The following is a 215,871-nucleotide window of genomic DNA, read 5'->3' on the forward strand; positions in this document are numbered from 1 at the left end:
CAGCCTTGGGTGACTGTGGAGTTTGCACGTTCTCCCTGTGTCAGTGTGGGTTTCCTTCGGGTGCTCCGGTTTCCTCCCACAGTCCAAAGATGTACAGGTTAGGTGGATTAGCCATGCTAATTTGCCCCTTAGTGTCCATAGATCTACAGGTTAGGTGGATTAGCCATGCTAATTTGCCCCTTAGTGTCCATAGATGTGCAGGTTAGGTGGATTGGCCATGATCAATGCACAGGATTACAGGGATAGGGCTGGAGTGGGACAAGGATGAGTGCTCTTTCGGAGGGTTAGTGCAGACGCGATGGGCTGAATGGCCTCCTTCTGCACTGTAGGGATTCTATTCCTTGGAGGAAACACTGAGGGTGACATGGGCATGGAATATACAATTGGTGAGATATTTCAATGTCTATCACCAAGAATGGCTCAGAAGGGGTGGCACGGTAGCACAGTGGTTAGCACTACTGCTTCACAGCTCCAGGGTCCCAGGTTCGATTCCGGCTTGAGTTACTGTCTGTGCGGAGTCTGCATGTTCTCCCTGTGTCTGCGTGGGTTTCCTCCGGGTGCTCCGGTTTCCTCCCACAAGTCCCAAAAGACGTGCTGTTAGGCAATTTGGACGTTCTGAATTCTCCCTCAGTGTACCCGAACAGGCACCGAAATGTGGCAACAAAGGCTTTTCACAGTAACTTCATTGCAGTGTTAATGTAAACCTACTTGTGACAATAAAGATTATTATTATTAGAAGCACCACTACTGATTGAGCTGGCCGAGTACTGAAAGACTAGCTGGTGAGTGAACCAATAAGAGGAAAAATCTACTGGACACTGACCTAACCAAACTACCGGTCACACAGTCCTTGAGGATCTCATCCAATGTGTTGCGTGGCACTACCATCTGCTAAATGGGATAAGATCAGAACATATCCATGGGACATTGTGGGCCAACAGCAGCAGCAGAATTGTATTCAACCATAAACTGTAACCTCATGGCCTGGCATATTCCCTATTCTACCATTACCTTCAAGCCAGGGATTCAACCCTGGTTAAATGAAGAGTGCAGGTGATCATGCCAGAAGCAGCAAAAGGCATATTTAAAAATGAGGCATCACTGGTGAAACTACCACCAAGGACTATTTGCATTCCAAATAGTGGAAGCAGCATGTGACAGGCAGGCTAAGCAATTCTACAAACCAATTGCTCAGGTCTAACTCTGCAGTCCTGCTACATTCAGTTGCGGATGGTGGTGGACAATTAAACAGCTAACAAGAGGAGACGTCTCCAGAAATATTTTCATCCTCAATGATGGGGGATCTCAGTACAATCAGTACAAAGGTGACACTGCATCTTCAGAGTTGGGGGAGAAGTTTGGGATCCCGCATTCGGAGGCCTTTAGATACATGCAGGTGTGGGATTTTGCAAGGAAGGCTTTTCCAACGTTCCGGTGACACCACCGTCCTCGTTGTTGTAGGGGGTGTTGTCGGTGATGGGGTTGGGGAGGGGGGGGGTCACTTCGCAGAATCAATGGGAGGATTCTGGAGGAGGACACGGTTTCACTGGAGGGGATTAAAACTAAGTGGGAGGACGAGCTGGGGGGTGGCACTGGAGGAGGAGTTGTGGTGTGAGGTGATGTCGAGGGTGAAGGCCTCAAACCTGTGTGTGAGGCTAGGGTTAATACAATTTAAGGTGATGCACAGGATGCACCTGACGAGATCAAGGGTGAGCCAGCTGTTTGAGGGGGTGGAGGGTGATTGCTAGTGGTGTAGGAGGGGCATGGCCAACCACATACATATGTTCTGGTCCTGCCCGAAGTTGGGGAGGTTTGGGGACTCTTTCTCCAGCACCATTTTGCTGATCTTGCAAATGGACTTGGAGCCCAGTCACCAAGGGGCCATATTTAGAGTGTTGGACCTGCTGGAGCTACAGACGCGGGCGGAGGTTTTAGCCTTCGCGTCACTAGTTGCTGAAGGGCAGCTTCTATTGGGCTGAGGTCAGCTTCTCTGCCCTGTGCCTCTGTGTGGGTAAGGGACTTGATGGATTTCCTGTGCCTTGAGAAGGTTAAGTTCACCTTGAGAGGGGCTATTGAAGGGCTTTATAAGAGATGGCACCTGTTTATCCTTTACTTTGAGTTCTTATTTTATTAATTTATGGGATGTGGACGTCGCTGGTTAAGCCAGCATTTAGCGCCCATCCCAGGATATCACTACAGGAGTTCCACAGGGGACTGTCCTCGGCCCCACTTTCTTCATTTGTCTCCTCAATGACCTTCTCACCATAATAAGATCAGAAGTTGGCGATGGTCGCTGATGATTGCACAATGTTCAGCACCGTTCACAACTCCTCAGATATTGAATCAGTCCATACAGCAAGAAAACATTCAGGCTTGGGCTGGTAAAAGGTGAGTGGCATTCCCCATGTGCCAGGCAATGACATCTACAACAAGAGATAATCTAACCATCTCCTCTTGACATTCCATGGCATTACCATTGCAGGATCCCCCAATGTCAACATCTTGGGGATTACCACTGACCAGAAACTGAACTGGATCAGCCTTATAAATTCTATGGCTCCAAGAACAGGTCAGAAGTTGGGAATTCTACAGAGAGTAACTCATCTCATGACTCCCCAAAGCCTGTCCACATTTTACAAGGCACAAGACAGGAATGTAATAGAATACTTTCCACTTGCCTGGATGGGTGCAGCTTCACAGCACTCAAGAGGCTCAATACCATTCAGGATGAATCAGATTGCACTCCCATCTACCGCATTAAACATTCAATCCGTCCACCACCACCAATTCACCATGGTAACAGCGTGTACCATCGACAAAATACAGCTACTCAACAAGACGTCTTCACCAGCACCTTCCAAACCCATGACCTCTACCTGGAAGGACAATGGCAGCAGATGCATTTGAACACCGCCGCCTGCAAGTTCCCATCCAAGCCACATAGCATCCTGATTTGAAACTATATCACCGTTCGCTGAGTCGAATCTTGGAACTCTCTAACAGAACTGGATGCACCTACAGCAGCACATGGCTTGCAGCGGTTCAGAAGGTGGTTCACCACCACCTTCACAAGGGCAGTTAGAGTTGTACCACAGATGCTGGTCTTGTTTGTGACACACACATCCTGTGGAATGAATTTGAAAAAGATCTATACCTCTGGCTACAAAGCCCAGGGTTCCTATGCGTATTCAACCTGCGCTGCTACCTTCAACAGTTTGTGCACATATGCCTTCAGATTTCCCTGTTCCTGCACTCTCTTTAGAATTGTACGTTTTATTTTATATTGCCTTTCTTCGTTTTTCCAAATGTATCACTTCATACTTCTCCACTTTAAATTTCACCAGTCACTTGTGTCCCCACTCTACCAGTCTATGTCCTCTTGAAATGTATTACTATCCTCCTCACAATTCACAGCTCTCACAAGTTTTGTGTAAATTGCAAATTTTAAATCTGCGCCTGGCACACCCAAGTTTGAATCAATATATATCAAGAAAAGTAATGGGCTGAGCACTGACCCCTGGGGAAGCCCACTGCATGCTTTCTCCAGTCCAAACAAATCCAATCATTCACCACTACTCTCTGACTTTGTTGATGTCACTCAGCCAACTTTATATCCATGCTTTCATTACTGCTTTTATTTCATGGGCTTCAACATTGCAGGCAAGCCTATTATATAGCATTTTATTAAAGGCTTTCGGAAATCCGTATAGACTACATCAACAGCATCACTCTCAACAACCCTCTCTTTTCCCTCATCAAGAAACTTAATCAAAGTTTGCTGAAAAGAGAGACATCTTGACCAAGCTTTTCATCTTGCACTCATCAAGACAAGCCCATGAATGCCAAATATCAAATATTCACAACATTTTATACTATAGGAGAAAAGGGTGCTGATTTATTGGTGAGTTGGCTTTGAGTGGCCAAGGTATTGTCATGGAGAAAGCAATGGGGAACTATAGGCTTCCCAGGCTCCTGATTCAATAATTTTTTTAAACTTTTAAAGTACCCAATTAAATTTTTTCCAATTAAGGGGCAATTTAGCATGGCCAATCCACCTACCTGGCACATCTTTCGGTTGTGGGGGTGAGACCCATGCAGACATTGGGAGAATGTGCAAACTCCACAAGGACAGTGACCTGGGGCCGGTGTTGAATCTGGGTCCTCGGTCCCATGAGGCAGCAGTGCTAACCACAGCACCACCGCTGTTTCAATAAAGGTGAAAGGCTTGAATATATTCCTTTTGTTTGCAGAGAACTGGTCCCTGTGTATGAATGAATGTTGCTTCTAATGACAAATGTATATGAACCATATTGAGCTCAACTGATTATCTTAAATTGGTTGTTAGTGTAGCTATGAGCGCACTCAAGATTGTTCTGAAAGTGATTCCCAAACACAGACTCGCACTTAACAGTAGACCTTTTGTTTTGGGATTTTACAAGCAGGGGCTGCTTTTGTACGGTACAGTCTGTAATCTGCCTGTTACAAACATGCTGTATGATTCAATCAGCCAATTGTTGGGGTGCATGGTTTCTGTACCTGGCATCGCACCAGCACTGAAACTCATAAATTACTTTACTCAATTGTGTGGTAGGCAAAACGTCTTTTTGGACCGCTGGCTGCATTCTGTTAGTGGGAAATTCTGCATGGGTTGCCACTGTGTAGTGTCAGCATGAAACAGCTTGCTTAACCTGTTCTTCAAATTTTTGAAATACTTCGCCTTTCCATGATAATTTGACGTAAACTGGGCACTTTTTCAGTGGTCTATTTGCAAGTTTGTGCAATACACAGTGAACAATGATCTGATCATGATAGCCAGGATAGTTTTGTTGCGCTTTATTTCTGCATCAAGCAAGATGAGTAAATGCCTAGACCACTATTTACAAGATAACTGATAAGGCCAATTTAATAGTGTGTGTGGAGATACGCAAATCCCAATGTGTACATTAATCAGTGAAGCTAGGCCTGTGGCAAACAGTGGTGAAGAACCATTTGCAGATTTCTCAACTAGCACATAGGAAAATTGTCGGTGCCACCTTGTACTTAATTCCCAGCTGCATTTGACCAAAGGCCTGCAATATCATAAGAATGTAAGAACACAAGAAATAAGAACAGGGATAGGTCATTCAGCCTCTCAAGTCTTCTCTGCCATTTAATAAGATCATAGCTGATCAGATTGTGACTCGAACCTCACTTTCCTGCCTGTCTCCCATACCTTTGCCTCCCTTATCAACCAAAATTCTGTCTAATTCAGCTTTGAATATATTCAATGACCCAGCCTCTACTGGTCTCTGGCATAGAGAATTCCAAACTTTAACAACCTTCTGAGAGAAGAAATCCCTCCTCATTGTCATCTTAATTAGAAGACGTGTTATTTTTCGAGCACCGTCAGAATCTCGTATGTTTTAATAAGATCACCTTTCATTCTTCTAAACTTCAATGAGTATAGATCAAATCTGCTTAACCTTTCCCCATAAGACAATCCTTTGATACCAGGAATCAAATTAAAATCTCTGAACTCCTTCCAATGCAAATATATCCTTTATATAAAGTGACCAAAACATTACAAAGAACTCCAGGTGTAACCTCACCATACCCTATGCAGCTTTAGCAAGTCCTCATTCCTTTTACACTCCATCCTCTTTACAATAAAGGCCAAGATCCTATTTTGCTTTCCTAATTACTTATTGTATCTACATGCTAACGTTTTGTGGAGACAAAAACACTCAACCCATTTCAACGGTATTGGATCTGCACCAGAAGTGCTGTAACTTGCTAGGCTGGAAGGTGGGATTGGAGTTGCGGCTGTTTTTTTTCGATTGTTTGGCCGCCGCAGACACATGATGGGCTGAATTCCCTCTTTCTGTCATAACTTTTCTATAATTATATATACAAGGACACCCACGTCCCTATGTACTGTTGCATCCTGCAGTCTCTTTCTATTTAAAGAAAATTCTCCTTTACTTCCTGCCAATGTGGACAACTTCACATTTCCCCACAATATACTCCATCGGCCAAATCTTTGCCCACTCACTTATCCTTTCTATGTTCCTTTGCAGACTCCGTGTATCTTCCTCATTACTTGCTTTCAAACCTATTTTTGTATTGTACGTTGATTTGTATAATGTGACAGGATTAATTCATGACCTCAGAGTGAAAGCACCCTTGGTAGCAGCGACCACAATATTATTGAATTTTCATAAGTTCCAAAGGGAGAAGAGTGGGCCTAAGGCTAGTATTTTAAACTTAAAAAAGGGAAACTCTGTGGGAATGAAAGTTGAGCTAGTTGAAGTGAACTGGGACACTAGGCTAGGAGATAGACGAATAGAGAAGCAGTTGCAGACATTTATGGGGATCATTTAGAATAGTTGGAATAAGTATATTCGTAATAAAAAGAAAAATTCTAAAGGGAGGACCAACCATCCGTGGTTAACTAAATACTTAAGAAAAGTGTCAAACTTAACTAAAAAATATATCACTGTGCAAATATGAGTGACAGGTTAGATGATGGGTCAGAATATAAAGAACAGCAGATAATGACTAAAAGGTTAATCAAGATAAAGAAATTAGCGTGTGAGAGGAAGCTAGCTGGAAATGTAAAAACGGACAGTAAGAGTTTCGACAGGTATTTAAAAAGGAAAAGAGAATAAAGTGAATGTTGGTCCTCTAGAGACTGACAATGGGGAGTTAATAGTAGATAATAAGGAAATGATGTATACAAAAAGCATTCCAGCAATAGTTGTAAATCAAGACATGGAAGGGATAGGGGTATTTGGTGGAATTACAATCCCTAGGGAAGTGGTACTGAACAAACTGATGGAGCTGCAGGCTGTCAAGTCTCAGGGTCCTGATGACATAACCACCAAGCTCTTATGCTTCAGACCTCTGCCAATAAAGGAAATATCCCCATATGCCTTCTTGTCACTTATCTACCTGTCCTACTTTCTTTAGGGATCGGTAGACATACACTCCAAGTTCCTTCTGTTCCTCTATAGTTTTCAGAATCCTGCCATTTTTGTGTTTCCCTTACCTTGTTTGTCCCCCACAATGGATTATCTGACACTTCTCTATATAGAATTCCATTTGCCGCTTTTTTTGTCATTTTGACCAGTCCATTGATGCCTTCATGCAGTTTACAGCTTTCTTCTGTTGCTCTTTTTAGCCTTAGTTTTATTACCTCCGATTATGTCACCTTTGCTCGCGAGTTGCCAGGTATCTTTCTGATACCGCCACATGGTTCAAGCTCGAGTTATGATTACAGCACACCGCTCAGTAAGATTGAAATCAACGGTCATTTATTATATACAACAATTAATGCTTACACAATAATCCTACTATCTATATAGAAACCTACCACTACTGGCCAATACTTAACTTTAGGAAGGGCCCACCAGGTCAGGGGAACGAATGGCTTATCGAATCGGATCTGGCCCGCGGGATTCAAAAAGGCTGATACGGGTCGATGGCTAGGAGTCTTTAGCGGGTAGCGATCGCTGGAGTCAGACCTACTGTTTCTGGTTGATGTTCTTGTGAAGGTCTCGAGCAGGAGAAGAAGGGAGAGAGAGAGCAATCTGAACTTGTTCTGAGCGCAGATGAGGCAATTCACAATGTAATGGGATACATCTTCTTTGAAATTAGGCCACCGACAAAGCTGTTTGAGGTGAGATGCGGTGGGTCCGATTCCCTGGTGTCCATGTCCATCATGGAATAAACAGATTATTTGGTTCCTATCCTGCTCAGGAACTACATAAAGGGTGTCCTTTAGCACCACACCGTCATGTGTGGTTATTGTATTTCTGTACCTCTCGTATGAGGCTGGAAACTTCCCTTTCACGATTTCAGTGAGAGCGCTGTCCTGCTTCTGGGCCTCTACTAGATCCTCGATCCTAGTCTGCGCGACCTGAACTGCACTCACTGGCTCACTCACTGGGGCGCTCTCGGGGGGCTTCCAAAAGTACCCATGCCTGGATCCTGCCTTAGCCAGCGTGTCGGCTTTTACATTTCCAGGGGGGGAGGAACGATGGTGGCTGCGGACTTTTATAATGCCAAACGTCCGGTTCTTGGCTTTTTCCAAAATATGGCGGAGTAATGGGGCTGAGGGGAGGGGTTTCCGATCCGCGGAAACAAATCCTCTTGTTTCCCAGAGGGGTAGAAATTCGGTGAGGCTGTTGCACACGTATAGACTGTCTGAATATATGTCTGCTGGGCTGGGGAAGGTATCTGGGTGCTCTATAATGTAAGCGATGGCTGCAAGCTCTGCTGCCTGCGCGCCTAAGTGCCCAGGTAATTTTAATGCTATTTCCTCGAGGGCGCATCCCTGCGCGTCCTCCACATAAATCCCACAACCTGTTATGCGTTGCCCATCCAGGACTGTGGAAGATCCATCCACATAGATCCTAATGGGGTCACACGTGTCCGGGTGAGGGGGGCTCTGAGATGGAGTGGCTAGTTTTCTGGGGGGTGTTTTAGCTATAAAGGGGCCTGTATTATGGTGGGACGAGATGATTTCACGCTCATGGGGGGGGGGGGGGGGGGGGTGGGGGGGTTCCGGGGTACTGTAAATTGTCCGCTAAGTATGTGTGTGTTTTGGTCCGTTTGACTGTGATGTCCCGTCCTTGTAAGAGAAGGGTCCACCTAGCAGCGCGGAATTGGCTGACGGTACCGTCTTTAAGTCGTCCGTCTAGTAAAAGTTGGGTGGGGGTGTGCTCGGTCAAAATGGTGATGGGGTTCAGTCCGGTAATGTATGAAAAGTACTGGACTGCCCAGAAAACTGCGAGCAGGTGCCTCTCACAGGCTGAGAATCCCTGCTCTACAGCATCTAAAATTCGGGAGACATAAGCCACGGGTCTTAGCTGGTCGTGCCGTTCCTGCAGGAGCACAGCTGAAAGTGTGCGGTCTGTGGTCGCTACCTCTATGGCGTAAGGGGAAAGCGGGTCTGGAACTTGTAGAGCGGGGGCTGCTATGAGTGCCTGTTTTAATGATTCCACAGCATCCGTATGCTGCGGAAGCTATTCCCAGGGGGCTTCTTTCTTTAGGAGGTCTGAGAGGGGCGCTGCCTTGCTGGCGAAACCGTCAATGTGGTTTCGGCAGTAGCCAACCAGTCCTAAAAACGACCGGAGGGCTGAAACGTGTTGGGGAAGGGGCAATTTAGCAATCGAGTCAATTCTTTTGTGCTCGATCTCGCGTTTGCTGGGTGTGATAATAGTACCCAAATATACCACTTTCTCTTCCAATATCTGGGCCTTTTGGGGGTTTACTTTACAGCCAATGGAATGTAGTAATTCCAGGAGTTCGGACAGAAGCTCAATGTGTTCTTCCTTCGTGTCTGTCTGCAGTAGTAGATCATTTACATACTGTACCAGACATTCGGGGTGAGAAAATTTTGCTAGTCCATTTGCCAGCTGTCGGTGGAAAATGGAGGGGGAGTTGTGGAAGCCTTGTGGCAGGCATGTCCACGTGTACTGCTGCGCTTTGAGAGTGAAGGCAAATTTATACTGGCACGCCTTTGCCAATGGAATGGACCAGAACCCATTACTGACGTCCAAAACCGTGAAATATCGGGCATGGAGTCCCTGTTTGAGCATGGTCTCGGGACTTGTTGCAACGGTGGGGGCTGCTACGGGGGTGACTTTATTGAGTTCCCGATAATCAATGGTCAGGCGCCATGATCCGTCGGGCTTCCTTACTGGCCAAATCGGGGCATTATTAGTTGAGGCTACCGATCTTAGGACGCCCTGCTCTAATAAACTTTCTATAACCCTGAGGATTTCTCCCTCTGCTTCTAGGGGGAATCCGTACTGCTTTTGGGGTCTAGGATCCGGTCCTGTTATTTGTACGGAACCGGTCATCCGTCCACAGTCGTGTTTGTGGGTTGCGAATGCTGCCCTGTTCTTTTGCAGGACTGCCCTAACCTGTCGGTCCGTGCTGAGTGTGCTGGGGTTGAACCAAAACTCGCCTACTGCGCTAATTTTGTTCATATAATCCCCTATATTGAGCGTTGCGGGGGCTCTAGCAGATTTCGCCATCTTCCAGACACACTGGTTGACTGGATCGAAAGAGAGGTGGTGAGAATTCATGAAGTCGATCCCCAAAATGTGCTCTGCTGTTGGGGGCAGGTCGACTAACACTACGGGGTGTTTTGTATTAATGGTGCCGATTTGGATGGGTACAGTGGTTGTGATATGTCCCTGTTGTGAGTGGCCTGTGAAGCCGCTGAGGGTGATAGTGGCTGTGGTGGGCCACGTGTCCTTACCAAGGGTGGAGGAATTTAAGGTTGTGCAGGACCCTCCTGTGTCCCAGAGAAGCTCGATCGGCTGTCCCCTAACCTTTGCTGCGACTACGGGTCGTCCTGACCTATCCCACAGGGTATCGCAGACCCAGCTGGGGGAGCCTGCACACCGTCAGTCTGTTCCGGTCAAGTCTGTCTGATCTGACTGGGCGCTAACGCTATGTATGGGTTCTGCTTTTTTCTTATTGATAGTGCCTGTCTGTTGGGCTCTCTGTGGCTTTTTAGGGCCATTGCATTCTTTGGCAAAATGTCCCAATTGTCCGCAATTGTAGCATTCTTGCGGTTTTGCTGGGGGGCTGCTCTTTCCCTCGTTTACCCAGGCGGGGTTGTGAACAGTGGTTCTTACTGCCTGCACATCTGCGACGGCTTGTTTTTCCTCAGGGGTTCTAGCTGCGGGTTTACTGTGAGCCGCTTGTTCCCAAACGCGGGACAATCTTTTGACCACCCACTTCTCATTATGAGCCTCCTCCGAGGGGTCATAATTACTACAGGCATTCTGTCCTGCCTCCGTGGCATGGGAGATAAGGGTGCGGGTCCATTTGGCCATATTGTCTGCGGACAAATGGGCACGGTCTACATTTCCGAAAAGGGCTTCAAAGTGAATCCACAAGCGTCCTGCGAACGCTGTGGGGTGTTCAGACTTTTTCTGTCTGCACTTATTTAGACCGTCTACGGGGTCGCCCCGATTATACCCGATCGCATCCAGGATCGCGGTATGCATTTCTGCAAGGGTGCCTCCTCCTACATTCTGTGGGTCGGGAAGGGCTGCTGCGACCGATGGATCTAAGCTGAGGACCGTGAGCTTTACCTGCTCTTTCTCATCCAGGCCGTACATGGTCGCCTGGTGTTTGACGGTGGCAAAGAAATGGTGTGGGTCTGAAGCGGGAAGGAACGGTGTGATTTTAGCACACGCGTCCCGTAATTGGGTCACTGTGAGGGGGGTGGAATATAAGACTTCCGCCTCGTCTGCAGTGGCAGTGCGGTGGGTTGTTACAAGGTTCATGGGAGCCTGTATTACCTGCTGTGTGGGGGGTGGGGGTGCTCTCCTCCTTTGGGGCTTTCCCTGTGCACATGTTCCCTGAACATATCTCTAAGCGGTCTCTTGCAGTTCTTCCCAATCAGGCCCGTCTTCCTGTTCTAAACTTTCCCCAAAGGTGTCTTGGAATCCCTTTTGGACAGAAAGCATTGATTGCAGGTCTGCAATTTGCTTCCGGCACTTCGCATGGTCTATGGTGCTCTGCCTTTGTTCCGTGGTTGCAGTGTGGAGCGCTCTCAAGGCTGCCTTGAGATACTACATTGCTTCTGTAGCGTCTCCACCTGCTTCTCCGTCTCTTTCTTAACCAGGACGGCACGCTGCGTGTCCTGATAAGCCTTCTCATACTGGGATTGAAAACTGCTTAAATGCACCAGACAAGACTGGTGACCCCGTTTGGCGTCAGCCACCTCTTCGTCCTTGGCTTCTAACTGCCTTTTCAATTCCAGGTTCTCTTTTTCCATCTCGCATACATCGATTTTACTCATTCGATGTATGCCTTCTATTTCTTTTCGGAGCGTCCTGACGACCTCCTCTGTGCCTCGCAATTGTGCCATGCAGGACACGATTGCCATCGGCTTGCGTGCTTTCGCTAAGCTTTTCTTATGGATTTCACTCATGTTCTCCCACCAAGTATGCCCTATACTTCCGGGACCTGAGTCGTCATTATTACAGAAACCGCTCGACACGGGCCATCCTTTGCCCTGCAGAAATTAGCGAATTTCCACTTCCCAAATGGGACACTGTCCCACTTTAATGCTGCTGATCGGTGCGACCGCAAATTCTTCGGGGTTCATGAGGCGTTGCATTGCCTGCATTGCCTGTATGGCCATCTCTCTTATCTGCTCGCTACGATCAAATTTGGAACAGGGGGCTAAGGTGGTGTCGTAGATGTGGGTAAGGCTTGCGCTAATTTCCGAAAATACAGACTGCCGACAGTTTTGACGCTACAAAAATCTATCAGTTTTACCTTATAACCCTGTGAGTTACGCATGCATACACACACTTCCGAATTGTGAATTATTAACCAGAACCACTTGAACACTAGTGGTTTTTTTGTTTTTGTTTCCGATTGGGTTCTATTCAAATATCTGGGGTTCTCCCGGAGTGGTTTTCCACTTCTATGTCGGGTCCCGGCGGAGTCGCGAATTATGTTGCTCTTTTTAGCCTTAGTTTTATTACCTCTGATTATGTCACCTTTGCTCACGAGTCGCCAGGTATCTTTCTGATACCGCCACGTGTTTCAAGCTCGAGTTATGATTAATAAGTCAGCACACCGCTTAGTAAGATTGAAATCAATCTTACTAGTACCAGCCCCTGGAGAGGCCAAGTGGTGGTCGTCAAGACGGGAGAGAAGCACCGGATGGTCATAGACTACAGACAGACCATCAACCGGTACACGCAGCTCGATGCGTACCCCCTCCCCCGCATATCTGACATGGTCAAACAAATTGCGCAGTATCGAGTCTTCTCCACAGTTGACTTGAAGTCCACGTACCACCAGCTCCCTATCCGCCCGGAGGACCGCCAATACACTGCCTTCGAGGCAGATGGCCGCCTCTACCACTTCCTCAGGGTCCCCTTCGGCGTCACCAATGGGGTCACGGTCTTCCAATGAAAAATGGACCGAATGGTTGACCAGTACGGGCTGCGGGCCATGTTCCCGTACTTAGATAATGTCACCACCTGCGGCCATGACCAGCAGGAGCATGACGAAAACCTCCGGCACTTCCTCCACACCGCCAAACTCCTGAACCTCACCTACAATAAGGAAAAATGCGTTTTCCGCACAACCCGCCTAGCCATCCTTGGCAACGTTGTGGAAAATGGAGTCCTAGGGCCCGACCCCGACTGCATGCGCCCCCTCCTGGAACCCCCCTCCCCCACTGCCCCAAGGCCCTGAAGAGATGCCTGGGTTTCTTCTCTTACTATGCCCAGTGGCTTCCCAATTATGCGAACAAGGCCCGTCCACTTATTAAATCCACCATTTTTCCCCTGACGGCTGAGGCCCGCCTGGCCTTCAACCGCATCAAGGCAGATATTGCCAAAGCCGCGATGCACGCTGTGGGCGAGTCCATTCCGTTCTAGGAGAGCGATGCATCGGACTTTGCTCTGGGCGCTACCCTCAACCAGGCGGGCAGGCCCGTGGCTTTCTTCTCCCGTACCCTCCATGCCTCTGAAATTCGACACTCCTCCGTCGAAAAGGAAGCCCAAGCCATCATAGAAGCTGTGCGACATTGGAGGCATTACCTGGCTGGCAGGCGATTCACTCTCCTCACTGACCAACGGTCGGTTGCCTTCATGTTTAACAATACACAGTGGGGCAAGATCAAGAACGACAAGATTCTGAGGTGGAGGATCGAGCTCTCCACCTACAACTACGATATCTTGTATCGACCTGGGAAGCTCAATGAGCCCCCAGATGCCCTATCCCGCGGTACATGTGCCAGCGCAAGTAGACTGACTTCGGGCCCTCCACAATGACCTCTGTCACCCGGAGGGCACCCGTTTTCTTCACTTTATCAAGGCTCGCAACCTGCCTTACTCCATCGAGGAGGTCAGGACCATGACCAGGGACTGCCAGGTCTGCGCGGAGTGCAAACCGCACTTTTATCGGCCAGACGGGCGCACCTGGTAAAAGCCTCTCGCCCCTTTGCATTGACTTCAAAGGACCCGTCCCCTCCACTGACCGTAATGTGTACTTCCTCAACATTGTTGACGAATACTCCAAGATTCCCCTTTGCCATCTCATACCCTGACATGACCTCTGCCACCGTCATCAAGGCCCTGCACAGTCTTTTCACCTTGTTCGGGTTCCCCACCTACATCCATAGCGATCGGGGTTCCTCCTTCATCAGCGACGAGTTGCGTCAGTTCCTGCTCAGCAAGGGCATCGCCTCCAGCAGGACGACCAGCTACAATCCCCGGGGCAATGGACAGGTGGAGAGGGAGAACGCGACGATCTTGAAAGCCGTCCTCCTGGCTTCGTCCTCTAGAAGTCTCCGTCCACTAGAAGTCTCCCAGTCTCCCACTGGCAGGAGGTCCTCTCCGATGCGCCCCACTCCATCCGGTCGCTCCTGTGCACTGCCACCAATGAGACCCCTCACGAGTGCATGTTTGCCTTCCCCAGGAAGTCCACCTCAGGGGTCTCGCTCCCGTCCTGGCTGACAGCCCCAGGGTCCATCCTCCTCCGGAAGCATGCGAGGAGTCATAAATCAGATCCCCTCGTCGAGAAGGTCCTGCTCCTCCATGCCAATCCACAATATGCCTACGTGCCACATCAGGACGGGTGACAGGACACAGTCTCCCTCCGGGATTTGGCACCTGCAGGTTCCCCAGCAACCATCACCACCACACCCGACACACACTGTCTCCCGCCACCTCTAACCACCTACTTCGAGAACTGGCACCCGCAGGCCCACCGGCGACCATCACCGCAACCCCCGCCCATACCCCCACCCCACCCCACCACCACCGACTCAACAACTGGGTGAAGAAGAGGACAACACACGCCCGGACGCACAGGTCACAACACCGGTGCCCCACCACAGCCGGAACTGAGGCGATCACGGCGGAAGGTCAAGGCCCCCGACAGACTTGATCTTTAAATCCACTTCACCCCCACTGGACTCTTTTTTAACAGGGGGTGAATGTGGGAAACCACTGCCCGATGGCTCTGCCTCCCCTCAGGCCCGGCATAAAGGTGGCTGGTCTCCGCCTCGGATCCAGTTCAGGATCAGAGGCCAGAAGGCTTTCGGTTTAGTTTATTAAAGCCTCAGTTAAGTTCACTACTCGTCCTGTGTTTATTGATGGCACATCAGGTTATACATTGTTCTCAACGTTGCCCCTCGCCTGAGGTGTGATGACCCTCAGATGAGCTGTCTTTCAAAAGCCGAGAGCATCGTCCTCCCGGACTATGGTGACTTTCATTTTCATTTATTTCTAAAACGTCTTTGGGGTTTTCCTCGACTTGAATTGCCAATATAATTTTATGTCTGCTCTACTTCTGCACTTTCTAAACGCCCCTAGGCCTTCTGCGGGATTGAAATCTTGGCACCTGACAAAAAAAAATTTTTTGACCAAAATGGGTCCCGACGTTCCTGCAGAAAGTCGCAGAAAATTATGCCCCTTAACTTTACTTTGTCTCTTACCCCAGATACTGCTCGACCGGCTGAGCATTTTCTGTTTTAATTTCTGGTGTCCAGCACCCTCGAGCATGTTGTTTCTGCCCACAGTTAAAAGTTAACGTGTCACATGGCGAGACTCTCCCTGAATTATCCGCAATAAGGACTTTTTTTTTTTTGCAGCTGTTGCTTTTTAATAAATGATTTGGAAACGGGGGTGAATTAATGGGAGTGTTTATTTTCGAGCTCCCCCAGGGCCGCGGTTGGATTCACTGAGCAGTTAGGCATACGCGCGAATGACGATCAAATTCTGCATTGTACATCTCTCCCTGTTAAAGGTATTAGGAATCCATTCCCATCAGACCGGGACAGTCATGCTGGGGGCGGGGAAGCTGCTCTTTGGCTTTCCAGAGGTCTTTGTGCCTGACTGTCCCGGTGAGGTTTGTACAGCAGTGTTGTGGCGGTGCCCCCTCTCTCTCCCGCCTTCTCCCCGCACTATGACTTGGGCAAAGTGTTGGCGGCGTCTGACAACCGTCCGCAGCGGAGCCATTGGTGCTCGGATCACAGCGAGAGCGACCGGCTTCCCCTTCTCGGCTGACTGCGGCAACTCTCTCCTTTCCATTCACACCACCGCAATCTTTAACGATCGCTCTTATCTACGTGTGTTCTTCGTGTATTTTATCCCCCCCCCCCCTAGTTTTCATCCAGATGTTTGTCATCCAGATTCGCCTGGTGGTCGTGACCGAGAAGAAAAAGTCGAAGGTATTTGGATGTTTTATTTAGCGTCCTGCTGTGCGCGCGTTTGGCTGTTGGGCATCCTCACTGTATAAATCCTGGCGCTTTCCTAAGTTACTGAGGAGAATGGAGCCTCATCCACTCCCACCGCCCCCCCCCCCCCCCCCCCCAAGGCAGGGGGAGGAAGAGAGAGAGATGCAAAGCAGTTTAGATTTGTGTTCAGCTGGAGCCTGGTCTGCAAATCTCAGCACTGGAGACATTTAAGTGATCTATTGTACAATTACCCAGAGCAGTTTTAATCAAAGTACTGAATCGTACCAAAGCACCTATGCTTAATAAAATCACGTTATAACTACTCTGTATCTGTGGGGAGAGAAACCGTTAACCTGCTGAGTATTTCCAGCATTTTGCTAACTCAATTTCAAATTCCCCGCATCGGTAGTATTCAGCTGTTATTTTGGCTGTTGTATCACTATTTCTGTGCAAAGTAATAGTATCGTTAATTAAACGGGCATTGTCACCACTGAGGATATTTACAACCTTTTCCAGTGGTGTTTCTGCCTTAAATTAATATCATCTACACTGTGGTAAAATTCACATCATCACCAATAATCTGCATAAATACCATATTTAACACAACAGACACTTACAGAAATTCTTCTGCAGGGATTAAAATGTTGAATCTTACCACACTGATCAAACCCATGCCTGAGATTTTATAATTGACTACTTCTGATTGGTCCAGGAATTAAATCTGGAACAACGTGTATGTAAAGATGTGTTAAACATCAGAATATTTTACACGAGTAACCCTGTTGCTAACTTTCTCCTTAGTTCAATTACTCTGTTTTATTACCTTTGCTCTCGAGTCGCCAGGTATCTTTATGATACCGCCTCGAGGTTCAAGTCCAAGTAATGCTCAATAACCCAATATACCGATTCGTAAGATTCAAATCAAAGCACATTTATTATGCACAGTAATCGCTACTCATGCACAAATTCTACGTCTAAGCTACTTCTACAACTAACAGGCCTATACTTAACTTCGGACTGGCCCACCAGGTCAGGGGAACAAATGGCCTTTCGTTCGGGTTCTGAGTCTGTGGGATTCGAAGTTGGTACGGATTTGTAGCTAGGGGCGCCTATCTCGTAGTGAGCATTGAATTAAGACTTACTTCTGTCGGTGGTCACTGCACCGGTCATGGTCAATGTTGGTTCGTGTTGCTGGGTGACCCGGGCAGGACGAAGAGAGAGAGATTTGAACTTGGGGCTTAACGTGTATATGGTCCCCACGGGCTTCCCGCCTTTCGGGGTGGACCCTGTACCTGGTCCCAAGTGATTGTTCGTTCACCTCCTTTTGTGTTGGCTCCTGCTGGCACCGGGGAGTCTGGCTTTGCTTTGTGTGTCCCAAATGTTACTTATTGTTCCCGGAGATTGCTCATCAGTATGTAGATGGCTGCTACATTGTTATGCTGATGGTCGCTGGTATCGATGTTGTCTGGCCTTTTGCAGAGTTAAATACACAGCAAACCTGCACCTGCTGGTTTCTGTCTGTGTTGTCTGACTTTCCCATCAGCCTTTGCCGTTCGCCATTTTAAATCGGGAGTTGGCCAATTTAGGTGGCTACATCCCTCCTTGTGATCCTAACGCAAAGCGTGAAGGATCACATAACTAGGTTGCTTTCATTCCCTGACCTGGTGAGCACTTCTTTCATGGCCTCTACACTGACCATAACTATGCAAAAAAATTTTAACTGACAATTCTAAGGGGAGCTATGTTAAACAGGGACATGCATTACAAAACAAGAAAATGGGAACCTCTAACTATCCTTAATACACTACACTCACTTAAACATTTCATCACTCTAACTTCCTCAACCATACAAACAAAATCATAGCAGTTTATACACATTTTTCCTGGCTTGGCAGTCAAGCTCAGGATCGTACATTTGCTCATGAACATTTCTTTATTTACAACAAAAAGCGCAAACGAATGCTCTTCATTGTAGATCGCGGGGGTCGGGGGTCTGGTTGTATCCGAAAATAGGGGACATGATCCTATATACCGGGGTGCGAGCGAGGTAGGCTCTCCTTCTCCATTTTCTCAGATGCATAGTCTGCACGATGCAGCAGAGTATCGCCAATACCAATAAGGATTCTATCACGTAGGACAGGGAGTACTAGGTTATAAACCTGTCACGCCCAAGATGGTGTGGTGTCGCTTGTGACTGGGCTCTGGGTACTGTGGGGAAGTGAATCATTAACGGCTGGGGGGCTTGAGGTCATGGGGTTCGCGGTCGGGTGCAACCAAATGTCCATTGTAACGGTGAACCATGCGAAGGATGTCTTCATGGTTCTTCTTCTTTCACTTCTCTTCTCTTCTCTTCTCCGGTTCTGGAGTTCTGTGGAAACAAGCATAGTATCTGTTACTATCTTGGTTTAACATCTCGTATGATAGCCTGTCCTTTAGTGCCAATTACTCCCTTTATAATTGGTCACTATGTGTGACTCCCTCATTTTTTTTTTCCAAAAACCGAATTTTAGGACAAGACACACTTCCAAATAATGAACCAGTGCAAGCCGTCTCGCAGACTGTGCGGTTTACCATCCAAATGTTTCAGGATGTAAATAGCATGTGGTAGGCAACCTAAGGGTTACCTGAAACAAAACAAAACTTTTTGAACTAAAGTTTCCAAAATGAGGTGCGTATGGGCCGCGACAGGTAAGAGTTGGATGGAGTCCCCGGGTAGGACGGCGACCAATGCAGTGTCTCCCTTACCCGCGCGTAGTTGACCAGAGGGGGGGGGTTCCCAGGCAGGGCGGGTCCCAAGCCATTTCTCCACTGCCTGAGCAACTGACAAGAACGAGCAAGAAATGTAGTCATCCTGGGGGGTTGCCGTATTGGTTCTACCTTCGAACCAGAAGGGCAGTTGCGAACGGGCGTCTGGTGACAGACGAGTTCTGCTGAACTGGCGTCTGGGACCTTAACAAGTCTCGTGGGCAAGCCCTCAGAGGTTTCTGCTGATGAACGTGCGGACAAGTGTTCAGAGGTTTCGGCCGAAAGGGCGTGGGGCGGTGGAAAATAAATTTCCGGTCTGACCTAAAACATTTAACAAAACACTACAAACAACATAAAACTTGCTGCAGGTTCCATCAGAAAGACACCGTTTCTCCCAAGCGGTTCCTTTAAAACATCATCTGGACACCTCAGTTATCGGTTGCGAACAGGGTCGCAAAGGGGTTCTCGTTTTGGGAGTCAGACTCAAGGTCGTCATCTTCTCTCGGATGCCAAACTCTTGAATGTATCAGGGCTGAAAGGGCTGCTTGGTATGATTTTGGATCGCTCTCATCATTCCGGACGAGTCTGAACGACTTGTCTCTGTGCCAATAGGTGGTGTCTAGTTGTGTGGGGACGGAATCGGGGTCGTCATGGTAGGTCGGTGGTCGGTGGTGGGGTTTGTTCAGGAAAGTGATCATGAAGGGATCACTCGAATCATGGTCAGATTCGCTGGGTGTGGGTCCTGTTGCATGGGGATAGTAGGGAGGCGTGCTGTGTCTATCGTCCGAGTCACCGTCGCTGTCTCTGCTGCTGCAGTCTGTGGGCGTTCCGGGGTGGAGTGTATATTTCTGGGGTGGAGTCGAGGTCGAGTCCGTGGCTGGGCTGGACGTGTTGGGGGATAGTAGGGTTACGATGGATGTGGGCGGGGTGTGGTGTGCTGCGTCTTGCATGACGTGGTGTGCGTGGTTAGACTGTGTTCCATATGCCTTCAGCTGGTTGATATGGAACCACGCAGTCTTACCGTTGGGATACTTTATCTTGTATACGGAAGGGCTTACTTTGTCCGCAATGGAGTACGGACCCGAGTACTTTGGTGACAGGAATGTGCTGGGGTTGTATACGGAGAGCAAGACTTGCTGTCCTACACTGTACTCAGTCGCATGCACTTGTCTTGTCGAAACAAGCCTTGCTCTGTTTCTTTCGTGTGCCCAATTTCACTGCGCTGCTAGCTGAGCCGTTTTTACATTCGCCACTAATTGCTCTACTGCTTTCTCGTGTGTGAGGGCCGTCACTTTGGTCTAAACCTAATACAAATTCTGTGCCTTTCATGGGGCGTCCGGTCATGAGGGTGTGTGGGGTGTAACCTGTGGAAGTTGAAACTGTATTACGCAAAAACATCAGCGCAAAAGGGAGGACTGAGTCCCAAGTGGTGTTGTTTTGCTGGACCATTTTTCTGAGGGTGGATTTTAGGGTCCGATTCATGCGCTCCATGATACCTCTCGACTGTGGGTGGTATGCTATGTGGAATTTTTGGGTGATGCCAAATATAGTGAGGACGTTCTGCATGACACGTCCCGTAAAATGGGAACCTTGGCTGGTTTCAATGCTGCGGGGGAGTCCCCATCTTGTAAAGATGTGGTGTGTCAAAATCTTGGCTGTGGTCTTTGCCGTGTTTTTCCTGGATGGGAATGCTTCCACCCATTTCATAAACATGTCTATCACCACAAGTACATATTTATAACCATTCCTGCAAGGGGGCAATGGTCCTATAAAATCAATCTGGAGGTTAGTCCAGGGGCCATTAACGGGTCGGGTGTGACTAAGTTGAGCCTTTTTGGCATATCTGTCCGGATTATTCTGGGCGCAGATAAGACAATTCTCGATGTAGTGATTTACATCGTCCTTTAAATTTGGCCACCAACAAAGCTGCTTGAGGTGGGCTGTAGTGGGATTGATTCCCTGATGTCCATGACCGTCATGGAATAAACAAATCAGTTGATTCCTGTCCTGTTCAGGAACCACATAAAGGGTGTCTTTTAACACCACACCGTCATGTGTCGTCAGAGCATTTTTAAATCTCTCGTAGGGTGCTGAATAGTTTCCTTTTAAAATCTCCCTGAGATTGCTGTCCTGCTTCTGGGCTCCTCGATCCTAGTCTGTGAGACCTGAACTGCATTCACTGGTGCGCTTTCGGGGGGGGGGGGTCCAAAAATATCCGTGCCTGGAAGCTGCTTTAGCCAGTGCGTCGGCTTTCACATTTCCAGGGGGGGAGGAACAATGGTGACTTCGAACTTTGACTGTCCCAAAAGTCCTGTTCTGTGCTCTCTCTAAGATGTGACGGAGCAATGGGGCTGAGGGGAGGGGTTTTCCGTCTGCGGAAACAAATCCTCTTGCTTTCCACAGGGGCAGGAATTCCGTGAGGCTGTTGCAGACATAGAGGCTGTCCGAGTATATGTCTGCTGGGCTGGGGAAGGAATCTGGGTGTTCCACTATATATGCGATGGCGGCAAGGTCTGCCGCCCGCGCGCCTAAGTGGCCTGGAAGTTTTATTGCTATTTCTTCTAGGGCGCGTCCTCGACATAAATACCACAACCTGTTATGCGCTTCCCATCAAATATTGTGGAAGATCTGTCCACATGTATCTTGATGGGCTCGCACGTGTCTGTGTGCTGGGGGCTCTGGGTTGAACTACCTATCTTTCTGGGGGGTGTTTTCGCAATAAAGGGGCCTGTGTTGTGGTGTGGAGAGATAATTTCACATTCATGGGGGGTTCCGGGGTACTGTAGGTTGACGGCTAAAAAAGTGTGGGTCTTTGTTCGTTTCACAGTGATGTCCCGTCCCTGCAAGAGAAGGGTCCATCTGGATGCTCTTATTTGACTGACTGACTACCGTCCTTGAGTCGTCCGTCCAGTAAACGTTGGGTGGGGGTGTGTTCTGTGAGGATTGTGATGGGGTTCAGTCCGGTGATGTACGAAAAATACTGAACTGCCCAAAATACTGCGAGCAGGTGTCTCTCACAGGCTGAAACCCCTGCTCCACAGCATCTAAAATTCTGGAGGCGTAAGCTACAGGCCTTAACTGTTCGTGCCGTTCCTGAAGGAGCACGGCCGAAAGGGTGCGGTCTGTGGTTGCTACCTCTATAGAGTAAGGAGAAAGCGGGTCTGGAACTTGTAGTGCGGGGGCTGCTATGAGTGCCTGTTTTAATGCATCCACCGCATCCGTACGCTGCGGTAGCCATTCCCAGGGGGCTCCTTTCTTTAGGAGGTCTGAGAGGGATGCTGCCTTGCTGGCGAAACCGTCAATGTGGTTTCGGCAGTAGCCAACCAGTCCTAAAAACGACCGGAGGGCTGAAACGTTCTGGGGAAGGGGCAATTTAGCAATCGAGTCGATCCTTTTATGCTCGATCTCGCGTTTACCGTGTGTGATAATTGTTTCCAAATATATCACCTTGTCTTCCAAAATCTGGGCCTTTTTGGGGTTAACTTTACAACCAATTGAGTGTAAAAGTTCCAGGAGTTCGGACAGAAGCTCGATGTGCTCTTCCTTGGTGTCTGTCTGCAGTAGTAGGTCGTCTACGTACTGGACCAAACATTCAGGGTGAGAGAATTTGGCTAAACCATTTGCCAGCTGTCGGTGGAAAATGGAGGGGGAGTTGTGGAATCCTTGTGGCAGGCATGTCCACGTGTACTGCTGATTTTTAAAAGTGAAGGCAATTTTGTACTGGCACGCCTTTGCCAATGGAATGGACCATTACTGACATCCAAAACCGTGAAGTATCGGGAATTGAGTCCCTGCTTGAGCATGGTCTCGGGACTTGTTGCTACTGTGGGGGCTGCTGCAGGGGTGATTTTGTTGAGTTCTCGGTAATCATTGGTCAGTCGCCATGATCCATCGGGCTTTCTCACTGGCCAAATCGGGGCATTATTAGTGGAGGCTACTGATCTAAGTACGCCCTGCTCTAATAAGCTTTTGATTACTTTTGCGATTTCGCCCTCTGCCTCTTGGGGAAATCCATATTTTTGGGGTCTAGGGTCAGGTCCTGTGATCTGTACGGAGCCAGTCATCCGGCCACAGCCGTGTTTGTGGGTTGCGAATGCTGCCCTGTTCTTTTGCAGAACTGCCCTAACTGGCTTGTCCATACTAAGCGTGGTCGGGTTGAACCAAAATCCGCCTACTGCGCTAATTTTGTTCGCGTATTCTCCTATGTTGAGCGTTGCGGGGGCTCTTGCAGACTTGCCATTTTCCAGACACACTGGTTGACTGGATCAAATGAAAGATTGTGGGAATTCATGAAGTCTATTCCCAGAATGGGTTCTGCTGTGTGGGGCAGGTCAACTAAAACCACGGGGTGCTTGGTGGTAATGTTCCCGATTTTGAATGGGTACAGGGGCTGTGATGTGTCCCTGTTGTGAGTGGCCTGTAAAGCCGTTGAGGGTGATAGTGGCTGTAGTGGGCCACGTGTCCTTTTGGAACATGGTGGAGGAATTTATTGTGATATGGGACCCTCCTGTGTCCCATAGAAATTCGATGGGCTGTCCCCGAATTTTCGCTGCAACTACCGGTCGTCCGGACCTATCCCAAAGGGTGTCGCAGACCCAACTGGGGTAGCCCGAACACCGTCAGTCCGGTCCGTTCAGGTCCGTTTGATCTGAATGGGTGCTCACACTATGAATGGGCTCTGTCTTCTTCTTACTTAGAGTGCCCGTCTGCTGGGCTCTCTGTGGCTTTCTAGGGGCATTGCATTCCCTTGCAAAGTGTCCCGACTGTCCACAGTTGTAACACTCCTGTGACTTTTGTGGGGGGCTGTTCTTTCCTTCATTTACCCATGCGGGGTTCTGGTGTGTTGTAACTGCCTGTATATCTGCGTCGGCCTGCTTTTCCTCGGGATTTTTAACTGCGGGTTTGTTTTGTACAGATTGCTCCCAGGTGCGGGACAATCTTTTTACTACCCACTCCTCATTATGAGCCTCCTCTGAGGGATCATAATTTTCGCACACTTTCTGTCCTGTTTCTGTGGCATGGGAGGTAAGGGTGCGGGTCCATTTGGCCATGTTGTCTGGGGACAAATGGGCATGGTCTACGTCTCCAAAGACTGCTGCAAAGTGGATCCACAGGCGTCCAGCGACCGCTGTGGGGTGTTCGGCTTTCTTTTGCCTGCATTTGTTGAGGCCATCTACAGGGTCACCCCGGATATACCCGATCGCATCCAGGATCGCGGTATGCATTTCTGCAAGGGTGCCTCCTCCTACATTCTGTGGGTCGGGAAGGGCTGCTGCGACCGAAGGATCTAAACTTATAACTGAGCTTTACATGCTCTCGCTCATCCAGGCCGTACATGGTCGCCTGCTGCTTTACTCTGGCAAAGAAATGGTGGGGGTCTGAGGTGGGGAGGAACGGTGTGATCTTATCGCACGCGTCCCGTAATTGGGTCACTATTAAGGGGGTGGAGTATAGAAATTCTGTATCGTCCGATGTGGCTGTGCGGTGGGTGGTTACTGGGCTGATTGGAGCCTGAACTATCTGCTCTGTGGGGGGTTGGGGTGCTTTTATCTTCTGGGGCTTTCCCTGCGCACGTGTTCCCTGAACATATCTCTGCGCTGTCTCGTTTAATTCTTCCCAATCAGGGCCGTCTTCCTCTTCTAACTTTGCTCCAAAGGTTTCCTGGAATCCTTTCTGAACTGAAAGCAGCGATTGCAGCTCTGCAATCTGCTTCCGGCACTTTGCGTGGTCTAGTGAGCATTGTCTTTGCTCCATGGTGGCAGCATGGAGTGCTCTTAACGCTGCCTTCAGGTCACCACACTGTCTCTGCAATGCTTCTACCTGCTTCTCTGTTTCTTCACGTACCAGGACTGCACATTGTGTGTCCTGATAGGCCCTTTCATATTCGGACTGGAAGCTGCTTAAGTGCGCCAGACAAGATTGGTGTGCCCTTTTGGCATCCTCCACATCTCCGTCTTTTTCTGCCAACTTCCTTCTCAATTCAAAGTTCTCTCTTTTTACCTCGCTTACATCGACCTTACTCATTCGATGTATGCCTTCTACTTCTTTCCGTAGCGCCCTAACCACCTCCTCTGTGCCTCGCAACTGTGCCAAGCAGGACACGATTGCCATCGGCTTGCTAGCTTTCCCTAAGCTCTTTTTGTGAATCTCGCTCAGGTTCTCCCACCAAGTATGTCCTATAACCCCGGGGCCTGATTCCTCATTGTCACAGAATTCACTCCAAAGGGGCCATCCCTTCCCTTTGAGATATTTCCTGATCTCTTCCTCCCAAATGGGACATTGTCCCACTCTACTGCTGCTGGTCGCTGCGACCGCAAATTCCTCTGGGTTCATGTGGCGCTGCATTGCCTGCATTGCCACCTTTCCTATCCGAATGCTGCTCTTCAAATTTGGGACAGGGTTATTAAGGCGGTGCTGTAAATACGGGTACGGCTTTCGCTACTTTCCGAAATACAAACTCCCGACAGTTTTGTCGCAACAAAAAATCTATCAGTTTTACCTTATCGCCCTGTTAGTTATGCATGCATACACACACTTCCGAATTTATGAGTATTGATCAGAACTGCTTGAACGCTTGTGGTTTTCTGTTCCCAATTGGATCTCTAATTCAAATTCTGGGTTCTGCCGGAGTGGTTATGCCACTTCTAGATCGGGTCCCGTCAGATGTCGCCAAATAATGTTGCTAACTTTCTCCTTGGTTCAATTGCTCTGTTTTATTACCTTTGCTCTCGAGTCGCCAGGTATCTTTATGATACCGCCATGAGGTTCAAGTCCAAGTAATGCTCAATAACCCAATACACCGAATAGTAAGATTCAAATCAAAGCACATTTATTATGCACAGTAATCGCTACTCATGCACAAATTCAACGTCTAAGCTACTTCTACAACTAACAGGCCTATACTTAACTTCGGACTGGCCCACCAGGTCAGGGGAACAAATGGCCTTTCGTTCGGGTTCTGAGTCTGTGGGATTCAAAGTTGGTACGGATTTGTAGCTAGGAGCGCCTATCTCGTAGTGAGCATTGAATTAAGACTTACTTCTGTCGGTGGTCACTGCACCGGTCATGGTCAATGTTGGTTCGTGTTGCTGGGTGACCCGGGCAGGACGAAGAGAGAGAGACTTGAACTTGGGGCTTAACTCTTATAGTCCCCACGGGCTACCCTCCTTTCGGGGCGGACCCTGTACCTGGTCCCAAGTGATTGGACTTCGTCCCAATCGCTTGGTTCAATTTATCCAATACTGGAGCGGTTCCCTGATCGATGGGCGGTCTTGAGGTGTTCGTTCACCTCCTTTGTGTTGGCTCCTGCTGGCACCGGGAAGTCTGGCTTTGCTTTGTGTCCCAAATGTTACTTATTGTTCCCGGGGATTGCTCATCAGTATGTAGATGGCTGCTACATTGTTATGCTGATGGCCACTGGTATCGATGTTGTCTGGCCTTTTGCAGAGTTAAATACACAGCAAACCTGCACCTGCTGGTTTCGGTCTGTGTTGGCTGACTTTCCCATCAGCCTTTGCCGTTCGCCATTTTAAATCGGGAGTTGGTCAATTTAGGTGGCTACAACCCGTATATCAGATTTCTTTTTTTATTAATTCATGGGATGTGGGCAATGATGGCTGGCCCAGAGTTTATTACCTATCCCTAATTGCCCTTGAACTGAGTGGCTTGCTAGGCCAGTTCAGAGGGCTTTTAAGAGTCAACCACATTGCTGTGGATCTGGAGTCACATGTAGGCCAGGCCGAGTAAGGGCAACAGATTTCCTTCCCTAAAGGACATTAGCGAATCAGATGGTTCAACAACCAAAAAGTATATATTTTTAAAATTCTTTTTTTTCCATTAAGGGGCAATTTAGAGTGGCCAATCCACCTACCAGACACATCTTTGGTTTGTGGGGCCAGACCCACACAGACACGGGAAGAATGTGCAAAGTCCACATGGACAGGGATTGAACCGGGGCCCTTGGTGCCGTGAGGCAGCAATGCTAACTACTGTGCCACCGTGCCGCCCCAACCCAAAATAATTTAATGGTCATTGTTAGACTTTTTAATTCCAGATTTTTATTGAATTCACCATCTGCCATCGTGGATTCGAACCCCAGAGAATTGTCCTGAGTTTCTGGGTTACTAATTCAAGTGGGATGGAGTGAAAAGTAATGTAGCTGTAGAATGGGATAGTATAGTTATGGGGACAGATACTGTTCTCTGCAGCTGAGAGAGTGAGAGCCAAAGGCAGTGTTCCCAGCCAGGGTTAAGGACACAATCTCTGGGCTGGAGAGGAACTAGCTGTGGAAGGGAAGGATCTAGTTGTCGTGTTGCATGTAGGTACCAACAATGTAAGTAGAACATTGAATGATGTTCAGCTGGAATTATGAGCAGCTAGGAGTTACATTTTTTAAAATGGAACCCCAAAAGTATTAATTTCTGGATTGCTACCCGCACCACGAGCAAATCAGCATTGGGTAAATAAGAGCAGACTATTGAATGTTCGGCTCAAAGATTCTTGGGGCACTGGTGCCAGTACTAGGGAAAGGGTGAGCTGTACCATTGGGACAGTCTTCCACCTGAACCTCACTGGGATACTCTTCATCTAAACCTCACTGGGACAGTGCGCTTGGCTGGTCATATAACTAGTGTTGTAGGGAGAGCTTTAAATTAAATACCAGAGTGTGACAGGAATATACAGAGTGAACAAACATAAGAATACACCAGAAAATATGGTAAGTGGAGGGTAAAATAGTTTTCAATTCACGGAGGAGGAGGGTTCTGATGAAGGGAAATCTAGAAATCCAAAGAAATAGAAGGTAACTTATGGGGCTAATAAGAGCGAGATAGCGAAGGTAATTAATATCAGCAGGTGAAAAATATTGAAGAACTCCAGGAACTAACATCTGACAAATCAGCAGGATCTTTGTTCTAGGGTTCTAAAAGTGTTGGCGACAGAGATCGCAAGTGCTGGCTGTGAGTTTCCAAATTCCCAAGATTCTGGAATGTGTGGCGAATGCAGGATTTTAGAGATATTGGATGATAAACATTTGGCAAATTACAGGTTAAAAGCTTGGGTTAGAGTGTGCTTGTCTGCAATAGTCATGTTTTTAAAAGAATCTGGTTTTGCAAGACGAGAATGTTTTTAAGAGCCGCAGGGGAAATTTACCATTGTAAAATCCTGGGCTCATGCACTGTTTGACTAGGAGGAGTCCCTGGGGAGGTTGGGTGTTTTCAACTTGGGGAGGTCGGGCGTTTTCAACTTGGGGAGTTGATAGCTTGGGGAGACGATGTCAATGCTGGATGAAGCTATGTAATTCAGAATTTTTGAGAAATATTTTGGGTTGATTTCTGACCTGGCTATGAGTCTACAAGTTAGGAATTTTGCTCAAACTGTAGGATAGTTTAAAAAAAAAGACTAATAATACTTAAAGCAGTGCAGAGTTGTCAGAGGACAAGGGGAAGCTGAAACAAACCAGTTGAAACAGCTTTTTGAAGACATCCAGCCAGAGTCCTTAAGGGTTATAACAGGAGCCAAATTTGTTCTGGACAACAAGTTTTATTCTGTGCCTTTGGGATATAGGAATGGATTGAGTGCTGTATGTTCTTCCTTTCTTGTTGTTTAATTGGGAATTGAGATAGTAATTAATTGTATTTTATTTGCTGTATTTAGTAGTATTGCTTAAGGGGTAATTGCAAGCTATTTTTGGGTGTGAGGTCAAATATTTTACTACTGTGCTGATACTGTTTTATTTTAAAACTAGCAAATCCTTATTTATTTCATGCAATCACACCTGGAGCGAAGAATTCTTTCTGCACAGTCTAACAAAATAAATTAAAATATTGGGGTTTTGGTCCACTATCCTAGCACCTGTTGGGGTCTGGTCTGGGATCATAAGAAATGGTCCCAGCAGATTGAGAGTTAGCAAATATAACAAATATATTCAAGAAAGCGGGGCGAGAGAAGACCGAGAACTATCAGCCATCGGGAAAGTGCTGTATTCTATTATTAAGGAATGTTTAACAATGCACTTAGAAAAACATAGCATTATTGGAACTGCTCAACATGGAAAATCTTGTCTGACAAATAGTATGTAACTCAAAAGTAGGTAAAGGGGAATGAGAAGATGTAATATACTTGGATTTCCAAAAGCCATTCGCTAGGAAAATGAGTTGATGTGGGAGAAGACCAGCTGATTGGGACAGGAAGGGTCAATAAGTTTAACAATAATAGTGCATCAGAGAGTGAGACCCATGCAGGAAATACTAGTTAAATAAAATTGAAGTCATTTTATCTAAATGCTTTGAGCTTCTAGAATAAGCTGGATCAACTAATGACACAAATAGGGATAAATGGTTTAGATCTAATTGCCATTACAGAGACATGTTACAAGGTGACCAAGGTTGGGAAATAAATACTCCAGATACACAACATTTTGAAAACACAGGCTGAATGCAAAAGGAGGGGTACCCTGATAATAAAAATGACAAAAGGGCATCGGTGAGAAATTATCATGGCTCAGAAAAGGAAGAATTAAAATCAGTATGGGTAGAGATTAGGAATGGCAAGGGTCAGAAAATGTTATCGCAAATAGTTTGTAGGCCTCCTAAATTGTAGTCAGACTGTCACAGAGTATTAAACAAGAAATTATTGGGGCTTACAGTAAAGGCAATGTAATAGCTGCCTTTAAACTCCATCTGGACTGGACCAGTCAAAGGTGGTCTGGAAGTTGAGTTTGTAGAATACATTTGGGACAGTTTCCTAAAGCAATACATTGTGGAATAAACCAGAGATAAAGCTATTTTATATTGAGTATTGTGCAGTGAAGCAGAATTAATTTGTGATGTAATTAGTAAAAGATCCACTGGGAAATAGTAACCATAATACACTTGAATTACACATTAGTTTTGTGATTGGAATATGTTATTTACAAACAAGAATCTTAAAGTCAATTACACATTGTGGGGAAAGCTGGCTAAAGTTGATTGGATCATAGAATCATAGAAACGTTACAGCACAGAAGGAGGCCATTTGGCCCATCTTGTCCATGCAAGTCCGAGGACATCCATGTGCCCTTTCTAATCCCACTTTCCTGCACCCGGTCCATAGCCCTGTAGCTTAGAGCACTTGAGGTGCAGATCCTGGTACATTTTAGAAGAGTTCGGGGTCACTGCCTCGACCACCAACTTGGGCAGCGAATTACAGACTCCCACTGCCCTCTGCATGATAAATAAAACAATGGGGAAACATTTAAATAAATAATTCAACATTTTCAGCTGAAATACATTCCCTTGAAACATGAAAACTCAGCAATAAAGATTCTGTGGCTCACACAGGCTGTTAAGGAGAATATTAGAATAAAAGTGGAGGCTTTTAATGTTACAAAGAAAAGCTGTAAATCCAAGGATTACGAGTTTTGAGAAACTATCAAAGGGCTACCATGAAGTTGGTAAAAAGGGAAAAAATAGAATATGAGTGTAAGCAAGTTAGGAATATAAAAACACGTTGTAAGAGATTTTACAAGAACACCAACAGGAAGAGAGTAGCTAAATTAAACCTTGGTCCCTGAGAAGCAGAGACAGGAGAAATGATCATAGGGAATGAGGAAGTGGCAGAGAAATGAAACAAATGTGTTGTGTCTGTAGTCAGGGGATTAATACCTGACACTATATATTGATATAAATATCCTCACGGCTTAATTCTAAAATTAAAAAACAGACCAAGACTCTTAAAAGACGAAAACCATGTTTTGTAAGGGCCCCGAAGAATCCAGCACGAGTTTTAAGGATACAAAATAAAGTTTATTTACTATAACAATATATACATAGTAGTAGCAGTAACTTCCCTTGCTACCTTCTCCTTCCTCCTGGTTCCTGGACTGGCCAGCTTATTTATAGTAGGAGTTTCTCCGCCCCCCTCATTGGGGAAGTTCATACTCCCATAGGATTGTGGGATAATCATTGGTCCCCAGCCAATCGTCAGTAGGCAGGTTATAACAGTAGTTCCTGCAATGTCCAGTGGTTCCCCCGTGTAGGTGGCCAACCTGGCCTGTGAGTCAGTTAGTGTAAGGGTCTGTATACCCTGCTTGATGCGGTCGAATGTCCTCTGGGCGATCACGGAGACCGCTGCGCCAGTATCCAACTCCATCTCCAGCGGGTGGCCATTGACCCGTACTGTCACCTTAATGGGGGCCACACGGGGAGCTGCCACACAATGCAGCTGCAGGCAGTCGTCCTCCGTCTCCACGTCCTCAGGAGTGGTCGCCGCAGGTTCATCCACATGGAAGGTACGGCCTCTGGGCTGGTCCCACTTACGGCCCCTGGGCTGGTCCCAGTTTCGGTCGGAACGACGGCGCCTCTGGCGTCCCCAGGACCGCCTTCCGCGACGGGGTCGGCGCCTACAAGTCTGACACGGACATGGCTCCTCATCCATTGGCTCTGGAGAAGGCTCCCTTCGGGGAGGAATGTCCGATGGCCACTGGCGTCGGTCTGGTCGTTGCCTCGCCCAAGGTACCGCAGGAGTGCGGGGGGACGTTTTTGGGCGGAAGGGGTTTCGCCCCAAGGCATGCACTTCCATTCCCTGTAGCTCCTGTACTCCTCGCTCTGCGCTCTCTCGGGACAAGACTATTTGTATTGCCTGTTGAAAAGTCAATGTTGGCTCCGCTAACAACTTTCTCTGGGTGGCCGCATTGTTAATACCGCAAACCAAACGGTCGCGTAACATTTCTGACAAGGTCTCACCATAGTCACAGTATTCCGCAATCCCGCGTAGCCTGGATAAAAAAATCGGCAAGGGATTCTCCAGGGGTCCTCTCAGCGGTATTAAACCGGTAACGCTGGACTATCGTGGACGGGGTTGGGTTAAAGTGTTGCCCCACTATATTCACAAGTTCGTCAAACGTTTTGGTGTCCGGCGCAGCTGGGTACGTAAGGCTCCTAATCACCCCAAACGTATGCGGCCCGCAGGCGGTGAGCAATATGACCACCTGGCGCTCGTTTTCAGTGATATTGTTTGCCCGGAAATAGTAACGCATCCGTTGCGTGTACTGGTTCCAGCTTTCCAGCGCAGCATCAAAAACATCCAAACGTCCGTACAGAGGCATGGTATAATAGAAAACAACTTCCAACCTGTATCCAACAAAAATCCAGGGAGGTGGCTTCAGCAGTGTAGACAGCTATTCACTTTTACCTTCATCGCCAGTTTTGTAAGGGCCCCGAAGAATTCAGCACGAGTTTTAAGGATACAAAATAATAAAGTTTATTTACTATAACAATATATACATAGTAGTAGCAGTAACTTCCCTTGCTACCTTCTCCTTCCTCCTGGTTTCTGGACTGGCCAGCTTATTTATAGTAGGAGTTTCTCCGCCCCCCTCATTGGGGAAGTTCATACTCCCATAGGATTGTGGGATAATCATTAGTCGCCAGCCAATCGTCAGTAGGCAGGTTATAACACCATGTTTGGCAATTACTTGAAAACAAAAGAACCTTTCTGGCAGTATAGAAAAAGCTGACACCTAGTTATTCCTTGAATACATTAATGGCCCTGTGAGCTGCAGAGACAATGCATGCAAAGGGAATTATACAAAGGTTATCTACATTTCTAGGCTAGTCTTGGCCACTGGAGTCTTCTCGACTGCAAGGACAAAAGACTCTGCAACCCTTTTTCAAAGTCTGAATCCCAATAACTCAGTCAAAGGAATATGCATTTTTTCTCAAAGCCAAAGTGGAGCGATGGGAGTCATGTGACACCCCCCCAAGTTCGGATCACCAATTATATTGGGTGCGATTCTCCCGAAACATTTCTAAGTGTGATAGCAAGCAGGAATTGCCGCGAGCTTCCTGGCACTTGGCCCAGTGAGGCCGGCAATACAATTCAACGTTAATTGGTCCACATAACGAGGCATCAGGACTTCTCGCCGCAAATGAAGGCTCGCCAGCAGATATGCCGGGATTGCGCTCGCCAGCGCCCCGCCAACAAGGTCGAGCAGCACTTAAGCTGCACTTGCTCAGTCCAGCCCAGCTAGCTCGCAATAATGGCGCCAAGGAGACCAGCCCCAAGATTTGGGGACGCAGATCTGGGCTGGCTGTTAGCCACCATGGAGGCCAGGAGGGATTTCCTGTTCCCCAGAGGGTCCAGGAGAGTCAGCCACAGCGCAGCCAGTGCTGCCTGGGATGAGATGGCGGCAGCTGTGAGTTTGGGGAGTGTGACCAGGAGGACCAGGAGAGTGCTGGAAAAAGGTCAACGACCTAAACTAGGCGGCACGAATGAGTAGGCCCCAATGGCACCCCCCCATCCCTCCCCTCACGGGAGCATCCAACTCCCCATGCAATCCGCAACCCACCATGCCCCCCTCCCACCACTGACCCACGCATGCAGCTAACGATGTCCCCTCTGTGCCTCCTCAGGGAAAGCTCTCACATCATTGTCGGTCAGGAGAGGGTCCAGACTGGCGGAGGTGCTGGACTTAAGAATACTTTCCTCCTTCGAGGAGCATGCTCTGGAGGTGAATTGGGTGGCCGAGGACAGATCGGTCTCCCACGTGGAGGCTGGCGGACTCCGCTGAGGTGAGGAACCACCGGGCTCCACCCGGAGGACCTGCCAAACATGAGTTGTTATTGTCTTACTGAGTGACTGACCCATCCCTCCCACTGACCATATGTCCATTCTCCTGCAGGTCCTCCAGCTGACAGTGCCGGCCCATCCTGGGCAGCACCTTCTCCTGACTCCGGGGAGAACACCTCGGAGGAGAGTTCCGAGGATGCAACTGTTATAGTCGTGATACTGCTGTCATCCCCACCCTTCACCAGCGCAGATACACACAGTTCAGTGGGACATGTTAGTGGACAGACTTCTGGGGCACAATCTAGTGTGCACCACACTGCTGCTGATGTATGTCAGGTGGAGGCAGGAAGCCCCAGGTGAGACAGCAGTCAGAGGGCTACAGGATCCAGAACCCAGCTGGGTCTCAGCCTGATGCTGAGCCTGTGGAACAGAGGTACTCTGAGCTGATTGGGACGAGAGGGAGATGTCAGCATCACTCCAGCAGATCCATAGCTTTTTGGAGGAATCCCAGAGGCAACGGCACAGGAGATGTCGCTGGCAATGCGTGGCACCAAGGCCAACACTGCTGGGGTGATGTCTGCAGTGGAGAGCCTGGTGCACAGCTTCGGCACCATTAGTGAAGGTGTCTAAATCATCACGTGGTTAGCGACCACCATGGCTGTGGGTCTCGACAGAATGTACGACTCGCTGGGGGACGTCACCCAGTACCAGGCTGACTTTGATGGGGTTCTGCAGGACATGAACTGCTCTCAGATGGACATGGGAAAGGGGCTGTGGAGCTTGTCCCAGTCGCAGGTGGACATTGCCAAGGCACTGCAGACCATGTCCCAGTCACTGAGGAGCATTGCCAAGGGTGTCAACACGATGTTGCAGGGGCAGCTGGGGCTCGAACCAGCTGTCCCTCCCCCTCCATCCCAAGGTGAATCCCAGGGCCCTATGGGCACCGACCGGGAGGAGGGGGCACTGGGTGCCAACCCGTGCCCATCCCATGGAGTGGGGATGGTGGCCACCAGCTCCCCCAGTTCCACCCCTCTGACGAGGCCACGACTCGAAGTCAGCGCACAGAACAGGGCGGCACGGCTGTACATGTGCAATCGACAAGTGCGCCGGGGCCCTCCAGCTTCAGGGCCCCAGATGACACCCGCCAGGGGCATCAAAGTCTATGGGACGAGGTAGGGAGCTGGGTGCCTCCACCTCATTTATGCATCCTGGGGAAACACCTAGACGTAATGCATGTTTAGGATCACTTAGGATACGGGGAAAAGGGGTGGGAGTTGAGGGTTGGGGGGGGGGGGGGGGGGGGAAGCACCATTGGGAGAGTGGGGGATTGTAAAATTAATTAAACACCAGTATGATGCCTCTATCACTTTCTTCCGCAACGCGGGCCGACCTCCAATTCCTTGGCCTCTCTCCAGGCATCTCCCCGTAGCACCCACCCATCCTCCGGCCGTGGACATATCCTGGAGCTGTGTCCCATCCCCTGGGTGTTTGGATATTGGCTGCTGCCTGTGTGGTGTTGCCTCCCGCAGTGTTCAGGCACAGTGTCCATGCACCATGGTGTGATTGGGATGCTAGGCAATGACTCCCAAATGCTACATGGCTGGACCGAGTCCCACGGGAATCCACTTGGATTTTGTGATGTGTCCACTTAACCACGATTGCCAATTCCCTATTAGCAATAGCCTTCAGCCTCACAGCCAGAGGCCTCGGCAATCGGGTGGTGGTTATCTGTGGTTGGTGGGGCAGATGGGCAGGGACAAGGGTTGCCCCCGGAATGGGTAAACAATCCAGGGGCTAGCATGGTGGTGCCGCGAGCGGTTGTCCCCCCAGTTGCCCCCCTCAGCGGTTTCCCCCCCCCCCCTATGGTGCCCCATCCCTGTGAAGGGTCCTCCACTCCTAGCCGAGAGTCCCTGTCCCCCACCGAGCACAGAGCCGGCAATCCCAGCGCCCTGGGCTTTTTTGCCTGTGAGCAAAGATGGCTGCTCGGCTCCACCACAAAAGCTCTTCCGCCAGGTTCACATTTTGCAAAAGGAGTACTAATTGACGCCAGCGTGACCACTTGCTGGGGAGGCCGTTGAATGACAGGATGCCATTGAATATGCGGTGGCTCCCGTTAATGATATGGAAATTAGGCTTACGTGGCGATAATTGGTTTCTTGCCTCGGTACGACATGATCCCGATTTCACCTATGGGAGCAGGCTGGTTGCATCACAAACTGTTTGGTACCTGGCACGGTTCTCGTTTTTGGCCTCTCCCATTATTCACCGGCCTCGTTTCGCTTGAGCGAGAGCACAACGAGGCCAGAAGATCGCACCTAGTGTCTTGCTGTGCTGCCAATCAGTTTGCCAGCTTCTATCCACCAAGCAGCAGTGCAGAAACGGGGCTTTGGACCAGGCTTGAATGCCTGCCTCCTCCAATCTATACTGCTTTTACTGGAATCTCTAAACTTCGCTTTCATCCCTTTGTGCCTATTTCATCATGCAAGTCATCTCTACTGGAAAAGTGAAATTTTCAGCATCAGTTTTCAGCATGTCGGCCTCTGAAGGAATACACTATTGGACTTTTGATTCTGGACTCTGGACCCTGTGGGTTCAATTCCCATAATGGCTGAGGTTATTCATGACAGCCTAGCCTTCTCAACCTTGCCCCATGTCTGTGGTGTGATGACACTCTGGTTAAATCACCACCAGTCAGCTCTATCTCAAAGGGGAGAGTAGCCTATGGTCTTCTGGGACTGTGCTAACACAAGATAAGGCTGCAAGGGGTTGGGTGTGATTTATTAGCAGGGATAGAGGATTGCTTAGTAGACAGGAAGCAGATCGGGATAAATGGAGCATTTTCAAGTTGGCAGGCTGTGACTTGTGGAGTGCCGCGAGGATCAGTGCTGTGGCCTCGGGTATTTACAATCTACATGAATGACTTGGAGAAAGAGGCCGAGAGTAATGTATCTAAGTTTGCTGATGATTCAAAACCAGGTGGGAATGCAAACTGCTGTGAGAAAGACACAAACTACAAAGTAAGTGAGTTAGCAACAAGCTGGCAGATGGAGAATAATGTGAGGTTATTTTGACTTTGGTCAGAAGAATAGAAAAACAGAATATTTTTTTAGAAGACGTGAAACTTATACATGTTGATATTCAGAAAGACTTGGCTATACTAATACAAGGAACACAAAATGTTAGCCCGGGTACAATAAGGAATTGGGAAAGAAAAGGCATGCTGGACTTTATTGTGAGGGGATTGGAGTACAAGTATAAAGAAATCTTGCTATTCTCATTCTGGGCCTTGGTGAGAATACTGTGTGCAATTTCAGTGTTAATATTTGAGGCAGGATATATTTGCATTGAAGATAATACAGAAAATATTCACGAGACTGGTCTCTGTGTTGGGAGGGTTTTCCTGATAAGGGGCGAGTGAATTGGGCCTTTGTTCTCTGGAAGTTAGGTGAGAGGTGATCTCATTGAAACATTCAAGATCTCAAACAATGACGAGACAGAGTACAGGAATGAAAGAGAGAAACTGGTGAACTGGTGCAACGACAATAATCTCTCCCTCAATATCAACAAACGAAGGAGATTGTCAGCGACATCAGGAAGCGCAGTGGAGAACATGCCTCTGTCTACATCAATGGGAACAAAGAAGAAAGGGTCGAGAGCTTCAAGTTTTTAGATATCCAGATCACCAACAATCTGTCCTGGTCCCCCCATGCCGACACTATAGTTAAGAAAGCCCACCAACGATTCTACTTTCTCAGAAGACTAAGGAAATTTGACATGTCAGCTACGACTCTTACCAACTTTTGCACCTTGGAAAGCATTCTTTCTGGTTGTATCACAGCCAGGCTGCTGGGTGACCTGATCCTACACCCATCGATCCTCATGGGCATGGGGAATCGTGTCCCCACCCAAGCAAGGAGGAACTACTTCTCGAAGACGGTGCCTAATCTCCTACCGCTGCCCTGTAGTGCGGTGGGAGTCTGAATCAGTAAATGCTTTCAAGGGGACAGATATATTTCTGATTTTAAAAATGGTTCAAAGGGATATGGGAAACTGGTTGAGAGGTGGCTTTGAGACCAGGAAGAGATCAGCCATGATCTGATTGAATAGCAGAGCAGGCTCACAGGGCTGAATTGCTTAGTCCTGCTCCTAATTCCTATATGTTCCTATACAACACTATGGGGTTGCTAAGGCCCCCCCCCCCCCCCCCCCACCTTAGGCCCCCCCATTCTCAGGCCCCTTCCTTTAGGCCCCCCACTTCATAATACCCGTTCAAACCACTCACCCTTCATATCTCTTCATATCTAAGGGGGCTTGCGTTGTCCTTGGGCGAGTGGTATGAGGAACTCTCAACCTCACTTTGCGATCTTGGCTGCCTTTAGAAATGGTGCCCCGATCTATGAGGAGCCAGTCTTGTCGGAGATTAGTTCTCTACTGCAGAAATGTTTTTTGTTTTTTTAATGTTTTTATTAAGGCATTTGGTATACATACACCAAACAACCCCAACCAAAAAGAGAGCAGATTCACATTGCAAAGAACTGTCTAACCCTCCACCGTCCACCCTTCCTGCCACCTACCTCCCCTACCTCCTTTTTTATTTTAGCCTCCCACCCTCTCCTGCTGACTTCTTCACTATTCTTGAAGTAGTTGATAAACGGTTTCTATCTCCGTGTAAACCCCTCCACAGTCCCTCTCGAGGCGAACTTGATCTTTTCCAACCTGAGGAATTCCACAAGATCGCTCATTCCCACCCCAGTTTCGGCGGCCCTGAGTCCCTGCATTCCAGCAAGATCCATCTCCAGGCTCCCAGGACGGCAAAGGCCTGTACATCGGACTCTTTCGCCCCCTGGACTCCTGGGTCTTCAGACACTTCAAAGATTGTCACTTCTGGACTCGGGACCACCTACTCCTCAACACCTCAGACATAATGTCAGCAAACCCCTGCCAGAATCCCTTCAGCTTCGGACAGTACCATGAAACGTGGACATGGTTCACGGGCCCCCCGCGCACCGCCCACATCTATCTTCCACCCCCTCAAAGAACCAACTCATCCTGGCCACCATCATATGTGCCCTGTGGACTACCTTGAATTGGATAAGGCTGAGCTTCGCTCATGATGAGGGCGCATTCACCCTTCTCAGGGCCTCCTCCAACACCCCGGTCTCCATTGCACCCCCCCCCCCCTTCCTCCCCAGTTCCTCCTTCCATTTCCATTTGACTTCTCTGTCGGGGCTCCCTTCCAGTCCATTAGCTCGTCCACTGCCGATCAACTATATCCTCTCTTGTGCCAGTCCCCAGCCCGTGTCACGCGACCCTCCAGGCCACCCTCTATGTCCACCGCCATCACTCCTTTTCGTGTGGCGCCACAGCAGCCAGTCCTTTGTCAGCAGCCCCTCCCTCTCCCCCTCCCCTGAACAAAACAACAACCCCATCCCCCTCTTCTGCACTAACCACCTGGCCACTAACCACTGTGCTCCCATTAACTCACCCACCCAGCTAGCCTGGCAGCCCCTGCCCAAGGCTGCTGAGCCACCTACACCTCACTGATGTCCCCTCTTCCCCCCACCCCCCTCGCAAACCTCATCCTCAACATTCCTCAAGCATCCCACCACCAAACCTAACAAAACATCTCACTGGAGAAAAGTTCTCAGATAACCAACAAATGAAAAGACAAGAAAAAAGCAAATATCTCCTCACACCTCCTTCAAAGTTCAGTGTCCGCCTTCTGCCAGTCCATTGTCTCTCAGAAATTCCAGCACTTCCTCTGGTGCCCTGAAATAGTGTTCTTGGCTGTTAAAAATCTCAGAGGCGGGCCAGTACAGCAATTCCAACTTCATCCCCTTTTTAAAGAGGATAGTCTTCACCCGATTGAACCCGGCTCTCCTCTTCGCCAGGTCTGCACCCAGCTCCTGGTACACCCGAAGCTTGTTCCCTTCCCAGGTGGCCCTCCTCGTCAGCCTTGCCCATCTCAATATCTTTTCCTTATCCAGGAACTGGTTAAGACGCACCACCATTGCCCTCAGCGGCTTGTTCGCCTGCGGCTTCCTCCTCATCACCCTGTGCGCTCGGTTGACCTCCATGGGTCAGTTACAGTCCCCCTCCTCCATCAACCTCTCTGGCAGCTTGGCCACATATGTGCCTGCGTCCGCTCCCTCGATGCCTTCAGGCATCCCCATGGTTCTTCAATTCTGTCTCCAGGAGCGATTCTTTCGGTCCTCCACCTTCTCCTTTAACCTCTTCCGAGCTTCCGCATCACACCTATTTCAGCCGTCAACGATGTGAGCTACTCTCGTGGACTCCCACTGTCTCCTTTACTTTCCAAATAGCCTGGCCATGGGACTCCAGCCTCTGCTCCACACAGTCAATTCTCACTTTTAATGGTTCCACCGCCTTGGCTAGGTCTTCCTGGGCTTCCCTCCTCTACCGGATGAACTTCTCGTTTAAGAAGTCCACCAGCTGCTCCGTGGGCAGGTAGGGCTGGCCCCTTACCCTCTGCCATCTTGACCTGTGGCACATGGAAGATTCTCTTGCTCCAACTACTCCCTTCTTCCCGACCCACTTCTGGTTCATGGATCCATCCACCAGCACCACCATAGAACATAGAACATAGAACAATACAGCGCAGTACAGGCCCTTCAGCCCACGATGTTGCACCGAAACAAAAGCCATCTAACCTACACTATACCATTATCATCCATATGTTTGTCCAATAAACTTTTAAATGCCCTCAATGTTGGCGAGGTCACTACTGTAGCAGGTAGGGCATTCCACGGCCTCACTACTCTTTGCGTAAAGAACCTACCTCTGACCTCTGTCCTATATCTATTACCCCTCAGTTTAAGGCTATGTCCCCTCGTGCTAGCCATTTCCATCCGCGGGAGAAGGCTCTCACTGTCCACCCTATCTAACCCTCTGATCATTTTGTATGCCTCTATTAAGTCTCCTCTTAACCTTCTTCTCTCTAACGAAAACAACCTCAAGTCCATCAGCCTTTCCTCATAAGATTTTCCCTTCATACCAGGCAACATCCTGGTAAATCTCCTCTGCACCCGTTCCAAAGCCTCCACGTCCTTCCTATAATGCGGTGACCAGAACTGTACGCAATACTCCAAATGCGGCCGTACCAGAGTTCTGTACAGTGGAGTTTAACTTCCTCCAGTCACCCCTGCACCTTTTTTCAGCAAAACATCCGCCCAACACGTGGGGGAAATGTCCAAAAAAGCCGCCTCGAGGGGGAGCTGCCAAATGTGTGACCACTCACTCCATGGCCGCCACCAGAAGTCCTAAAAGTACACTTCTTTGGGGGAATCGCACTCTTAAGATTTTACAGCAAAGTTGTCCTTTTTTTAAGGCCACAATATCTAATTGCTTTTCAGGAAACAATGGATGAGATCAATCAAAACTTATCTGCTCTTTGTTGAAAGACATTTTCAGATTCAAAACTTTTGAGCAATTTCATACTGCAAGTCAAAACTGGGAAGATAAGTGGGAGCTTTATTTCTGAGCTAGAAAGCGGTGTTAGAAGGGGTCTGTATCATCTAGACAACACGGAGATGAAAGGTCATATGATGAAATCTCCTTGGATGTATTCAACCAGAGTACCAACCCTGTTCAAATCATTTCTGATAACTCTTGCAAACCCACCTGATAATTACTTCTCAAATGATCCCAGTCCTAATGAGGACGAAGGTAAATATGAATGGCAAAATTCAAGATATTGGTGCCTTTGTATTCGATAGGCCTAAAATATTACTCTTTGCTATAATAAAAGAGGAAGCACTTACCATGCTTATTTGACATTCCTTTGTCCACTATTCTCCCATGTTCACTATTTCAGCAAAGTTGCTTAATCATTAAGAATTAACAGATTGCTGTTTATATAGAAGAGTGACATGGATGGAAGACAGTCGTAGACAAAATAACTTTCTGTATGGTGAGGTAGCTGGAGCCAGATGACCAAACCTCAGCTTCAAGGATGCCTGCAAGCATGACGTGAAGGCCTTCGACATCTATTATCGCAACCAGAAGTCAATAACTGATGACAGAGGAAAAATGACGACACCTCCTGTGGGCTGGCGTGCACCTACATGATGACCAATGTCTACACCAATGGTCTGGCAACATACAACAAGTCATAACAACACTTAGTACCCTCATTGAAGCATTTGTGACAGAACCTGTCCCTCAGCAAAGGTGTGCCATATGAAGACACCTTATCTGAAATGGATTTGTTTGCTGCATGTCCATCATTTACATAGATGGAAGGATGCTAGAAGAGTGAACAAATAAATGTGAATGCATTAAGCAGAGTAAGCAGAAGCTTAATAAACAAAAGTTACTATGTTAAGATCAAACAGTAATTTTTTGGCCAATTTTAAGAATTTATTCAATTGTTTAAAAAAAGTTTTGGGGGGATAAAGCATATGCTCCAAATACATATATACGTGCTGATTAATTACTTTGAGTCAGAAATAGGCAACAGCGCTGCTGTCAAGAATATAGGCTCTGACTCTGACCTACGTATACAAACTGTCACTTCGTGACAATTTCTAACTATCTGACTCCACACAAGAGGCCATCTTCACCGAGAGAGGATAGTTAGCAAATTGGTGAAATGGGATCATTGATGTGTACATAATTAGCACAGTTACAGTCTTTGTATTAAAATCTGAGTCCGAACCATTAGTAATGAATATTATTTGGAACCGCAGCTGGTTGTCTAGGTGGACATTTTAGTTTGCATTTAACATTTGCTTTTTTCACTGTTGCCCTACGCATTTCACTTCTTTCCCCTTTCCTCTCCTTGTCCCCGAAAGGTATTGATTCAATAATATCTGCTGCTTGCGTGTATACAATGGCTTGAATGTTTTTACATTTTAAGTGTCTTTGAAGTGGAAAATTGGGTAAAATGGCATCAACAACAACTTGTGTTTATATAGTTCCTTTAATGTAGCAAAGCACTAGCAAGTGGTAGGAATGGAAGAGCATGGGGAAGCAACAAAAGCATGGTCTGCGAGGAGGGCACCCAACAGTATTGACCAAGGACTTGACTCATGATTTGCTGGTGTGTACAGCTTGTTCTGCACTTGACTGCTGAGCCGTTGGTGGAAGTCACACCTTGAGAGACTTGATCCTTCAACTTGATCTATACATTATCCTTTTCCACAAATCTGATAGCTTTCTCACCAGTTTCTCTAATAGACATGACCCAATCCGATGAATGTGCAGTAGTTTGAAAGGTACAAATTATGACTTGATTTCTGGTCATGTACCTCTCGCTGTGGCCTAGGAACACCACACCAGCACAAGCCAGCTGTTACATAAGTGGGCAAGTGGCCAGAAAATATTTCTGCATGTGGAGCCTGGATGTCACCCCTTGAGGTCCTCCATGCTCTCAGGATAACCTTATTTATATTCCAGAGCTGCTGGCAGTAACAGTACTGTAACATAAAGGGGCAATGGGAAGGGGTAGCCATTACCAAATGCTGTTAATCTGCTCCAAAGTGATCATTTCTTCTCTGCAGTCAATCATTTGGTGGTGTTACATAATTGCATTACAATGTAGAATGCTTTCCGATCGCTCCATTTGAATTTTAAGGCTTTGTGCCTGTTTTACAGTTTCTTTTTCACGGAACTACAAAATTGTTACAGTGCAGGAGCCTGTCGTGTCTGCGCTGGCGCTCCGAATGAGCAGTGCACCTCGTGCCATTCCGCCAAGGATTTAGGTCATGGCTGATTTGAAACCTGACTTTATATATCCACTGTTACTCCATTTCTCTTAATACCTTTACTTAACAAGAATCTAAATTCGATTGAAAATTAATCATTTTGTATCTAGTATTAATGCCATTTGTGGAGGACTGTTCTAAACTTCTCTCACCCTTTGTGTAGAAGTGTTTCCTAATTTCCCTCCTGAAAGCATTAGCTGCATGCCAGCAATCATTCAAATGAACAAAGAGCATAAGAGTGGCATGTTACCTATGGTTCAAGTAATAGACGTGGGATAATTCCCCATGCCCTCCCCTCCCCACCACTCACTATATTATATTACAAATTTTGGTCTATTACACTGAGCTGGAGTATTGTTATGGTGCCTCATGCTCCTGACATTGTGCAAGTAATTATAAAAATGCCAACTCAGCTATTTCCGGTAATGTCAGAGACACGATCTCCATGAATACTGTAAACTACCTCCCCCAGCTTTGCATCAGTTCAGAATCTGAAAAAGAACATCAATTTGCACTTAAATAGCTTTGTAAAATGTCCTGAGGTGTAACTTAAGATGTGCCGAAGAAGGAGAGTGAGAAAGGGTGAACAAAAGCTTGGTAAAGGAAGTTATTAAAAGAAGAGAGAGAGTTGCAGAGGCAGAAAGGCACAGGGAGGCATTTCTAGAGGGGTGCATTGACAACTGAAAGGACAAATGCCACTGATAGGTAAAGAGGGTAAAGAAGCCAAGATAGCTAGAGGATTGGGGGAAGGGGGAATTGAGGTTGAATAGAATTGTAGAAATATGGAAAGCATTCATGAAGGTATTTAATGGTTGAGCATTTTATATTTGAAGCATTGAGGGACTGGGACCAAAGTCAGTCAGTAGGTGTAGGAATAATGATTGAGGATTTCACCAACAGATGATCTGACGTAGGCATCTTTGTGATGGAGAGGACACTGTGAATAAGCTCAGTTTAGTCAAAGAGGATGCTGAGGTTGCAAATAGTCTGGTGCAGCCTGAGACGGTCACCATGGTGGAGGAAGGTTTGGTGGCAACACACTGAATTTATGCTGGGCCAAATCCATGGCTTTGCTTTCTAATGTTTAGCTTTAGAAGATTACAATCATTGTAATAATAATGAAAGAGAAGCACTGAATTATGTCCAGAATGATTGAAATTTAAATAAGATCTATGAGTGTTTATTAAATGGACATGCAAGCCAAATATAAGGATGTAAAGTCAGCCACTGGCTGAATTGCTGGTGGGTTTTTGTGAGGGCCGCGAAGAATCCAGCACGAGTTTTAAGGATACAAAGTAATAACATTTATTTACAATAACATATATATATAACAGCAGCAGCAACTTCCCTTGCTGCACACTCCTTCCTGCTGGTTCCAAACTGGCCAGCTTTATTTATACTTGGAGTTTACTAATGGTTTCTCCGCCCACCTCATTGGGGAAGCTCATACTCCCACAGGATTGTGGGATTGTCATTAGTCCCCAGCCAATGGTAAGCAGGCAGGTTATAACATGGGTGATCTTGAAAGAAACAATTAAAAAGTCAGGGGGAATTCTCCGCATGTTTCTCAGTGGCACGCTGTTCGCTGGCAGCAGGATTCTCTCATCCTGTCACTTGTCAATGGGATTTCCCATTAAAGACACCCCACATCATTGGGAAACCCAGGGGTGGGTGTGCGTTGCCAGTGGGAAAAGTGAATCCCAATAGCCGGAAGATGCTGATCACTGTATTTCCAGGCAAGGTACTTCTAAAGCATCCAGAAACTATTTGCCATATCTGGTGGAGACAATGGGATATAATGGGAGATGAGTATCATCTCATCAAGATCCTGTGAGTAATGTCCAGACAGATTTGTGGATTCTGCCTTCCAGGAACATATAAAGACTAGGATAAAAGCCAGCTGTAAAGTTGCCCCAAGTGTATGTGTACATTTGAGTGCAGGAGGTGTCAGAATGTGTGTGACACAAAAAAAGAATCCAGCCAGCAGCACCCTGGCAAAAATATGTTGCAGGCACAACTCTATTACTCTCTCTGATTATTGAAGTAAGCCAAATTAGCCAAGTCTACAGCAGAAAAGGAAACAGGGAAGCTTCTCCACCAAATTGCAGTACACCGGAATCTCAAATTGCAATGTCTACAACACTCAAATCAAATCAAGGACTGTTTCATATACTTTTTATACTGACTTTGCACTCAATTCTCACTTCTTTTAAAAAATATATATATTTATTAAAGTTTTTTAAAACAATTTTTCACCCTTACAAACAATAAACCCCCCCCCCCCTCGTAACAAAATAGAAAGGAAACGCACATAGCAAGATATATACATGGTAAAACGATATGTTACAGAGCTTTGTACACTGGCTGCCTCCCGTACATGCCAGTTTCCCAAATCTTTCATGTGTTCTCTTGCTCAAACACCCCCCTTCACAGGACATCCCCCCCCCCCGGTTTGCTGCTGCTGCTGACCGACGTTCCTCTAACACTCCGCGAGATAGTCTAGGAACGGTTGCCACCGCCTGTAAAACCCCTGCACAAACCCTCTCAAGGCAAACTTTATCCTCTCCAGCTTAATGAACCCAGCCATGTCGTTTGTCCAGGCCTCCACGCTGGGGGGCTTTGCCTCATTCCACATTGGCAAGATCCTTCGCCGGGCTACTAGGGATGCAAAGGGCAGAATGCCGGCCTCTTTCGCCTCCTGCACTCCCGGCTCGTCCACTACTCCAAATTTTGCTAGCCCCCAGCTTGGCTTGACCCGGACTTTCACCACCTGAGATATTGCTCCCGCCACTCCTCTCCAGAACCCCTCCAGTGCCGGGCATGACCAAAACATATGGACATGGTTCGCCGGGCTCCCTGAGCACCTTCCACATCTGTCCTCTACCTCAAAGAACCTGCTCAACCTCGCCCCCGTCAAGTGAGCTCTGTGAACCACCTTAAATTGTATCAGGCTGAGCCTGGCACACGAGGAGGAGGAATTAACCCTACCCAGGGCATCAGCCCACAGACGTTCCTCGATCTCCTCCCCCAGCTCCTCCTCCCATTTACCCTTCAACTCTTCTACCAGCGCTTCCCCCTCTTCATTCATCTCCTGGTGTATTTCCGACACCTTGCCCTCCCCGACCCATGCACCCGAGATCACCCTGTCTTGAATTTCTTGTGCCGGGAGCAACGGGAATTCCCTCACCTGTCGCCTCACAAAAGCCCTCACCTGCATATATCTAAAGGCATTTCCCGGGGGTAACTCAAACTTCTCCTCCAGTGCCCCTAGGCTCGCAAACGTTCCGTCAATGAACAGATCCCCCATTCTTCTGATCCCCGCCCGATGCCAGCTCTGGAACTTCCATCTTCCTCGGGACAAACCGATGGTTACCCCTGATCGGGGACCACACCGATGCTCCCATTGCACCCCAGTGCCGTCTCCACTGGCCCCAGATCCTTAGCGTTGCCGCCACCACCGGGCTCGTGGTATACTTTGTCGGCGAGAGTGGCAGCGGTGCCGTCACCAACGCCCCCAGGCTCGTTCCTTTGCAGGACGCCATCTCCATCCTCTTCCATGCCGCCCCCTCTCCCTCCATAACCCACTTGCGGATCATCGCCACATTTGCTGCCCAGTAGTAGCTCCCTAGGTTTGGCAGCCCCTCCTCGGTCCCTACTGCGTTCCAGGAACCCTCTCCTTACCCTCGGGGTCTTATTCGCCCTCACAAACCCCATAATACTCCTGCCTACTCTCTTAAAAAAGGCCTTCGTGATCACGATGGGAAGGCACTGAAACACAAACAAAAACCTCGGAAGGACCACCATTTTGACCTATTGCACTCTACCTGCCAGCGAGAGCGGTAGCATGACCCATCTTTTAAAATCCTCCTCCATTTGCTACACCAACCTCGTCAGATTCAGTTATGATCCCCAGATACCGAAAGCTCCCCTCCGCCCTCCTCAGTGGTAGGTCCCCTATCCCTCTTTCTTGGTCCCCCGCCTGTAATACAAAGAGCTTACTCTTCCCTACATTGAGCTTATAGCCCGGAAACTCCCCAAACTCCCTTAGAGTCTGCATGACCTCCACCATCCCCTCCATTGGATCCACCACGTACAGCAACAGGTCATCCGCATATAGCTACACCCGATGCTCTTCTCCCCCTCGGACCACCCCCCTCCATTTATTAGACTTCCTCAATGACATGGCCAATGGTTCGATCACCAATGCGAACAACAGGGGGGACAGGGGGCACCCCTGCTTCGTCCCTCGGTACAATTGAAAGTACTCCGACCTCCGCCGGTCCGTCACTACACTCGCCACCGGGCCTCTGTAAAGGAGCTTAACCCAACTGATAAACCCCCCCCCCGAACCCAAACCTATGCAGCACCTCCCAGAGGTACTCCCACTCTACTCGGTCGAAGGCCTTCTCCGCGTCCATAGCTGCCACAATCTCCGCTTCTCCCTCCACCGATGGCATCATTATCTCGTTTAAGAGCCGCCGCACATTGGTGTTTAGCTGCCTACCCTTTACAAATCCTGTCTGGTCCTCGTGAATCACCCCTGGGACACAGTCCTCGATCCTCGTGGCCAGCACTTTTGCCAGCAACTTTGCGGGGCCAACAGGTCTACGTACTTCCTGTAGAACTCCACCGGGAACCCGTCCGGTCCCGGGGCCTTCCCCGCCTGCATGCTCCCCAAACCCTTGCTCAGCTCCTCCAACCCAATTGGTGCCCCCAGACCAACCACCTCTTGCTCCTCCACCCTCTGGAATCTCAGTTGGTCTAGGAATCGTCTCATACCCTCTTCCTCCGCTGGGGGCTGAGATCTGTACAGCTCTTCATAGGCCTTAAATACCTCATTTATTTTCGCCGCACTCCGAACCGTGGCTCCCCTTCCATCTTTGACTCCCCCTATTTCCCTCGCTGCCATCCTTTTACGGAGCTGGTGTGCCAGCATCCGACTAACCTTTTCCACATACGCATAGGTCGGCCCCTGCGCTTTCCTCCACTGTGTCTCCGCCTTCCCTGTGGTCAACAGGTCAAACTCCGTCTGGAGCCGTCGTCTTTCCCCAAGTAATCTTTCCTCCGGGGTTTGAGATGGTCATTGATGGTCACTTGATGTGTTGTAAATTAAATTTGCCACTTATCAGCCCAAGCCCAAATGTTGTTCAGATGTTGCTCAGATCTTGCTCAATGTGGGAACCGGGGCGGCACGGTGGTGCAGTGGTTAGCACTGCTGCCTACTGGGCTGAGGACCCAGGTTCGATCCCCGCCCCAGGTCACTGTCTGTGTGGAGTTTGCGCATTCTCCCCGTGTCTGTCTGGGTTTCACCCCCACAACCCAGAGATGTGCAGGGTAGGTAGATTGGCCACGCTAAATTGCCCCCTTATTGGAAAAAATAATTGGGTACTTTAAATTTATTTATTTTTAAATGTGGGAACCGACTGCTTCATTATCTGAACACTCAGATAAAGTTCTTGATACGTATCCAATGGGTCTCTCAGACCCGTCTTCCATTACATGGGATAATACAGCCCTAACTCCATGTGATGATGCATCACATATCAGCACTATTTTGAATCAAAATGTACGCATAAACTTAAAGATTGAACCACTTACTTCACTTGATTGAAAGCTGCTTTTTATGGATTTTTCCAGTACCATTTTTGGGGCATCTTCAACAACAAATGTAACGGAGCTAGCAACATTGATAGGTGAGGGAGGAATCATCCGTAGTAGTTAACCATTCCCAGGAAAGACCTGAGCTTTGAGATATTGTTAGGGGCTGATGCTTCTTTAATGGCTCTCACTTTATCCTCCATTGGGTGTAGCCCTTGAGCATCCACCCTGTGTCCACGATAAGCTACTTCATCCACCTGACGGTGCAGTTTTCGCTCTTCACGTTCACTCTGGAACCTCTTTAAAACTTCTTCCAGATTTCCCAAATGTTCCTCCTTAGTGGAACCTGTGATCGGGACATCATCTAAGTAAACGATAATTTTGGGTGGGCGGCTTGGTGGTGCAGTGGTTAGCAGTACTGCCCAGGGTCGATCTTATCTGTGTGGAGTTTGCACGTTCCCCCCGTGTCTGCATGGGTCTCTCCCCCACAGCCCAAAGATGTGCAGGGTAGGTGAATTGGATATGCTAAATTGCCACTTAATTGAAAAAAACTTTGGACACTAAGCTCTCCATAGTCCACTGGAAGATGGCACAAGCTGATGAAACCCCAAAGCTTAAACGTGTGTATTGATACAATCCTTTTGGCAGTGTTTATGGTGACATAAGTTCTCGATGCCTCATCATCTTGTTCCATTTGTTGGTAGGCATGGCTCATGTCCAACTTAGCATATGTCAGGTCCTCTATTTTGGGTATGGGTTGCCTTTGCAACTCCACAGTTAAATTATATATCTCCACAAATTCTGACTGCCTTGTCAGGTTTAACTACATGTATAATGGGTGCGGTCCACTCAGCAAATTGTATGGGTTTGATGATGCCCAAGTGTTCAATCGCTGCAATTCTGTTTCAATGCATAAGAGAAGCATTGTTCAAAAAAACCTTGGTGTCTCTTCCACACCTACATGGATCCTAGTTTGTATTTGTTTAATCTTTCCAAGTTCTTGGAATACTTCTTGATTGTTTATTAGAACCTCATTCAGCCCCCCTCCTTTAATCTTAAAGATCTCTAGCGAGTTTGATTTTATCTCCCGGAGTCAAATATGTCCCATTAAGCACTATCACTATCACCCAAAATTATCGTTTACTTAGATGATGTCCCGATCACAGGTTCCACTAATCAGTGGAAGCAGTGCTGACTGCTGTGTAACTCGGGGATTGTAATTATTCCAACAATCTTTATAGCCTTTCCAGTATATATGGCTAATTTTGCTGTACATTCAGCAATTTTAGGGATTGAACTCCTTCCTTTCAGACACTGGTAGGTATGTTTGTTTATAACTGAAACTGACACCTCCGTGTCCATCTCCCATTTTTAGTGGCTGGCCGTTTACTATCAGCATGACTGTGATTGGGGCTACCTTGTCCCCTCCCATATTGTTTAAGGAAATAACATTACGTTCATTCACTGGACAAACCCCCATGTTATTTACTGATGTTTGATTACTTGCTCTGTTTATACTGGACTGGCCATGCTTACTTCTGCATTTGTGCCTTAGATGGTCTCTTTTCCCACACCAAGAGCACTTGGCACCTTTGAATTTACATTGAAAGCACTCTGTATTATTCCTAGGTTGCTTAAGAACATAAGAACTAGGAGCAGGAGTAGGCCATCTGGCCCCTCTGGCCTGCTCCGCCATTCAATGAGATCATGGCTGATCTTTTGTGGACTCAGCTCCACTTTCTGGCCCGAACACCATTACCCTTAATCCCTTTATTCTTCAAAAAACTATCTATCTTTATCTTAAAAACATTTAATGAAGGAGCCTCTACTGCTTCACTGGACAAGGAATTCCATAGATTCACAACCCTTTGGGTGAAGATGTTCCTCCTAAGCTCAGTCCTAAATCTACCTCCCCTTATTTTGAGGCTATGCCCCCTAGTTCTGCTTTCACCCGCCAGTGGAAACAACCTGCCCGCATCTATCCTATCTATTCCCTTCATAATTTTATATGTTTCTATAAGATCCCCCCACGCATCCTTCTAAATTCCAACGAGTACAGTCCCAGTCTACTCAACCTCTCCTTGTAATCCAACCCCTTGAGCTCTGGGATTAACCTAGTGAATCTCCTCTGCACACCCTCCAGCGCCAGTACGTCCTTTCTCAGGTAAGGAGACCAATACTCCAGGTGTGTCCTCACTAACACCTTATACAATTGCATCATAACCTCCCTAGTCTTAAACTCCATCCCTCTATCAATGAAGGACAAAACTCCATTTGCCTTCTTAATCGCCTGTTGCACCTGTAAACCAACGTTTTGCGACTCATGCACTAGCACACCCAGGTCTCTCTATATCTACTGATTCCTCCTGCATCTGTACTCCATTAACTGTCTGAGCCTGATCCTGTGCTCTTGCTTCTCATGCCATTACTACCTGTGATTTCCTGCCCTACCCTCAGCAAACTGGCCAATCTCTTAGTGTATCATTTAAAGCTGATCCAATGTTGCAATACTCTGCAATTTCCTTTAGCCTGGGTACGAAACTTGGTGATCAGCTCCCCCGCGGCCTTCCCCATCGAGCTAAGCTTATCATTGCAGTGTCACTGAAGCTATGGGATGATAATGCCCTTTTGCTAGTTCCACTAGCTCTGAAAACGACTTTGTATCAGAAGCTATAGAGATGTTAAACCAAGAATCGGATAAGTCTGCGTCCCGGATGCAGTAAGCAAAATGACTATTCCGTTATCCCTGAAGAAATACTCCAGCTTTTCGATATATTGCACCCAATTCTCAGTAATCTGGTCGAAGGCTTCAAGCTTCCTGAGGAGAGGTATGTTTGTTTTGTTTTCCTCGGGCCTTGAATGATCTGATTCATTTTGCAATTTTGCAATAACACTCTCTGCTGATGAAGTTGCTCAGATTTACTTCATCACCATGCAGCAAAGGAGTGGCGGCCACCAGTCAGTACATATAACAAATTATAACGGTTTATGTACACATGGTATTTACAGAGTCTTTCATGATATCACGTTTAGCCCTCGGATCTACTCTGGCTGCACCAAGATCCCTGCACCTGATTCTGCACCAAGATCCCTGCACCTGATTCCCATTGGGTGATGGGGTCACATGACCATCTCGATGTACCCCCTTAAAGAGACCAGCTATTACACTGCCCTTCCTGATGAGCAGTTTCTGAGGAAACTAACATGGGTGTAAATTGGGAGGGCAACATGGACCTGAGTTTGATCTCCCCAGTCGGGAGAGCATTGTTGGGGAAAATTCCCAACTCCGCAAACCCGACTTGGGCGAAGTGTTCTGGAGAGTTGGACCGTCATTAAGGCAATTGTTAACAGGAGGTGGGGCCTCCGTGTGTGGAGGTGGGGCTGTGTGACAGGCAGGTCTTGGTGTTCTGGGCATTTGTCGCGGCTGTTTAAAAAAAAAAAAAAAAAATCCCTCTAGCACTTCCCCCCCCCCCCCCCCCCCCCCCACACCTTCCCCCAAACACACACACAGTCCCCATGCATACCAACCCATGCTATGTCATGTAACCCACCCCCATGGCCCCTTATACTGTCCTTGCCAACTGATGCCCTCTAACTACCCTCATGATCCTTTAATAGCCCTTTTGCCAAACACATGCGAATCCACATCTCCCTCAACCCACACCTATTGCCCTTGCATCCTCTATGCCAGCTCTCCCAGTAACAACATGGAGACTTCACGGCTAATGCTACGTCGACACAAAATCAAGTTCCAAACTATTATTGACTTCACTATTAAAAAGCAGTCTCATAAAATACCCATTCACTACATTTACATGCCTTCAAGTACTCAATCCTTATAAAAACTAACAGTTGTATCATCAAAGACTTTATTAGTACTTGGAACTGTCAATCAACTGAACTGACGGGTACCCCACTGTGATAATCGTAGATTGTGGAAATAGCCATGCAGTACAATTCCTATAATAACCCTCAGGTTTTTGTCAATAGACAGAGTGAAATAGCGAGCACTTATTCTTTTTAAACTGCAAACTGCTTTTTAAAACATGAAATTAAAGGCCTTAGATTTAAATGCTATTTAAGAGTTCCCTTGGCAAATTAAGAGAGCTGCCCCACAGACTAGTCGAGCAACAGTCTGACATAGACATACTCACCGATTCATACCTAATGTCCCAGACACCACCATCACCATTGTAGACATGTCCTGTCTCACTGGCAGGACTGGTCCAGCAGAGGTAGCGGCACAGTGATATATAGTAGGGAGGGAGTTTCCCTGAGAGACCTTGGCATCAACCCAATGAGGACTCATGGAACCAGGTCAAACGTGTGCAAATAAACCTGCTAATTACCATATATCGTCTCCCCTCAGCTGATGAATCAGGAATCCTTAATGTTGAACCCCTGGAGGAAGCGTTAAGGGTTTCGAGGGTGGAGGATGTACCCTGGGTAGGGGCCTTCAGTGTCCATCACCAAGAGTGGTTTGGTAGTACCATCTCAGACCAAGCTTGCCCAGTCCTACTGGGGGACGGGGACTGCAACAGGTAGTTAGGGAACCAACAAGAGGGGAAAACATACTAGACATCACCCTCATCAACCTGCCTCCGCAGATGCAATGATAGTATCAGTTGGAATGACTAACGCACAATCCTTGAGGTAAAGTCCAGTCTTCACATTGAGGATCGGCACAGTGGTTAGCACTGCTGCCTCACAGCACTCGGGTACAATTCCCTCCTTGGGTGACTGTCTGTGTTGAGTTTCCATATTCTCACCATGTGAGCATGGGTTTCCTCCAGGTACTCCGGTTTCCTCCCCAAATATGAAGGTGTGCAGGTTAGGTGGATTGGCCATGCTAAATTGTCCCCTCGTGTCCAAAGATGGGCAGGTTAGATTAAGGGGTTATTGGGATAGGGCGGGGAAGTCGGCTCGGGTGGAGTGCTTTTTCAGAAGGTCGGTGCAGACTCAATGGGCCGAATGGCCTCCTGCACTGTTGGGATTCTATGATCCACTCCATTGCATTGTATGGCAACACCTGTGCTATATGGGCTAAACTTTGAACAGATCTAGAAATCCATGAGACGCTGTGGGCCGTTAGTAGCAGCAGAATTGTACTCCTCCACAATCTGTAACCTCTAGGCCTGGCATACCATCACCCTATCATTACCACCAAGCTAGGGGATCAACCCTGGATCAATGGAGAGTGTAGGAGGGCATGTCAGGAGCAACATCAGGCATACCTAAAAAAAAGTAGATATCAACCTTCAGGAAGCTAAGACACAGGACTACCTGCATGCCAAACAGCATAAACAGCAAGTAATAGATAGAAATTCCACAACCAATGGTTCAGATCTTGGCTCTGCAGTCCTGCCATACCTAGCTGTGAATAGTGGTCACTGGAGGAGAAGGCTCCAGAAGTATCCTCATGATGGAGGAGTGCAGCACATTTGGGCAAAAGACAAGGCTGAAACATTTGCAACAGTCTTCAGCCAGAAGTGCTGAGTGGATGAGCCATCTTGGTCTCCTGTGGTGATCCTCAGCATCACAGATGTCGACCTTCAGAATCACTCCATGTGATATCAAGAAACAGCAGAAGGCACTGGATATTGCAAGGGCTCTGGACTCTGGCAATACTTCAGCAATAGTTCTGAAGAATTGTGCTCCAGTACTTGCTGTGCCCCTAATGAGTTCTCCCAGTGAGCCAGAGAAGACAGAGCCAGGAGTGAGACACAGTTAAGAGTGAGTTTGGGAATTTGAATCTAGGTGGGAATTGAATCAAATCAGTAAGGCAGCTCCTTTTAAATTTCAGGAGTTTAAATTAATTTAAATTAAGCTAGAATTGTGCAGTGTAGGTTAACAAGGCTGCCCCACCCACTCTCATAACTGGTTGGCAGTTAAGTGTCAGTCACTTAAAATCTACCTTGATCTAAAAGCAGGTGGGGGAGGGGAGTCAATTCAGGACAGTTTAAAAAGAGCAACTTGTAAACTCACTCCCAGTGAGTTCTCCCAGTGAGCCAGAGAAGACAGAGCCAGGAGTGAGACACAGCTAAGAGTGAGTTTGGGAATTTGAATCTAGGTGGGAATTTGAAGCTGGGTGGGGAGGAAGTGCTTTTTATCCCTGGTAAGTGACTGGTAAGTAGTGTTTCTGTTTTTCTGTTTCTTTTCATTGGTATATTTATTTATTTTTTCTTTGTTTTTTTTGTTGAAATTGTTGTTGAAGTTAACCGAAGGTTTAAGACATGGCAGGAGATCTCAGACCCATGTCATGCTCCTCGTGTGCGATGTGGGAGCTCAGGGACACGTCCACTGTCCCTGGCTCCTTCACGTGCAAGAAGTGTGTCCAGTTGCAGCTCCTGTTAGACTGCTTGACGGCTCTGGAGCTGCGGATGGACTCACTTTGGAGCATCCGCGATGCTGAGGACGTTGTGGATAGCACGTTTAGCGAGTTGGTCACACCGCAGGTGAAAGGTACTGAGGGAGATAGAACATGGGTGACCAAAAGACAGAGCAAGAGTAGGAAGGCAGTGCAGGTGTCCTCTGCGGTCATCTCCCTGCAAAACAGATATACCGCTTTGGATACTGTTGAGGGAGATGGCTCACCAGGGGAAGGCAGCAGCAGCTAGGTTCATGGCACCGTGGCTGGCTCTGCTGCGCAGCTGGGCAGGAAGAAGAATGGCAGGGCTATAGTGATAGGGGACTCAATTGTAAGGGGAATAGACAGGCGGTTCTGCGGACGCAATCGAGACTCCAGGATGGTATGTTGCCTCCCTGGTGCAAGGGTCAAGGATGTCTCGGAGCAGATGCAGGACATTCTAGGGGGGGAGGGTGAACAGCCAGCTGTCGTGGTGCACATAGGCACCAACGATATAGGTAAAAAACGGGACAAGGTCCTACAAGCTGAATTTAGGGAGCTAGGAGTTAAACTAAAAGGTAGGACCTCAAAGGTAGTAATCTCAGGATTGCTACCAGTGCCACGAGCTAGTCAGAGTAGGAATGTAAGGATTGAGAGGATGAATGCGTGGCTCGAGAGATGGTGCAAGAGGGAGGGATTCAAATTCCTGGGACATTGGAACCGGTTCTGGGGGAGGTGGGACCAGTACAAACCGGACGGTCTGCACCTGGGCAGGACTGGAACCGATGTCTTAGGGGGGGTGTTTGCTAGAGCTATTGGGGAGAGTTTAAACTAATGTGGCAAGGGGATGGGAACCGATGCAGGAAGTTGGAAGGTAGTAAAACAGGGACAGAAATAAAAGGCAGTAAGGGGGAAATTGTAAGGCAGAGAAGCCATAGTCAAAAATCAAAAAGGGCGACAGTACAAGGTACAGTGACTGAGGGGAGCTCAGTGAGTAGGACCAGGAATACTAAAAGAAATAAAACGGGAAGTGAAAACATTAATGGTCAGCGACGTGGCAGGTTGCTACATGAAGATATGGGTTCAACGACAAGGAAAATTAGGAGAAAGGTTAAGAGGAAATATAACTTAGGAGAGGTTACTGATCGAGGTGTTAAGATTCAGAACAGAGGTAAAGTGTACATAAGTGTACTTTACCTGAATGCTCGTAGTATTCGGAATAAGGTAAATGAGTTGATGGCACAAATCATCGTGAATGACTATGATTTAGTGGCCATTACTGAAACATGGTTAAAGGATGGTCACGACTGGGAGTTAAATATCCGAGGGTATCAAACTTTTCGGAAGGACAGAGTGGATGGTAAGGGAGGTGGTGTAGCTCTGTTATTTAAGGATGACATCCGGGCAACAGTAAGGGATGAGATCGGTGCTATGGAGGATAAGGTTGAATCCATTTGGGTGGAAATCAGGAATAGTAAGGCGAAAAAGTCACTGATAGGAGTAATCTATAGGCCACCAAATAGTAACATTATGGTGGTGCAGGCAATAAACAAAGAAATAACTGATGCATGTAGAAATGGTACAGCAGTTATCATGGGGGATTTTAATCTACATGTCGATTGGTTTAACCAGGTCGGTTAAGGCAGCCTTGAGGAGGAGTTTATAGAATGTATCCACAGTAGTTTCCTAGAACAGTATGTAATGGAACCTACAAGGGAACAAGCGGTCCTAGATCTGGTCCTGTGTAATGAGACAGGATTGATTCAGGATCTCATAGTTAGTGATCTTCTCGGAAGGAGCGATCACAATATGGTGGAATTTAAAATAGAGATGGAGGGTGAGAAGGTAAAATCAAACACTAGTGTTTTGTGCTTAAACAAAGGAGATTACAATGGGATGAGAGAAGAACTAGCTAAGGTAGACTGGGAGCAAAGACTTTATGGTGAAACAGTTGAGGAACAGTGGAGAACCTTCCAAGTGATTTTTCACAGTGCTCAGCAAAGGTTTATACCAACAAAAAGGAAGGACGGTAAAAAGAGGGAAAATCGACCGTGGATATCTAAGGAAATAAGGGAGAGTATCAAATTGAAGGAAAAAACATACAAAGTAGCAAAGATCAGTGGGAGACTCGAGGACTGGGAAAACTTTAGGGGGCAACAGAAAGCTACTAAAAAAGCTATAAAGAAGAGTAAGATAGATTATGAGAGTAAACTTGCTCAGAATATAAAAAACAGATAGTAAAAGTTTCTACAAATACATAAAACAAAAAAGAGTGGCTAAGGTAAATATTGGTCCTTTAGAGGATGAGAAGGGAGATTTAATAATGGGAGATGAGGAAATGGCTGAGGAACTGAACAGGTTTTTTGGGTCGGTCTTCACAGTGGAAGACACAAATAACATGCCAGTGACTGATGGAAATGAGGCTATGACAGGTGAGGACCTTGAGAGGATTGTTATCACCAAGGAGGTAGTGATGGGCAAGCTAATGGGGCTAAAGGTAGACAAGTCTCCTGGACCTGATGGAATGCATCCCAGAGTGCTAAAAGAGATGGCTCGGGAAATTAATTCACTAGACTCTGGGGTGGTCCCGGCGGATTGGAAATTAGCAAACGTGACACCACTGTTTAAAAAAGGAGGTAGGCAGAAAGCGGGTAATTATAGGCCAGTGAGCTTAACTTCGGTAGTAGGGAAGATGCTGGAATCTATCATCAAGGAAGAAATAGCGAGGCATCTGGATGGAAATTGTCCCATTGGGCAGACGCAGCATGGGTTCATAAAGGGCAGGTCATGCCTAACTAATTTAGTGGAATTTTTTGAGGACATTAACAGTGCGGTAGATAACGGGGAGCCAATGGATGTGGTGTATTTGGATTTCCAGAAAGCCTTTGACAAGGTGCCACACAAAAGGTTGCTGCCTAAGATCAAGATGCATGGCATTAAGGGGAAAGTAGTAGCATGGATAGAGGATTGGTTAATTAATAGAAAGCAAAGAGTGGGGATTAATGGGTGTTTCTCTGGTTGGCAATCAGTAGCGAGTGGTGTCCCTCAGGGATCAGTGTTGGGCCCACAACTGTTCACAATTTACATAGATGCTTTGGAGTTGGAGACCAAGGGCAATGTGTCCAAGTTTGCAGACGACACTAAGATAAGTGGTAAAGCAAAAAGTGCAGAGGATACTGGAAGTCTGCAGAGGGATTTGGATAGGCTAAGTGAATGGGCTAGGGTCTGGCAGATGGAATACAATGTTGACAAATGTGAGGTTATCCATTTTGGTAGGAATAACAGCAGAAGGGATTATTATTTAAATGATAAAATATTAAAACATGCTGCTGTGCAGAGAGACCTGGGTGTGCTAGTGCATGGGTCGCAAAAAGTTGGTTTACAGGTGCAACAGGTGATTAAGAAGGCAAATGGAATTTTGTCCTTCATTGCTAGAGGGATGGAGTTTAAGACTAGGGAGGTTCTGCTGCAATTGTATAAGGTGTTAGTGAGGCCACACCTGGAGTATTGTGTTCAGTTTTGGTCTCCTTACTTGAGAAACGACGTACTGGCACTGGAGGGTGTGCAGAGGAGATTCACTAGGTTAATCCCAGAGCTGAAGGGGTTGGATTATGAGGAGAGGTTGAGTAGACTGGGACTGTACTCGTTGGAATTTAGAAGGATGAGGGGGGATCTTGTAGAAACATATAAGATTATGAAGGGAATAGACAGGATAAATGCGGGCAGGTTGTTTCCACTGGCGGGTGAAAGCAGAACTAGGGGGCATAGCCTCAAAATAAGGGGAAGTAGATTTAGGACTGAGTTTAGCAGGAACTTCTTCACACAAAGGGTTGTGAATCTATGGAATTCCTTGCCCAGTGAAGCAGTAAAGGCTCCTTCATTAAATGTTTTTAAGATAAAGATAGATAGTTTTTTGAAGAATAAAGGGATTAAGCGTTATGGTGTTCAGGCCGGAAAGTGGAGCTGAGTCCACAAAAGATCAGCCATGATCTCATTGAATGGTGGAGCAGGCTCGAGGGGCCAGATGGCCTACTCCTGCTCCTAGTTCTTATATGTTCTTATATATATGTTCTTATCGCCAAGTTGTTCCAGTACAGCTACAGCACTGGCATCTCCCAAGCAATGTAAAAAATTGTCCAGGTATGTCCTGTGCACAAGAAATAGGACAAATCTAACCTGGTCAATTACCTGCCCATCAGTCTACTCTCAATCATCAGCAAAGTGATGGAGGGGGTCATCAACAGTGCTATCAAATGGCAGTTACTCAGCAATAACCTGCTCACTGACACTCAGTTTGTGTTCCACCCAGGGCCACTCGGCTCCTAATCTCATCATAGTCTTGGTTCAAACATGGACAAAGTAGCTGAATGCCAGAGGTGAGTTGAGAGTGACTGTCCTTGACATCAGGGCAGCATTTGACCGAGTATGGCATCAAGGAGCCTGAGCAAAACTGTAGTCAATGGGAATCAGGGGGAAAACTCTGCCGGTTGGAGTCACACCTGGCACAAAGGAAGGTGGTTGGAGGTCAATTATCTCAGCTCCAGGACATCACTGCTGGAGTCCCTCAGGGTAATGTCCTAGGCCTAACCATCTTCAGCTGCTTCATTAATGACCTCCCTTCCATCATAAGGTCGGAAGTGGGGATGTTCGCAGATGAGTGCACAAAGTTCAGCACCATTCGCTACTCCCCAGGTACTGAAACAGTTCATGTCCAAATGAAGCAAGAACTGAACAACATCGAGGCTTGGGCTGACAAGTAACAAGTAATATTCATGCCACACAAGCGTTAGGCAATGACCATTTCCAACAAGAGAGGACTAACCATCACCCCCCCGCACCCACCCCCCCCCCCCCCCATCCTGATATTCAAAGCATTGCCACTGCTGAATCCCCCATTACAAACATCCTGGGGGTTACCATTGACCGTAAAAAGAACTGGACCAGCCATATAAATACTGCAGCTACCCGAGCAGGTCAGAGGCGAGGAATCCTGTGGCGAGTAACTCACCTCCTGACTCCCCAAAGCCTGTCCACCATCTACGAGACACAAGCCAGAAGTGTAATGGAATACTGTCCATTGCCTGGATGAGTGCAGCTCAAACAACACTCCCAAGAAGCTCAACAACATCCAGGACAAAGCAGCCCATTTGATTGACACCCCTTCCACAAAGATTCAATCACTCTACCACCGACGAATAGTGGCAGCAGCAGTGTGTACCACCTACAAGATGCACTGCAGGAATTCAGCAAGTTCCCTGAGGAGGCAACCTCCAAATCCATGATTATTACCATCTAGAAGGACAATAGCAGCAGATACCTGGGAGCACCATCACCTGGAGGTTCCCCACCAAGTCACTGACCACTCCAAGTTGGAAATATATCACTGTTCCTTCACTGTTGCTGGATCAAAATCCTGGAATATCCTCTTTTCATGTGCATGCATGTGCGAACATCCGCCGACTGGTTAGGTGGATTGGCCATACTAAAATTGCCCATAGTGTCCAAAATTGCCCTTCGTGTTGGGTGGGGTTACTGGGTTATGGGGATAGGGTGGAGGTGTGCACCTTGGGTAGGGTGCTCTTTCCAAGAGCCGGTGCAGACTCGATGGGCCTAATGGCCTCCTGCACTGTAAAATCTATGATCTACACTAAACAATCCCAAAGGGCACCTGACTTCTCCAGAAAGGCACATTACCTCTCTCAAAGGCATCGGTGGACCTATCCAAAAGGGGGCTGCACCTCTCCAAGTAACTGCAACAGCTTGAAAAGCGTACCCACAAGCCATGTTTTAAACATCCCAATAATGAAATAGGATTGCTTAACAGATGCAGCTGCCTCCGTGGACCACAGATGTGCAAACTACAACCCGCCTCTGTTCCTCCTGGTGAATTTCATAGGTGTCAGATTTGGGGCTGGGGGGATAGGTGTGGAATTTCTGGAATTCGGTCTCCAGTCCCAGTTTGGAGACCCTCTTTACCTAATTCAGACCATAGTATTTCTGTCCTGAAATTGGAACTGTAAATTAGAAGCATCTATAAACTTTCTGCTTTTCAAATAATGTAAACTGCCATTTCTCCTCTTCTAATCAGGATCTATCTCCAAGGAGAAAACTGTGTTTAAGGGAGCACTGATCCTATGATTTTTCCAGCCTTTTGTACTTCCCAACATATTCAAAATGCAAACTATGTTTGAAAAAGACTATAGTGTCATATTATGGGAGTAGCAAAAATAAATTGCAGAGAGATCCCAGCAATAAAGTTTGGCCTTTTATAGGCTGGAGGCCTGACTTATAGGATTTAATTTTGATCATCTGAATAGATAATACAGTTTCTGTCAGAAAAGGCGGGGTAAATAGCTACTGATACAGAAGTAATCCCCAAAAAATGTTTAATAGTATATGAGTGGAGAAGATTTAAAGGTTAACAATTCAAGGATGTGTTGTCTCAAGTAAACTGTCCTTTCTGCCCAACACAATGGACCTGTGGCTGCAGCACAAGGTCTGTAAATGGTCCCTGTTAAAAACTGGAATTTTTAAAAAACAGGCTTCTCAGGTGGGTTCATTCACAGTGGTTGTAAAATGCAGTTTTTGATGTGATCTGGGTTATTAGTTGTGAGGTGACAACACAGTAAATTGGATTCTAGGTGATATTGCTAAATGCCTTGAGATCATGCTGAATCGGTGTAGTGTTCTGGCCAGGTTGCATCTGGAGAACAATGTAAAATTCTGGTGACTATTGTCATAATATCCACTCATGTATATAATGAGATGCAGACAGGCAGTGATTGACACACAGGAACCAATGAACACACACGACACAGAACAACCAATCACCAGACAGGACACCACCACTATAAAACACACACGGCATTAAGACTCTCCCTCTTATCACAGGATACAGCTACAGAGATAGTTGGAGTGCACAAGGCCGTGAGCACCGTCTCCATGTGACAGAGAGCTAGTCTGGTCAAGCCAGTCAGAGGTTATCAGTTTAGATTAATGTACAGCAACCAGCAGGTTCAATACAACAGTGCTGGACCATCTCCTGTGTCGGAAGCCTGTTTCTAGTCTCACTGCATCCAGTTGCAGTCAATGTTAAACCAACTCAAATAACACATCAACTATGACGCAACATTGTGAGGCAGGGCAGAGGGGAACAATAAGAGTGATCCTCAGAAGCAGAGGTAAAGCTCTGAGGAAGATTGGATAAGCTGGGACATCTCAATTCTGAAAGGGGACACCTCGGAATGAACTTGGAGATATATAAAACTTGATAATTTTAGAGATAGTTAATACTTTTCTAAAAATACATTTATTAATTTTCCATAATAAAAACCATACAACACAGTTAACCAAAATTACACCATAGAAGAAAGAGACTAACAGGCAAAAGCACATTAACTTTAATCCGAAAAACTAAACTGACCCCCCCCCCCCCAACAGCTGACGATGATTAGCTCCTTAAAAATGGAAATTAATGACTGCCCACCTTGGGTAGAACCCTTTTACCGACCCTAATGTACTTAACCTTCTCCATATGTAGAAAAGACATGAGGTCACCCAACTAAGCTGACACACTAGGTGGAGTAGGAGACCTCCACCCAAGCAGAACTTGCCTCCACGCTATCAATGAGGCGAAGGCAAGGACATCCGTCTTCACCAACTGAAGCACGGGTGAGTCAGATGCCCCAAATGTGGCCTCTAGTGGACATGAATCCAAATTTACATTGAGTATGCCCGACATGGTGTTGTAGAAAGAGGCCCAGAAGCTTACCAACTTTGGGCAAGACCAGAACATATGAGTGTGGTTAGCCGGTCCCCAAAGAGCACGCTGACACTTGTCCTCCATCCCGGAGAAAACTCCACTCATCCTCGCTTTAGTCAGATGCGCTCCATGCACCACATTGAATTGAATCAAACTTTGTTGAGCACATGGAAGTTAATTTTGTGAAGGGCCTCACTCCATCATCCAGAGTGCGATATCCCCTCACTCAATGGAGTTGGCTCAGCTGAGAGGATATGGCCATATATGTCTGAAATAGTGCCCCCCACCAGACCCGGCCAAAGCACTCTTCAACCGGGAAGAGGGTAATGCCAAGGAAAAGGAGGGGAAAGCCTTGCACAACAAATTGTGAATCTGGAAGTACCGGAAAAGGCTAGAACCAGACGGTTGGAATTTCTCCGCCAACTCCTTAAACGGAAAAGCCTCCACAAACAGGTCTCCAAACCGCACCCCCCCTGCACCCCCATCTCCCATCCGGCTTAGACATCGAGTTCAAACCTGCTGGCAGAAAGAGCTGTTTGTTGCAAAGGGAGCTAGCGAAGACGGGAAACGGAGCGTAAAATGCTCCCAGAGCTGCTTCCAAATTCTCAGGGTGGATACTATTGTATTACCATTCGTGGAAATGTCTTGTGTTCTTTGTCTTTTCTTCCAGAATGATCCGATGTGTTGTTGACAAAGAATCCACCAATCAAAAGATTGAAACAAAACTAATTTATTGTGAAACTATTAATTAAATGAAGTTCGCACACTCTACTGAGCTACAGTTAATAGTAAAGTAATATTGAATCTGTCTAGCAGTATTCAATAATCTAAATAGTAACTAACTACACTATAATCTAACCTCCTGTTAACTCTGTCAAATCTAATCCTCTCCTAATGCTGTCACCATGCTTTCTCCTTCAGAATTCCTTCAGGGTCTGACATAAATACAGAGAAGCAGTGGCATCCTCCAGTGTTAACTTACACAGAGATGTAATAATTAACCCTTCACTTATCTGTCTATATACATATCATTACAGATACCAGCACTGATTTAAGGGAAAATTGCATCGGAGGGAAAGGCATTGATGCACTAACTATTGCACCAAGGCTAGAAACTGTGCAGGAACTCGCTTCCATGTCCCCATATGGAACCAGGATTGCTAAAGCACAACAATATCTTCTGAACATTGGCTGCCCAATAGTAAGACAATAAATTGGCAGGATAGTCAACCTAGGCCAACATTTGCAGAAGGCAGCAGCACCAGAGGGAAAATATAGAATCAATGTCAGGAGGTATTTCATTGCACAGAGGGTGATCAACATCTGCAACACGTTGAGATCTGGCCTCAGGAGTCATCTGCAAATAATCCTGTAATAGGGCAATATAATAGGTTGACATTCTGATTAAATAGACTGCAGAGTCTTTTTTTCATCTGAGCTAATGTGAGTGAGGTAGGTCAGAATGACCGTGGGGAGGTTACATTTGGCTTACAATAGGGGAGGAGAAAAAGGGTAGGATTCAGCAAGTCATTCTAGAGGTAATCATATAATTACATAGTCTGTTATATTTTTCTACTCTCAAATCCTATTATTTTTTTATTCACTTTAATTGTAATACATTAAAGGGACATTTTTCTTGCTCTCATGAATTGCACAAAATATTAAATAAACAACTTGTAATCTTTATTAAGTCACTTTGCAGAGCCAGATGGAAATCAGTCCTGTGCTAAATATATATATTTGGCTCACTGCATGCCTAATATAGAAATGATTCATGAATTTGTCATTTAGTGAGGATTTTATAGCATTGACACAAACCGGTAGTGAAACAGTAGCTGATGCACAATCCTCAGTATCAGCTTGTCTGGCACGATGAGATCACACACCATGGCATACGGTAGGTTGAGAAGCTCCATTTAAGAGTTAGAAAGGACTTGTGCAATTATGACAGCAGTTTGCTTGCAATATTGAAAATAACAGTGATTTGGTGTCTTGGAACCTATTTATGAAGGAATGTCACCATATTTTGATGAGCAAAGCTGCAAAATATTGGGAATTCACAGCAAGCCTGTTGCATCTGAAAAAGAATGACAAATTGCTTGTTTAATTAATTATCTGTAATCTGTTATCCATGAAGAACCAAAACAGGTTCAATTATGTCTGTTCTAAGATTCCTAGTTTAGCAACAGGTCAGTTAAGATTACAGTGCCTTTCATTGGCATTTAAAAGTAATAAAAAACAGCTTTGTGATAGAATCCTGCCGAGCAACAGCACATCTGGGAGTGGAAACTACTTCAATTTACCTCATGTTGATCTTCTCAACAACAAACTTACTGTTGCTCAACTAAGATAAATCAGCAGTGATGCACCATTTTCCTTTTTTGCTTGAATTTTCAATGTAATAATCCAGAAGAAATTGCCTGAAAATAATTGGCCTAATGCTTATTTTAATTTTAATTGTGCTTCATTATAGTTTCAGCTTAATAAAAGACAGTACAGCAGAAAGGTGACATAATTAGGACACTGACCTTCTTTAATGGATAGATACACTGGTATAAAATATCTAACAGATGAAGGATCTATAAGTCCAATACTGCTTCTATTTTCTAATCCTGTGCTTGCAGTAGGAAGCCACCAGTCCAGTGAAATTATGTCAATGGCAACCCACCTAGAATTTCCTAAGTGTGGGTGAGGTTGCTAACAGTGTCGACTTTTCCTAATCCTAATAGGGCAGCCTGAAGGCAGGGCTGGGAGCAAAATCTGAAATATTAATGATCCATCAATGGGCTGATACGTACCCTTCCCAGAGAGCCGCTCGTCAATGGCAACTGTTATCTACTCAGGAGTGCGGGTAACAAATTGGGAAACCTCTGAGATTTTCCCAGTGGCGGAGGTGTCTGCACTTGAGGGCTAATCCTGGCTAGTGCCTGGAGGAGGCTTGCCGATGGCCGGTCCTCATTGTGGGCCACTGAGACCTCCTTTCCTAACCACTCCTCCCCACCAACAGAGCAGCGGCCTCAGCTGGGGCTGGAGATCAATTTTTACAAATATTAACCAATCAAAACATCATGATCCAATTCTTGCAGCAACAGTGGCCTATTCTGTCAGTGATGGGTCCGTTCTTCCCAGGCTGATGGCACTCTGATTGGACCTGCATTCTCTTTTTTCAAATAAATTTAGAGTTACCCAATTCTTTTTTCCAATTAAGGGGCAATTTAACGTGGCCAATCCACCTATCCTGCTCATCTTGGGGTTGTGGGGCTGAGACCCACGCAGACTCAAGGAGAATGGCAAACTCCACATGGACAGTGACCCAGAGCTGGGATCAAACCCAGGTCCTCAGTGCTGTGAGGCAGCAGTGCTAACCACTGCGGCACCGTGCCGCACCTTTGGGCCTGCATTCTCAAGAACATAACCTCCTTAACTTGACCTATTAATTGGCCGCCTCTGCGGAGACCTCTCATATGGCACTATAACAGGTCATGCAGGGTCAGCACACAGATTCCGCCCAGTGGCTACATGATTGGATCATTTATCTTTGTAGGTCAGCTCAGTTTTGACGGTACATCTTGCTAACATTAATGAAAGTTCAACTCCAGTTTATGTAAAAACTCAAAATCGTGATCAACAAAACTAATAAAAGATGTTTGAAATACTGAGAAATTGGAAAATCAGTTTCTGCTACCAAACCTCTTCATGTGGATAGGACTTATCCAGTTGAGGGTGGCACGGTTGCACAGTGGTTAGCACTGCTTCCTCACAGCTCCAGGGACCCTGTTTCAATTCTGGCCTTGTGTGACTGTGTATGTGAAGTTTGCACTTTCTCTGCCTGGCTGTGTGGATTTCCTCCGGGTGCTCCGGTTTCCTCCCACAGTCCAAAGATGTGCAGGTTAGGTGGATTGGTCACGCTAAATTGCTCCTTCGTGTCCAAAAGGTTAGGTGGGGTTACTGGATTACGGGGATAGGGAGGAGGCATGGGCATAAGTAGGTTGCTCTTTCCAATTGTCAGTGCAGACTCGATGGGTTGAATGGCCTCCTTCTGCATTTTAATTTCTAATATTCTACGATACCAACAATATACTGTACAGTTTTGACGGTACTTAAATTCCAACAAAATATTTACTGTTCAGGCATTTATTTATCTCTAATTTCCAGCATTTGTTGCTTTTTTTAACAGAGCCTTTTCACGCAGATCGAGATCTGGATGCAATTTTTAATTGGCTTCCTGATCTCTTGACGTCTCCTGCGCAACCCTTGCACCCACCCAACTCACTTGTTGGGAGTCCTCGAGCCCCCACCTCGTTGTGCCCCACCATGTACCAGCAGGACACCTGAGACACCAGGCTGGCAGTGCCAAGGTTCCCAGTTGACACCAGCCATGCCAGGATGCCACCCTGCCCAGAGGCCAACCACCCGGGGCCCTCCAATCACCTGGGTAATTCTCTTTCTCCCCGACCCCCCCCCCCCCCCCCCCATCCACCCTGACCCCCGACCCCAGGTACCGTTTCGCCCAGTTCCCGTTTGTGGTGACCAGCACTGAACAGTCTGTGGCTGGGGTCTCCTTCTTGAAGCCGATAGATGCCGGGTGGCTGATCAATTCAGCGTCAGCATGGGGTCTTCAACTCACTTAGCCGTGCGTGACTGGATCCCGCCCACTGTGGTGGGAACCAGACCACAACCTCTCGCGAGATCTAGTTAGAGTGGCGATCTGGTAAAGGTGTCGGAAGTCCTCTCCCACATCCCGTTCCAATTCTGGTGGGACACGGCCAGTAGATCGCACTCAAGGGCCGCAATCTAACAACTCCGTTGACCATGGGCGCAAATCCCATAATGGCCAGTAAAAGAGGCCAAAAACAGAATTTGCACCAGTGAGATCGCAGAATGAGATCTTGCCCAGTGATGTAATCAGGTTCCTGCGAGGAAGGGCGTGAGCCTTATTTGCATAAATTAACATTATATTAGCGAGTTCAACGCCGCTACTTCCACCTCATCCTAACATCTCACCCAGTCAGCCTGACGTCATGTCTGCGCGAATCACTACTAGTTTTCAAACATGAAGCCAGTCGAGGATCCCCTTATCTATGGGTGGGGGGAGGTAATGTTTTACTTAACCATGGGGGGATGTTGCTCTTACCCATGGGGTGTGCGGGAGCGGTTATTGACCTTATCCTTCTGGGGATGGAGTGTTGCCCTTACCCGGGAGGGGGTGGGTATTGCTCTTGCACGTAGGGGCTGCCGGGGGAGGGTTTTTTTTTGCACTTACCCATCGGGAGTGGAGGAGGGGGGTATTGCCCTTTTTAAAAATTCATTTACAGGATGGGTGTCGCTTGTTAGGCCAGCATTTATTGCCCATCCCTAGTTGCCCTTCAGAAGGTGGTGGTGAGTTGCCTTCTTGAGCCGCTGCAATCCTTGAGGTGTAGGTACACCCACTGTGCTGTTAGGGAGGGAGTTCCAGGATTGTGTCCCAGCGATAGCGAAGGAACGACGATATATTTCCAAGTCAGGGTGGTAAGTGACTTGGAGGTGAAGCCCAAGGTGGTGGGGTTCCCATGTATCTGCTGCTGGATGGTAGAGGTCATGGGTTTGGAAGGTGCTGCCTAAGTGAGTTACTGCAGTGTATCTTGTAGATGGTACATAGGCTGCCACTGTTCTTACGAGGTGGAGAGTTTGACTTTTTTTGGAAGAAGGAGCAATCAAGCGGTGTTGGGGGGGGGGGGTCGGGGGGGGGGGGTGAGGGGGTTATTGCCACTGCCTGTGGGGAGTGTAGGGGTTTTGCTCTTATCCACCGCTGCCGGGGGATGTTACCCTTATCTGCGGGGGGGGGGGGGAGGAGATGGTGGGAGGTTGCCCTTACCCATGGGGCATGTGGAAGCAGGGTGTTACCCTTAAGCATGGGTTGTTGCCCTTATGGTTGCGGGAGGCGTTGTCCTTATCCGCAGGGAGTTACCCTCATTTGTGGGGGTGAATGGGGGCAGGGTGTTGTCCTCGTGCAGGAGAGCAGAATGTTGTCTTCATGAGGGGGGCAGGGTGTCATCCTCATCCATGGGGGGTGCAGGGGGGCAGGGTGTTGTCCTCATCCATGGGAAGTGCAGGGGGGCAGGGTGTCGTCCTCCTCCATGGGGGCTGCAGGGGGGCAAGGTGTCGACCTCAACCATGGGGCGTGCAGGGGGGCAGGGTGTCGACCTCAACCATGGGGGGTGCAGGGGGGCAGGGTGTCGTGCTCATCCATGGGGGGTGCAGGGGGGCAGGGTGTCATCCTCATCCATGGGGGCTGCAGGGGGGCAGGGTGTCGTCCTCATCCATGGGAGCTGCAGGGGGGCAGGGTGTCGTCCTCATCCATGGGGGGGGCAGGGTGTCGTCCTCATCCATGGGGGGTGTAGGGAGCAGGGTGTCATCCTCACCCATGAGGGGGGCAGGGTGTCATCCTCATGCAGGGGTTTGCCCTTGCCCATGGGGGGTGCGGGGGCCGGGTTGTCGCCTGACCCATGGAGGGTGTGGGAGGGGGTGTTGCCCTTACCTGTGGGGAGTTCTGGGGAGCTGTTGTTGCCCTTAGCCGTGGGGGATGCTTGAGGAGAGGGTGTTGCCCTTAACCTGGGAGGTGCGGAGGGAAGGGTTTTCCCTTGCATGTGGTGTGTGAATGGGAGGTATTTCCCTTATCCATGGGGCGTGCGGGGAGGTGTTACCCTTATCCGTGGGAGCTGCAGGGGTGTTGCCCTAATTCATAGTGGAAGGGGGGGGGCGTTTCCCTTACCCACAGGAGATTTTACCCTTATCCACGGGGATTGCAGGGACAGGTGTTGCCCTTATCTGCAGGGGGTGCAGGAAGGGGTGTTACTCTTATCCACGGGGTGTGCGGAGTGGGGGTGACCCTTCTCCGCAGGGGGTGTGGGGAGGGGTGTTACCCTTATCCGCTGGGGGTGTGGGGAGGGTGGTTACCCTTATTCGTGGGGGGTGCAGGGTGGATATTAGCCTTATCCATGGGAGGTGTGGGTGTGTTACTCTTATCCATGATAAGGGGGGGGGGGGGGGGAGTGTTGCCATTATCCACGGACGGTGGAGGTTCTTGACCTTATCCATGGGGGGAGTGCGAGGGGGCGTTTCCCCTTATCCATGGGGGGGATTGGTGGGGGGGGGGGTTGCCCTTATGTGGGAGGGGTGTTGACCTTATTCATGTGGGAGGGGGTGTTGATCTTATCCATGGGAAGGGGGGAGTGTTGCCCTTATCCATGGACGATATGGGGGTGTTACCCTTGTCTGTGGGATGTTGCCCTAATCCATGTTGGAGGACGGTCTGTTTCCCTTATCCATGGGAGATGTTTCCCTTATCAGCGGGGGTGAATGTTACCCTTATCCGCGGGCTGTGCACGGAGTGGGGGGATGTTACCCTTATCCATGGGAGGTGAGGTGTTTGCCTTATTCTTGAGGGGGGATGTTGCCTTAATCGGTGGAGTGGGGGGGGCGGTGTTGCACTTACTGTGGGGGGTGCAGGGGCAGTAGAGATTTTCCTTATCTGTTGGGGAGGTGGTGTTGCACTTGTCCCTGGGGATTGTGGTGCGAAGTGTGCAGGGGGTGGGGTTGGCTTATGCGGACGGTGTTGTTACGCTTATGTGGTGGGCGGTGTTGTAACGCTTATGTGGTGGGCTGATGTTCTTTGAGTTTTGGAGTCTGTGTCGAGCGGGGAGGCTTTTATTTAAATTGGAGATCAGGGCACTCTTTAAGTATATGGTATCTTAGGCTTTATTAAAAGGGCATTGAGTACAAGAGTAAGGAGGTCACGTTGAACATTGTATGAAACACCAGTTAGGCCTCATTTGGAGTACTGCATCCAATGCTGGACACCATTCTTGAGGAAGGATGTGAAGGCATTGGAGAGAGTTCAGAGGAGATTATCCAGAGATAAACAACTGTAGCTATGTGGATAGGTTGGAATGGTTGGGACTGTTTTATTTAGAAAAAAAGGCTTGGAGGAGACTTGATAGGGGTGTTCTAGATCTTGAGGCATATGAAGAGGGTAAATAGTGAAAAACTGTTCCCACTCAAGAGAGCGTTAAGAAATAGACAGCACAGATTCAAAATGAATGGCATGGGGAGTAAAAGTGACAGGAGGAAAATTCTATTCCCCCAGAAGGTGCTTGGAGTCTGGAATGAACTTCCTGAGTGGCTAGTGGATGCAGGTTCGATTGAGGTATTCAAAAGGGAATTGGATTGCTATCTGTAAATAAAAAATGTGCAAAATTACAGGGATAAGGAGGGGGAGTGGGACAAGGTGGAATGTTCTTTCAGCCACTGCAGACTCAATGGACTGAATGGCCTCCTTCTGCACTGTAAAGATTTGTCATGATATGCAAACATGCAACCAATGAACACTCCGAATAGGACACAACCAATGGGCAGTCAGGACACTCGGAGGTGGCATCACCACAAGGGGGCATGACATAAACACTATTAAAGGGATGAGGCACTCACACCCTGCCTCTTTCCACAGACCGACATCTAGTTAGACAGAGTTGATCAGCAGCATCACACCCCAGCGCGTGGCTTAGAGCAAGCTGGTACAGTTTGACTGAGTTACTACAGTTAGATTAGCAGAGTCAAACTCATTTGAGAACTGTGTTAATAGTTCATTAAACACGTTGAACTCATTTCAGAGTCTGGAGCATCCTTTAGTTAAGACTGCATCAAGTAGCAGCCTGTGTTATCCGAAGCAGCATAACACAACATGATACCAGGAGTGACTGTTCAATCTATTTAGTTCAACTCAGCAATATCTGTGACAACTAGCTACTGAATACAGGCACAATGGACAAGATTCAGGCTCCTCATCAGCTCAGGACCACTGGCAATCATTCAAGCAGAAATTTCAACTATACGTGGAAGCATTCAACCTCAAATGGCGCGACCGATGCTCGGAAGATAGCTCTTCTACTCACCATTGCGGATGACCATGCGATAGAGATCTTCAGCTCCTTTCACTTTTCCGAAGGGCAGAGCGAAACGAAGTACCAAACCATCCTGGACCAATTCGACAGACACTGCGAGGTGGACACCAATGAAATCTTCGAGCGCTACATCTTCAAGCAGAGAATGCAAGGTAAAGACAAATCCTTCAACTCCTATCTAACTAACCTTAGACTGCTAGCGCAATCCTGCAACTTTGGTGATATCACTGACTCCATGATCAGAGACCAAATTGTTTTTGGTGTCCATCTGATCCTCTGCGAGAGCAATTGTTGAAAATCAAGCACATGACCCTGCCAGTCGCGATTGAAACGTGTACTGTGCATGAGCACTCTAAAAATCGCTATTCACAGTACAAAACGGCAGAAAGTGAAAAACAAGCCTCCCACGAGGTGGAGAGTGTTCAGGCCATCTCCCGGTTGCAGTGCCTCTACATTGACGAAAGCAGCCATTCTTCCCGAAGCCTGACGTATGCGCAATGAGATCGGGAACATGAAGCGGCCGAAAACCACACTGCGCAGGTGCAGACGTCAGAGAACCGCACCGTGCATGCACAACGACGCACTGAGCGTCAGATGTCCTGACGTGTGCGAACTGCGGTACCGCCCATTTTTTAAAAAACTGCCCTGCAAGAGGCAAACGCTGTTTAAACTGTTAGAAACCAAACCACTATGCAGCCCTGTGCAGATCTGCACCACCTGTCAGGAGCCAGGGCTCCCAATTCCGACAGCAGCGCATCAGAAGTGTGCAACACCGAATGCATGACTCTGATCCAGGCAGTGCAACGGATGAAGATGATGAATACCTGGACAATACTTACCGAGTGGGCATTATTATGAAGTGCGTATACGCCTCACCGGACACATCGCGAGTCCAATCAATCCTGGCCGTGGATTCCGAGGACGAATGGCATGCAGTGATGAAGGTCAAACACTGCCCCATCCAGTTCAAACTGGACACAGGTGCTTCCGCCAACCTGATTTCGCAGGTGGACTTCAAGAGAATCAAGAACCCCCCCCAATCCTACCAGCTGCCTGCAAACTCCTGGACTACAATGGAAACGCAATCAAGGCACCTGCCATCTGCAGGTGTCCAGCCGACACACACAAGCAAGCTTACGCTTCGAGATTGTTAAACCAGACAGGGCGTCCCTGTTAGGTGCACACGCCTGCAAGCAACTGAACCTTATTCAAAGGGTCTACACCACGACGCCGTCCCATTCGGATCTTCAGGCCAGCATCGACGACATCCTAACCCAGTACCCAGATGTATTTAGCGGGATTGGGCATGCTGTCGTACGAGTACAAGATTCTACTGCGGCCTGATGCCAAGCCAGTGGTCCACGCACCGCGACGTGTCCCTGCTCCACTGAGAGAGCGCCTGAAGGCAGAGCTCACGAGTCTACAACAAAAAGGCATCATCTCCAAGGTCACTGAACCAACCGACTGGGTCAGCTCGATGCTGTGCGTAAAGAAGCCTTCGGGGGACCTACGCATCTGCATTGACCCCAAGGATCTAAACAAAAACATTATGCGGGAACATTACCCCATCCCGAAGAGGGAAGAAATCACGAGTGAGATGGCACACGCGCGCTTCTTCACAAAATTAGACACATCCCAAGGATTTTGGCAAATCTAACTTGAGGAATCCAGCAGAAGGTTCTGCACCTTCCACACGCCTTTTGGCAGATTCTGCTACAACCGAATGCCATTTGGCATCATCTCGGTATCAGAGATTTTCCAACGCATCATGATACAGATGATGGAGGGAATAGAAGGGATTTGTGTCTACGTTGACGATTTCATAGTCTGGTCCACAACCCCAAAGGAACATGTGTCGCGACTCAAGAAAGTATTCTGACGCATACATGAACATGGCCTCAAGCTAAACAGGTCCAAGTGCTGTTTTGGGATATCCACGCTGAAGTTCCTGGGCGATCAGATTTCGCAACACAGTGTGCGCTCGGACACAGACAAAATTAAAGCCATCGAGGCAATGAAAGTCCCCGAGGACAAGAAGGCAGTACTGCGCTTCCTGGGAAAGGCCAATTTCCTGGCAAGTTCATCCTGAATTTGGCCACACACACCACGGCCCTACGCAACCTGGTGAAAAAAATCAACCATCTTTGAGTGGAAGGCGGAGCACCGAACAGAGTGGCTGGAGCTGAAAGCCAAGCTCACCACTGCACCCGTCCTTGCATTCTTTGACCCAGACCGAGAGACCTAGATATCCACAGATGCGAGTCAGGATGGCATTGGGGCGGTGTTGCTTCAAAGAGATGACACGTCATCCTGGGTACCAGTAGCATACGCGTTACGGGCAATGACACCCACTGAGACCAGATATGCGCAGATTGAGAAGGCGTGTTTAGGTCTCACCGGCATCCTCAAATTTCATGATTATGTCTATGGCTTGCCAACATTTACTGTTGAGATGGATCATAGGCCTCTGGTCCACATCATCCAAAAGGACCTGAATGACAAGACGCCTCGTTTGCAGAGAATTCTGCTCAAACTCCGGAGGTATGATTTCAATTTGACGTACACGCCTGGCAAGGAGCTCATCATCGCCGATGCATTGTCCCGCTCCGTCAACTCACCCAGTGAACCACTTGAGATCATCCAGCACATTGAATTGCAGGTACATCTGTGTGCAAGCACTCTCCTAGCAACAGATGAGAAGATCGTTCTCATCCGAAAAGAGATGGCCAAAGACCCCCTGTTGCAGCGAGCCATCCACAACCTCAGCAATGGCTGGCAGCAAGGGCAATGCCCTCAATTCTGCAACGTCAAGGACGACCTGACGCTGATCGGCATCCTGCTCTAGCTGGACAGGATAGTCATCCCGCTATGTCGCCAGAGCATGGTGCTGTGGCAGATTCATGAGGGACCCCTGGGCGTAGAAAAGTGCAGACGCAGGGCCCGGCAAGCTGTCCACTGCTCCGGCATCAACCAGGACATCACGGACATGGTCCTGAACTGCGGAACCTGTCAGAGGTTCCCACTAGCACAGAGCAAGGAGACGTTTCAACCACATGACCTAGAGACCTCTCCGTGGTCCAAGGTTGGCATTGACCTATTCCACGCGAATGGTCGCGACTATATCTTAATCATCGATTACTTTTCAAATTATCCTGAGGTGCTGAAGCTGCCAGACCTCACCTCACGGCCGTCGTAAAAGCGTGTAAAGAGACATTCTCACGGCATGGCATCCCAAACACAGTCATGAGCGACAATGGCCCGTGCTTCCACAGTCGAGAATGGTCCACGTTTGCCAAGAGCTACAATTTCAGGCATGTCACCTCCAGTCCGCACTATCCGCAGTCCAATGGCAAAGTCGAAAAAGGGGTGCACATCGTTAATCAGTTCATCCGCAAGGCCTCGGACTCCACTTCCGACGTACACCTTGCACTACTTGCGTACCGGGCAACTCCCTTGTCCGCTGGCATGTCGCCAGCTCAACTGCTGATGAACAGGGACCTGCAGACGACTCTTCCAGCCATATACCTGCCCAACCTTGATCACCTCCCGGTGCTGCAGAAGATGCAGCAGCTTTGCAACAGCCAGAAGCAGGGCTATGACGCACATGCCATCGATCTGGACGTGCTATCCCCGGCAGACGCGGTCATGATCAAGATACCGGATGGTGGGTGGTCTGCTCCGGCTGTCGTTGTTCGATAGGCTACAACGATCCTATGTTCCAGATCTAGGCCCAATTAGGTTTCATCATATATCAAAAATACCAGAATTTAAACTCGACTAGGATTAATACACTAAATCTGGCATTGAAGCGAAGTTCAAAGATCCGTTCACTTCCAATATACAGCGAGTACCAGAAGTGGAATGTGCAGCCATCCCACCATCTGTATTCTGGAAGAAAATCGTTGCTTGCTGTAATGCGTGATCCTACCCAGATCCTATGTCATACGTATGGCTGATGGCTCCATTGTGCGAAGGAATCGAAGGGCACTGCAAAAAGTTGCTTGCCCACAACCACTTTCCCCTTCATTTCGAATTGCCACCTCTAGACACCTCGAGGCCACCAGTCGTGCCTCCCACTTGCCTGTCAAGACACCGTCATCCCCTCTCCGGCGGCCGACGAGGCTCAGACGCAAGCCTCAGAGACTGGACTTATGAGCATTTGTTTTTTTTGTTCTGTTCTGTATTCCTCAGTCAGTTACATTAGACAGACACATCCCCTCCACCACCTCTCCGACGGTTGACGAGGCTCAGACGCAAGCTCAGAGCGCATTTGTTTTGTTTGTTCTGTTCTGTATTCCTCAGTCCGTCACATTAGACAGACACATTCACATGTATATACACATAAAAGAAAAAAAATAGGGGGGGAGATGTCATGATATACAAACATGCAACCAATGAACACTCCGAATAGGACACAACCAATGGGCAGTCAGGACACTCGAGAGGTGGCATCACCACAAGGGGACATGGCATAAACACTATAAAAGCGATGAGGCACTCACACCCTGCCTCTTTCCACAGACAGACATTTAGAGAGTTAAACAGGTTGATGAGCAGCATCACACCACAGCACGTGGCTTCGAGCAAGCTGGTGAAATTAGACTGAGTTACTACAGTTAGATTAGCAGCGAGTCGAACTCATTTGAGAACTGTGTGAATAGTTCAATAAACACGTTGAACTCATTTCAGAGTCTGGAGCATCCTTTAGTTAAGACTGCATCAAGTAGCAGCCTGTGTTATCCGAAGCAGCATAACACAACAAGATTCTGTGATGTTGTATTACTTTTTAAAAAAAATACTTTTTATTGGATTTTTTGTACATGGTATATTCACAGTTGTACACAAAGAGATATAACAAAAACACCACATAAATAAAAAAAACCACATAAATAAAAAAAAAACAAGGGGTGAGAAATTGAAAACTGAGGAAGTGTACATACATGGAAGCAACAGAGAGACAATTACATTAGACATGTCTTTGGGGAGGGGGGATCTCTCCCCCCCCCCCCCCCGGCTTTCTTATGTTTAAAAAAAAAGAAAATACATACAGCACAAGCAAAACAAAACTGGGTGGGCGGGGCGCCCGACTTTCTTCTCCCGGTCGGTTTTCGCTGTTGTGTGTTTGCCTCGGCCGTCTGTCGTTCCTTCCTCCTGTACTTTCTTACTCTCTGTTGCCCTGCTGTGTTCGTTATGGTCGTTGTAGTTTCCCGTGCTCTTCTTTGATATTGTATCACTTGTTATATTTATTCAAAGGTCCCAGCAAAGTTGCTCACGCATTACAGCAAGCAACGATTTTCTTCCAGAATACAGATGGTGGGATGGCTGCACATTCCACTTCTGGTACTCGCTGTATATTGGACGTGAACGGATCTTTGAACTTCGCTTCAATGCCAGATTTAGTGTATTAATCCTAGTCGAGTTTAAATTCTGGTATTTTTGATATATGATGAAACCTAATTGGGCCTAGATCTAAATTCTGTGTGTTAGCACCTGGGAAGACGAGCTAATTTTATGGAGAGCAAGACATTTGATTTTAAAGTGCATCCTGAAAACCCTGTCAATGTATTCAGAGAATAGTAGACCAAGACAAGAATATCACTGACATACCTGGCTTGATACCTGATGGTGGTCAATTAAAAAGCCGCCTCCAGGACGGCCGCTTCATTAAGGCTACAGTCCGACACCCAATCAGAGGGCCAGTAGTTCGGCAGCCAGGGCACTGATCAAGGAGGCTATTGCTGAGGTTGCAGGGAGAATGAGACGGCGCTTTCAAGTTGAGGCATTCTCAGAGGGACGGAGAGAGTATCTTTTACTGTGCTGACAGGCTCCAACAATCAAAGGGGTGAACACTTAGCTGCAGCCTCAGAGCTGAGGGACGGTCATTGCAGCTGGAGTGGCCCTTCCATGGGGTATGGAGCCCCTGGGAAGGAAGGGATCTCCCCCCCCCCCCCCCCCCCCCCCCCCCCCCACACACACACACACAACTGGCAAGTCACTGAGATCCTCAACACATCTGACTGTCTCAAAATGCTAGTGGAGGTGTACAATGGCTGGTAATAGGCCAATTAATTACCTAACTTGACATTCCCACTTTTCACAATGTCCTGTGGCAGTGTGAAGGCATAGGGTTCCCTGCCATGTGCCTTCCTGAGCTTGAGAATCCTGAGAAGATGGGAAGTAAGGGCTGGGCCATGTGTAGGTGAGTGTGTCACTCCAGAGTGAACTATAAAGATACATTTTTACAAATTTGGGCCTCTAGTTTAAACGTCATGTATGGTAACGCATTTGGCAAATTGGGCAAAAAGTCAGCCTGCCACACAGGATGTTCCATCATTCAGCCATTCTTGCTGACCTCCATATCTCAGTTCCTGATAGGAACATTGGACCTTTAAGCAGGAGGGAGCCATTTGGCTCTTTGATTCTGCTCCACCATTTGATAAGATCATGGCAGATCTGGTGTGATCTCAATGCTACCCGCCCTGTCTGACCTCCATAACCCTTGACTCTCTTGCTGATCAAAATAGGAATAAATACACTGTTGGTGCCCAAAACTCTGTGCTAGCTGTCCAGTGTATTGTTACTTCCCCAGTGCCATTAATTGGAGTGCCATTTAATGGAGTGTATCATATAAGATACCAGGGAGCCAGAAAGGTAGGAATCACATCCAACTGAGTAAAAGAATGAAATTCAGAAAGATATGATTCCGAAATTGGGCATTAAAGAACTAATTGAGAGACTAAAGACGACATAGAGGGGAATAGGATAATTGAAACCTCACATGAGGTGCTGAACTTTGTTCCCAAATCCCTAACACATGTAAAGCTCTGTGCTGGCAGGGCTTATTTGTAAAATTACTCTTACAGCAACATTCACCATAATGTTGCAAAGATACGATAAAGCCTCATCCCATTTACAACTCTGAGACTTGCATTTTGTGTCTTGATCCAAGTATATGTGGTAGGCAAATAAATTATAGAATAATCTATAAATGACAGACTGTTAGAGGAAATGGACTTGAATCATGGAGCCTTTGCATTATGACATACAACTATTATTACCTGAGAATACTAGAGGGGTGAAAATAGATGGCTAGAAAGTAATTCGGTGGAGGCATTCAGATAATACCGTAACTCACAAGAGCAAAGACTGGACAGTTTATTACTCATCTTAAGTGCAAAATTAGTGACCGTATTATTCAGTATTTTTGTATTGCAGATTGTTTTCTAGCTCATGCTAGCGCTTCCATTCTTTGTCTTCCATTGTCATTGGTTAGCGATGCAAAATGACTTGTGTCATCAGAGAATACTAATTAATGGGTTCTTCAAGGCTGGAAAGTGGCGAGTAGACATTGTGGCATTTCTCCAGTGATTGAACCATTATATGCAGAATTACAATGGAATTATTATCCCTTGTAGCCATCTGACATGGCCACTTCTAACTAAGCACAGAGCAACTCGCAAAGACTGATGGGTAAAATGGACAAGTCAAGAGTCAGGCAGGTTCTGAGCCTGAAATGCATATTCGTCAGCAAAGTCCAGACGGTATCGAAACTCCATCCCATTAACATGTTAATCAGGCTGATTAGCAGGTGATGGCCCATCTCCCCCAACACAAAGGACTGGTACTCCAGCTACCGGGACAGTCCCAGACATTTTGGCGCCACTCACTGTCCAAGAAAAACGCAAACAACGGGGTCAATGACCGCTTGAGACAAGCCCAGTCATCCAGATCCCCGCCCACTTATTGGCTAAGGAAGCGAACGGAGTGATCAGGGATCACCCAATTAGTAAGGCCCAAATCGAAGGACCGCCCAAAAGAGCGCGAAAGTCCTCTGAGTATAAAGGAAGAGTTCGCCATATGCTCGCTCTCTTTTGGCCTTGGTACCCCGGTTATGGCCATTACCAACTGCAGCAACACCAGAAGCAAGTTTGAGTTCAACGCCCACTACCAGAAGGATGAGCCCAGCTGAGCAGCAGTTACCACTTCGAACCCAAGAGATCCTGAACAGCGGCCACTGTTTCCTGACGTAAACCGGGTGCCCGAAAGTAAGTACAGGTTGTCTTAGCTGATAGGTGTAGTTAGCTAGTGGTGTTTATGTTGCATGACTAATTGTGTGTAAATACAGTATCCTTGACCTTGAACTAACTAACTGGTGTTTGGCTCTTTGATCGATAGCCGGTTGAAACTTGTGGTGGTATCATTCGATACTTGGCGACTCTAAGCATTCAGACATAGACAATATAGAAAGAAGGCAAGTTCACTGATTGCCCTAATTGGAACAGAGCCAGAGTAAAGAGCATAGTAAAGAGAAAACACACAACACCCTTGCATAATAATGCATTACGACAAAATTGTATTTGGCATTGCACTATGGTTCTGTGGATCGAAAGTCAATGAGCAGCATCACTGACTGGAAATATTGCATCTCAAATCCCATATATTTCACTTAGATTCCTGTTGGAGCTGTGCCAATGTGGGACGTACTTCCTTCAGATCTAGATGGGGAAAGGCTGATGTGGATGTGTTCCTTATCGTCCTTGAAGGGGGGGGGGATCCCTTCCTTCCCTTCCTTCCCTTCCAGGGGCTCCATACCCCATGGAAGGGCCACTCCAGCTGCAATGATCGTCCAATAGAAGGGGACCATTGCAGTGTAAGCTGTTTTCTTGCGAGCAGTGATACAAGTCTAGGTAGAATGGAAGCTAAACAAAATCAGCATTTAATTTTATTCATGTATTAGTACTCAAATCTACAGTGCGGTTACTTTATTCACATAGCCCTGTTACAAACACGAGAAACAATTGTTGATATACTTCATATATCCTTTACTAGTATTTGCACCTTTTAGTTCCAATATTTGCACCATTAAGTATTGCGTTAATATTGTTTTGCAACATCCTTATCCTAAAACTACCTTCTTCATTGACAATGACCTTTTGATATTATGTGATGTGTTACATGGCAGTGCAGCGAATGTTTTCAAATATCCAATGTGGAAAGAATCAGTTTTTAATTGTGAGCTTGGCTCAGTTAGTAGCCATATTGCCTCTTTGTCTGGTGGTTGTGCCGGGAGATTGAAGTAAAAAAAAAAGATAGATTGACAATTTAGATCAGTCTTTTGGATGAAATGTTAAATATCTTCCTGCTCAGCTGGATATTGAAGATCAAATGTCACTATTCAAAGAAGAGCAGGAAATCTTCTCGGTATCCTGGCCAATGTTACTTCTTCTACTAACACCACCAGTGTTATCTAATTGTTTAGTAATTTGATGTATGTGGGATCTTGCTATAGAAAAATTGATTTTCTCACAACTGAAATTGCACTTCAGAAAGTAATCTATTGCTTCTAAAGTACTTTGAGACATCCTTGGGATGAGATAAGATGATCCTTAAATTCAAGTTCCTTTCTTGAATGCAATAGTGGTATTTTATTGAACATAAACATTGCTGTCCACCTCCGTAGTTGTATCTATCTCAGGCAGTGGTGCCCTTGTAGTGTCCTAAGATTTACTGTGAGTACCCATGAATCAATCTAGCTATATGCTCAGAGGTTTAAATACTACAGTCACCATTCATCCTCTTCCTGTTGAGACAGTGTCACAGTTGGGTTTCTTTCTATCAAATTTGCCAAAGACACAAAATACCAATCATAGTTAATATGAAGAAAACTGCCATAACATCAGGAGGTTATAGAAGGGTTAATAGATTAGACCGATGTCAAATAAAATAATATGCAGAGAAACGAGGCAATATATTTTGAGAGGAAGAATGAGATGAAATATCAAATGATAAAACTTTTAAAAGGAGCAAGCAAGCAGAGAGATTTGGGAGTTCAGATATACCAATCTTTTGAAGTAGGAAACAAGCTGAAAAAGTGGAATTGTTCTTTTAAAGCTGATTTTTGCGATGTGAGGATAGGGGCTAAATTACAAAGCAGCTCTAAACCTATTTAAAACATTGTTTATGCCACAGTTAGATCACTTTGTCTGGTTAACATAACCGGCAATCAATGCATAGCACCAGCTTTATGCCTGGGCGGCCCATTGAAAATCTACCCCTTAAAGTTATCATCAGTACACTTCCTTCAAAAGTGCAATAATATTAGAATTAGTTTCACAACTATTTTAACTGACTGTCGGTATTCACATCATTGGGAGGATTGGTTTGTTTGAGCTGCAGAACTTCAACGCAGAATTGGTGACATAACAACAAGGTACATTTAGAAAGTGCCTTAAAACACTCCAAGGCTCTTCTTCTCAGAATCATAATGTATAAAATTTGACCCTTGGCCACCTAAGAAAGTATTTGGGCAAGTGGCCAGAAACTTGGTCAAAGGATTAACATTTAAGGCATGTCTCAAAGGAGATCGAGTTACGGTGATAGTGAGGTTTTAGGAGGGAATTCCAGAACTTGGGGCGTAGGTAGCTGAAAGCACTGGTACAGCAATTTAAAATAGGGGATTTGCAATAGGCCGGAACTGAAGCGCACAGAAATCTGGGAGGGCTGTGGAGCTTAAGGAGTTGTGGAGGGGTGGGGGGTGGGGAGACCATAGAGGAATTTGAAAACCAGGGTAAGAAATTTAAAATTGAGCTGTTGTCAAAAGGGGCCCCATCGTACTTGTCTGGCAAAATAGGAACTGCCTGGCAATGAGAATTATCTGTCAATCAGCTGAAAGTGGTAGCCTTGAATAGGTGCTTATTATTGTAGCAGAAAGCTAAGCTAGCACTGAAACTTGGGAATGATTTATCAGTGCTCTATGAAAGCAGACCTGTGTGTAAAGCACACAAAGTAAGAGAATGCCCAGAGAAGGGACTATGCCTGAGTGTGACTTGGATCAAGTGCAAAGTCGGGAATTTGGTTCACATGGGATTTCTGGTGCAGAGAGGGAAAGAGGTGCTCCTTTTTTCAGCCTCCAGTAAGACATAGGTTGCGTACCAGAAATAGAGGCAAACCTAGAGACAGCGGCGAGAGCTTGGAGAGCTAGGGGGTGAGTCTGTCACTGGGACTTGGGGCCGGTTTTCATGCAATGGATGCAGTGATGCATTCAAATCAACGTTGACTTTGGTGGGTACAGAAGATCCACCAGTAGGAGGTGGTCCAGAGCATTCTAAAGCAAATCACCGTGTGACATAACTGGAAATACTATAAGTGATTGGTAGATGACTATTTTCTCTGCAGTAAACTAGGGAATTTTAATCAGTGTAAGCATGAATAATTGAATGATATTATAAGCACAAGCAGGACAGGAGGCATTAATTAAAATTGAATTAAGAAATCAGTCAGTTAGTCAATTTAAACACAGGGGTAAGTGATATATTGCAGCTGCAGTCTATTTTTTAAAAAATTCATTCATGAGATGTGGGTGTCGCTGACTATGCCAGCCTCCATTGCCCATCCCTAATTGAGAAGATGGTGGGGAGCTGCCTTCAGAAGTCCATGTGGTGTAGGTACACCCACAGTGCTGTTAGGGAGTTCTAGGGTTTTGACCCAGCGACAGTGAACGAATGACGATATATTTCCAGTACGAGAATATATTTCTCACCCCAGTCCAACGCCAGCATCTCCACATCAATATATTTCCAAGTCAGGGTGGTGTGTGGCTTGGGAATAGGATGGTTTGTGGTGGAAGGAGTGAATGTTTATGGATGGGGAGCCAATCAAGCAGGCTGCTTTGTCCTGGATGGTGTCAAGAGTGTTGTTGGAGCTTCACTTAACCAGGCAAGTGGAGGGTATTCCATCACACTCATGACTTCTGCCATGTAGTTTGTAGACAGGCTTTGGGAGTCAGGAGAGTTACTTGCAGTGGGAGCTGCTGGATGCCAGTGTGATTGACAGCAACCATGTCTACAGCTTGAGGAACTTTGACTAGGAGTTAATGAGTTGGAGGCTGAGCTTCAGACACTTGTCATGCATCACGGAGGGGGAAATTTACCTGCATGTTTTGTTCCAGAACAAGTCAACCCATTAGGCAAGAGTCTTCTGATTTTGTCCAGGATCAGGGATAAGACGGTGTGACTGCAAGTCATGCAGATAAAAAGTGAGTCCAGAAGGCTGTGTTACCTGCCCAATGCCAGGGTTCAGGACATCTCCTCAGGACTGGGAAGGAATTTTCAGAGGGAAGATCCTGTTTCCGCAGTCCACGTAGGTATGAATGACATTAATAGGAGTGGGAACAAGGTTTTGCTTGGGGACCTTAATGAAAAATGTAAAAAGCAGAATCACAAAGTAATAATCTCCGGATTAGGATTACTATCTGAGTTATGAGCAAATTGTTATGAGATAAGTAAGACTAAGATTGGCGGGGGAGATGTAGGATTCAATTCATGGGGCAGTAGAGCCAGTTCTGGGAAAATGGGAGCTGTATCATTGGGACGGCCTTCATCTAAACTGTGTTGTGACTAGTGTTCTGCAAAGTTGCTTAACTAGGGCGGCAGAGAGGATTTTTAACTATATAGTGGGTCGGTGGAATCTTATGGGCAGCATGGTGGCACACTGTTTCCTCCCAGCACCATGGACCCAGATTCAATTCCGACTTCGGGTGACTATCTGTGTGGAGTTTGCACTCGTAAGATGTAATAAGATAGGAGTAATTAATGGCCTCATAGTAAAGGAACATCTAGGCTACAGTGATCATAACATGGTTGAATTTCACATTCCGGTTGTGTATGATGTATAGGTTTATGACCGGTGCCTTGTATTCAAATAAAGGGCAGCACGGTAGCATAGTGGTTATCACAGTTGCTTCACAGCTCCAGGGTCCCAGGTTCAAATTCCGGCTTGGGTCACTGTCTGTGTGGAGTCTGCACTTTCTCCTCGTGTCTGTGTGGGTTTCCTCTGGATGCTCCGGTTTCCTCCCACAGTCCAAAGATGTGCAGGTTAGGTGGATTGGCCATGCTAAATAGTCCTTAGTATCAAAAAAAGGTGGGCTGGGGTTACTGGGTTATGGGGGTTGGGTGGAGATGTGGGTTTTGGGTGGGTTGCTCTTTCCAAGGGCCGGTGCAGACTCGATGGGCCGAATGGCCTCCTTCTGCACCCTAAATTCTATGAAAAACAATTGCAAGGTTATGGGGACAGAGATGGTTACAGTGAACTCGGAAAATAGGTTAAAAGGTAGTGGCAGAGGTTTAAGGAGATGTTCATAACTCTCAGCAAAGATATATTCCATTGTGAAAGAAAGATTCTAGGGGAAGGGTGCAGCATTCATGGACAACCAAGGAAGATAAGTATAACATCAAATTGAACTAAAAAGTATACTATACAACAAAGATTTGGGTTGATCAGAATATTGAATAGATTTTGGAAAACCGAAAAGAATGAAGAGGGGCTCTTGGGAGTGGGGTAGGGGCCATGGATTGGCACGGATGGGCACAGTGTGTGTGTTGTCACATGAGGGAGATATTAGGAAATTGGGTCCAGAAATAAGACCCCAATATAGCAGACAATTTAGGGGTTAAACAGACTGAGGGGAAAAAACCCATGCCAGCACAGAGTCAGAGGGATACGCCCACACCTGTCCAAGTTGCATTGTCCCAGTCAGATTTAAACTCATTAGTGGGAATGCACAAGATAGTGGGAATATACAGCATGCTCCATGTCCATTGTTCTTTGGGACACTCCTGTTGACCAGATATTAGCCCACAACAGGGTATAATGCCCTCTTTGTCTGTCAATGGGAGGTTAGTTGCATATCAATAGCATAGCTCTGTTCTTTTGCATAAATGGGAGTGGCAATCAAACAGCCAAGATAACGCTGATGGGTTCAAGCCTGGAAACCCCAGACTTCCGGTGGTGGTATGTAGGTGGAAGTCGCACGTTGGGTAGCCCTTGCGCGAGGCTCTGGTTTTAGGAGTTTAATGCCCGGTTCAGGTGGTGAACAAGCTTGTGCAGGAAGGCAGAAGGAAGGTGCGGAATGTCTAAGGCCCAGAAAAAAGCCTCTGGGAAGATGAGGGAGAGTGAATGTGCACCATCGAGTGAATGAGTCAACCCGGCAGCAGGAAAGATGGTGGAGGCTGGATCGCTGGATGGGGCCGTGCCCCTCACAGTGGAAACTCTGATCGAGGTGATGGCCGGAGAATTTGAGAGGCAGTTCACGAAGCACATGGAGGTGCTGCGAAAGGAGATGATGGCTGCGATGAAGGAGTGGTGGAGGAGACGATTGCCCCAGTGAAGGCGGTGGTGTCAAAGACATCGGCTGAGGTACGGAAGCAAGGAGAGAAGATGAAAGGGGTGGAGGAGACGTTGTTACAGCACTGTAACCAGTTCACATCGATGGTTGAGGAGTTGCGGAGGGTGGTGGAGGCCAGCAAAGGACTCCGAGCCAAGGTGGAGGATCTGGAGAACAGGTTGAGGCAGCAAAGCTCATGAATTGTGGGCTTGCCTGAGGGGGTGGAGGGCCCAAGGCCGAGTTAGTACTTCTCAAAGGTGTTGGCAGATCTGTTGGGAGCGAGGGAAGAACCCTCCCAATACAAGTTGGATAGGGCTCATCAGTTGCTCAGGCCCAAGACCCAAGCCGCCAAGGGCAGTTATAATTTGCTTTCATAAGTTTCATGTCAAGGAGAAGGTCCTGAGTTGGGCGAAGAAAAGGCGTGAAGTGACGTGGGAAGGCGTTGGTATTCGCATATAATGGGAATTGATGGTGGAGCTGGTGAGAAGGCGGGCGGCCTTCGGAAGGGTAAAGGCGGCACTGTATAGCAACGGCGTGAGGTTTGGCATTGTCTACCCGGCAAAGCTGAGGGTGACCTACAACTCGAGAGACTTGTACGTCGAGACAGCGGGGGCAGCAGAGGTGTTTGTGAAGGCCGAAGGACTGGGACTGAAATGAGGGATGGGACTGAGATTTGGACTTGGACTGAGGGGAGGGGGGCTGTGCTCAGCTTTTATTTCTCGTTTTGGGTTGTTATTTTTTTTTACTTGTGGCGGGAATAGTTAGGTTTTCGGGTTGGTTGAATGGGAAAGGATAGTTTACGTTTGTTGAAGGCTACAGTCGGTTACAATTATTTGTGGTTGGTTTATGGCAGATTTCTGGACCGTGGTTATTGCACTGGTTTTGTTTGTTTGTCTTTGTTTTCAGGGACTGGGTTATGGGGGAGAGGATTGAGAGGAGGGGTCCTGGGCAGGTGCTTCCACACGAGCAAGCGAAGGTGTGGTGGGGGGGAAGGTGCGCGGCTGTTAGAACCTGGTTAAACAGGTTTTGGTGGCCTGGGAGGTATGAAAGGTGGAGGGATGGGATCAATATTGGGAGAGGTGTCGTTCCCCCCCCCCCCCCCAACCCCACCCCAATGGAAATTCCGACCTGTAAGCAGACATTTTTAAAGGTTGGATTTGCGGAGGGTTAGGGGAAGTGAATGTAATATAAAGGGACTTAGTTAGACTGCATCCGGAGTACTGTGTACAGTTTGGGTCTCCTCACTTAAAAGAGGATACAATTGCAATAGGAGAAGTTCAGAGAAGTTTTGCTTGACTGATTCCTGGGATGAAGGGGTTATGAGACAATGTTGAGTCATTGAGGGGACCTTGGGTGGATGCTAGGAGGTTATTTTCCTTTGAGAGGGAGTCCAGAGCTAGGGAACACAGTTTAAAAATTAGGGGCTCCCATTTATGACTGAGATGAGGAAAAAGATTCACTCAGAGGGTTGTCAGTCCGTGGAGGGTTGTCAGTCCGTGGAATTCTCTTCCCCAGTGAGTAATCATAGAATCACTACAATGCAGAAGGAGGCCATTCAGCCCATCAAGTCTGCACCGACCTGCTGAAAGAACAGCCCTACCTAGACCCAGTCCCCCACCCTAGCCCTGTAACCCCACCTAACACTTGGGCAAAAAGGGGTAATTTATCATGGTCAATCTACCTAACCTGCACATCTTTGGTTTGTGGGGCGAAACCGGAGCACCTGGAGGAAACCCACACAGACACGGGGAGAATGTGCAAACTCCACACAGACAGTTACTCAAGGTCAGAATCAAACCCGGGTTCCTGTAGCTGTGAAGCAGCAGTCCTTGCCACTGTGCTGCCACTATCGAGCAATAGCTGGGTTATTGGTAATATAGCAGGCCTGGTTGGATAGATTTTTGATGGACAAGGGAGTTGAGGGTTATGGGAGGGCAGATGGGAAAATTGAGTTCTGGTCACAATCCGATCATCCATGATCTTATTGAATGATGAAGCAGGCTCAAGAGGCCGAAACTCCTGCTCATAATTCTTGAGTTCTTGTGTATGACTTCAACCAATGGGGTGTTCCAACCTGCACTTCTCCAAACCTGACTCGTAGTGACTTCAATTTAGCTGCAGATCTCATTATAACCTTGGTCCAAACATCGGCAAGAGAAATTGACGGCCCTTGACATTGAGGCAGCATTTGATCGAGTGTAACATCAAGGAGCCCTAGTCAACTTGAAGTCACAGTGAGTGGGGGAAAACTCTCCATTGATTGGAGTCATATCTGGCACAAAGGAACATAGTTGTGGTTGTTGAAGGCCAATCATCTTAGTCCCAGCATATCACTGCAGGAGTTCCTCAGGATAGTGTTCTAGGCCCAACCATCTTCAGTTGCATCATCAATGACCTTCCCACTATCATAAGGTCAGAAGTGGGCATGTTCGCTATTCAGAACCATGTACAACTCCTCAAATGCTGTAACATAGGTACAAGCATAATGCTCAGGCTAGGGCTGACCAATGATGAGTTACATTCTAGCAGGTTCTGACCATCTTGAACAACATTCAATGGCATTACCATCACTTAGTTCCCCCACTATCACCTGATGAAGGAGCTGCGCTCCGAAAGCTAGTGATTCGAAACAAACCTGTTGGACTTTAACCTGGTGTTGTGAGACTTCTTACTGTGCCCACCCCAGTCCAGCACCGGCATCTCCACATCATGTTCCCAACTATCAACATCCTGGGTGTTACCATTGACCAGAAACTGAACTAGACCAGCCATATAAGTACTGTGGCTCCAAGAGAGGTCAGAAGCTGGGGATTCTGCAGGGACTATCACACCTCCTGACTCTCTAGAGCCTGTCCGCCAATACTCCAACAATACTCCAATACAGGACATTTCCAGGGATGTTAATATTGGAGCGTTTTTTAAAAGATACCAAAATGTCTTTATTAATGGTGTACGTTTTACCTTCACTACAGTTCAGGACCTGACTGCACTTTATCCTTCCAGTCATGATATTCAGGTAAACATCATAGCACATACATACATACATACTAATGGACAGATCAACGGACCAATCAACACACACAACACGGCAGCCAATCACAGGCAAGAGCAGACACAGTACAAAACAGGGAACACAACACTTCCTGGGCACTGGAGCAGGAGACGGCTCAGGGCACAGAGCTCATTACAAGCCACTCAGACATCCACCATGTGCTGAGTGCCACTACACGATAGAATTAGGAATAGGTCCACAGAATCAAGGGTCATGATCGAACCTCAGTAAACAGTTTACCAGTGTAAATAGATGTTTGAAATAAAACTGCGTTGTACCATTCGCAACTGTGTTGGTCCGTCTGTGTAGCAGAGTACCCAACACTTCATAGTACCAGGTGTGACTTTGGTACCTACCTACAAATCCTCCGGAATCTGCCACCCTGCGCCATGGACACCGTCAACACACCGCAGCCGCTGCAAGTCGCTGGAAACCTCGGCGTTAATTGGAAGCTGTTCAAACAGCGCTTCCAGCTCTTTCTGGAAGCCAACGAAAAGGAAAGCACCTCTGACACCAGAAAGATCGCCATCCTCCTCACCACGGCAGGTCAACATGCCATCCATGTCTACAACTCCCTGGTGTTCGCGGAAGGCGAGGACAAGACCAAATACAAGACGGTCCTTCTCAAGCTCGACCAACACTTCAGTGTCGAGGTCAACGAGAGCTTCGAGAGGTATCTCTTCCAGCAGCGCCTGCAAGGTAAGTATGAGCCCTTTCAGTCATTCCACGCATCTCCGCATCCTTGCGCAGTCCTGCGGTTACGACACCACCTCCGATTCCATGATTCGGGACCAGATCGTTTTTGGGGTCACCTCGGGCACCCTACGCCAGCAGCTCTTAAAAATAAAAGGCCTCACCTTAGCCTCTGCAATTGAAGCCTGTGTCCTGCACAAAAGTGCGACTAGCCGCTATACCCAATTTCAGGCGGCCGAATCGGCGCGGCAGGGGTCCTACGCGGCCGGATCGGCGAGGCAGGCGCCCTACGAGGGGTCCAGCCGATCAAGTTCCTCGCGGCCCGGATGAGAGCGGCCATTTCACATGCTTTTCGAGGCCTCCCGCGCTTGTGCATGCCAAAAACTACGGCAACACTGAGGAGCGTGATGCACAGGCGCGCACGACGCAAGACCGAACTGCGCATGCGCAGTGGCGCAACGAACGCCATGACGTCATGACGTGCGGCAAGTGTGGAGCCGCACATTTAAAGCGGCAATGTCCCGCAAGAACCCGACAATGCCTCCGCTGTGGCAAAGTGGGCCACTACACTGCTTGCTGTCGAGCAGCTTAACCTGTCAATGTTCCCCAACTCCGACAACCTCACAGGGACGTGCGGACCATTCAGCCTCCTTATTACGAGTCGTGCCCAGACGATATCCAGACCAGTGACACAGACAACCGGGACGCCTTCCGTGTTGCGGTCATTGATGGGAACCGAATGTCTCCAGCCAGGACCCACCAGCTGGTGCAAGTTAACAAGATCAATCCGGGTGATGAATGGTGTGCCACTCTAACGGTCAACCCAAATTTGTCGCCCACTTACTAGACTGGACTTATGAGACTGCTTGTACATTGAACTCATATTAACACTGTGTTAATATGGTTCTGTTCTTATCATTACAGGAATTAGTTTGTCGTTCAACATTTCTCCATTCTTTGTTTATGGTACAACCTCGTTGTTATGTCGCACCCGACATCGCCCCTTGTATATAGTTTAGCCCGATGTACATGCTGTAAATATTGCACACACACACATTTAGCTACACTCAGTACACATCTCCTATTTATGACCACGTAGGCACATGTTCTTGTAAAAAAGGGGGGATGTCATGATATTCAGGTAAACATCATAGTACATATTACATACATACTGATGGACAGATCAACGGACCAATCAACACACACAACACGACAGCCAATCACAGGCAAGAGCATACACAGTACAAAACAGGGAACACAACACTTCCTGGGCACTGGAACAGGAGACGGCTCAGGGCACAGAGCTCATTACAAGCCACTCAGACATCCACCATGTGTTGAGTGCCACTACACGAGACATCCACCATGTGTTGAGTACCACTACACGATAGAATTAGGAATAGGTCCACAGAATCAAGAGTCATGATCGAACCTCAGTAAACAGTTTACCAGTGTAAATAGATGTTTGAAATAAAACTGCATTGTACCATTCGCAACCGTGTTGGTTCGTCTGTGTAGCAGAGTACCCAACACTTCACTTCCCATCAAACGTAAATACATCCAAGACACTAAACTTCCCTTCCCCAGCCATCGTTCAATTTAATGTAATTAACGCCAAAGTGTTAAACATGAGCATCCAGCCAAAGTAACTAGAGCTGTAGACATCAGATTCAGCTAGATAAAGATTTTTGAACTAATCAATTTAAAAACATCAGCAGCCTTGGGATCAAACTAACTAGACATTAGTCATCTTTGCTGTCTTACCAGGTTTCACTCGAATGTTCATTCTGTTCCGCTTTCTTCCACTATGAAATACCTCTGTTTTGTGCACCTTCTCCCCTGTAGTCTCTTGTTTCCCATCCTTTGCTGGCTCCTATGAATCTTTTTCATGCCCCATATTCTCACATCTTCCACTTCCTTAATTTCACCATAATCTTGGTGTGCCAAATCCACTTGCCCAGGATCCTCTGAATTCAGAGATTCTCTTTTTGCCAGCTACCTGACCACACCATGACCTTCCGGTTGTGTCCTGTCTACACCATCTGCCCTGCCGCTTGCTGGTTTCAATGGCTTGGAAAACAGAAACACTATCAGACTCCTGAGTGAAAGAGGAAGTGAAGCTATCTTCCACATCCATTGTAGATTTTTCTTTTCTGTTTCTTCAAGCTGTCCATTAACCCTAAGCCATTGCTGTATTCTTCTTACTAGTTTCAGGAACATCTTCCAGACCATATTTGGTCCAGCGTTCCGGATGGAGAAGGTAGTCTGGGACAGACTTTTTTATATGAGATACTGCTGTGCTCTCCTCTGGGAGGCTCCCCAGTAACCTGACTCTTTGAAGAACTGCCCTACTTTCCTGGAGGAAACTCCCCTATTACTTTTCTGTGAGGAGCTCAATTTGGTGGAAGCTTAAATTCTCCGTCAATTAAGATGTTGTCCCTGGACTGAAGTGCATCAAGTTTTACTCCATTCTCCAAACTACTGAATATATACATTTTTTAAAAATGTATTTTATTACAAACATGTATCAAAACAGGTTCCAGCAAATAAACACCCTGGAAACATACTTCCCAGCAAGCAACTGTACAGTCTACAGATTTTTCTCCCTTTTCACAAACGTCCCCCACCTTTTCATAAACCCCCCTGCAGAGCCCCATAACTCATACTTTATCTTCTCCAACCGCAGGAAGTCGTACAGGTCACCCAAACCAAGCTGCTATCTCCGGTGACGATGCTGACCGCCACTCCAGTAAAATTTGCCACTGTGCAATCGGAGAGGCAAAGGCCACAACATCGGCCTTCCTCCTCTCCATGAGCTCCAGCTTCTCCGAAATTCCTAATATCACCACCAAAGGGTCCGGTTCCAGTCCCTCCTCCACTATCCTGGCTAAGACCGTGAACATTTCCGCCCAGAATCTTCCCAATTTTTCACAACTCCAAAATATGTGCGTGTGATTCGTTGGCCCCCGCCCACGCCTCCCACACTCATCTGCTACCCCCTGAAAGAACCCACTCATTCTCGCCCAAGTCATATGCACCCTGAGCACCACCTTAAACTGTATCAGGCTCATCCTTGCACAAGAGGAGATCACATTTACCCTTCGCAGTGCCTCACTCCATACTCCCCAACTCAGCTTCGCATTTCTCCTTGATCTTCACCACTCGCTCGCCTCCCTGCTCCCCTAGCCACTTGTATATATCCCCAATTCTTCCCTCCCTTTCCACATCCGGAAGCAGCAGCCGCTCTAGCAGGGTGTATCACAGCTACCTCAGGAACCCCCTCCAGACCTTTCGAGCAAAGGCCGTAACCTGCAGATACCTGAACTCACCTCCCCTCGGCAGCTCTACCTTCTCCCTTAGCTCTTCCAGACTGGCGAACCCTTCCTCCAAATACAAATCACTCACCTTGACCAGCCCCACTTCCCTCCACCTCCTGTATACATTATCCCCCCCCACCCCCCCCCCCCCCCCCCACCCCCACCCCCCCGATTCTCGCATAGCGGCGTTAGCACCGACATCCCTTCCACCCTAAAATACTTCCTCCGCTGTTTCCATATCTTCACCATGGATTGCACCACCGGGCTCCCTGATACCTACTCGCAGCTATTGGCAATGCTGACATCATCATAACCCTCAAACTAGATCCCTTACAAGATTCCTCCTCCATCCTAACCCACTCTACCCCTTCTCTTTCCCACCACCGCCACACCTTATCCACATTCGCTGCCCAATAATAATGAAGCACGTTTGGCAACAGCAACCCCCACTGCTGCATCTGCCTCTGTAGGAGGGTCCTACCCACCCTCAGCCCCTTCCACGCCCATACAAAGTCCAAAATGATCGTGTTCACTTTCCGAAAAAAAGGCCTTTGGTATTAAGATCGAGAGAGCCTGAAAGATAGTAAGAACCTCGCAGAATATTCATTTCCACCACTTGGACCCTCCCCGCTAACGTTAAGTACAGTGGGCGCGATTCTCCGCTCCCGCGACTAAATGCCCACGCCGACGTGAACGCTGTCGAGTTTCATGACGGCGCGAAATGGCCCCGACCTCGATCGATTCAAGACCCAAAAATGGGCTAGGAGCGGGGCCGCGAGGAACCCGGGGGAGGGGGGGGGGGGGCGGCGTGTCGCGAAAGCATTGTCGTCAGCGCGTGCCGGTCATTGGTGCCGTGTAAAAGCAGCGCCGCGTAACTGGCATCACCCGCGCATGCGCGGGTTGGCCGGCGCCAACCCGCGCATGCGTGGTTGCCGTCCTCCCCGAGGCCGCCGCGCAAGAAGATGTTGGATGGATGTTGCGGGGCGCGGAGGAAAGGAGGTCCTCCTTCAGAGAGGCCGGCCCGCCGATCTGTGGGCACCGATCGCGGGACAGACCCCATTTGAGCCCCCCCCCCGGTGCTGGAAACCCCCTCCCGCACCCCCCCCCACAGGCCGTCCCCCAGCATTCCCGCGCTGTTCCCCCCGGCAGCGACCAGGTGTGGACGGCGCCGGTGGGAACCCGTCGTATTGGGCAGGCCGCTCGGCCCATCCGGGCCGGAGGATAGCGGAGAATCGGCATTTTGGGTGTCTCGGGCGATTCTCCGGCCTGCGCCGCGCAGACACGACGGGGTCGTTCTCGCCGCTTGGGTGAATCGCAGGAGGGCGTCAGACCGGCGACGCCTGGAAAAATGGCGTGCCAGGCGATTCTCCCAACCGGCGCGGGAACGGAGAATCGCGCCCTGTGTATCCCACCTCTTAAGATCCTCCCTGGCCTCGTCCACCAGCTTCATTAAGTTCCACTTATACTGAATATATTCTGACTACGAAAAGAGAAAGGGGAAATGGTTTTGCATAGCTGAAAGAATTGTGATAAAGGTCTGTTTCCAACAGTAGATAAAGAATGATTTGACGTGTAGTCGCACTATGGTCCCACCCCATCGGCAAGTGAAACATCTGGGGGCCATGGGTCTGGATCAGATTCATCAAGAGGTGACGAGGAATGAAATGACTGCAGATTGGTCTCAGTCAGTGTCACCGAGTGATACTGTATTACTGGATAACCTGGTTTCAAGATCAGGGTCTTTTAGAAGCAAGATATCCATGGAAACCATGTTGGTTTCTCTGTCAGCCGTTTTATTGCAATATTGGAGTGTTGTCTTCAGATGGCACAACAGCAAACAGTTGCTTCCAGATGTCCAGGCAGCTCAAAGCTTTCTTCTGAGACTGGACTCATTCTCATTTCCTTCCTTCTAGGTCAAAGCTACCAGTGTCCTGAGCACTCTCACCAGATTCCAAGTAATGGACAGAATACTGTTTAACTCTAAAAGGATGGTGGATCTGTATTCATTGAGCTGTGACTCCGAGTCCATATCCCTCTAGTTCCGATGCAGCCTGGTTCCCAGGTAATAACCTGGTCGCCACCATACCTTCTCCCTCTTCTGTCATTCCGATAGTGGAGTCTTGGCCATTAGATGGAAGATACAATTCTATAAGTATGACAAGGCCAGGCTTTGCTTCACTACTCTATGGCAAAGCTCCCCCCATTTTGGCACAAGTCCCCAGAGGTTACGATTGAGGACTTTGCAGGATTAACATGGTGGGTATACCTTTGCCTTGTTCGGTACCCAGCTCAATGTCGGGTGGTCCATTCAAATTTGTTCTTACTGAACTTTTTAAATAAAATTTTCATACATTGAGTGACTTGTTAGCCCCTTTCAGAGGGCAGGTAACCAGATTGTTGTGGTCTGGAGGCACTTACAGACCAGATTAGGTAAGGACAGAAAATGTCTTCCCTAAAGGGCATTGGTGAACCAGATAGACTTTTACATGTAGTTTCATACAGATGCTAGCATTTTATTCCAGATGTATTTAATTAGCTGAATGCAAATTTCCTCCAGTTCCTTGAGATTTGAATTTGTGTCTTCAAATTAATAAACCGGGTTTTTGGATTACTCATCCACGAACATAACCACAATGTGATTGCACCATATTTAAGATTTAGTTCTGGTACTTTGAGGTAAATGACCCAATGCTGAATCCTGATGCGTTGATTATTGTGCCCCGTAGTACTTTTCTGTTATTAAATAGTCCTTGGTACCCAAATTTCCTGGTTTTGTTTGCTGCAAATGTGCATGATGCGTGATGCAGTAGCACAGAATTTGGTGTGCAAGCCAGACATACTGTGTGGAATTTTATGGTTGGGCAGTGGGAGGAAATAACTGGGCGGCTCTCCTGCTCTTGCTCAATCCTGTGGTCCTACAGCAATCACACACTGGCTGTAGGACTCCACAAGAGCTTGATGCAAGACAGCCAAACCACCCATTCATCAGCAAGAACAGAGGAATGCTCAAGAACATGGTGTAGTGATGACCCTCCTATGGGCCCTCCTCCAGGCTATCATTAAAAGGCAGGACATTTTGCTCCTGTGGGATGGCAAAAGGTGCCATCCGCATCTGATAAAGAAAGCCTGGGTGGAGGTGGCAGAGGAGGTCACCTGTAGACATGGCTACAGTGCAGAAAAAGGGTGCGCAACCTTCAGTGTTCTGTGAGAGTGAGTGTGCATTCCAACTGTCATAGAACTATGGAAGAGCATGCACGTGGTGAGCGTTGGTTTTGTCTACCAAAGGAGTGAATAAATGGTTTCTGAGCACTCACATGCTGGCTGAAGGAGCCTCGGCACATTACAAGACTCTGGAGGACCTGGAGTGTGATGGTTGGGATATGATCCACAGTACAAAAATACTGGAGATTGTGGTTACCTGAGGGAGTAATCCATCCAGATATGGAACTCCTCATTCTTCCATTACCTTTGCAGGATAAGAGGGTCCACCATGCCTTTAAAAGGTCAAGGATAGGTGGGGAGTGCCAAACCTGGCAGTGTTGATGAAGATGGAAAAGGACATCCTGGATCTGACCTGTCATCAAGGGACCAGGTTAGTTGGAGTAGGAGAGGCTAGAGATGGTGCTGGAGGTGGTGAGTTTCCTAAGGACCCTGTATTAGCAGTGAGGGTGTGTTACTGGGATGGGGGATGGGATGAGTGTGTGTGTGTGTTACAGTGGGTAGAAATGATGACCTCCTGAAGCAAGTGTGATCTGTTGCGAATCTCTGTCCGAGATGCAACTACATTTACCCAGTCTTCCTTTTTATTGTTCATTAGCACTCACCTATCTTATTCCTTCAGTCATCAGTCCCTTAAGGAAGCAGCATTAACCTCTGAGGAAGAGCAGCTGAACCCACAGGGAGCACTGTTCCACCCTTGCTCTGCACCAAGCACCAGCTGAGGTACTGGCATCTCATTGGGTTTACATGTGTTGGCAACTGGGGTCAGCATTACACAATCGGTGCACCAGCTGTCCAAGGTTGTGAAAGGCCATTCTCTGAGGAGTGGAGGAGACCTCGGGAAGATGCTGAGCCCCAGAGGGGTGACGAGCTCCAAAGTCATCAATGAGGTGCCAGGCTTTGGCTGTCTAATGGAAGGAGTGGAGAACTGGCAAAGCTTCTAGAGGGTATACACTCCCTGGCAAGGATTGCAGTGCTGGGAGCATACTTAAATTCTGCTGATTATGATTATTGTTAGCTCTAATATGTTCTAGTCATCATCCTCTGCTCCTTTCCTTTTGCTTTAATGCATGTTTTTACTTTCTCAATTCCAGCATTGATCTCTAATCTTTCATATAGGGGCTGGTTTAGCACACTGGGCTAAATAGCTGGCTTGTAATGCAGAACAAGGCAGCAGCGCGGGTTCAATTCCCGTACCGGCCTCCCCGAACAGGCGCTGGAATTTGGTGACTAGGGGCTTTTCACAGTAACTTCATTGAAACCTACTTGTGACAATAAGTGATTATTATTATATTATTATAGAAATCACTGATTTCAATGGGAATGAAAATCCAGCAGTTTTTATAATGGACATTGACCCACAACATTAGTTTTCCACCTGGGTGGCAAGCTGAAAATCTGCCCAAGTGTATAAACCTCTCAATCAGTGAAAGGAGAGAATGTGCACCTTTTATTCAACATTATAGGAAACTTTCCCTTTATAATGTCAAGACTTGAATTTTCATAATGTTCTGCCTTTCTTCCTAGACTCCAAGAAGCTGATTTGTAGTTTGGTTCAGTTTGATGGTGTACAGTTCTGTTTTCCTCCCATGTTCTTCAGGGGAAAAAAATCTTCAGATTATTTAGATTAATTGCCATTAATTATCTTGATAATTAGAATGATCAAAACCTGGTTAAATGGAACAGCACTCTTTCAACAGCTGAAGTTTTCCATTACAGGCTTCTCAGGATTCTGTCAACTGTAAGTTGGTTTATTGGCCTTAACCTTGTACCAGATAATTTGCCTGTTTTCATCGTCTGAGGCTTCCATTACTTACCAGCTTCTAACTTACCAAGTGTAACAGAACGGCAGGCTTTCTCATTAGAGTGTCCTTCATTATAAACCTGTGCTATTTAAGTGCCTCAGAGCGCAAGTAATATTCTAAACTCGTTCTCATTTCTCATTAGATCCAGCATTTTTATCCATAATCAATACTAAAGAAATTAAAATTTAATGAAGACCTCTCATTTCTTGGAAAAGATATCCACTTAATTTATATGTAACATTGGAGGAGTCAGTTGGCATTAGAACTGGCATGGGTGCTTGATCATAAGATTATCAATGTTACTTTCTTGTGATATATTTGAAGTTTTGTTGCAATTCTATGACTCTTTGGAAGTATCTCTAGAACCTCCAAGGAAGTTTAAAATCGAGCCATTCTGTTTGGCAAATTAGTAATGAGCACCAACCCTGAGAATCTGCAGAGCAAGGGCACCTGCCCATGACCTTTAATCCTGATTCTGCCAGCATATCATAGAATCCCTACAGTGCAGAAGGAGGCCACTTGGCCCATTGAGTCTGCACCGGCCCTCTGAAAGAGCACTCCACCCAAGTCCCCTTCCCCGTCCTATTCCTATAACCCCTTAAACTAACCTGCCCATCTTTGGATTGGGAGAGGAAACCGGAGCACCCGGAGGAAACCATGCAGACACGGGGAGAAAGTGCAAACTCCACACGGAGAGCCACCCGAGGCCAGAATTGAACTCGGGTCCCTGGTGTTATGAGGCAGCAGTGCTAACCACTGTGCGACCGTGCCGCCTATGTGGGATCATTGGGTGGTCACCTCATTTTAAGACTGCTGTCAATGTCATGTCAATAGGATCCCATCTCAGGAGTCTGTCTAAACGTGCAGACTGGTAATTTAAGCAGAGCCTAACCCAGCCAATAGAAACTTCCCATGAGTCCTCCATCAGTCCCTTTTTATAATAAATCCAAGAAACGTAATCTCGAAAAACCTCCTTCAGAGATCCCTCCTAGCCCTGGAACTTTTAGAGAGTCCATTGGTGCTACCAAAGTATGAAAACATAAACATTTCTGCCAAACGAGGGTTGAGGAAACTCTCAGGCTGGGAGTTCACTACACTGGATAACTGTCCTCGCAACCACACACACAGCATTTTGAATCAGGTAACCTCTCTCCCACAGGATTGGTTGGGATTACATTTGTTTATTTTGATGAAAGCAGCTCATCGACACCACTCAAGGGCAATTAGGGATGGACAGTAAAAGCTGGCCTATCCAGCGACACCCACATCCCTTGAATTAACTAAAGAAAAAGGACCCAATAGTGTGGTCCATGTTAGTGCATAGGTGTCAGGATTGCTGCAGAGCCAGGTAAGATTCCTTGGTCCATTGGTGAAAGTTGTTGGGTCTTCAGGTAATCTGAGCCTGAACCAGCGCTTTCCTTTGCTTGGACCTGTTCCCCTCATTCTGATGAATTTATCCTACTGGCCAGCTGCTGATCTGCCTGGTCTCCTCAACAAAGCAGCGGCAACCCCCAACAAAGCAGCGGCAACCCCCAGCATAACTGCCACCTACCTACCTTTGCCGTTAGCACCAGACAGACGGCTCCTTCCTCCTGGAGTCACTCGGTGCCACTAATTGGGCACTGAGCTGGTTTCCTGTCCAATTAGGACATTAACATTAAAAAAATAGGGTCACAAGAGCAACATAGCGGAGGGTTGGGACCCAGAATTCCTCCAAGTACAGGCATCCCAACCTTGCATTGAACATTTGGCCCTTGAACTCTTATAATGCTGCGTATTCATGATATCAAGTTAAGTGAAGATGGCTGGCTGTCTATGGAGTAGATTTCTGGGTAGATGCTCATAATTAGACACAAATCCTTGGAATAGTAAATTCTACACATCTAAATGTTTTAATCCCAAAATCTGGCAGGGGACACTGGCTACGGTGAGTATATGTGCAGGACATTTCATAGCTAGTTTTAGCAATTTGAACATGAATGGCCTAATGGACCTTTTAGTTGTTAAATTTCTATTGCTGTTTCCTTTCATATTCTGAATTATTGCAAATCTTTGAGCTAAGGACCCCAGCTGGTGTGCATTTTGGAGGTGGAGAAATATTTGAATATTATTTTTAACCATTGAGCATTTCTGAATTATTTATCAGATCTAACACAACATTCATCTAAATCAAAGGGTGTCTACTGGGATATTTCATGTTACCATGGAAACTAAAAGTGTGCCACAAGCTGAAATGTTTCATTGATCTGATGAAACAAGATAAAACAAGATACGAGTGCCAGAATTGATTGAGGTGCTGTACAAGGGTGAATGCTCTTTTGGCACCGTGGATTGGTTAAATTGACTGTGTAAAACAAGAAATTAACTCAGGTCATTATACCAGAACTCATATTACCATTTCAGCTTATTCAGTGTATTGATATGCATTACAAAACATCTGGTGACAGCCGATCGAATTGAACAGGTGGTCAAAAGTTCAAAAAGGTGTGGATGAGAAGCCTGCCTCGGCAAAAGCAAGTTGCTTTTAACAAAAGTATATAATCAGAATTAAAATGAATAATGTACTAGACTACTAGTTATCCCCCATTTTTCTTCATATGAGAACGTACTGACAGGTTGGCCTTGGAGCAGATTTGGACTGATAAATGGTTTTTATAGGCTCAAACCTACTGTAAAAAAATCTGCACATAGATTTATCCTCCCAAAAGGAGGATCAATTTTAACATGTGTTTATAGGCCAATTTACCTCATAAGTAGGCTCTAGTGTAACATGGCAAACTATACCAGCCCACTTCCTTTAATTTCTGTCCCAAATAATTATTGCTCTTATATAATTGGTGACAGAAGCTTCAGCATGCCATATTTAGCAGACCATTTGTTCTGTTGTTGCTTTTAAAACATGGTGTTACCTTTCCCACATTGTATACACTTTAATACTCTGGAAAATCAGCATGAACTTTTTTTTGCCAGTTTCACTCAACTCTGTTCAAAGTACAGCTTTGCATTGGGTACCTGGGTATCCCAACGAGAATTCCTCTTACTTTAAGAAGAAGAGGACAGTGAGGATTTCAGAGTCTGGTGGTGAATTTGCTCACCAGATAAGAAGCTGCTCCATCAAGACAAAGTGGGACCTGAGTTCACTCAGTCATAACAGCTGACTACATTGTGGCATCTAGGCATGCAAAACTGGCCATGATAACTGCAAGGTTAGAAGGGCATAGTGGGAAGGGCTTGTGGTCATGAAGCAAGCTTCCTCGGCATCTATAATTGGCCTCCTTTCTATTAGACAGCTACTGATTGGCCACCTGAGATGGTGGGGGTGGGTGCCTCCACGCTGTCTCCCTCACTGCGCTGAGAAACAAAATCCAGGCCGATGTATCAAGTTCTGACCGAAGAGCTACATGGGAGTTCGTTGATGTATACAGCTGTAGCCACTTAAAATGGCTAACTCCCGATTTAAAATGGCGAACGGCAAAGGCTGATGGGAAAGTCAGCCAACAGGACAAAAACGAGCAGCTTCAGGTTGGCTGTGTATTTACCTCTGGAAAGGCCAGACAATATCGATACCAGCAACCATCAACATAACAAAACACCAGCCATCTGCATACTAATGAGCAATCCCCAGGAACAATAAGCAACATTTAGACACATAAAGCAAAACCAGACTCTCCGGCGCCAGCAGAAGCCTACACAAAAGGAGGTGAACAACCACCTCAAGACCGCCCATCGATCAGGGAACCGCTCCAGCATTGGAGAAAATCGAACCAAGTGATTGGGACAAAGTCCAATCACATGGGACCAGGTACAGGGTCCTCCCTGAAAGGCGGGAAGCCCCTGGGGACTATAAGAATTGAGCCCCAAGTTCAAGGCGCTCTCTTCCACCTCTCTTCAACCGCTTGCAGCTTTCTTCACTCTTCAACAGCAGCTCAAAATTGTAAGTCTTACTTCAACGCTCGCTACGAGATAGGCGCTCCTAGCTATCAATCTGTACCAACTTCGAATCCCGCAGGCTCAGAACCCGAACGAAAGGCCATTTGTTTCCCTGACCTGATGGGCCAGTTCCAAGTTAAGTATAGGCCTGTTAGTTGTAAGAAGTAGCTTAGACGTAGAATTTGTGCATGAGTAGTGATTACTGTGTATAATAAATGTGCTTTGATTTAAATCTTACTAAGCGGTGTATTGGATTATTGATCATTACTCGGACTTGAACCACGTGGCGGTATCATAAAGATACCAGGCGACTCGAGCAAAGGTAATAAAACAGAGCAATTGAACTAAGGCAAAGTTAGCAACACAGCAGTATTGGTATCACTCAAGGTCATCACTATCTTCAATTTCTTCAAAATGTCTTCTCTATCCCTGAAGAGCAACACCGTTTTAAACTGCAATCCAGTATGTGTCAAAGTTATTTATTCCCTTTGATGTGAGAAAACTAAAAATGCTTGAAAGATTATTGCATTTCAATTATGGCACTGATCAGTCTACAATTTAACTAGAAGAGTAATGCAATGCGCTTTTACACAAACTATAATTCTAAATTTTTAATCCTCTGTCTCATTTATTTGTTTTATGACTGTGCCTTTTACTATAAAGAGTTAACATCAGGTGCACCCGATACTGATGTAATTATGGTGTAATGTCACATGACTAAGAGATCGATCTGGCTGGAAGATGTGTAAATAAACAGGAATGGTTTTCACAAATAACAGTCTTTGGTAGCATTCTTAGGGTAACAAATAAACCCTAAGTAAACACCATCTCGACCCCTAACCCAAGACAAAATATGGTGGCTGCGGTGGCAGTTCTGGATAGAGGATAAAGACCCAGAAACTGCAGGCCTGAAACCTACGAAACCTTGGAAAAAGGACAAGAAGAAAAAAGATTGAAGACTCACCGCGTGGGTATTGCAGAAGCAAACAGGTACACCGACCTGAAGTCCAGACAGCAGTGAGTACTGATCATGATCTATGAGCCAAACTCCTGAAGCAGCAACAAAATCACAGCTTAGGGTAAGCATGAAGTCTACATTGCCATTCCCAGAACTGTCCCACAGGCTCAACACTGGGACAACCTGGATCGAAAGTACTCAGGTGGTCATCCTGGATGATGCAGACACAATGGGCTGAAGGACCTTTTCTGTGGACTGTAGACCTCTATGACACTAATTGGTGTATGAGATTCATCAGATACAGAACAGCTTCAGGTTTGCATAAGAAAGACCAAAGGATCAGGTTAGTACTTTACTTTAAGCAATAGAGGCCATAGTAGATGACGTTATTTCAAGACAGGGCATCAGTGAGGGTGTGAAAGTATAAGAGGACATTCTCCAGGCATTCGATTCATACGTCAGTGTTCGGAGAATAATGTTTTAATTGATCGAGTGACATTTAATAACAGGTAGCAAAAACCAGGCACATCCATGGATTTGTTTACAATGATCTTTTATAAGAATTATAAATTATAATAATCCACTAGAATTATGACCGTGGGATCCAGATATGAAATAATATGCAATTGTATTGTGGTTGGGATGTTAGATGTTTTGCAATTTACAAAAAATAAATTTAAAGTACCCAATTCATTTTTTTTTTTCAATTAAGGGGCAGTTTAGTGTGGCCAATCAACCTACTGTGCACATCTTTTGGGTTGTGGGGGTGAGACTCACGCAGAGAGGGGTAGAATGTGCAAACTCCACACGGACAGTGACCTGGGTCCTTGGTGCTGTGCTAATCACTGCGCCACCGTGCGGTCCATAGATATTTTGAGGGAGGATTTAACTCTCTCAAAGGTGATACAAATAGGATGACAGACCAAGGTTAGGAAGGTAAACAGAGAGGGAAAGTGATGTCCCTGGGAAACAAGTGAGTTAAACCATTCAATATGTCAGACAAGAAAGAGAAAGCAAAGCAAGAGCCTGAAAAATTGGGGAAAAGCACACCAACTACCACGCTCTTAGTGTGGTTCAAAAACCCTGCAGAAACAGGGAGAATGCTCAGCAGGAGGAGCCGAGTGGTCCAGCTGTGGGAAGTTGGGACAGGTTTAAATAGTCTGCAGATTGAACATTCCTACAGATCATAAGAAGAAAGAGAAAATTACAAACCCAAGTAAAATCCAAGAAGTGGAAGAGTCACAAAAAACACAAATAACCTACTTAGAAGATGTTGTGAAGCAGAAAATATTTATTAGATGGTTACCCCCCACAGAATTCAAACTAGATACTGAAACAGGTGTTTCCGTATTATCTGATGAAGTAAAATGGCTTTAAAATATCTTGTTACAGTGATCCTCCATCCAATTACGAGGCTCAGGAGACACTACACTAAAGTAATAGGCCAGCACTTGGCAAGATTAAGGTACAAGGATGTCTGAACCCCTGTATGTTATTCAGAATTATTGAGTCATTATTATTAAGCAGACAAGTATGCTTGCAATTGAGGCTGATTATAAGTGATGAAATTGCTGATAGCAGTCCAGTAATGTGTTCAGAAATGAATTTTGATCCCTACTTTCAAGTTTAGGCAGAGTGCTATATAACCTAAGGGCAAATGAGCTTGTATGTCTCTCCATAGCAACCATCACTCATTCTTGTACAATGTCAGAGTGAGATAGAACACGTGCTACAACAAGCGGTCATCTCTCCAGTTGCTATACCGACAAAGTGGTGTTCTGGAATAGTCACAGTACCAAAGCATATTGGTTCAATTAGAATATACATAAACTTGACTCAATTAAACATGTTAGTAGAGCTCCAGATCCGCCCGAGTGCATAGTCTCAACAAATTGGCAAAAATCATCCTAGATGCTAACAGTGGCTTTTGGCAGTTGCCCTGGATAAAGAATGCAGATTGTTAACTGCTTTTATCGCCCCATTTGGTAGTTATTGTCTTAATAGGTTATCAATCAGAATTGTTTCTGCACCTGAGATATTCTAAAGAAAGAATAATATCTCAGAACCTGGAAAGCATGGAAGGAATAATATGGCTTATGGATGACATTCTCATACACGGATCATTGAGAGAAGAACATGACTGTCGAGTGAGACCAGTTCTCGCAGTTCTACAAGAAGCCGGTTTGATATTCAACCACAAGTGTGAATTTGATAAATCTGTAATAAAATTCATTGGGCGCATTGTACAAGTTTTGGGAATTACAGCCTACCCGCAGAACACCACGGTTAGTAGGGAGTTCCTCACAGCCTAAAGCCATCACAGAATTACAAAGATTACTTGAGATGATCAATCAAGTAGGCAATTTCCTTCCAATCTTGGTAGAAATTAAGGAGCTGCTTTGTCAGCTGAGACAAGGTCAACAGTGCTGGACTGTAGGCCAGTAAAATGCTTTTGACAAGATCAAACATCTCCTAATTTCACCAGAAATTCTAGCGCCCCAAGATCCAGAATTGCCAATAATTGTAGCAGCGGATGCATCATCCATAGATTTGGTGCAGTGCTGTTCCAAGTTCAGGTAAATGGACAAAGACCTTTTTATTATGTCTCAAGGTTTCCCACAGACACAGAGAAGAGATATACAATAATTGAGAAAGACGTATTAGCAGCCACATGGATCTGCGAGAAGTTCTCTAATTATGTCTTGAGATTAAGGTTTAAAAATGCAACTGACCGCAAGCCTTTAGTTACTCTTCTTAACCTAAAGGAAATTGCAAAAATACTGTCTAGAATTCAACATTTGAGATGGAGACTCGTGAGATGTGATTCAGTTACTGAATATGTTCAAGGAAGCACCAGATGACAGTGCATTGTCAAGAATGCCAATGGGAGGAGCCAAACTGGAGGATCTAAACTTCATTGAGGAAGTTGAAGCATATATTTCACTCCTTACTAAACACTACCAGCCATAGAGAAGAGATTACAACAAAGTAAGCAAGCGCACCCTCTCAATAGCGAGTGCATGAGTATTGCCAGAATGGATGGGCAGATTATACTCCTAATAACTCAGTACTTCGCCAATACATTGAACAGAGTAAACATCTCACCGTCATCGATGATTTCTTTAATGACAGAACAGTCATTCCTAAAACACTTTGACACAATATTTTCTGGAAAATTCATTAAGGTCACTTGGGAATAGTAAACTGCCAAGCAAGAGCCCAGTAGTCAGTCTGGTGGCCAGGAAACAGTCCCTCATTGAAGAGTTAATCACAAATTACCTTACACGTGCAGTGAATAGCCAACTGCATAGTGAACCACTAGCACCTACCTTTCCTTCTAGGCCATCGTAGTTCCTGGGAATGGATTTATTTGAGTTCAAAGGTAAAGTTGTCATCATCAACTGCTTCAGATGGTTTGGCGTGAGTAGACCATGATGGACACAGTCATTATATTACTAAGAAGAATCTTCACGACAAATGGCATCCTGGACATTGTGGTGTCAGACAACAGACCTCAGTTTGCTAACGAGCTGTTCCACAACTTTGCGCCGGAATATGGCTTCAAACAAGTGGCTATTTCACCTAAATAGCCTTAGTAGAATGGAGAAGCAGAAAGAAGAGTTTGAACAATCAAGGAATTGATGAAAAAGATCAATGATATTAACTTAGCCCTTCTTAACTACAGAACCTGCAGAATAGCAGCATCTTCCAAATCTGTGACCTCTACCATCTAGAAGGACAATGGCAGCAGACACATGGGAACACCACCACCTGCAAGTTCCCTTCCAAACCGCACAACATTCTGACTTGGAACCAAATCACCATTCATTCACTGGATCAAAATCCTGGAACTCCCTCCCTAACAGCTCTGTGCGTGTACCTATACCACATGGGTTGCAGCTGTTCAAGATGGCGGCACACAGCATCCTTCCTTGAGAGCAGTTAAGGCTGAGCAGTAAAATTGCTGGCCTAGCCAGTGGCGCTACACCCTGTGAAAGAATTTTTTTTAATCCTCACCGCTAAAAGACAGGTTCGTGCCATCAGAAATGTTGATGGGAAGATGGCTACAAAGAAAACTTGCAGCTTTACAACAAACACTACAATCTAACATTGCCTCAGATGATTCATGAGAAAGATAGTAAGCGTGAGGAGCAAAAAAGAGAGTGCCAAGTTCGTAATTTCCACTTCAGACGCGGAGCGCAAGATTTGAAAGTGCTACAGTCCCAGGAGAAAGTATGAATATGAGATCAAAGAAAGAAAGCATTGCAATAGAAAGAGCTCCACAACCAACATTTTATAGATTTTGTGATGAACCATGTAAATATCAGAGGTCCATGTAAAGATCAGAAGGAATCGAAGAGCCTTAGTATAATTGGGAAAGAAACCAACAGAACCTTGGACATATTATTTAAATATGGATGATAACACGGAACCAGAAACTCTACAACAATTATAGGCAACCAAGATGGTGAGTGGGCCGCATGAGTGCCCCTCCATCGTCTCAGTGGGCCGCAAGATTGAAATCGGGCATGTTCGCTAACCAGAACCCCATGAGTAAGGTTGAATACATGCCTAATATTTCAAAACGAGATATAGAAAATGCTCAATCATTCATGTGTTAATGGAACTATGAACTTCAAATTTATTGGGCTCAGATGGAGCGCACAGCTCTCACAGTCAATGTTGTGTGCAATCAGAACTCACCTCACTTCAAAAGCTCGTGCTTTACACGCATTATCACTTTACCCACGCCGGTAGGAAAAAAGAACCACACGGCCAAAAACCAGCGGAATCTGGCAACCGTGCATGTGGGCAACGGTCAACAAAATGTCTCATGGACCACGCTCAGAATGTAGATGTGCCGCATATGGTCCCTGGGCCATTGGTTGAAAACTACTGCTCTACAACCACTCTATCTTAAGATGAGAGAGTGCAGTTTGTCCTCCACCTCAAAATGAAATTCAGAACAGATCAGGGAGTTCGATCAAGGCACCATAGGCACCCTGTGATGTCTGAGACTCTTGTGTGGGGGGGGGGGGGGGGGGGATGTAGGAGGATGTATGTAGTTGGGATAAAGATTTGGGACGATGTCGAGTAAAAGGGTTAACATTGAGAGCACCTCATGCTGATGCAATTGCTGGTGTAATTATGATGAACTGCACATGGCTAAGACAGATCTGGTGGGAAGCAGAAGTACAGCCTCATGTGGAGTACTGAGATGTATGTAGCTCTGTAAATAAACAAGAATAGCTTTTACCTATAACGGTCTATGGTAGCATTTTTAGGGTAACCTGCAAAGTCTAAAGAAACTCCATCTAGACCCCAAATCCAAGACAAAGCATTTACTTCAACTAAAAAATTATATAATTTACAGTTAATTTATAAGCAGTTTAGAAAAATTAGCACTGTTGCTTCACAGCGCCAGAGTCCCAGGTTCGATTCCCGGCTTGGGTGACTGTCTGTACGGAGTCTGCACATTTTCCCTGTGTCTGCGTGGGTTTCCTCCCACAAGTCCCGAAAGACGTGTTGTTAGGTCATTTGGGCATCTGAATTCTCCCTCTGTGTCCCGAACAGATGCCAGAATGTGGCGTCTAGGGGCTTTTCACAGTAACTTCATTGCAGTGATAATGTATGCATACTTGTAACAATAAAGATTATTATTATGATTATTATGTCAGAAAGGGAGAGGCATACAAAACAATTGATCGGTTAGTTATTTACTTCTTCTGAGTCGATTATACAGGTACAGATGCCCAAACACTTACACTGACATATTTAAATCAAGGAGGTGCGCCTGAAATGCAACTGTTGAGCACCGATGACAAGTGAGTCAGCACCTCCTGTTTACTATGCAACTTTTAATGATCCAAATAGAGAATTATCCCGCTTCATTTGAGACATGTTTGGGGTAGTTAGATTTAGTAAATTACCAATGTAATAATCCAATTGCATTTAAATCAGGAGATCTGATCGATCTTGTTATGGGCCACGGTTTAAAAACCCCAAACTATATTATGGAGTTCACCTGACTTATAACTTTTTGTTGAATTTAGCTGGGATGAACCGAAGAGTCTGCCTTTCGGGTATTATTCAACGGACTTCTTAGGCGCTTTTAATTAAAAAAAAAAAACAAGCTTTATTCTAAGAATTCAGTTAACATTTGTGTAAACACACACGGCAAGAATTATTATCAATTACAAACATTCTTTTTTTGCTAATAAATTTAGAGTACCCAATTAATTTTTTCCATTAAGGGGCAATTTAGCGCGGTCAATTCACCTAGCCTGCACATCTTTGGTTTGTGGGTGCGAAACCCATGCAAACACAGGGAGAATGTGCAAACTCCAAATGGACAGTGACCCAGAGCGGGGATTGAACCTGGGACCTCGGCGCCGTGAATCAATTACAAACATAAAGACCCCACACAGCTACTGTAATCTATGTATAACCCTTAATGAATTCCCCCTTAACTGTTCCAATTCAATAACAACATCCAAGTAAAACCAGAAAACCCTTTTCAAAGGCGTGGCCCAGCACACAGCATTCTCACTGGTTTAAGTCTGTTGTTATTGATACTCTGTTCCCCTTTTCAAACAGCAGTTTTGAATTCCTTCCAGAAAGTAATTCTCTTTTAAATTACCAAGCAGTCTGGAACCGCTTTTAAAATGAAGATAGAGAAAGACACTTCTTTCAACTTGTGCAGTTCAAACCAGTCCAAAACTCAAAGTGAAAGTAAAAATTCTCAGAGCCACAGCCCAGCTCCACCCACACAAATGACGTCACTGAAGCCAATTGATAAGACAAAAACCTTCCTTAAAGGGACACTCCCATGACAATCTACAATGTACATCTACAAAGCTTTCTGCAGTGAATGATGATGAGCCATCGCCCTAATGTTTTTTTAAAATGCTAGATTAAAAAGGTGTGGTATGAAGAGATTTCATCAACAACTGCCAGGTTGAAATCCTTCACACAACAATCACTATTGTACACCCAGATATATCATCTTATAGAACAATATCTTGGCTGCCCATATTCTCTGTGTAGATATTCACAGAACAGAGAGAGCTAATTGCTATTTTTTTTTGTTCATTCAAATTTTTCTCCCATAGGAGAGTCATCACTTACTCTCAACTAGAGTGCACTTTATTTGCCCAGAATCTAGGTAATTTGTGGAGAACCCAAGGATCAGACAGAAAGCCTTCCTCAATATAATTTGGCACCTGCTCCTTTCTCTATTTTTGAAGACGATAGAATAAATGCTCCACTGGATCTTTACTGAGGCTATAAATTCCAACAGATTTCTTAAAAAGAAAACATAAGTCAAATAATAGCCTTGACGTATTATGGATTTACAGTTTTTATAATAATCTTTACTTTTGTTAGAGGCCTCTTGGAGGATAGAAAATACAAATTGACATTTACTATGCTTGTATCCAATGAGAATGGAACTTGGCTTCAGTAATAATTGTCAATTTATTGCTGCTCGCCCACGTAGCTTTTGTGGTCTGTCTTTGTCTCTGTTAGCTTCAGATGGACTATTCAAGACAGGGGGCGGGTTTCTCCGACCCTCCACTGGGGGTCTCGCCGGCGGGACAGGCATTCCAGCAGCAGGACTTCGGCCCATCGCGGGCCGGAGAATCCCGGGGGGGGGGGGCTGGGGGCGCCGCCCAGCACGGCACGATTCCTGCCCCCACTGAATATCTGGTGCCCGAGAATTCGGCAACTGGCGGGGGTGGGATTCACGCCAGCCCCCGGCGATTCTCCGACCCACGATGGGCCGAAGTCCTGCTAGAATGCCTGTCCCACCGGCGAGAATCAAACCACCTCTCTTGCCGGCGGGTCTTGGTGGCGCGGGTGGGCTCCGGGGTCCTGGGGGTGGTGCGGGGCGATCTGGCCCCGGGGGGCGCCCCCACGGTGGCCTGGCCCGCGATCAGGGCCCACCAATTCGCAGGCGGGCCTGTGCCGTGGGGGCACTATTTTCCCTCCGCCTCGGCCACAGCCCTCACCATGGCCGACACGCAAGAGACACCCCACCCCCCCTGCGCATGCGCGGGGTTGATGTCAGCAGCCGCTGACGCTCCCGCGCATGCGCGGACGTCCGCCGGCCGGCGAAGTCCTTTTGCCGCCTGCTGGCGTGGCGCCAAAGGCCTTCCACGTCAGCCGGTGGAGCGGAAACCACTCTGGAGTGTGCCTAGCCCCTCACGGTGAGAGCTTGTCCCTAAAAGTGCGGAGAAATCTGCACCTTTGGGGCGGCCCAATGCCGGAGTGGTTCCCGCCACTCCATCCCGCCGGGACCCCCAGCCATGCCGGGTAGGGGAGAATCCCGGCCAGTGTGATATACCGTTTGTTATTGACAGAAAGGGGTTTAATTTAAACAGGCCTGATTTCTGTCAGCACCCTGTCTGTAAAGCAAAAGCGGTTGTTGATTTTTGATTTCACCCTGCACAAGTAGTGGAACATTTCCCAACCCCTCGGTAATGCAGTGATCCAATTTTCTTTTGAAAATATTTTTATTGAGCTTGTATGTCACAGATTTGCAGGGTCAAACAAGACCAACACGTATATCAGAAAAGTGATCCAATTATTATTAATAATCCCAGAGCAAACACAAAATAGGGTAAGCTCAATGGGTTAGTTTATTCGCACCCATTCAAAACACAAAAGGAGGGTGTCACTGTGTAGCCCCCCAGTGCATTCGTACAATTAAATAGGGATAGATAAACAAATGTTTACAGGTCAAAGACCACAGAGCAAAGAATTATTGTTTTATGTGAGTTCAGAGTCCAGAATGAACATTTAATGGTATATTCTTCACATAGGTCGACAGATTGAAATCCGTTGCTGGATAATGCACTCTTCCAGTAGGGATGACTTCGAAAATGAAAATCACTTATTGTCACAAGTAGGCTTCAAATGAAGTTACTGTGAAAAGCCCCTAGTCGCCACATTCCGGCGCCTGTTCGGGGAGGCTGGTACGGGAATTGAACCATGCTGCTGGCCTGCCTTGGTCTGCTTTAAAAGCCAGCGATTTAGCCCAGTGTGCTAAACTAGCCCCTTCCACAACGAGATAGATGTACACAGATGAATTAGTCTTGCAGCTGATGGTATAGAAATTCCAAAGTCCCAGTGGAAGCAGTGTCATTGGAAGCCAGTCATTCGCCTGGACAGAGCATTTTTTCTAAACTGCTTCTTGCCAGATGGAAGATGGCAGACTGTCTAGCAATCCAGCAGGACAGTATAATTGGTTCTCCCAGCTAGGGGGTGGGGTTTATGACTCCCACCTCTTCGCTTTGGATTTCAAATAGGGTATATATCCCTTGCTTGGGTTCCTGAGATTGTTAATGTTCCAGCCATTAGTAATTTGAATGGAAGTTGCAGGTCCTTTATCCTTGCAGACTAGGAGGTTCTATTTACCAGGCCTGGCTTGTTAAATATAGATGGTCTTTGTGTCATTCCCTTTGAATTAGGTTTCTGCAGCATTTTGAGAATATACCAGTGATGCGTTGGGGAATCCCTCTAGGAAGTGCCCACATAAGGGTTTACCTGGCAATTGCCCATAAGTGCTAACTTCCTCTGGACAATTGCACTGGGCTGGTAACTGTCGATTAGAAGCTATTCAAATCGCTAACTTTTTGGATGGTTCTGCCAGTTTTACCCTGATAGTTACTCTGAAAGAGGTAGAAGGAAAAAAAATCACTTGTAACTCCAGAGTAACTATTTAAACATTCAAATCCAGCCTTGCATGTACACCCCCACACACAAGAACCCCCAGGGGATCTTCCACAGATCCTCGCAACCTGACCCGACCACCCCTCCCGGTGTGACCTAGTCCAACAACCCCCCCCCGCCACCACCACCATCACCACCACCACCATCACCACACTAGTGCAACCCAGTTAATCACCCCCACTCCCTGGGGACTGGTTCCCTCACTCCTGGTGCGACTCAAACTGACTTCGACCCCTCTTTCCCCCCCCCCCCCCCCCACCCCCCCCCGATGGTGTCTGCACCACTTATCTTTTAATTGCCCCTCTGAACCACCCCTTTACTGCAGCTATTAACATAGAAAATAGGCATGACTTAGCTCTCTGCATCTCAGTTACACCACGTCGATGCAGCGGGGGACACCCTTTCTGCTCCTGTCTCACCCAGTCTGCTTGAGGATGGTTGGGCATGACCAGGGCTTCGGAATCCCAGTGAAGGCAAGTCCGTTGAGAGTGGAGAGCCGCCAGAGATTGCCACTCTGAGGAAGTTACGGGCCATAGTATGAGATCTTAGCTCCATTAAATCTTTCAAAATTTGATCAAAGCAAAGGAAACTAAATATATAGCTTTAAATTCAATTCAAATTGAATTGCGAATAAAGCATATATTCTAGCATGCATGATTGTAATTGGTTTGAAGTGTTTGCCCCCCCGGCACAACGGTCAACGGTCATATGACTACAAAATTATGAAGAGGGGACCCGCACCAACAGGTCTCCATGGGTCTCCCATGGAAATAGAAGAAAAGAGTAAAGACCAGAGCTACCAGAGCCAAGCCACCAGATCCCAGATTCAAAGCACTTATGAAGTGCTCAGCAACCAAAAGGAAATAAGTCACCTGACCACAGCTAACACACCATGGGGAACAACAGGATAGCCATATTGACAAAAATTAAAGTAAGGATAACCTTAGCCCCACCACAGGGAGAAAGAAGTAGTCAAAGACACCACCTCCCCCCGAAAGGGGTGTCCTGGGAGGGAGGGCCAATCCACTACTTCCCCCAGTACCTGGGGACCCATCCCAGTAACCAGGACCAGGCAGGAGATTTTTTAAAAAGTGTCACCATAAAACAAATGCTCGAGGTGGGCCTACTCCCAATCAACCAGAACAGCAAGACCGAGCCGTCTGCCACATACACCAAGAAAGAATTTCAATTCAAGTGCTCGGTAGATAGACAATCACAAAGTGAGTGGTGCAATGGTTGAATTATCTCTGGAGACTCTCAGAAAGGAGAGAAAGTGAAGAAAGGACGAGAACTATCATAACTAATCACACAGATAATAGAAAATTGGTAGCCAACCCAGACTCCCAACCTTTCGAGCAGCCACTTGACATGTCACCAAAGAGGAAAGCCAGCCATACAAACAACAAGAGGACACCACTCCTACCCCAGGAAATAAGCAGGATATCTGTTAGGCATAGCACTCAGTCCGTCCCAAAATCTCAGCTACTCAATAGCCAAACACAAACCTCAAAGCCCGTCGCACAGGTGCCCTTGGGGGGAGGGCACCCACGATCCACAGGGTCAACAGGATACCTACCAATCATGGCTCCAGGCCTGACCTAGCTCAGTGCCATTGAAAGAAAACCACCGCAGGAGAATATGACCCTATGATCTTCAACACTCCCCCAACTACGACACCCACTCAAGCCTACACTAACGTAGTCCCAATCAGGGCAGAGGAAGAATAACCATCAAGACACCCACAAATGGGCATCCTGGGAGGAAGCCCCCCCCCCCCCCACCAGAACCAGCACTACGCTCACCCCAATGAGAGAAGAAAAGAGAAGAGCGTCCCAGAGAGGAGACACCCAACCAGATCACGGAAATCACCACCGTACAAAGGATACACAAGGCCACCTTCATCTCCAGTCCCCAACAATGGAAATCGAGTCCACTACGACCTCACCGAAAATGGAGCAGACATTCTAATAGTTTCAAAAATATCGAAAACAGCCAAAGAGACTCATACAAGGATAAAAGACAAACTCGACCCGAAGGAAGAGTCAAACAGAACCCACCATTCCCCAGGATAACAAGAAGTCTGTCCAGACCCAAGGAGGATAACAGCCTGGATTCTCAAATCCAAAACCATCAGGAGATAAAAGAAAACCCCAAAACTAATTAACTCTAAATGGGGGACGGGCATCCTCAATCACAGCGAGGATGAACTAACCTTACCAAATCCAACCTTCCACCCCTGTTCCCCCCACCCCCAGCTCTGCTCACCTTGCCTCTAAATGAGATGGGAGGGAACACCAAAGAACAGCCCCCCTCCCTCCATCACTAGGATTATCAGACATTAAGATCCATTACATTTAGGATTGAAAGTGAGCACAAATCCCACATTCAACATTCGTTTCGACATCACGTGAACTTGCCAAATCAGGATAAGCAATGGTACAGGCCGTCACACCCATATTATACATTTCCCTTTAAGGAAAGAAAAAGGCATATCAAGCCAATAACAACATGATCAACAGATAGCATTGTTGAGGATAACGACTGAGTTGCACGACAATCCCCAGGATAAAGACGGATGCACGGAGAAAGCAGAGGCCAAAGATAAAACAGGATCAACGAGCATCCCTCAGGATCTTTCAGGGGTTCCAACAATCGAAGCATGAGACACTAATACTTCCACCATGCCATCTCAACTACACTCCTAGGTAGTCTTCAGCCCAGGCCCTGGGTGGGGGCTGACTCAACCAGTTCAGCCTCTCTCGACTTCAGGAACAGGACAAACCTCGAACAATGGTCGGGAGGCCCAACCGAACCCTGGCCTCAAACAGGATATATTGTGCTCCATCAAATTTTGGACACCCATCCTCCAAATCAAGATCCACAACACATGGCGGTCAGTTCTCGAACTCACTCGCGTGTCTTCCACCACCTTGCATCGAGGACTGGGCCCAGCATTGCACTCCTCCCAGCCCTCTCCCTCCTGAATCCATCAGGACAGACGATAAGCTATGCAGCAGGGTTTTGACACTATGGAAGCGGGCCCACACCAGGGACAATGCTCTCTCTATAGCAAGAACCTCTTCATGCGCCTCAATAAAAGTACCTCGCAACTGATGGGATTGAGCCCTGATGACCTGTACCGCAGAGTCGAGATTTTCAGCCTGAACAGCATCTTCGTTGGCAGCCATCATCCATCAATGCACACAGCATCTTTAAATCGGAAACCAACTGCGCCACTGAAGGCCTGGATCCACCCCAGCCACCATGAACAAATGAGCATTTAAGCATTAAATCTCGACTCTTTCGGGTAGAGACACCGGGCAAACAGCACTTGGGACATTGCACAAGCTATGCATTCCAAGGAAAAGCAAATACAAAACGATGAAAAGACAAATGAAAAGAAGAGCAGAGCCAGAGCTTGCAAAAATGCACATGGAACTTGTTTTTATATTGCATCTACCATGACAGAAAGAAAGAAGCAAATAAGATGATACAGTGGCACCATCAAACCCATCTCCCTCCCTAACACCGGTTTTAGACTGAACCTGACAGTTTTCGACCTTGGCATCCAATGTGACCCAGAACTGAGCTTTAGATTCCTAACAACAACTCTATTTCAACTCCTAACATCACCGTCTTCACCCCTGCCCCTGCTCAAATCCTCCTCCGTGTAATCGTTACCTCCAGACTTCACTATTCCCATACTCTCAAGGCTAGCCTCCCATCTGCCAATATCCATAAATTTTGACACATTTAAAACTTTGTTGCCCATACTCTAACTTGTGGAATTTTGCCATTCACCCCTGTGCTCACTTACTTGCATTGGTTCCTGGTGCACTGTCACCTCAATTATAAAATGCTCACCTTTGTGTTCAAATCCCTCCATGACTTCACCTCTCACTATCTCTCTAACTTCCTCCAATATATCCCCAATTTCCTGCACTGCACAATTGGAGGCCTTGTCTTCAGTTCTGAAATCCCCCCCTAAACAATTCCAAACACGTTGACATGCCAGCAATTCGTTTAAGGCAAGGAATGTATATACCAAAATCACTGAACTTGGATATACATGTCAACCGCAATAAATGTTGACAATGATTGAAAGCCTCTGCATTGCCCATTGTGGCTAGACCAACTCAAATCAAACTCTGCCTGTCCCTTGACAATGTTTATCAAATTCATATCTTGTCTAATGTAAAACTGGCAAATGTTCCCTTCTGGAATCAGTTACTACCCCCCCCCCCCCCCCCCCCCGCCCTAAATGCCCTAAGATGCTGATCCGCTTACATTGAATCTACCTTGTAATCTGTACCTTGTCTAACCTCAAAAGGAAACTACAAAAGGTTGTGAATGTAGGCCAGTCCATCACGCAAACCAGCCTCCCATCCATTGACTCTGTCTATAATTCCCGCTGCCTCGGAAAGGCAACCAGCATAATTAAGGACCCCCACGCACCCCGGACATACTCTCTTCTACTTTCTTCCGTCAGGAAGATACAAAAGTTTCAGGTTACGTGCTAACCGACTCAAGAACAGCTTAACAGCTTCTTCCCTGCTGCCATCAGACTTTTGAATGGACCAACCTCGTATTAAGTTGATCTTTTCTCTACACCCTAGCTATAACTGTAATATTACATTCTGTAGTCTCTTCTTCCTTCCCTATGTCCGGTGTGTGTTGTCTGCATAGCATGCAAGAAACAATACTTTTCACTGTATACTAATACATGTGACAATAATAAATCAAATCAAATCAAAGATTGAGAGCGGAGATAGTTCCTTTTTTCCTGTTATTTGAGTGTGAGTAAAGATAGCAGTTAAGGGTATTGTATTCACTGTATTGAGCAGTACTGTTAAGGGGTAATTGCAAGTTATTTGCTGGTGTGATGTGAAAGATATTTTAATACTATGTTAGCAATAAAGTTTGGTTTAATATCCATATCCCTATTTCTTCGTGCAATCACACCTGGAGTAAGGTATCCTTTCCTCAAGGTCTTACAAAATTAAAATAAAATATTGGAGCTACTGTCCAGGATCCAAGCCACTGTTAGGGCCTGGTCTGGGATTGTAATAAATAGTAACTTTGTGGGACTGAAATTTTAATTTTACATCAATTTTTAATTCTAATTTTAAACACAAATTTATATACTTCTCCAATAAAGATTTTTTATTGGATTCGTCAACTCAAAATGTCATTGGCTCCTGGTTGCTAAGGGCAATATTTGGGAACATTTCTACTTCTAGCCTTCATAACGTAGGTAGTTACTGTATCGGATGCAGTAATGATTTGACCAACTTTTAAAACATTTGCTTCTGCATTGTCCGTAACCATGGCAAGACTAATATTTACAGATCATCTCTCGTTGCCCTTGAGAAAGTAGCACTGAGTCTTCTTCTTGAATGGCTGCACTCTGTGTGCTGAAGGTGCACCTCTGGAATGTTCCAGAATTTTGATCCAACGACAATGAATTTCGTAGTTCGCGTTCTATATTATATATTTATATATATTTAAAACATATAAATATATGTTAAAACCTTTTAAAAACAGATTTTAAAAATAAAAATTGAGGGATGACAGTTTGAATTTAGAGGGCTGAGATTCCTCTTTGTTGCCTTAGAGAAAAACTCTTCTGTTGCGTACTGCTAATATGACATGCCGGGAGGGATTTTCCATTTCAGAAACATTTCTGACTCTCCCGCTGTCCCTGGCGCATCCGATGGGCAGCACCAGCAGGCTGAACAGGGTGGCACCATTCCACCTGGGATACACGAGGAACTGCCAGGCCCATCCACGCCCGGTCATCCAGAAGACGGCTGCCAAAGGGGACCCATGTCACAGGACGGGATTCATAGCAGGCCGTCTCCACTCCTGATGTACTGCTTGGGAATCCCCCTAGACATAGTGTTAGGGCCCGGCCTATAAGGGCAAAAAGGTAGACACCAGTTCAGTTGGCACAGGTGCAGCACATAGGATAGCGTTAGGGGCTAGGGCACAAACCTTTATAATGATGTTCACCTGTTGCTTGAAAAATAAACACCTGTGCACAAAAATTCCAACCTGCCTCGGTGCTCTTTCAGAAGGGTGTGGGGGGTGGGCTGTGCTGACTGCAGCGGGCACTGGGAGGACGGGGGCGCAAGATGAGTGGACGGTGGAGCTGGTCAGGGGCCGGGTCCCGCACATTGCCCTGCTACCCTGCTCCCCCCTCCCCTCCTTCTTGCCCAACCTCCGTCCCCACCTTTGCCACCCCAAGGGTTCGGTGGGACCATGTGATGGAATGGCCAGCTCACATGCAGGGATTACCCAGGTGAACAGTGGAATGAGCTATCGTGGGCAGGAGTCGGACATTATCAAACGATGTGGAGCACCAGAGCATATCGCACATTGGTCATCATCATCCTCCATCCTGTGCACCAGACCCACTGTTACTGTCAACCCAGTGCCCACATCCCAGAGTGAGGCAGGTAGGAATAACAGGGGTTGTGTGCAGGTGGGGGGTGGGAATGGGAGGTAGGATGGGATGTTCGTGCTATCCACCAGTCCCCCTGGTCGGTGAGCCTGGAGCCGGTTGGAGTGTCCTGTGCGCACCAGCCCTGGCGCACACAATCTGCGGTCTCCTGTGCCTACCCTGGCCTCATGCCCTGCCCATTCTGGCCCTCCGCATTCTCCTTGTCGGGCAAGGCCTGCCGTTCATCCCCCTCCTCCAGTGCATTGCCCCTCTGCTACACGATGTGGAGGATGCAGCAGGCCACCACAGTGTGGGAGACTGTCCTAGCGCCTACAGGACGGCCCCTTCAGAGTGGTCCAGGCACCCAAACCACATCTTTGGTTACCGATACACTGCTCGATCATGCCCTTGGTCGCTGCATGGGTGTCTTTGTAGCGGGTTTCCACGTAGGTCAGTGGTCACCGGATAGGCGTCAAAGGCCACAGCCGCAGCGGTTACCCCTGTCTCCCAGGAGTCAAACCCTCACCCAGAGGTGCACCTCAAAGGTGTTAGGAACCATTGAGTGTGCCAGGATAAAGGCATTGTGCATATTGCCTGGGTACCGGGCGCAGCGGTGCACGATGTGCAGCTCATGTTCACGCACCAGCTGCACATTCATCAAGTGGAATCTCTTTTGGTTTGTGAAGACCAGCCCATCATGAGCCGGTGTTCTAAAGGGGACATGCATCCCGTTGATCACTCCCTGGACCTGGGGCATCCCGGCGATGGCTGTGAACTCTGTTGCCTGAGCATCCTGGAGGGCCAACCAGGCATATAGAGCCTCCATGACGGCGCAGATGCACCTGTTCACGAAGGTCTGCGAGATTCCAGACAGGCCCCCACTCGCTGCCTGGAAGGACCCCTTGGAATTAACGTTGAGGGCAACTGTCACCTTGATGGCCACCAGGAGCGGGTGTCCTCCTCCATACCCCCACAGTGCCTGGTGTGCCATGATCCTGCAGATATGTCGCACGGTCCCCCCTGCTCAGCCCGAGTCTTCGACAGCATGCCCGGACCGGCAGGTTCTTGAATGACGTGCGCTGCTGGTACACATGAGGCCTGATACGGTGCCTCCTTCCCACCTCTTCTTCGGCCTATTCGGCAGCCGGCCCTCCATCCTCACCAGCTAGCTCCTGTTCCTCTGCGGCAGGCTCCGCCGCTACACAGTCCTCCCCGAGCAGCTCCTGCTTGTACAGCCTCCTTGCATCCCCCAGAGCTGTGGTGGCTAGGATGAAGGCCACCATTCCTGGTTGGATTCCGAAGTCCATTGTCTGCTGGGGGTGATAGGCAAACATGTTAGCATGGTGCGAACCCCCGTGCCCAACCAGAACCAACGGACTACACTGCAGCCCCTGTCCCGTATGTCCTCCTCACTGCTCCCTCCGCCCCCACGCCCACCCCAGGCTGCTCCCCCTGGCACCCTGCCCTCGGCACCGCACCCTTAGAAAATAGGGGTAGTTCACCTAATAGGGATGAGGGTTGATGAAATGGCTTGGTACAAAGGAAGGTGTGAACAATGTGCGATAAAATTTATGCCGCTTATTTTGTTATACATTATATTGTCCAAAATAACTGCATGTTTGTGCTTCATGGGCCTTGGAAATGCACAGGAATCAGCAGATAATTTTTAGCATCTGGCTAACCGATTCGAGAGTTACCCATGTTGTTTGAGGGTGGGGAAGAGTTCTTCGATCTGCAGATAGTAACACTAATAGCATTCCCAAACTGAAGAGAGTTAATGAGAAAAAGTGACATTTTGCTGCAGTGACACAGATGATTCAATCTTCTGCAGCCACTAAGAGCAGAAGAAATTAATTTTTATTTAACAGATCCAACCTTGAAATCCTAACGCCTACACACTTGAGACATTTATGTGGAAAATCTTATAATAAATAACAATCACAGTACAAAGCTCACTAATTCCTAACTCCACAAACCGTTTCCTTTAGAATTTGCATCTGTTCAAGCAGCGAGCACACTGATATCATTGGCTGAACTATAATTAAAATACATCTTTATTGTCTAATCCAATTCATCTACAATGTAGAAAGATCCTGTTAAGCTGAATAACTTTTCTGAAATTAATTAAAATCCTGCATACAAATTCATTCATTTTATAATCAAACTTTCCCTATAATGAAAAGACTAATTGGAATATAATTTGGTGCTTTTACAAAAGTTGCCTGTTTAAGTTGCTAACATTTGTCACACATATGGGGCGTCATTCTCCGACCCCCCCCGTCGGGTTGGAGAATCGCCGGGGGCTGCCGTGAATCCCGCCCCCGCCGGTTGCCGAAGTCTCCGGCACCGGATATTCGGCGGGGGCGGGAATCGGGCCGCGCCGGTTGGCCCCCCCCCCCCCCCCCGCCGCTTGATTCTCCGGCCCAGATGGGCCGAAGTCCCGCCGATAAATTGCCTGTCCCGCCGGCGTAAATTAAAGTACCTATTTACCGGCGGGACAAAGCGGCGTGGGCGGGCTCCGGGGTCCTGGGGGGGGGGGATCTGACCCCAGGGGGTGTCCCTACGGTGGCCTGGCCCACGATCGGGGCCCACCGATCCGCGGGCGGGCCTGTGCCGTGGGGGCACTCTTTCCCTTCCGCCTCCGCCACGGTCTCCACCATGGCGGAGGCGGAAGAGACTCCCTCCACTGCGCATGCCCGGGAAACCTTCAGCGGCTGCTGACGCTCCCGCGCATGCGCCGCCTTGACATGTCATTTCCGCGCCAGCTGGCGGGGCAACAAAGGCCGTTTCCGCCAGCTGGCGGGGCGGAAATTCCTCTGGCGTCGGCCTAGCCCCTCAATGTTGGGGCTCGGCCCCCAAAGATGCGGAGCGCGATGCCCGTCTGATTGGTGCCGTTTTGGGCGCCAGTCGGCGGACATCGCGCCGTTTCGGGAGAATTTTGCCCATGGAAAGTAACTAAAATCATGAGTGGTCCAATTGAAAAGTTTCCATAAATTAGGTTGTATTCACCAAAATTATTGAAAGGAGAGTTGGTACAGTCCCCTTAAAACTCCGCTGGCGGGATTTTCCATTGCGCTGACAGCACACGCATGTCTGTGGGTTTCCCAGGGTGTGGTGTGGCCACAATGGGAACTCCCATTGGCAGGTGGTGGGAACGGAGAATTCCGTTGCTGGCGAGGGAGCACCGCCCAGGAAATCGCGGCTGGCAGACTGGTGAATTCCACCTGGGTAGAAACTGGCTTATCACTCATTGAAGTTCTGAAAGGGATCCTTTAATGGACATTCAGCCTGAATTTCAATATTAACGGAATCTAAGTCCTGTTATATGCACCTGCCTGGGTTGGCTAGGCTAGGCCTCACAAATTTGGCAGTGGAACCACTACCTAATCAGATTGGGTGAAGGCTGTTCCCCTGCTAAATTGTTATGTGTTGCACTTGTTTTATGCTCAAAAACTGGGCACAACACACAAGACCACAAAACTCCATTGTGCAGCATTCTGGACAAACCAATAAGCTAAATATTCCTGGTGTCAGATTGAGACAGATAGATATAGTCCATTCCAATTGAATATGCATTGTTTGACACCCACAGTGTACTGCCACATGAATTGTGAAACAATGCAAGTGATTTGTGCTCTGTCAAAATGGCAGATCGTTTCTCCCCACTTTTACATTATCAGGATTGCAACAATTGCCTCTGTTATCACCTGCAATGTGCAAATGGTAGTCTTCAAACCCGGTGCATCTAATGACCTATTCTGACCGAGTGCACTAAAAGGGAGTATCAAATAGATCAAGGATTTTTAAATGCCTTCCAGCATTGTAAAATGTACATTGATCATTTCACCTCATCCCATCTCATAGAAGGACATTTTCTGCTCTGATTCATTTACCAGTGAATCTATTATAGTCACTAAGTTTCCCCTGTAATGGGCAGCACGGTGGCGCAGTGGTTAGCACTGTTGCCTCACGGTGCCGAGGTCCCAGGTTCAACCCCGGCTCTGGGTCATTGTCTGTGTGGAGTTTACACATTCTCCCCGTGTTTGCGTGGGTTTCGCCCCCACAACCCAAAGATGTGCAGGATAGGTGGATTGGCCATGCTAAATTCTCCCTCAATTGGAAAAAATGAATTGGTTACTCTAAATTTAAAAGAAAGTTTCCCCTGTGGAACATAGTATGAAATACAAAATGTTGTTGTGCCTCTGCAGAAAGGAAATCAGAATTCTGCACTCACATGACATTGTATTCTTAAGGGACAAGGTCAACATTATGTGCCATTTTCACTGAGCAGGTTTTGACGGGTTCTTTTTTTGTTTTACAAATGTGGGGCCGGAGTCTCCATTCCTGAGACTAAGTGTTGACGCCGGGGTAGGATTTGTGGACTTCTACGACAGCAAACCTGGCGCCGCACCTGGGCCGATTTAGCGACCGTTGAGGGGCTAGCACTGGCGCCACGTGGAACACGACCGATTCCAATGAAAAACGGTGTTTGATTCACCAGGTCCATGATTGACACTCGGAAGGCTGTTAAGCTGCCACCGCATATACACACTTCACTCCCCACACAGACTCATCCCCGCCAACAAGACGGCACTGGTTGCATTGGAGCGCGCCCATCCTGTTGATGGGTTGGCTGGGGCCAGAGAGCACCTGGCCTAGACACACCCATATGACTCATGGTACTAGGTTCACAGTGAGAAGTCAGCTGTTTGGCTGCCTTGCAGGCTGCGGCAATGGTGTTCCGTGCCCGACCCCACAGCCCACCTCCTGGCCACCATCCCCTGCTACTCCCCCGGCCCTGGCAGATGCCCCCCAGCCAGTGGCACAACTGTCAGCACACAATGGCGATGTTGGACACTTTCCATACCCTCTCTCTCTCCTTCAGCAGCCATGGTGCCTGTTTCACGAATTTTAAAAGCACAAATAAACCACGCTGTCGGGAATTCCCCCTGGTGGAGGCGGAGAATCACGGAGGCCAGGGAGAATGCCGGGTCAGGCCCGCTAATGTTATGCAAACGTTGTTTACCGTATGTATGGAGTGGAACGTTGTCAAAGCACTGGAGAATTGTGATTTGGCGTGAACCCAGTGCCCACCATGATTTCTCCGTCAAAAATGATTCTCCGTACAATCACCTTTCCCGATTACGGTGTCATCCGACGGAGAATCCTGCCTGTGGCTTTTCATTAAATCAGACTCACTTTATTTCGTAACTGTGGTGAATGTATTGCATTAACCATTCACCATGTATGTAACTGTATCATGCTGTTGCCCATGAGGGCGCCACCTATGGACCATTGTAAGTTGTTACCTGTGATCTACCATGTTGGTGCCTATATGGGCTCTGCCCCGGCTCCTCCCCTTGAGGGGAGGTATAAAGAGCAGTAGCCCTGTAGGCGGCTCCCAGCAGCAGAGCAGCCGCAGCCAGGCAGGCACTGTTCTAGTCGATTAAAGCCACAGTTTACTTCTGCTCCTTGTTTCGTGTGAATTGATGGTTGCATCAATTTAATCGAGTACAACACCACAATGGAATCGGCCCTCAAACCTGACCGACTGGAACTCGACCCGCAAGCCGCGGAGGCGATTGGAATTTTTTCCCACTGGCTCCGCTGTTTCGAGGCCTACCTTACAGCCTCCTCCTCGCCTTCCATCTCCGACAATCAGAAGCTGAGCCTCCTCCACGCCCGGGTGAGCCATCGAATTTCAGTTCAACTCGAGGAAGCTTCCACCTACGCAGACGCGCTCACGATGTTGAAGCGCCTATATGTAAGGCCAGTGAACGAGATGTACGCATGGCATCTCCTCACCACGCGCCGCCAACACCCCGGGGAATCGCTAGAGGAGTACCTACGCGACCTCAAAATCCTTGCGCGAAGTTGCAACTACCAGGCCGTTACGGCCACTCAACATATGGACCTCGCAGTCCGTAACGCTTATGTGGCTGGAGTCCGGTCCAACTACGTGAGACAGTGCCTACTCGAGGAGGGTGCCCCAGACCTGGAAGAGACGGTAAAGCTAGCCTCCTCCCTAGAAGTAGCGTTCCTAAGCCTCATGCATTCCCGTCTGATCACGTGACCCCCTCGTGGACCCCCGACCAAAGAGTACCCCAGGCCTGTGCTGCGTGGCTGCCTGCCCAACATGGGGGGGCTACCCTGCTATTTCTGCGGCCAACATCAGCACCCCAGGCAGCGCTGTCCGGCCCGGAACGTGAACTGCAGCGACAGCGGGGGAAAAAGGGGCTGTTTAGCACAGGGCTAAATCGCTGGCTTTGAAAGCAGACCAAGGCAGGCCAGCAGCACGGTTCAATTCCCGTAACAGCCTCCCCGAACAGGCGCCGGAATGTGGCGACTAGGGGCTTTTCACAGTAACTTCATTTGAAGCCTACTTGTGACAATAAGCGATTTTCATTTCATTCATTCATTTCATTTCAAAGGGGCATTGTGCTAAGGTTTGCCTGGCCAGGTCCAAACCCTCAAAATCGCAGGCCCGACCCTCAGACTCACAGGCCCACAGATCCCGCAGTGTTGCAGCTTGCCTGCCGGCTCCACCCCCGGACGCGCCATCGGCCTCGTGCTGTCCGTGGGGGCAGCCATCTTCAAGCCCGCACAACATGTGCGACTCACGGGCGCCGCCATCTTGGCCATCCTCGCCCACGCCGCCCGAAAACATGCGACTCGTGGGGGACGCCATCTTGAACCCCATCTTCCTCGCCGACCGACGGGGGCCGCCATCTTGGCCGCCATCTGCAACGCCGCCCGACACATGCGCCTGACGGGGGAAGCCATCTTGGGACCACCCCAACACCTCCGACCACACCGGCTACCCGCAACTCAGCGCGGTCACCCTGGAACAGTCGCGATCCAAACACCTCCGGAGCTCCATGATGACCGTCCGGGTAAATGGGCACGAAACACCTTGCCTGTTCGACTCCGGGAGCACAGAGAGCTTTATTCACCCAGACATGGTAAGATGCTGCTCGCTCCCAATCTTCCTGGCACACCAAACCATCTCCCTCGCTTATGGGTCACACTCGGTGCAGGTCCGGGGGTGCACTACCGCAACCCTAGCAATACAGGGTGCCGAGTACGCCGATTTTAAGCTATATGTACTCCCTGACCTCTGCGCTCCTCTCCTGTTGGATTTACAGTGTAACCTTAAGAGCCTGACCCTGAAATTCGGCGGGCCCCTACCCCCACTCACCGTATGTAGCCTTGCCCGCTCTTCGCAAACCTCATCGCCGACTGTAAGCCAGTCGCCATCAGAAGCAGGCGGTATGGCATTCAGGACAGGACTTTTATAAGGTCCGAGGTCCAACGACTCTTGCGGTAGGGGATCATTGAGGCCAGCAATAGCCCCTGGAGAGCTCAGGTGGTGATCGTCAGGACCGAGGAAAAGAACCGGGTGGTTGTAGATTACAGCCAAACCATAAACCGGTACACGCACCTTGATGCGTACCCCCTTCCCCGGATCGCAGACATGGTTAACCAGATCACGCACTGGTGTTCTCCACGGTGGATCTAACGTCTGCGTACCACCAGCTCCCAATCCGCCCGGGGACCGCCACTACACAGCCTTTGAGTCAGACGGCCGCCTCTTCCACTTCCTCCGGGTCCCCTTTGGTGTCACAAACGGGGTCTCGGTCTTTCAAAGAACCATGGACCGAATGGTGGACCAGTACGGGCTGTGGGCCACATTTCCGTACTTGGATAATGTCACCATCTGCAGCCATGATCAGCAGGATCACGATGCCAACCTCCAGAGATTTCTCCAGACCACCCAAACCCTTAACCTCACTTACAACAAGGAGAAATGCGTTTTCCGCACAACCAGGCTAGCCATCCTCGGCTACGTCGTGGAAAACAGGTTCTAGGACCCGACCTTGACCGTTTGCGCCCCCTACTGCAACTCCCCCTTCCCCACTGCCCCAAAGCCCTGAAAAAGTGCCTCGGGTTCTTTTCCTATTACGCCCAGTGGGTCCCCAACTATGCGGACAAGGCCCACCCACTAATCAAGGCCACCGCCTTCCCTCTGGCGGCCGAGGCCCTCCAGACCTTCAGCTGCATCAAGGCGGACATTGCCAAAGCCGCAATGCACCTGGTGGACGAGTCCGTCCCCTTCCAGGTGGAGAGCGACGCGTCAGAGGTCGCCCTCGCCGCTACCCTCAATCAGGCATGCAGGCCAGTAGCATTTTTTTCACGCACCCTCACCGCCTCTGAAATTTGACACTCGGTCAAAGAAGAAGCCCAAGCCATCGTGGAAGCCGTGCGGCACTGGAGGCACTACCTCGCTCGTAGGAGGTTTACCCTCGTCACCGACCAATGATCGGTAGCCTTCATGTTCGATAATACGCAGCGGGGCAAAATCAAGAACGATAAGATCTTGAGGTGGAGGATCGATCTCTCCACCTATAATTACGATATAGTATATCGCCCTGGGAAGCTCAACGAGCTCCCAGATGACCTGTCCCGCGGCACATGCGCCAGCGCGCAAGAGGACCGACTCCGGGCTATCCACACTGACCTCTGCCACCCAGGGGTCACCCGGCTTCTCCACTACATCAAGGCCCACAACCTGCCCTACTCTACTGAGGAGGTCAGAGCCATGACTAGGGACTGCCCGATCTGCGCAGATTGCAAGCCGCACTTCTATCGGCCGGATAAGGCCCACCTGGTAAAGGCATCCCGGCCCTTGAGCACCTCAGTATCGATTTCAAAGGGCCCCTCCCCTCCACCAACCGCAACGTCATTGACGAATTCTCCCGCTTCCCCTTTGCAATCCCCTGCCCCAACATGACCGCCGCCACCGTCATTAAAGCCCGACATAGTGTCTTCACCCTGTTTGGTTTCCCCACAAATGTTCACAGTGACCGAGGCTCGTCATTCATGAGCGATGAACTGCATCAGTACCTGCTCAGTAAGGGCATCACCTCGAGCAGAACTACCAGTTATAACCCCCGGGGAAATGGGCAGGTGGAGAGGGAGAATGCGCCGGTCTGGAAGACTGTCTTCCTGGCCCTACGGTCTAGGAATCTCCCTGTTTCCCACTGGCTGGAGGTCCACCCCGACGCGCTCCACTCCATTAGGTCCCTCCTTTGCACGGCCACAAACGAGAACCCTCATGACCGCCTGGTTGTTTTCCCCAGGAAATCCATCTCCGGGGCCTCGCTTCCGTCCTGGCTGAAGACACCGGGGCCCGTCCTACTCCGCAAACACGTCAAGAGCCATAAGTCCGACCCCCTGGTTGAGAGGGTCCAGCTCCTACACACCAACCCCCAGTACGCATACATAGAACACCCCGACGGCCGACAGGATACGGTTTCCCTCCGGGACCTAGCGCCCGCAGGCTCCACTACCACCCCCACCCCAACTTACCCCACCCAACCTACACTGACCAGCGCCCCCGCCCCTACATGGCACCCGCACCCCCTCCCGCCCCCATTCCCTCTTCACCGACCCACAGGAACGAAGCTCCGCAAGACACGCTCCCGGAGTCCACGTCTGTGCCCGCACTGGCAACGTCATTACCCACGTCCGCACGGATGAGTTCGACACCCGGGCCAGCTGCGATACCAGAGCTCTGGCGATCACAGCGCACGATCTGGGCGCCGGACAGGCTGAACTTGTGAACCCTTCACCCCCGCCGGACTTCATTTTTTTAACAGGGGGTGAATGTGGTGAATGTATTGCATTAACCATTCACCATGTATGTAACTGTACCACGCTGTTGCCCATGAGGGCTCCACCTATGGACCATTGTAAGGTATTACCTGTGATGTGTCATGTTGGTGCCTTTGTGGGCTCCGCCCCTGGCTCCTCTCCTTGAGGGGAGATATAAAGAGCAGTAGCCCTGTAGGCGGCTCCCAGTAGCAAAGCCGTCGCAGGCAGGCATTGTTCTAGTTGATTAAAGCCACAGTTTACTTCTCCTTGTTTCGTGTGAATTGATGGTCGCATCAGTAACCTCTGACCTTGCTGAGTCCCTTCAATGCCCTCGTCATCCCTTCTTTCAGATACAGCTCGCTAGTCTGCTCCACAATCATACTAATTGTAAACTTTCAAGAGAAATTATTTTTCCATCTTTCATATCTTACCTCTTTCCCCGACAACAGCACTAGCCTGTGTTTATGTAGCACATTTGCATTGTGACATCCAATGGTGCTCTGCAGGAACATTATTAAACAAAATTTGACACTGAGCCATATTAAAGAGATGACAGGGCAGATCACTAAAAGCTTGTTTGCAGAGATCTGGGGCAGATATTCTCCGGTATCGGCGCGATGTCTGCCGACTGGCGCCCAAAACGGCGCAAATCAGTCGGGCACCGCGCCGCCCAAAGGTGCGGAATGCTCCGCATCTTTGGGGGCCGAGCCCCAACCTTAAGGGGCTAGGCCGGCCCCACCAGCTGGCGGAAAAGGCCTTTGGTGCCCCGCCAGCTGGCGCGGAAATGACATCTCCGGGCGGCGCATGCGCAGGAGCGTTAGCAGCCGCTAACGGCATTCCCGCGCATGCGCAGTGGAGACCATGGCGAAGGCGGAAGGGAAAGAGTGCCCCCACGGCACAGGCCCGCCCGCGGAACGGTGGGCCCCAATCACGGGCCAGGCCACCGTGGGGGCACCCCCCGGGGCCAGATCGCCCCGTGCGCCCCCCCCCAGGACTCCGGAGCCCGCCCGCGCCGCCTTGTCCCGCCGGTAAAGTTTAATCTACACCGGCGGGACAGGCATTTTAGCGGCGGGAGTTCGGCCCATTCGGGCCGGAGAATCGCCGGGGGGGGGGCATCATTCCAACCGGCGCGGCGCGATTCCCGCCCCCGCCGAATATCCGGTGCCGGAGAATTCGGCAACCGGCGGGGGCGGGATTCACGCCAGCCCCCGCCAATTCTCCGACCCGGTGGGGGGTCGGAGAATCTCGCCCAGGTTCTGAGGAGCAGATTAAAGAAGGAAAGAGAAGCAGAGAGGATTGGGCTGGGAATTCCAGAGCCTAGGATCTTGGAACCTGAAGGCATAGTTGCCAATGGTGGAGAAATTAAAACCAGGGATGTACAAGATTCCAGAATGGAGGAATGTTGATATCTCGGAGGGATGTGGGTTTGAAGACGTTGCAGAATTAATGAGGGATGAGGTCATGGAGCAATCTGAAAACAGAGATGAGAATTTTAGAGTAGAAGTGTTGTTTAGAGAGAAGCCAATGTCGGTCAGTGAGTACAGGGATGATGGGGACTTAATGTGAATTAGATAGAAACAAAGGTTTATGAAGAGGGAAGATGGAAGGTTGGCAAGGAGTATGTAGGAATAGTCAGGTCTATAGGTAATGAAGGCATGGATGAGGGTTTCAGCAACAGATGAATTGAGGCAGAGCAGATTTGGGCAATGTTAGAGAGTTGGTGGTCTTGGTGATGGTACTGCAAAGTGGTCAGAAGTTCCTTTTGGTTTGAAATATACACAAAGGTAGCACACAATCTCCTTCAGTTTCAGACAGTTTCTCGGGAGATGGATGGAGTCAGTGGCTAGGGAACATAGTTTGCTACAGGAACCAAAGACTGTAGTTTCAGTCTTCCAAATATTTAATTGGAATACATTTCTGCGGATTCAGAACTAGATGTTGAATAAGCAGTCTGACAATTTAGTGACAGTGGAGGTATCGAGAGAGGTAAGATGATGAGATAAATATGATTGTTGCCAATGTACAAATGGAATCTGTCGGTGTATCTTCAAATGATGCCACTTAGAGTCAGCCTGTAAATGGGAGGGTAGATCCTTGGAGGACACCAGTTGTAACAGTGCAGAAGGAGGCCATTCGGCCCATCGAGTCTGCACTGACCCATTGAAAGAGAACCTTACCAAAGCCCACTCCCCCACCCTATCCCTGTAACCACACCTAACCTACACATCTTTAGACACCAAGGTGCAATTTTATCATGGCCAACCCAATCCATCCAAAGACGTGGAGGTTAGGTGAATTAGCTGTGTTATAAGACCCAAGGTAGGGTTATGGGGAAACGGTGGGGAATTTGACACTAGGTAGGGTGCTCTTTCAGAGGGTCGGTGCAAACTCGATGGCCGAATGGCCTCCTTCTGCACGGTAGGGATTCTATTCTATTTTATTCTATCTTCGGACACCAAGAGGAAATGTTATCATAGCCAATCCAACTAACCTGCATATATTTGGAGAGAAAAGTGAAGGTGATTCGCTGGCTACAACTGAACAGATGAAGATGGAACCAGGCGAGTCGCACTCAGCTGGAAAACAGAAGAACGGCCATTGGAGGAGGATGATGCAGTCAATTGTGTCAAATGTTGCAGAGAGGCTGAGAAGAATGAGTAGGGAGATAGTCACAAAATATCTCATTTGTGTCTTCTTAAGAACCATTTTAGAAGGGCTGGAAATCTGATTGAATGGATTCAAACATGGAGTTCTGGTAAAGGTGGGTGTTGGTTTGTCACGTGATAGCACGTTCATGTACTTTGGAGAGGGAAGGCAGGTTGGAATGAGGCACTCATTTGCAAGGGCAGAGGAGTCAAAGATTGTTTTTTGAGAGGGAGTGATGATAGCAGATTTGAAGAGGAATTAAAAATGTCACCTGACAGTGGCCAGAAAGAGAAGTTGGATGGTCAACATTTTAGTGGGAATAGAGTTGAGTGTAGAGGAGGTGTGCCTCATGGACACGATGAGCTCGGAGGGGGCATGAGGGGCGCAAGGGGATAAAGTAGAAAAAGATGCAAGCTCCAGGCTAGGCAGAAGAACCCTTAAAATCACACTCCAGTGAGTTCGAAGAAGGGAGAGACGTGCCAGAGACAGTTGAATGGATGGCCTCAATCCTAATGACAAAGAAGCCCATGAGTTCCTCACACTTTTTTTTTGGAGGAGAAAGGATACATGCCATGCCCAATTGGTGTTGCCTCACTACAACCCCCCACATGGATGCAAAACGTTACTGTTAAAGGATGATTTTCGGGCTACCCCTTGTTTTTTAAAGCCCAGGACAGTGCTGTACGCCATAAAGAGCAAAGTGGAGGAGGGGTTGGAGCAGCTGTAGCGGGTAGGAATCATTGAGCCCATTCAATTTTTGCAGTGGGCAACTCCAATTGTACCTGTTCATAAAAGTGATGGTAATGTGCGTACATGTGGGGATTACAAACATGCGGGGATTACAAACTTGCCATTAATCAGGTTTCCAAGCTGGATGCTTACAAGTTGCTGAGGGTAGATCTGTTTACAACTCTGGCCAGAGGCTAGATGTTCTCCAAACCTGACGGGAGTCAAGCTTACTAGCAGCCCTTGTTAGAGGAGGATTCAAAACAGCATGTCACAATCAACACCCACAAGGATGTGTTCAAATACAACTGTCTGGTTTTTGGGGTATCTTCCAGTCCGGCGAATTTTCAGAGAACAATGGACAATGCGTTGGAGAGGATTCCCCATGTGGCAGTTTATTTGGACGATATCCTGATCACAGAGCACACCAGCAACCTGGATTAAGTGTTTTTCAGAGGCAAGTCTGCATCTGAAGCATAGCAAATGCATCTTCCAGGCACAGTGTGGAATATCTGGGTCATCGATTCACAGTGCAGGGTCTGTGCCCTGTGAAGGAAAAGGTTTGAGCTATCAAAGAAACTCCAAATTCCAAGAATGTGTCCGAGCTCAGATCATTTTTGGGTTTAGTGAACTACTACTGGAAATTTCTACCAGGCCTTTCAACAGTGTTGGTGCCACCATATCTGTTGCTCTGTAAAGAAACCAAATGCAAGTGGGGGCCAGCACAAGAGAAAGCTTTCAATGACGTGAAAGCGTTGCTACAATCAGCTAATCTGTTAATCACTTTGATCAGGACAGAGAGCTCATTCTGTCATGTGGCATCTTGCCTTATGTTGTCGGGGCAGGGTTCTCTCATCTGATGATTGACAGGTCAGAAAAAACAGATTTATATCGCGCACGCTGACAACAGCTGAGAAGGGATACTCACAGCTAGACGAGGAAAGTCTAGCCATCATTTTCACTATGAAACAGTTCATCAGTACCTTTATGGGTGCTCTTTCACCATATGTACAGACCACAAACGATAGTGGTTTGGGGCTTGGGTGGGGTTTGCGTCAGGTTCTTCAGAGTTCAGACACCATTTTTAGATGGCATCACGATCTCTCGCTACACTGAGGAGTTCCGGCGATTGGAGCACCTCAGTGTAGCAAACGGGACGATGTGTGGTCTTGGCCACGCATTCTCCACTGAGGGCCCCCTATCTAACTCACTCAATGGCGTTGTGTTTCTCAGAGCTGTGAGCGCCAGGAAACACGCAGCTAAATGCACTCGCTATGGGACTTTGTTCCCATTTAGTTAAATCATGCCCCATATGTGAAACACAAGGATGAGCTGGGTGTGCAGGATGGTTGCTTTCTTTGGGGGTCTAGAGTGATCGTTCCACCCTCTGGCCATTTGTAGGTCATAGATGAAAGCAGGAGACGCACCTGGGTGCCTCCATTAACAAGGTCGTACCATTGGCAGCCAAAAATGGGTCGGGACTTGGAGAATAAGGTGAAATCCTGTCCTGTGGTTTTTTTCATTCATTTATAGGATGTGGGTGTCGCTGGTTAGGCCGGCATTTATTGCCTGTCCCTAGTTGTCCTTCAGAAGGTGGTGGTGAGTTGTCTTCTTAAACCGCTGCAGTCTTTGAGGTGTAGGTACACCCACTGCGCTGTTTGGGAGGGAGTTCCAGGATCTTGCCCCAGTGAAAGTGAAAGAACGGCGATATATTTCCAAATCAGAGTAGTGAGTGACTTGGAGGGGAAACTCCAGGTGGTGGGGTTCCCAAGTATCTGCTGCTCTTGTCCTTCTAGATAGTAGTGGTCGTGGGTTTGGACGATGCTAAGGAACCTTGATAAGTTACTGTAATGCATCTTGTAGATGGTACACATGGCTGCCGCTGTTCATCGGTAGTGGAGAGTTTGAATGATGTGGAGATGCTGGCATTGGACTGGGGTGGGCACAGTTAGAAGTCTCACAACACCAGGTTAAAGTCCAACAGGTTTGTTTCGAATCACTAGCTTTCGGAGCGCAGATCCTTCCTCAGGGGAATGGCTCGAGGGGCTAAATGACCTATCCTGCTCCCAGTTCTTGGGCGCAATTATCCCATCGGGAGACTAAGTCCCGGACGCCGGAGTGAAAACCGGAGTGTTTCACTCCGGCGTCGGAGGCCGTTCCCAGACCCATATTCTCCCGCCCCCAGGGGGCTAGGAGCAGCGCCACGTCATTTATGTGCGCCGGACCTTGGCGCCGCGTAAAAGTGGCGCCGCGTAAATGACGTCACCCGCGCATGCGTGGGTTGGGCGGTGCCAACCCGCGCATGCGTGGTTGCCGTCCTCCCCGCGGCCGCCCCGCAAGACGATATCGGATGGATCTTGCGGGGCGGCGGAGGAAAGGAGGTCCTCCCTGAGAGAGGCCGGCCCGCCGATCGGTGGGCACCGATCGTGGGCCAGACCCCTTTTGAGCCCCCCCCCCCGGTGCAGGAACCCCCCTCGCCCCCCCCCCCCCCATAGGCCGCCCCCCCCCCCCCCCAGCGTTCCCGCGCTGTTCCCGCCGGTAGCGACCAGGTGTGGATGGCGCCGGCGGGAACATGTCGTGTTGGGCAGGCCGTTCGGCCCATACGGGCCGGAGAATCGCCGCTCGCCCGTTACCAACGGCAAGCAGCGATTCTCCCAGCGGCCAGCCGTGATTCGCGCCGCGCCGGTTTGTGGGGGGGGTGGGAGAATCGCTTCGGGGCGGCGTGGCGGGACTCGCGCGGCGCCCGGGCGATGGGTGGGGGGGAGGGAGAATTCCGCCCCTTATGTTCCATTACAATAGTGAAACTACACTATGGTTTTGTGACTCATGGCTTAGCGGATTCCCTGGATTCTGATAACGAGACAACATTTACGAGTGATTTGTTCAAAGAGTTTATGCAAACAAATGGAGTACACCATGCGAGTACTGCTCCTTTTCATCCAGTGTTGAATGGTTTAGCAGAGCGAGCTGTTCAGATACTGAAAGGAGGACTGAAGAGAATGACAGACGGTACTTTGGGAACTAAGCTCTCACGGTTCTTGTTTCAGTACCGTACCACGCCACAAACAACTGTAGGACTTTCACCAGCTGAAATATATTTGTTTAACAAATTTAAATTACCAATTATTTTTTTCCAATTAAGGGGCAATTTAGCGTTGCCAATCCACCTACTCTGCACATCTTTGGGTTGTGGGGGTGGGACACATGTAAACACGGGGAGAATGTGCAAACTCCACACGGACAGTGACCCAGGGCAGGAGTAGGGATCGAACCCGGATCCTCAGCACCGTGAGGCAGCAGTGCTAACCACTCACTGGCTGAAATGTTAATGGGTATGAAGCTAAATTCTCACCTGCACCTGCTACAAAGCGAGAGTGGGAAGGAGACAGAAAATGCAGAAGGAGAGGCATTTCAATCCAAATGACTGTGTCATGTCAGGAATTTCGCAGTAACCAACAATGGCTGCCTGGAGTTATTCTGTACCAAAGTGGTCCAGTGTTGTTAGTGGTGAAGCTGTCGAATGGAATAATAATAATAATATAATAATAATTACTTATTGTCACAAATAGGCTTCAATGTAGTTACTGGGAAAAGTCCCTAGTCGCCACATTCCGGCGCCTGTTCAGGGAGGCTGGTACAGGAATTGAACCCGTGCTGCTGCCTTGTTCTCCATTCCAAGCCAGCTATTTAGCCCAGTGTGCTAAACCAGCCCCATAGGCAGACACCAATAACACATTCATCTACCCCATGACTCTGAGACAGTCAAGTTTCCAGATCATATGCAGAAAGAAATGCTGCTGTGGAAATTCGGCTGTAAGTGGTTCCTGTTGTTCAGGGGCACCCAGTGGACGCTACTCCAGGAGAGGTTGAAGGACGTGCTCCCACTAACAACCAAGCTACTTCTGCGCCCTCAAATCCAGCGCAACTGAACCAAGACTCACCAGTGTCTACTGAGTCACCAGTGGTTCTACGCAGATCACAATGTAGTCGCAAAGTTGCTGAAAGACTGACTTATTAGTTGTAACATGTTTGCTATTGTCTCTCCTAAAAGGGAATTGAAATTTAAGGGTGGGGGAGAGATGTGTTATAGAGCGTTTTAATAAGCATGTTGCTATTTGATTATGTGTATGGATGTCTTTAACAAAAGTGCGCATACACATGTGACCTCATTGGGAGTACGGGTTTTCAGTTTAGCCACGAGGAGCTTGTGTATCGTTGTATTTAGCTGCTGCTGGTGCCTGAAGCCAAACTATATCATTACCTCAATGTTTTATGAGGTAAAGATGATTTAACTTGCACAACGCGTTCGATTACCTTTCTTGTGGTCAGGTTACCACAGTTGCCCTCAATTTGTCACAACTTTATCTGATCTCATTTCCCTTTTCTCCCAATCCCACTGTTCCGAATTTTTGTCTGATCTCTCCTTTATCTTTTCTCTTGCAAACTTTCCCAGGTCCTACTCTTGATAAGTTCCTCAAAAAGTCTTAATATTTTTTAAATCTCCCATTTTCCTGCATGTTGCAGCCACCACCCAACTCCTCTCTATGCTTCTCCCTCCCCACTATTCACAACCGGTCAGTTTGTCTTCAGTGTAAATGCTGCCTGGGCACTTCCCTGATTGGCACTTGGCAAGTGTCCATTTCGCTGCTCCTGTTGTCCTGGATTTGTGTCATCAAATTTGATCAAGTTTGTGACTATTCAGGCATACGGGCTGCATGCAGAGCCTATTCCAGTACAACTCTATTGAAAATGAAATTGCTTGAAACTATGACAACACCCTAGGCTTTCTTTGTATTTTGTAGTGCTCAGAAGATAAAATACTGCTTTCATCTACAAACATCAAACATACCACACTGCAGGGAAGGAAAGTCCATTACTGCTGTAACTCTAGCAGAGTTTATGATGCACATTCATCATTCTCTCCCATACCTCTTTATTTCCACGCTCCTTTATTGGTGACTGCTTACATCCAAGCAATAGCAAACAGGAAAACTAAGCTCTACATACTCTTATCAAAAGAGGACAGTGCAATTTGTTTTTCCTGTGTCTTGTACATCTTTAATACTTATACACAACCACTCAAATATTTTACACCCCACCCATGTAAGTTATTAAGCTATCTCAACCTAGCAACATCCTTTTTGCAGTTTCCATTGTTTGTTTTTTGTATCTAAGACTGTGAACTATAATTGTTTGATCAATGAAAATCTCCTGCCAAGTCCAATAAATGGATGATAAATGTGTTCTGTTACCATATGGTATAGAACCATCTCCAGCCCTCAACCATTCCTTCCTTCTATGTATGATGTGCTTGTTTTGGTTAGTGAAGTAATGGAGTTGTGGTTGGGCATCACACCAAATCTCTAGTTGTGGCACCAACTCCAGCAGCACCCCACAGGCTTAAGTGAAGGACTGTAAAGGCAGCTCAGGTATGGAGTCAGTTCTCATCTTAAGGGGGCACTCTTTATCAACCCAGTCAGCTACCTTCAGTTTGTCAAACGTCTTGAGAAAGGTGGCTCGAACACTGATAACCTCCTGATGGTTCAAATTCTTGACTGTTCCAACAGGCTGTTTATCTCCCTATGAGCACATGAAATACGCTCCGTTGTGTCTTTGACCATAGATAATTGACAGCTGTGTTTCCGAGGGCCTTTTATCTGGGCTACATGCTGAAAACTTCCTCTCGATATCATAACTTTTGTCTAAGGATCTTAACTCTATAGATTGGTCATTTGTATCACCCAGGAACAACAGCTAGATCTGCTGAACATTTGTTATTACTTATTAAGCTGCATAAGAAATATATTCTGAAAAGAATATTTTGACCCTGACACTGATAGTGTCCTTCTGAATTAGTTTGAACCTGATTGCAATAGCCTGTTATGGCGTTTTCTCCCTTTCCAAAGAAGTTAGGAGATTACAGTGGGTACCTTAGAATCATGGAATTCCTACAGTGCAGAAAGAGGCCGTTTGGTCCATCAAGTCTGCACCGACCCTCTGAAAGTGCACTCAATCCATGCCCACTCCCCTGCCATATCCCCATAACCTCACCTAACCTGCACATCCCTGGACACGGAGGTTGAGGGCCAATCTGATAGAAGTCTACAAAATTACGAGGGGCATGGACAGAGTGGATAGTCAGAGGCTTTTTCCCAGGGTGGAAGAGTTAATTACTCGGGGACATAGGTTTAAGGTGCGAGGGGCGAAGTTTAGAAGAGATGTGCGAGGGAAGTTTTTTACACAGAGAGTAGTGGGTGTCTGGAACTCGTTGCAGGAGGAGATGGTGGAAGCAGGGACGATAGTGACGTTTAAGGGCATCTTGACAAATACATGAATAGGATGGGATTAGAAAGATACGGACCCTGGAGGTGTCGAAGGTTTCAGGTTAGACGGGCAGCATGGTCGTTGCAGGCTTGGAGGGCCTGTTTCTGTGCTGTATGTTTCTTTGTTCTTTGTACTTTAACAGCATCCTCTCCCAAGCCATCTTGCCTAACATCGGGACACTAATCACTTAAAAAGAGCTCCACTGGGTGAAACATGTAATTCATATGCTTGACACACCAGAACATAGCAAGACTTTGGGCTGGATTCTTCGGTCCCCCAACTGCATGTTTCTCAGCGACACGCCGTTCGCAGAAGACAAGATTCTCTATTCCTGCCACTGTGAATAGGATTTCCCACACCGCCAGGAAACTCATGGGTGGGGGTGCGCTCCTGGATGGAACAGAGAATCCCAACCACCAAAGAAGTCCAGCTGTTGTCGAGAATCTGCGCGGGTGAAGTTAAGGCTTCGGCAGGAGCGCACAAACATCCAAAAAAAACATCTGCCCAACCCTTCAAAAGCCACCTGCCCCACATATGGCAGAGTCTGCAAATTGTCTGCTTACCACTGCGCTACCATGCTGCCCCCTGGTTGAAGATTATTGCGAATGCCTCAGCTTTTTCTTTTGCACTCATGTGCTGGGCTCCTCCATCATTGAGGATGGGGATATTTGTGAGCCCCCTCCTCCAGTGAGTTGTTTAATTGCCCATCACCATTCACAACTGGATATGGCAAAACTGCAGAGCTTAGACCTGATTCATTAGTGTGGAATTGCTTCAACCTGTGTTGCATACTTTTTCCATTATTTGGTATGCAAACAGTCCTGTATTGTAGCTGCAGGTTGACACCTCATTTTTAGGTGTATCTGGTGCTGCTCCTGGGCATGCCTTTCTGCACTCTGCATTGAACCAGGCTGTATCCCCTGGCTTGATGACAATGACAGAGTGGGAGATATGCCAGGCCATGAGGTTACAGATTGTGGTTGTGTGCAATTCTGCTGCTGCTGATGGGCCTCAGCACCTCAAGGCTACCCTTTTGTGGTGCTAAATTTTTTCCAAATCTTTTCCACTTAGCATGATGGTAGTGCCACACAATACGATGGAGGGGATCCTCAACATGAAGACAAGACTTTGTCTCTATGAGGACTGTGCAGTGTGCACAGATTGATGAGTTTTTCCCACTTGTTGGTTCCCTCAACATCTCCCGTAGACCCAATCTAGCAGCTATATACTTTAGAAATCAGCCCGCTCATATGAATAATCACCAAAAGGTGGCTGAAGCTCTGCAACAGGCCATGTTCATCCAAGTCAGAGCAGCTTGCTTGATTGGTGCTCCTGTCACCACCTCCTCCAGCACTGTACTACTGTTGCTGTAGTATCTATGATCTATGGGTTGTACTTCAATAACTCGCCAAGAGTACTTTTACAGCACCTCCTTCCCTTGCAATCTCTTTGCTATGAAGAAGGACAAGTACAGAAATACTGTGGAAAAACCATTATCCCTAAGTCCCCGACCGCCCTGACATGAACTTGCATCACTTGTCCTTCATTATCATAAAGCTCTCTCATAAAAGCAAAATACTGCAGATACTAGAAATTTCAAATGAATGCAAAAACATTCGGGAAATACTCAGCTTGTCAGGCAGCACATGTGGGGAGATACATTGAGTTAACATTTCAGGTTAATGCCATTTTATAATTGAACTGTTAGTATATTCTCAATCTTGCTAGCTCTGTACTTTTTGATCTGCAAGCTAAATTAGATGAGTACTGTTAGCCCATAGCAGCTTGATATTTCCTGCCTTCTAAGATAAGACAAAAACATGCAGAACATCCCATAAATTCTTCACCGAGTGATTTAACACAATTTTAGGTTGTGTAACCTGGACTATGCTTCCCATGCATTGGCAGAAGATAGAAATACAGGGTTTGGTTTACAAAGCACCCCCTCCAGAATTTATAGTCTAGTTGTGTAAGATGTTCGGGTAAAATGAGGCATCTCTATGGCCATCATTGCCGGGAGATCGAAGGGGTGAGGGGAAGGGGGAGGTGCAGTGGGTTGCTCTCTACAGGATAGCCTGGAGCTGCAACTGTGTAGAACAGACTAGGAATTCCATGTGGGCTGCTTCCATGCAGGATGCAGCTCTGGCAATTCCAGACCTGCCCACCGGAAGACTGCCACCATTCCCTCAACAGGATCCGGCCACATGGGGGAGTGGGGGGACAGGGAACTGTACCAGTCTGGAAAATCCAGATGGTGTGTGGAGTGCCCTCAGTTGGTTGGTTCTTTTACCTAATTGACTACCCACTGCTAGCCAGTATATGGTCGCCAGCCCCCCAACAGCAGCCTCCAAATAGGTCGGAGGTGGGAACATGGGATCATGTCAGTATATCGAATGCCAGCCGGTAGCGGGAAATTGCCAGCAGTCCCGTCTTCAAAGCTGCCCTCACCTCAGGATGAAAATTCAGTCCAAAGGGTTTGGAAGATTATGAACTTAACCTGGTGATGGCAAACTTTTTAAATAACCATTTTCTTTTGTTAATTCCTCCTAGGCGATGAAGTGCTCTTTGGAAATGGTGATGCGACTAACAATATGCTGAAAATAGTAACAAAGACATTTGATATCAGGATGTCCCTGCATTGCATTACATTCATTTGCAAAGGATTTTCATTACTTAAGAATCTGGTCTATCTTCAAACAGTCCCTGAAGAGATGTGAAAAGTAACGTGGGTCATTTTTGCTAAGAAGTGAATTAGTGGCATAGTCCAGTCCTCATGATGACTGAGTGTAATAACACTGTACAGAACTGTGTCCCTGAGGTTTTGAATGCAACAAGTCCAACTGTGAATTCAGGCAAGACAAATCTTCCCATCATTATAAGAATATTGCTAGCAATAGTTATGATGTCAATGATTGCAGTTGGTTTCCTTGGTAATGCAATTGTGTGTTTAATTGTGTATCAGAAGCCTGCAATGCGCTCAGCAATCAACCTGCTCTTAGCAACCCTTGCATTTTCTGACATCATGCTGTCTTTGATGTGCATGCCTTTTACCACAGTCACCATCATAACAGTCGAGTGGATCTTTGGAAGTTATTTCTGTCAGATATCTGCTATGCTCTACTGGTTCTTTGTCCTGGAAGGTGTGGCAATACTTCTGATAATCAGTGTTGACCGCTATTTAATCATTGTGCAGCGACAAGACAAACTGAATCCACATCGTGCCAAAATAATGATTGTTATTTCATGGGCAGTTTCCTTTTGCATTTCGTTTCCATCAGTGATTGGCTGGACTGTGGTGGAAGTACCTACTCGGGCACCCCAATGCGTGTTGGGTTACACAGAGGCTGGAGCCCACCGCATTTATGCAGTGCTCTTGCTGGTTACTATTTTTTTTGTTCCTTTCAGTGTGATGCTATACTCTTACCTCTGCATTCTGAACACAGTGCGAAGAAATGCCATGCGGATCCACAACCATGCAGACACCCTCTGCCTGAGTCGAGTGAGCAAGCTGGGATTAATGGGTTTGCAGCGCCCTCATCAAATAAACGTTGATATGAGCTTTAAAACCCGAGCATTCACAACTATTTTAATCCTCTTTGTTGGTTTTTCTTTTTGCTGGTTGCCGTACACAGTGTATAGTCTACTCTCTGTTTTCAACAAGAACTTTTATCACAGCCAGTCCTTCTCTACTGTTAGCATCTGGGTTTTGTGGCTCACTTACCTGAAATCAGTTTTCAATCCCCTCATCTACTGCTGGCGCATTAAGAAATTTCGTGAGTCTTGTATGGAATTCATGCCAAAAACAATCAGAATTCTACCAAAGCTGCCAGGCAGGACAAGACGGAGAATCCGGCCCAGTACAATTTATGTTTGTAATGAGCATCAATCAGCTGTATAAATTAAAACTTTTGTCCAAAATGCCTTGTCAAACTGCCCGGAAGTAGAATATTTTGGTGTGATATGCATTTGCCATTTAGTATATGAAATTTACCTATTTATAGTAATGGGTTGCTGCCAAAATTTAATTTGTTCATATTGTAGACCTGTTTATTACTGCCCTGATGGATGTGTTAATGGGGAAATGATTATTGTGATTTGTGTTTTACTCTGGTTTATGTACGATGATGATGCAGCACTGAAAGCACCCTGCACTTTTAAGAATCCTCATTAGAACTGAAATAAATAAGACTTCATATTTCATTCAAAATTGTCCCATGCAATTGTGCAAGGAGAGTGCATAACAGTGGAAATAACACTTTACACCCTAAATGTTGTCACCTGTGATTTATAATCCCTTTTTTTGTGAAATGGTCTGTGTTTTCACAATCTTCTAATGTGTTGCTCCAATTTAAATAGCATCAAACTTGCTGCCTGAGTATAAAGCTCTTATTGCAGATCAAATACCCATTCCAGAAACTGCACTATTTTAATTCCTATCAAAATTATTTGTAATGGAAATTGGGCGTTTTCTATAAACAGCAGCCCAATCCACAATGGTAGTTAACGAAGATAGATGAAGGGCCAGTGGGACTGGCTATGAATCACTCAATCACATATTAAGATGGCACCGTGTTGCCCTTCAGCTTTCACTCCAAAGGACTTTGCAGAATCAGTGAGGGGGTTATTAACTGTTGATGCAAGGTCATTGAATGAATTTCCTATGAACGACACTCCATTGCTCTCAGATACTTGAGCATCTACCTATCCATGGTAAGTGAGGTTACCAAGCTTCTGGACCCCCTCACTAGTAATTTCGGTGCTGGTAATGGGGTTTCCTTTTTTTTTAAATATATTTAGAGTAGCCAATTTTTTTTCCAATTAAGGGGCAATTTAGTGTAGCCAATCAACCTTACCAGGCACATCTTTGGGTTGGGGGTGAGACCCATGCAGACACGGGGAGAATGTGCAAACTCCACACGGACAGTGACCCGGGGCCGGGATGGAACCCGGGTCTTCAGCGCCATTAGGCAGCAGTGCTAACCATTGCACCACCATGCCGCCCTGTCAATGGGATTTCCTGTTGAATTCACCCCACAACGCCAGGAAACCTGCTGTGGGAATTCGCCATCGGTGGGACTGGAAGATCCCACTGCCGAAAATGGCCAGAAAGTCCCCACCCATGTTTATGAGGATTTAAATGAAGCTAGAAGATTTGCCTAGCTTTGGCTAGGCAGATCTCAAATTTGTTTTTCACCATGTAAGTCAATTGGGGGGAGAAGAAATTATCTGCGTGGAAAGGAAAAAGGAACTGAGAATAGCTTTAATGTCATTCCTGCAGAATGAAATGTCCATGTAAGGGTAACCATGGCAGGGGGATTTTTGATTGTTATGAAAGTTAAATGGAGGATGTTTTCTGTAGTTTGTATAAGTTTCTGACTGAAATTGTTTAGTCAATGCTGCTTTTAGTTTGTTCCAGTAAAAGTTTTGAAAACCATGTGATTCAGCATTTACTGGAAGTTGAATTTCTTTTTAAAAGTTGTTGGTGTCCACAGGATTATAACAAATTGGGTGGCTCATCCAGGATTTAATATCCACAGCTTGAGACAAGTACACTGGGATTTTCCAGAGTTTAAATGAACCAGATGTCACAGTGAAAATGCCTTACACCAGTTAACTAAGGTTCGGAAGCAGTCATATTCGACTTGAAATGTTAACTCTGTTTCTCTCTTCACAGCTACTGTCAGACCTGCTGAGCATTTCCAGAATTTTCTGTTTTTATTGAAGATGTCACAGTGACAGATGTCTGCTGTATTAATTGAAAAGTTGCCATGGCTGTGTCCAGTGCTGAAGCATTCCTCGATGTAGAGGAGATTCCTTTTAGTGTTTTGCAGCAGTTAATAAAGGTTAGTTTGATGCTGATAGCAGAGAAATTGGAAATAAATTTACAACTAGGTGCTCAGAAAGCAGTGAAAGTTGAGGTATTGGCTCAACATTTAAATGTTGAGGAAAGGAAAATAATCCAGATAAAAAACAGGTTGGGTTAGCGCAGATTCAGCTGCAAATGACGCAACGGGAATTAAAATTCCAAAGGAAAGAAATAGAAAGAGAATTTTTTTAAAACTTGAATTAGAAAAAAAGGAAAGACAGAGAATGACAAAAAGGGAGAGAAACCAGAAAATGTGACCATTTGTCAGATAAAGGTTCCAATTATGCAAAAAGGAAATAGCAGGAAGACTTGACGATGAGTCAGCCTAAACTTCTAGAGATTTGATTTTGCAAGGAACATTTTCTTAGTGCCTAAATTCAGTGAGGACAGAGTTGTAATGTATTTTGTTTCATTTGAGCTAATTGCTACCAAGTTACAATGGCAACGAAAAATTTGGACAATAATGTCAATGTTTTGGTAGTGAATGGTCTGCAAGGTTACAAAATGCTGTGCTTAATGCCTACGAGTTAATTCCTCAACACCACCCACAGATTTAGAGATCTGGGGCGGGATTCTTCAACCCCCTGCCGGGTCGGAGAATCCCTGGGGGTAGGAGAGAATCCTGCCCCGATGTCAGCTGCCGTATTCTCCGGCGCCGTTATTCAGGCGGCGGTGGGATTGCCGCCACGCCGGTCGGGGGGTGTTGACAGCGCGCCCCCGGCGATTCTCCGGGCCCCGATGGGCCGAGCAGCCATCCAGTTTTGGCCAGTCTCGCCGGCGTGAATCACTCACCTCACACTCGGCGGACCAGGCAGGTGAGTATGCGGGGGCGGCCCTCGGGGGGGGGGGGGGTGCGGGGGATCCGACCCTGGGGGCGCCCCCACGGTGGCCTGGCCCGCGATCGGGGCGCACCAATCTGCGGGCGGGCTTGTTCTGTGGGGGGCACTTCTTTCTTCCGCGCCCGGCCCATGTAGGGCTCCGCCATATTGCCCGGGGGCCGGCGTGGAGAAGAGAACCCCCACGCATGCAAGAAAATACGCCGGCCAGTCTGCACATGCGCGGACTCGTGCCGGCCCTTCCCCGTTGGCTGGAGCGGTGCCAACGACTCTGGAGTCCACCTAGCCCCCGAAAATGCGGAGAATTCCGCACTTTCGGAGGCTGTTGACGCTGGAGTGGTTGGCGCCAGTTTTCCCGCCAATGTGGGGACTTAGTCCCCAGAAGGGAGAATCCCGGCCCAGAGGAATAGACAGAATCAGACTTTTGTGGAATTTGCAAGATAGAAAACTACTGTTTGATAGATGGTGTAGAATGATGAATCTTGAGCAACATTTTGAAAACCTTAGAGATATAATAGAAAAAATTAAAAATAGTATCCTTTAGGAATAAGGCATCACCTAGAAGACTAAAGTTTCTAAAATAAGAGAATTTCCTGCAATAGCTGATATTACAAACAATCCCACAAACACATAGGTGGCAACAAACCTTAGTTTGAAAACCCACACACAAATTGGACAGCTGAGAGAAGTGATCATGAACAGGATACTAGTTACCATGGGAGGTGTGGAAAAAAGGTAGTAAAAAAGTGCGGGATATAAGTGATTGAAGGGGACAAACATGTTACTTTTGCCATAAGGCAGGGCATGTAAAAGGAGATTTCTAGAAATTAAAAGTTAAACTGGTGGCACCTGTAGGTGTGTCTAGTGTATTTCCAGATGCTATACCAGTGAGTGGAGCTTGTGACAAACTGTGCCATCTAATATATTTACAATGAGTATACGTTAAAACATAATGGTAGTTTTATATTTGAGAATAAAGTGACTCAACTTTTTCTGAGAAACGCACCAAAGGGTAGCGGGGACGGCTCAATCCCTGATGTTAGTAAAATATCTGAATTTCTCTCCAGATAGTTCACCAAATAAAAGTGCATTGATACAGAATATTGTTGGAAATTTCCTGTTCCATTATGTAGTGTGAATGTAAACTGTGTTTTAGTCAATGGTTTTGTTATTATGGGAGCTGTGTCAAGATTGTCTATTAAATGATATTGACTTTATCTTGGGAAACAATGTAACTGGAAACCATCTGCTACCCCTAAACATTGCCACAAAATCCATTGAATTTGTTAAAGATATGGATGGATCAATGGACTTGGGAAAACATACGCCTGTGTTTGAATTTGTTTTAAAGCACAATGATTTGACACCAGCAGGAGTCTGAAGATTCACAAGTTCAGACTTCAGAAATTAAAAAGTCACTGAAACCCCCAGTCTGACAACAAAGAGTGAAAATAAAATCTGGGGGCAAAATAGTCTGAATTAAGCCTGCATGCAGACGCTAAGCCAGAGGTGTCAAAACCACACACAGCAGCAGCAAGCCAGGCTGATGAAGAAGCAATGAAGACAATTCCTTGAAATAAAATGTCTTGGCTGTAACCAATGATACTGTGGAACCAAGTGGACAAATTAGAGTTTCGGAATATATATTAAAACGTCAGAAGCATGAAGCTCTTATGAGAGTGGAGTTGAGCAAAGTTTGCACAAAATGGGAAAATAGTTTAAAATAATTAATTAATTGGCTAAAAAAATAAAAACAATGTTTTGACTGACCTTAACGAGATTCCTAAAGCCATGAAGGAGAACCACAATCCTGCATTTGAACAGGAAAAGGATGTGTCAGCTGTTTGACTGGCTGAGACTTATTTTCAACCTGGATAATAAAAATAAATTACAGTAATGAAAGAGAATAGAGATCCAGAGTAAAAAGCTAAACAGAGAGGTTCACAGGCTGCATTTAGAGGTCAACACTCTGTGTCTCATTCTAAGGAAGAACAAAAGGACATGCAAAAGCCACATGAGAAGAAGAGTTGTGACAGTGGATTTTGTCTCAATTTACAGCTTACACCTCATGGGATTTAAAAATCACAGGGCTTGTTAGCAAGTAACAGTATATTTCTTTACAAAGTTACCCAGACTGAACCAATTGTAGCATCTTTAAACCAAGGACGGAGAAGCACTGAAATTTACTCAACATGAGAAAGAAGATTTACTGCAATGCATGACAGACAGTGAAGCTACCAGTAGCAGCATGAACTCCCATTCAGAGAGCTTGAGCTCAAGGAATCGACTGGACTCCTAACTGTTTTGGTTGATACAGATTAATCATTGTGATGCTGCCAAGATAGACTGCTTAAATACTGAAATTTGACAACAAGGGAATTGCTGAGTGTACTTACTGTGTGTAGTAAGTTAATTGTTAAAATGTACAGAATTTTATCAGATGTCATGTTTGGATAGTGTTTATTTGAAAACATCAATTTGGTGATGACTTTTCATCTTTTGGGTGGGAGATGTTACAAAATGCAAGATTTATAAGATATTTGCGTTTTGGAAATCTCTCTTGAAGGTAAAATGAAGGGGGTCATGTGACTTGTTCTGAAATCTGCTGACAACAAGCCTTGGTGGTTGGGGTGGGGTGGGTTTTAAGGAGGCGCAAGATAATCACACCTGTAAACAATAACCCAAGCATCTGTGCTGACTATGGTTAGATGTTACCTGTCTGGAAAAGGAAAAAGGAGTTGAGAATAGCTTTGGACCGGTTCCTGGAGAGTAGGGGGCAATTCTCCGAGCCCCGCGCCGGGCCAGAGAATCGCCGCAACCGCGCCACGACGCCCTGACGTCGGCGCGCGATTCTCTGAGGTGCGGAGAATCGGCGCCATTTGCGCCGGCGCGGCATCGGCAGGGCCGCCGATTCTCCGGCTCGGATGGGCCGAGAGGATATGACAGAGTCCCGCCGGCGCCGTTCACCCCTGGTTGCTGCCGGCGGGAACTCTGCGCGAACGGTTGTGGGGCGGCCCATGGGGAAGGGGGGAGGGAGGCACCGTCCCCAGGGGGGGGGCTTCCGATGGGGTCTGACCCACGATCGGGGCCCACAGATTGGCGGGCTGGCCTCCCCCCCCCCCCCCCCCCCCAGACCTTCTTTCCTTCGCAGCCGGTCCCTGAACACCGACGCCATGTTGAGTCGGGGCCGGCGCGCTGAAGAAGTCCCCCACGCATATGCAAGTTGGCGTGAGCCGCTCCAGCGCCGTGCTGGTCCCCTATGGGGGCCAGAATCAGTCATCCCCGTGCCTGTTTCGCGCCGTCGTGAAACGCTTGGGCTCCATTTGGGAGAATCGCCCCACCAGTGTCCAGTTCAGAGACAGAATAAAATATAACCTTGGTATGGGGATTTCTAGTTGTTGTAAAAGTTAAATGGGGAATCTTTCCTATAAGAAATTGCCCTTTCAAATAGTATTTAGTCATTTCTGCTTTTAGTTTGTTTGTTACAGTAAAATTCTCAAAACCTGAAAACTTGTTGTATGATCTTTTCAGCCAAAATACTTGGTTATCGGTCTCCATGGGAACTGTAACAAAGCCCATGTGCACTCATGGATACTAGAAGCTTCAACTCACACAGCATATATGTCAACTATGGTTCATGCCTCTGAGTCTCAAGGTTTTGGGTTCAGCTCCTACTCCAGTACTTGAGCATAAAATTCAAGGCTGACACTCCAGTACTGAGGACATGCTGCGCAGAGAGGTGCTGTCTTTTGGATGAGAAGTTAAACCGAGGCCCCATTTGCCTGCTGAGGTGGCTGTAAATGGGGAGTTATCCCTGTTATCCTGGCCAATATTTTTACCTGAGTCAACATTACAAAAACAAATGATCTGGTTGAAGGAATTTGCTGTGTACAGATTGACTGCTGCGCTTTCAACATTACAACTATGGCAGTACTTCAAAAGTATTTAATTGGCTGTAAAGTGCTTTGAGATGTCTGTGGTCATGTAGAGTGCTATATAATGCAAGTCTTTCTTTGTTTCATACCAGCCTCCACAGATAAACTAGGTCCCAGTGCCACTGGAGGAATGAAAATGTCAATTGTATGGAAACCCAATGGTTGGAGCTGCCCTTTGATAGGTAAAAGACAGATAGGGGGCGCGATTCTCCACTCCCGCGCCGGTTGGGAGAATCGCCTGGGTCGCCAAATTTTCCCGCGACGCCGGTCCGACGCCCTCCCGCGATTCTCCCAAGCGGCGAGAACGGCCCCGTCGCGTTCCGCGCGGCGCAGGCCGGATAATCGCCCGAGACACCCAAAATGGCGATTCTCCGGCACCCCTGCTATTCTCAGGCTCGGATGGACCGAGCGGCCAGCCCAAAACGGCGGGTTCCCCCCCCCGGCGCCGTCCACACCTGGTCGCTGCCAGCTGGAACAGCGCGGGAACGCTGGGGGGGGCGGCCTGCGGGGGGGGGGGCGAGGGGGCATCCTGCACCGGGGGGGGGGGCCTGAAATTGGGTCTGGCCTGCGATCGGTGCCCACCGATCGTCGGGCCGGCCTCTCTGAAGGAGGACCTCCTTCCGCAACCCCGCAAGATCCGTCTGACATCTTCTTGCGGGGCGGACTCGGAGAGGACGGCAACCACGCAAGCGTGGGTGACGGCAGTTATGCGGCGCTGGCCGCGTCATGTATGCGGCGCCGCCTTGACGCAGCAGCAAGGCCTGGCACATGTAAATGACGCGGCGCTGCTCCTAGCCCATTATCGGGCCCTGAATAGGTCGGGATAGGGGCCGTTTCACGCCGTCGTGTACCTCGACGGCGCGAACACTCTGCCTCCATTTCGGAGAATCCCGCCCAGGGCCTCTGTCCCTCACAAAACATTTAGATATTCCCTGAAATAGTAAAGAAAGAAAACCCTGATGTTTGAGAATTTGATTGCATCAAATATCATTTCAAATGGGTTCATTATTAGTTACAAAAACAGAAAATACTGGACAATCTCAGCAGATCTCTCAGCAGCTATGGAGAGAGAAGGGAGCTAACATTTTAAGTCTGGATGACTCTTTGTCCAAGCTAGAGAGAACTGGAAATAGGGCCAGATTTATACTGTTGGGGAGAACGGGTGTGGAGAAGTGGCACTGGATAGAGGGCCAGCAATAGGTGGAATTTGACAAAGATGCGGACAGAATGACAAAGGGAATGTAAAAGATGGAGGAAATGACGATGAAGAGTGCTGATAGTGGCACATTAAGAGGTCAGAATGTGTTAATGGCAGAACAGAGGTGAGAAGTGTAACAAAGGACAACCTGGGTGGCCCAAGTGGGGTGAGGTGAAGTGGACAATGGCGAGGGAAAAACGGATCGATGGAAGAAATGAAAATAAATTGATAGGTGGAGGAGAGAGTTCATAGTCGGAAGTTGTTGAACTCAATGTTAAGTCTGGAATGCTGTAATGTGCCTAATTGGAAGAGGAGATGCTGTTCTTTCAATTTGCACTGGGCTTCACTGGAACATTGCAGCAGGCAAAGGACAGACATGTCACTTGGGTCACTGTCTGTGCGGATGTCTGCACGTTCTCCCCGTGTCGGCATGGGTTTCCTTCGGGTGCTCTGGTTTCCTCCCACAGTCCAAAGATGTGCAGGTTAGGTGGATTGCCCTTCGTGTCCAAAACGGTTAGGTGGGGTTACTGGGTTACGGGGATAGGGTGAAGGTGTGGGCTTAAGTAGGGTGTTCTTTCCAAGGGTCGGTGCAGACTCGATGAGCCATCTAGTCACCTACTGCACTGTAAATTCTATGTGGACATGAGAGGACGGTAAGTTGAAATGCAAGCAACAAGGTGGTCTGCATCCTGCTTTGTTCTGCAAAGTGGTCACCCAGTCTGTATTTAGTCTCTCCAATGTAGAGTAGGCCACATTGGGAGCAGTAAATGAAATAAACCAGACTAAAGGAGGTGCACGTGAAGCTCCGCCTCATCTGAAAAGGGTGTTTAGGTCCTTGGATTGTGATCAGGGAGGAGGTAAAAGGGCAGGTGTTGCAGCATCTGCAATTGCATGGGAAGAGGGTGAGGTGTTGGGGGTGATGGAGGAGTGGACCAGAGTACCTCAGAGGGAATGTTCCCTGCGGAAAGCTGATGGGGGAGTGAGGAGAAGATGTGTTTGGTGGGGGTATCGTGCTGGAGTTAGAATTGGCAGAGGATGATTCCTTGAATGCGGAGGCTGGTGAGGTGAAAAGTGAGGACAAGGGAACGCTATACTGGTTCTGCTCGGGAAGGGAAGTGGTGAGAGTAGAGGTGCGGGAGATGGATTGGATACTGTTGACAGCCCTGTCGACCACTGGGTAGGAAAGCATGATTAAGGGAGAAGGAAGACATGTCAGCAGCACAGTGGGGTGTGAAGAGCTGTCGTCGAGCTAGCTGTGGGAGTTGGTGGGCCAACACCATCGTTAAAAAAAGGAACCAGCAATGTAAACAGATGGCTTCATTTTTCCAAAGTCATTTAACTCTAAACATTTCTTATGATTAAACATAACATCTACGTTCTAAGATTCATATTGTTTTACATTTTAAACATGCAAGTGTAAATATGCGTATGGTCCATTTAGACGATTCCACCTTCGAACATTCTAGTCTTCTCACACTTCACAGTTGTGGTAAAGCATCGGCAATTACATTTTCTCTTCCTGCCATATGTAGAATTTTTAATTTAAACGTTTGTAACAATAAATTCCATCAAAACAGTCTTGCATTTTGATTTTCAACTGGTCCAAAAGCTTTCATGGATTATCGTCTGTACATACAATTGTCTCCATTGAATTGTTACCAACATAAATGTCAACATGTTGTAATGCCAATGTCTCCTTGATGGTCAAATATTTATTTGATGAATATGTTGTTACTGAGAAAAATAACCGATTGGTCTTTCTATTCTTTCGCCGTATTCCTGCAGCAGTGCAGCATCAACACCCACATCACTCACATCAATTGCCACCTTAATTAGGTGTAATCAAAACAGGTGTGGTGGTTAACACAGTCTTCAGATTATCGAATTCTTCCTGACATTCCGACGTCCACTGAAATTTCTTGTGCTTTTTCAGAAGTTCAGGCAGTGGAGCAACCACACTGCTGAAATTGAGCACGGATTTCTGATGGAAACTACTCATGTCCAGAAATCTGAGAACTTCTCTCCTCGTTGTTGGTATCTGAAACTCTCCAATAGCTTTCGTTTTCACATTCTGTGACGCCACCTGACCATGTCCAATTGTATGATCGAAGAATGTGACCTGAGCTTTCGCAAATTCACTTATAGCCAAATTCACTGTGGTCGATCGAATAATTATTTTAAATCTTCCTTCCATGTTTGACTGAACACCACCAAATGGTCAATGTACACTACATAAAGGTTTAGTCCAGAAATGACCTTGTTGGTTAATCGTAGCAATGGTGCTGGCACATTCTTCATTCCAAATGTCATGACTTTAAATTGATACAGACCATTTGGTGCCACAAAAGCCAAAACTTCCTTCGCTCTGTCTGATAAAGGTCGTTGCCAATATCCTTTAAGTAAGTCAAGTTTGATAATCAAATTCGCTTGTCCCACCTTTTCAACAGTCTTCCAAATGAGGAATAGGATACGAATCTGACTTTGTAACTGTGTGGACCTTTCTAGAGTCCACACATAAATTGTTGTTTTCCATCCGGTTTTGTTACCATGACAATTGGTGAGCTCCAATCGCCGCAACTCATTTTGATGATATCATCCTTAAGTATGCTGTCAATCTCATTTTGTACCTGTGCTAACTTTAGTAGGTTGAGATTGTATGGAAGTTGTTTAATGGGAATAGCATTTCCTCCACCTTCATCATGCATAATGGGCTGAATTCTCCAAAAATGAGGATAAGTGTCGTGGAGTTTCACGACAGCGTCAATGGGCCCCCAGGTGGAGCTATTCAACGGCCCACAAGCACTTGCATGGGCGGAACGTGAAGTGGCGAGGGAGCGGCCGCCGATTCGCCAGGTCCATCATTGACGCAATGCCGCGGCTGCTTATAAACATTCTCCCCCCCCCCCCCACACACTCAGCGTCGCAAGCAAGATAGCCGCCAGAAGAACAGCAGTGCACTGCTGAGAGCATCGGCGCCATTGCCCAGGTGCTGGCTGGCGTTGCACAGACCCAGAGGGATATGGCGCAGTCCCAGACAGGGATGGCCCACTCCATGTGCTCCATGCCGCTAACATTCAGACCATGGTCAATACCAGAGTGGGCAACCTGGACTGGCAGTGGCAGGGGGGCCTCTGGGTTTGGCTCCGCTCGCACCCCCATCCCATGGAGAAGCCCAAGGAGTCACAGCAGTCCCCCTCCACTCCTGCTGTACCGTCCGGGGAACCACCTAAGTGTAGTGTTAGGGCCTGTAAGGTCAGAAAGTTAGACACCAGTGAAATTGGCACGGGCGCAGGGCACAGTGTAGATATAGGGGCTAGGGCACAGACTGTCAATACCACTTCACATTAAACACCTGTTATCACCTTTGCAAGCTGCCTCTGTGCTCTATCTGATGGGTGTTGGGGCAGGGCGGTCAGTGATGGCCACTGGAGGTGAGGGGTGGTGGACGAGTGAGGCCCAGTGGGTGGACTGTGCAGCACCCCCCCCCCCCAATCCCCAGCTACTCAACAGGGCCATGTGATGGACTGGCCAGCTCGCATGCAGGGATCACCCAGGTGGGGGGTGCTACTGTGGGCATGAGTCAGACATTGTCTAATGTTTTTGAGCATGGAGCTCATCGCAGAGTGGGCTGTCGTCATCCTCCATCCCATGGACCAGACCCGCTGTCACTGCCAACCCAGTGCCCCCATCTTGTTGTGCGGCAAATATATATGACGGAGGGGGGTGTCCATGCGGGTGGTTCGGTGGTGTGGGAGACGAGGGTGGTTCGGTGGTGTGGGAGGCGAATGTGTTCGGTGGTGAAGGGGTGTGGTATTGTGATGTCTGTGCCACTGTCCAGCAACCCCTCCCCCCTCCCACTAGTTGGTGAAACGTGCGTTGGCCAAAGTGTCCCGTGCTTGCTGGCCCTGCCGATGGCGTAGTGCGGCCTTCCGTGCATGGCCAGCCCCCATGTCCCACCCATTGGCCCCCTCCCCCTCATCCTACTCGTCCTTGCTCCTCAACCTCCTCCAGCATATTGCCCCTCTGCTGGATTATATTGTGGAGGACGCAACAGACCACAACGATGTGGCCGACCCTGCTTGCCTCGTACTGGAGGGCCCCTCTGGAGCGGTCCAGGCACCTGAAACGCATCTTCAGGCTCATGAAGCACCTCTCGACCACACCCTTGGGCGCACAATGGGCCTCATTGTAGTAGTTCTCCACGTGGCTCTGTGGCCTACGTATAGGCGTCATCAGCCACGACCGCAATGGGTATCTCCTGTCACCCACCAACCAACCCCTCAGCCGGGGGGGGGGAGGCATCCCTCGAACATGCCGGGGATCAATGATTGCGCCAACATGAATGAGTCATGTATACTGCCCGGGTACCAGGCGCAGACGTGCAGGATCTTCACCACAGACCACCTGAATGTTCATGGAGTGGTACCTCTTTCGGTTGGTGAACAGCGGCCTGTTATCCACAGGTGGCCGCAGCCCATCGATTACCTCGTGGACCCGGGGCATCCTGGCAACGAACCTCGCTGCTCGGTCATCCTGGTGGGCGCGGTCCACAGGGAATTGTGTGTGGCGGTCTGCAAGGGCATAGAGGGCGTCCGTGACAGCGCGGATGCACCTGTGCACCGATGCCTGTGAGATGCCGCGCGCCCCAGCTACACGTCCCCCACCCCCGCTCCATTGGTGCCCCCGCTCCTGGCATTCAACCCTGCTGCCAGCGCCACCGTTTGATGGCACTGCCCTCACTGGGGGCTGCCGTCGGTGTCGCCCTGGGTGTTCCCCCCAATGGGTGTTGCCAGGTGATTGGGGGGGGGGGGGGCAGCCACCCACCCATACGGCCGTTAACCCTGTGTTCACACAGCGCCCCATGTGGGTGGCCAACAAGAAGGCCACTGTAATGGCGATCATTGCATGGGCAGCGTCCTGTAATGTCGGGGGCTCCCTGAATGCTTGGCCTGTCACCGCACACTTCCCCCCCCCCTCCCCTGACCCTGGCAGGGAGACCACTCCGCAGAAAGCATGGCCAGTGTCCATTACAGGAGCCCGCAGTCCCCCACGCCAACTCCTACCACCTCCCGCAACCGCCTCAGCCAGCATGCCGGTATCCGTCGGGAAATTGGTCCATCTGGCCGCAGAATTGCTCAGGACCCGGAGAATCAGTCGTTCGGGCACCTAATGCGATTCTCCGAGCCGCAATTTCATCATGTTAAAGCCGATTTCGGTGTCGGAGCCGATTCTCCGGCCGATCGCGTTTCGCGATTTTGGCGCGGAGCTGTGGAGAATCCAGCCCAATTACTTTCGGACTTCCCTATTCATCCCACATACATCTCTATGTGACTGTCTCTTAGGTCAGTGTTCTTCAAACTGTTTTTCCGGGGATCCATTTTTACCAACCGGCTAATCTTCGGGATCCAACCCGGCCGACCTTCGCGACCCACGGCGGCTGACCTTCGCGACCCACGCCGGCTGACCTTCGCGACCCACGCCGGCTGACCTTCGCGACCCACGCCGGTCGACCTGCGCGACCCACCATTTTCTCTTACCTTGTTGTATAGGACTTTGGTTAGGCCACATTTGGAATACTGTGTGCAGCTCTGGTCACCACATTGCCAGAAGGATGTGGATGCTTTAGAGAGGGTGCAGAGGAGATTCACCAGGATGTTGCCTGGTATGGAGGGTGCTAGCTATGAAGAAAGATTGAGTAGATTAGGATTGTTTTCGTTGGAAAGACGGAGGTTGAGGGGGGATCTGATTGAGGTCTACAAAATTATGAGAGGTATGGACAGGGTGGATAGCAACAAGTTTTTTCCAAGAGTGGGGGTGTCAATTACAAGGGGTCACGATTTCAAGGTGAGAGGGGGAAAGTTTAAGGGAGATGTGCGTGGAAAGTTTTTTACGCAGAGGGTGGTGGGTGCCTGGAACTCTTTGCCAGCGGAGGTGGTCGAGGCGGGCACGATAGCATCATTTCAGATGCATCTAGACAGATATATGAACGGGCGGGGAACAGAGAGAAGTAGATCCTTGGAAAATGGAAGACAGGTTTAGATAAAGGATGTGGATCGGCGCAGGCTGGGAGGGCCGAAGGGCCTGTTCCTGTGTTGTAATTTTCTTTGTTCTTTGTTTGCTGCTGCCAAAAATGGAGGAAATGGTTTAGGGTCCCTTTGGCCCTCGTACAGTCTCCTCCAATTGAACCTGTTGGATGGTGAAGCCTTCTGGTATTGGAAAGTATGGAGTCTCCATCTGTCCAAAGTTCTGCATTTTTTTCCTGTAAAATTTTATCAAATAAAAAAACCCCTAACTTGTAAAACAAAAAGCTGTGACCGTTTAAAAAAGAAGAGGTGCACTGCGCATGCATGCCCGATCATCGGCGCGCACTTGCATAGTTGTGCGCATGCGTGCCAATGATCTGGCACGCATGCGCACTGCAGCCACATTTTTTTTTACATGGTTGCGGCCATTTTGAAGGCCGCTTGCAGCCGGTGTTATTAACAGCCGGCTGTTGCGCGCAGATTTGCGCGATCGGGAACGCCGTGACGGACGGCTCCGCGACCCTCCCGTCACCCGTCCGCGACCCACCCGCAGGTCGCGCCCCTGAGTTTGACAATGCCTGTCTTAGGTCATTTTTATTTTCCTCCAGAAGGCAACTCAATAATTATCCCAATTTCTTAATAGTTCTCATTCTCCCATCTAATTTGAGGAATGTCAAATTCAGAATCATCTGGATTTATCTCTTCTCCCTGAGTTACAACAACTAACACATCCGTCTTCTTTCCTTCTCAAAATACCTTTTGAGCAAATTAATATGACACATTGAGTTTTCCTTCTGTCGGCGTTCTTAGCAAATAATTCACCTCACTCAATTTCCTTTCAATTTGATAAGGCCCACTAAATCTTGCTTTTAATGATTCACCTAGTACTGGTACTTTTCCCCACCAGTAAAACTACAAATACTTGATTTCTTATTTGCCTCTTTTTTCATCACATATTGTGACAATTTTAAATGTTTCCTAGCCAACTCACGAGCCCTAGTTAATCTCTCCCTAAAGTTTGATGCATGTGAGGCGAGCTGGCAGACCCATACATTGGGCATGACCTGGGCCCAGCATTCAGAGTTAGATGAGGAGTTGACTCAGACCGGAGTCCTGTGGGCAGAGTTAATCACTGCAGTGACAATACTGAATAGGAGCCTGCTGCAAGTGGTTATTCAGTATGGTCACTGCAGTAATTAACTCTGATCACAGGAGAAGCATTCTCACAAAGCCGGGAAGTGGAGAAAAACGGGGTACTGTGCAAGTCATTGCATTGACTCCAATGGAGGAGGAAGCAATGCAATTGGATTGGGTTGCAGAAGGGCAATCTGTCACTGAGGGCAAGGTGGGTAGGGAGCCCACAGCAAATGAGCAACATGTTGGATGTGGGCACCTTCTGATGAGCACAAATTTTGGTGCACATGTGACCCTAGAACACAGGAATTTCCTGATCAAGAACCTGATCATGAACAGCCAGTAGGGGTTAGTAGGACCCTAACATCACTTGTCTCCTTTGCAGGCCCAGTATGGATAAGGGACCAGCGAATGCTCAAAGATCATGAGACCTCAGAGGAGAATCCACCGTCTGAGGAGACAGTGTCACATTCGTCCAGCATACCCTCCAACTGTGCAGATACTTTCACGTCGGTGGGCTTTCATGTGCAATTAGAAAGGTCGGCACCAGCTGGTTAGCACAGCGTAGATGTGTGAGGGAAGCTAACAGAGGCAGTGAAAGCTGCGGGCACTTACCATCAAAGGACTGAGGAAAGGTCCAGCAGTGCTCAATTTCAGATGTCGGGTCTCGGGAGTCACCAAAAAGAGTCAGGTGCTGGGGCAGCAGCGTGAAATGTGTGGATATTGGTCAGAGTATTGAGAGGCTGTTCACCCACATGCACATACAATGGAGGAGCATATGGTAGCTTCCAGTGAGGCAGTGGCAACTCTTATGGAGAGCCATATACAGCAAACTACCCTGAGGACACAGGAGGTGTGTGCTGATCTGTACACTATAACCTTATCCAGAGCTGCATTGAGTGATGAGTGGGCAAAATAGCCCCAAGATCCTGAGACCCTTTGCCAGTTGCTCCAACAGCAAGTGCACAGGAAAGGGCATAACGGCCTTGAAGGGATGGAGGAGATAGTTCCTTAAGCACATGGTGGCTCTTTGCATTGACGGTGAATCGTCAGCCCTTTAAATGGTGACACAAACACTCCATGTAGTGACCTCCTTGGGATTTCGGCGGGAGCGGTGCGCAAGTGATTTCTGGGAGGTAAGTTTCTCCTTTAAAAACACTTACCTTCACAGGAGCAGGCCAGTCGATTTCAGCGGGAGCGGTGCGCAAGTGATTTCTGGGAGGTAAGTTTCTCCTTTAAAAACACTTAGCTAGTCCCGTTTCTGTTCTTCTTTTCTGTTTTATTTTTTATTTTTTTCTAATATAAGGCGGGAACCGGAAGTTCGACTTCTGGGAAGGCCCCCCCCCCCCAACCAATAAATTCTGGTGGAGAGGAAACCCGAGACACTACACGTGTAGTGTCTTCCACCCACCTTCCTCCTCTAACCTAAAAATAAGATCCATTGGTGTGAGGTAAGTGCCATATTATATTATTATTATTAGCATTATTATATTATTAGCATTGCGCAGGTCAAGGAGACACAGCCTGAGTGAGAGAGATACAGACAGTGAGAATTTGGTAGTTTGGTGCAGTTAGGTATTCAGGAAAGGTAAGTGGTTAATCTAATTGTGCTGTTTTTCAGTTAAAAGTGCAGTGTAGATTAGTGTCTGATTGGCTGAAGCTGCCCCCACCATAAACTTAAATTAAACTAATTAATTAATTAGTGATGGCTGGTCTGGTGATGTGCTTGAGCTGCTTGATGTGGGAGCTGGCAGATCCCATTGCGAGCTGCAGCGACCACATCTGCAGTAAGTGTTGGCTGCTCGAAGAGCTCCGGCTCAGAGTTGATGAGCTGGAGTCTGAGCTTCAAACACTGAGGCACATCCGGGAGGGGGAGACTTACCTGGACACTGTGTTTCAGGAGGCAGTCACACCTGTCAGAGTAAGTAGTTTAAATCCTGCCAGTGGCCAGGGACAGCAGGGTGTGACTGCAAGTCAGGCAGGTAAAGGGAACCAGCAGTCAGGAACTCAGGAGCCTCAGCCCATGACTCTGTCCAACAGGTATGAGGCACTTGCTCCCTGTGTGGATGGCGAACAGGGTTGCAGGGAGGATGAGTCAGCTGACCAAGGCACCATGGTTCAGCAGGCCATTCAAGGGGAGGGAATAAATAGGCAAGTTGTAGTTGTAGGGGATTCTATTATCAGGGGGATAGATAGTATCCTTTGTGAGCAGGATAAAGAGTCCCGCATGGTATGTTGCCTGCCCGGTGCTAGGGTGCGGGACATCTCTGACCGGCTTGAAAGGATACTGGAGAGGGAGGGGGAGGATCCAGTTGTTCTGGTCCATGTCGGTACCAACAACATAGGCAAGTCTAGGAAAGAGGACCTGTTTAGAGATTATAAAGAGCTAGGATTCAAATTAATAAACAGGTCCTCAAGGGTCATAATCTCCGGATTACTGCCCGAGCCACGTGCAAATTGGCATAGGGTGGCAAGAATAAGGGAAGTTAACACATGGCTGAAAGAGTGGTGTGGGAATGAGAGGTTCCTTTTCATGGGACACTGGCATCAGTTTTGGGACAGGGGGGACCTATACCGTTGGGATGGTCTCCACCTGAACCGAGCTGGGACCAGTATTCTGGGGAAAAGAGTAAATAGAGTGGTCTTTAGGACTTTAAACTAAAGATTGGGGGGGGGAGGGAAAGTCAGGGAACCAAGAGGTGAAGTAATCTGCGGGGAGCGTAGCTGCTTAGGAATACAAAAAAACACGAACAGACAAAACTCAAGAGTGATTACGATTGTCCCCATCCCACAAAATATGACACAGTGTATGGAAAGGCTCAGTAAACCAAGGTCCACCACACTAAGAAAACAAAAAGGGACGGTCAATAGAGAATTAAAGGTGCTATATTTAAATGCGCGCAGTGTACGGAACAAGGTAGATGAGCTTGTGGCCCAGATTGTGACTGGCAGGTATGATGTGGTAGGCATCACAGAGACATGGTTGCAGGGGGTTCAGGACTGGCATTTAAACATCCAGGGATTCACAACCTATCGAAAAGACAGAGAGGTGGGCAGAGGGGGCGGGGTTGCCTTGTTAATTAGGAATGAAATTAAATAAATAGCACTAAACGACATAGGGTCAGATGATGTGGAGTCTGTGTGGGTAGAGTTGAGGAACCACAAAGGCAAGAAATCCATAATGGGAGTTATGTACAGGCCTCCTAACAGTGGTCAGGACCGGGGGCACAAAATGCACCACGAAATAGAAAGTGCATGTCAGAAAGGTAAGGTCACAGTGATCATGGGGGACTTCAATATGCAGGTGGACTGGGTAAATACTGCTGCCAGTGGACCCAAGGAAAGGGAATTCATTGAATGCTTACAGGAGGGCTTTTTGGAACAGCTTGTGATGGAGCCCACTAGGGAACAGGCCATTCTGGACTTAGTGTTATGTAATGAGCCAGACTTGATTAAAGATCTTAAAGTAGGGGAGCACTTAGGAGGCAGTGATCATAATATGGTCGAATTCAATCTCCAATTTGAAAGAAAGAAGGTTGAATCAGATGTAAAGGTGTTACAGTTAAATAAAGGTAACTAAAGGGGCATGAGGGTGGAACTGACGAAAATCGACTGGGAGCAGAGCCTAGTGGGAAAGACAGTAGAACAGCAATGGCAGGGGTTTCTGGGAGTAATTGAGGACACAGTACAGAGGTTCATCCCAAAGAAAAGAAAGGTTATCAGAGGGGGGATTAGGCAGCCATGGCTGACAAAGGAAGTTAGGGAATGCATCAAAGCAAAAGAGAAAGCCTATAATGTGGCAAAGAGTAGTGGGAAGTCAGAAGATTGGGAAGACTACAAAAACAAACAGAGGATAACAAAGAGAGAAATAAGGAAAGAGAGGATCAAATTTGAAGGTAGGCTAGCCAGTAACATTAGGAATGATAGTAAAAGTTTTTTTAAATACATCAAAAACAAACGGGAGGCAAAAGTTGACATTGGGCCGCTCCAAAATGACGCTGGTAATTTTGTGGTGGGAGACAAGGAAATAGCTGAAGAACTGAATAAGTACTTTGCGTCAGTCTTCACAGTAGAAGACATGAGTAATATCCCAACAATTCCAGAGAGTCAGGGGGCAGAGTTGAATATGGTAGCCATCACAAAGGAGAAAGTGCTAGAGAAACTAAGAGGTCTAAAAATTGATAAATCCCCGGGCCCAGATGGGCTATATCCTAGACTTCTAAAGGAGATAGCTGAAGAAATAGTGGAGGCATTAGTTATGATCTTTCAAAAGTCACTGGAGTCAGGTAAAGTCCCAGAGGATTGAAAAATCGCTGTTGTAACCCCCCTGTTCAAGAAGGGAACAAGGAAAAAGATGGAAAATTATAGGCCAATTAGCCTAACCTCGGTTGTTGGCAAGATTCTAGAATCCATTGTTAAGGATGAGATTTCTAAATTCTTGGAAGTGCAGGGTCGGATTAGGACAAATCAGCATGGATTTAGTAAGGGGAGGTCGTGCCTGACAAACCTGTTAGAGTTCTTTGAAGAGATAACAAATAGGTTAGACCAAGGAGAGCCAATGGATGTTATCTATCTTGACTTCCAAAAGGTCTTTGATAAGGTGCCTCACGGGAGACTGCTGAGTAAAATAAGGGCCCATGGTATTCGAGGCAAGGTACTAACATGGATTGACGATTGGCTGTCAGGCAGAAGGCAGAGAGTTGGGATAAAAGGTTCTTTTTCGGAATGGCAACCGGTGACGAGTGGTGTCCCGCAGGGTTCAGTATTGGGGCCACAGCTGTTCTCTTTATATATTAACGATCTAGATGACGGGACTGGGGGCATTCTGGCTAAGTTTGCCGATGATACAAAGATAGGTGGAGGGGCAGGTAGTATGGAGGAGGTGGGGAGGCTGCAGAAAGATTTAGACAGTTTAGGAGAGTGGTCCAAGAAATGGCTGATGAAATTCAACATGGGCAAGTGCGAGGTCTTGCACTTTGGAAAAAAGAATAGAGGCATGGACTATTTTCTAAACGGTGACAAAATTCATAATGCTGAAGTGCAAAGGGACTTGGGAGTCCGAGTCCAGGATTCTCTAAAGGTAAACTTGCAGGTTGAGTCCGTAATTAAGAAAGCAAATGCAATGTTGTCATTTATCTCAAAAGGCTTGGAATATAAAAGCAGGGATGTACTTCTGAAGCTTTATAAAGCATTAGTTAGGCCCCATTTAGAATACTGTGAGCAATTTTGGGCCCCACACCTCAGGAAGGACATACTGGCACTGGAGCGGGTCCAGCGGAGATTCACACGGATGATGCCAGGAATGGTAGGCCTAACATACGATGAACGTCTGAGGATCCTGGGATTATATTCATTGGAGTTTAGGAGGTTGAGGGGAGATCTAATACAAACTTACAAGATAATGAATGGCTTAGATAGGGTGGATGTAGGGAAGTTGTTTCCATTAGCAGGGGAGACTAGGACCCGGGGGCACAGCCTTAGGATAAAAGGGAGTCACTTTAGAACAGAGATGAGGAGAAATTTCTTCAGCCAGAGAGTGGTGGGTCTGTGGAATTCATTTCCACAGAGGGCGGTGGAGGCCGGGACGTTGAGTGCCTTGAAGACAGAAGTTGATAAATTCTTGATTTCTCAAGGAATTAAGGGCTATGGAGAGAGAGCGGGTAAATGGAGTTGAAATCAGCCATGATTGAATGGTGGAGTGGACTCGATGAGCCGAATGGCCTTACTTCCACTCCTATGTCTTATGGTCTTATGGTGGTCACCCTAACTTGAAGGTGTACCTGAACAAGAGACCCTAGCGGTTCAAGTGAAGACAAGCATCCAGCAGAGGGCAGTAGAGCGGAGCTGCTGATTGGCTGTTTCGGGGGAAAATTGCCTACCTCCGTTGTGGTCAACCTAACTTCAAGGTGTACCTGAGCAAGAGACCCTAGCTGTTCAAGTGACGACAAGCATCCAGCAGAGGGCAGTAGAGCAGAGCTGCTGATTGGCTGTTGTGGGGGAAATTTGCATACCTCCGCTGTGGTCACCCTAACTTGAAGGTGTACCTGAACAAGAGACCCTAGCTGTTCAAGTGAAGACAAGCATCCAGCAGAGGGCAGTAGAGTGGAGCTGCTGATTGGCTGTTGCGGGGGAAATTTGCATACCTCCGTTGTGGTCACCCTAACTTGAAGGTGTACCTGAGCAAGAGACCCTAGCTGTTCAAGTGAAGACAAGCATCCAGCAGAGGGCAGTAGAGCAGAGCTGCTGATTGGTTGTTGCAGGGGAAATTTGCATACATCCGTTGTGGTCACCCTAACTTGAAGGTGGTTTGTGGAGGGGCTGTTGTCAAGTGACATTTAAACCTGAAACACTTCTTCAGTGTTTCCCTCCCTATCCCCTCCTTTAACCAAAAAAAAACAACCGCTGTAAAGATCAAGAGGAAGGATCGAGGGCAGGTAGAAGTAGAAAGAAGTTGAACCGTGACATCACAGCCTGCAGGTAAGGGATTGGCTGGTGACTGGTAAGTAGATTTTCTTTTATTTTCCCTTAGGTGTTATCGTGCAGGGCGCAGAGGTTGCTGAGTGAGTGCTTACTGAGAAGGGGAGTGAATAACAGGTAAGCTCTTTCTTTTTCTTTTTTTTTTATCTAGAGGGGATGGCAGGGAAGGTAGTGCAATGTTCCTCCTGCAGAATGTTTGAGGTGAGGGACGCAGTCAGTGTCCCTGCTGATTTCATCTGTGGGAAGTGCACCCACCTCCAGATCCTCAGAAACCACGTTAGGGAACTGGAGCTGGAGCTGGATGAACTTCGGATCATTCAGGAGGCAGAGGTGGTCATAGATAGAATTTTCAGGGATGTAGTTACTCCAAAGAATAAAGATAGATGGGTGACGGTGAGAGGGACTGGGAGGAAGCAGTCAGTACAGGGATCCCCTGTGGTCGTTTCCCTTAGTAACAAGTATACCGCTTTGGATACTGTTGGGGGGGGGGGGGACTTACCAGGGGTAAACCATGGGGTACAGATCTCTGGCACAGAGTCTGTCCCTGTTGCTCAGAAGGGAAGGGGGGAGAGGAGTAGAGCATTAGTCATTGGAGACTCCATAGTTAGGGGGATAGATAGGAGATTCTGTGGGAACGAGAGAGACTCGCGGTTGGTGTGTTGCCTCCCAGGTGTCAGGGTGCGTGATGTCTCGGATTGTGTTTTCGGGATCCTTAAGGGGGAGGGGGAGCAGCCCCAAGTCGTGGTCCACATAGGTACCAACAACATAGGTAGGAAAAGGGATAGAGATGTAAGGCAAGAATTCAGGGAGCTAGGGTGGAAACTTAGATCTAGGACAAACAGAGTTATTATCTCTGGGTTGTTACCCGTGTCACGTGATAGCGAGACGAGGAATAGGGAAAGAGAGGAGTTGAACACGTGGCCACAGGGCTGGTGCAGGAGGGAGGGTTTCAGATTTCTGGATAATTGGGGCTCATTCTGGGGTCAGTGGGACCTCTACAAACGGGGTGGTCTACACCTGGACCAGAGAGGTACCAATATCCTGGGGGGGGGAAATTTGCTAATGGTCTTCTGGAGGGTTTAAACTAGTTCAGCAGGGGCTTGGGAACCTGAATTGTAGCTCCAGAACACAGGAGGTTGAGAGTAGTGAGGTCATGAGTAAGGTTTCAAAGTTGCAGGAGTGTACCAGCAGGCAGGAAGGTGGTTTAAAGTGTGTCTTCTTCAATGCCAGGAGCTTCCAGAATAAGGTGGGTGAACTTGCGGCATGCGTTGGTACCTGGGACTTCGATGTTGTGGCCATTTCGGAGACATGGATAGAGCAGGGCCAGGAATGGTTATTGCAGGTGCCGGGGTTTAGATATTTCATTAAGGTCAGGGAAGGTGTTAAAAGAGGGGGAGTGGTGGCATTGTTAGTCAAGGACAGTATTACGGTGGCAGAAAGGACGTTTGATGAGGACTCGTCTACTGAGGCGGTATGGGCTGAGGTTAGAAACAGGAAAGTTATTATCTCTGGGTTGTTACCCGTGTCACGTGATAGCGAGACGAGGAATAGGGAAAGAGAGGAGTTGAACACGTGGCCACAGGGCTGGTGCAGGAGGGAGGGTTTCAGATTTCTGGATAATTGGGGCTCATTCTGGGGTCAGTGGGACCTCTACAAACGGGGTGGTCTACACCTGGACCAGAGGGGTACCAATATCCTGGGGGGGGAAATTTGCTAATGGTCTTCTGGAGGGTTTAAACTAGTTCAGCAGTGGCTTGGGAACCTGAATTGTAGCTCCAGAACACAGGGGGTTGAGAGTAGTGAGGTCATGAGTAAGGTTTCAAAGTTGCAGGAGTGTACCGGCAGGCAGGAAGGTGGTTTAAAGTGTGTCTTCTTCAATGCCAGGAGCATCCAGAATAAGGTGGGTGAACTTGCGGCATGCGTTGGTACCTGGGACTTCGATGTTGTGGCCATTTCGGAGACATGGATAGAGCAGGGCCAGGAATGGTTATTGCAGGTGCCGGGGTTTAGATATTTCATTAAGGTCAGGGAAGGTGTTAAAAGAGGGGGAGGGGTGGCATTGTTAGGCAAGGACAGTATTATGGTGGCAGAAAGGACGTTTGATGAGGACTCGTCTACTGAGGCGGTATGGGCTGAGGTTAGAAACAGGAAAGGAGAGGTCACCCTGTTAGGGGTTTTCTATAGGCCTCCGAAAAATTCCAGAGATGTAGAGGAAAGGATTGCAAAGATGATTCTGGATAGGAGTGAAAGCAACAGGGTAGTTGTTATGGGGCACTTTAACTTTCCAAATATTGACTGGAAACGATATAGTTCGAGTACTTTAGATGGGTCCGTTTTTGTCCAATGTGTGCAGGAGGGTTTCCTCCTGCACACATCTACAGTATGTAGATAGGCCAACGAGAGGCGAGGCCATATTGGATTTGGTACTGGGTAATGAACCAGGGCAGGTGTTGGATGTCGAGGTAGGTGAGCACTTTGGTGATAGTGACCACAATTCGATTACGTTTACTTTAGTGATGGAAAGGGATAGGTATATACCGCAGAGCAAGAGTTATAGCTGGGGGAAAGGCAATTATGATGTGATGAGGCAAGACTTAGGATGCATCGGATGGAGAGGAAAACAGCAGGGGATGGGCACAATGGAAATGTGGAGCTTGTTCAAGGAACAGCTACTGCGTGTCCTTGATAAGTATGTACCTGTCAGGCAGGGAGGAAGTGGTCGAGCAAGGGAACCGTGGTTTACTAAGGCAGTCAAAACACTTGTCAAGAGGAAGAAGGAGGCTTATGTAAAGATGAGACATGAAGGTTCAGTTAGGGCGCTCAAGAGTTACAAGTTAGCTAGGAAGGACCTGAAGAGAGAGCTATGAAGAGCCAGGAGGGGACTTGAGAAGTCTTTGGCAGGTAGGATCAAGGATAACCCTAAAGCTTTCTATAGGTATGTCAGGAATAAAAGAATGACTAGGGTCAGAGTAGGGCCAGTCAATGACAGTAGTGGGAAGTTATGCTTGGAGTCCGAGGAAATAGGAGAGGTGCTAAATGAATATTTTTCATCAGTATTTACACAGGAAAAAGACAATGTTGTCGAGGAGAATACTGAGATTCAGGCTACTAGACTAGAAGGGCTTGAGGTTCATAAGGAGGAGGTGTTAGCAATTCTGGAAAGTGTGAAAATAGATAAGCCCCCTGGGCCGGATGGGATTTATCCTAGGATTCTCTGGGAAGCTAGGGAGGAGATTGCTGAGCCTTTGGCTTTGATCTTTAAGTCATCTTTGTCTCCAGGAATAGTGCCAGAAGACTGGAAGGTAGCAAATGTTGTCCCCTTGTTCAAGAAGGGGAGTCGAGACAACCCCGGTAACTATAGACCAGTGAGCCTTACTTCTGTTGTGGGCAAAATCTTGGAAAGGTTTATAAGAGATAGAGTGTATAATCATCTGGAAAGGAATAATTTGATTAGAGATAGTCAACACGGTTTTGTGAAGGGTAGGTTGTGCCTCACAAACCTTATTGAGTTCTTTGAGAAGGTGACCAAACAGGTGGATGAGGGTAAAGCAGTTGATGTGGTGTATATGGATTTCAGTAAAGCGTTGATAAGGTTCCCCACGGTAGGCTACTGCAGAAAATACGGAGGCATGGGATTCAGGGAGATTTAGCAGTTTGGATCAGAAATTGGCTAGCTGGAAGAAGACAAAGGGTGGTGGTTGATGGAAGTGTTCAGACTGGAGTCCAGTTATTAGTGGTGTACCACAAGGATCTGTTTTGCTGCCACTGCGGTTTGTCATTTTTATAAATGACCTGGAGGACGGCGTAGAAGGATGGGTGAGTAAATTTGCAGACGACACTAAAGTCGGTGGAGTTGTGGACAGTGCGGAAGGATGTTATAAGTTACAGAGGGACATAGATAAGCTGCAGCGCTGGGCAAATGGAGTTTAATGCAGAAAAGTGTGAGGTGATTCATTTTGGAAGGAATAACAGGAAGACAGAGTACTGGGCTAATGGTAAGATTCTTGGTAGTGTGGATGAGCAGAGAGATCTCGGTGTCCATGTACATAGATCCCTGAAAGTTGCCACCCAGGTTGAGAGGGTTGTTAAGAAGGCGTACGGTGTGTTAGCTTTTATTGGTAGAGGGATTGAGTTTCGGAGCCATGAGGTCATGTTGCAGCTGTACAAAACTCTGGTACGGCCGCATTTGGAGTATTGCGTGCAATTCTGGTCGCCGCATTATAGGAAGGATGTGGAAGCATTGGAAAGGATGCAGAGGAGATTTACCAGAATGTTGCCTGGTATGGAGGGAAGATCTTATGAGGAAAGGCTGAGGGACTTGAGGCTGTTTTCGTTAGAGAGAAGGTTAAGAGGTGACTTAATTGAGGCATACAAGATGATCAGAGGATTGAATAGGGTGGATAGTGAGAGCCTTTTTCCTCGGATGGTGATGTCTAGCACGAGGGGACATAGCTTTAAATTGAGGGGAGATGGATATAAGACAGTGTGGTAGTATGTAATAGAGGTCATGTGGGACTGGAAGCCCTAATGTCATTGGCTGACAGATCCCGGGTCCTGGTTGGCCGTTGACCTCTAGCTCTGCCCTGAAGGCGGAGTATAAGAAGCCGGAGTCCTCCCCCGCAGGCCATTCTACACGGAGTCTTTGTGCGCTACAATTTATTAAGCATGCCTAAAAAGGACTATGGAGCTCAGGATCATCCCGGAATGCCTGAGGATCAGCCCCCACACAGTGAACGTGGCAGCAGCTTTCAAGCATTGGCAGACTTGTTTCGAGGCCTACCTCAGAATGGCCCCCGGCCGGGTCACAGAAGACCAAAAACTACAGGTCCTGCACTCGAGGTTAAGCACGGAGATTTTCTCTTTCATCGAAGACGCAGAGGACTTCCAGACGGCGTTTGCAGCACTGAAAAGTCTCTATGTCCGCCCAGTAAACCAGATCTACGCTCGCTATCAACTCGCAACGAGACGGCAAAGTCCCGGAGAATCAATAGATGAATTCTACGCCGCGCTACTAATTTTGGGACGAGCCTGCAGCTGCCCTTCGGTGAACGCAAATGAACACACGAACATGTTAATGCGCGATGCTTTTGTGGCAGGTATGAACTCCTCCCAAATCCGCCAAAGACTTCTCCAAAAAAGAGTCGCTAGGACTCTCAGAGGCACGGGCCCTAGCAGCCTCCCTAGATGTGGCCGCGCGGAATACCCGCGCCTATGGCCCCGACCGCGCGGCAGCCCATTGGGCTCCGTACGTACCCGTCGCGACAAACTCACCCCCCGCTCCCAGAAAACTCCACAGGCGTGCGCGGTCCAAACGCCAAGTCGCACCGGGGGCGCCCGCTGCTATTTCTGCGGCCAGGCGAAACACCCCCGGCAGCGCTGTCCGGCCCGCGCAGCAATCTGCAAGAGCTGCGGGAAAAAGGGCCATTTCGTGGTTGTGTGCTGGTCCCGCGAGGTCGCCGCTGTCCCGGGAGAACAGGGAGCCCTGCACGCCGCTTACGCTCCCCAACCCCCCCAGCGCCCCATGTACGACCCGCAGGCGCAGCCACTCTGGGTCCCGACCACCGCAGTCCCGGGAGAACAGGGAGCCCTGCACGCCGCTTATGCTCCCCAACCCCCCCCCGCGCCCCATGTATGACCCGCCGGCGCAGCCACTCTGGGTCCCGACCACCGCGGTCCCGGGAGAACAGGGAGCCCTGCACGTCGCTTACGCTCCCCAACCCCCCCCGTCCCCACGTATGACCCGCCGGCGCTACCAATTTGGGTCCCGACCACCGCTGTCCCCAGAGATGAGGGAGCCCCGCGTGGTCCTAACGCTCCCCAACCCCCCCAGCGCCCCATGTGCGACCCGCAGACTCCGCCATTTTGGGTCCCAGCCACCACGAGGGGAGGAAGGGCGCCGCCATCTTGGACCACCCCATACCTGTACGACGCATGGGGGCGGCCATTTTGTCCACCCCCGCCGCCATCTTGTGACCCCCCAGCCATGTGCGATGTATGGGGGCAGCCATTTTGTTCATCCCCGACGCCATCTTGGACGGCAACAACGGACCCCAGTGTCGACGGCTCCACGGGGTTCGAGGAAGACGCTCCACTATTACAACCACGTCTCGCTTCAATAACGCTCGATCAAGCTCGACCCCGGACACTCCAGACGACGACGACAACGGTGCTGATAAACGGGCACGAGACACCATGCCTAGTCGACTCCGGGAGCACGGAGAGCTTTATCCACCCCGACACGGTAAGACGCTGTTCCTTGACCACCTATCCCAGCGCACAAAAGATTTCCCGAGCTGCAGGATCCCACTCCGTACAGATCAAAGGTTTCTGCATAGTTACCCTAACGGTGCAGGGGAGGGAGTTCAAAAACTACAAACTACACGTCCTTCCCCAACTCTGCGCCCCCACATTACTGGGATTAGATTTCCAGTGTAATCTACAGAGCCTTACGTTCAAATTCGGTGGCCCAATACCCCCACTCACTATCTGCGGCCTCGCAACCCTCAAGGTGCAACCCCCGTCCTTGTTTGCGAACCTCACCCCGGATTGCAAACCCATCGCCACTAGGAGCAGACGGTACAGCGCCCAGGACCGGACCTTCATTCGGTCCGAAGTCCAGCGGCTACTAAAGGAAGGCATAATCCAGGCCAGCAATAGTCCCTGGAGAGCACAGGTGGTAGTAGTGAAGACAGGGGAGAAACAAAGGATGGTCATAGACTATAGCCAGACCATCAACAGGTACACACAACTAGACGCGTACCCTCTCCCCCGCATATCCGACATGGTCAATCAGATTGCCCAATATAAAGTCTTCTCCACCGTGGACCTCAAGTCCGCCTACCATCAGCTCCCCATCCGCCCAAGTGACCGCAAGTACACAGCCTTCGAGGCAGACGGGCGATTATACCATTTCCTAAGGGTCCCATTTGGCGTCACAAACGGGGTCTCGGTCTTCCAACGGGAGATGGACCGAATGGTTGATCAACATGGGTTGCGGGCCACGTTCCCGTATCTCGACAATGTAACCATCTGCGGCCACGACCAGCAGGACCACGACGCCAACCTCCAAAAATTCCTCCAGACCGCCAAAGCCTTGAACCTCACGTACAACGAGGACAAGTGCGTTTTTAGCACCAACCGGCTAGCCATTCTGGGCTACGTAGTGCGCAATGGGATAATAGGCCCCGACCCCGAACGTATGCACGCCCTCATGGAATTTCCCCTCCCGCACTGCTCAAAAGCCCTGAAACGCTGCCTGGGGTTTTTTTCATACTACGCCCAGTGGGTCCCCCAGTACTCAGACAAGGCCCGCCCCCTAATACAGACCACGACCTTCCCTCTGTCGACAGAGGCTTGCCAGGCCTTCAGCCGCATCAAAGCAGATATCGCAAAGACCACGATGCGCGCCATCAATGAGTCCCTCCCCTTCCAGGTCGAGAGCGACGCCTCCGACGTAGCTCTAGCGGCCACCCTTAACCAAGCGGGCAGACCCGTGGCCTTTTTCTCCCGAACCCTCCACGCTTCAGAAATCCGCCACTCCTCAGTGGAAAAGGAAGCCCAAGCCATAGTGGAAGCTGTGCGACATTGGAGGCATTACCTGGCCGGCAGGAGATTCACGCTCCTCACCGACCAACGGTCGGTAGCCTTCATGTTCGATAATGCACTGCGGGGCAAAATCAAAAACGACAAGATCTTAAGGTGGAGGATCGAGCTCTCCACCTTCAACTACGAGATCTTGTATCGTCCCGGAAAGCTGAACGAGCCGTCCGATGCCCTATCCCGCGGCACATGTGCCAACGCACAAATTAACCGCCTCCAAACCCTCCACGAGGACCTCTGCCACCCGGGGGTCACTCGGTTTTTCCACTTTATCAAGTCCCGCAACCTCCCATACTCTTTAGAGGAGGTCCGTACAGTCACAAGGGACTGCCACATCTGCGCAGAATGCAAACCGCATTTTTTCAGGCCGGATGGTGTGCACCTGATTAAGGCTTCCCGCCCCTTTGAAGGCCTTAGTCTGGATTTCAAAGGGCCCCTCCCCTCCACCGACCGCAACACATACTTCCTTAATGTGGTGGACGAGTACTCCCACTTCCCATTCGCCATCCCCTGGCCTGACATGACCGCGGCCACAGTCATTAAAGCCCTGAACACCATCTTCACACTGTTCGGTTGCCCCGCATACGTCCACAGCGACAGGGGGTCCTCTTTCATGAGTGACGAGCTGCGCCAGTTCCTGCTCAGCAAGGGCATAGCCTCAAGCAGGACGACCAGCTACAACCCCCGGGGGAACGGGCAAGTAGAGAGGGAGAACGGCACGGTCTGGAAGACCGTCCTACTGGCCCTACGGTCCAGGGACCTCCCAGTTTCACGGTGGCAGGAGGTCCTCCCGGACGCTCTCCACTCCATCCGGTCGCTATTATGCACGAGCACTAATCAAACGCCTCATGAGCGTCTCCTTGTCTTCCCTAGGAAGTCCTCCTCTGGAACGTCGCTGCTGACCTGGCTGGCGGCCCCAGGACCCACCTTGCTCCGAAAGCATGTGCGGGCACACAAGGCGGACCCGTTGGTCGAAAGGGTTCACCTCCTCCATGCGAACCCGCAGTACGCTTACGTGGAGTACCCCGACGGCCGACAGGACACGGTCTCCCTGCGGGATCTGGCGCCCGCCGGCAACACACACACACCCCCGACACCATTCACCCAACCCCCCCCCTTCCTGCCACCGCCGCACCCCGCGACCGCCCCCTTCCCAGGAGGATCGGTTCCCCTCCCCTCAGGCCCGACCAAGAATAAAGCCCAAGCTGAAACCATAAGGCTCCCGGAGACGACAACACCGGAACAAGCACCATCACCACCACCGGGGCCGAGGCGATCGACACGGACGACCAGACCGCCCGACCGACTCATGGCGTCGATCTAAATCAATATATGGACTTTTCACAAGAACATTTTGCTTTTTCTCCTGATACCTTCTGTAAATAGTTGAAACAGGACAAAATTGTACATACTGTATTGCCGTATGAATGTTTTCCTCCCAGGACCAGCCCTGTAAACCCTTACCACCATACGAAGCATCACCCCGCCGGGTTCATTTTTGACAAGGGGTGAATGTGGTAGTATGTATTAGGGGTCATGTGGGACTGGAAGCCCTAATGTCATTGGCTGACAGATCCATGTTCCTGGTTGGCCGTTGACCTCTAGCTCCGCCCTGAAGGCGGAGTATAAGAAGCCGGAGTCCTCCCCCGCAGGCCATTCTACTATCGAGCTGCGGGGGAACAGACACGCTTAATAAAGCCTCATCGACTTCACTCTATTCGTCTCTCGGAGTCTTTGTGCGCTACAGACAGATAGGTTCTTTACTCAGAGAGTAGTAAGGGCGTGGAATGCCCTGCCTGCAACATTAGTGGACTCACCAACGCTAAGGGCATTCAAATGGTCATTGGATAGACATATGAACGATAAGGGAATAGTGTAGATGGGCTTTAGATTGGTTTCACAGGTCGGCACAACATCAAGGGCCGAAGGGCCTGGACTGCGCTGTTATGTTCTATGTTCTAAACCTGCTTGATGCAGCAATGGGCCGCTGCTTGCGAGATCCCACCGACATCTCCAGAAGATCACTGAGGCATAAAAGCCGAGTGCCAGTCACCTTGACTGCCACAGGCAATGAGTGGCCACTACATCTAATTAATCTCAACTCTGCAACCAACATTCCATATAGTTACCACTTGCCTGGATAGAGGCAGATTTTGAAGACACGGAGCTCCACAATCTCCATGAAGCATAGCCTCAGTTCCTTCTGCCAACATGAGTCTGTATTCGTGGCCCTCTGCGCCCTCAATTGCGGACCCTCACCACCTCATGAGGCGAGTGCTCCCCTGGCTTTTGCAGCCCCACTCCATATGGTTTAGTCCGTGTCTCTTTCCTTCTTACTGTACAGGAAAATTAGAGTGAATACCACTCATTGAGAATTGGAACCTTCAAAGGTCAAAGCCTCTCAATCCTCTTGTTCTGCCTGCAGAAGATGAAGTGAACCTTGGAGAGAATATTCCAATAAGTGCCCTTTGACAAGGACTCCCACTGTGCAGTCCCTCCAACATTCAATTTGGTTGAATGAATCTCAGCCTGCCTGTTTCACAACGCAGCTGAACTCAATTGGCTGCCTAATTCCACACAACTGACGATGAACTCTCACAGGCATGCCACTAACACTCCCTGGAACCCGTGTGCCCCAGGGAAAATTTAAAATCCACCTCAAAAGTGTTGTCAACTGACTGCTCAACAGCCCTAATTGTCTGCCTGCTGCTGTCCTGCGCACTCGCAATCCCTCGCCTGAATGCCCTGGTGTTACAATTTCTGTAGAGACCAATAACATTTAAAAGGACATTCAGATTTCCACTTATTAGCTGAAGGAATGTCATGACAAGATTTCACATTTAAAAAAATATTAGACTAAACAGACCTCTGGAGAGGTATAATCAGAGAGGGAGTAGGGAAATCCAACACCAAAGGTAGCCTGCTCCTAACAAAATGCCTAGAATACGGCCTTGTCATAACCAACACTGTTCCATCAGAGAGACAAGTACAAGGACTCGTGGCAACACCCTTGCTACAATAACTGGCACCTGCTTGACTACATCATTGTTCGAGGGAGGTGCCGCAAGGAGGTGCACATCATTCACACCATGACAGGAGCTGACTGCTGAATGGACCACTGTCCAATGCACTGAGATCAACATCAATGTAACCACAAAGCAATAACAGCAACAGAAAGAATACTGCAGAAAAATCAATGCTGAGATTACTTGGGGGCATTTTTCTACAATGAAAATAGTCAAAAAATGCAAGGTGTTTTGTTGTTCCCCTTTCTAATTAGAATTTGTATTTTGTTGATCCTGCATGTTTTAATTCTCCCCAAAAATGAAAAATCTAAATACCATGAACCCACATGATTGGAGCCATAAAAATGTTGGATGAATTAACATCCCGACACAGGAATGCAAAAGCATCTTCAAAAAGGGTCTGTTAACCCTTATCCCCCATACTGCTGTTGATTATAATGAATAGATATGGGGCAATAATTTTAATATAACTTTAAATGATGTACAGGAAAAGTAACGTACTCATTACAACCCAGCCATTTAATGGTCCATCTTGGTGGCAACATGATATTGATTTATTCCTATGTAGATTTAAATCAATAAAGCAGCTTTTATCTGCAACATTGTGAAATGGCTAGTTCAAATATGATTCTTAGTTTTTTTATAAAGCATACAGTAATGGGGTGGTTATGCTAATAAAGGTACAAATAGTCAAAGCAGCATCGAGGTTCCACATGGTGTGGGCATCCAACGCCATCAACATGGCCATGAAGATGCCACTCTGCTTGTCCATATTAGTACCAACCACAATCTGTGCCAGCAAGACATCAAAGAGAACAGCAAAGATGTCACCCAAGTTGGACGTCTTACACCAATGCTGCCTACATAAGAAACTGGGCATGACATGGAAAGACAGCATCACCAATGAAGGGGTTATCAAGGACTGGTCAAAGGTGCCTATGGGACATAGTGACGGAGAGCTGTCTGATGCTGGCAGGACATTGATTCTGCCTCCTGGACGTATACCCCATCAGCATGACAGTAGAATGGACACCACCAAGTGGAAGAAGATTGGGCCGGTCTAAGATGATGTGGCAAAGTACATTTAAGGAGGACCTTAAAGAGGACATCACCTGCGCTGGAGCGAAAAGGATTGCGATAAACCCAGGCCGGGTGGAGTTTTGCTGCCCATTGTCCTGCATGGGACCATAGGAATCAAATTCAAGTCTAAGTCAGTTTGTTAATGGATCAACAATCACACAAAGGCAGTTTGAAAATTTAGTATTTTTAAAAATTCTAACATAAACTTCTAGCAGCAATAAGACTGACCATAAAGCTATTGGAATGTTTCATTAACATTGCGAATGAGAAAAAAAGTGAAAAGATAAAAATACTGTCTTATAAAAACTGTGTAGCTGCTAAATGCTTATAAGATATTCATAGTGATTTAAGAGCTTTTTTTTACATCATAATATTTGAGTAAATAGTATAGTTGTTAGGAAACATGTTTTACGAACTGCATTATAGTATGCAGTATTAGCAATGCTGAACTATGTTATGAGTAAACAATTTACAATGCTGTGTTTTTGCATCCACTGGAGGTTTCAGTCACTGAAGGTGTAGGCAGTGTATACTATTCCCTCTCCCTTCGTTCTGAAATATTGCTGTGGTTACATTTAATAAACAATGGGATACATTTTTGTCTTCACCATCTGGGCAGTAATTTGGTAGGGAAGATTGCTAGCTCATTATGGATGTATGATTTTAATTCCATTGAAATCAAGATGGTTCTATAACACACAGGAAATCTGCCACACCAAATTATAACGGCAATCATTTTCTCTCATGGTTTTCAGAAAGCTTTACAAGACTTTAATGTCAAATTAAAAACTTAGGCACTGAACAAAAAATCAATAGTTTAAAAGGAGCACCAAGTGGGTCTTTCAGTATTTTATTTCACACACTCACTATTTTCCTTATCCATGGGAATCATCATTTTAAATGTATCGACTAGCTTTCAGAGAATGCTTCAAGGAGAAATTGTGAGGCCCATTTGCTTTTAATCAGGTCCCTTACAAACACAAGGAACATGAATGTTCTAATCGTGTGTAGGTTAAGACAAGGTGAAAACAGCATTTTATATTCAAATTTGTTCTAACAATACATTTGGGCTAAAATTTACTTGCAAAATAATTGTGAATTTAATATTGCTCTCTGTTATTAGTATCTAAATCAATGTGAAGAGTGGTAAGGAAGAGATATCCCACGAATTGCAAAATGCAATACATTGCTGGACAATTTGAGCTGCTTGGCTGTCAACTATTTGAAAACAGCTCACTATCAACTTCCCCATGTGTTTGAAGAACATTTCTACACTAACACATTAATTAAACTTGCTACACTATGTTATGGCTAGTATTAAACAGTGTAACTACCCTTTTGATGATGAAATATATGTTAATCCAATGCCGCTCAACCTCTCCAGCCCAGAAAGTGAATAAGTGAAACTGGGGAGTTTCATTCCAGACGTAATAAACTCTTCATCGAGATTTTACAGATTTTACAATCTTTTCTTACTTTTCATAGATCATAGAATTTACAGTGCAGAAGGAGGCCATTCGGCCCATCGAGTCTGCACCGGCTCTTGGAAAGAGCACCCTACCCAAGGTCAACACCTCTACCCTATCCCCATAACCCAGTAACCCCATCCAACACTAAGGGAAACTTTGGACACTAAGGGCAATTTATCATGGCCAATCCACCTAACCTGCACATCTTTGGACTGTGGGAGGAAACTGGAGCACCCGGAGGAAACCCACGCACACACGGGGAGGATGTGCAGACTCCGCACAGACAGTGAACCAAGCCGGAATCGAACCTGTGACCCTGGAGCTGTGAAGCAATTGTGCTATCCACAATGCTACCGTGCTGCCCTTTTCCACTTGTCTTTCCTAATCCAATCTTTAATCCCCTCTTTATTTTTATTTCTGTACCTGATTTGACTTAATTCATCCTATTTTCTTCTCAGTTTCTTTCTCAATTCTTAAATCTCATCACGCGAGGAGATCTAAATCGCTGGCTTTGAAAGCAGACCAAGGCAGGCCAGCAGCACGGTTCAATTCCCGTAACAGCCTCCCCGAACAGGTGCCGGAATGTGGCGACTAGGGGCTTTTCGCAGTAACTTCATTTGAACTCTACTTGTGACAATAAGCGATTTTCATTTCATTTCATGATCCATGCATGATTGAAATTCATCCATCTGAAATGTTGCAACAATGGTACATTACAATATATGTAATTTTTTTTTAATGTGAACTGTGCTTTTTGCCATTATGGTTTTCCCTGCCATATTATTTACTTTTGACCTCTTCAGTTTGCCTCCTATGTGCAAAAAAATTGGGAAATCTGAAACTATTAACAAGAGACTGCATATGCAAGACACGCCAGTAATTTTACAAAGATTTCAAGGGAGACTGTTGGAATGATTTGTGTATCCTCCTGAAGGGTGACAGTGAAGACTCCCGTGGCACAACTGGGCTGCGAATCTTCGCTCTATAATAGTGTGCATTCATGTCATATTTTTAGTGTGAAAACTGTCTTGAAGAATTTCACAGAGGGAAAAAAATATCGCTGCAAAGTCAAAGATGGAGATGCTAGGACAAGGTGGTCAAAAGCTTTCTAAGATATAAGGAAGGTCTCATGTAGAAATACAAGTTATTGTTGACAGTGAGTTGATAAAGCAGCACTGTACATTTAACTCCTATCCAGTTGGACTGAATTGTACATTGCAGGAGACTGGGAATGATTGAGGGATAAGAAACTCAAACCCATCATCAATTGAGAAATGCAGAGGGTTGGCTGACAATGAGAGCAGTGCTTCAGGGCAAGAGAAGTGGCAGCACAGGGAATTGAAATGAATGCCCTTGGACCTGAATGCACAAAATGAAACCATGCCCTCAGAGAACAAAAGTGGGAGTCTAGGAGAAGAGTGACATCTCAGGCAATTGATATGGCAGCCCATGGGCAGACAAGCAGATGCTGTAGTCAAGGAACCATCAGGACAGAACAGATGCAGCCGCGGGTAATTTGATTATTTCTGGTTTGGTTTTAATTTGGAAATACTTATCAACAGAAGGAAATCATTTTGGTCGCTCACAGGAGTCCATTGGAAATGGAAAATACGTAAACATAACAGGATATTTTTGTTCTCGTGGGAATGTCTTTCAATGCAGTTCACTGTTCAAAACTATGTGATAGAATAAAATTTACATTGAAGTTACTTATATAATGATATTTTTCAAATGGAATACTTTAATGCTGAAATAGGCAGTGTTTTACAGATTTTAGTTACACCGCAATTTCAATAGTTTTAAAATTATTTTTGTATGAATAAAAAGATAGGCAGAATTCAGTGGTAACGAAAGTAATGAAGTTCTAAACAGATCAATACAGCAGGAGTTACTATCACCGGGACTGTAAACCTGTATTTATTCCAAGAATACAAGACTTGCTGGACCTGCTTGGCAACATTCTGTAGTCGTGCCAAAATTCTGCACATTATATTATTGTAGAGTATTGTTCATAATTTATGTTTATAGCACTCATGGACAAACAATTATTTGTTTAGTTGCCATTAAAAGAAACCTTGTTGTATTCATATCAAATGAATAGTGCATTCAAACAGAAATTTATTGCAATTCAACTACCAATTCCGTACAGTATTAGTCTTATTCCTTTTTTGTCATACCGGAATTACTTTGCCAAATTTGTGTTCATTCTCATTTTAAGTCTCAACAAAGCAGATAGGTGACAATGTCCCCATAATTCTGTTATTTTAAAAAGGGAGACGTAAAATGAATCTGGTGTGCAGGATAATCGTCATGTGATTTAACAGTGGGACAGCATGAATCACTATAACAAAGCAGGATCCCAGCAGGATCTATCAACAATTGGTGAAAAGTTAGTTCCTAATAAAGTGTACTCTCATGTACATGTGGAATGTGAGACGTAAAACAGTAGAACCTGTTTAGGAACTCCAACATAGCTAATATAAGCAGAGCTGGCCTTATTTAGATGGCCTTTCACAGTGAGACAGTTTCACCAGCCTACTTAGCAGATTCTGCAAAACGGCAGATGTGATTTGTGCCAATGTTACCCAGCCAACATCATCTTTCTGACAATTCTGTTGCTAGGCAACTTTGTTGAATGCTGAGTTTCAATTGGCAAACAAACTTACATAGTGGAATAAGCAAAAAATGAATCGTGGAGGGGGATTTTCTACGCCAGCACACCTTTAGGGAAAATGAGTCAGTTTGTACGAAATTTCAGCGCAGCATGCATTCCAGATTGAATTGATGCTGTATCTAGTGCCTTAGTTGAGAACTGGCAAAATTGCCTGCCAGTGTAGCAAGTGACAGGCAACTCTGGAGCCCATGACAATCTGGTTTGGTGTCTCAAGTTGATTCATAGAATCCCTACAATGCAGAAGGGGTCCATTTGGCCCATCCAGTCTGCACACATTGTATTCAGGTTACCAGTAAAAAACATTGAGTTATTCTATACATGTTTTAATTCTGCCACAGGATGTGGCTATACTAGCAAGGCCAGTATTTATTACATATTTCTTGTAAGTAATTATATAAAAGGTTGTGTTGAGCTGTTTCCTTGAACTACTGCAATCTGTATGATGAAGGCTATTAGGCAGGCAGTTCCAGAATTGTGATCCAGGGCTGATGAAGGAACAGCAATATGTTTCCAAGCCAGGATTGTATGTTGCTTGGAGGGGATCTTGGAAGATGCTGTTGTTCCCATGCAGAAGCTACGCTTACCTTTCTAGGTGGTAGACACCTGGATTTGGAAGGTACCATTGAAGAAGCCTTGGTGAGTCGCTGCAGTGAATTTTATAGATTCCTACACTGTGCCGGTGGTGGAGGGGTGTCAATCAAACAGGCTATGTCCTGAATGTTGGTAAGTTTCTTGAGCATTATTGGAACTGCATGCAAACAGGCAAGCAGAGTGTATTTAATCACACATCTGACTTTGTCCTTGAAGGTGGTAGAAAGGCATTGAGGAGGGGAGTCATTTGTAGCTACAAAAACCTCTGCTTCCCATTTAGTTATCCACCAACATTCATGAGTGGATGTGGCAGGACTGCAAGCATCTTGATCTGATACTTTATTGTTTAGTTCTGTCCAGAACATAGTCCTTCCACTCGTTGGCATGCATTTAGTCTGGTCTTGTGCTGTAGCTTGAACAGGTTGGCTGGTCATTTTTTGGCATGCCCAGTGCTGCTCCTGTATGCTCTTCTACACTACTCATTGAGCCAAACTTTGCTCTTCTGGTTGAGTGGCATTGGTAGAATGAGGGATAGACCTGGCCATGAGGTTACAAATTGTAATTAAATACAGTTCTGTTGATGTTGACAGGCCACCCACCTCAAGGATGCCGAGTTGAGCCACTAATGCTGTTCTAAATCTATCCTGTTTAGTACATTGGTGGTATCACACAACACAATGGCAGCTGTCTTTAGTATAAAGATATGACTTCATTGCTACAAGGCCTGTAAAATAGCCACTCCTATCAATATTGGAATGACAGATACATTTACGACAGGTAGATTGGTGAGGATGAGATCAAGTTGTTTTTTCCTCATGTTGGTTCTCCCACCGCTTGCTGCATGCCTGCATAGAAGATCCAACTATAATTGTGGAAATATATAATTCTGACTCAAAAAGGTTCATCAAATCACAGTGCACGCTGTTACGAATTCAAACCATAAACCAAAATAACAATTTTCGCAATGACACCTCCCCGCCCCCGCAAGCTTTCGGAGGGTCAGTGCAGACTAATCTAATCTTGATTGGATTACCAACAAGATTCCACTTTTTGTAGCTTTTACTTTACTGCATCTCAGAACTAATGCCAATTACGCATGAAATAATAGGCAAGTGATACTTCAAACAAAATGGTAAATTTCACTTTGAATATTTGATGCAACAAAGATATGTCTTACACAACCACAAGCATTTGCATCACTCCCCACATAAATGTGACACTACGGACCTACATAGTTCCATGACATGATGTTCTATATTCATGCAGAATAGGCCGAGAGTCTTATCCGACAATAGCTTTCACTTTCCAATTTCATGGGTGTGATTATCATCAGTGGGGCACACCTCTACGAACCATCTCCCACTCAGGCAGTTCTGGTGGTGTAGCTTTCCAGAGTTTCTTTGCAACCAATCAACCAGTTCACTGTTTGACTATTTCTCGGAAAACATCCAGTTATTTAATGTCTCTGAGCTTTTCACAAAGCTTTCCAGGTTTTAGACTTTTTCAGGCAGCTAACACAGGTAGAGCACCTGTCTCCATTTCTGCCAAAAAGAAAAACCAACCTCTTCCTGAAAGTTATTTGTTTCTTCTCCAAATAATAATTCTGTGTTTCTCTTTCTGGCTCTGTCTGCTTTCTCTATGTGTCTGAATCTGTCTCTTCACCGTCCACCTTCTTTGCTCATAGCTCTCCTTTCAGTTTACCAGCCACATGGCTTCCTGTCTTAAACTTCCTTCCTGGTTGGTGCTGCTTCCAGGCCACATGGATCAGTATATATTATCAAAGAAAATTACAATTGATCTCTATAATTGGGGCAAACTCTTAAAGTCCTTTTCAATTATTAAAAACAATCACAGATTCCATACACATTTATATGGCTAATTTTCCTTATTGCACTTCTTCCATGTCAAAGGTCATCACAACATCTACTTTGAACCCAACGGCAGGATTATTTGCATTGGTTGCTATGTTTGCAATATTACCAACACTTGTCACCCAAAGAGATTTTCAGAAGCCTGAAAAAACTCAAGTCACCAAATTGAGTTCAACGGCCAATATTCTAACTCAATTTCTTCCCTACATCACACTTTAATCTTCTATTACCTAATCTAATCTAAATGCTGCGGGGGATCTCATTACAGCTATATTAAGTGAAACAACTTGGAAAAAATGAGATTATTTTTTCCAAAAAGTTAAAGAAAAAGTCTGCTATGACATACAGAATTAAATCAGTGATATTGGGCTTGTGGTCTAAATAAGTAAAAGCATATTTGACAATGCAAGGAATAGCTCAAATTCCGTGGCATTAAAATGTTAGTTAACGAGCAAAGTACAGGTGTGACCTTAGGAATAACAGTATCAGGTGAAATTGTTGAGAGTATGGTCTATGTAGGGTGCTCATTAAAAACATGGGGCACATTGTAAAAATTGAAATTGATAGCTGATGCAGTTAATACTTTTGGAATCAAATTTGTTTATTGGGTCAAGGTTAGAACGAGAAATTTCAATTTGTATTTAGTTTCTCACTACATATTTCCTTCAATACAGTACCAGGGCATATCTGGCTGAATCTTCGAAGATAAAAGGTCAGGGCAAGTTATGCTGATATTGCAGAAATCAAAAGGGGAACCAAATCTGGATTATGGAGGGGTGTTTTGGTTGGGGTACTTCATTTAAAAGAAAATTTTTATTCTGGCAACATTGTAAATAACCAACATTCACTCCTCCCTGCTCCCCACCATCGCCCCCTTCTCCCATCTCGCCATCACCATTCTAACCCCCTTCCCCTTGCTGACCCCTCAATCCTCCTTAAAGAAGTCAATGAACGGCTTGCACCTCTGAGCAAACCCATCAACCGACCCCCCTCAGGACAAACTTGACCTTCTCCTGCCTCAGGAATTCTGCCAGGTCGCTCACCCACACCCCTGCTTTAGGTGGCTCCAAGTCCCTCCATCCAAGCAAGATCTGTCTCCGGGTTATCAGGGAGGCAAAGGCCAAGACATCGGCCTTTCTCGTCCCCTGGACTTCCAGGTCTCCCGACACCCCAAATATTGCTCATTTATTTTTCTGGCGTTCACCTCGCTGCAGCTAAGTCATTCCCAAGGAGACAATTGATAGCTATGGGACAATTCTTACTGTAACAGGACTGGAAACAAGGTTATGCCCTAGGTGGACCTTATGGAAGGTGTAACCACAGATCCATCTCTTTCCCCATTGAAATTATCAGATTTGGCTTCTAGGGAGGATTCAGTGGAGGTGGGGGGGGGGCATGTGTGGTCGGTTTAAGCTTCCCTCTAACATTAAGTTTTGGGTGACCCCTCATGTTCAAGAGCAGTACCACGGGCTTACACACATTTTTGGAGGGATGGGGAACAGGCCCTGACAGAACAGAACAATGGAAATTTGTCCAGCTCAGTCACAGACAAACACACATACACCTACTCATTGAAGCATTCTTCAAGGGACTACTCGTGTGGCACCTTACTAGGCCAACTGGCTTGTCTGGCAATATCCCATAATTTGGGTCTGGAATGGCATATTTTGTTGCAATGGGAACATGCTGGCCTCCAGGAAGTCTACCTTTCAGGCTGTAAGGGGCTTCTCGGACCCTCTTTTGTGCTGTCTTTTCTGGGTAGAGACCCTTTCCTGTCTGGGTTGCCCTGCTTATCTTTACAATGGTCATAGTTTGGACAGGGTTGGCCTGCGTTTTCAGGTTTAGAGTGGCACGGTGGTACAGTGGTTAGCACTGCTGCTTCACTGCCTGGGACCCAGGTTTAATTCCGGCCTCGGGTGACTGTCCGTGAGGAGTTCACACTTTCTCCCCATGTCTGCGTAGGTTTCCTCCCACAGTCCAAAGATGTGCAAGTTAGGTGGATTGGCCATGATAAATTGCCCCTTAGTGTCCAAAGAAAATGTGTAGGTTAGGTCAAGGAGTTATTGGGATAGGGTATGGGACTAAGCTTGGGTGGATTTCTCTTTCAGAGAGTCGATGCAGACTCTGCAGGCCGAATGGCCTCTTTCTACACTGTAGGGAATCTATAATGGACGAGGTCATAGCTGTCTGCTGTGACTGCTGCATCCCCGGCTGGGAGGATTCTTTGTTCTTCTCATGTAGTCACAGGTTGCAGGGGAGACAATTTTTAAATTCTTCTAATAGTACTACCTTACTCAACCCCTTATGGGTACACAGGATTTTTAGAGATCATATCCATTGGTCGAACGTGATTTATTTCAGCCATTCAAACTAAATGTAGGTTTGTGCGAGCTTCTGACGAGCAGTCAGAATTGCTGGCGGTATGCCTTTGGAACGAACTTGTAGGCACTTGGGATGGTAGCCACAGTCTGCTCACAATTTAGGGACCCTTCAGTAGGTAGCATGGAATAGACATCTTGGACTCTCCCAGGCAACTGTCATGGAATTTAAAATGTCTAGTTTTCCCGAGGGCCATTTTAGCATTCCTGCTAGCTTCTCAAAGGAGGTAAAGAAATTACTCCACATCACTCTTCAAATTTGAGAAAGAATCTTGCATATCTCAGGGTCTCTGAGTGGTTCTGGGTTAGGGGAATAAGGGGTGCTACAGGATGGAGAGAGATTTCTCTCTCTACTTCCAATTGTCAGGCCTCGCTCTTTTGAGCTGCTGGCTCCATTTCCAATTTTCAGACTTGGAATTCCTTTCCTATTCTTTTGCTTGCTCTCTTTTCCTCGCTGCTCGCTCAAAAAAAGTGCTTGGGGAAGGGATTAAGAGACATGATCTTCATCTGACTGCTCTGATAACATTGAATCTAGATGTTCTACCAATGCTATGATTAGTTCATTTCTTTAGATTTTAATGGGCAATTTGAACTGCATTTCCATAGCTACATAGAATCCCCCCAGTGCAGGAGGCCAGTCGGCCAATCGAGTCTGCGCCAACCCTTGGAAATAGCACCCTACCGAGGCACATGCCCCGACACTATCCCCATAACCCCACCTCACCTTTTGGGCACGAAGGGGCAATTTAGCATGGCCATTCCACCTAACCTGCACATCTTTAGACTGTGGAAGGAAACCAGAGCACCCGGAGGAAACTCAAAGACACGGGGAGAAAGTGCACGAGAGCAGAATTGAACCTGGGTCCCTGGCGCTGAGAGGCAGCAGTGCTAACCACTGTGCTGCAGCTTTCAATTGAACTGTGCCACGGACTTCCAAACCTTTCCCACTTAATTTCCTTTGCCGAACATTTGGGCATCGAAAGTTGCCACTTCTTCATGTTAGGATAATGAATTTGCGTAGGTAAATTTACTTAATTTAAAATTAGTTCCAGTCACTGCATTTCCCTCTTTGGCCAATTGACTTAATCGCTAATTTAGCTCGTCTGCATACCGCCTTCATTGGCTGGAGCTCTGCCATCAAAATGTATAAATTTGTATGTATGGATTTTTGATTGTCAGCAGTCACAGTCACAGCACTCTCGTTAATGAGGCCCCTGCTGGTTTTCGGAAGGTTAGAAATTCCTCTGGTGTGAGAAATGGCTAGTCCTGTCCATTTTTAAACTAAAAATAATAATTTTATAGAGTAGCCAGGTTGACATTGATCTAGATTTTCCTTCCCGTCTTCTGGCTGGAACATTGTCTATTTACTGGTCTGAAGAAAGGTCCATAAGACCATAAGACATCGGAGCAGAATTAGGCCACTGGGCCCATCGAGTCTGCTCCGCCATTCAATCATGGCTGATATTTTTCTCATCCCCATTCTCCTGCCTTCTCCCCATAACCCCTGATCCCCTTATTAATCAATCTCTGTCTTAAAGACACCCAGTGATTTGGCCTCCACAGCCTTCTGCGGCAAAGAATTCCACAGATTCACCACCCTCAGGCTGAAGAAATTCCTCCCCATCTCTGTTTTAAAGGATTGTCACTTTAGTCTGAGATTGTGTCCTCTGGTTCTAGTTTTTTCTACCAGTGGACACATCCTCCCCACGTGCACTCTATCCAGGCCTCGCAGTATCATGTAAGTTTCAATAAGATCCCCCCTCATCCTTATAAACTACAATGAGTACAAACCCAGAGTCCTCAACCGTTCCTCACACGACAAGCTCTTCATTCCAGGGATCATTCTTGTGAACCCTCTCCGGACCCATTCCAAGGCCAGCACATCCTTCCTTAGATACATGTCTAAAAACTGCTCACAATACTCAGATTGGGGTCTGACCGGGGGCGAAATTCTCCGGAAACGGTGCGATGTCCGCCGACTGGCACCCAAAATGGCGCAAATCAGTCGGGCATCACGCCACCCCAAAGGTGCGGAATGCTCCGCACCTTTGGGGGCCGAGCCCTAACCTTAAGGGGCTAGGTCGGCCCCGGACGAATTTCCGCCCCGCCAGCTGGCGGAAAAGGCCTTTGGTGCCCCGACAGCTGGCGCGGAAATGAAATCTCTGGGCGGCGCATGCGCGGGAGCGTTAGCGGCCGCTGACGGCATTCCCGCGCATGCGCTGTGGAGGGAGTCTCTTCCGCCTCCGCCATGGTGGAGACCGTGGCGGAGGCGGAAGGGAAAGAGTGCCCCCACGGCACAGGCCCGCCCGCGGATCGGTGGGCCCCAATCGCGGGCCAGGCCACCGTGGGGGCATCCCCCGGGGCCAGATCGCCCCGCGACCCCCCCCCCCCCCCCAAGGACCCCGGAGCCCGCCCGCGCCGCCTTGTCCCGCCGGTAAGGTAGGTGGTATAATCTACGCCGGCGGGACAGGCATTTTAGTGGCGGGACTTCGGCCCACCTGGGCCGGAGAATCGCGGGGGGGGGGGGGGGGGGGGGGGGTGGCGATTCCCACCCCCGCCGAATCTCTGCTGCCGGAGAATTCAGCAACCGGCGGGGGCGGGATTCACGCTAGCCCCCGGCGATTCTCCGACCCGGCGGGGGGGTCGGAGAATTTTGCCTCAGATCTTTAAACTGAACTCTGTTTCTCTCTCCACAGATGCTGCCAGACCTGCCGAGTACTTAAGTATTTTGTTTTTTAATACCTCTCTTTGTGCTGAATACAAAGGTCAGTTTACACAGCAAGCAAGCTCCAATGAACTGTAAATGTCTTTCTGGACAAAGTAAGGCATCTGGGATAGTGGACTTCCAGAGGATCTACCAGCCTTATCATTGAAGTGTGCGACGCTTTGTAGAGAATTAGATACCGCTATATATTCCTAATTTCTTCACCCGACTGGAACCACATAGACAAAACTGCCAGCTCAGATAAACTCATCACTTTTATATCAAGTACTGGATTAAACATATTTAACATATGTGGATTCCAGAAGTTATTGCCAATTTCAGTTACATAATAGCAAATGCTGACAAGTTTTATGTCATTATCATGGCAAAATCTAGGCCAGTAAGCATTTGGTGTTACTAGATTGATACCTGGAGCGAGCAGGTTGTCTAGTGAGGAATGGTTGGCAGACCAGATTTATTTTCACTGGGAAAGTGAGGAGTGACTTAAATCAAGTATATATCTGATCGTGAATGATCGTGACAATGTGAACATGGAAAGGATGTTTCCTATTGTGGGTGAGTCCAGGACTAGGGGGGAATGTTGTAAAATTAGGGGCCGTCCTTTTAGGACAGAGATGAGGAGAAATTATTTCTGAGGATCACGTGACTTTGGAATTCTCTACCTCAGAAGGCGGTGGCAGCAGGGTCACTGAATATTTTTAAGGTGGAGATAGATAGATTCATGTGAGACAAGGGAATTAAAAGATTATTAGGTGTAGGGGGGAATGTGCAACTCAAAACACAAACCGATCATCCATGGAGCAGGTTCGAGGGGCTTAAAGGCCTAATTCTGCTCCCATTTCATATTTTCCATGTAACACCTTCCTCTCTTCCCTTGTCAATAAGGGGTGGGTGTGGAGACAGATGACCATGCCAGAGTGAGATGGAAACTGAGTAACAAGTTAGGTTCATATGGTAATCTCTGTTAAATCCTTTTCACGTTTAACTAAAGATCTGACATAGTATTAAACTTCAAGTAAACTAGCTTGCAGAGAACTGCCTGGAGTGGCAGTTATCTATCAATCACTGGAAAGCAGTTGGTTCAAGAGATGTTAATTAGAGTGAGATGGAGACTGAGTGAGTAGCAAATTAAGGTGACATGGGAATTTGGTGAACAGTGGAAAAAGAGTAATACATAGGAATTATTCAAAGTTAATTAAGTGAGTAATCAAATTATGAAACAAGTTACAATGGCAGGACAAGTGTTATGTTGCAGCTGTGGAATGTGGGAGATTTTGGATGCCAAGGCGATCCATGACAAACATCTGCAAAAAGTAGCTAGAAGAATTATGTGTGGTGTTGGGTGCTCTGGTGCACAGATGAGCCAACACAGTTGTATGTGGTACAACTCTATTTAATTTTAACTCTTATAATACAGTTCGTTCTGGATACTCTGCACGTGCTGTCTCCCTGAGTGTGTCGTGTAGCAGGTCTGTCCTGGTACTCCTCTCCAGCTAATACTGACCACCAGGTGTCGTGTTTGTGCTTTTATATCTTTCTGTGATTGGTTGTGGTGGTGTGTGTTCTGATTTGTCTGTTGGTGTGTCTATCATGATGTGTGTGTTTGAATATCATGACATCCCCCCTTTTTACAAAGATATGTGCCTACGTGGTTATAAATATAATCGTGTCGTGAGTGCATCTAAGAGTGTGCATGTGTTGTGTACAGCGTGTGTGTATGACGTAACTATTTACATGGGGCGATGTCGGGTGCGTCACACTAACAAGGTTGTACCATAACAAAACATGAATGCGAGAAAAAAAACAACTTGAACAGTGGTCCGGTCAGACGATATCTGGAACGATAAACAACAACAGGTTATAATACAGAAGTGTTTGACTTTTTGAACGTATGAACAGCGTTATAAGTCCAGTCTAATGGGTGACCGCCTCAAGAATAGGCTGGTCCTCAAGCCGGTTCAGCTGTGGAGATTTGGGTTCACACTGGTTCACTTTGGACTGTTGGAGGTGATGCTGTTGCCGAAGTCTCTACTTTTCCATTTGTTGTACTTCGTGCAGTGCTTGGTTTTTCATTTGTGCAAATATAACATTCAACATCTTTGTTAGTGTTGCCTTGGCTGTGGTTTGGTTCTGGTGGCGATGGAAGGGGCATGATCCGTGGCATCTCCACGAAGTCATCCTTGGGAACCAGTGGAGGATCCGGTGTGTGCGTACGGTTCAGTTGCGAGCGTGGAAGGCGGCGCAAAGCTCGCGGATTGCGCCTATGCACCAATCCATCCGCCCTGCATGCCAGGAACAAGGTGGAGTCTTTTTTCTTTTTATGTTTGTGGTGGACGGCATCTTGTAGCCGATGGGTCGTTGCCATCGAAGTAGCACCATCACTAATATCATGCAAGGCGATGACTGTGCCAGATGTGGAAGTTGGCCGAGACCGTGCACGCTGGTTCCGGCCACCTGCTGTGCCGGAAGGGCGACTCCGCAGAGAAACGTCGAAGCATGTCGCCTTGGAGAGAGAATTGTTGCTCGCATCAACGTCTGGCGATGGCGCGAATTGGTGTGTCCGTCTTGGACCACCGGTGCTGGTCGCCACTGCCGACCCAGTGGGACTGCCACGCGATCCATTCCCTGTCGCCGTGGCATCCGCCGTCACCCTGAGCGTGCCATCACCGAGGCCGCGACACCGCCCGTCCGGAGCAAGGTCTGGCATGTGCGAATCAGAGTCGGCGCTTGGCTGCTCCCCATCTGGAGTCCGGTCTGCCTTCCGTCGATGCTCCCCGTCCGGAGTCCCAACAGGTTCACTGGAGGCAGCCGAGATTCCCTGAAGCTGCACTTCTGGAGTCGGAACATGCAGGAATGCACCAAACAGTGGAGAGGCTCGAGCCATCGAGGGTGGAAGCGGTGCGCCGCCACCGCAGTCGTCAGTGGTCCCACCGTGATCGTCGAGTGCCTCGGTACGCACTAGGTGAGGTCTGTCACCTTGCACCTTTTGCATGGGAAGTGGGATGCTGTCGTCGCTCGTCTCACATCCCGTGGATAGATCCTCATTAGCAGCTTGCTGTTCACTAGGGTTGGGTAAATTGTCAGAGTTTTCATCTGATGGTGCACACCATGTCGGTGGACTGTCATTGTCTTGCCGTTGTCCTTCATTTGGGCTTTTCTTCTTTGGAATTTTAAATCTTCCCCCAGACATTGCAGAACCTTGTTTATTACCCCCAAATTCTCCCATATGTATGGTCTCGAATATAGGATCCAATGTTTCTATCGACATTGTACTATTTTCCAAAGAACATTCAGTTTCACTTTTCTTCTCAGGTACCTCATATGTATCTTTGTCTAATGTACATGCCTTCATGGTCTCTGGGTCTGATTTTGCTGGGACTGGCATGGTCACAGTCTCTCTTTTACTGTTCTCAATTGCCCACATTATACTCCCCATACATAACTGCTTAATCACTGGGGTTAGTGTGGTACAATGGATAATCGGGTGTTGTGTTGAAGGGAGACATTTGTCCCTGCTGTAGATATGATTCAGGTTGTGTTATTTCCATTACCTGAGGATCAATGTCTTGTCCATTTTTTCGATCCGTACTAAAACACAGGCAATATTCAGTCTACTCCTTGCAAGTTAAACATTCAATTAATTTCTTTAGCAAATCCTCAGCATCCTTCTGTGACCGTGCAGCATTATTAATCTCTGTTCGGCTATAATGATCCTGAAGGTCAGCGCATAAACCTTTTTTCTTCGGGCTTGGAAGAGGCGATTCCTTTGGCTTGTCTTCAGTTGGGCTTGAACAGTCTTCAGCGCTGTGCCCTTCATTGTAGCATGAGAGACCGTCATGGTCATGCTGCTGTGTAGTGGAGCATGGTAGGCTGTTATAGCCTTCTTGCTGTTCACGTGAGCATGGCAGACTTGCATCGTCTGCCGCTGGTTGGTCAGGAGAGGTTGCTAGACCCTCATGGTCTTGTTCGTGCAAGGACTGCGCTCTGGAGTCTTGCGTTGCTTCTATCGTGGAGGCTGTCCACAAGCTCCCTGTGGAGGCTTGTGACTCTGGAGTCACTTCTTGTTCATGCAAGGACTGCGCTCTGGAGTCTTGCGTTTCTGCAATTGTGGAGTCTGTCCACGAGCTTGCTGTGGAGGCTTGTGACACTGGAGTCACTTCTGGTTCATGCGAGGACTGCGCTCTGGAGTCTTGCATGTCTTCTTTCATAGAGTCGGGAACGTTGAGCGGGACGTGTGCTCAACGTGTGCAGCAGGGCGCTCTCCGTGTGCTTGCAGCGCTCCCTGTCTGTTAATGTCAGGCTGCAGCATCATCCGGCACTGATAAGTTGGGACGTCATATCTGCTGGATTGAAGATCCTCAAATCCGAAAAATGAATCCGCATCTGCGTCGGATTCAATGTGGGGGCCGCCAATGTGCAACACGAAAGGTTCGTCCGAGTCATAGTCGTATAGGACCACGGAGCTATCATTGGGCTCGCGAGGTCCGGAAACACTGTAAAGATCGTCATCGAAGTATTCGAGGTCGGAATCATCGGCTTGTGCGTAGGTAACTGCTTGTCGGAGGGTTCTTCGGAGGTCAAATTCATCTCCTGGGTCAATTTGCGGCAATGTGCTGTTATTCCAGGTGAGGGGAGGTTGTTTTGCAGCTTTAACAGATTTTTGTTTTTTTGATTTGGGACGTTTCCCTTTTAAATTGGATTTGGGACATTTCCCCTTTAAATTGGTGGGGTCTGGGGTCTCTGACATCCTGACGCTCGGTATGTAGCACGTAGGAAGCGACTGCGCATGCTCAGATCGCTGTTCCTTTACCAATGGCCGTTTTCTTGACTGCGCATGCGCAGCATCTCGCGCATGCGCAAACGATACTTCCGGTTCTGCGCACTGCTCGCACAACTGTGCTAGCGTGATACCTTTAGCAAGATGGCCGCCGACCTCGACCCAGCCCTCTCTCAGGCCCGGGATTTCGGCCTCTGGGAATTCGGGCTCCGGGATCCCAGCCACGAGGTGAGTACTGCCGCTTTTCTTACCTTTACTTGCCGATTGGATTGCGTTTTCTTCACAGTACTTGGAGAATTTGTCCAGGACTGCCTGGTAATCGTACCTTTGCTGCCTCCTGAAGAACCTGAACTTTGTGAATATTTCTCTTGCCCTTGCACCAGCGATGGTGAGGAGAAATTCAATTTTTTCGCTATCATCCAGGTCTTGGAGTTCAGCTGCCACCAGGAACAATTCGAACACTTGCCGGAATCGCCGCCAGTTTTCGCGGAGATCGCCGTAGCACTGGAGCGGCTGCGGAACCGGGAGCTCTATCATTTTGCCTGGGCACTGCTGGTTGTCTGTGTACACTGAGGTATGCCGGCAGGTATCGATCCACTCCTGTACCATGTGGTGTTGGGTGCTCTGGTGCACAGATGAGCCAACACAGTTGTATGTGGTACAACTCTATTTAATTTTAACTCTTATAATACAGTTCGTTCTGGATACTCTGCACGTGCTGTCTCCCTGAGTGTGTCGTGTAGCAGGTCTGTCCTGGTACTCCTCTCCAGCTAATACTGACCACCAGGTGTCGTGTTTGTGCTTTTATATCTTTCTGTGATTGGTTGTGGTGGTGTGTGTTCTGATTTGTCTGTTGGTGTGTCTATCATGATGTGTGTGTTTGAATATCATGACATTATGGAACGGGATTACTGACCTAGAAGCTGAACTGCACACCTCTTAGAATAGGATCACCTGTTTTGGTCAGCAGTGAGGAACAGGAGCATGTGACCATGTGTGAGGCAGGTATAGGGATTGAACAGACAGGAGTGGAAGAGCCTCAGACTTTGCAATTGTTAAACAGGTTTGGGGTGCTCATAAACTGTGTGGATGAAAACAAGGTGTGCAAGGTGACTGAGTAAGCTAGCCATGGAACCATGGTGCAGGATGTTGTTCAAGTGGGGGAGGGGGATCTGCTCAGGCTGGAGAGGAACTTTCAAAGGGAACTTGCAATGTTCATGGTCCATGTACTAATGACATAAGCATCACAAGGAAAGAGGTTCTGTACAATAAGTTTGAGAGACTAGGTACCAAGTCTTTCTAGATTATTGTCTGGGCCGTGTGCAAATTGGCAAAGAACAAATAAGATCGAGATGAATGTTTGGCTCAAAGACCAGTTTGGGCGAAGTGGGTTTTGGTTCATGGGGCTTAGGCACCAGTACTGGGGAAAGTATGGGCTGTACTCTTGGGATGGTCTATAGCTAAACTGTGGTGGGACAAGTGTTCTTGCAAATCGTGTAACTAGGTAGGAAAGAGGGATCAAGTTTGATCAGATGTAGCAAACCAAGGGGTTGATTCAAGGCAGGAGACCATAATAATAATGCGGAATGTGGTTAATAGATCATCAGGGACAGCATGATAAAGCCTAAGAATACACCAATAATGGAGACCAGATATTGCAAAGGTAACAAAAATACAAATCTAATGTATCTGAATATGCGTACCATTCATAAAGTAAATGAAATTGTAGCACACATTTGTATAAATAAATATGTTTTTAGATATCTATATTTGCCACACGTTCCTCATTTTCACCTTACAAAAACAAACAGAAACAAAACAATCCCAAAAATATAAAAAAAGAAAACAGTCCCCCCCCACTGCCCAAACCCACAGAGTTCCTACAAAAGCAACAGCTACCAACTCCCAACAGTGCATAATAAACCAAGAATTGTAGAACGCCTCCTTTGCCCCCCACAACTTAAACATCACCTCCTCCAGGATCACAAACGCCAGCAGGAACCCCACCACGCCGAGGCACAGGGTGGAAAGACTGGCCTCCACCCCAGCAGGACCCAGCAACGAGCGATTAGTGAGGTGGTTGTGAACTTAAAGACAGTGAAGGATTGTTGCTTTGCCGGTGTGGTATTTTAGTTTCAGTGTGTTGTGGACAATGGCTCTTTCAGAGGCACTGAAGATTTTGGGGGTGGAGACTGTCACACGCAGTACCTTACGGACAGAGACTAAAAGCAGACTGTTGGGTCTGGCAAAAACATTGCAGTTCACATTACCTGACAAAATGCGAAAAGATGAGGTAATTATGGCGGTGGTTAAGCATTTAAAGTTGCCTGAGATAGAGTTTGACTCATTGGAAATGGCAAAAATAACAAATGGAACATGAGAAAGAATTAAAGCAGCTTGAATACGAGAGAGAGAGGAAAAAGAGAGAGAAAGAGAGAGAGAGAGAGGAAAAAGAAAAGGAGAGAGAAGAAAGGAGAAAAGAAAGAATAGCCCGAGCAGAACAAAAAGAAAAAGAAAGGGGGATACAGATCAGGGAAAAAGATAAAGAGAGGGAGTTTGAACTTCAGAAAATGGCCATGAAACATGACAATCAGTTAAAATTGGCAGACGTCAAGGGAAATGTACAGTTGGATGATAGTGATGAGGATAGTGAGAAAGAGTGTCATAGTCGAAGGCTTGGTGGGAATCTATTTAAATATGTCCAAGCATTGCCAAGGTTTGACGAGAAGGAAGTGGAAGCCTTTTTCATTTCATTTGAGAAGGTAGCTAAACAAATGAAATGGCCACAGGACATGTGGGTATTACTGATTCAAACAAAGCTGGTAGGTAGAGCTAGTGAAATGTTTGCATCACTACCGGAGGAGGTATCTGGAACGTATGAGGAGGTGAAGAAATCCATCTTAAGTGCATATGAGCTAGTGCCTGAAGCTTACAGACAAAGGTTTAGAAATTTAAGGAAAGAATTTGGTCAAACATACAAGGAGCTTGAAAGGCTCAAACAGAGTAATTTTGATAGGTGGATAAGGGCTTTGAAAATAGACCAAATGTATGAAACTCTCAGAGAAATTATACTTTTGGAGGAGTTTAAAAATTCAATTCCTGATGTAGTGAGAGCTCGTGTGGAAGAACAGAGGGTTAAAATTGCGAGATCAGAAGCAGAAATGGCAGATGATCATGAATTAGTTCATAAATCAAATATTGGTTTCCGACATCAGTTTCAGCCGGTGAGGTATAGAAACTGGGGACATGAGAAATACCCAAGTGGTAAAGGTAAAGGTGATCTGATGGGAGATAATAAAGAGAGTGTACCTCAGATTAAAAAAGAAATCCAGGAGGGTGGAAAAGAAATGAAAAGTTTCAAATGTTTTCACTGTAATAAACTAGGCCATGTAAAGTCACAGTGTTGGTGGTTGAAGAAAAGCACTGGGAAGGCTGATGTGGTAAAACAGGATAAGACAGTGGGATTTGTTAGAGTGGTAAAGGAAAGCCCAAGGGAAGCGAAGGAGATGCAAATGATTGTACAGCCTGTTCAAGAAGTAATTGTTAAGAAGGTGCCAGATGTCTTTAAAGAATTTACTTGTGTGGATAAAGTTTACTCATGTGTATCAGGAGGAGCAGTAAAGAAGTCACAATTTTAAGAGCTACAGGGGCTAATCAATCTTTAATGGTAAGAGATGATCAATTATGTAGTTTGGGAAGAATGTTACCAGAAAAGGTGGTGATATGTGGAATTCAGGGTGAGAGGAGTAGTGTTCCATTATATAAGGTAAGGTTGGAATGTCCAGTGAAGAGTGGTGAAGTGGTAGTAGGAATAATAGAGAAACTATCTTGTCCAGGAATACAGTTTATCTTGGGTAATGATATAGCTGGATCGCAGGTGGGAGTGATGCCTACTGTGGTTGATAAGCCAGTGGAAAATCAGACAACTGAAGGGTTGAAGGACAAATATCCTGGGATTTTTCCGGATTGTGTCGTAACCCGGTTGCAAAGTCACAGGTTAAGACAAGAGGAGAAATTAAAGAGTGAAGATGAAGTTGAAGTGCAATTATCAGAAATTATTTTTGATCAGATGGTTGAAAAAGAACAAGAACAGGTGGAGGATGAGGCGGATATTTTTAGTTCAGGAAAATTGGCGGAGTTACAACAGAAAGATGTAGAAATAAAACGGATATATCAGAAAGCATATACGGAAGAGGAATCCGAGAGTATACCAGAGTGTTATTACTGTAAAAGTGATGTCTTGATGAGAAAATGGAGACCTGTACATATGCAGGCGGATGAAAAGTGGGCAGAAGTTCATCAAGTAGTATTGCCGGTAGGGTATAGAAAGGAAGTGTTGCAAGTTGCACATGAGGTACCAGTGGGAGGCCGTTTGGGAATAAGGAAAACTAGAGCTAAAATCCAGAAACACTTTTATTGGCCTGGACTACATAAAGATGTAGTTAAATTTCGTCAATCATGTCACACATGTCAAGTGAGAGGGAAACCTCAAGCAGTGACAAAACCAGTGCCCTTAATAACCATTCCAGCATTTGAGGAACCTTTTACAAGGGTCCTAATCGATTGTGTAGGACCACTTCCTAAAACAAAAAGTGGGAATCAATATCTTTTGACTATAATGGATGTGTCTACTAGGTTTCCAGAGGCCATTCCAGTACGTAATATTACAGCTGAAAGGATTGTGGAGGAGTTACTCAAATTCTTTACTAGATATGGACTACCCACAGAAATTCAATCGGATCAAGGATCGAATTTTACCTCAAGGTTATTCAAAGACATTATGGATAGCTTAGGAATAAAACCATTTAAATCAACTGCGTACCATTCAGAATCGCAGGGAGCATTAGAAAGATGGCATCAGACATTAAAGACAATGTTGAGGATGTATTGTCAAGATTATCCAGAGGATTGGGATAAAGGAATTCCATTCGTATTGTTTGCAATTAGGGATGCACCTAGTGAGTCTACCAAATTTAGTCCTTTTGAACTAATTTTTGGTCATGAGGTAAGATGACCACTTAAATTGATTAAGGAAAAATTGGTGGGTGCGAAATCAGAAATTACACTATTGGATTACATGTCAAATTTTAGGGAACGATTAAATAGAGCAGATGAATTGGCTAGACAACATTTGAAAGTTGCACAAAATGTGATGAAACGGATAGCGGACAAGAAATTCAAAGTTCGTAGTTTTGGCAGTGGGGATAAAGTTTTAGTGTTGTTACCAGTGGTAGGTGAGCCTTTAAAAGCTAGGTTTTGTGGACTGTATCAGATTGAAAGGAAATTAAGTGAGGTGAATTATGTGGTAAAAACACCAGATAGAAGAAAGACTCACAGAGTGTGTCATATGAATATGCTTAAAAGGTACTTTGAAAGGGAAGGAGAGAAAAAGGAGGTTTTAATGATTCTAACTCAAAGTGACGAACCAAATCCAGATGACTGTGAATTTGACATACCTCAAATTTAATTGGAAAATGAGGATGTTCTTAAAAATTGGGATGAATTGTTAAGTTACCTTCCAGAGGAAAAACAAACTGACCTGAAAGAGTTATTGATATCACATGGGCAAGTTTGTAGAGATAAGTTGGGAAGTACTAAAAGGAATATACATGATGTTGATGTGGAAAATGCTGTTCCTATCAAACAACATCCATATTAACTTAATCCTTTAAATTTGGCACAGGTTAACGGAGATTGAGTATGCTGGAGAATGGCATAATTGAAGTGGGTTGCAGCCAATGGAGCTCACCCATAGTGATGGTACCTAAACCAGACAGTACCCAACGGTTGTGTGTGGACTATCGAAAGGTGAATGCGTTACAAGAACGGACTCTTATCCTATCCCACATTGAGAAATTGGGACAATCTGCTTTTAGTTACAACTTCCAGACATGGAAAGAACATTTAAAACATCGTATTGAGTTCTTCGATCGACTTCAGGCGGCGGGTTTGGTGATGAACCTAGCCAAAAGTGAATTTGGAGAAGCCCGAATCACTTTACTTGCGGAGTTTCCGATACCCTCAAGACGAAGGGAAATAATGCGATTTCTTAGCAGGAGTGGATTTGATCGAACAGTTGTGCAAATGCTTTGTGACGTGATTACTCCACTGATGGAATTGCTTAAGAAACGTAAAAAAATTCAATGGACAGCGGACTTTCAACAGGCATTTGATTGCCTGAAAGCTGTGATCACCAATGCTCCTGTATTGGAGAATTGCAAGGGACTCTGTGGTCAGATTGAACTAAAGTAACTGATTCTAAAAAGAAATGATGTGGAGATGCCGGCGTTGGACTGGGGTGAGCACAGTACGAAGTCTTACAACACCAGGTTAAAGTCCAACAGGTTTGTTTCGATGTCACTAGCTTTCGGAGCGCTGCTCCTTCCTCAGGTGAAGGAAGGAGCAGCGCTCCGAAAGCTAGTGACATCGAAACAAACCTGTTGGACTTTAACCTGGTGTTGTAAGACTTCGTACTCGAAAAAGAAATGCCAAGGAGTAGAGGAATGGCTGGATCGTGCAGAGACCTTGTTCAAAGAGACTGTCAATCAAGGAGGATTTCGGCTGGAGGAAGAAGAACAAAGAAAAATGGACTATATTATTATTATATCTGTTGCATGTTGTTGTTTTTTTTAAACAAAAAGATATATTGACTGTGTACATTTCTTAATGGATGGTGCAAAAGTGAAAAATGAAACCATCTTGAAGTTGATGATTTCTTTTAGTTTCTTGGGGGGAGGTGTCATGTGAGAGTGCCTTTAAGAAATGGATGTTTAAGCAATGTACCTTGAAGAAATGCAGTGATGTCAGAGTGTGGGTGGAGCTGGGTTTTAGCTCAGCCATTTTGCAGTTTAGTTTCAGTTTTGAGGAAAAGAGCTTGGGTGTGTCTGTGTTTGCAGTGAGCTGGATCTGCTGTGATATCTGCCATGAAAGACGATCTCTGGATCATTTGGGTGATTTAAACTCGTAATAGTAACGCCTTTAACCTGATGTGTTTCTGTTTAAAGGTGTTAAGTCACTTGGATGTTGAAAGGAATAACTGAAGGATTATTTAGTGTTGTATTATTTTCAGGGTTATCTTTGAAGTAAGGGGTGTTAAGTGATCCAATGTTTATTTCAAATGTTAAGTTGAGCTCATGGAATAAACATTGTTTTGTGTTTAAAAACCAACATATCCATAATTGTGATATCACACCTGGAGAAAAAGCCGTGTGCTCAGAAAAGCAACAATACATTAAAGGGGGAGGTTGGTTGAACTCCATGATACATTTTGGGGTTCTGAAAACACCTCTCCCATAACAAAGGCTCAAACATCTGACCCCGTGCTCGCCTGAAACTTGGGCCGGTCCGACACCCTGAAAAGGTCTTCTTGGGGACCAGGCTCCACAGCCATGTGCAGGATCCCCGAGATTGTACTAAATACTATCCTCCAAAACGTCTCCAGCTTCGGGCAGGACCAAAACATATGAATGTGGTTTGCAGGGCCCTCCCTCATCACTCACAGATATCCTCCACCCCCACAAACAGCCAGTTCATCCTTGATAGTGAGGTGCGCCCTATGCACGGCTTTCGACTGCCTCGCACACGACAGTACCTCATACCACAATCCCTCTTCCATCAACCTCCTCCCACAGCTCCTTCTCCCACTTTGCCATAATCGACTCCATAGACACCTCCAGGTTCTATGTCCTCCTCCAGGTTCCTCCCATAGATCACCAAAATAACCCTCCTCTCCAGCCCTCACTGACAGCACCGCCTCTAGCAATGAGGAGGTTGTCGCAATGAAGAGGCTGGCACTATTGGGAAGGTCAAAAACACCTTCCAATCTTGCAAGGTACCTAAACCCTTCCCCCTGCACAAATCCATACTTCTCTCCCAACTCCTCCAGACTCCTGAATCGTCCCCCAAAAAACAAGTCCTTCATTTCATTTCCGAAACCTCGCATCCAACCTCCCCGGCTCAAACCCATGATTCCCCCGAATCGACATACCCCTGAATCGACATCCCCCTGACCAGGCCCCCAGCTCAAAATGTTGCCTAACTGCCTCCAGATCTTCAAAGTGGCCACCACCACCAGATTCGCCAAATATTTCCTGGAGCCATCGGGAGTGGCGCAGCTGTCAGCACCCGCAACCCCGACCCCCTACACAAGCCCTGCTCCATCTTAACCCATCGGGACTCCCCCTCCTTTGTCCACCCTGCACCTTCTCCACATTCACCGCCCAGTAGTACAGTAGGTTTGGGAGGCTCAGCCAGCACCACGCCCCGCCTGTAGCCCTCTCTTCAGGACCACCATCCTAATCCTGGCCACCTGCACCCCCAAATACCCAAAGTGGGTTTCCGCCAAAAGGAATGGCAGACCCCCACTCCTGCCCCTACTCCTGGCTGGGAGATAATAGAACACTCGCTCTTGTCCAAGTTCAATTTATACCCCAGGAACATCCCAAATCTTTGAAGCAACTCCATTATACTCCCCACCGACGCGCTCGCTTCCAAGATATACAATAACAGATCATTGGCATACAAGGATACCTTATGCTCCACCACCACCACCCCCCTCACTGTCCCCTTCCACAGCCCCAAGCTCCTTAGTGCGATAGCTCAGGGCTCTATAGCAACAGAGGCAGAGGGGTGGGGGGAAACATAGGACATCCCTGCCTCGTAACCTGGTGCAGAGCAAAGTGCCATGAATTCATACTGTTAATGCGAACGCTCGCCATCGGCTCCTTGTACAGGCGTACCCACATCACAAACCTCAGCCCAATTTCAAATCTTTCCAATACTGCCATCAAGTAACCCCACTCTACCCAATCAAATGCCTTCTCTAGTGCATCTAGTGCCACCACTACCATCATCTCCTTTCCCTCCACCGGAGACAGGATCACGTCAGCAACGTCCTCACATTCGAGAACAGCGGTCTTCCCTTCACGAACCCAGTCTGGTCCTCGCCAATCACCTTTGAGAGACATTCCTCCAGCCTTAGCGCCAGAACCTTTGCCAATATCTTGGCATCTACATTCAGTAAGGATATGGGCCTATATGACCCATACTCTACTGGGTCCTTATCCTTCTTTAACAGCAGTGAAATCGAAGCCTGCCCCATCGTCTGTGGCAAGAGACGCCTGCCTATCGCATCCTTGAACATCCCCACCATCAGAGGTGCCAGCTTATCCTTACATTTCTTATAGAATTCAACTGGGAACCTATTAGGCCCTGCTCCTTCCCTGCCTACATCCTCCCAATTATCTCCTTCACCTCTTGCGCCCCCCCCCACCGACCCCACCAAGGCTGCTCTATCCTCATCACCCAACCTCGGATACTCCAACCCATCCAGGAAATTCCTCATCCCTCGCTCCTCCCCGGATGGCTCCGACCTTTATAGCTTCTTATGAAACTCTTCAAATACTTTATTGATCTGTTCCAGGACCACCACCAAGTTCCCCATCTTATCCTGCATCTGAACTATCCCCCTAGCAGCTGGCTCCCTCCAGAGCTGGCCAGCCAACATACACCCTGCCTTCTCCCCATGCTCATAGACCATTCCGCCTCACCTTTCTCAACTGTCGGCACCACTTACCTGATGGACAACTGGTCGAACCTAGCCTGAAACTCCTTTCTCTTGGCCAAGAGGGCTGGGTCCAGGTCCACCATGTACCTCCCATCCACCTCCAGAATCACCTCTAAATTTTTGCCGCTCGTGTCTCTCCTCCTTATCCATCTTAGCCTTGAGCGAAATTACCTTCCTGCTCATACTGCCTTCAGATCCTCTCAAACCACCGATTGCGAAATTTCTCCAGTGCAATAAATTCCACATATCCCTCGATTACCATAAGACCATAAGACATAGGAACAGAATTAGGCCACGCAGCCCATCGAGTCTGCTTTGTTATTCAATTAAGGCTGATATTTTTCTCATCCCCATTCACCTGCCATTACCTTCCCGATTATAATTGCAAAACCTGCGGTCCCAAGTCCATTCTCCACCCTGCCTCTGGGCAATCCCCTTCACCAAAACGACATCCAACCAATGCGGAGAGTGATACAAAATCACGGTTGCTGAATGCTCCAACCTCATACCCCTAGCCAATAGCGCCTTCCCCACCATGAAGAAGTCTATCCTCAAGTACACTTTATGTAACAGGGAGAAAAAGGAATAGACCCGTTCTCTCATGTGCAAGAACTTCCATGGGTCCACTCCACCCTCACTCACGAGCCCAGCCAGCGCCTTCACCCCTGCTGACTGGGCCAGCGAGCGCAGCCGAGACCTATCCACCTTCGACTCCTGCACCATATTCCAATCCCAGCACCCCCCTCCCACCACCATTAACTCATGGGTATCCAAATCCAGAATGACATCCAGCACCCTCTTCACAAAGCCCGCATCATCAGAGTTGGGGCCATATACGCTCGACAGTGCCACCACCATCCCCTCTAATGCCGCTGTCACTATCACGTACCTGTCCCACTGGTCCGCCACCACCTTCTCAATCTGAAAACTCACCCTCTTGCCCCCAAAACCGCTATCCCCGAGCCCCAGTATCAAACCTCGAATGGAAAACCTGACTCATCCCAACCCTTCCCAAGCCTCACCTGATCTTTCACCCTCAGATGGGTCTCCTGCAGCATCACTACGTGGGCCTTTAAGCTCTTTAAATGTGTAAAAACTCTCGACCTCTTCACCAGCACCCCCAACCAACTCACGTTCCACATTACTATTCTGACCGTGAGTCTCTCACCACCACCCCACCCCCAGCCCCCCACTCCCTCCCCACCCCATCTGACTTCATAACCTCGGGTCCTGCTTTTCGGGCCTCACCCACCCCATCCCGTTGTCGTCATGGAACCCCTCCCGTCACCTCCCAGAATTCCCCCATCCACTGCCCCTTGAAAACACGTCACCCAGTATCACTCCCATCCCTCCACCTTGCACACCTCCCAGGCCCATCAAAACCTGTTCGACCAGGTTCCAACAACCGCAGACCCTCCCCCCCCCCCCACCACACTCCCGTTCACTAGCCAACCTTCGCTTGTTAATGTGTGGGGGGGGGGGGGGGGGGCCTGAATGCGCGTTTTGGGGCGGGGCGGGGGGGGCCTCCCCCAATCCCCTCCCCCACCCCTCCCCCATGACCCAGTCCCTGAAAACAAAAAACAAACAAAACCAGTCCAAAAACGCGCCCCAGAAAACCGCCATAACTCCAAAGCCCAATATAATTGTAACCAACTTTAGCCGATAACAGAGGTAGACAACTCTTTCCCATCAACCAACCTGAAACCCAACCATTATCCCCATAAATACGAAGCAAATACACAACCCAAAATGAGAAATAAAGGCTGAACACGATCCCTCCCCTCAGTCCAAGTCCAAACCCCTATCCCATCTCTCATTTCAGTTCCAGTCCTTCTGCCTTCACAAACGCCTCTGCCCCCTCCATCGTCTCAAAGTAGAAATTCCTTGAGTTAAGAACATAGAATATACAGTGCAGAAGGAGGCCATCCGGCCCATCGAGTCTGCATTGTTATGGGCCAGGGTTTAGAGAACCCCAAAGTGGAGTTCACCTGACCCACAACTTTTAATAGATTGTGGTATGGGGAGCACACGGCCCACTCTACAGGTGTGGTACAGCAGAAATGGAAAAGTTTTTTTTTAAAAAGCAAAACACTGTTTATTCTATGAACTCAAGTTAACCTTTTTAAAACATAGTGAACATCTTAGCAACCCTGAATTCAAATACAACCCCCAAAGAATACAACACTAAGTAATCCTTGAGCTTTCCTTTTAACATCCATAAGACTGAAAACAAAACCACAGAAGCACCTCAGGTTTAACTTCACTACTGAGAACAGTTACCACGTTGAAATCAGCAAATGGACATTCATAAGCTTGCAGAGATTCACACACATCCTGCTGTGATTGCAGCTTCTCCAAAACTAAAATGAAACCAAACCCACCTTGCAGAAAAAAGCCAACAGTGAAAGTAAAAAGCTGACAGACAGCCCAGCTCCACCCACTCTGACATCTCTGCAGTAATGAACACCCATTTCTTAAAGGTACTCTCACAACAGATATTTATATACACACCCATTTATAAACACCCATTTCTTAAAGGTACTCTCACATGACAGCACCAACCCACTTAAGTGTAGGTTACCCTCAGCTTTTTGCAGGGTAGACCATGCCAAACCTCACACCATTACTGTCGAGTGCCACCTTCACCCGTCCGAATGCCACCCACCTTCTCATTAGCTCCATCGTCAAGTCCTGGTATATTCAAATACCAATTCCTTCCCACTTCACCTCCCGCCTTTACCTTGCCCAACTCAGGACTTTCTCCTTGACATGAAACTTGCAAAAGCAAATTATAATCGCCTTTGGCAGCTCGTTTGCCTTCAGATTGGGCCTCAGCAACCAATGAGCCCTGTCCAGCTCATATCGGGAAAGTTCTTCTCCCCTCCCCCAACAACTATATGCCAGTATCTTTGGAAGCACTCAAGTCGGCCTCGGGCCCTCCACCCCCTCAGGCAGGCCCAGAATTCATAAATTCCACCACCTCGACCGGTTCTCCACCTTGGCTCTGAGTCCTTTGATGGCCTCCACCACTATCCTCAGCTCCTCGCCCATCGAGGTAAACTAGTCACTGTGCTGTGACAGAGCATACTCCACCCCCTTCAACTTCTCTCAGCTATGTCTCCCACACCGCCACTTTCACCGGGATAATTGCCTCCTCCACCCACTACTTCATTGCAGCCATCATCTCCTTTCACAGCACTTCCATGGGCTTGGCGAACATAAGAACTAGGAATAGGCCATCTGACTCTTCGAGCCTGCTCCACCATTCAATGAGATCATGGCTGATCTTTTGTGGACTCAGCTCCATTTTCTGGCCCGAAAACCATAACCCTTAATCCCTTTATTCTTCAAAAAACTATCTATCCTTATCTTGAAAATATTTAATGAAGGAGCCTCAACTGCTTCACTGGGCAAGGAATTCCATAGATTCACAACCCTTTGGGTGAAGAAGTTCCTCCTAAACTCAGTCCTAAATCTACTTCCCCTTATTTTGAGGCTATGCCCCCTAGTTTTGCTTTCACCCACCGGTGGTAACAACCTCCCCACATCTATCCTAGGCTAAGCGAATGGGCTAGGGTCTGGCAGATGGAATACAATATTGACAAATGTGAGGTTATCCATTTTGGTAGGAATAACAGCAAAAGGGATTATTATTTAAATGATAAAATATTAAAACATGCTGCTGTGCAGAGACACCTGGGTGTGCTAGTGCATGAGTCGCAAAAAGTTGGTTTACAGGTGCAACAGGTGATTAAGAAGGCAAATGGAATTTTGTCCTTCATTGCTAGAGGGATGGAGTTTAAGACTAGGGAGGTTATGCTGCAACTGTATAAGGTGTTAGTGAGGCCACACCTGGAGTATTGTGTTCAGTTTTGGTCTCCTTACCTGAGAAAGGACGTGCTGGCACTGGAGGGTGTGCAGAGGAGAGTCACTAGGTTAATCCCAGAGCAAAGGGGTTGGATTACAAGGAGAGATTGAGTAGACTGGGACTGTACTTGTTGGAATTTAGAAGGAATAGGGGGGGGGGGGATCTTATAGAAACATACAAGATTATGAAGGGAATAGATAGGATAGATGCGGGCAGGTGTTTCCACTGGCGGGTGAAAGCAGAACTAGGGGGCATAGCCTCAAAATATGGGGAAGTAGATTTAGGACTGAGTTTAGGAGGAACTTCTTCACACAAAGGGTTGTGAATCTATGGAATTCCTTGCCCAGTGAAGCAGTAGAGGCTCCTTCATTAAATGTTTTTAAGATAAAGATAGATAGGTATGGTTTCCCCCGACATCCGCCGAAGGCTCCTCGAAATGGACACACTGGGCCTCACCGAGGCCCGGGCCCTGGTAGGGTCCATGGACGTGGCGTACAAAAACGCCCTTGCATACGCCCCCGCAGGCACCGCGCCCCCCTGGGCCCGCCGCGACAGCCCTCCAGACTTACCCGCTTAACCCGCAGACTTACCCGTTAACTCCGCAGGCCTGCGCGGCAAGGCGCCCCGCTACCGCCGCCGGCCAACGCTGCTTCTTCTGCGGCCATGCGAATCACCCGCGCGCGCTGCCCGGCCCGCACCGTCACCTGTAAAGGGTGCGGCAAGAAAGGCCACTATGCCGCGCGCGGTCTACCTAGCCTGCGCGGTGGCCGCGGTATCCACAGCCATTTTTCCAGGCCCCTGCTGTTCAACCACAGCCGTTTTTTCAAGTCCCGACTGTCCAAGGCCCACCGCACTCCTTTTTCCCAGCCCCGCCGGCCCAACGCGCACCGCAGCCTTTGTCCCTCCAGGCAGCGTCACAGCCGCGGCCATTTTGCCCCCCTGGCAACCACGCTGGAGGAGTGCGCCATTTTGTCCCTCGCCGGTTCAATCTTCGGAGACCCCGTCCCCGGTCTCCATGTGCGATCCATGGCCGGCGCCATCTTGGATGGGGCCTCAAGCCCTCAGCACGGCTGGCTACGCGCTGTCCGACCAAAACTCCTTGCTGCAGCTGGCCTCCGCCACGCTGGAGCAGTGCGCGCCGCCATTTTGTTCCTCCCCACCGCCATCTTCGGAGTCCCCGTCCCCATGTGCGATCCATGGGCGGCGCCATCTTGGATGGGGCTTCAAGCCCCCAGCATGGCTGACTATGAGCTGCCCGACCTCAACTCCTTGCTGCAGCTGGCCTCCGTTACCCTGGACCAGAGTCGGCCCCGAACGCTAGCGAAGGCCACCACTACGATCGCCATTAACGGCCACGTGCAGTCTGTCCTCATCGACTCCGGGAGTACGGAGAGCTTCGTCCATCCCGACACGGTAAGGCGCTGTTCTCTGGTCACCCATCCCATCCAACAAAGGATCTCCCTGGCCTCCGGGTCACACGTGGTGCAGATAAAAAGGGTTCTGCCTCGCGAACCTCACCGTCCAAGGCAGGGAATTCCGCAATTTCCGCCTATATGTACTGCCGCATCTCTGCGCAGCCACCCTTCTGGGATTGGATTTCCAGTGCCACCTACAAAGCCTGACCTTTAAATTTGGCGGCCCTTACTGTTTGCGGCCTCGCGACCCTTAAGGTCGATCCGCCTTCCCTGTTTGCGAACCTCACCCCAGATTGCAAACCCGTCGCCACCAGGAGCAGACGGTATAGCGCCCAGGACCGGACCTTCATCAAGTCCGAGGTCCAAAGGCTGCTGAAGGAAGGGGTCATCGAAGCAAGCCACAGCCCCTGGAGGGCTTAAGTCGTGGTGGTAAAGACCGGGGAGAAACATAGGATGGTCATCGACTATAGCCAGACCATCAACCGGTTGACGCAACTGGACGCGTACCCTCTCCCCCGTATTGCCGACCTGGTAAACAGGATTGTGCAATACAAGGTCTTCTCCACGGTGGATCTAACGTCTGCCCACCACCAGCTACCCCTCCGTAATAGTGACCGCCAGTACACTGCCTTTGAAGCAGATGGGCGGCTCTACCACTTTTTAAGGGTTCCCTTCGGTGTCACAAACGGGGTCTCGGTCTTCCAGCCTGAGATGGACCGAATGGTTGACAGGTACAGCTTACACGCAACGTTCCCGTATCTTGACAACGTCACCATCTGCGGCCATGACCAGCAGGACCACGACACCAACCTCCGTAAATTTCTCCAGACCGCGCACCTCCTAAATCTGACCTACAATAAGGAGAAGTGCATGTTTAGCACTGACCGTCTAGCCATCCAAAGCTACGTAGTGCGAAATGGAGTCATAGGCCCCGACCCTGAACGCATGCGCCCCCTCATGGAGTTCCCCCTCCCTCACTGCCCCAAGGCCCTAAAGCGCTGCCTCGGCTTCTTTAGCTACTATGCACAATGGGGCACTAATTACGCCGACATGGCTCGACCCCTGATCCAGTCCACAACCTTCCCCGTCGACGGAGGCCCGCCATGCCTTCTGCCGCATCAAAGCGGACATCGCAAAAGCCACGATGCGCGCCATCGACGAGTCCCTCCCCTTCCAGGTCGAGAGCGACGGGTCCGACGTAGCTCTGGCCGCCACCCTCAACCAAGCGGGCAGGCCCGTGGCTTTCTTCTCACGCACTCTCCATGCTTCCGAAATTCGCCACTCCTCGGTCGAAAAGGAGGCCCAGGCCATAGTAGAAGCTGTGCGACACTGGAGGCATTACCTGGCCGGCAGGAGATTCACTCTCCTCACGGACCAACGGTTGGTGGCCTTCATGTTCGATAATGCACAGCGGGACAAGATAAAAAACGACAAGATCTTACGGTGGAGGATCGAACTCTCCACCTACAATTACGAGATCTTGTACTGTCCCGGGAAGCTGAACGAGCCTCCTGATGCCCTATCCCGCGGCACTTGTGCCACCGCACAAGTAGACCGCCTCCGAGCCCTCCACGAGGACCTCTGCCACCCGGGAGTCACCCAGTTCTTCCATTTCGTTAAGTCCCGAAACCTGCCTTACTCCATCGAGGTCAGGACAGTCACCAAGGACTGCTGAATGTGCGCGGAGTGCAAATCGCACTTCTACCGACCAGAGAGGGCGCATCTGATAAAGGCTTCCCGTCCCTTTGAACACCTCAGCATGGACTTCAAAGGCCCCCTCCCCTCCACCGACCGCAACACGTACTTCCTTAACGTGATTGACGAGTACTCCTGGTTCCCATTCGCTATCCCCTGCCCAGACATGACCACAACCACCGTCATCAAGGCCCTCCAAAGTATCTTTACACTGTTCGGTTTCCCCGCATACATCCACAATCCACAGTGATAGGGGGTCCTCCTTTATGAGCGACGAGCTGCACCAGTTCCTGCTTAGCAAAGGCATCGCCTCGAGCAGGACGACCAGCTACAACCCCGGGGTAACGGGCAGGTAGAAAGGGAGAATGGAACGATCTGGAAGACCGTCCTGCTGGCCCTTCGGTCCCAGAATCTCCCAGTCTCCCGCTGGCAAGAAGTCCTCCCAGTGGCCCTTCACTCCATTCGGTCCCTGCTATGTACTACCACAAACCAGACACCTCACGAACGTCTCCTTGTTTTCCCCAGGAAGTCCTCCTCGGGGACCTCGCTCCCAACCTGGCTAGCGACACCCGGACCCGTCCTGCTGCGGAAACATGCGAGGGCGCACAAGTCGGACCCGTTGGTCGAGAGGGTCCACCTGCTGCATGCCAACCCCCAGTACGCCTACGTAGCGTTCCCCGACGGACACCAAGATACGGTCTCCCTTCGGGACCTGGCGCCCGCCGGAGCCCCACGCGCGCCCACGCCACTGCCCCCGCCCCCCCCCCCCCCACAGCACCTGACCGGAGGGTCAGTACTGCCGCCGGAACCCCGACCCAGTGCCGAACAGGCACTGACGCCCCCTACAGGCGCCCCCCACTGCCCATTTTTCGCCCCTACAGCGCCGCCTAGGGGTGGCAAAACTGCCTGGGAGGAAGACACCACGTTCCTGGAGTCACAACCGCCGGGGCCCTCACCAGGATCGCCGCCGAAACTTAGACGCTCCAGTAGGACGACCAGGCCACCCGATCGTCTGATTGTAGCACCATGAAAAAATAAACAACACAAGAACTTTCTCCGTTACACTCAACAGCATGGTACCTGCAATACCTGGTCCTACCATGCAAAGGCGACAGTGACACTGGCCATCACCCCGCTGGCTCCTTTTTAAACAGGGGATGAATGTGGTAATACCAGGTATTGCAGTACCGGTTGAGGTGAATGACCATTGGCTAGACCGCAGGGCCTACCATTGGGTAATGTACATAGCCCCGCCCTGAGTGGCGGGGTAAAAGAACCGGTGCCGTCCCAGCAGCCTTCACTTCTGTAACATCGCTGCTGGGTACAGTTCTAGCTGATTAAAGCTGAATCGATATGACTCCTCGTGGTCTCAAGAAATAGTATTGATTGTGCATCAAAAGGGATTAAGGGTTATGGTGTTCGGGCCGGAAAGTGGAGCTGAGTCCACAAAAGATCAGCCATGATCTCATTGAATGGTGGAGCAGGCTCGAGGGGCCAGATGGCCTACTCCTGCTCCTAGTTCTTATGTTCTTATGTTCTATCTATTCCATTCATAATTTATATGTTTCTATAGGATCCCCCGCATCCTTCTAAATTCCAACGAGTACAGTCCGAGTCTACTTAATCTCTCCTCGTAATCCAACCCCTTCAGCTCTGGGATTAACCTAGTGAATCTCCTCTGCACACCCTCCAGTGCCAGTACGTCCTTTCTCAGGTAAGGAGACCAAAACTGAACACAATGCTCCACGTGTGGCCTCACTAACGCCTTATATAGTTGCAGCATAACCTCCATTTTCTTAAACTCCATTCCTCTAGCAATTAAAGACAAAACTCCATTTGCCTTCTTAATTAAGTGTTGCACCTGTAAACCAACTTTGTGACTCATGCACTAGGACACCCAGGTCCCTCTGCACAGCAGCATGTTTTAATATTTTATCATTTAAATAATAATCCCTTTTGCTGTTATTCGAACTGCCTCTCAAATTCTCCGGCCATCACCTCGGATTGTCTGCCCTGCCATCTCTGTTGGATTTGTTTAACTAATTAGGTTTCAAGTTTAGAAGAATCTGTCGACTGTTATCTGCAGCTATATTGAGTAGTTTAATACTTGAAAGATTGGGAAAATGGGCCTGTATGCTCTAGAATTTCAAAGAATGAGAAGTGATCACAGACCTACAAAATACTCAGAGGAATAGACAGGGTAGGTGCAGGTAAGATTTTCCCTTGGTTGAGGAGTCTAGATCCCCCCCCCCCCCCTCCTTCTAAATTCCAACGAGTACAGGGGGCACAATTTCAAAGAGGGATGTAACTTAGGACCGAGATGAGGAGAAATTTCTTTACAGAGGGTTATGATTCGTTGGAATTCTCTATCCCAGAGAGCTGTGGAAGCGTAGTCAATGATTATGTTTAAGAAAGAGATTGATTTCTGATTAACAATAACAAAGGGTTATGGGGATAGTATGTATAAAAGCCAGTGTCCGATCAGCCATGATCATATTAAATGGTGGAGCATGCTTGATGGGCTGAATGGCCTACTCCTGTTCCTAACCCGTTAAGCTATAAATTCAATTAAATAGTTTACATTTCTCCAGTTCCGATTAAAATTTACTGAGGGTTAAAGTCTCAAAACTCACCAATCAATCACCTACCTGTACACCAATTTAATCCCTTTAAACATCCACCAGCTACTGGAGGCTGAAAAAAAGCATTAAAAAAACAGCACCTCCTTTCCCCTCTGCAATGATTCCCCAAGTTAGCGAATGGACCTCGAAACACTACGTAGTGACAAAATCTGTCTGCTTTTATAGAGGACTGGTGACTTGCACTAGTTAAAACTGCTAAATCAGCTTCCTGCTACTGTAATCAACACTTATTCAGGCAACCACTTACAGCTGATTGGCAGACAACTGCCACTGCCCAGCAGTTGCTGTTAAACTTGGCTTTTACATTCACATTCAGAGTTTGGCTGTTCAACTAAATTATAGCTGGACATAAACTTACCAGAGATATCCCAAATTTAGCACTCATACCTCAAAGCACTCCGTCTCGACTCACTGTGCTCCCACACTTTTACATGCAAGTTTGTTTGATGGAATAATTAATAAAGGCCTGTAAGAATTATTAATGTTTCAAAGTGTATAAAGACAATTGATTGAAATAATTAATATTTGCTACTAGGTTATCACCTAGATAGCCTTACATTTTTAAACACTCAAGCAAACAGAATTCCTCCAGTGCAGAATGAGGCCATTCAGCCCATCGAGTCTGCACTGACCCTCTGAAAGAGAATCCTACCTAGGCCTACTCCCCTGCCCTATCCCCGTAATCCCATCTAACCTACACATCTTTGGACACTAAAGGGCAATTTATTATGGCCAATCCACCTAACCTACATTTCTTTGGTCTGTGAGAAACTAGAGCACTTGGGAGGAAACCCACACAGACACAGGGAGAAAGTATAAATTCCACAGTCACCCAAGGCTGGAATTGAATCCAGATCCCTGGCACTGTAGGGCAGCAGTGCTAACGACTGTGCCACCATTCCGCCCGCAACCTTTAAAATTGGCATTTAAGCAACAGACCGTTATATCACCATACCCTCTGAGACTGAACGTGCTGTACTCAGCAAAGGACTCAGCTTCATACCCTTACTTCATTCACTTCGATGAATTTCAGGCTCAACACGATGCTGAACACTTCTTCCGACACCTTCAATTCCATACTCAATACTTCGGGCAGGAGTCCTCCCCTTGTTCAACAGATCCTTTTCCCTTCGTCCAGCATTCTTCCTCCACCTTGACCCCTCCCTTCGGCCACTTACCTGCTCGTGATCTTTTCATTCAGAAGTGGCGGCATGACATGGACTGTCAATTTCTCTGCTCCTCTCAGCCACTGTAATCTGTTGCCTTCTGAACTTACTGCACTTCACTCTCAGGTCCAACCTTCATTTTGTCATCAAACCCGCTGACAAGGGTGGGGCTGTTGTTGTCTGCTGCACTGACCTCTACCTTGCAGAGGCTGAATGCCAACTCTCAGACACTTCCTCCTACCTCCCCCGGCACCATGACCCCACCACCGAGCAGCAACCTATTATTTCCACGGTCACTGACCTCCTCTCCTCTGGAGATCTTCCCTCCATAGTTTCCAACTTCATAATCTTCCAACCCTGGACAGCCCACTTCTACCTCATCCCCCAAATCCACAAACAGGACTGCCCCAGTAGGCCCATTGTGTCAGCCTGTTCCTGCCCCTGCCCCACTGAACTCATTTCTTCCTATCTTGACTCCATACTCACTCCTCTTCTCCAGTCCCTTCTCACCTATATTCATGGTTCCTCTGATGCTCTACATAAATCAACAACTTCCAGTTCCTGCCCCAACCGCCTCCTCTTCACCATGGATGTCCCTTGACACCTCCATTCCCCACGAGGTTGGTTTGAAGGCTCTTTGTTTCTTCCTCGAACAGAAGCCTGAACAATCCCATCCACCATCACTTTCATCCATCTGGCTGAACCTGTCCTCTCACTGAATAATTTCTCCTTTAACATGCCTCATAGCCTCCAAACAAAAGGTGTGGCTATGGGCATCTGCATGGGCCCTAGTTTTGCCCGTCTCTTTATCGGGTATGTTTAACATTCCTTTTTCCAGTCCTACTCGGCCCCATCCCACAACTCTTTCATTGGTACATTGACAACTGTTTCGATGCCACTTCATGTTCCCGTCTGGAACTGGAAGAAAATATTTATTTCACTTCCTATTTCCACGCCTGTGTCACCTTCACATGGTCCATTTCCGACCCTTCCCTTCCTTGACCTTTCCATTTCTCGGGATAGACTGTTCACTAGTATCCATTACAAACTCACTGACTCCCACAGCTATCTCAACTACAGCTCTTCACACCCGACATCCTGTAAGGAGTCCATCCCATTCTCCCAGTTCCTTCGATCCCATTTTCCAAAACAGTGCTGCTGACATGTCTTCATTCTTCCTTAATAGTGGTTTCCCTGGCTACACTGAAGATTTGGGGACAGTGGAGACGGCATAGGGGAAAGACTGGAGCCTTGGGGGGGTCCCCGATAAGAAACAACCATAGGTTTGCCCCGGGGGGAATGGATGGGGGATATGGAATGTGGCAAAGAGCAGGAATAACGCAACTGAAAGATCTGTTTGTGGATGGGAAGTTCGCGAGTCTGGGAGCGCTGACCGAGAAATATGGGTTGCCCCAAGGGAATGCATTCAGGTATATGCAACTGAGGGCTTTTGCGAGGCAACAGGTGAGGGAATTCCCGCAGCTCCCGACACAAGAGGTGCAGGACAGAGTGATCTCAAAGACATGGGTGGGGGATGGTAAGGTGTCAGATATATATAGGGAAATGAGGGACAAAGGGGAGACTATGGTAGATGAACTAAAAGGGAAATGGGAAGAAGAGCTGGGGGAGGAGATCGAGGAGGGGCTGTGGGCAGATGCCCTAAGCAGGGTAAACTCGTCGTCCTCGTGTGCCAGGCTAAGCCTGATTCAGTTTAAGGTATTACACAGGGCACATATGACTGGAGCACGGCTCAGTAAATTTTTTGGGGTGGAGGATAGGTGTGCGAGGTGCTCGAGAAGCCCAGCGAATCATACCCATATGTTTTGGTCATGCCCGGCACTACAGGGGTTTTGGATGGGGGTGACAAAGGTGCTTTCAAAAGTAGTAGGAGTCCGGGTCGAACCAAGCTGGGGGTTGGCTATATTTGGGGTTGCACAAGAGCCGGGAGTGCAGGAGGCGAGAGAGGCCGATGTTTTGGCCTTTGCGTCCCTAGTAGCCCGGCGCAGGATATTGCTAATGTGGAAAGAAGCCAAGCCCCCGGGGGTGGAGACCTGGATAAATGACATGGCGGGGTTTATAAAGCTAGAGCGGATTAAGTTCGTTCTAAGGGGGTCGGCTCAAGGGTTCACCAGGCGGTGGCAACCGTTCGTCGAATACCTCGCAGAAAGATAGACGGAATGGGAAAAAGGCAGCAGCAGCAGCCCAGGATCGGGGGGGGGGGGGGGGGGGGGGGAAGGAGGGGTGAGGAGGAACCAGAAGGACTCTCAGGGTTGTTAATATATACTGTATAGTATGTATAGGTCGTTGCTACAGATAATTATATATTGGACTGTTAAATTATATTTTTGGAGAGTGTTACTTGTGACAAGGCAGTTGCCAATTAGGGCTAGTTTTCATTTTTGTTATTTATTATTTATTAATTTTTTGTTTATAAAATAGGTCATTGTTATTTGTGTTGTTATAATATTGTGTGAAGGATGCACAATGTACTGTGTTGGTTGACCAAAAATTTTCAATAAAATATTTAATAAAAAAAAAAATAGTGGTTTCCCGCCCACTATGGTCGGCCAGGGTTCTCCACCGTGTCCGACCCATCTCCCGCACCTCTGCTCTTAGCTCCTCCCCTCCCTCCCAGAGCCAGGACTGGGTCCATTTGTTCGCACTTTTCACTCCACCATCACTCCACATTCATAGAATTTACAGTGCTGAAGGAGGCCATTCGGCCCATCGAATATGCACCGGCCCCTTGGAAAGAGCACCCTACCCAAGCCCACACCTCCACCCTATCCCTGTAACCCAGCAACCCCACCCAATCTTTTTGGACACTAAGGGCAATTTAGCATGGCCAATCCACCTAACCCGCACATCTTTGGACTGTGGGAGGAAACCGGAGCACCCGGAGGAAACCCACGCACACACGGGGAGGATGTGCAGACTCCGCACAGACAGTGACCCAAGCCGGGAATCGAACCTGGGACCCTGGACCTGTGCTAACCACTATGCTACCATGCTGCCTCTTCAAAGAATCATCCTTCGCCAGTTCTGCCAAGCACTATGCCCCCTCCAAATCTATTTTCACTTCACTCTTTCCCCCCCCCCCCCCCCCCCCTCCCCATCAGAATTTCACAGATACCGTACCCTCTGGGATACCCTGGTCCACTCCTCCATCACCCCCAACACCTCACCCTCTTCCCACATCACCTTCCCATGCAATTGCGGAAGGTGTAACACCTGCCCCGTTCCCTCCTCCCTGTTCACCATTCCAGGGACTAAACACTGTTTTCAAGTGAGTTCAAGTGTTCTTCACGTGAATCTGGTCTACTGCATTTG

At 47.5% G+C, this 215,871-nt stretch overlaps 1 protein-coding gene, 1 long non-coding RNA gene and 1 pseudogene across 3 annotated transcripts; 1 reads left to right on the forward strand and 2 right to left on the reverse strand.

Moving 5' to 3' along the window:
• Window positions 1-15,831: 15,831 nt before the first annotated feature.
• gpr45 (G protein-coupled receptor 45) lies at window positions 15,832-145,218 on the forward strand. Of its 2 annotated transcripts, XM_072476652.1 has the most exons (3): window positions 15,832-16,204; window positions 96,570-96,687; window positions 141,082-145,218. In XM_072476652.1, the coding sequence occupies exon 3, from the start codon at window positions 141,305-141,307 to the stop codon at window positions 142,427-142,429; it is 1,125 nt and encodes a 374-aa protein (XP_072332753.1). In that variant the 5' UTR covers window positions 15,832-16,204; window positions 96,570-96,687; window positions 141,082-141,304; the 3' UTR covers window positions 142,430-145,218. The 2 variants fall into 2 exon arrangements, with proteins under 2 accessions (XP_072332753.1, XP_072332752.1); XM_072476651.1 differs by lacking the exon at window positions 96,570-96,687.
• LOC140391786 (uncharacterized) lies at window positions 63,648-211,552 on the reverse strand. The gene is made up of 4 exons (XR_011935184.1): window positions 211,382-211,552; window positions 147,004-147,103; window positions 71,864-72,004; window positions 63,648-65,010 (listed from the first exon to the last, which is right to left on the reverse strand). It is a non-coding gene; the product is annotated as an uncharacterized lncRNA (long non-coding RNA).
• On the reverse strand, window positions 91,514-115,927 carry LOC140391701 (U5 small nuclear ribonucleoprotein TSSC4-like; annotated as a pseudogene).
• Window positions 211,553-215,871: the final 4,319 nt, after the last annotated feature.

This window comes from Scyliorhinus torazame, chromosome 15 (genome assembly GCF_047496885.1).
Source record: "Scyliorhinus torazame isolate Kashiwa2021f chromosome 15, sScyTor2.1, whole genome shotgun sequence".
NCBI classification, from domain to species: Eukaryota; Metazoa; Chordata; class Chondrichthyes; order Carcharhiniformes; family Scyliorhinidae; genus Scyliorhinus; species Scyliorhinus torazame.

Coding starts and splice junctions, on each gene's coding strand:
- gpr45 (XM_072476652.1), top strand. CDS start 141,305: ATGATGACTGAGTGTAATAACACTGTACAGAACTGTGTCCCTGAGGTT.